The sequence below is a fragment of the Sebastes fasciatus genome, chromosome 15 (genome assembly GCF_043250625.1).
Source record: "Sebastes fasciatus isolate fSebFas1 chromosome 15, fSebFas1.pri, whole genome shotgun sequence".
NCBI lineage: Eukaryota > Metazoa > Chordata > Actinopteri > Perciformes > Sebastidae > Sebastes > Sebastes fasciatus.
Window position 1 is genome coordinate 32370866 of NC_133809.1, and position 288358 is coordinate 32659223.

Here is a 288358-nt window from a genome sequence, read left to right on the forward strand (position 1 = left end):
GAAAAATCCAGAATCTGAGATGCATCTATTCTCAGTGGATGTGCAGGGGAGGCGCCAAGTTCCCACAGCATACATGTGAGCTGCATACTGGCAATTGCCTTCCAAACTAGTGATACAGAATGTACATGTGCATTGTGAGATTTAATGAGAACACAGAACTTTGCCTCAGCATATGGGTGCAGAAACAGCCTTCTAATGCCAAACTCTGCACTGTGAAGGTCAAACATCCAGGTAAAGCAACAATGAGTGGAGGAGGGTTTTAAGACATGGACTCATGTCAGTGCACAGGGCATATTAGCCATCAGAGGACCTTGCTTTTAAATGGACTAATGAACACAGGTTTACTTCATAGTCTACATGCAACAGATTTGTCTAATACAGAGTGAAAACAAGTATTGGGCTACAACGCCGTTAGCCTATTCAAATTAAAATGACTGAATTAGCTCGTCTTTCAAGATCAACTGTTGCATTGACAAATATCCGAAATGCAGAGTGCTAAAACAGCTACATGGGTGAGGCAGTTGTAAGACATGCAGACTACAGGAATGAGACTTCCTGGACTCGGAATCTTATCAATTGAGAATTTTGTTTATAAATTGTGACCCACAATATTATGTCAGCATTTAACCCTTCAACTCATCACAGATTAGGATGCTTCAAGTTTAAAGCCAGGCCAGATAATCCCATGTGCAAGTGACGATTCTACAGTAATCAGACCTACCTTGCTTATATACCTCCGGAGTAAGTTATATATAGGCTAGTGCACAGCTTCAGGTTTGACCATCTCCCCCAATGCTACAATCTTGCCTCATGTGAAGGAAAAAACTGATCCGAGTCCATCTGGTCACTTACAAGTTAAAGCTTTATTGGAATTACAAAATGTATGCTCTAAAAATCACATTAACAGCAATCATATTCCCAGAATTTGTAATACAAAATTGTTACAATCACTTTTAGGCCAGTGGAGCTTTTTTTTTTTTTTTTTTTTTAGAGCGCAGTGGGCATACCAGTTATCCCACAAAGATCCTCCCACCCCCACAGAACATGGGCCTAAACCAAGAGACCATGGTTTCCCGGACAAGAGGAACTTTCATATATACTGTATATAGTCCTGCACAGACCAGCAAGACATAACCGTCAAGAGCAGCAGGGCGCGTCCCCGGTGGGTTGGTGCGGAAAAGGTAAAACGGAGACCGCGCTCTGCGCTGCGAAGTGCGCGCTCTTTTCAAAACTAAATCCAAAAATGAGGAAAGTATTTGGTGAAATCCAAAATGTGTCGGAGATAATGAAGTGCGAAAGAACCGCTCTTGGAACAACTTTGCGTGGCCAGTCCAGCCGTGTTGGCAGAGTGCAAAGCGCTGCAGGAGTCCGCTCACTAGGACCAGCCGTGGAGGAGAGAGGCTGCCACCGCCAGCGGCAGCAGCAGGCTGGAGGCGGCGCTCCGACCGCAGCCGTTGTCTTTGGTGGTGTTCATGGTGGAGTTGGGCATCATGGTGACGTAGGCCATCGTCTGGTTCATGTTATCTGTGGTGGTGTTCTGGGCCTGGACCACCTGCAACAGACAAGACATCAGCTCATGTTCTTTTACATATAAAGAACATACAGAACAGTAGCTGGATGCCTACTAGGATTCCTCTCAACACATGGGTACAACATCTGGAAGGACGGAAACCATTTGACCAGTAGGCTATACAATACAAAAATAGTTCCGTGAGTAGAGAGCAAGTTAAAGTGTGTCAAACATGCCTACATCACTAAATTAACAGGCTCATGAAAATCAGGCCTCTCGACTTCACCACAAAGCTTTCCGGAGTTTTAAATGTGTGTTTAAGAAAGGAGAAATCGAACACCAAACACTTAATCCTGTTTTAATTAACCTTATTCCCTGTAAAATCCTAATATGTATTTTATTTATATTTTTAAATTAGCCTACCATTTCTGCCTAGAATCAGTCCATTGCCTACTTAGTGCTACCGTTTAACATGGAAGCTACAGACCACACATTTACGGTTAAATCCCCTTCACTTGGAGAGCCCACCTGGGAGTTTGTCAGGAAGCCGAGGAGACAACTAAGTGAATCAACTTGTTAGTCTCAGCAGAGTTAAACCGGTTGAACCCTCCCCGCAAACTGAGGTTAATATCCACTTGAGGTTTAAGACTAAACAAAGGAGATGAGAGAGTTCACTAACCGGTGATGAGATGAGGTGGACAGCCAGCAGGAAAGCTCCAAGGTAAACTAGACACATCTTGTTATTCATGTCGGAGGGAAGCGTGAACGCTGCTGTCCTCTGGTCCTCTGGTCCTCTGGTGGGTTCGGTAGTGAAAGGATGAATGAAAGAGGAGATGCAGCTGTGCAATTTATACCCCTGGTGACGTCATCAGCCACTCGGCACCACCTGCTGCAGCCTATGTCGTGATGCATTCAGGTGCTGTCGGAAATATATCGACAGCAAGTTAACCGCATCTAATTTACGAAATCCAGTTATCCTCGCCTATTAATGTCATATTTTTTTTCAAATTGAAGAAAGCTGCTGTTTGTCAGCAGACTGTCAAGACTGGGGAGCAACAGTTCGAACCAAACTTGACCGAACCACAGCGCAACATTAACTCCACAATCTCAGAATATGTATTACAATGGAAATATTAGTATGATAATATGTGACCTGTAGGTATTAGTTTTGCTTAAGAAGGTGGAGTAATAGTTGTGACCACTAGATGGTACTGAAAACATTAGTGTCAAGACGGACTCAAAAGCATAAACACAATTCCGGTGGAAACCTTCCAAATCAAATAACCAAAGCACACTGCTGTGTTTCTTCTATCCAGTCCACTCATGTGAGTGTATATTCTGTATGGAGATACTATCAACACAAGTGCTAACATGCCTATCAATAGAATAAATATTATTATATAAAAATAATACTCATTTGCATTTATAGCAGTAGGACTCCCACTGAAGAGTATGGAGATCCCCAATGTGAACACTCTTTATTCTAAACACACAAGACACAAGTCCACTCCACCAGTGTAAAGATAATCATAGACATGCACACAGTTTTGGCAACAACTTTAAAACTAAAACAGCTCCTGTTTTGCAAATATTCTGTGTTTCTGATATTCTGTTTATGTTCGTAGAGCAGATACTATCAATCAGAGGTAATATAATCATTAATAGAAATGCTAATTGTTGTTATTGTTTTAATAATAATAAGTATTAATAGTTGTTATAATATTGGTCTTTTTCTCGTTGAAGACTATGGAGCTGGAGAACCATAGTGGGTCTACTGGGGGGGAGTGGAAACTTGAAGTGTATATTATGAATGCAAGATGATGATGATGGTGATTATTATTATTATTATTATGCAAATGTATTTTTCCTAAGCTGTGGAGTTGTAACCTAGATGGGTTGTAGTTCCTCACTTTGACCACTAGAGGCAGCGGAAACTCAGATTGTCCCCACTTCCGCTAAAAACTTTTCAAAATAAAAACAACTCAATCAGCCAACTATGTTTTTATTCATGTTAATATCACTTTTACCGTGTATTTCCTTCAAAAGAATGCAGTTCAATCACAATTCTGTTATTCCATTTTGAAGACGGATAATTAATGTCCTCCAGCAACCGCGTGCACCACAATACTGTTATAAACGGTTAGAAATGCGACCGACTTTTATTGACCCAACTTGTTTCCGTAGTTGTCCTCCCTTCAATTTCTTCCGGGAAGAAACACAGCATTCCACCGCACGAAGGGCGTAATCCCACACAAGTCCAAAACGAGCCAACAGTTTCCAGTATTCGTGGTTGTGCTTGGCCACAGAGCTAACGTGACCTCGTCTCTCCATGCTGCTGCTGCTGTGCCGGGGTTCGGCAGTAAGCCAGACGCTAGTGAGATGGAGCCGGAGGTCCCACCTCCTCCACCTCCACCGGGCTCTCTCCTTCAGCTCCGTCCGCCGTCGTGGTGTCAGCTCAGGAGAGGAGGCCGGCTCTGCTCAGGGACTGTACCGAGACACGGTGCTCCTTCCCCGGACTGACTTCCCAATGAAACTGGCTGGACAGAAGCTGCTGGACCGAGAACTCCAGATCCAGCAGGTCCGACTCTCCGCTCAAAAACATGTCAAGTGAATTCTGTCCCCTGCTCGTTGACAGCTGGACACATTGTAGCACATGACTTAACATCTTCTCCATGTCTTTAGGGGTCATTCCTCAGTTCGGCATGCATCAGATGCGTCGGGAGGCATTGATTTATTGATTTGCCCCTTTCCCCTCATTGTAAAACAGACAGGCACATTTCTAGATTATGCAGACTGAATACCTGAAGGATCTCGGTTTAAGTATTGACTTGGGTTTGGTGTCACATAACTAAGTGACTTATCACCCTCTAGGTGCGTGTGTTTGTCCATACTTAGATTTGCGCAACTCAAATCTAACCATCTACAATATCCATGGTTATGCACTGTTACAGATAGCTGCTTTTTTATCACATGAGAATAACTTTACTTTTGCAGGAGTGTGGATTTGCAGATTTGTACTCCTGGCAAAGAGAGAGGAAGGCCAAGAAGGAGTTCTGCCTGCACGATGGACCCCCCTATGCCAATGGAGACCCTCATGTAGGACATGCACTCAATAAGGTGATTAGTGTGCTCGTCATGTTTCAGCTATTTCCTACTCTTATGGTGCATTATAACAAAAAATAATCATTGACGTATTATTTGACTGCTGTCTAAGTTTTCTGACAGCTCAAACACTGCCAAAACCATCATTCAATTCACTGTGTCTTGTTTGGTCCAGATCCTGAAAGACATCCGTAACCGCTTTGAGATGCTGAGGGGGCGGCAGGTCCACTACATCCCAGGATGGGACTGCCATGGCCAGCCCATCGAGCTGAAGGCTCTGGGGGAGTTGGGGACCAGCGGCCTCAGTCCCTTACAGATCAGACAGAAAGGTAAAGACGGACAGAAAGCTGGGGGAACGTGACTGTTATTAGATTTCCAGCTGCTGTAACGTTTTCATTCCATCCAGCGCGGGAGTTTGCAGAGGGGGCCATAGCTCGTCAGAAGGCTGCTTTCCAGCGCTGGGGGCTGATGGCTGACTGGGACCAGTGCTACTACACGTATGATGGGGCCTATGAGGCTGCTCAGCTGAAAGTCTTCCAAGAGATGCACAGCAAGGTGGGCAATGATGTGCTATTCAGCAAACCTTGTTTTTGGCTTGGTCTCTATCTGAAAAGGATCAATAACTATTAACCTAAATAGTAACATTAGTAGTTATTGCAACAATATAAAACCAACAGGGAATTACTGTAGAAACAACAGGAACGGGATTGAAACGGAAGTTTGCCTCTCAGTAGCTTATGTTTTCCACACAGTCTTATATTTTTAATAGGGCTGTCAATCAATTGAAATATTGAATCGCTATTAATTGCATTTTTGTTCATAGTTAATAATAATCATGATTAATTGCAAATAAATCTTTCATCTGTTCAAAATGTACTTTAAAGGGAGATTTGTCAAGTATTTAATCCTCTTATCAACATGGGAGTGGGCAAATATGCTGCTTTATGCATGTTTGTGTATATTTATTATTGTAAATCAATGAACAACACAAAACAATGACAGATATTGATCCAGAAACCCTCACAGGTACTGCATTTAGCATAAAACAATATGCTCCAATCATAACATGGCAAACTGCAGCCCAACAGGCAACAACAGCTGTCAGTGTGCTGACTTGACTATGACTTGCCCCAAACTGCATGTGATTATCATAAAGTGGGCATGTCTGTAAAGGGGAGACTCGTGGGTACCCATAGAACCCATTTACATTCACTGATCTGGAGGTCAGAGTTCAAGGGACCCCTTTGAAAATGGCCATGCCAGTTTTTCCTCGACAAAATTTATAGCAAGTTTGGAGCGTTATTTTGCTCTAAAACTGAGCCCTCTACAACCTCTGAAACATCAAATAGCGGCCGAACCCGATGGCAGCCCGTTTTTAAGAGGTTAAAATAGTTAAAGAAATTAGTGGCGTTGGAGCGTTATTTAGCCTCCTTGGTGAAAAGCTAGTGTGACATGGTTGGTACCAATGGATTCCTTCGTTTTTTTCTAATTTCATATGATACCAGTACCTTCAATTTAAATCTGAGCCCACTACAACCTAAAAATTGCAAGTTAATGCGTTAAAGAAATTAGTGGCGTTAAAACAAACGCGTTATCGTATTAACTTTGACAGCCCTAATTTTTAATATAATTTTTTTGTCTTTGTTGTTCTTCAGGGGTTCATCTACCGGGACTACAAGCCAGTCTTCTGGTCTCCTTCATCAAGGTACTGAGTTAGTATGTTTATGCAGAGGTTGCTGCATAGAGGCATCAATATCTTTAATTCATTCTATTCTAGATCAACATATGAATTACTGCTACTGTAGTCTGCTTTAATCCTGTCTCTGGCCCTCTATAGAAGTGCCCTAGCAGAGGCCGAGTTGGAGTACAACCCTGAGCATGTGAGCAGAGCCATCTATGCCACATTCCCCCTGAGCACACCGCCACCTGCGATGGCCTCAGAAGGTAATACAGATGCACACGCATACCGGAAATTCAGCTTCTGACCGGATGAGAAATCTCTTCAATGTATGGGTGCATGTGTGTGTGTGCGTTGTGCACCTCAGCAGGTTTGGAGAGTGTCTCTGTGTTGGTGTGGACCACCCAGCCCTGGACCATACCTGCCAACCAGGCCGTCTGCTACATGCCCAATTCCCAGTAAGCAGCAACACCACAACATGACATTCATACAGAGGCCATCTCCGACTCTCTGCAGACATGGCTCAGCTCTCATTAATGTTTGCAGGTACTCTGTGGTGAAAAGGGAAGACAACTCTCAGCTGCTGTTAGTGGCCACTGAGCGCACCGCAAGCGTGGCAGCACTGCTGGGCACAGAGCTGGAGAGTGTAGGCACCTTCACAGGTAGTGCTTACACACACACACGCACACACACACACACACACACACACACACACACACACACACACACACACTCATCGTCATTGTCTTGTCAGTTACAAACATAACCATGCTAACGTCCCCTGTCCTTCTGTGCCAAGGCTACCAACTTGAGGGTGGGATCTGCAAACACCCCACAGTTCCTGACAAGGAAGTGCAGCTATTGCCGGCCAATCATGTGACAATGGCGAAAGGAACAGGACTGGTCCACACAGCGCCAGCTCACGGCATGGAGGATTACAGCGTGGCCTCACAGTTTAAACTGTCTGTGGTACGTTTACATTTTTAAAATGTCAACCTCTCATGAATCAAGATTCATGAAGAGAATAAGAAAGTTGATTAATTGTTTCAGTCATTTATCAAGAAAGCGAAACATGGTTGACATGACATGTCAACCATGTCTTGTCTTGACTTTGCGTCTCTATTAGGGCTTTCAGTCCATTAAAATATTTTAGCGCATGATTGTCTATACAGTAGTTAATCAGGATTAATCACAAATTAATCACACATTTTTTATCTGTTCTAAATGTACCTTAGAGGGAGATTTGTCAAGTATTTAATCCTCTTATCAACATGGGAGTGGACAAATATGCTGCTTTATGCAAATGTATATATATTTATTATTGGAAATCAATGAACAACACAAAACAATGACAGATATTGTCCAGAAACCCTCACAGGTACTGCATTTAGCATAAAACAATATGCTCCAATCATAACATGGGACAACAGCTGTCAGTGTGTCAGTGTGCTGACTTGACTATGACTTGCCACAAACTGCATGTGATTATCATAAAGTGGGCATGTCTGTAAAGGGGAGACTCGTGGGTACCCATAGAACCCATTTACATTCACTGATCTGGAGGTTAGAGGTCAAGGGACCCCTTTGAAAATGGACATGACAGTTTTTCCTCACCAAAATGTAGTGTAAGTTTGGAGCGTTATTTAACCTCCTTCCTGACAAGCTAGCATGACATGGTTGGTACCGATGGATTCATCAGGTTTTATAGTTTCATATGATACCAGTATCTTCACTCTAGCTTTGAAACTGAGCCGCTACAACCTCTGAAAGATTGATTGCGTTAATGCGTTGAAGAAATTAGTGGTGTTAAAATGAATTAGCATTAGCGCGTTATTACCGCATTAACTTTGACAGCCCTAAACTCTATGTAACTGTGTGTGTGTGTGTTTCTTCCACCAAAGGAGTGTATGGTGGATGAGGACGGCAAGTTCACTGAGCTGGCGGGCCCTGAGCTACAGAATCTGTCTGTGATGACAGAAGGCACTGACAAAGGTACAGCATCATGTATGAAAAGGGGGACACACATACTTGGCCCATGTGGACGTGTGAGTGCATGTTTTTCATATCTTTGTCTGTGTATCATGTTTGCGTTTGCCGGTGTGTGTTAGTGATTTCCATGCTGAAGGAGTGTGGGGCTTTGGTGAAGGAGGAGCAGTGCGTCCACAGTTACCCGTATGACTGGAGGACGAAGCAGCCCATCGTAATCAGGCCCAGTAAACAGTGGTTTATCAACACGGCGTCACTTAAAGACAAGGCCAAGGTAAAGCTGGAAGACATAAATGGTCAGACTAGTTTTTGTTGAGCTCCTATTTTCTTTTGGAGCTCAACTAGTCCGTTACTGGTGCACATGAAGTGATGCATTGTGCTCTTTAGGAAGGGGTCTGGTTTATGTTTAGTGAAAGGGACTCACTTCACTTTTACAGTTTGTTCCAAAGGAAGAAAAAACCTGTGTGTGTGTGTGTGTGTGTGACCAGGAGGCGCTGCAGAAGGTGCGTGTTTTGCCAGAGTCAGCCAGGGGCAGCCTGGTGACCATGCTGGACAGACGGACGTACTGGTGCATCTCCAGACAGCGAAGCTGGGGCGTTCCAATCCCAGTGTTCTACCACAGAGAGACTGGAGAGGCTCTCATCAACACGTAAGCTGAGACACAACACACATGCAGACAAACTGGCTTGGACACATGCTTGGATACACACACATACTGCATGCACACTCCCATTTTATTATGTTATTGCAGACACACACACAAGTGTCTTTCATACTCAGACACACACAAATATGTTATATACTAACATCCATATATTTTATATTATTTTTGGGTGTTTTATTTCCATTTTATTTAGTATTTCTGTTGTCTGATTTGATTTCATTGCAGTCCTGAAATGTTTTCATTTCTGGTTCAGCCATGTAACTTTGTAACTTTGTTTTGAAAAGTGCTGTATAAATAAAGTTTATAATTATTTTTAATTACTAAACATTCCTCCTGTCTCTGCAGACACACGGTATCCCATATAGCAACGCTCTTCAAAGAACAGGGCAGTGACTGCTGGTGGAAGCTTCCTACTGAGACTTTGCTACCAGAAGAGGTGCTCAAGAAGGTGAGTATACTGTATGTGTGTAAGTGTGTATGTGAGATTAAAATCCCTGAATACATTTAATTCTAAACAGAAATGAAGACTCCCACTCAGCATGAAACCTTTTGTGTACGCCTATTGATTGTGTGTTCTACCAAATGTCGAAAGCTTTAAAAAAATGGCCATCACAAGTTAACCAGAGCTCAAAGGGATAATACTTCAAACACACACAGCAGTAAAGCAGGAAAAACAACTAATGATCACTTTGTAAAGCTGTTAAATGTAAATGTATAAAGTAATAGTTTGATATTATTGAATGGGCTCAACATATTTCATATTAACAACAAATAGAATTATTACTAGTAACGAGAACAGATTTTCCCAGTAACAGTTATCTCCCACCCTGCAGCACGGTGGCATCTTTAGTCTCCTGCAGCTCATTGCTTTGGTTAACTCCTCTGATACAGCCAGTGGACACTACTTTACCAGCAGTTTGAGTTTCACTTACTTCTTCTACCCCCTAGTGGCTTAAAAAGTCATCAATATAGCTTTAAACATGATTATGAATTAGGGCTGTTGATCGATTTTAAATATTTAATCGTGATTAATCACACATTTTTTTTTATCTGTTCTAAATGTTCCTTAAAGGGAGATTAGTCAAGTATTTAATACTCTTATCAACATGGGAGTGGACAAATATGCTGCTTTATGTAAATGTATGTATATATTTATTATTGTAAATCAATTAACAACACAAAACAATGACAGATATTGTCCAGAAACCCTCACAGGTACTGCATTTAGCATAAAACAATATGCTCAAATCATAACATGGCAAACTGCAGCCCAACAGGCAACAACAGCTGTCAGTGTGTCAGTGTGCTGACTTGACTATGACTTGCCCCAAACTGCATGTGATTATCATAAAGTGGGCATGTCTGTAAAGGGGAGACTCGCTGGTACCCATAGAACCCATCAAACAGCTATTGTTGTGAACACTTTCACATATCTGGAGGTCAGAGGCTTTAAAAGCTAGCTAGTTGCATTAATGCGTTTCATGAAATTAGTGGCGTTAAAATGAACTGCGTTAGCTCGTTATTGTCGTGTTAACTTTGACAGCCCTGTTATTATTATTATTGTCATCTTAGTTTTCTGTTGGCCAACTAATTAATTAGCTCTTGTTCACTACCGTTCCCTCCATCAGAGTAAAGCAGGTCCAGTGACTGACTACATTCGTGGAGAAGACGTCCTGGACATTTGGTTTGACAGCGGAGCTTCATGGGCTGCTGTACTAGAAGGTACATCAATCTGTCCTATTATGCAGATCATACTAAGTACACATAGATGAGTTCATTTGAATGGGAACTAGCATCTGTGAAATACTGTCAATTCTGATGACCACTACTACAAATTTGACTTATTTTTATTAATAATGGTAGATCCTGCTAGAGAAGATGTTGACTGTTGAAATCCGTTGTCCATATTTGCAATTGCTTTGCCTGCTGATTCTTATCCAGTTTTCATAACCTACAAGACAGTTGATATTGTCCAGTGATGTGATAATGTTGCTCCTTCACACTTCTTTCTGTCTATGTGTTGACACTCATCAGGGTTGTTCTCAGAGTAGCAGCTGTTAATTCTGCCAGCTTTCAAAATGCCTTTAATCACCTCTCCTTTCATTAGTTTTATTGTAGAGAAAAGCTTCTTACACTTACCTTACACAGTCTGCTAATTAAATTGCTTTGCAATGTGTGTTGTAAGCAAAAGCAGTAGCCCGCTGACCACAGACATGGATTAGAAGGCAGTGCAGCCTCAGCATACTAGGGTCACCGTGCTGGGTGTCTGCAACTCAACATTAGTAGAACAGTAGACAATAAAATCAGTGATTCATTTCTATTGCACATACACTCGCACATATCCACCTTAACCTAATCTTGCAGTAAGTCTTCAAACCATACCTACAGAAGTGTGCCAGTATGGGAAAAGATCGATTTATTTTTTTATCTACAGCAGAAACTGTTCCTTTCAACCCTGAAGCAAGTTGTGAGAAATGTTCACTTGTTTTGTGGAATTTTCCAGACACAAGTGCTATTTTTTTAGCCATGCTAGCAGTGTGTACGGAAGCCCTGTGAGGCAAGTGAGAAAAAAAAATTGAGGTGATCCATTTTCTAAGTCTGATCTAAATTGTTGAGTGAACAGAAGGTTTTGCCGGTATAATCTTCCTAAATTCTTTCCTTGTCTGCATCATTTTATTAAGTGTGTGTTTTTGTAATACTCATTTTGACCACAAGAGGCTGAAGTGCACCTCTCCCCTGTGTTCTAAATAGGACTAAAAGCATTCATGTTTTCTTCCAGGTGAGTTTTAATTGCTCCATGTACTCTAAACACAAGGTACATATATTGTGTGTTAGCAAGTTATGTAAATTAAAATTCTCCTGGCAGAAAACATGAATGCTTTTAGTCCTATTTATAGAGAGGCCCAACATGCTACCAAGAACCGAATGCAATGGAGAGAGCTCATTGAAGCCTTTTGTCCCATAGGGGATGAAGAGGAGTGAGTGAGTGTGAGTTTTAGTCCTATTTAAATCCTGGGGTGGTGGTGCACTTCAGCCTCTTGTGGCTGAAATCAGTATTACAACAATACACACTTTTCCACTTGCAAATTTGTTTTTCACCTTTCATTCACAGATAAAAAAAAGTTATCTAGAAAAATTATCTTGGAAAAACTTTTTTTTCCCCATCTGTTTCACAGATTAATTTATTCTAAGTTACTTAGAAAGATTATTCTGGCAAAACCTTTTTCACCTGTTCTTAAAGGTACTAATTTTGAAATTCAGAGCATATATATTGTCTCCACATGGCTCTCAACATGGCGACAGCTGAGCCAGTGGCCAGCAGCTAACAGTGCAAAGAAGGGCAACAGTGCTGACAGAGCTACCAGTGTTAACCTGGGGGGGAAACAGAGGGTGGGTGCTATGCTTCTGTGACGATGCCATCGGCTGGGACGCCGTTATCAGTTGTAACCGCCGTATGAGAGCAGTGGCCATGAGCTAGCCAGTGGGGCACGCTCACATTCACTAACATGCACTAAAAGGCAGGCGCGCCGGCCCATCTATGTCAACAAAGCACAGAGATGCTCTGATTCCAACACACACAGAGGGAGAGTGACTTCATTCTCTGCTCAGGTAGACATTACTCCTCTATATCTTTACATAGACTATAGTTGTTTTTTGATGTTATATTAATGCTCTGGATATCGAATTTAGCACCACTAATATAGCAGCTGTGTAAAGATATAGTAGAGTAGGGCTGCACAATTAATCGAATATTAATCGCAATAACGATTTTGGCTTCCCACAAGTCAATGAACATGATCTATAATAGTTTGAAGGAGATGTTTTCACAGCAATATAAAATAGATAATAGAGAGTGAAATATGACCTGTCTTTCTAACACTACCTCTAAACAGCTTCTAATATAGAATTACAACTACTAATTCCGAGATTTTTGTATTAATGAAAATGAAATCATTTATTTCCTAATCATTTGAATTTTGTGTTTTTATGCAAATAACCACTATAGATGACAATAACAAAGTAAAAGGATAACATTTAGAGTTTTTGAAGGTTGGAATGTAGCACTGCATAGAAGTGAAAAGCAGAGCGTCTGTTTATTTAAATGTAAATTTGTAATACAAATATTTTGTCCCTAAAATTTAGGAATAATCGTTATAAATAATTATGATCTCAATATTGATCAAAATAATCGTGATTAGCATTTTGGCCACCCTCCGGTTCCCCCCCAGGTTAACACTGTTAGCTCTGTCAGCACATTCGTCGTTGTTTGCACCGTTAGCACCGTTAGCTGCAGGCCACAGGCTCACCGTCGCCATGTTGAGAACCATTGAGAGACAATAGAAATGCTCCCAAAACAGTATTAAGAACCTTTAATGCTCTGAATGTCATATAGAGCACCTTTAAATCATAAACACAGGAGAGAAAACAATTTAGATCAAACTTAGAAAATCTCCAGAATTATTTTTTTTCCTCACTGGCCTCTCAGAACTTCCATAGGTGGGATTCTATGGATGGCAAATAATTCTGTGTTATGGTCAGACCAAAACACATACTTCTGAAAATGATTTAGATGAACATTTGTTTGCTTGTGAATCCGAATACAAGACCAAACGACTTGCTAAGGCGGACCTGTTCACTGTCGCTGTTTGGTTGTGTTGTCATTTCCAGAGGAGACGGAGGGAGACACTGAGGAGCCTGAGTCCCGTCTCAGCTGGCTCCCTGCTCCGCTTCGCAAACCTCTGGTCACAGGTCATTTGATCACCCACCTACTGGCCAACACAGCTGCCTCTGTCTCCCAATGTGTCTTTGGCCTTCTCTGTCTTTGTTCTCAGGCTCTTACTCCTGTTGTCTCACTCTGCTTATCCAATGTTAGTTCACACATTTATTACATGCCAGATGAGCATCTCTCATCTTCACTCTACCACTGAACCACACAGCGCCTCTCCAGTGCCTAAATACTGAAAATAGACATTCAGTCCAAGTCAGTAAATTGATTCAAACTCTTTATAGCACATTTGAATGTGCTGTGAGGAGTATTTATGAATACCAAACGTGGAAGAACTCAGACAGCATGAATCTCAACCCCTCTCTATTGTCTTCCTCTCTTTCTGTCTGTGGAAGTTTGTTTTCTTTTTCCAGGAATGGCCCAAACTCTGCACCTCTTTGCTATTTGTTTTGTCTGTGGATTGATTCAGGTTAGAGATGGACGAGGCTGAAGGTTCTCTATGCCTGTGGTTCCATGGCTGCAACACCTGTCTGTCTGTATGAAATCTGTCACCATCTTGAGTTAAGATGGATAAAACAGGCTGTTTTGGGTTATTTGGACATGGTATGTTTATGCATATGCTAAATAGTTGAATTTCTCCACTAACACTGGCTGGTCTCTCTTGTCTTTTCTAGACGTTTCTCTCCTCTGGGACAGTCTTCACATACACTAACCGTTTTGTTTACCTAATTCTTTTTGGGGGCATGACTAGAAATAACTGATTGACCTGTTTTCTGTGTTACCCACCGTCCACTCCTCCTCCTCCAGAGTCAGACTCCAGGGCAGATGCATATGTGGAAGGGAAGGACCAGATTGGAGGCTGGTTTCAGTCCTCGCTGCTCACCAGCGTAGCCGTCAGGAACAAGGCTCCATACAAGTGAGTGCCCCATCCTCTCACTGTGGTGTGAGCTAGCTCACACCACATGGAGGTGTAGTGGCCCTTTTACCATGCTCCATTTCCTAGGCCACTATGGCCCTGTTCACACCTGGTATTAACATGCGTCCTCAGTGATCCCATCACAAGTGAACAGCTCTAAGTACAGGTGTGAACACACTCAAGACGCATTGAGGACGCATTGAGATCAGATCTTCCAGACCACATTCAGAGGTGGTCTGGGCCACATATGACCACATTTTTTTAGCAGTGTGTAGTGAATGTGTCCTGGACCACATTAAGGACCTCCTACTCATCTGATGTCCAGCTGGGATCACCGCGCCCCTCAGGTAAATAAACAGGCAGACACGGGCGCTTGTCAGCCAGGAAACGGCCTTTGTGCTCTACTGTCTGTAGACTAGGCATGCAAAGTGCATTATTATCATACTGTCGGAGTTGTGTCAGTGTTTTTGTTCCGCTGCTTTGCGTGGAGCTGACACCCGACCGCCCGCCTGTTCTCTGTCCTCCCCGGCTCTCTGGAGCTCTGTCCCCCTACAGGCTGTTGTCTGGCAAAAGCAGCGGTCCTCGAGGACTGCCGGTACAATAACCTTTTATTTTGATGTTGATACAATGTACCTAAATTAATGAATATACAGAATATTACTACTGACATTCCTGTAATATTAGGTCACAATGGCTGCTGTATTAGCCATGTGTTTACTACGTGTTTATTTGCATATAGAGCGGGGAAGTGAGATCGGATCACAAGTGGTCACTGAAGACGCATGTGGAGACGCATTCTAATGCCAGGTGTGAACAGACGTACTTAAAGCTGTCCACTTGTGATCGGATCACTGAGGACGCATGTTAATACCAGGTGTGAACAGGGCCTTAGTCTGCAAGGTATCTCAGTTCTGACTCATGTTGTGATTCTTTTCAAACCTTTTTTGTGAAAACCCGATGTATTCACAGGAGGCAGGGAAAACTTGAACGAGGGTTTATTTGAGAAGCAATGACAACATTACAGCAGGTGATTTCCATCAAAGTTACATCTCGCCGGGTCCACTACAGACTGGATGTTCCATACATTATCACACTATCACTGTAAGCTATAATACGCTAGACATAACACGGTCAAAAACTTGTTGCGATCCACCCCAACGCAGACTTCCCATAATCTTCCGAAAGCCTCCTTTTACCCTGCGCACTGAAGAACTGCCTTATGGCACTATATCCTGTCGTAAATAATCGAATGTCTGATCAACTATAAATATGTGCATAATTGGCTCTTACAGTAGGGCTGCTCCCTCTTAGTTGATTAGTCATCTAATAGGTCATTTTAGTCTTAGTCGACTAACATTTCTTTAGTCGATTTGTCATTTTTTAATGCTTTTTTCATGCTGAATGACTTTTTTCCTTATCAGCACATTTCTGGTAAACACCAGATTTAAAGTGGTGATTTTGTGTGATTCTTTGTGGAGAAACTCATTTTACAGATCTGTCAATTAAACAACTAATCAATTAGACGACAATACCGTAACAGTGTTAGTCGACTCAAAATTTTGGCCTAGGGCAGCCCTGGTCAAATAACTGAATAACTGTGAATGACTGTGAATGTGTGTACCAGATACATAAAGAAATAGACTGAATTGTAACTTACATTGTGATACAAACGACTGTAATCTAGTGGTTACACATTCTTCTAACTGGCGTTTGAATGAAAAAAACAGACATCTGGTAGACATTGCCTTAGCGAGCCTAAAAGCTTGTGATTGGTCATTGGTGTAATCGAAATTGACTCTTATCATCCAGAAGTTTATCAGTTTAGAGTTACTGAAATTGTTTTAGTTTAACAGAGTTTATTTGACAAAAAGGCAAAGAAGGCTCTACTACAATACAGTCACACATATTTCAAAAAGAATGGTCATAACTGAAACAGCAGAGATATTCTGGGTCAACCTTCGGGCTGCACGATTTAGAAAAAATATCTTATTGCGATTATTTTGACTGATATTGTGAAATGATTTACAATATTAGAGAGAATGATGATTTTGACATCATTTTCATTGAAAAACATATAAATGATTTATATGATAATGAGTACAATATTAACAAATGTGATTTCCTCCTCATCCTGCGATGTGATAATTGCAGGAGGCCATATTGCGATTTCGATAAAATTTCATTTAATTGTGCAGCCCTAGTCAACCTCCGAAAAACACTTGATCCTACATTTCCCATAATGCAACTTTCTTTCAAAATAGACTCCCCTTGCCTCCTAAATGTCCACTTCTTTCAAAGTCCACACTTTTACATTGTAACGCAGGCCTTCTGGTAAATATTTGAAGTCTCAAGCCCAAACTGGAATAACCCCAATGACATCATCAGACTTTAGAAATCTTCTTGAGAGCCACAGAAGCCCTTTTACACCTGCTTTCACAGGTTAAGTAGCATGAATACTGAACTGAACTTCATGTGTCAAATTGGCAGCGTTCCCTTTTAAGCAACAATTATGGCACAATAATCAAACAATACACATAAATAACAATATTCTATACCACTAAAAAAATTGTGTGTGTGTTTGCGTGTGCGTGTGCAGGTCTCTGGTGGTCCACGGCTTTGCTGTCAGTGAGAAAGGAGAGAAGATGTCCAAGTCTGTGGGCAATGTTGTGGATCCTGATTCAGTCATTAATGGAGGGAAGGTAAGGTCAGGGCAGAGATGGTGAAAACTGTCCTGTTTGGATTTGGTCATATAAAGAAAAACAATATTTGCATCCATTATAAAATGCAGTCCAAATTTATGTGGACAATTAAACCAAATCCCATCTTTTTCCTACTTAGCGTTTGTGTTGTGTAGCCATGCAGATAGTTGTAGTTCTATTGGCCATGGTTTTGATAAATCTGCTGCTGAGACTTTAAAGGGAAAATTCACCACCTTTCATGTGGATGTCCAACCAGTGTTGATGATAAATGTAGTCAATTGAAGCAATAGTGTGTGCTATATTGACAGAGAAAGCTGAGTTATCCTGCTCACAGAGCGGTGCCAACAGTGCCTATATGTACCAGGATGCATTGCGTGCAAGCGTCTGACGCCTAAATGTAGCTTAATTTTAGAGCGTTATTTAGCCTCCTTCCCGACAAGCTAGTATGATATGGTTGGTACCGATGGATCCTGCTACAGCTTCTGAAAGACAGAAAAGTCATTCGGGATCGCCTGCAACCCTGCGGGTCTCAAGGGGTTAAAGATAAAATGATATTTCTATTGAGGGTGCACTGCATTTACTCTTGAAACTTTCGGCTATTGCAATTTTGAATACCGACCACCCTAACCTCAATGAATTAGTTTAAATCCTAAGTCTCATTACTGACACTTTTTCTAATATGTCCCGTCCTTTTCAGGACCCCAGTACGCCAGCCTATGGGGCAGATGTCCTGCGTTGGTGGGTGGCAGAGTCAAATGTCTTCTCTGAGGTTCAGATTGGACCCACTGCACTCAACTCAGCCAGAGACAGCATCAGCAAGGTAGGTACCAGTGCAGTAAGGACATGGTACAAGTGACTGCTTATCTTCTAGGAATGATACTCACTGCTTTTACACTGTTCCTCCACAAGTTGAGAAACACTCTGAAGTTCCTGCTCGGCAACCTGCAGGGCTTCGACCCACGTGTGCAGGCTGTGGACCCCAAAGAGATGCACTACATTGATCAGTATATGTTGCACCTGCTCCGGGAGTACAGCATCAAGGTGTGTTTAGGTGTATAACCTGTTCATCTCAGTCCAAACAGTATCAGCTGCTGACTGAAATGAGTTTACCTGTGGAAGCCTGAAGTGTGTATGTGTCTGCAGGTGACGGACGCCTACAGTGAGTTTGATGCCGGCAGGGCCATCCGCGTCCTCCAAGCCTTCATCACCAGAGACCTCTCCAGCTTTTATTTCAGCATCATCAAAGACAGGTAAAGGTCTGCCACAGCATGAGAACCACAGTTGGTTTAGCTGTGCATGTATTCTTCCGATGGGTTTACTTTGCTTAAAAGGATAGTTTGGGTGTTTCTCAGTGGGGTTGTGAGAGGTTCTTATCCATAGTCAGTGTATTACCTACAGTAGATGGTTGTCGACACAACCCCAGTTTGAAGAAGCAGACAGAAGTACGGAGCCAAAGACAATTGATTAAATATTGAATCACGATTAGTCAAGTATTCAATACTCTTATCAACATGGGAGTGGACAAATATGCTGCTTTATACAAATGTATGTATATATTTATTATTGTAAATCAATGAACAACACAAAACAATGACAGATATTGATCCAGAAACCCTCACAGGTACTGCATTTAGCATAAAACAATATGCTCCAATCATAACATGGCAAACTGCAGCCCAACAGGCAACAACAGCTGTCAGTGTGTCAGTGTGCTGACTTGACTATGACTTGCCCCAAACTGCATGTGATTATCATAAAGTGGGCATGTCTGTAAAGGGGAGACTCGTGGGTACCCATAGAACCCATTTACATTCACTGATCTGGAGGTCAGAGGTCAAGGGACCCTTTTGAAGATGGACATGACAGTTTTTCCTCACCAAAATTTAGCTCAAGTTTGGAGCGTTATTTAACCTCCTTCACTACCAGCTAGTATGACATGGTTGGTAGTGATGGATTCATCAGGCTTTCTAGTTTCATACGATACCAGTATCTTCACTCTAGAAAAAAATGAGCCCGCTACAACCTAAAAATTCAAACTATCTCTTTATGTACCTTTTAAACTCACACATCTCTTTGTCACTCCCTCCATCTATTTCTTTATTTCTGCCCTTTTTCAATCAGGTTGTACTGTGATCCAGAGGACTCGTTGGGCAGAAGATCATGTCAGACCGTATTAGAGGAAATTCTGGATGGAGTGACCAGATCCATAGCTCCCATCCTGCCACATCTAGCTGAAGAGGTCTATCTACACACACCAGGACATGACGGTACGTGTCATGGTTTGTGTTGTGAGTAGGGGTGGAACAGTTCACAGAATTCACCGTTGGATTCATATCACGGTTTTGGGGTCACGGTTTTGGGGTCATGGTTTTCGGTTCCGTTCTGTACATTTATGTTACAGCGAGGAGATCCTGTTCTGATTTCAACATGCTTTTCATTTATTTGGCAAAAATAAGTTAACAAATGTTTGCCTTAACAAAAGTATGGCTTCCATAAGGAACATAAACACTTCCTCATTGTCAAATCTTAATTGAAAGAATAGGTCTTCTATAGTCATTAGTCCAAACAAAAAATGAAACTTTGTTATTTTCATATAAATATGATGTAATTATAGACTAAGGCCATACATTGAAGCATAAGCTCAACCAGAACGATACAAAAAAAAGAATAATAGTTTAATATATGTCTCAATTCCCTGATTATCAGCTCTTAATTGAAAGATGAGTTTTTCCACTCACAAAGTGCAGTATTTGGAGGAATACGGTTGGATTTCTTTGCCACTGTGTTATTTAAAAATATTTAATAAATATAAAACACATTACAGGGATTGTGCTGTTGCCCCTCTCCAGTTTACAATCTGTCACTGCTTGTGTCTTCAGAGAGATGCTCACTGATAAAGGGGGCGCGTCTGCAAGACATAACTTTTTAACTCCCACTCTGAAGTGATGTGGTGGGCAGCCAGTCACAGTTCAGTACCTTCCAGTAGCCCTGGATATCCATCTGTCTGTAGTAACAGCTACGTAGGCTGTGTTGGATAATTCTTTCACAATTCCTGGTCGTGTCTGTTCAGGAATTACTGTGTTGCTTATAAGTGTATAGCGCGGCTCAAGTAACGTTACGTTAATCAAATGCTGAAATCTAGCGTCCTCCACGACTGCATAAGGCTGCATATCTTTCACTATAAACCTCCCCGATGCTGTAGTTGTGTTTTTTGTCTTGTCTGAGTCTGCATGTAGAGGCTGTTTAAATGCTGCGGGGAGAAGGCACCGCTACTCTTTCCTACCCGACTCTCTCCTCCTTACGCTAACGATGGACACACCGGAGTCTTCATAAATGGTTCATCATATTGGAAGTGTTGCTGCTAGCATAAACCACACGTGTTGCACAGTGCTCACATACTCGCCGTTTTCTCCACCACTTTTTTCTGTAATTTTCATGGTAACACTAAATCCGTAATGCTCCCATACAGTAGAGCCAAACGATGCTGGTGGATCCTCTAACTGGACTTTATCGTGTCCACTCGCCATTTCCTAAACTGACTGACAGCCGCACTCTTCACTTCATCCGTGAAGGAGGCTGGGTCACGCTTCATCAACACATGCGCTGTAAAATCTGGTCTGCAGTCGCCGAAATTGAACCAATAGAAACGCACGACCGCAGCTTCAGTTACACTGCGCATGTGTTAAACCCCATATAGACCCATGTCCAACCGTGTCCCAGTTTCCTTCAATAGGCCTGGATTTCTAGTGTGACAATAAACGGGAGCCTAACTCTACATGAAAAAGATACACAATCGGCCTCATAACTTATTTCAAATTAACCGAACAATTCATATACGTCCCGAACCGTGACTAGAGAACCGTGACTAGAGAACATTGACTAGAGAACCGTGACTAGAGAACATTGGCTAGAGAACCGTGACTAGAGAACCATGACTAGAGAACCGTGACTAGAGAACCGTGACTAGAGAACATTGACTAGAGAACCTTGACTAGAGAACCTTGACTAGAGAACCTTGACTAGAGAACCGTGACTAGAGAACCGTGACTAGAGAACCGTGACTAGAGAACCGTGACTAGAGAACATTGACTAGAGAACCGTGACTAGCGGAGTCCATCCCTAGTTGTGAGGCTATTGAAGTTACTCCATTTGACTGCATGGGTTTTCAACCACACAGTCTCTGTAAATAAACTGGGGAAAAAAGGTTGGTAAACTTGTGTTTGGTGGATTATTTCTCTGTTGTTACAATGCTAATGGTCATTGTATTTTACATCGTTGGAAAGCCTGTTTATTTACCTTCACAATGACATCCAACTTGTAAGGATCATGCATTTGTGGGATGAGCAGCACAGCTGATTATGTGGGGAGCGCCCAAGAAAAATTTACCAAAATGCTCCGTCAATGGTAAACAGTGTATTCTCCTGTTGGTGTTGACTCTTGTTTTGAGTTGTTTGGTGGATTGGATGATTGAACTCTCTATCAGTAACAAGGAACAAACAAGACATATTGATTCATTTAATACACCGTCAGGAGCCTCAGTAGCGGTGGAAGATCCATACGCAGCCACAACAGCCTGGCACCTCCTCCTCATGCTGATCACCAACCTGGTCACACGTTGCTGTGGGATGGCGTTCCATTCCTCAACCAGGATTTGTTGCAGGTCAGCCAGCGTGGTTGTGTTGGTCACTCTAACATGTACAGCACGCCCAAGCTGATCCTACAAGTGTTGAATTGGGTTGAGGTGTGGACTCTTGGCAGGCCGTTCCATTCTCTCTACTCCCACATTGTGGAGGTAGTCTGTGATAACCCTGGCTTTGTGGGGGTGAGCGTTGTCATCTTGGAGGATGAAGTTAGGTCCCAGATTGTGGAGATATGGGATCGCCACTGGCTGCAGAATCTCATCCCGATATCTCACTGCATTGAGATGGCCTTCAAGCCTTGTTTTGCCAGTGAGGGAGCTGCCTCCCCCACACCATGACACTGCCCCCACCAAAAGCTGTTACTCCATCGGTGCAACAATCAGCATAGCGTTCTCCGCGTCGTCTCCATACTTTGACCCTGCCATCCAATTTTGGCAGACAGAACCTTGACTCATCACTGAACATGACATTCCCCCACATGTTCAGGTTCCATTGTCTGTGTTGTCGACACCAGCGCAAACGGGCCTGACGGTGAAGGGCAGTCATTGCAGGCTTCCTGGTAGCCTTATGAGAATACACTGTTTACCATTGGCAGAGCATTTTGGAACATTTCTCTTGGGCGCTCCCCACGTAATCAGCTGAGCTGCTCATCCCACAAATGCATGATCCTTACATCATTGTGAAGGTAAATAAACAGGCTTTCCAACCATGTAAAATACAATGACCATAGCATTGGAACAACAGAGAAATAATCCACCAAACACAAGTTTACCAACTTTTCTTTCCCAGTTTATATTGTGTTTGCTCGCTAACGAGAGTATTCACAAACTCTTTGTTTCTGCAGAAGGGGAGACATTATTTAAGAGCGGCTGGATCAAAAGCAGTTCTGTGTGGCGGCGACCAGGATTGGAGGAGGTAGTGGAAGGGGCCTGTGCCATCAGGGACTCCTTCCTGTCTTCCATTCCAGGCAAAAATGCAGCTCAGTACGACCTCACCATCACCATTGAACCCGGTTTGCTGTTTGAACTCATGGAGGTAAATAAACTCACGTATTGACTATTGTTACGTTTCCGACTGAACCGCTAACGTTAGCTAGCAACCAGCAACACGCTATTTAATAGCGAGCCGTCTGATGTTAATGTTCACCTGCCTGACATACAAAGAGTGGCTGTGTGACGGTTGGACTAATAACAAGACTAAAATCCAAGTCTCCAGTTTTATATTAACGTTCTACCTGTTGAGGAATCACTAAGGAAAAAGTGTCTGGCGGCGTCCATCAAGAGGGACTCGCGTAACTTGAACTCCGACCGGAGTGTCAACCAAACAGACCCTAGTCCCCCAAGTCACATCACGCTTAGGTCTGATCTAATGTCAAGAACAAGAATGTACAAACAAAGAGCTTTCTGGCAAACTTTATTCCACCTATTCTCCAGTCCTAAACAGGAGAGCAAACTATTCAGATCAGACTTACCTCTTCTGTAAACACATGTTTACTATCAATATATCATAATTAGATCATCAGTGTGCTACACCCATGTTTGAAATTCAACTTAATGACATGATGTAATGTTTATGATATTAGGTTGTAAATTGTTAGTCTATTTAAAGGGACAGTCTAAATACTAACTCATACCCTCCTCCACTTCCCTCCTAGTCTCTCCAAGAGGAACCCACCTCCACCTCCTCCCAGCTGGCTGAGCTGATGATGGTAGCGCGGGTCAACCTGACCAGTGAGCTACCCCGCGACCTACCCCCAGATGCCCTGCTGAGCCACGGCACCTTCCTCATCAATCTGGAGGGTGAGGAACGTCAGCGCTAAGCTAGTGGTGTATAACGATAATAACGATAGACCAGTCTTAAAGCTAGAGTGAAGATTCTGGTATCATATGAGACTAGAACCTAAGGAATCCATTGGTACCAACCAGGTCATAATGGAGAAATAGGCATGACAGTAACAGAATATTGATTCATATTTGATTAGCGCTGCCTAGTTTGACCGTTTGATCGGAGTTCGCCAGTGATTGACAGCTTCCTCCGTTGAATGAACAGCCAATAGGAACGCTCTCTCTCTGAAATGACCTGTGATTGGTCAAAGTCTCCCGTCACGGGCTAGATGTTCTAAAGCCTGAAAACAGAGCCATGAGGAGGAGCAGAAGTCTAGTTTTCTCTCAGAACACTTGAATTACAATATGCTGAAAGGTTATTATGGGATGTCTGCACAATGATAAATAAATATACTGCCTACTGCAGCTTTAACTGAGCCAAGTGATAACCAGTTTCATGATGCCGGTTATCCATCACTAATGTTAGGTTCAGTCAAGCCAGGTAACCCAAAGAGAGCCAAAAGTAGTTGGACTTTGACAAATGAAAATGTCTGCAGTGAAAAAGGGCTATACCATTGTCGACAAAATTGAATAAGCGATGACTGTCAGTATACTCAGTGTGTGTGTGTGTGTGTGTCTGTGTGTCTGTGTGTCTGTGTCTGGTCAGGTGGTGTTATCCGTGAGGACGGTCCCTACAGTATAGCAGTGGTGCCCACTACTGCTGCCCGGTGCCCGCGGTGTCGCCGCTACACTGCTGATTCATCAGACTGCCTATGCCCGCGCTGCCAGACCATCATTTCACAGGCTCACTGATCCACATCCTGTCACCATGACGACCAGCAAACCTCATGTTGAAGTTCCTCTTGAGGGCTGAATAGAAACCAAGTTTTACAATCCCTGTCGCCACCAGCTGAGAGATGTAAAACCGGTTTTCATTCATTTTGCCAGTTAAGAGAACCTGCAGCTTGGCACAGGGCTGGCATTGGGAAAGAATGGCCTAATAGCAGATAACAAAGCATACTGTCACTAAATGCGCTTCAGGCTTCACTGTTTTATGCACTTACACACTTTCCTAGAACAGCAGGTGTGAGCTCTAAAACCAAAATATGGTATGTCCATATATAATTGTTCCCAATAGAGTGGTGCAGGAATGAGTCCTGAAACCCCGAAATGAGTTAGCATTTAGCACTTCCAGTTCCCTCATCTGGAAGTCAATGGGATTTTTTATGGATATTTAGTAGGGCTGTCAAAGTTAACGCGTTAATGACGAAAAGAGAAGATACTGGCATCATATGAAACTACAAAACCTGATGAATCCATCGGTACCAACCATGTCATACTAGCTTGTTGTGAAGGAGGTTAAATAACGCTCCAAACTTTTGGTGAGGAAAAACTGTCATGTCCATTTTCAAAGGGGTCCCTTGACCTCTGACCTCCAGATCAGTGAATGTAAATGGGTTCTATGGGTACCCACGAGTCTCCCCTTTACAGACATGCCCACTTTATGATAATCACATGCAGTTTGGGGCAAGTCATAGTCAAGTCAGCACACTGACACACTGACAGCTGTTGTTGCCTGTTGGGCTGCAGTTTGACATGTTATGATTGGAGAATATTGTTTTATGCTAAATGCAGTACCTGTGAGGGTTTCTGGACAATATCTGTCATTGTTTTGTGTTGTTAATTCATTTACAATAATAAATATTTACATACATTTGCATAAAGCAGCATATTTGTCCACTCCCATGTTGATAAGAGTATTAAATACTTGACAAATCTCCCTTTAAGGTACATTTAGAACAGATACAAAATGTGTGATTAATTTTTAAATATTTTAATCTATTGACAGCCCTAGTTTTTAATTAGAAAACTGAAATAAGGTCTGTGGTTAACACAAGCTTAAGAGATTTTAAGGTTTTGTTATACAACATAAAATACATCAGTAAATATCCCAATCTTGAATTTTGAAGCCTTGATGTGTCTTAAAAAAGATGGTTACTAACAAGTGGCTAAATGAGACTACTAAAAGTCATCACGCCGAGTGTGGTGTTTTATTTGTGAAGATTATCTTGCTGAACAAAATGTGTAAGTATCATAAACGTGTGTTTGCCACAGAGTTTTTTTCTGCTATAATCGTACACCCAATGGAAACATCCCACTGGCTTTTTGTGGAGGGAACCCAGGGCGATGCTAACTTCCTGATTGGACTACAAAAATATGTCCTCCCTGAGAGAGCATATATGGTATGAGAGAAAAAGCGCTGCACCCAGCGTCTTTTATCAGAGCGCTCTGTCTTTGTGTGCAACTGTTTTTAGCGCTTTTAGTTGAAAATCTGCCAGGGCTTTTCTGCCAGAAAAAAAAAGCGCTATATGGGTGTACAAATGTATAACCAGCATGAATGTGCTGGTTATACATTTGATCTTGTACCATCTTATACAGCATGAGCAAGATTGTTGACTGTATATACAGCTGGGAATTGCAGATATTGACTTGTGTTTTCAGTCTAAAAGGGATGCCATTCACTGGGCCTTTCACTTGTTTTTTATTAAATGTGTAAATACATCAGTAGAGAATTTATATTGGGTGTGGATAAGTTCTTGTTAATGCTTACCATTGTGTAATAAATCCTGTTCCTTGTAAACGTCCCATAAAGGTGGTTTATGAAAAAAAAAATTATAGATTATAAACATATACTACGACATTTTTTTAGGAATTTTTATGACATGCTATACTATTACTTTTTTATATAGAATACTATAGTATGACTTTTTAATGACATTTATAGAATACTATACTATGACTTCTTCATGCCATACAAAACTGCGGCTTTTTATGAAATACTATGCTATGAGTATTTTTGACTTTTTATTACTTGTTATGACATACTATACTGTGACTTTTTTTTTTTTTTTTATGGTATACTATGACTTATTGATGACATACTATACTATGACATGTTTCCATTTTGTATGGCATACTATGACTTATTGATGACATACTGTACTATGACATTACATTTTTTATGGCATACTATACTATGACTATTTTTTTTTACTTTTTTACGAAATAATATACTCAAATCTGTCCACCAGCTGAGCTACTGAACCATAAAGAGGCAAAGGGGCATTTGCAAAAACACATAGGGTAGATTATTTATTATTATATTGTATGTCAAAAGGTTTCATGAAAAAAAGTCATAGTATAGTATGTCGAAAACTTTCCTGAAAAAAAGTCCAGTATATGTCAAAAAACGTTATGAAAAGAAGTCAGAATATAGCATTTCTAAAGATTTAATGAAAAAAAGTCAGAATATAGAATGTCGAAAAATGTAATGAAAAAAATTCATAGAATGTCCAGAAATTTAATGAAAAAAGTCAGAATATAGCATGTCGAAAAATGTAATGAAAAAAAGTAATGGTATTGTATGTCGCAAAATTTTATGAAAAAAAGTCATAGTATAGTATGTCAAAAAACTTTATGAAAAGATGTCAGAGTATAGCATGTCGTAAAATGTAATGAAAAAAAGTCAGTTTAGCATGTCGAAAACTTTCCTGAAAAAAAGTTTAGTATATGTCAAAAAACGTTATGAAAAAAAGTCAGAACATAGCATGTCGAAAAATTTTATGAAAAAAAGTCAGAATATAGCATGTCGAAAAATGTAATGAAAAGAAGTCAGTATGTCGAAAAATTTCATGAAAAAAGTCAGAATATAGCATGTCGAAAAATTAAGTGAAAAAAAGTCAGTTTAGCATGTCGAAAAATTCCCTGAAAAAAAAGTCATAGTATAGTATGTCGAAAACTTTCCTGAAAAAAAGTCCAGTATATGTCAAAAAACGTTATGAAAAGAAGTCAGAATATAGCATTTCTAAAGATTTAATGAAAAAGTCAGAATATAGAATGTCGAAAAATGTAATGAAAAAAATTCATAGAATGTCCAGAAATTTAATGAAAAAAGTCAGAATATAGCATGTCGAAAAATGTAATGAAAAAAAGTAATGGTATTGTATGTCGCAAAATTTTATGAAAAAAAGTCATAGTATAGTATGTCAAAAAACTTTATGAAAAGATGTCAGAGTATAGCATGTCGTAAAATGTAATGAAAAAAAGTCAGTTTAGCATGTCGAAAACTTTCCTGAAAAAAAGTTTAGTATATGTCAAAAAACGTTATGAAAAAAAGTCAGAACATAGCATGTCAAAAAACGTTATGAAAAAAAGTCAGAATATAGCATGTCGAAAAATTAAGTGAAAAAAAGTCAGTTTAGCATGTCGAAAAATTCCCTGAAAAAAAAGTCATAGTATAGTATGTCGAAAACTTTCATGAAGAAAAGTCTAGTATAATATGTCAAAAAACATTATGAAAAAAGTCAGAATATAGCATTTCTAAAAATTTAATGAAAAAAAGTCAGAATATAGCATTTCTAAAAATTTAATGAAAAAGTCAGAATATAGCATGTCGAAAAATTTGATGAAAAAATTCATAGCATGTCCAAAAATGTAATGAAAAAAAGTCAGATTATAGCATGTCGAAAAATTCCCTGAAAAAAAGTCATAGTATAGTATGTCGAAAAATGTGATGAAAAAAAGTCATAAAAGGCAAAAAAGTAAAAAAAAATCCTGGAAAAAAGTCTTAGTATAGTAAGTCGAAAAAATACGTGACAAAAAATTCTTAGTATAGTATGTCAAAAAAGTTCTTGAAAAAAAGACATAGTGTAGTATGTGGAAAAACATCATGAAAAAAAGTCATAGTATAGTATGTCGAAAAATTTTGTGAAAGAAAGTCATAGTGCATGTCGAAAAATGTCCTGAAAACTGAACTAGTCCTTGTTTGAAGTGAGGACTAGCTAAATGTCTTCTCTAAAATTTAGCTGTGTCCCATTTCCATACTAAAGGGTTTGAGTATGTAGTATATTCAAATAAGTCAATATGAAGACTAATTCCACTTGATGTTTGCAAGTCTGTCTCTTAGAAAGTCTGTTTATATACTAATTTAGTATAGCAAATATATTTAGAAATGTAATGCTGTTCAAATTACCTTTTTTTAATCACCATAATGAGGATAAACTGTTTTTCATGAACAGATCTGAACTGTTGCAAAATATTAATACTCAAAGTATTCAAAAATCTTTTAGCGTTTTTCGCTTTTAGTTTTCTTCTAAGTAGGCCTACATTTACTAAAGTAGTGTAGCCTACTTATGTACAATTTTGAGGTAATTAACTTGGTATTCCAAAGATTGATTGACATCCGTTGGTGCACATATTGCATAATTTCCTGATAGTACAAAAGTAAATGGACTGTTTATATTCACCTTATTATTATAATATATTATTCTTTCTTCGCTCCTCTAACTCCTCCTCCCGGCCCTCGCTCCTTTAACTCCTCCTCCCATCCCTCGCTCCTTTAACTCCTCCTCCCGGCCCTCGCTCCTTTAACTCCTCCTCCCGGCCCTAGCTCCTTTAGCTCCGCCTTCCATCCCTCGCTCCTTTAACTCCTCCTCCCGGCCCTCGCTCCTTTAACTCCTCCTCCCGGCCCTAGCTCCTTTAGCTCCGCCTCCCATCCCTCGCTCCTTTAACTCCTCCTCCCGGCCCTAGCTCCTTTTGCTCCGCCTCCCATCCCTCGCTCCTTTAGCTCCGCCTCCCATCCCTCGCTCCTTTAACTCCTCCTCCCGGCCCTAGCTCCTTTAGCTCCGCCTCCCATCCCTCGCTCCTTTAACTCCTCCTCCCGGCCCTAGCTCCTTTAGCTCCGCCTTCCATCCCTCGCTCCTTTAACTCCTCCTCCCGGCCCTCGCTCCTTTAACTCCTCCTCCCGGCCCTAGCTCCTTTAGCTCCGCCTCCCATCCCTCGCTCCTTTAACTCCTCCTCCCGGCCCTAGCTCCTTTTGCTCCGCCTCCCATCCCTCGCTCCTTTAGCTCCGCCTCCCATCCCTCGCTCCTTTAACTCCTCCTCCCGGCCCTAGCTCCTTTAGCTCCGCCTCCCATCCCTCGCTCCTTTAACTCCTCCTCCCGGCCCTAGCTCCTTTAGCTCCGCCTCCCATCCCTCGCTCCTTTAACTCCTCCTCCCGGCCCTAGCTCCTTTAGCTCCGCCTCCCATCCCTCGCTCCTTTAACTCCTCCTCCCGGCCCTCGCTCCTTTAACTCCTCCTCCCTCCTAGCAATTTGGGGATAGATAACTATCTTAGCTTGTGGTAGCTTACCAGACGTCCCGGTTTTTCTGGGACAGTCCCGTTTTTTCAGCTTGTAACTCCCTAAGGAGTGCATTCCTGTCAGTCTTTCACCGGGACGGTGTCTCCATCCTGACCATACTGTCCTCTGAGCTCCACAATGTTTATTCCAATAGTCTGAGGCTGTGGCGAGCAAACTACAAATGTCCTCATATGTGATTTTCAGGACATTTTCGTATGTTGTCCTCACGGTCAATGATGGCTGATGGACGTGGTATTGTAAAACTGTCTCTGGTGAAACCATCCGATCGCCGCAGTGTAACTGCTTACTCGTATGCTTAATAGCACTGCTGGCGCTAAACAAGAAGAACTAACACTTCCACATTCGAACCGTAAGTAAAAAAATGGGCAGGGCAGCATAAGGTGAATAGTAGCTGGTAAAACCCTAAACTAGGACAATTGGCATATAGTCTATACCAGGGGTTCTCAACCTTTTGCAACTGAAGGCCCACTTGTGATTGTCAAAACATTTCCGAGGACCACCTTCCCAAATAAATGAGTAAAAAACATGTTTATACAACAAATAATAAACTGGACTGTAGATATGTGTTATGTCACTGTCAGCTGTAAAGACCAAAATACATATTCTGCTCAGTGAGACACTTGGGCTTGCCTCTGGGAAATAATGAGATCAAGTCGTGGTGGGATGGGTGAGAGGCTGACACGCAGAGTAGCATTCAAAGTTGCTTTCAGTTTGTTCCTTGCCTTTGATTTGTGAGTCACAATGGAAAACCCTGACTCACATAAATAGGTGGTGGTGAAAGGCAACAGAAATTTGATTGCCCGTTTTGACAGAGAGGGATATTGACTGGCAGCCAGTATCCAGAATGAAGCAAGGTCTACTTGTGTGAGCTGAAGCTTCAGGCTGCTGTCTGCTGATAGTTCCATCAGTTCATTTTCCAACACAGTGGAGAGAGCTATGTCTTCTGAAGCAGGGTCATATTTCCTCACCACACGGTTCGGAGCTTTTACTGGCGCAGGGTTGTCTCCCACATCACTTTTTCGCTTTAAAAACCGATCCATTTTGTCTCACTGCATCCGAGAACGTTAGCTAGCTAACAGTGGCAAACACGTTTGTCTCTACCTGATGATGTTTGGTGTTTTTACACAAGGCCTATTGAAGGAGGTTGGGTCACACTTAATCAACGCGCCTTCGGGGTACCGCACATGCGCAGTAATATCTGCTCTGCACTTGCCGAAATTGAGCCGATCGCAACGCACGACCGCAGCTCCAGTTACACTGCGCATGTGTTATACCCAATACAAGACCCGTGTCCGCCCGTGTCTCAGCCTCCTTCAATAGGCTTTGGTTTTACGGCAGCTGGCATCTTACCTCCTTTAGGTTTTACCTGTTCACTTTGCTAAATAATAATAAAAAAATAATCTAGTACCACTGCCTCCGCGGCACACTAGATGGCGCTCTGCGGCCCACCGGTGGGCCGCGGCCCATTGGTTGAGAATGGCTGGTCTATACTGTATGCAGTTAGTAAATCATATGGAATTGGGACACAGCTCTAGTTCTCACAAGGATAAAAGTAAAAACACATACACACACACACTTGAGATGTGATTGTGATGCACTGTGCTATAGGGGTGACCCAGTTTGTACTGAGCTGGAATGAATGCCCCTCAGTCAGTGGATGGAGGAGCTGAGTTAACAGAGACTTCACCCATTGGTCGGCTGGTGTGGAAGAATGATCGGATGACGGATGTTGTCATAGTGCTTCATTACAGACAATGTCCAAAAATAACATATAGAAAGATATTTCATTGTAAAGCATTCTCTTTCCATTGGACAAGCTCAAGCATAGCTCAATCACATAAAACATTTCTTTGTCATAAAAGTTTTTAAAAATCCATTATGAGCCATAAAATATTACAAATACATATTCTGCCTCAACTATTTAACAATGTAGAGCTGCTGGGGTGATGCTTTAGTACAAGAGTTATACGAGACGTTCTACGTGTTAAAAACAAGATCTCCATTACTGGGCTTGTGGTGAGTTGTGTACGTTCTGTATTAGCACTTCCACCACTATCTTTGGCAGTTTGTATTATTTTTCAAAAGTGCAACAGATCAAAATTCCCCTTCATTAGTTATCTATACAACAGTACAGCTCAAAAAGCCTGGCTGTATCATATATATATATATATTCTTGCTTTCATTTTCCTGCTTCAGCTCCACTATTTCCATTATTTCCATTATCAGCTTAAAGTAGTGTTACCTTTAAACATCTTCTTAAATGGCTATTCAGATAGGCAACTGTGCATCCATTAATCCATAGCATATATCTCTATCTACAAATCAGAGTGTGCTGTACAGTCATACTGTCTTACAATGTCAACTCTGTCGGCTTCGCATAGCAATAAACCACTAGTTTCTATAGTGTCTTTAAAACAGAATATCAAGGCCACAGCTAGGAGATTTCCAGAATTAAATTGGGACATTTTGAGAAATGTTATGAGAGGGAAGTTGTAATTTTGAGAAAAAGTTATGTTACACAAATAAAGCCATTATTTTATGAGCAAGTAGTCAATATTTGGAGAATAAAGACACAACTTAAAAAGTCTTAATATTGAGAAATAAAGTTGAATTTTGATTTTACAAGGAAGTTATGATTTAATTCTTATACTATTGTGACATTTCGTTAGAATTCCTAGTCTATTATTATAGCACTGACCTTTTAAAAAAATATTATTATTATAACATTATTATTATTATCATGACATTTCCTCAAAAATGTGCAACCTAATTTGTTGTAAACACAAGTTTTTCCTTTTAAAGTGACTCTCTGTAAATGTACAGGCTAACTCTCAAAGTATTATTACTTTTTATCTCAAAATTGTACAACTTTATTCAACACATTTCATTCTCATAATATCATGAGTTTTTCTCGAAAATCTCAGACTTCATTTTCCCTAGCAGTGGCCCTAACACATTGTCATACAGATTACTTCAAGCCACATCGAAAGCTAAAAAGCAAAAACCTAAAAAATGAGCTCTAGTAGTTAGAAATGTGTATCTTTAAATGCCTTCACTTGATCTAGATGTCAGTGTGATGGAGAGGAAAGAGGAGTGGCAGTTGAGCTGTATGTGTGTGTATATGTTTGTTTTTGTGGTGGTGCATTGAAGTTTATATATTTGACAAATTTTTATTTTTTTGCCTGTAACATATGTGTGTGTGAGTGTGTGTTCAGTGGTTGAGGTTCAGCAGCAGGCTGGGCAGTGTCTTCAGGTCCATCTGAGGCAGCAGCCAGAAACAGTAGAGCAGCAGCCACAGCAGCAGCAGCACATACAGCTCCCAGCTGTCACTCCCCCTACACACACACACACACACACACACACACACACACACACACACACACAGGGACAAAGAGAGGAGAGAGAGCCCAATAAGGTCAGCGGAGACACAAAAAGTAGTACTGCAGCAACCAGGTTTCAGTCATTAGTCATAGAGGACAGAAATGTATTCTCACATTTGTTACAATAAAAGTGAAATATTCATGATACACACATTTACTTTGCATGTTATCATGTGTTGTTCTGATTTAAAGACCAGGTCCTCTGCAGTTTGCATTTCAGCACAAAGTCATATTAAATCAGTCCCCATCAACTAAGTTGAAAAAGTTCCTAAATGTGTGAACTTGACATCTATACCAGATGGCTGCCTTAAAGTGATCATCAGTCATTGCTGGGATGAGGGTCAGTGTATCTTTTGGTCATTTGATTTACCTTTCACAAACGGATATTAAAAAACAAAAAATGAGTAGTTATTTGATTTTCATTTTAAAATACAAAAATTGAAATTGAAATACAAGACATTTTCTTTATCAGGGTCAAAAAGGGATGAACTAGACTTAAAAAAAACAGGTTGATTTTCATTTTCTATTTCTAAAAACAGAAAATAAAATCACTGGAAGACAGAAACGAAAAAAGACTGAGACGAGTGGTCAGGGACCGTCTACAAAGCACAACGCCGAAAAAAGATGCTCTAAAAAAATTCAAGAACTTCACTGTTATAGTACCATCAAAATTACTTCACACATCAATGGTCTCCTCATAGTTGTACTACAACACTTAGTTTGGACAAATACACTTTTGCATAATTTTGGTTAATATTTATTGGGAGAAATATTCAATAACTTCATGGTTATAAAGTGTAGTGCTAACAGACTGTCTTCACACATCAATGGTCTTCTCCTGGTTATACTACAATTGGTTTAGTTTATACGGAAGTTTGCCCGCAACAATGGTCTTCATGGCAACGATACAATAATTCTTTTTTTCAAAATAAGTATTGCAGCATAACCAGGAAGAGACCATGTGTGGAACCATGTTGGTGGCACTACACTTCATAGGGTTAGGGTTAGTTTTAGATTCATAAATCAACCACAGGACATGTTAAAAATGCCCCATCTGAGCACCTGAGCGGACACCATCCCTTTATCTGTAGCGCCATCTGCTGTAACTCTCTAACATCGCCCCCACAGCTCCCATGGGGTCAGAGACCATGTCTCAGCCTTCATGTAATAGCCTTGTCAGCACCCTGTCCCCTATAAATTGATGTAGGCTACGGAGACTTGGGGACTCCGAGAACTGGGCAAGTTGCTGGTGGAGATTGTTGAGAGTGAAGACAAAATAAAGCAAGTTGAAAAAAGGCTCAGTTATCTTCTCCTCTTCAATAATACACATCTAGGAAAGCCATTTCCACTGCAAACCTTCTGTTCACCAAGATCAGCGCTCTCTGTCACAGTGAATGGAACAACGGAAATACAACGGCCGCATGGAATCGGCCCATATTCAGTAGTGAAACAAGGTGACCCTTCCCACCCTCACTCATATCACAAAGTAAAAGAAACAATGTAAACACAGCTACTGTGGGGAATATGAGTAAAGCATGACACAGTCTGATCACTGATACATCCATTTAGTGTTGTGGTGGAGATAAAAACAGGTGAAATCCAGCACTGAACTGTAAATCAAAACCTACACCGGTATCTACAGCAGGACTTTGGTTTAGCCCTTGTGTTAAGTAGAAATCCAACTTTAGCGCGGTTTGTAGTGTAGGTTCAGTTTGTTCAAAATACTAATATTCCAACATGAAAAGATGACTACTAGTCCACCGATAGATTGCAAAACCGTGCGACTAGTAAAAACATGTAGTTGTGAAAGCCCGATGAAGCATACATAACTAAAGCACAGAGGGCAAAGTTCTTACCAAATATCAGAGTCACCTTGGTCAGCTTCTCTGGTCGCTGCAGTCACAGCTGTCCGATTGTCCTGTGAGAGGTCAAACAGAATACAGGGCAAACACTGTCAGTATACAGTATCAGAGACAACATGAATCCAGAAGGAAACGTAGTGTCAAACCGACCGTGGACTCAGTGAAGAGAGCCCCCTTTCTGTGACGGAGAACTGGAGCGATCTGGCTTTCATCCCGTCTCTTGAGACTTTTACTGTCACTCCTGAAAAGACAAAATCCATTAGTTTAGGGCTTAACAAGAGAGAGCAAGACCAGGAAATGCAGTGGGAAAAGCCATTATGAATACTTTGGACCTTTTCCAAATACTAAGAGTAAGAAACCCAAACTAGAAAGCTACTTTCCCATTTTTTGGCCACAGAACTCCATAATAAGCTGAAATTCACACGTGTTTGACATATTGTGGCTTTATAAAGTTCATATGGCTAACATGTTAGCAACTTTATACCATGGGTGTATAAAGAGAACTGGATACAGCTTTGGAGTGGGGGTGTGGTTCATACCTATGTGCTCAGTGGCACATCAAGCCAAAAAAATATGTAAAATGCACTAATAGCTGAATCCAGAGTTATTTCCCTTCCTCCGTTCTACTGCTCCTGCTCTATGGGCAATGGATGAGGAAGATCGCCGGATGATTCGGGTACTTCATCACTCGAGCAGTCGAGCCATTTTGGCTTCATGCAACTCTCATAGGAATGAGTGGGAGCCTCCAACGCTTTGTCCAGTTCTCTTTATACATCCATGGGTATATGTGGTAGGGCTAGCTAGCTAGCTAGTTAGCCTTTGGACTGTGAGAGGGAACTGTCTTAGAGAGAGAGAGAGAGAGAGAGCGAGAGACCACATGTGTGTAGCTACACAATTTGACTCCCACATGAAAAAATAAATTCAGTGAAAACTATTACATATAGAGGCAATTACAGAATGTATTAGAAAGAAATGCTGAGCAGAAGTATTATCAAAAATGGGGTTTAATATATGAAAGTCTGAAGGTTTATACCTTTAATTCCACTGCTGAACATGAACAGAATCAAGCTGTCTTGTATTAATGGATTCAACCACATTACTGTCTGTAACCCCCGTCCCCTTTCTTCTCAACCCGCATAAGGCCTGTCTTCATTCCCATCAGCAGCCCACACATAGAGAACTTTGTTCTGTACATTTCAGGAAATATGTGAGCAAAGTGAGAGAGACCAGGTCAGACCAGCCCCATCCATTGCCATAACACTGGTTTCCCCCAGGGTACCAGGGAGCCGACTAAGAATAGAAAGCCTACCTCACAGGCTCTGTGTTTTCCCTGGCAGAGCCTGACAGCTGCTCAGCCACACTGAGATCACTGCCGTCTGCATCACCGCCCCAGACTCCTCCTATCTGCTCCTCGGGCAACAAACAGTGCTCCTGGGATTTAGATGCTTTCTCTGTCTCCTGGTTGGTCTTCATGATTGCCGAGCAAAAAACAAAGAGAGATAAATCTTTCAGCTGCTTAGTAACGTACAGGAGGGAAAGACATTTCAACAACTACTGGCCAAATGCCAGAAGTCCACAACAATGTATCTCAAAAACCCATTTTAGAACATTGATGAAATTGAATGTGTATTAAAAAAACACGGCGGATCATTTGCCGACAGGAGCAAGTATCAGCGCAGCTGTCCAGTCCAAATAAATGTACAGGTTTGTTTGTTATGAATCATTTGTAAGACTATAGGGTGGCAACCAGCATGGCTTGCTATCCAGCAAACGATTGCGTAACAATCGCTAATTAAGCTTAGGTCATGCTAACAGGAGCTAACTTGGTTCCATTGACTTCTATGGTAAGTAGCTAGCGGGTAACGAGCTAGCTGGCTTTGTCGATCATGTAATATATGTTATTACTTGATATTTGGTACAAATGAAGCCTAGGTTATTTGTTAATCTATGTCAAATCCAACTATGAGGTGGGATCCAAATGATCCTGAATTTTGGGATCAAATTTATCCAAATTTCTGCCTTAATTTTTGAAATACCCAAATGCAGCATTTTGTCCAGATTAAAGGTTGGATTGGATCTCCAAATTGTCAGGATCAGAAATCTTTGGATCTGCTTTGAAATACCCAATTTTCAGATCAAATCAGAATTTAATCCAATCCAACCACTATAAAAATAAATACCGGCCCCAGAGGAAGAATCGTAATGCTTTGTTGGACCTTTTCTCTAGCACCACCTTCAGGCCAAAACTTCTAAGAATTTAAAATGAAAACTTAATTTTAATGGGCAGATTGCCATAAAAGTTACTGAGCACATTCATGCTCTGTAGAGGATAAACCCTCTCCATTTTGGGCACTCTATGAGCTTTCTTGTAGTGCCACCCTCAGGCCAAAATGTCAGTAGTGCAATAAATTACCAAAGAATTTTACTGACCGCATTCATGCTTCCCAGAGGATGAACCCCTGTGCATATAATGACATCTTAACATTTCGTCTGGCATCATCCTTAGGACAAATGTGACATTTGTAGCCCTACAACGGATAAAGCTCTAAAGGCTGGCCCACACTAGAAGATTTTTCAAATCTTAACAGATGTGTAAAATGTGAGAGCCCACACATAACAACATGTTCTGTTCAATTGAACAGTTTTGGTCCTATAGTGTTTGGAGAGCAACAATTTGGCCAAAACAGCACAAAACACACTAACAGATTCATTCATGAACAACAAGAGTCCCCACTTTAAAAAACGGAAATCTCGCAAAATCTCTCACGATCAAACGTGTAACAAAGATGGCGGACGATGGGCAGGAAGAATTAGCGAAGTTTTGCACTACTTTGTACTGAAAATTCAATAAAAAAAGGACAAATAATGGATGAAGTCATGGAGACATGTTAAATAAATAAACACTCATGTTGTTGCCCTAATCTACATTTCTGAGCTCCATCTTACTACTACTTTATGCTTCGTGTTTAGCATTAGATCATGCATTAGCTACGGCCGCCAAGACGACGGTGGTTGTCCTTCCTTCTTCAGTTGACTTGGCTTTTAACTGGCTATCGTTCTTTCCCACAAAGTTGATGTATGACAGTGTAGCTAAGTTTGCTCTGAAGAATCTGTTCAGCTATTCTTCCAGTCCTCTGTAGACAAAACCCCATAATTAAGACTGGGTGATAATTCAATATTATTGCTCATCGTCTCTGCATTTAATCGTACTGCAACAAAATCCTCTTTCTAGGATATTTTTACAATTCACATGTCATAATTTCAGTTCAATTTCTACCACAATCTATCACAGTGTGACATCTTTAATGAATATTTATCTGTAGTTTATTCCGTTTTTTCCCAATAAATAATTCATAATTACAGAGTACATTAGCATGAGTACATCTCAGTGACGAGCTTTCAGAGAGCATCAGTAGAACAGACTGGATGATAACTGTCAGCAGGTCATCTGGTCATTAGGTGAGATATTGTGGAAGTGTGAAATGTCACATTGCTTCATGTTCCTGTTGGACCGTTAGACACACACAGACACACACACACACACACACACACACACACACACACACACACACACACACACACACACACACACACACACACACACGTACACATACACAGACACACACAAACACACACATACACACACATACACGGACACACACATACACGGACACACACATACACAGACACACACATACACAGACACACACATACACGGACACACACATACACAGACACACACATACACAGACACACACATACACAGACAGACACATACACATACACAGACACACACATACACACACATACACAGACACACATACACATACACATACACAGACACACACATACAGACACACACATACACAGACACACACATACACAGATATACACATACACACACATACACAGACACACACATACACAGACAGACACATACACACACATACACAAACACACATACACCTACACATACACAGACACACACATAGTATGTGTGTGTACAGACACACACATACACAGACACACACATACACAGACACACACACATACACAGACACACACACACACACACACACACATACACATACACACATACACAGACACACACATACACAGACACACACATACTCAGACACACACATACACAGACACACACATACACAGACACACACATACTCAGACATACACATACACAGACACACACATACTCAGACACACACATACACAGACAGACTGAAGGCAACAGTTTCTAAGATAACACCTACTTGCGCTACCCAGAAGACTAAGACTTGTGTTGATTTCAATTTGATTTACTTGATCATTTTATCAAGTATCAAGTAAAACTGCAAAACATTCACTCGGTCCAGCTTTTCAAATGTGAGGTTTTACTGCTTTTCTGTTTTACAGTGTTCATCGTATCCATTTGGGGTTTGGATTTTTGTTTGAAAATGTAGGGACCCAGCAGATGGCTGGTTTCAAGTGACCTCATGAACTCAGTAACATGATCCTTGACCACAGGACTCATCTCAGTCCTCATTGGCTACAGTAACATTTCACACCTAGGTGTGAAATTCACACAGAACAAAACCAGAGGAATTTCTTTGTTCCTCCTCTTTCGACTCTTTCCTCTTCACCTCCTCACCCAAGAGGTGAGCCACAGCTCTCTTTCTACTCTTCATCTCATCTCTCCTGACCGGCGAGAGGTGAGCTGCTGTGCTTCAGACCGGAAACAGCTCTGCTCTCTGATTCTATGTTCTGTTAGGAAACAGTCATAGCAACAAAAGGAACCAAAAGGCAGACGACGCGAGGGCCTGCCTTTCACCAGCTAACTTCAAGCTATCAAGCTACTGGAGAGTTAGTACCAAGCTAACCAAAGACGACCTCTTTGACTTGGAACCGCAACTTTAACACATGGAATTACAAACCCTGTTCTTCCATCGGTAACGTACTGGGCCTTAGCATTAGCAATCGCACATGGCTGAGCAAGACAGTTAAACTTTGATTTCTAGAATGTACCTGTATTGATTTGGTTTAATGTTATTCATTGAGTTTGACTCTGGTGATTTATCTGTATCTGATATCTGGGTAGGTGGCTTTGCCACATCTGATGTGTTTAGTTTATGCTTCACATAGACAAGGTCTTGCATGCAAACTAACCATCTTTTCTAACCCACTGCATTATCTGACACACAATAAGATCACATACAGAAACTGTGAATTAGTTAAACATAAACATACAGCTTCAGATAATCTTAACCCCCACATCACCCCCCCTCTCTGTCCTTCTTGAGCACATGTGCTCAGAAGAACAAAGAGGTCATGTGATGACATGCTGACGGCCATCTTTGATTCCGCCATCTTTGATTCCGCCATCTTTGATTCCGCCATCTTTGTAGTTTTACAGTGCTCGCCATTTTGTCTGTAGGCCAAACAGACAGCCTGAGACAAGAAGCCATCTTGTCTAGAGTCGCACGCACGCACACACACACGCACGCACGCACGCACGCACGCACGCACACACACACTGTGTTTGGTTGTTTAGTTTAGTTATTTAGTTAGATTAATATTGTGTTTTGAACCTTTATTATCTTGTAAATAAATGTTTGTGGAATATACATGCTGGTCTCTTTAATGTTGCACAAGAGTGAATAATGCCAACCTCTGCTATGTCAAGAACTCCGATATCCTTCAACCTTTACTATCTATTTTGGTTATAGTTATTAATTTAATTATTAATCAACGTTCCAAATTGATAGTTTGGCATATATAATGAGACTATATCAACGTTTTGGTTATTGGTCCCTGATTCCAGGGTGGTGCCCCGTTTATTATTAATGTTTATTGATAATCTTTATTAATATTAATAATTCTATTATTATTTATTAATTATTTTGCTAATAACCAAAACCTACTACAGTAGAATCCCTACAAAAATAAGATACTTGAATATGTCGTCATTAGCTCTTGGGAACTTGTATTAGGCATTTAAAAAATGTTTTATATATTAAACGATGATGAAGAAATCAGTACATCAATCAAAAATGGTAATAATTTTAATAAGTGCAGTTTCATTTTTCCAAACTTGAGTAACACTAAAATGAAATACTTCAGGTTCACATGCTGAGGTTTAACAGGTATTCGCCCTCTTAATTCAGTGTATTCTGTAACACATGGACTACTACTTCCTATAATAACCATCATTTATCAGTGGTAAATTGATTTTTGTATAAATTTTAGTTATAGTTATTTGACAATGAATGATAATATTTTGCTTATAATAATAATGCTATAATTTATGTTATTTTAACAGTTTATAAACATTACATAGATAGATGGACCACATATTTTAACACTTTGTTAATAACTGGATTGTAAACCGTCTATAAAAATTTTTTGGCTGGCTATTATAAAGATGCAACTGATGATTATAATACCTTGTTAAATGCATAATAAATATTTTGTAAAGCATCTATAATTATCAATTATTTAGAAAAGTTTACAAATCATTTGGTAACCATTAATGAATATTTAATATAGTATATCAAATGTTATGTGTTCAACAATAAACTGATAATAAGTAGTTTACTAATGTAATCAGAATGTAATTGTTATCGTCTCTTATCAGCTATGATACAATATAGAATTTACAAACTAATTATTTCACATTACACAAACAACAACAACAACAAATTATAGCATTACTAATATTTAGTAAATGTTATTAATTATTTAATTGTTTGTTAACAGTAAAATAACTATTAACTAAGTTTCATTAACTATCAATCTACCATTTATAAATGATGGTTATTATAAAGTGTTACTGTGTTCTTATGCAAACGTGTGCTAATTAGCATTAAACATAGTACAAGTACAGCTGAGTGCAGACCCCTAACAATAAGATTTAACAAACAGTAGGGGCTCCATAGCTGAGACTGATGGGAATGTCAATCAGTTTTGCGTGTATCTGGTCATAAACCAAAGTTTTGGACAAATTTACTTTTAGACTAGGCCTGTCTTGATATATACGTCATCGACTTATCGTACGATATATGGACAGGACCTCGATATTGCCCGTTGTGTTTACATGTGTCAACATTTTAGCCTTCATGATGCCAGAATAAACAGCAGGGTTTCCCTACCATTAGAAGAATTGGGCATTGAGCAGACATTGCACATTTTAGTTAACAGAGCCAGAGAGTCCATCTTAGTTATTGTTTTGGTTGTGTGGTTTTATTGTATTTATGTTTTATTTATTTAGAGTATTTTTTATATATTTTCACATTACAATTCCAACATCTGAATATTCTTAAGAATTGTTCAAGTTCATTCCTCTTTGAAAGGTTATACTTGCATTATTATGCTATTATATTATCATTATATCAGTAGCCATCATTGGGCAAAAATTCCATAATAACCTTTCAGCATATTGTAAGTCAAGTGTTCTGAGAGAAAACTAGACTTCTGCTCCTCCTCATGGCTCTGTTTTCAGCCTTTAGAACATCTAGCCCGCGACGGGAGACTTTGACCAATCACAGGTCATTTCAGAGAGAGAGCATTCCTATTGAGCGTTCCTATTGGTTGTTTATTCAATGGAGCCGGCTGTCAATCACTCACAAACTCCGATCAAATGGTCAAACTAGGCAGCGCTGATCAAATATGAATCAATATTCTGTTACTGTAATGTCTATATCTCTCCTCAGATGTTCTCAGAATCATCTTGTAGTGTACCGTTTAGCTGTAAAATGAGAACATTTGTGATGCCACCAGAAATAGGCATTACTGCCCAATTTGAGCGTTTGATCGGAGTTCATGAGTGATTGACAGCTGCTCAGAGACGGCAAGGCTCCAACTTGGCTCCGATTGGTTGTTTTCCTCCGGTCTCTGAAATCTTGCAGATGCCATCAGGAGCACCGGAGGACACAGAGACACATGATATTTTTCAGATTGTGATGGTGGACCGTCCAACTGACAAACCAACATTGCCATCGCTAAAGCCACGCCGCTAGCGTGGCCAATAAAAACTGGTCCGATTGTACTGAGGCACTGCTGAATAAACATACATTTACCTTGTCATTCTCTTGTATCGCATCCACTCCGTCCTTGAAGTCCTCACCCAGCAGGCCCAGCAGTTGGTCAGGTTGAGTCTCTGAAGCTGGCGCTGGCTGGAGAGCAGATACACTCAAAACTGAAGGCCAACTCTGCATTTCAGTATCAGGTGGCTCTGTAAACATGGACTCCTCTTTGTCAGGGTAGAACAGATCCATGGGTTCGATGGGGTCCCCAACCACATCTTCTGTGGGAGAATTTTGATCAAAGTCTGTAAAAAACAAGTCTACGTCTCTGGAAACACTAGCTGGTTCATGACACGAGATCCCTGTCGTACCATTCGGCTTTGAGTTGACTGGATCTAATGTGTTCTGCTGTGTGGACGCAGTTTCATTGTCAGAAAAGGTGTCCCCCAGTTTGCGCGGGCATCCATTCGGTTGATCAGTTGAATCTGTTTCCTGACCCGTCTTCACAGGTTGAGATTTAGCATCCGTAGAAGAAGTCTGAGATTTTGAGTCCTTCTCAGTGTTACCTGTCTCAGAGTCATAGTGAGGAGACTCACATTTGGCTTCACTCGTTGCTGTGGTATCTCTTGTGTCTGACCCACATATGTCTGCATTAGATGATCTGCTGACATCATCTTCATCCAAATGCCGGCTTTCTATGTCCCTTATTTGTTCTGAAGCTGTTGGTTTAACATTTTCTGATACCGGGCAGGAAGGAATGTCAACATTGTCATTGAAGTCACAGCTCAATTCATGAGGACTGTTGACATCTGTGTCAGCTCCCTCTGGCTGATGTACCTCATCAACCCTAGCATGATCTTGTCTTTCTGGGTCACATGTCCCCTCTTTGTCCTGCTCTTCTGGTTCACTGGAAATAGAGATCAGAGGAATATTTATGCCCGAGCTTGGGTCCAGACTTGTTTTTGAAGCTTGGCTGTCGTGGTTGGTTGGATGTGTGTTTGCTGAAGTCTCGGAGCTAAAACTCTGTTGAGCATCTAGGTAGTCTCTTAGAACACCTTCACTTGCTTCATCTACAACCCCTTCACGCCCTTCCTTTAAAATCCCTGACTCCTCTGACAAAGAATCTTTTTTCCCCTCAGACTCCTCAGAGTTATTTCTCTCATTCTGACTTTCAGTTCGACCATTAATTTGTCCTTCATGGTCCTGTGCATTCCAAACGACGTCCACAGCTTTCTTTAAACATTCCGGTTCCCTGCAAGTACTCTCTTCAACACTGGTTTGCCTGACTTGGGACTGGTTTGATTTATCACTTTCAAGGATATTTTCAGCACCACAGCTGGTCAGTTCTTCTGCATCAAACGGTCCAATAGAAGGTTTTTGCTCTCTGCTCTGACTCATATGCATCTGTTTAGAGTCTACTTCTTCTGTAATCTCAGCTTTGCTATGATCAGGCACATGCTCTAGTGCCATATCCTGGTTGTCATTCTCATGGTTTGCCTCTTTCTCTTTCACTACTTCTGCTTGCCTTTTCTCAGAGAGCCCTTGAATTCTCTCCTGAGTGCTCTCCAGTGAGCTCAGTGAGTAAATCCCTTCATCGATATACGACTCAGTAATCGACTGCTCATCAGCGGATCTATCCTCTATGGATAGGACAAGTCCTTCATCAAGAGTCGTGACCTCCACCGGGGTGGCACGATACACATCCCAGGCTGTCCCACTGTCGCACAAAGAACTGTCACTTCGGCTTTCACAAAACTTCTCTGGCATCACCCCACACTCACTCTCCATCCAGGAGTCCGGTGAGCTGATTGCAGAGTCGCCAATTACTGACTCAGTGTTTACAGACTCAGGCAATGATGAGCCCGTGGGCGAGTGAGTGTAAGACAGTTGTGGGGAGTTAGAGGTTGAGTTGGTTAAGACCTCACTGGCAGACTCCTTGGGCTCTTCAACTACACTGCTGGAGATGTCTCCCATGTGGGGGGAATCTGCTAAGAAGTCTTCGCTGGACCACGAGCGAGCTGCAGCCGGCCTGAAGGGGGGTGACTTGGCGCTCCGGTCCTCCGACACAGAGGAAATTAAGATTTTGGGTGGGGGATGAGCACAAGCCCTCTGGAACATGTAGGACCTCTCCTTCACTCTGCTTCGGTGAGCGCTATTCCTTATGTGGGTGGAGTCACTGTCGCGGAAGTTGATTCGGCCCATAGAGACACTTCGTTCAATCAGCTGGCAGGGCTCCTCCGGCTGAAGGAGGAACAAACAAGTTGGTAGAAATCTATCCGTGCTCATATTCAGGGATCTGACGTCAGACACATATCATCCATGCTCTGTAAGGAGGTATTCTTACCTCCTCTATGCCAGGGAAGTGCTCCAGGAACTGTGATACATACATCATGATGGACTGCTCATCTGGGGAATTGATAGACACATCTGGACATGGGCAGATAAAGAATAAAAAACATTGGGGCATTTTACAACATGTTAATTAGGCTGCCTCCTAACAGCTATGACTTACACTTTATAACATAAAAGGGTCGGGATGCACTGATCCGACTTTTTCAGTCCCGATAGCGATATCTGGGCTTTGGGTCGGCCGATACCGAGTACTGATCCGATACCAGTGTTTAATTAATGAGCTGTATATCTCACTGTGTCGAAGTGACTAGGATCATTCTGTTAAAGGCAACATCAGGTCTGACTCCAATATTGCTTTCATAAGTTTGTAAAACAAAATGTAACAAATAAATACACATTTTGTAAATTGTTCTTTATTACTAAAATAATAAATCATACACCAACAACTTAGCAAAAGAAATCTTAAAAATTAACAGAAATTACAATTCAGGTGTAAACCTTTTTAATGCAGCAACAAATTGGTCAAAACTTAAACAGCAATTACAATATCAATACATAACGTATATAGTATATAAACGTAGAATTGAATTGAATAGATCGGCCCCATTGTCACCGATGTTTGATCCAGCTATTTGAGTCAGCATCGGCCGGATATCTGATCCGGAATCGTATCATTGCATCCCTGTAAAAGGGCCGGCAATTTTACATGGTCAAGTCTGAATTAAGGCTGCACGATATATCGTTTTAGTGTCGACATCATGATGTGCGCATGCGCAATAGTCACATCGAGGTGATGTCAGCAAATTAACTCAAACACGTCACGCTACAACTTTTTTGCTGCTTGATTCAAAAGGAAAATTCCCCCGGTTCTCATTTTCCATGAGTGATCCAGTGTTTCTCATTAATCACCTAGAGTCTGTGGTCCCACCACAGTTTCATAATGAACCGGATACAGTTTTACAAGGGCTGTCAAAGTTAACGCCACTCATTTTTTTTAACGCATTAATGCAATTTTGCAATTTTTAGGTTGTAGCGAGCTCAGTTTTAAAACTAGAGACCTAAAGAATCAATCGGTACCAACATGTCATAATAACTTGTCGCAAAGGAGGTTAAATAACACTCCAAACTTACGCTAAATTTTGGAGAGGAAAAACCGTCATGGCCATTTTGAAAGGACCTTCAAACCTTGACCTCTGACCTCCAGATCAGTGAATGTAAATGGGTTCTATGGGTACCCACGAGTCTCCCCTTTACAGACATGCCCACTTTATGATAATCACATGCAGTTTGGGGCAATTCATAGTCACACAGACAGCTGTTGTTGCCTGTTGGGCTGCAGTTTGCCATGTTATGAGTTGAGCATATTTTTATGCTAAATGAGGGTTTCTGGATCAATATCTGTCATTGTTTTGTGTTGTTAATTGATTTACAATAATAAATATATACATAAATTTGAATACAGCAGCCTATTTGCCCTCTCCCATGTTGATAAGAGTATTAAATACCTGACTAATCTCCCTCGGTTAAAATATTTTTTATAATTAAAAAAAATAAAATAAAAAATATGGGATTGATTTGTGATTAATCGCGATTTAAATATTTTAAGTGATTGACAGCACTAATCGCAATATATATCACAGAAAAAATATATTGCAAAGTCATTTTTTTCCCCAATATCGTGCAGCCCTAATCTGAATAAAACCATAGGTCTCTTTTCTGTAAAATGCACATTTGGTTTTGCCTTTTTATATTGTTGAGCAGATGTCTCATGTCAGATGAGCCTTTATAAAAATGGTGTCGCTATTTTTCTCCTCACAGTGCAAGGCAATAGGGGAAAACTCATCTGGAAACTTCATTTATCATAAGACAGTCTCCCTAAATCTTTAACTTTCGTCCATACAAACTGCTAACGAAATGAATATCCATCCAAGTAGTTTACATACAACATGTGAGCAAATGGGACTTAAATGAGAGTCACAACTAACATCCAGTAATTTTCTTGACTATGCCAGGGCACCATTGGACTGTAGAAAAAGGCAGCAGAATTATACAAGGCATACCTAGTAAATTATGAAATTGGAGCAAAAAGATCATCGGGCAATCTAGGGAGCAGCTGCTGGGAAGTGAAAGGGGCCTCTTGCATACCAGATGCCAAAAATTGAATGAGCACTGCAGTTCCATAATGGTCATAACTTTGTTAGATCGATGAAGCCAGAAATGTTACATAGTCTGAAAGGGGCCACGTATAGCTAGTACATGTCGAAGCACTGCTCAACCGTGGTAGGTAAATACCACTGAGCCAATTTGAACTGATTTCTAAAGTTCAATTTAAAGAGAGAAAAAGTCATAATATAACCATATAATAGTAGTCTGTACCTTTTTGCCAAGAATACCACCACTAAAACCACAGCATCTTCTGGCAGTTAGTTTAAATACATAAAGGAATATGCAGGAAGCTAGTCTAGCATTAGCTAATGATATGAATTACCCTCTGCTTCATACATTGGGTGGCTTATCAGAAGGTTCCCATGGCTTGATCCCTACCTCATCCTGGTTTCACATAGAGGCACAACATGACATTTGAATGGGAATAACTATGTGGCTGTTTCCAATGCACGAAGACTACCACTCTTGGGCTTCTTACTCTATAACATAGTTTTGGTTGCACCAATGCAAACATTATAAATGGGCTAGAATGTCCTGGTTAAGCTAATGATCTAATTATCCGAAACCTGTTGCAGAGGTCTAGCTGACGGCCATGTTAAACATGTTACTGTAAAATAGGAACACCTTTCACTTCTACGTTTTACCATCAAGCAAGTACTTCAACATTTTGTACATTGAAACATTTCGATGATCAACTACTAATGTAATGTAATTAGAGCTGTCAATCCATTACAATAGTTCATCGTGATTAAACGCAAATTAATCACACATTTTTCATCTGTTCTAAATGAACCTTAAAGGGAGATTTGTCAAGTATTTAATACTCTTATCAACATGGGAGTGGACAAATATGCTGCTTTATGCAAATGTATGTATATATTTATTATTGTAAATCAATTAGCAACACAAAACAATGACAGATATTGATCCAGAAACCCTCACAGGTACTGCATTTAGCATAAAACAATATGCTCAGATCATAACATGTCAAACTGCAGCCCAACAGGCAACAACAGCTGTCAGTGTGTCAGTGTGCTGACTTGACTATGACTTGCCTCAAACTGCATGTGATTATCATAAAGTGGGCATGTCTGTAAAGGGGAGACTCGTGGGTACCCATAGAACCCATTTACATTCATTGATCTGGAGGTCAGAGGTCAACGGACCCCTTTGAAAATGGACATGGAGTGTTATTTAACCTCCTAACCACCTCTTGAATGCATATAAAAAGTCAACTGTTTTTTACTCAGACTTTATGCATATGGTGGTGTGTTCTTCATACTATGACAGTTTAACCCCTGTATCATGATACTTGTCGTATTGCCAGATTCTTTTCAATACACAGCCCTAGTAAAGTAAAGTATTTTCTTGTTACCCTCAGGCTCCAGGAGGCGTGGGATACCCAGGCTGTAGTGGGCTATCCTGAAGCCGTCCTCCAGATTCTCCTTGGCGGTCCTCAGCAGTGCCTTCCTCATGTCCACCAGGCTGGGGTCAATGGACTTAATGACAGCCAGGAAGGCCAGACCACTCTTCCAGCTCTTCCCAAAGTCCTGCACTGCCACACCATACCTATGACAGGACATATTCAATGGTCAGGGTCAGTCCAGAAAAACCACAAGCAAACTCTAAGAGGCAGACTGCAAGTACACACCAACGGAGCCTGTAAATCATTAGTGGTGGGAAAAAAAATTGTATGATCTTGAAATCCATTTTTTACTGCCAGAATCGATATGTTTGCTTCATTTGAGTTTATGCGGAGGTAGAAGGAAGTTACGGCTTTTATTGTTGTAGTCTGAGTAACGTGACGTCATATCCGTTCTGTATCCGTCAACCAAAACAAACCAGCCGGCCGCCGCGAGCCAAAACGAAAAAGTAGAAAAAGTTGGAGGGTCGTCGTGGATACGACCTGCACCCTCACATGTTAAATCCAGCGTGGTAAACACTACACATCCAGTAAAGGATGGAAACACTTTGGGTTTCACACATTGACAGGAAAAGCAGAGCTAGACATCACGGCTAAAGCTGCATGCTAACTCTGTCACGGACAGGAAACGTTATCGTATGGCGGTAACGTGGCGGTCGAGCCGGCCGTCGCTCTCGTCTCCGTGGTCAAATGGGCCGACGCTACAACTGTAGAGCACCCAGATACTGACATTTCTGTTCTCTGCATTCAAACGGCCCCGATGGAGCTGACCATGGATGGATAAAGAGAACGGAGCTGAATGGAGAGCTAGAGACCACCTTGGAGAAGTTAGAGGAAGTAGACATGTGGGACTACGTCTGGTTTTCAAAATAAGGTGTTAACAAAGGGAACTGTATTTACAAAATACATCTATGGAAATAAGATTGATTGGTTTATATTCACTAGAAGTATATAAAACATTACATGTCCCTTATAAATTAAAAAGAAAATATCACTAATTTATGAGGGAAATGTCTTTATTCTTTGATTTTTGGGTTACTGGAATAATAATACAAATAATACAAATAATACAAATAATACAAATAATAATAATAATAATAATAATAATAATAATAAATAATTCCTGACAATGACTGATATATTTGACTTCAGGACATCTCTGACTACAGACGTGCTGAAAATTAAACATTTTAATGTATTAATTTATATTTTTTTCCAAAGTAAAAGTCCCTAGAAGTGTATGATTCAACTTTTTTCTCATAGTCTAGTGTTAAAAAAGTTAACAAAAATCATAATAAATTGCAACAATGAATTGCATTACTTAAAAATCGCAATACATATCGAATCGGCACCCAAGCATCGTGATAGTATCGAATCGGGAAATGACTTGTCCCTTCTTACTGTTTTGGTGAGGCAGAGCTTGCACTCCATTGTTTGTACCGTATATTCACCATGAAATAATTATTATTGGAGACATTTTATTCAGACTTCTAAGATTAAATGAAACAATCGTGATTGAAAATGGCAGACCACACTCACTTGCGTGTTCGCTTCTGTACCCACTGCAGCAGTTTCTTAATGGCCCTACTGTGTTCTCGCATGGCCGCGGACGCCGACTGTCTCTCGTCTGACGGCGTGCTGCAGTAGGACGCGTCGGAGTCCGAGCTGGTGGGGATGGACGACAGGCTGGAGGAGGAGGGGAACTGGCTCCTGATGTTCCCAGTGAGCTCCTTAATCTGGAAGGAGACAGAGAGTTGGATTATATTCCCCTTTGGTCAACTGTTTTAATCCGTCGATTCAGCTGTTGAGTATCAAATTCAGCCATGTCTCTCAATCAGATTATTTTCCCAAGTGGTTTATGCTGACACTCCGTTGTACTAAACACAAGATCAATCAAACCGTGTTAGAAACTATCCCAGGTATAAAGTAGAATCTGTTCTGGCTTAAGACTCAGTGAAAAGACAACAAACAGGTAAAAGGCCCAGTCAGTAACAGAATTTATTACACCATGGCAACCATGACACCTGATGTAATCAGTTCAACAGATGACCAGCAGAGTTACGTGAGAATCTAAGACCTTAAACCACTCGGAGGATCTTTTCAGAGATGGAATTCCAGAGCAGTTTATTGGTCACGGTTAGTCCAACTCAGCCTGTGAAAACACATGTAACGTCTTCTGTGGCTCCGGACAAGCTTTCTAAAGTCTGACAAAATAACCCTAATGATGTCAGACTACAAATTTAGAACTGAAAGCCTGCATAACAAACGTGTATCGCAAACCAGTTAGCCAAAATGATGTCGTTTCTTATACGTGTTATCATGCAAGATCTTTATATCTTTACACATCAAGTTGTAGAGTCTGAACAGGTTCAAATCTGACGTCTTAAGATGTTCAATATTTACACATTTACTGGAAGCAAACACTTTCCCTGTGAATGAAGGGGGAACAAGACCACTTTCTACATGAATGAGTCCTAAAACCCAGAAGTGAGTCAGCATTTTAGCACTTCCTGTTCCCTCGTCTGGAAGTCGATGGGTTTTTAGTTAGATGTCTGAAATCAGCTGATGAAATTTTAACATTTTGTTCTATGATATAAAATACGTCAATAAATAGCCCACTCATGAATTTTGTAGCATTTACGTGTCTTACAAAAGGCGGTTGCTATCAAGTGTCTAAATGAGACTACTAAACATTATCACGCCGACTCGTCCTCCTTTACAGCCTCGTTGTGGATACTCACGTTCAACTAAATATATAACAGGGGTTACTAGCACTAGCCCGGCCAGAAAGAAAGAACAATGAAAGCACTGCAAATGAAAACTAGTAATAGTAAGAGTAATAGGGAATGGGAATAGAATGGGATCGCAGAGCATTCTGGGGTGCTGCCGCCATTTTTGGAGGGTAGTGTACGTAGCTATGGTGGCTGTCATTATCTGTCACCGGTCTATTCATCTGTCAATCATTCATCATCAGAAATGTATAAAGTACCCGCAGAAGACAAATGCCCATATAAAGAGAAGCTGACAGGAACAAACAGGCAATATATTACAAAACTGAAGTTCATTTATGATACCGATCCTTACACATTAGGTGGACCTTGACAGCTTGCCAAGGCTTTGGCGTTGGCGCCTCTACAGCAATTCAAAAAATGTAAATCTTTGGAGGCCCATGTCCAATTTACGAACAAGTGGGTATAGGAACTTCAGATCTACAAGCCACATGTCAACTACACAATCATCAGGACAAAGATTAACCGAATGCTAACAAACATCGGCTAATCCCACATAATTAATCTACCGGTATCTTGTAAAATGAAATCCATAACATCAGCCTACCTTTGTGTCTGACTGTATACTATATATAGTACATTCCGTCTTTTGAATCCTAGTCACTGTGTAGTGTTTTGTGATCAGCAGTACTTTTGACACTTGAAGTAAACAGCTGCTATCTGCTACTGCTACTAGCAACTCCTATCGACATGAGAAGATATCCTCAGTAGTAGTCAATGCTCAATTCAGTTTGTCATTGGCTAAGCGCTTCATTTAAACTTGACAGGACCAAAAGAAAAGTCAAAAGCGTCTTGGTTCGTCTGTCCACTGTTCCAAGGCTGATGGGTGCAGTAGTATGTGAGATTAGTCGAGGACAGAGAGTAAATGGTGGAGCTGAAGTTACATTTAGGGAAGTGCTGAATTGTTGCCGTTAACTGTTAAAGGCAAGGCTTACAGTAGCTATTACTGTGCTTTATTTCTAACTGGGATGATTACATTCTATCAGACACTGGTAGATTTACCCATCAGTTCTTCTGAGCAGACCAAAGACCAAACCTCTGGAAAAGACCATCAAAGACGATCAGTGGATCTTGTCCATTATTCCCATTCATCCCAGCTCAGACCTGGCAGTGTAGACAGCTTCATAGAGCTGAAAGCCTCCACAATGAGAGGACAGTCTGTGTGAACTGCACAGATAATTGTTTCCTCATGGTGTCTGTCCGAGGCATTGAACCGCAGTGTGGATTACATAAAACTACCCAGAGAGCCGCACTTTGTGAATGGAAAGTCCAAAGGCTGTGAAGCAGACACTTTATTCTTACTCTTGACCTAATTTTGAGTGAAAAGAGAAGCATAGGAAAGGAGGGGGAATGGAAACTTAAAGTACAAATGAGAGAGGATGAATTAAATAGGAGGATAGATCAAAAACTTGGCAGAGAAAATGAGATTACCTGGAAGAAGAGGATGATGTTCCAGATGAGTCCCAGGATGATGGAGGAGTTTCCATCAGCAACATCAGCTGCATCGATGCTGACCAGCTTTACCTGGGGACACATGCATATACAGTATGTGTCAATCAACCAGCAGTAGGTGGACATGTCTTCATGCTTCCTGTTGTGGTACTCACATTTCTCTCCTCCAGGAAAGACAGGACCTTGGCGATGTTGTTGAGTCTGAAAATTCGATGGGAGGACCTCTTGAACCCGTGAAGCTGGAAGATGATTCAGAATGAGAAAAGTGTTATTGAATAGTATCAAAACTGACACAACTACACTTAATACCAGTACTGCTACAGGAGCTGCTACTAGGAGTCTTATACACAACACTGTACACTTCCACATGTGAAATGATCTGGCACTAAAGACAAAGTGTGAGAGTCTGACCAGCTTGCAGCCAGAGAGCTCCTCCAGCAGTGCCATGAGGATGTGTCCATCCTGTATGTCCCGGAAAAGGTCCTGGACCTCAATGGGAGGGTCACACTGAAGATGGAGGGAAAGAAAGATGGAAGAGAAGAGAAGAGAAGAGGAGAGAGGAGAGGACAGGAGAGGAGAGGAGAGGAGAGGAGAGGAGAGGAGAGGAGAGGAGAGGAGAGGAGAGGAGAGGAGAGGAGAGGAGAGGAGAGGAGAGGAGAGGAGAGGAGAGGAGAGGAGAGAATTAGAGCTGCAACGATGAGTCAATTAATCAATAAGTAGTATTAATATTTTAATAATTGATTAATGGTTTTAGCATTTTTAAGCAAATATTTGCTGTTTCTAATTTCTTAAATGAAATGATTTAATGTTTTTCTTCATCATACATAGCAGTATAGTGAATATCTTTCTTAGTATAGAATATAGGATATTTCACAGAAATGGATACCATGAATAACATGTATTTCTTTTTAACCCTCTGAGACCCACAATAGACCCGTTTTTATCTTTTTTTCAGGGGGGTCCAGGGGGTCTTTAGGGGGAGATAGCAGGTCAACAGTAGATGTCACATAGAAGTGGTGTACATCATCTGAAAGCTGGAACCTGCAGATTAATCTGAGATGCAGCTCAGCACTGTGTGTCAAATTGTTCTAGTCATAAATCAGAAATAAACATGAATGAATTGAAGTGTGTAGAACATTATGATAAAAGTATATGATGGTCATCCCCATGCTCTATTATGTCTCATAATAATGTCTCTATTTTTGGGTTGATACCATTTGTTAAACAGATTGGGTGCTAAATTTAACCATTTTTTACCACTCGAGAATTGATAAAAATGATCAATAATCCCTCCAGAATACCCCATTAAGACACCGAGACCTTGAGGAACACCATAGAAAAAGCCATGCTGTGATTTGGGATCAAAAACTTTTTGAGATTTCTGCAAGAATTGTATTTTTTCGGTGATTGGATGGCAAGCATTTCTGTTGTGTAAACTGCTCAGAAACCCCCTTATTGTCAATCTAGCCAGGAAAGCCTAGACCTCTGAATGCTCTAGGTCTCTAGTTTGATCCATCCATCCTCTGAATGCTCTAGGTCTCTAGTTTGATCCATCCATCCTCTGAATGCTCTAGGTCTCTAGTTTGTGGCTGTAAAGTTTCATGAGGCTGGGATTATCCAAGAGGTCACCACAGGTCATTTTATACAGGGAGGTCAATGAAATGTCTCCTATGGGGACTAACATCATCACACATGAATACAGTTGGGCTCATTGGATCCACCAGAGTCTCAGCTTTACAGTGATACCCAATTTATGGAATTCAAGACTGTTTAGGGACCCCAGTATGCAGAAATATTCAGATACACCATTTTAGAATAGAAAATAACCCATTTATACTGCATTAACAAAACTGCATGTGATTATCATAAAGTGGGCATGTATGTAAAGGGGAGACTTGTGGGTACCCATAGAACCCATTTACATTCACATATCTGGAGGTCAGAGGTCAACGGAACACTTTGAAAATGGCCATGCTAGTTTTCCTCGCCAAAATGTAGTTTAAGTTTGGAGCGTTATTTAACCTCCTTCACGACAAGCTAGTATGACATGGTTGGTACCGATGAATTCCAGTTTCATATGAGATCAGTACCTTCACTCTAGCTCTAAAACTGAACCTGCTACAGCCTCTGAAAGACAGTAAAGTCGGTCGGGATCGCCCCCGATCCCACGGGTCTCAGGGTATTGACCAAGATGTGTACACTTTACATGTCTTGGACATTTGGATATTAAAATCAAAATGTGAAATCAAACACACTGACAGTAAACTATGCACATTTCTCATTTATCACTAGTCCCACAGCATGCACTGCCTGAGCCAACATTTAGCCCTGTTATCACAACAAGTCAGTACCAACTCAGGCATTTGTGAACTTGTCTGGACATGATGAATGGGTGAACGGTGGCAGGAGGAGGGGGGGTGAAGTGACTGGAACTTTCCAAGATGACAGAAGACAAATGTATGATTGTTAATTAGTGGGTCAGAGATTTGATGTAGGGCCAAACAGTGAGTAAGAGAAGAGAGGCTCATTGTGTGAGAGAAAACAAAAGGTTTGATCAGACGCTCAGACTCTCAGCTCACCCGGACTCACCCCTGGTCTGGGACTGAAAACAGAGACAGGCTTTCAGTTCATAGAGCAGTCATGTGATATGAGTGGCCTATCAATGTACAGGTGTGTGTTGACATACAGTAAAGCATGACAAGGTGGAGGTAGACTGTACAGAAGTGTGAGGGTTTCTGGACAATATCTGTCATTGTTTTGTGTTGTTAATTGATTTCCAATAATAAATATATACATGCATTTGCATAAAGCAGCATATTGGTCCACTCCCATGTTGATAAGAATATTAAATACTTGACTAATCTCCCTTTAAGGTTCATTTTGAAAAGATAAAAAAATATTTGATTAAATATTTCAATCGATTGACAGCCCTAATAAACACATAACATAAACAAATATTTTGATAAGGATGCCCCTTGTTTTGAAGAATTATGACAAAGACATTCAATTCAATTTCAATTCAATTCAATTCATTTTTATACAGCGTCAAATCACAACAGAATTTATCTCAAGACGCTTTATATATAGAGCAGGTCTATGACCGTACACCATAGTTTAGAGACCCAACAGGATCCACCAAGCGCACTGTGGATAGGAAAAACTCCCCGATTACTGGGAAGAAACCTGGAGCAGAACCGGGCTCTGGGTGGGCGGCCTGAGCCCGGGCAGTCCAGTTAAACTATGTAATGACACTGTTTCTAATTTCCCTCAAACACATCTTTGCCATTTGAGTACTGCAATTTATTGTTATTTAATAGCCCATATATATATATATATATATATATATATATATACCAATAACCTCCAGTTAATTAATATCGACCAATGGATAGGCTGGAATCCAATTTCCACATTAATTTATTTTATTATATTTTATATTTATTTATGTATATTTTCTCCTTCATGATAACGAGGGATGCTGTCACACATTTCAATAAATGTTCAAATAAATAATTAAAGATCTTTATTTACTTATTATATTATTATTATTCTTTTGACAAAATATTGTTTATATGATGGTAATTTGTTTATTTCTAATTTATCAATCACATCTGTGTATTTATTAGGAGTGTCAAAGTTACCGCGCTAATAACGCGTTAACGCAAATTCGTTTTAACGCCACTAATTTCTTCAACACATTATCTTCTTCATCTTGCGATGTTACGGTTGTTGCGGGCTCAGTTTTAAAGCCCCATTGGCACCAGATGAAACTAAAAATAATAATAATAAATTAAAATGATATACCGCCTTTCAGGACCTCAAAGACGCTTAACAATATAGACGGGATGCTGTGTGAAACAAACAGCAGAAAAACAACACACACGGGCGCACACTCGTATACACACACACAGACAAATGGATAAGGGTGGGGGGGCTAGGAGTAGGCAGAGGAGAAGAGATGGGTCTTGAGGCGGGACTGAAATAGTGAGAGGGAATCTAGAAAACCTAAGGAATCTATTGGTATCGAACATGTCATGCTAGCTTGTCGGGAAGGAGGTTAAATAACGCTCCAAATTTACGCTAAATTTTGAGGGAGAAAAACTGTCATGTCCATTTTCAAAGTGTTCCGTTGACCTCTGACCTCCAGATCAGTGAATGTAAATGGGTTCTATGGGTACCCACGAGTCTCCCCTTTACAGACATGCCCACTTTATGATAATCACATGCAGTTTGGGGCAAGTCAGTCAAGTCAGCACACTGACAGCTGTTGTTGCCTGTTGGGCTGCAGTTTGACATGTTATGATTGGAGCATATTGTTTTATGCTAAATGCAGTACCTGTGAGGGTTTCTGGATCAATATCTGTCATTGTTTTGTGTTGTTAATTGATTTCCAATAATAAATATATACAAACATTTACATAAAGCAGCATATTTGTCCACTCCCATGTTGATAAGAGGATTAAATACTTGACAAATCTCCCTTTAAGGTACATTTTGAACAGATAAAAAAATGTGAGATTAATGTGCGATTAATTATGCAAAATCATGTGATTAATTGCGATTAAATATTTTAATCGATTGACAGCCCTAGTATTTATGCATTTATTTGTGTGTCCCATTTGGGCCTCCATACAACCATAGTTTCCAGTCCCTTTCATTAGTTATGTCGGAGCCCACAGCTCATAGTAGCAGAGGAGGGGCCCCTCATCCACCCAGTCATTGTTCACATACAGCAGCTAGCTGGGTGGTTTGGGGAGGAAAACGACCACCATGGGCTAGCTAGACCTGTAACATCACCACCGTTCTCTCAGATTAACACTTTACAGCCTAATGAAACTTTAATGCTGCACACAGGCAGCTCCACACAACCCCATGTATAATTCATAGGGTGAGATGGAGAGACTGCAACTGTTGTTGGATGTACAGCCGCAGTGTAAAACACGTACAGTGAGCCTGGTTGGGCAATCCCAGCTTCATGATACAGTCTGTGGTGAAGACGGAGCTACCCTGGGATGGTGGTAGATGAGAGCTCAGGGAGTGTGGAGACCCTCATTATGGTTTCTCCTCTTGTGTATTTTCTGCAGCCAACATTTCATGAAGCTATCCACAAACCTTTTCTAAATGTAGGTTGATCCATCGGGTGAAAGTCCTCTTCTGAACCAGTTCTCTTTCAACTGCAACACAGAAAGAAAGAGAAGAAAAACAGATTTCAGTCATCAGGAAACTGAAGCTGAGGCCACAGTACTCATCAGTCTGAGGAAGCATGCGAGCATGACTCACCCCCCCGGCTCGCCAAAGGCACATCACCATCACGTATTCCAACAGATAACTGAGATTTTTAACAAGACGCACTCTGCTGCAGTTATCTCCAAACCTTAAACATTAAAGGGCCTGTACACCCACACAGGTGTTTCCACTTATTCTGGCTGATGCAACCCTATACATGCAAATACATGGGGCACAACGTGAATGTGGAACATGCAGACCATGATGTGATGGTGCTGTATATCAAATACAGACGGAACTTTAAAGCATTACATGTTAATGTGTTATATGTCAAGTTATTACAGGAGCCTCCAACGCTGTATCCAGTTCTCTTAATACATCCATGGTGAAAACCCGCTGCACAGGACTAAACATAACAGGACTAACATACTAAAAGATAAGTAGAAATGTATTGTTTGTATTTACAGGGGTAAATAACATGATATTGTTTCTGGATGGGGAGGGGGACTACAGCATGTTTACTGTGGACTTCACTCTGCCCTCCTGAAGGAGCTCTAGTGTGCTAATTCCACACTGACCATATTGGAGAGCCTGCCCTGTATAGTGCTCACTCACAGGGGAACGCAGACGACGATCCCCCCCCCCCACCCCACCCCCCCCCCGTTTCGCAGACAATGCTGGAGTCGGGTTGGTATTCAAGAGACGTAGCTTTAATGCATGAATCTTTGTCAGACACAGGGAGGTGGTGGAGGAGGGAGGGAAGGAGGGAGATGAGAGAAGATAAAGAGGATGACAAGAAGAGGAGATGACAGCCGGGGAAGGAGTGAGAGAGCCCGGGGGGAGATGAACAAGATGAGAGATGAAATGAAGAGTATGTTCAAGAACAATATTAGAAACAACATCGCTACAAACTAAAGGGAAAATTCAACCAATTGTTGGCATCAGGTATCCGATGATGCAAACTTCAATAGACCAGAGTGTGATACAGCGAAATGACTACATGGCATGGCTTCAATCATAAACACTTTCTGTATAACCCATGCCAAATGATCAAGCTTTCAAGCAACTTATCTACAAATAAATCCATCTTTGACTAATAGCAACAAGTTGACCATCCTTCATAATGGAAAGTACGAAAGCCCTGAAAGCCAGAATCTTTTTTTTTCTGGTGATCCATTTTCTAAGTCTGATCTAAAATATTTTCTCTCCTGTGATTATGACTGAAGAACAGCTGAAAACATGTTTTGTATTGCCAGGAGAATTTTTCAAAGTTCCTTTTTTTCTTTGAAACAGGTGGAAATTTTTTAGGCTGATTTTAGTTGTTTGTTTTTTTCTTTGCCTTTCAGTGAAAACAGGTGGAAGATTTTTTTCTTTTAAGGCTGATTTTTCTAAGCATTTGTTGTTGAAAAAGAGAAAAATCAGCCTAAAAAATAAAAATCTTCCACCTATTTTCACTAAGAAGAAAAGAAAAGAAAAGTAACTTTAAAAAATCAGCCTAAATTTTTTTTCGCTATATCGTGAGAGTAGTACATGAAACAGGTAACCTGAAAATAATCATATGCCTCCGGTGTCCTCCGGTGTCCTCCGGTGTCCTCCGGTGCTCCTAACAGCATCTTCAAGATTTCACAGACCGGGGGAAAACTAGCAGTCAGAGCTGATCTGAGGTCTGCTGTCCATCTGCTGTCTATGAGAGCCGGCTGTCAATCACTCGCTAACTCCGATCCAACGGTCAAACTAGGCAGCGCTGATTAAATATGAATCAATATTCTGTTACTGTAATGCCTATTTCTCACCTCACATGTTCTCAGAATCATCTTGTAGTGCACGGTTTAGCTGTAAAATGAGAAAGTTTGTGACGCCGCCGCCATTGAGGAGTCTGTTGAAGGAACGCCAAGTTCCGCTCACATAACCGGAGCACAGCCAATAGGAACGCTCTCTCAATGAAATGACCAGTGATTGGTCAAAGTCTCCCGTCACGGGCTAAGTGTTTTAAAGTCTGAAAACAGAGCCATGAGGAGGAGCAGAAGTCTAGTTTTCTCTCAGAACACTTGAATTACAATATGCTGAAAGGTCATTTTGGGGATGTTTGCCCAATGATGCCAAAAATATACTGCCTACTGCCACTTTAAGTCATAAACACAGGGGAGAAAATCATTTAGATCAGACTTAGGAAATGGATCACCAGAAAAAAAAATTCTCGCTTGCCTTTCAGGTCTTCCGTAGAAGTCTATGTGCACAACACAAAATGACGAAGAAATATTTTAAGCATAATGCCCCGCTACAGCAACCAGAACAGACATGTCAAAGTCGGGCTGCAGCTTCGCCCGCCAGCACTGCCAAACACAATTAATAAATCATAAATCGATCAAGTTCACGTTGTGATTTCTCTCTCTCTTCACCATGGAGAGGGACCATTCTGTAGCTCAGCTTCGGTGGATTGTTTTTGCCATAACTATTGCAGCTAAAGAGAGAAATGTTGATAACGAAGGGTGCCGCTTCCAGAAGTGGAAATTACAATATTCTTTCACTAAAAGCCAAAACGAATGTGTTTGCCTGATTAGCCAACAGTGTTGCTGTGGCTAAGTCAATGTAAAGAGACACTATCAGACAAATCGGGAGCGACCGTGCAGAGAAAGTGAAGCAGCTGGAAGCTGTCTCTGCCTCACAGGTTTGTGAGTCAAATGAAACCAGCACTAAAGCAAGCTATGACGTGGCCGTAGCCAAACGTGGCAAACCTTTTTATAAAGTATGAGTTTATTATCAAAGACTGTGTGATGAAGATGGTGGATAACATTTGCTCCAAAAAAAGCAAGAGTTTGGCTCGTAACACAGTGGCCCAGAGAATAGAAGACATATCATCAGACACTAGGACACAAGTGGGTGACGGGAGTGAATGTTAGCCTGCGATGAAAGCCCAGATACCTCAAACACTGCCCAGTTATTCATTTCTTTGAGAGGAGTTGATGATGACATGAACATAACAGAAGAGCTGCTTGGAGTGGATGTATTCATCTTGAACCTACCATGGAGTAAAGTTAACAACAAAAGCCAGACTTTTAATCAGGAGACCCGTGTTCCAGACCGTTGGTGACGTTATGTTACGTTACGTTAGTGACATCTGTCCCGTGACCATTGTTATGTGTTTTTTAGTGACGTTTGTGATGTGTTTTCCGTAGTTGTATTACGTTGTTTCTGTACGTGTTTTACTTGGTTTACAGACTTATTTTAAGCCCATCCATGATGTTTTCCCTTACCCTAACTAGTGGTTTTCTTGCCTAAACTGCCTAATCTGCAGACATTTGCTTGGCGTACAAATGACACACATAGAGGCTAAAATTCGTACTCATGACATGTGGAATGTTGGTGTAATGTTGTATTTATAAGCGTTCCTGTGAGATCAGGTTGGAAAAAGATAGCTGTTAGTGGACAACACCTGTTCTTTCAATGTGTCACATACGTATTTAATCAACATTTCAGATCTAAAGGTCTTATGGAAGGCTACAGGTTGTCAGCATGAATTAGTTTGCCACTCAGAACTGTAGTGTCTCTCCCTTCTGAGCCAAGAATTGGTAATGACATACTCTGCAGTACCTCAACTGCAGCTGTGACTTTTTAATTTGAGTTACTTACAAATGTTGATGCTGCAACTGATTGATAAGGGATCCAAAAGGATCCGGATTTGAAAAAAGGATTAGATACTGGCTTTGAATTAGATAAGATGCTATCAAACCTACACTGCACTGCAACACAAAGGGTAAAGTGTTGGGACTTAGCTCTGTTTAGAGCCTTACCATCACTAAAGCTATAAATGTACCATTTTTCCTGAGCATAGCAATCAATTTGATTTTGATATATTTAATGTATACAAGCTTAAGTTGTTTCTTGATGGTGGCACTACAGGCATCATTAAGGATTAATCCACTGGAGACCATGAATATTATCAATCCAGACATTTTTAAGGTACTTTCTCAAAGTATTGGTCAAGGGGAAAGCTTGACTTGATGATGGTGCACAACGAAAGGTCAAGGAGTCATCAGCATCATTAGGGACATGGGACATGTTTTAATGCTAGTGCTGACAGGATACCTGAGTTCAGGTACTGAATGCTGTGTTCTAGGACGGGGAGGTGTCAAAAAGACAGTAAAAAAGTGCGGTAGGAATTGAGGTATGACTGGCTAGAACAGCATGAGACCAGAACAGGCAACCGACAGTAGAGTGCCAACGTGAAATGACTACTCTCTTGGCCACTTGCATAAAATCCATCACCAGAGCTCACAATATGGCACATTCATAAGGATACACTCTGAGGTGTCCGAGTGAGTCCGGATACGGTGACCAAATCTTTCATAAAAGTGTCAAACACTCTGAAGCCACTTAAGACACTGTGCACTGAGCGGTCCCTCCCTAACAGAAACCAGAGCTTTGCTTTATATATAATATACCTGGAAAAATTACATCAGCTTACTGCTCATACTAGGCCTCTTTCAAAGTTATGCACAGTTTTATTTTACAAGTCTGACTCTGTGTGTGTTTCCACACGGTGACTAATTATGTAATTACTTCCAAAATAGGTGTTGATAATGTAATATGGAAAATGTCAGCTTTGCAAAAAGGCAAATAAAGCGCTTGTATGTGCTGCAGAGGATCTGTGATCATCATTTCTTAAACTAGGCATACAGTAGAAAGGAAAGCCTGTAAAAGGGTGTTAGCGGTACTGTTTGATCGTTTATTCTGAGGCCCAGCAACATGACGGGGGAGTCCTAATGATACCTCTGTTTACTGCCCTGTTAGCATGTACAGTATGTGCCACTGTATACTAACTTACTATGCATGCTAAGTGAAATTCAAACATTCATCTATTTTTGTTGATTCTGTAGTTTTCTACACATCAGCCCATTCTTCCGAATGTCCAGCTAAGAGATAATAACTCTGAACATTGTTATATGAAAGCAAACAGCATCAGTGTACATCAGTGTCTCATACCAGCTGCAGGAGAACAACAGATATTGGTTGACGGGAGTCCCCAGTTCACCGTCCGGGAGCATTAACTTAGCAGCTATGATGCTGCGTGTAGTGTTGCAGACATGGTAAATGTAATTGTATTTATGTAGCGCTTTTCTAGTCTTCCGACCACTCAAAGCTCTTTACACTACATGTCAGTATTCATCCATTCACACACACATTCACACACTGATGGCAGAGGCTGCTAAGGAGCCAACTTTGCCCATCAGTATCTAATCTATGCCTTCGGGAGCAATTTGGCGTTAAGTGTCTTGCTCAAGGACACATCAAGATGTGACCCGGGCCGGGGATCGAACCACCGACCTTCCGATTGGAGGACAACCTGCTCTATCCTCTGAGCCACAGCCGCTTTCCCAGTAAAAGTTTCCACCGCACGTTTAGTTTAGCAGGTTGTCAGCTGTGTGTCGGCCCGGCGTGACTTTGGCGATTTGCCAACAGACCGTGTGTGTATTCGTGCTCGCCGTAGTCTGCGTAACATTAGAGTGTGTGTGTGTTGGCGGTGAGTGTGAGGTTGTTGGTAGCGTTCTAGCTGTGATCGTAGGTGTAGCAGTGTGTGTACAGTTTATTTGTCGGTGAATAAATGCTACGAAACTACAACTCCTCCGCTCCGCTCAAGCGAGCCGGAGAGACTGGAGACGACTTCCTGTATCCTACAACTCCGGCTCCGCCTCTTAAGGTGGGCTGTTAAGGTGGACCAGCTTTTCTCCTTAAAGTCACGAGCCGCTCCTCTGAGCCGCTCAGTTTTTGAGTTAATTATTAACATTTCTTTTAACCGTTTTAACCGATAGCATTAATCGGTTAAAATGCTTAATGTCGGTTAACGGTTACACGGTTAATTATGGACATCCCTAATATACATGTACAGTATATATGCATATGCACTCAGTCCTCTGGAGAACTGTAGGTCCTTCATCCTCACTTTCTAATGTATGTGGCAATATTCATCTGCATACCCACACGTATACATGGCCATGCATACTTCTCTGGAATATATGGAAATGATTTGCCTCCATTGAGCCACATCGTCTCCAACACGTCCAGATTGTATTCTGGTATTCTTGTTGGGTCTTAAAATATCCTTCAACGAGAGGATGAGTCTGTATAAAAGAGGTAACCCGTGAATTGTACTGCTGTAAAACCTAAAAGGTGGTTTTGAACCTTTAGTTTAAATTAAAGAATTTACCTTTTCCTTCGACTCTGAGTGCTCTGCTTGGTCTTATTTGCTTGCCATGCAAACAGAGGAGACTCAGCTGAGTACACCAACTCTACATGGACACGTTTAGCATGACAACTCTTTTATTACATTTCTGGGTGGAGGGGAGGACACTATCGGAACAAGCAAATATAATTAAGTGGCAATTAGCTCTGGAGGCTATAAATGTACACACATCTATAAAAATAACTAGACAGGCAATGAGTGACTCTTTGTGGGGGTTTTGTGGCGTCAGTGTCTCTTTGCTTTGTGAATCCAACCAAAGCACACAAGTTACCAGTGTTGTATTCCCTCAGAGGGACGGTTAATGGATATGGGACACACAGCATGCATTGTATTCACTATAGCTCCTTCAGACCACATTTACACAGACAAACATTCCCAGCAAAAAGTTGGATCTGGTATTAGTTGAATCCTAAACTTGATTTAATTAGGTAGTCTTGTTCAGATTGAACATATTGTGATAACATTTTTGGTCATATCGTCCACCCCCAGGACCGCCATATACAGAACACCAGGTGAAACCAGTGGAGGATATCTTTGACGTTGATCAATCAAATTGAATGAATGCACCGTTCAGCAGCTGAGAGTTTGGGAGGCACAAGGGGAAGATTTCCATAATAATTCTATTTTGATGGGAGATCCTACTTATGATATAGTTTCTTTCCTTCAAAGTTGCTGTATGCCAGCCTTCAGCAATTTGGGTACGGCTCAGGGATTCAGCAGAGTTCTGGGCTCGCTCAGAATTCAGCTGGGCAGCGGAAAAGCGGTATAGGAGCATCAATAAGAAGAGGAACAGAAGAGAAGGGCGTTCAGGGGGCACGACCAGAGATATGAGAAAAGAAGAGGGGTACTTCTCGGGTGTCAATGGTGCGAAACTTCAGCCCTCCCATCAATACACTGCCCTGTCTGACTCTTTCATTTGAACCTTTCTTTCTAAAGAATTAATAACATTCATCACTAGGGATGTCACGATACCAGTAATCTAGTAGTCGATACCAATACCAGTGAATTTCCACAACTCTCGACACCAACTTCGATACCACGGTAAAAAATGATGAGACTTTATTCCTCAGGTATAGCGCAATGACTGCAAGAAAATAGCAGAGGCTGTACACGCACACACACACACACACACTCTCTATATATATCCTCAGATTGCAAGCAGAAGTTCAAATTCACTGACATGGTGACAGACCATTAGAACATTAAATATTCAGTTCAGTTTGTTCAGTTTTTTCCCCCACGAGTGGGTCCTCTTCTCAGGCTAATCAATGAAGGATCTCTGATCAGTTTTCAGGTCAGTTATTTCCACAAGAGTGAGTCATCTTCTCGAACAAATTAATAAAGGATCTCTGAAAAAGTAAACAAACCCAACATCTCCACGGCGCTGTGTGTGTGTGTGTGTGTGTGTGTGTGTGTGTGTGTGTGTGTGCGTGTGTGTGTATGTGTCGTGCTCCGACACACAGAGGACACACATGGATTCAAATTTCATATGTCAGCCTGAAATCCATGATAACAGTTAGGTTCTTTACTTGTGCTTGCAGTCCAGTCTGACTGGAGTTACACAGGACACTCTCTCTGTGTACCGCAGTGTTTGAGAGTGACCCAGCTCTGGGTTCTGTCTACCCGGGTGCCAATTAGAACCATGGAGACGACTTCTTCCACTCGGATAAAACAGTAAAAAGGAACGCCTGCAGATGTTCTGGAACCACCCACGCAAACCCCAGGCTCACTCTGATCACAGACTCAGGGGATGAAAGACACCAGTGATAGATGTTCCCTGATTATTTTGTATTTCAGCTTCGTTATTCCACCGCACATCATAATCAGACTGAGTGTCTGAATGTAGCCCACGGTAACAGTTAGAATATGAAAAATACAGAAGAGCTCTTTTACTGAAATATTCATGCAGCAGGCAGCTGTGACAGGGGCATCCCTTCAGAGTGCAGCGCTGCATCATCCAGAGGGGTTACATTACTGAAGAGTTCACAGACAGGCTCTTCCTCCTCTTGCCTTTTGGGCTAAATCACCATCTTAACAGTTTGTCATCACCATTTCAGATCTGTAAGGATGGAGGAAAATCCTTGTTTTCAAAAAAATCCTTAAAATAATATATATATATATAAATTAATGTTGTTAAATGATAAACATTGCTAAAAATTAAACTTTTCATATAGATATAACTGTAAAATGCAATATCTGCATGAGATTTTTCTCATAATGTGTCTATATAACAAAACAAAAACAGAATTTTTATTTTGTTATTCATTGATTAAAATATTGAATCACAATTAATCTCATGATTGTCCATAGTCAACTGCAATTAATTGCAAATTAATCGTAAATTTTTTCTCTGCTCTAAATGTACCTTAGAAAGGGAGATTTGTCAAGTATTTAATCCTCTTATCAACATGGGAGTGGACAAATATGCTGCTTCATGCAAATGTATGTATATATTTATTATTGGACATCAATTAACAACACAAAACATTGACAGATATTGATCCAGAAACCCTCACAGGTACTGCATTTAGCATAAAACAATATGCTCCAATCATAACATGTCAAACTGCAGCCCAACAGGCAACAACAGCTGTCAGTGTGTCAGTGTGCTGACTTGACTATGACTTGCCCCAAACTGCATGTGATTATCATAAAGTGGGCATGTCTGTAAAGGGGAGACTCGTGGGTACCCATAGAACCCATTTACATTCACTGATCTAGAGGTCAGAGGTCAAGGGACCCCTTTGAAAATGGCCATGACAGTTTTTCCTCACCAACATTTAGGGAAACTTTGGAGCGTTATTTTAATTCAACTCAGACCAACTGACATTGCAAGAATAAATGTTTAGATGGAACAATATCTGAAAAAGCATGATTACATAACCTGACTCCCAAAGCACTTTATAGAATAATAGCCGTGACGAGACAGAAAGACTCTGGATGGTTAATGGATCATTTACAGGAGAGTCATTGACTCTGTTTCATGTCTTTCTCACTCGACAATGTGAACATTGTCGAGTGAGAAAGACATGAAACAGCTACAGGAAAATCAAATAAACAAATACAGTTGTTCACACTTTTCAATGCTCACAGTATGATCAATTAAACGTCTCTCACAAAAGCTTTTTTCTTCTTTTAACAAGAACAACCTCAACTTCGGATAAAGAAGTAGTTCATCTCAGGTAATTTATGTGTGGTCACATGACTAACATTATGTTCACCTGTTAAAGTTGTTTATAAAGCTATAAAGAACCATTCTAGTGGTTCATGTCTACAAATGATTAGGTGGAATGAAAACTGAAAGATAAGGCGAGGGCCAATTACCATATGATCAGCTGAGGTTACTCCTCAGCTTATCCGTTGGAAAGGGTTAATAAGTCATGGGACGAGAGGAGGAGACTAAACAATATGCTAAGTTTAAAACTCAGAAAGTAACATTTACTTTACATAATCAAACAGTCTGATCTGTCCAGCTTTGAGTGTTATTTTTGTGCTTAAAGCACAAACTTGGATAATAACTTCCAAACTGTCCCAGTTTGTGTGCTCACACAAACCAACATTTTATCCAGGTTACCTAAACCACCTAACTGGTTTAGATAATCTACCCACAACACAAATTTGGTGAATCTGATGCTTTGTTACCTGTCTGATCGTCGGGCTGCTCGTGTTTCTCGCCCCCTTCTGACTTCTTAAGCCATGTTGCTTCAGATCTCAGCTTTTAACTTGGTGAGTACAGTGTTATTTTACTAAAAGTCCCAAGTTGTATACAAATCTGAACTTCCCTCCAAGTCCATGTTCAGACTAATATTAGTATTGTGTGAAAAAACACAGCACCATTCATTTCAACGAAGCCACTAATGCAGTGCAGAGTAAAGTAATGCAGCGCAACCCAAAGCCATGCAACGTAATGCCACGAAAAACAATGCAATACGACGCAACATTACGTAATATAAAGTAACACAACGCAAAGCAACACAATGTAAAAAAACACAGGGTGAAGCAATATAATGTAGAGCAACACACCCACACACTTAATGCAACATAATCAAAGCCATGCAATATAATGCCATGCTACATAACGTGAAGCAACACAAAACAATGTAAAGCACTGCAACGTAAAGCAACACAATTTAAAGAAACACGACATGAAGCAACACAACATAATGCAGCATAACCAAAGCCACGCAATGCTACTTAACATAAAGCAACACAATACAATGTAAAGCACTGCAAGGTAAAGCAATGTAACATGAAGCAATGTAAAGCAAAGCAATGTAAAGCAATGCAATGAAAAGAAAAGCAATGTAAAGCAATGCAATGTAAAACAACGCAACGTAAAGCAACGCAACGTAAAGCAACGCAATGCAGCATAACCAAAGGTAAACAACGCAATGAAATACTACAATAGGTAAAGCAACACAATACAATGTTTGCAATGCAACGTAATGCAGCATAACCAACGTAACACGACGTAAAGGAAAGCAAGGTAAAGCAACACAACGTAAATCACTGTAAGGTAAAGCAACACAACGTAAGGCAAAGCAAGGTAAAGCAACACAACGTAAAGCAAAGCAAAGCAAGGTAAAGCAACGCAACGTAAAACAAAGCAAGGTAAAGCAAAGCAAGGTAAAGCAACACAATGTAAAGCAAAGCAAAGCAAGGTAAAGCAACGCAACGTAAAGCAAAGCAAGGTAAAGCAAAGCAAGGTAAAGCAACGCAACGCAACGCAACGTAAAGCTAAGCAAGGTAAAGCAAAGCAAGTTAAAGCAACACAACGTAAAGCAACGTAAAGCAATGCAATGCAGCATAACCAAAGGTAAACAACGCAATGAAATACTACAATAGGTAAAGCAACACAATACAATGTTTGCAATGCAACGTAATGCAGCATAACCAACGTAACACGACGTAAAGGAAAGCAAGGTAAAGCAACACAACGTAAAGCACTGTAAGGTAAAGCAACACAACGTAAGGTAAAGCAACACAACGTAAAGCAAAGCAAAGCAAGGTAAAGCAACACAACGTAAAGCAAAGCAAAGCAAGGTAAAGCAACGCAACGTAAAGCAAAGCAAGGTAAAGCAAAGCAAGGTAAAGCAACACAATGTAAAGCAAAGCAAAGCAGGGTAAAGCAACGCAACGTAAAGCAAAGCAAGGTAAAGCAAAGCAAGGTAAAGCAACGCAACGTAAAGCTAAGCAAGGTAAAGCAAAGCAAGGTAAAGCAACACAATGTAAAGCAACACAACATAGCGTAACGTTAAGCAGCGTAAAGCAGCGCAACGTAAAGCAACGTAAAGCAACGCAACGTAAAGCAACGCAACGTAAAGCAACGTAAAGCAAAGCAAAGCAACGCAACGCAATGCAAAGCAACGCAAAGCAACGCAACGCAAAGCAACGCAACGCAAAGCAACGCAACGCAAAGCAACGTAAAGCAACGTAAAGCAACGTAAAGCAACGTAAAGCAATGCACTGCACCTGCAAATCAAATCCAGTGCATATCGGTTATTTCTCTGAGACAGATTATTCGACAGCAAAGATACATAGAGAGTAATCTTAACCTTTCTTTTTCTGAATCATCTCTTAATAGTTGGACAACAGAAACAGGCAGATCCTTGTAATCCACTCAGCATGTTTGTGTAACCACTGGTCAATGGACAGAGGGAAGTGCTTGTCCTTGTGTCATTGCCCCTGGACCACACACTGCCTGTTAGCACACACTCACCACTGAAACTCAATGTGCCTTGTTTTCTGCAATCACCATGTCAAAAGCATTTAAATGTATGAGGGTCTATTAACAGCAGCACTATAAACCCTGACCAAGAGTCCTTGAGCAGGACCATATTCAACATTTGCAAACTAACTGCTTCTTTGCACACAGAAACATTACATCTTTTTTGTTTGGAGGATCAGCAGATACAGGAGACTGACTAAATGATGAATGAGTTGTGCACAAACAAGCGACATTCAACATTAGATAAAAGCTTCGGTTACATCAGAGCAATCTCTCAGAGTAGGTTTGATGAGAGAATAATAGCATGCTTTAGAGCATTCCATTAGTGTGGGTGTACTGAAGCCATCACAATATACAGTAGAGTGCTGTAGTTTGGCTTTAGAACACATTTAAGGACATCACAGACATGTTTCCAGGTAATGCTGTGTGAGAAAGAGCGCTTCTATTAATCACTGGTATGTTGGCAGTCAGAGTGCATTTACATGTACAGAGCTGAGTGGCAGGGGAACACCTGAAAACCTTGATGTCCGATTCCAAGGTGGGGCTCATGAAAGGTCAAAATGTAAAACAAAAAATAGGATATGACCTGCAGTAGAGGTGATTTATGTTTTAATCCCAAAATTCATAAATCATGATTCTGCAACAAAGTAACCGTTTCACAATGGTTCCTACCGAGCAGCAGCAGCCGTGGCTGAAAGCTGGAGCCGGTCACAAAGTGCTTCAGGCTGCAATTTTATGGCCAACGAGTGGCTTCAGATAACTGAGACCGAGTCCTCTCAACTTCTCTGTCAACATACAAAGACCCGATTTTTCCACAAGACATTAAGCACTCAATAGTTATTTTCACATGTGCTGTAGGGATGATTTTAAGAAATCCAAGTCAAACTAAAACGGCACTCGGAGAGTGCAGACCTCCGCCAAGGTGCGTAACTTTAAAAACAGCTCCCAGCTGGCGGTACCGTGAGGTGGTCGGCCTGTTATTAACACGGTGTGTTACACTACGTTGTCTCTCATCCCGTCATCTACCGCTTTGTTCTTTCTCACCGCGGACGGACAGCAGCTGCCCTCTGGCAGGCGCTACAGCTCAATGAAAGCCCGCACCTCCAGACTTGCAAACAGTTTCTTTCCCTGGGCCATACGGACACTAAACAAACAATAAATCTGTGCAATATTAATACACTGAATATGAAATACATTTGACTGTGCAATATATTCTCTGATGCAATATATACCTCACGTGCTACTACCTCTGTTTATATTTACTTATTACATCTACATTACCTGTTTTATTCCTTTTATATTTATTTATAACTGTGTGTTTTACCTGTTATATGTTTTACCTGCCTCGTTTAACCTGGTCAAGTATCTGTTTTAAAGCATTGAACAGGAGGGGCAACTGTGAATCTCCTTGTATTTAATACGATGACAATAAAGCTTTCTATTTTATATCATTATTATTATTTAACAGCTGTTTACTACTGACCATGTATGGATGTGATATGATTACTATCTTAAAGAGACTGTTTGTACCTTCTTACATGTATAAATCACCCGGGTCGGTGTCCCATGCGCGCTCGCAAATGGTCGCTCGCGTGTGTCTCCGCTGTTCAGACTCAGACTCCAACACAAACTACAGTGAAGCACCAAAACCTCTTGGTTGTATCTAGTGAAGCCTGTCTGTTAAACAGTGTTGGCCGCGGTCGGAGGACGCGGTCGGAGGACGCGGTCGGAGGACCGTAGCTTTGGTCTCCAGGACCGGAGTCTCTGCTGTACTCTGCTCCTCTGCCTGCCTTCACTCAGCTCGCTCCACTCTCACGTGCATGCTGCTCACTCCACACTGCAGAAGAGTTAGTTTAGCTCTGAGAATATCTAGTGAATGTTCAGTGGACGTTTGTGCAGAAACAACTGCTGCAGCTCCTCCAGACCAACAGAGGTTTCCCGTGTCTTCTGACACAGAGAGAAACGTTATCCTCTCTGACCGGGTTCCAGTGTCTCCCCTGTTCCCTCCAACCGCGGTCGGGAGGCTGAGGCAGGAAAAGCCAACACTAGGATCAGCATTGATTCATGGAGAGACCTTCGTCTGGTCAGCTAACATTACTGCCAAGCAGCTGAAATATAGAGTGATATTGTGCTTTTAGCTGACGTGTGTCTCCTCACTGTGTTGAGCGATGCTCCTTCATGTCTATTTAGAGCGAGCACAAGCGGGAGCAACAGGACGCTGACTTTAGTTGAGTTAACGGCCACAGGTGCCGCTGTTAACAAGACATTTCTGATTCTTACAGACAGTCCCTTTAAAGGGTTTACTATCTTAAAGTCTTTGTAAAACATATTTACTTGTTGGATTTTCCACTGTGAAATGTTTCCAAACGGCTGACCTTTTCCTCGCTCTGACTACCGCTACACTCTCCACTAGCACCACACTGTGGTTGTTGGCTATCGTCACGTGACAAACTAGCTGCAATCAGTTCGTCTTCGCTGCTCTCAAACAGTAGTTACCTGTGGCGGCCATGACACATTCCGGGGCGACAGCACAGTGTTGGAGTGGCGAAGAGAAATTGATTTTCAGTTAAACAAGTTGATTTTTTTCTGGATTAATAAAGTATTGGATCAGTGCATAAGCTGGCGTACTCGCCGATACCTGATCCTGAATTTAAGGCAGCATCAGACGTATTTCGGATACGGCTATTGGTATCAATATAATGGGAGTATACTTGCTTGACAGGAGTCAGTTAAGGTGAAGGTCACTTGTTTTTCCCCGTGCACCTAGGCCCAACCTCCTTACCAAAATATGGATTTCTGTGGATGATGTCAGCGACTCTACATCCATGTGTTTCTACAGCCTGTGGTTCAGGGCTCAGTTAAATCCACTGAGTGTTATTGTATCCTCAGAAGCATGATGGTGTGTGTTTACAGTGAGGGGAGAAGACAAAGATCTTCTGAGCTCCTTGACTTGCAGACACAGCATACAACACGTGATAATGGCTTTCTGATCCCTGAGATCAAATCAGAGAAACCGCCTTCCAGAAAGTTCCTGTCTGAACTGTTTAACTGACTGAACAGAGAGCTCAACTCAATACACGCTGAATGATGTCATCCTGCATCAAACATCAGCCACATTCCAGCAGATTACACAAACCAGCAGCTTGTAAAAGGAAGTTCATGGGTACGATTTAACTGATAAGCTCACACAACACCTGAGGACATGGAAAAAAGGGAAAATAAATAAGTGACTTTTTACCAGGAGCTTAAAGGGAAACGGAGCACTTTGAAACCGCTGCGCTCCCTTTGAATCAGAGAAAAACATGATGGCGTAAAAGCTTTTGTGACTGCGAGGGGAAACAAAGTGAAACATCAGGAGAGAGACTAACAGCAGCTCCGCTTGTACTGGTGGGAAAATGAAAAGCAATCCCTGGTGGGTGGTGTGTTTCTCTACCTGCTCAGTGAACGCCCCCCCCCCCGGGGGCCGCGGGTCAACCTGAGAGCACCGTCGCTTAGAAACACTGCGTGGTGAGGCACATGGCTCTCTGTCAACACTGCTGTTAACCCTTTGAAGGCAGCTGCAGTGCCAGCAGCAACATTAAATATGATAAACTTGTATGGATAAATAAATAAAACTCTTCATTTGCAAACAAATAAGTTCAAAATACATATAATAAAATCATGGCCAGGTCGGCATCAGGTAGGCTTACCTCCCTAACTGCACCTTCTGCAGAATCTAATTTGACAGCGCTTCCCTCCGGTTACATCAGACACGTCATCATCACGGAGTGAGTTTCGGGTGAATCAGAAAGCTCCAGTGTTTTCCACCTCTGAAGAAGAGCAGCGCTGAAGGGGATACTATCATAACAGCAGATGTAAGGACAGGAAGATTCTTTTTATTCTAATTAAATAACTTTATTCTTGTAATATTACAACTTTTTTTTCTTGAAATATGATGACTTTATTCTCATTAAAGTGTGTCTTTATAACAGTATGGATACTTGAAATGTTCAGAGATGTCAGAACTTGTTGGTGTTGAAACTGAAAACAATAATAGAATTTCATTCACTTCTGTTTAGGGTTGAAAATAAGAATTATTTTCTCGATTAATCAATGGATCGTTCCATCTATGAAATGTTTAAAAAAGTGTTTGAAATTTTCTCAGAGGCCACGGTTATGTCTTCAATTTGCTTGTGTTGTCTTACCAACAGTCTAAACCTTAAGCTATCCAATTTACAGTCATATATGACAAAAACAAACAGAAGATCCTCACAAATAAGAAGCTGAATCAGAGAATGTTTGAGGGGCAGGGAAATATAGTAAAAATAAATCCTATCCAGAGTCGATAGGGATTGTAACGGGGCTGTTCTGGGTATACTTTAATACATCAGAATCAGCTCAAATAAAGCTGATCAGATGCCAGTCCTTTCTTAGCTGTACACCAGGCCCGTGACCTGGACAGCTCACTGACCCGGAGTGTCAGTTCAGTATTAAAACTGAAAAATGAAACAAGTAAATCAAAGCCAGAAGACAGGGGGCAGCTACAGTCAGCCCCCCCGCCTGCTTTAACCTGATGGTATGATCTCTAACATGCATTCAGTTGCATGTCCACATCAACATAACGTTCAGTTGTTGCATGCAGTGCTCAGGACCGATCAGTGTGGAGAAAAGAACTAGAGGAAAATGACACTAAATGCTGCAGAATTACAGATTATGATCACAACATGGTTAGTGTTTCAAAAAAAACTCCCTCAGCACATCATAATATCAAAACTACCATTCCCTAGTTGACTCTATGGTTTTAAGAAGAAGTAATAACTGGCATCAACAGTTAATCATGCTCGGTAGGAGCGCAGGATGACAGAATAGAAAAGAAAGAGTTGTAGTCTCTCTTCTGTCAGGTGGAAGGAGCTCCAGTTACTCAGAGCTACCAGAGCTTCATGATGCAGGAGACTACTTCACAGGGAGGAGAGGAGGGGCAGCTCCAGGAGACAGACCTTCACTTAGCTGAGCTGTAGGACAAACCCCAGCGCCGGGGGTCTGATCCCGGGGGTCTGATCCCGTGGGACTGCCCTGACTCCCCGATCGGATCCGTTACACGAGTTATATCCAGAGCTGCCGCCGGCCACGGCCCGCTGGCCAGGGCCCGCTGTGACTCACAGTGCTGACGTTTGCGCTGGCTGAATGCTAGCTGCTACAGCTAACTGCTGACTAAAGGCCCGTCTCCCAGAGCCACCGCCCGCCCTCCTCCCGGCAAAGTAGTCTCCTGGTGGCGGGAGTAGTTTTCTTGTTTAAGTCACTTTGGATTTAAACAAACTATCAAAACCTACACGGAGCCTGTACCCTTAAACGCAATTCAAAAGCCCTCAGGGCAGCTCTACTTCTTCGTCCTCTCGTTTTGGACTGAGGACAGACAGGACGCTACAGTAGCTGTGTTTCCATTCAGTTGTCAAGCAAATTTTAAGCAAACCTTTAAAATGTCACAAAAAAATAAATGCTAGTTAGGCGTGTTTCCATCAACTGGTTTGGAGCGAATAAACTGGGCTTGTCGGTTACAGCGTAGTTTGGTCAGAAATTGGCACTATAGGCTGCACATGGCTGTAATCTGCCAGTAAACAGAGTAGAAGAAGAAGTAGAGGTGGTGAAACTGGAAACAAAACAAGTCGGCTTGGTCATCTAGCCATCTACGAGAGAAAAATGGAGAGAGGGCTTCAGGAATTTGTTTCAGTTTGGCAAGTTTTAATTGTTCTTTCATATAAGCTGGTATTAGCAATGTTTCATGTTGTTCGGAGACGGAGACAACATATGCTGTATATTAGGGCTGTCAAAATTAACGCAATAATAACCCCTTAATGCAAATTTGTTTTAACGCCACTAATTTCTTTAACACATTAACACAACTTGCTATTTTTAGGTTGTAGAGGCTCAGTTTGAACGAGTGAAGATACTGGTATCATGTGAAACTAGTAAACCTGATGAATCGATCGGTACCAACCATGTCATACCAGCTTGTAGTAAAGGAGGTTAATAACGCTCAGAACTTACGCTACATTTTGGCGAGGAAAAACTCATGTCCATTTCCAAAGGGGTCCCTTGACCTCTGACCTCCAGATGTGTGAATGTAAATGGGTTCTATGGGTACCCACGAGTCTCCCCTTTACAAACATGCCCACTTTATGATAATCACATGCAGTTTGGGGCAAGTCATAGTCAAGTCAGCACACTGACACACTGACAGCTGTTGTTGCCTGTTGGGCTGCAGTTTGCCATGTTATGATTGGAGCATATTGCTTTATGCTAAATGCAGTACCTGTGAGGGTTTCTGGATCAATATCTGTCATTGTTTTGTGTTGTTCATTGATTTACAATAATTAATATATACATACATTTGCATAAAGCAGCATATTTGTCCACTCCCATGTTGATAAGAGTATTAAATACTTGAAAAGTCTCCCATTAAGGTACATTTTGAACAGATAAAAAATGTGTGATTAATTTGCATGATTAAATATTTTAATCAATTGACGGCCCTTATAAATATATATCTGAGAAGATGCCGACAGTGGAAAACAGCTGATCAGTCATGTGAGTCAAATGTTCGCTACGTCAGAATTTATTCAACAAAGGCGTTTCCATGATCCATAATCCATAATTAGTGCATCAGCTCTTTTCTGATGAGGGCAAAAACCACATCAAGCGAGCGTAAAAACTTTTTCCGCAATCGAGGACGTTTCATAAAATGTTGCTGTTTTCATACAGCTTTTCTAATGTGATACTTCAAAATGTGCATAAACATATGTGAATGGAAACATGGCTATTGACTCACCATCACCTCTAGAGGTACAAGTGGTATTACAAGACAGAACGGGCCGGGGCTAGCTGGTTAGCATGCTAATATCAGTAGATATCTCTGCAGCACAATGCATAGACGTCTTTGACATAACATCAACACTGTGACCTCTTCACATTCCGTTGATAATGGTAGTTCATTTTTTGAATGTTTTAAACTAAAATTCTGGCCAGATCTTCCACGTTGCACCTTTGAATACTTTGACTGTTCCTGTCTTTGGTTTGGATCTTCTTCAGCTCTGTTCAGTTCACAGTGATGTAGACAGATCATTTTGGTGTATGTGAATATTTGATATACCGTAGTTTCCCTCTGAATTCAATTACTCACTATGACATAAATCAAATACAGACACTAAAATGAAAGCAGCTGTCGGATTTTTGTCGACGTTCAGTAAAGGGACAGATCTGCTCCCTGCTTCCTGCTATGTTAGAAGCAGCGTACCTGCAGAATACTGAATCTCTCTCTCTCTCTCAACTAATTCATGAAAGATTGTGCTGAGGAATGTGTCAGTGAGGACATTAAAATCACTCATTCTACCATCCAATCACTGCAGGAAAGAGGCCCGCTGTGAAGTGAAGATCATGAGTTGTTGGAAGTAAAGAAAAGACTTTGTGATCAGGATACCTTCAGCAGGATCTCTGGAGCACAGTCCCCTCCATGCAGGGCCTTATTGCTGGGTGCCACTGATCTTTCATCTCCTCCTCCACAGAAACCAGCTGCTTACTCATCATCGGCTTGTTCATCATGCGGCCTGTCAGCCCACACCTCAACACGCCTACACTGAGACACAGTTATTATAACTCACTCTACAGTTCCACTTCACAGAAGGGATCTTATACAATCTGAATACAGTGTCTACAGTTTTCCAAAGCATACAATAGAGTTGCAGATTGTTGAATGTGTTTTTACTATTGGTTTCCATTCATTTAACCCTGTGTTTCAAAATCCACTTACAGACACTTGACTGGGCTGGAGCTTAAAACACCATGTAGACTAGTTGATAAAGGGACAAAAGTACCAAACATTAACCAATGATACGTACTGCATGGATGTATTACAGTGTGACGTTCTGCAGTCACTGATGTCAGGCACGGAAGTCCAAAAACACTTTATATTTTTTTGAGAGAAAAACATATTTATTAAAATATTTGATTGTGATTAATCGCATGATTTTCCATAGTTAATCCCGATTAATCGAAAATGAATCGCACATTTTTTATCTGTTCAAAATGTACCTTAAATGGAGATTCTTTATGCAAATGTATATATTTATTATTATAAATCAATTAACAACACAAAACAATGACAGATATTGATCCAAAAACCCTCACAGGTACTGCATTTAGCATAAAACAATATGCTCCAATCATAACATGGCAAACTGCAGCCCAACAGGCAACAACAGCTGTCAGTGTGCTGACTTGGGGAAGGGGAGACTCGTAGATACTCATAGAACCCATTTACTTTCACTGATCTGGAGGTCAGAGGTCAAGGAACCCCTTTGAGAATGGCAAAAATTTGGAGCGTTATTTAGCCTCCATGCAACAAGCTAGTATGACATGGTGAGTACCAATGGATTCCTTAGGTTTTCTAGTATATATATATATATACTGTATATATATATATATATATAGTGTGTATATATATATATATACACACTATATATATATGCAGCTGTGATGTCATCAAAGTTTAGTCCTTACAACAACACGTTCTCACTCCCAACTCGTCAGATACCAGCGCTTGGTCAGTGGCCCTTCGCTTCAACCTATGACGCTCTACAGTAGTTTACCCTCTAGAGTCAGTTTAGGACGTGTCAGGGACGGCGTGTCAGTTTCCATTTGTTACATGCATAAAGTCTCTTTTCTAAATAAACTTCCACTGTAGGTTTACTTAGTTTTGGGGTTTACTTACACAACCAAACTACTTGGGTAGGTTTAGGCTCTCCTGGGTGAAAGTCCTGTGTTTGTCTGACCCATCCATCCTACAGGGACCTTCAAGCTCTTTATACTTTTGTCAGTTGCTCTGACCGTCTAATAATGAAGTGAATGGGTTTACATTGGAGTTAGTTGAAAGCCTGGTGCGTCTCATACAGATGCTAAAGGGTGCCTCGCTGTGTCGTTATCAGACGCCTGACCAAGCGTCGGTATCAGACGAGTTGGGAGTACAGAGAAAGTGAGCAGAATGTATTATCAATGGTTCATCAGAACATTGTCACTGAACAATAGACTGAGTCTACAGCCATGCTAGCAGCTCTGTGAGGCTGTACTTAGACAGCCATGCTTTGAGCTAACTGCTAACATTAGCTTGGTAACATGCTCACAATGACCATGCTAACATGTTGATTTCTACCATAATGTTAAACATAACTACCAGCATGTTAGCATGCTAGCATTTGCTAGCATTTGGTAGTTAGCACTAATAGTACATCTTAAGATGGTGGGAATGCCATTAGCTTCACAGCTATGGTCATGAACCACAGTATTGGATATATTGAAGTTTTGACCTGATGATGGCGCTAGATGCAATGTTAATGGATCAAGTGGTGGACTGACAGGCCAACAGACAGACCGACACTGCAATGCAATGCGTATAGCCAGCTTTTGCAGGGCCATCCTCCATTATTATTGGCCTATATACATATTTTAACTCTGGTGACTATCTTGCACTACAATTTTGAATGTGTTGAAATTAAAACCCATCTGTGGCGATGACAGAGTGACTCAGTAGCTTTTGTGGTGAACGGTGGACTGACGGTGTGTGTGTGAAGTCAACAGGTGATGGATGAGTGAATCACTCTGAGAATGAATGGATACCTTGGATGGAATGAAAGAAAAAAGAACCAATGGCAGAATAAATGACAGAATAAATCTTGATAAAACTATACAGGATTATACTACTGAAGCTCTCAGCCATTACAAGAAACAGAAAGTGGGAATCTTGTCATCATAAAAGCAGAACAAATCAAAAGAAGTTTCCCAACAACAGCTGTTGTGAAATGAGTCCATGGAGCTCTCCTGTTGTTTTGACCTGAACCTGCTGAGGCAATCCTCTGCTACTGAGCCTAAAGGGGAGCCGGAGCAGAGACTGAGGAAGAGCTACTGACAGACTTCTGTCTCTCTGCACTAACATCACCAGAGAGGAGCTACACTTACTTTGTCTAAGCAAATGAGTGTTACACAAAGCCTGAGCAGACTGCTGCAGTATTTTGCATAAAATCCTTCAACTTGTTCTGTGTACAGTATGTAGATTGTACAGCTGTACATACACTACCAGATCTTTCACCAGGAGGAATCCCCGATGAGGTCTCCAAACTACGTTTTGTCCCGAAAACACACATGATGACCTGATAGCATACGCGAGACACATTGCTGATGTTGTTGTTGGCACTTTTTACAAAATAGCCTGTTTCCACCTTATTCCTCTAGGTGCAACAACAACTTTGCTCCGTGTTGCAAATGCAGTACATACAGGAAGTTCCTGTTGTTACAGGCGACCCCTCCTCTCCCAGGTTTCCCCTCCTGCGATCTCATTGGCTGTAGCTCGTGGCCGGAGTCTCCAACAGATCCAGATATTTAACATGCTAGATATCTGGAATGTGTCTGTGAGGCGTCGTCGAGCCTCTCGGCTCGCTTCTTTGAACAGTTCGCACATGACGCCGGAGCGCCGATGTGCGAGTGGCGAGCCAACGCCGATTTGCCTCTGATCTGGGGCTTTTGTTGGGGAGCCCCAAAAACTGCAGACAGCAGCATCGGTTAGATTGAGAGCGTGTCGGTTTCGTGAGACGTGCGAGTGAGAACGCTTGCGGTATAGATGCGTGGCTCGTATTGTGTTTGAATTCTAGTTTGTATTCATTCAATCAAACATTCCAGCAGTGGTCGTTTGCAGACACACCAGGTGGAGATCTGTTCTCTACTGAGGCACTGTTCTAGTGTTTCTTCTGTTAGGACTTTTGGTCAGCTACAGGGATTTCCAGGGATCTACTGTCTGAGTTACTGTCAGTCGGACTTAAAGAGAAACATTTGAGCTGATTTCTGTTGAATCATCTGCATGTTATACTGTGATTACTTTCCCAGTTGCATTTGGTGATTAACTTACTGACCTGTTGAACAAAGTGGGGTCAGAAGAGAATTTTTGGTTTGATGCAAATCATACGGTATTACTTAAAGAGGACCTATTATGTAGCTCCTGGGGGCAAAACCTTAGGAGCTACTGTAGGTCTGTTTAGTTAAGACTAACACAAGTTGGGACAGACACCCCCTTTACTGGGCCACTTAGGAGCTTCATTAACTGTTACAGTGTTTTGTGAATATAGCCCGGGACTAGAGGTGCAGTATGAGCACTAGCATCTTCACACAGCACTGTATTTGAAAGCATGTAAAATGCTATTTCTTTAGTAGCACACTGCAGTCTTTAGAGCACAGTCTTCTGCCATGGTGTGTGTGTGTGTGTGTGTGTGTGTGTGTGTGTGTAACATGTGCTGCCTCATCACTATGGCCCTGTTCATACCTGGTATTAACATGCGTCCTCAGTGATCGGATCACAAGTGAACAGCTCTAAGTACAGGTGTGAACACACTCAAGATGCATTGAGATCAGATCTTTCAGACCACATTCAGAGGTGGTCTGGGCCACATATGACCACATTCTTTTAGCAGTGTGTAGTGAATGTGTCCTGGACCACATTATGGACCTCCTACTCATCTTATGTCAAGCTGGGATCCGTGGGATCACCGCGCCCCTCAGGTGAATAAACAGGCAGACACGGGCGCTTGTCAGCCAGGAAACGGCCTCTGTGCTCTACTGTCTGTAGACTAGGCACGCAAAGTGCATTATTATCATACTGTCGGTTCCGCTGCTTTGCAGGGACCGCCGGTACAATAACCTTTTATTTTGATGTTAATACAATGTACCTGAATTAACGACTATGTCGGATATTACTACTGACATTCCTGTAATATTACGTCACAATGGCTGCTGTATTAGCCGTGTGTTTACTACGTGTTTATTTGCATATAGAGCGGGGAAGTGAGATCGGATCACAAGTGGTCACTGAAGACGCATGTGGAGACGCATTTTAATGCCAGGTGTGAACAGGGCCTTAGTCTGCTGTTCCTCAGTCAATATCAGCCTGAGGGTTGGTGCAGAGAAAGCTTATTTGCAGTGAATCAAGTGGACACCTGAAACAGTTTAAAGACGCTTTACTGCAGGAACGACTGGAGGACGGAGTTCTAAAACACTGAAGGGATGAGCTCAAGAGAAGGGACCATTGTTGCCTCTAACCTCCAGGAAACTCCTAGCAGAGCTTGTGAAGGCTGAGCCTCTTTGCCATCCACCCTGCTGCTGGATGTGGGGGGACTGGGCACCAGTTCAGGAACGCCACATTCAGCCCCATGTGAGCAGCAGAGGCTGTTCGGTCACTGCTGTTTGCAGACAGTCTCACTTAGTCAGTGGAGAGTCAACAGAGCGCAATGGGGGAAGCCTCTCTGCTTGGCTTGTCTGAACTCTGCTTGACACGCAGCAGTGCAGCACCGGGCTGGTTTACAGGGAATCCTTTACACATGTTCCTGCCTCGCAGGACAGACACAGATATGATGTCTCTACTAAGCAGGAATGGACATGTTCACACTGACAGATGGTGGCTGAACATACCTTTACACAGTCTCAGAGAGCATGCACGCACGCACACGCACACGCACGCACACACACACACACACACAGAGAAAGAGATTGTGAATTTTGCAAGCCAATTTTGGCCAGAGAGGTGTCTCAAGAACGTATGTGACTAATAGTAACCACACAACTATTAATTGAGCACAGGATCAATTTGTTTCCTCAACTAAAATGATTTCCTTGTGAAGAGAATGTCTTTTAAATATAAATCTCCCATCACATGCTCTGAACTACAGACACACAGAGTGGGGGAATTACATTTTCTGTCTTCCTAGAAAACAGGTTTGAAACTGTGAGGTGAATCAAGAATTGTTCTCCTTGTCTGAGTCATATCTCAGTCAAATCCACACACACACACACACACACACACACACACACACACACACACACACACACACACACACACACACACATTTCTGGGACGACTGTCAATTGATTAAAATATAAAATCGTGATTAATTGCAAATTTTGTATGTGTTCAAAATGTACCTTAAAGGGAGATTTGTCAAGTATTTAATCCTCTCATCAACATGGGAGTGGGCAAATATGCTGCTTTATGCAAATGTATGTATATATTTATTATTGTAAATCAATGAACAACACAAAACAATGACAGATATTGTCCAGAAACCCTCACAGGTACTGCATTTAGCATAAAACAATATGCTCCAATCATAACATGGCAAACTGCAGCCCAACAGGCAACAACAGCTGTCAGTGTGTCAGTGTGCTGACTTGACTATGACTTGCCCCAAACTGCATGTGATTATCATAAAGTGGGCATGTCTGTAAAGGGGAGACTCGTGGGTACCCATAGAACCCATTTACATTCACTGATCTGGAGGTCAGAGGTCAAGGGACCCCTTTGAAAATGGACATGACAGTTTTTCAATTGCCAAAATTTAGCACAAGTTTGGAGCGTTATTTAGACAAGCTAGTATAACCTGGTTGGTTCCGATGGATTCATCAGGTGTTCTAGTTTCATATGATATCTTCACTCTAGCTTTAAAGGTCACATATTATGCTCATTTCCAGGTTCATAGATGTATTTTAATGTTGCACTAGAACATGTTTACATGCTGCAATGTTCAAAAAACCCTTTATTCTTCTCATACTGCAGCCTGAGTCTGCCTGCCTCAGAGCCTAATTCAGCCTCTGTCTGAAAACCACTGATTCACAGCCTGTCTCCTCCCACTCTGCTCTGATTGGTCAGCGTTTTCTGTCAATCAAACTTCCTCAACAACAACAGCGTCACCCTCCCCCTCCCTCCCGGAGCAGCTCTGGAGAGAGAGACGAGTGGAGAGAGTGGAGTGGAGGGAGAGGCAGCTAGAATAGAGCTTATAAACCACTTTAAAGTTTATAAACCAGAAACTTCACCCAGCGCACGTTACCGGAGGAATCTGATCAGAAATCGGCGACACATGATGAACATCTGCGGTCCAGATTCCAGGTTTTCCTGACGGTTTCTCTCAGGTAAATAATACTATTTATAGCTCTGTTAGTTAACTCAGTGTTTACCTCATGCATCAACTCTGTAAACCGTAAACATACACTCTGTTTTACGTCTGTCTTTACAGATCCATCTGTGAGAAATGACCGACAGAATCATCCCAGAGGAGAGCAGATAGCTGAAAGCAGATGGGAGATACAGAGCTAACCCGTTAGCATGTAGCTACATGCTAACGGGTTAGCTACATGCTACCGCTATGAGACGGTGTGTAAACACAGCGACCATCAGGGTGGAAAATAGAAGATGTGAAACAGTAGTCAGTTCATTATTTCTGCTAAAAGATAAATGTATGGAAGATCAGAGTAATGGTATATTATTTACAGTAGTAGCTGTCTCTGTGTTACCATGACTACAGACCACCGGAGCTTAGCTTACCATAGTTTACCAGAGCTGAAGACTTTCTCCTGTACCATGTTAACATAACTAACTAACAGGTGAGATGATTACAAATGCTGTGAATAATTAATATTGTCATCTGTCAACTCAAATAAAGTTTGACTGTGAAACAGAAATGTGTTGTGTTGCTTACAAGTCACTATTTACTACCTGTACTCTGCTACATGCATGACATCAAATATATATAATATATAAATATCATCTGTTTAAACAGTGTAATTACATAAAGCCTTTGTGAAAGAACATGTTATATTTAGATGATGGGAGTACATGAAGCCTGTTCTGCTGGTTCTTGCAGACTTTGCTCAAGTTAGGTTGAGGAGGAGAGACAGTGACGCGCTGTGGGGCGGGGTCAGCTACTGAAGGTTCTCTCTGGTTCGACCAGGAAACCCTTACATGGCTTGCATTTCTCTAATGACGTCAGAAGAGAAGGAAAAAAAGCGATTTTTTTTTCTGCACCCATTTCCGGACAAACGGAGGAGGAGAAAAAGAGAGAGGATGGTCTTTTATGATACTATGGTGGCCTGTAGACACACTGGGGACAGATATTGATGTTTAAAAGACATGGAAAAGTGCATTTTGCATAATAGGTGACCTTTAAAACTGAGACGCTACAACCTAAAAATCGAAGTTGCGTTAATGCGTTAAAGAAATGAGTGGCTCTAAAATGAATTTGCGTTAATGCGTTATTATCGCGTTAACTTTGACAGCCCTAGAAATAAACAATACTTTTATATATAGCAAGTGGTCATTGTGTAACAAAAGGATAATGCACTGTAACCTTTATGGTTAACACAAAATAATACCTCTGCTTTATGGGTTATTTTACAAAACCAGTGTGTTGTGGATAATCTACTTCTTACAATGGCTCTTATCAAAAACAAACACCTGACGCTACTTTCAAAAGTGTTCTGTCTCATATTCCAGCATCGTGTTTCCCACCCTTTCCAAACAGAATCAAGTCCTGGAAGGTTTCCACTTTGGTCAGTTCCTCTTCTATCAAATGGACTTTTCAGATTCTGAGGATTCTTCATTCATTTTCCATCTTCATTTGCTTCCTGACATTTCATATTTCCAATAAAGGTTGAATTTAAAGTTGGCATTACACTTCCCTAAAGATTTTGGACTAAGAAGGTTCATACACACAATGCGTTGGTTCAGGGGGCTCACTGAACCCCCTAGTGGCCGTAAACAAAAATGCACGCAGGGATTTAAATATTATCTATATATTTTTTTAATAATAATATAGAATAAGAAACCAACAGCATAACTTTTTCTGTTTTTATTTACCTGGTGGAGATCTCTCTCTCTCTGTCTTTTAACGAATATGCTAAGGTTCATATCGAACGCAATATTCCATCACTCATTGTCAATAAAGCCCCTTTTTTCTGGCAGAAAAGTACTGGTAGGGCGTTGGCTTGCCGTGGTAGTTGGTGTTACCGGTTTTACACGGTGTTCGGGCACACACTCACTGGCCCCATCGTCGTTTCGCTTTTTTTATAGAAATAAAACACATTGTTGTCAACACATAGTCGGACGACGGACGCTACAATCTGAGAGTGAAAGTGTGTGCTCCGTACAGAGTCTCAGCTCAGACTAGCAGGAGTCACATTTCACACACGGGACAAGAGAGAGTTGACAGACAAGACGATGGCGGAGGATTTGGTGTCAAAGCGAAAAGCAAAAGTGCCTATTTGGCAATATTTTGGATTTAAATCCAATATTATGAGTGATCCGTACTGTTAATGAGGAAATCGCCGAGCAGAGGACAGCCGGTGTGCACGCGGAGTGGCGTTGGAAGGAAACCTGAAGCCCCGCAGCGAAGGCTGGACCAGAGAGGCCAGACACACAGGAATCCAATGTTAAAGATCAAAGTAAGAGCGCTACACATGTTGACCGTCATCTTTACTTTTAAATGTCCGGTGTAATCGGTAACACCGGTGTTGTCACAAGTTTATTAACCGGTGGGAAAATGTCCTCACTGTCACATCCCTAGTACTGTAGGACGCCGGGGAGCACTTCCTCCACAGTGACGACACCAGCACCTTTCTGAATAGTTCAGAGATTGTCAACTAGAAGCGCTCTGAGAGGCCGCACAAAAAAGTCGCAGCGCTTTTTCTCTAGGCGGCCGCATACGCCTTCTCCTCATTGGGAACATTGAAAAAGTCACTGGCGCTCAGAAAAAAGCCTGTTAGTGTGGATATGAAAACACACCTGCTGGTATCCTGATTATTCATTTTCTTGTAAACGAAGCCTCTGTCATACACATTACATTACCTCTATTTTTGTACTGTGACAAACTGCACCTAAGGACGTACACCTACGTCTTTCAAACTCCACACCCACCATCTGACATGCAGGCTTTCTGTTCAAATCACGAAGTCTCTGAGCCCAAAAGAATCATCATGACATCATCAGAGTCATACAATCATCTGAAAATAATGCACATTCTCCATCCATAGTGGGAGGCAGTGTGTGGTTGTGTGTGTGTGTGAGAGAGAGCTGTGTGGGATGTGGGATGTGTTCTCTCTCTCTCTCTCTCTCTCTCTCTCTCTCTCTCATATCATGTGTTATGTAACAGCCTTCAGGCCATTGTTTTAAACCACTAGCTGCTCTTCCAGCGTTCATTTCATGCAGAGTATCATTCAGGGTCCTCGGTGAGCGTTGAAGAGAATATGGACAAAAGCACTGAACTTCTGCATTTTTTTCCAAGAGGCTGGTAAAAGTCCATGTTCACAGGAAAAGCTCTGTTTCATGCCAAGAGGGAATGTGCGGAGCTGAGGCCCGTGCAGCTAACATGCAGCGAGACTCTGCAACCTACTCATTAGTACACATACTCCAGCAGGGGCAGACACCACAGGTTGTGGCGCTGCAGTAGTAAGTTTATCACATTCTTCTGGGCTTGACACACACTGGCTCAGTTTATGGCCCGCGGGCCAAAGGGTGCAGAGTGGTCATTTGACTGTACATAAGGTGACAGAGTGTATAAGAACCCGAAGGGTTGCCGTAATGCTTCGGCGCCAAAGCGGTCCCGCAACCGTGGGTCGAGGTATGGCGTTATTAGCGCTGTGCAGTGCGGCGCGATTAGCTAGCCAATGGGACACACACAGCGTCCATTGACATGATGGTATTGAATGAAGTGCTCTGTTGGTATCGGTAACACTTTAAGGCAAAGCAGGTTGAGTGTCCCTGCACTAGCTCATATACTGCCTCTGTCCAATCCAATGTATCCTGTGTAAAAATGTGATACTTACAAGTCCACTGGCTGTGACACCCAATGCCCAAAGTGTACAGTTCTGTGCTGATGCACATTCATATGAACCAATAGGATACCTACATCGCAAGTGTGCAATGTGCGAATGCAGACCTATACTTACTATACGAAAAAGGACTAGGATCATTTTAGGATTGTTATATTATAACTTATATTCTTGTTTTTGTATTTCTATTTGTCAATCTATTGTTTGTACTCACCAAAGTAATTTCTGAGATCTGGGAACATCACTACAACAAAATCCAAAAGACAAAGCATGAGCGGTCAGGTCAATACAATGTCATTAGTCAAAATAGGAATACTGGAATAACCACAAAATAAGATTTGTTGTAATAAACCAGAATTCTCCCTTAATCTGGACTGATTCTGACTTTAAAACCTAGAAATCCCTCTCAACTCCACCCAATCAAATACTGGCCTTTAACAGAATTTGTTATTAGTATCACATTCCAATACATTTGTATCTTCCTTGTGTTGTCTCTGACTTCTAAGCAAAGATTGTGTGGCACAGTTGTGTGTTTCCAGGGCAACAGTTGCTCACCAAGTGTAATAAGATACACAGTTCACTGTAATCCACATCTGTGTGTTGTTTTGGCCCACTTTATCATGAGAAGCATCACACTGATCTTCCTTAGAAGGTTTGGATATCTAAAGTGAGACTATGTGACTATGTGACTCTATGTGAAATTGTACATATATTTATCATACTAATGAAAATTTGAATTCATCAGCATTAAAATGCACCCTTCGGTATCATAGACTGTATATAAAGATGGACGACACGTCTCCACCTCCTCCCAGCTAGAGGTGAAGCCAAAATATCCTGATTCGGGAACCGATACGGGAGGTTTTGACGCCAGAGTCGGTGCAGTAGTGATCGGGCGGCGGAACTGCGTTATCGAGGCTATGGAGGCTGATTTCATTAATGTTGGCAAACTTTAGATAGAGATGTTAGGATACCAGTAATTTAGTAGTTGATACAAATACCTGAATGAAGCTTGAAAGCGTCATAATGTAATCAATGTAACCTCCGTTAACGTTAGCTGTTAGCTCCTGCCGATTTCAACACGGATTTGTTGTTCACAATGTAACATTATCAGGGAAATGTTCTATCTTCCCCGGGACGCCGTTAGTCTCGAGCCTTGATGGTACCTGTGGTACCTGCGGTACTGTAGAAAAACAAGTACCGTCACGTTTTCAGAATTTTGCCATCGACTAGGCTTGTCACGGTAGTCGGTGTTACCGGTGGTCGGGCTCATACTGATTACATTACGTGCCCACCGCACGCTGGTTCAGTCTCACTGCTCTCATCAACCTGGTTTCCAGCAGCAGCTGTTTTCAGTGAAAAAGCTCTGATAAACCCACTGTACACTGCCAGCATCAAATACTAGTGACTAGCTGGTGAACATGGCGGAGCATTTAGCAGTTAACGAGACCGAGATTTTTCTCAGAAGTTGTTGGAGACCAAAAGCAGAGCTAAAAGGAGAGTGAATATTGGACTTATCTTCATCACACGTGGACACAAACATGAATCCAAAGATAATGTATCTCTGTCTGCTGGATGTGGAAATAGGCAACTGTTTGCCAAATGTGTTGGCCATATCAGCTTTGTAAGGTTGATACATACATTTTATCTATGCTAGTGTTATCTATGCTAGTCTTATCTATGCTAGTGTTATCTATGCTAGTCTTATCTATGCTAGTGTTATCTATGCTAGTGTTATCTATGCTAGTGTTATCTATGCTAGTCTTATCTATGCTAGTGTTATCTATGCTAGTCTTATCTATGCTAGTGTTATCTATGCTAGTGTTATCTATGCTAGTCTTATCTATGCTAGTCTTATCTATGCTAGTGTTATCTATGCTAGTCTTATCTATGCTAGTCTTATCTATGCTAGTCTTATCTATGCTAGTGTTATCTATGCTAGTGTTATCTATGCTAGTGTTATCTATGCTAGTCTTATCTATGCTAGTGTTATCTATGCTAGTGTTATTTATGCTAGTCTTATCTATGCTAGTGTTATCTATGCTAGTGTTATCTATGCTAGTGTTATCGTGATCACTGACCAGCAGGCCTTGTATTTAATACACATGCTGGTCCACTCTTCTTACTTGTATTCTTACTTGTATTCTTACTTGTATTCTTACTTGTATTCTTACTTGTATTCATACTTGTATTCTTACTTGTATTCATACTTGTATTCTTACTTGTATTCTTACTTGTATTTTTACTTGTATTCATACTTGTATTCTTACTTGTATTCTTACTTGTATTCATACTTGTATTCATACTTGTATTCTTACTTGTATTCTTACTTGTATTCATACTTGTATTCTTACTTGTATTCATACTTGTATTCATACTTGTATTCTTACTTGTATTCATACTTGTATTCATACTTGTATTCATACTTGTATTCTTACTTGTATTCATACTTGTATTCTTACTTGTATTCATACTTGTATTCTTACTTGTATTTTTACTTGTATTCATACTTGTATTCTTACTTGTATTCATACTTGTATTCTTACTTGTATTCATACTTGTATTCTTACTTGTATTCTTACTTGTATTCTTACTTGTATTCTTCCTTGTATAGCCAACATATAATATGAAGTGATGGTTTGAATGCATCGGGAGCTTTCTAGTTCTTCTCTTTACAGGCTTTGGGATAAACTGGGTTAGAACTGAACAAAGCTTTCATTCTCATCACACTCATTAAATCAATTACTTCCACTTTAAAGAGCAATTGTTGTTAGTCTGCTCCTCTAATCTCCCCAAAGCCCTGTTCGGCTGACTCACGGCACTTACAGTATACTCCAGTTCAAACAGCAGAGCAAGTCAGAGGCCATATCTCAAACTTGTTGCTCATTACTTAACTGTTTCTTGTGAGTCCCACAACTTCATGGAAAATGACGAAAGCACTCCTAACGCTTTTTGCAAAGACACATATAGCCTGACCAAAATTAGATTTTTGAGGCTGATACTGATATTGGGATTTAGGAGTTAAAATAAATCTTATAACAATATATTGGTTGATTGTAATTTTTTAACAAATCATCTTGATTGTAACCAAAGAGAGACAGTTTATGCAGATGTTTTTTAAATAGTAAGGTTTTAGCAAAGATGCATGTGTTTGGGAAACAGTGAGCATACCACTGGATAAATGAGACTTGGATTATTCTGCACGAGTTGTGTGAGAGTAAGTGAAATATTTTTTATTATAGTTTTGCTGTTGCTCATTTACTTCAATTCATCAAGACTTTTCTCCGTTTTTTGATTCTTCGTTCAGCGTGAAGGCATGAGAGAAAAACGAAGAACTGATGGAATATACTGGCGCCTTAAGTCGCTTTGACCAAAATGGTTTGCCAAATGAATGGAATGTAATGACCGTGCTGTTGATTTGACAGTTGTATTCACAGACATAAACCCATTAAACACACATACACACACATTATCCATAATCTGTAGAATATAAAGACTAACAACAATATGTGAATCATGCCTCTAAAATAGTGGTTCTCAAGGTGGGGTCCAGGGACCTCCAGGCGTCCGTGGCACAAAGTTTTCAGATTCATTTATTTAAATCATCATGATATAATGTTTTTAACAAAAGACTTCATAGTTCCATAAATAGCATTTACATTTTTAAATCTACTGTATAATAGTTAATAAATTACGCTCTAATCTAACAAATCGGTATTGAAGATAACTGTGATATTTAAAAATTAAATATTGATATCATGTTAATAATCCACATGTGAATAAATGTAATATAAATAGATCCAGCACTTCTTAAATTAGGCTTTTGTACAGTTATGGTTACAGACCCTCTCTCCACCTTCCTACACTTGTACTTCATTTGCCAAAAAGGAAACAAAACACACAATAAACAAAGTTTAAGATGAATTTGACTGATGGATAGCATTCTATTTTCTTTAGATATCGTGATAATAACGTTATCGTGAATTCTTTTGGCCACGATAATCGTGTAGTGAAAATCTAATATTGCGACAGCCCTAATGTCTAATATCTTTCTAGCACATTTCTCCTGTGTTGTTCTTCACATTACTAAGACTATAGAAGTGTAAAAAAAATAGGTTACGTCAAATTATTCAAAGGGACATACATGAGGGGGTCCCCAGTGTATTGTATTCAGGTCTGTGGCTGAGGAAGGATCGAGAAGCCGTGCTCTGAAAGCACAGACACACAGATATGTGATGCATGTAATGAGATTCTTTCTGAATCCTGGATTGCTGCAGGATGTAACAGAGGAGCTGATTGATGGACAGCAATTCATAAACTGTCCCAAACCCAAAGTCTTCAATGATGAATCGATTATCAGGAGTATTGACCATTAGACTCATTTTCTGTCAGTCAGTTGACAATGAAACCACTAATCATTTCATCTCGAAAACCTGTGCCCACAGCCTGTCAGCTTGTTGTAGAGCTTCACTTTGGGCTACTATTTGACAGTGAGACCCAGAGAGCCCTCCAGGGACCAGAAACACTGTTTCGGCTGCATGCTTTGCTCTTTCCACACAGTCCTGTAACAGCCTGCAGGGTTCCTGAAGTCCTGTGTGGTCATCACAGTAGTAGCTGCTGAGATCAGCCTGTGATAGAGCTCTGTGCTACAATGCCCTGTTTAACAGCTCCACATGGAAACTTTGGGACTGTGTGCGTCCTGAGCAGGACCCAAACACCCAAACACCAAAACACTGTCCCGAGGAACTTCCCCAAATCCGAAGCAAACCAGGTAGTGCACGCGCGGCCAGGCCACTCAGCGCGCTCCCGCAGCTCTCTGTGATTGTTATCAAACAGCAGTCATATATCCATAAATAGATATATATACATATACATACATATATATATATGAATGATGCTCCTACCTTGCAGGTTCTGCACTCGGATGTCGCTGATCTGTCCGATAAATTCCTCCCGCTCGAACCAGTCCTCCAACTCGTGTCCAGCCATTTGGAGCTGCGGAGAGTGCTGCAGGGATCCGGCCAGGAACACTCACACAGCTCCACAAGGCTGGAGGAAGAGGAGGAGGAGGAGGACAGGCTGCTGCTGCTGCAGCGGGCAGACGGGCTGGCTACTGTCCGGCCGGCCGACAGAGAGCCATGCTAGCCGGGTACACACGGGAGGGTTCCGCTCACTGGCTGGACAGAGCTGCTGTTTACTGCGGCTTTCTGCCGTCACATCGCATCAGAGGATGATGGAGCTCCGAGAGCAGAGCAGAGCAGAGCAGAGCAGGAAGGAGCCGCAGCACCTGGTGGTAGTTCCGAGGTGGGATGGAGCTGATCCAGGACCCGCCCACCTCTCTCTCTCTCTCTCTCTCTCTCTCTCTCTCTCTCTCTCTCTCTCTAACACACACACACACACACACACACACACTCCTCCAGTAATCAGCAGGGCAGGGAGAAGGGGAAGAAGTACATTGTAGAAGATGTATTTAATTTTGTAGCTGTATTTACCCATATGAGAGGCATACTTCTAAAACATAATTTCCTAATAAGTATCATTTGAAATAACTGATATTAGTGTATGCCGACTGTTGCAGCACCAATAACAAGAATTAATAATAATTGATACTTTATTTAGAGGACAAAAAAATGTTCAGGTAAATATTATATACATTTCTACTACTTTGAAAACCAGGGTTACAAAGTGCTTCACAGTTACAAAAACATGATAGCAGCATTTGAATAAATGAATAGAAAATAAATCATTTTTCTGCATTCTACATGTGAACATTTGTTGATTTGATTGTCTCCTCACAGCTCTCAACATGGAAACGGCTGAGCCGGCGGCTCTCAGCCAAGCCCGCAGGAAGAGCGTCGGGCTTTGAAGCAAATTTTCGTAGCAGCCAAACGTCACGTGATGCCATTGAACCCAGGATTACTATTTCCCATAGACTTCCATTGGGAAAGAGACGTCTGTATATCAGCGGATAAATTTTTTTGAGGTGAATCAACTCCCCAGTATGAACACTCTAATAGTCCTTATTTAAATCATCAGGTCCTAAAAGTTGTAAAACGCACTAATAGCTGAATCTTTATCACTCAGCAGTTGAGCCATGTTGGCTTCATGTCCCACTGAGCAACTCTCATAGGAATGAACGGGAGCCTCCAACGCTGGATCCAGTTCTCTTTATAAATCGCAGCTAACGGTGCTGACAGAGCTAACAGTGTTAACCTGGGGGGGGGAACCGGAGGGTGGGTGTTACGCTTCTATGATGACGGTGTTATCAGCTGTAACCGCTGTATGAGAGCAGCGCAGAGCGACGGCCGTGAGCTAGCCAGTGAGGTACACAAACACGGACTTACATGCACTAAAAGGCACGCACGATCGGAGGAAATTGTGAATCCTGGAGACTAACTGGACATTTGAAAATAGCAATGTATTTTGTTTGCCACCTAATTATATATAGAAATAAGATCCACAAATATAAACTGCAACAGTTTCAGGTATCGTTCTGACAGTTAAATGATTAATAGGAAAAATTAATCCACAGATTAAGCGATAATGGCAAAAACTTTTCGTATTTACAACCACAGTGTGTGTGAGAGAGGAAGACAGCCACAGACTGTACTGTGAAAGGATCCATGCATCTAAAGTCTGTAATGCATAATGTGTTTTCTCTCTGGAAAAAGTGAGTTAGAAATATGATTGAAACACGCTGAATCTACTGAAATGTTATAGGTCACCAAGAGTCCCATTGGACAAATTGACTCCGTGTGATGAGCTGATTATGGCTTGTTCCTTTTTCAACAATAGATGGAAAAAGACACTTTATGATCATCATCATAACATGGCCAAAAATCACTAAAAGACAATGAATGAACCTGTTAACATGTATGTAAAGTGCAAATGTAAATACATCAGATTACTAGATGTTAATAATCACCAAAAACAAACTTGTAATTTACTTGTGTTGGCAGCAGTCACACAATGGGAGGGCTGTAGCTCAGTGGATAGAACTGGCCGTCCTTTAACCACAAGGTTGGCGGATCGATCTCCGACTCCTACAGTTGAAGTGTCCTTAAGCAAGACACTGAACCCCAAGATGCTCCCAGACTTCTTCACAGCAGCTCACTGCTCCTAAATGCTTAAGATGGGTTAAATGCAGAGGTTGAATGTCATGTATGTACAGTATATCAAATCAAATCAAATCAATTTATTTTTGTATAGCGTCAAATCACAACAGAAGTTATCTCAAGACGCTTTATATGTAGAGCAGGTCTATGACCGTACACCATAGTTTTGAGACCCAACAGGATCCACCAAGCGCACTGTGGCCAGGAAAAACTCCCCGATTACTGGGAAGAAACCTGGAGCAGAACCGGGCGCAGGGCGGGCGGCCATCTGCCGAGACCGGCTGGGGGGATAGATAGATAGAGAGAGAGAGAGAGAGATAGAGAGAGAGAGATATAGAAGCAGCCACAATAGCAGTCTAGCAGCTGTAATAACTAATACAAGTAGGGCTGATAACACAAAACCAATAGTGGTGGATGGAAAGAGTGATAATACAACTATCGGAAAGCCATATGATGTATATGATAATATATATATGATTGTAATAAAGTTTAAGCTTTTAATAACAGGTGGTTGTACTGTATATGTGTAAATGTCCTCCTTGATCTTTCTCTGGTCGTCTGCTGACTCCTGCTCGATACCCTTTGACCTCTTCCCAGTAGATGCTGTGAGTGGTTTTAGGCCCTGTCTACACGTAAACAGATATTTTTAAGACGGATATTTTTCCCTCCGTTTAAAAAAAATAAATCTGTCCACACGACCTACGTTTTACTAAATATCTCCGTCGACACTCGAAACGCAGAAACGACTCCAAACGCTCACTGGAATATTTACATGTCACCACAAGTGAAATCACAAGTTAAGGGTCAAAGAATTTTGTTACCACCCTTCTCTCTCCCTTTCCTTCAGCTTCATTACAGTCAGTGTGATAACAGTTATTGTTGATTGGCCTCCCCACCCCCAACCTCTCAAACCTCAACCACAGAGCCATTCCACTCAGAGCATACACCGTATCATGTGACCCCAGGCACCCCATCAACCCATTCATCACACCGCCGCCATCTGGTCCTAGATACTGATCCCTGACCTGCACACAAGCTTTATCCCCTCTGCAATAGCATCACTCAACAAGACACAGTGTATAGGTTTATGTGTATAGGTAAATGTGTACACATGTGGATGTATCTGATGTCTTTCATGTAGTTCTGTTGTTGTGTATAATGTATTTATGTGAGGCTCTGTATAGACTGTTGCAACACATTTCCTTGGAAAAGTACAATAAAGAATCTATCTATCTATCTATCTATCTATCTATCTATCCATACATCTATACATCCATACACCCGACCCACCCACCCAAGTATCCATCCATCCACCCTTCCATTATCCATCCATCCATCCATCCATTCATCCATCCATCCATCCACCCTTCCATCATCCATCCGCTGGTCCATCCATCCATCATCCATACATCCATCTATACATCCACCCAACCCACCCAAGTATCTATCCATCCACCCATCCATCATCCATCCGCCTGTCCATCCATCCATTCATCATCCGTCCATCCATCCATCCATCCATCCACCAACCCAACTATCCATCCATCCACCGTTCTATCATCCATCCACCTGTCCATCCATCCATCCATCCACCCAGCTGACCCAAGTATCCATCCATCTATCCATCCACCCACCCAACTATCCATCCATCCATCCATCCATCCACCCAACTATCCATCCATCTAACCTTCCATCATCCATCCACCTGTCCATCATCCATCCATCCACCCACCCAACTATCCATCCATCTACCCTTCCATCATCCATCCATCCATCCATCCACTAAACTATCCATCCATCTAACCTTCCATCATCCATCCACCTGTCCATCATCCATCCATCCATCCATCCATCCATCCATCCATCCATCCATCCATCCATCCAACTATCCATCTATCTACCCTTCCATCATCCATCCATCCATCCATCCATCCATCCATCCATCCATCCATCCACCCACCCAACTATCCATCCATCCATCCATCTACCCTTCTATCATCCATCCACCTGTCCATCCATCCATCATCCATCCATCCATCCACCCACCCAACTATCCATCCATCTACTCTTCTATCATCCATCCACCTGTCCATCCATCCATCATCCATCCATCCATCCATCCACCCACCCAACTATCCATCCATCTACCCTTCTATCATCCACCCACCTGTCAATCCATCCATCCATCATCCATCCATCCACCCACCCAACTATCCATCCATCTACTCTTCTATCATCCATCCACCTGTCCATCCATCCATCATCCATCCATCCACCCACCCAACTATCCATCCATCCACCTGTCCATCCATCCATCCACCCAACCCACCCAAATATCCATCCATCCATCCATCCATCCATCCATCCATCCATCCATCCATCCATCCATCCATCCATCCATCCATCCATCCATCCATCCATCCATCCATCCATCCATCTACAGACCCAACTATCCATCCATCTACCCTTCCATCATCCATCCACCTATCTATCTACTCCTGTTCATTCATGGGGATCATTACATCGGTGAAATGGCGAGAACCCTGGACAGAAACAGACAACATCCACTGATTAAGACCATGATATGCAGTTGAAAGCTCCGGGAACAGCTAGTAAGTGAACTTTGAGTCTTAGGTCTTCTTATAGCAACAAATCCCATGTGCAGATCCAAAGCAACAATGACTGTATCCTAGTTACACAAGTATTGTGTGTGTATCAAAACCTGGTATATGTGCCAGAGAACTCCATTGTCGTCCAAAATCTATTAAAACCGCTTCAATGAGCCACACTGTGTAACTGGGTGACATGTTCCTTCATCACCATGAACACACACACACTGGAGTTTATTGTGACTCAATCCCACATACACTGTCCTGCTGCTACTAATTAACTAGAGCAACCAAATGAGGATTAATCCGACGCTGAAGTAGTCCCCAACAAATGCACTATTTCCTCCTGTTTGAGTTATTACTTTTATACATTGAACAGCTGTTTTAGAAATACAGAACATCGTTTTTTGGGGGGTGGGTTTTTACATAAAAAACACATCAGCTTTTTACTGTCACCAGTCACTGACATGGTTCAGGTGAGGATTTGAACAGCTTCAACCAGTGTTAGTCTGTAAAACCTGCATGAATGTACTTTAATCTGCCTTCAAGAGCTGGAAACATCTTTAAACACTCTCTTGGTCATTGTCATAATATCTCACTAAACACTTGGATGATTTAGTTCAAATGTTCTTTGGCATAAAAATGTAAAAACACCAGCAGGAAACATAAGCTGTCAGCCCATTCAGGTAAAAAATAGCAAACCACTTTGAGAGGCTGTCCTAATATTTAGATTGTGTTATATAAGACAAAAGATAATTGTGTTCTGTGTTTCACTGGTAGAACAAGAACTCCTGAGCACATGCCAGTTGGATGATGTGAAAACAAGTGACTATCTTCTGCAGAGCACTGGTTTAGTAATTATTCTTGTTGAATTTGTGCGTAAACAGCAGCTGAACGAGGCTTCAAAGCGAAGAAGTGCGCTGCATCTCTTCCTGTGCTGCAGTCATTAAGTCCAGGCTGAAGGTGTGTCTGGTCTCTGTACACTGTCACCACACGGGAAATGAGGATCATATTAGTGAAGCCTGTTTATACGCTTCAGACAGACAGCCATGTTTCAGTTTACAGTGGCGCTATACAAGGGTAATAAGAGGTGTGGGTGTGTAGACAGACAGGCACTGAATTAAAAACGTCTTCATTGGCATCTTTTTGGTATGAGCAATGTGGATACCAAACCAGTCCAGGTTAAAGCATTCCCCCATATTAACAGTTATTCATTATATATGTCTGAGGTGTACAACATCCACTCATCAAGATTGCATTTTTCAGATTCTCGTATTCACATCGGTGATTAAGTATGTGAATAGATGATACCGGCCCTCTGAACCTACTGGTAGGTGTAGCAGGCCCCTTCTAACCCATATCTATGAGGCTGATAACCTCCGGTAATGCCCATTCAATCGGCTGAGAACATTGAAAGCGGGTGGATATCATCACAGAGTGTTGTTGTCACAGTGAAGCTACCATCTTTAGTACCATCATGCCTGCTCAGAGATACCAAACTAAAACCTTACCTGGCAATCTGTGCTAGAGCCGTATGCTGAACAAAAGAACTGTAGTGAGCGGATGGATACACAGTTGTTTGTCAAGAAATAAATACATAATAATTCAGAATAAAACGTTGTTTTTCTCCTAATAGACTTACTAAACAAACAAAATACAATGTTTTAATTGGTGACAACAATTAGTCAATAACTATTTTGATAAACGATAAATACTTTCTCAACAAAAAATGCCAAATATTTGCTGGTTCCAGAATTGCTAAATTAATTGTCATATACGATAGTAGACCAAACATCTTTCGGTTTTGGACATTTGGTTGAATATGTATACATCACCTTGGAATGTGAGAAACCGAACAATTAATAAATTAATCAAGAAAATAATTGGCGGATTAAGCAAAGATGAAAATAATGATTAGTTGCAGCCCTTCCTTCTTTAGAGTTAATGGTAGGTGTATTTTTCCAACTCAGCTGTTTCCCCCTGCTTCCAGTCGTTATGCTAAGCTACAACACTAAATAACACAACATAATACATAAAGAAAGGAGCCCTCTAAGAACTGTATGCCAGATATTTAAATACAAGATCATTTACTCCTGTAAAACTTTTCAAGGAGCAGCCTACACTCCATTAACCCACATGTAGAGACCCACAGCTCATCCACAGTCTGGGATTCCTATAAATAAACACACATGAGATGAGAGAGAAGCAGATTTTCTGAGAAGAGCACATTTGCATATTGACCCACATTAACCCAGCGTAACAGTTAGGAGGTTATTTTCTGCCTCTCGGATGCTATCCTTTAAACAGCAGAGTCAGTGCACCTCAGCCCACATGATATAAAGCAGAGGCAGATGTTAGGTAACCATTTCAGAGACCAAAGTGATCATCCTCCTACTGGCAAAAACCACTGAAGTAAATCAACCTTAAAGTTGATCCTAATCTTCGGTGAGCTAAAATCAGACATCAGCCAGCCGATATCATCTAGAGTAGTCTAATCTGTTTAAAAGCCATCTGGCACATTTCACTGCACCCAGCTGTTCAACAAATAATCAAATCTCACAGCAATACTTCCACCGGAACAATCTTTCAATTTATTGTCTTACAATCAGCACACAACGTAAACTCCTCCCGTCACAGTGCTAAATATGGTTCTGCATGTTGTTCCACTGCTGCCGTCTCCCTGATGGGACTCAATCTCATATAATCACATAGTTGTGTTGGGTTCATTGAACCTGTTGTTGGTGCTTGGCTTCTATCTGGAAGGGCATCAGCCTTGTAATTGCTCGTGGGGAATGCAGAGAATGCCACAGATGAGAGGAGGCCGACTACAGTCTCGTTATATGTGTCAGAAGGCTACGGACGTTTTTACTTGGCGGAGGTAAAAATGGCATTTGTTTGTTTGTCTGTCTGTCTGTTAGCAGGATTACTCCAAAAGCCCGCTATGGGTTCGAATGAAATGTTTTGGAGGGGGGCGGGGGGTTTGGGGTGGCACAATGAACAATCCATTCGATATTTTGGTCCGGATTCAGGACTTTTTTTAAGGATTCCGATCAGCCTGAGCATTAAGAACACAGGGTATAACACATGCACAGTGTAGCTGATGACATGTTGAAGACGCATGACCCCGCCTTCTTCCTTCTTCTGAGAGCAGAGAGATACGTGTGTGGATGTGTGTGCAGGAGCTGCTGTCCGTCCGCGGTGAGAAAGAACAAAGCGGTAGATGACGGGATGAGAGACAACGTAGTGTAACGTTATACAGACATAACAAGGCTGCTGAATGAGAGAGGCATCCGCCGATACGTTACACGGAAACACATCGTGTTAATAATAAGCCGACCACCTCACGGTACCGCCAGCTGGGAGCTGTGATCTGTTTTTAAAGTCAGGCACCTAGTTGTGTTTTACTTCAGTACGGCTCTTTATAGGCTGACGTTTTACTGGCATCCGGTAGTCGCTTTCAGTCCAAAGTGGTGGAGCACATGCTTTATTTACAGTAACGGACTTGCTCATGAGTCACAATAGGGAATAAACCATCAACTTCTCACGTCCTTCTGATGCTGAGTGAGTGTTTAACATCTCTACAGTGTTGTCGGGAACATCATGTCATTTATTGAAGAACATTTGTCTGTGACAGAGCTGGCAGTGAAGACAGAAACAGGAAGTGAGCCATAACTCATGAAATATTCAGTATATGTAGGTGTTAATGCAGTCTTTGTACAGGTGTCGGTAATAACAGTGTCCTCAGGGGACGTCTCCATCAGACCCAGAGACTAACAGGACACAGTCCCTGCAGGGCACTCAGCCAATCAGGAGCAAGATGACACATGGCAGGGTATATTTAAGGGCGTTTTCACATTAGGTACGATTGATCCGTACCGTGCCCGAGTACGAATGCCCCCCCTCCCCCCCCCCCCCCCCCCCTCCCCCCTCTGGTCAGCTTTCACATAAGTAAAGTTGTTCCGTACTCGAGTATACTCGCGTCATCAACCACGTGTATTTGTTTATGTTGAGATCAGCTGTTCTAGTATGAGCATCGTAAAACACTTCATTCAAACTGGACAGAAACTAAATCAAACTCACCAACACATCGTCGTTAGTCTTTCCAACAATCACCAACTCTGGTTTGGTCTAAATAAACTCTGATTTCACTGAGTTAGATGTGAAAGTAGGCCGACTCTACACGTTGTCTCTCCCCCACCCGTCTCTCTCTCTCAGCCCGCTGAGCAGCTGAGCGTCTCTCGTTCTTCACAGACAGACCATTAAATCAGCTAAATAAAATAATCAACATCACTCAACCCCATCGACTATTGTTTCTATTTTAATGAACCTCTCGCCGGCCTTCCTGCTGTATCATCCACGGCCGTGCAGTTCAGAGGATGAGATCGGTGCATGATGCGCACAGATACAGACATATTGTAGATATGAAACTGTTTTATATGTTTACAGATTTCAGAGACCGGCGGCTTTGAAAAAGCCTGACCTTTCAAAACTACTCGCTAACTGCTAACGTTACTGGCGTTAAATAGCGGTCCACTTCCGTGTTTCGGGTACGGTTGGCTTTCACACCTGATGCGAACCGTACCCGAGTCAACATGATCCGTACTCCAGACCACCTTTTCAAGTGGACTCGAGTACGGATCTACGAACCGTCCCCGAGTACGGTACGGAGCGTTCACACTAATCAAACCAACTGGACTTTGGGGACAAGTGGACTCGGATCCGGGCCCGGGTACTGATGTGAAAGCAGCCTTACTGTATCTGGGTCTGAGTCCAGGCATACTGTGCATGTGGAATTGTGTGTAATGTCACAACATTTTATATTTATTTATTTATATTATCTATATATCTATATCTATTTATATAAGCTGTGTGTGTGTCCCACTAACTAGCTCATACAGTGGTTAACACTAATAACGCCGCACCACGACACACGGTGGCGGGATTGCGTTGGTGTGGAAGCGTAACACTCAACCTGCGGTTCCCCCCCAGATTAAAACTATTAGCTCTGTCAGCACCGTGAGCACCGTTAGCACCGTTAGCATCGTTAGCACCGTGAGCGCTGTTAGCACCGTTAGCACCGTTAGCACCGTTTGCTGCTAGCCACCTGCAGCTCAGACATCTCCATGTTCAGAGCCGTGTGCAGGCCGTCGATCCCGGCTGTATGGGGTTGTAGCTGCTGTAGTAGTTGGCCAATCACACGCCACATTAAATCAAAGAAGGCTTGTGGTGATTGGCTGCCAGCAAAACCATACAAATAATTATTTTTTTTCTAGTTGTGTGCACAAAAAGGATGGACTGCAGGTCCGGTTTGGCTGGAGAAGTTTCGATACTACTTGGTGCTGGGCTATTAGGGTCAATACCTTCAAGGTATTGAATACCGATACCCAGCCCTATTTGCGTTACCCCAAATATGAATGTGATTTTCAACGAGGTATTCTTACTTCTGGATGATATTTTGTAAGTTCTGAGGCCTGTACTATGAAGCCAGTTCATCATCCCCAGGGTATCTTCTTTATCTGGCTTCACTAACCCTAACAAACAAGATCACACTAAGCGGTCCTACGACGCTGGTTATCAACTCAGTAAGTCAACCCAGGGTTTCTCTAGCTGGCTGTGAGCGTGTTCACATGAACGGGGAGGTGTTTGCAGCATCTGACCAATCACAGACATGGACAAGTCTACAGACTGCAGACAGACAGGCAGAGAGACACATTTAACAAAGGAAGAGTAAACTATATTAGACAACTACCAAGAAGTTAAACACTTAATCAGACTAAAAGAACCACAGTTAAAGCTGCTGAATGCAGGAAGGACAGCTGGTGAAAGGAATAATTACCGATGTGAATGTGAAAATTAACAGACTTATTAATTTAACGGAGTGATGTATTAATAGCTATCAAAATATAATAGATAAATAGATCACTCTTCATTAAACCGCTTAGTAATATTGAGGCGTGTATGACTATTTCAACCTTTTTTCGCTGTGTCTCCGTCTCAGGCGGTGTGAAACAGACTTGAGAACAAGTAAAAACATAAATATAAAAACAGAATTCAAAGCAGTAAACACCCACAGCATAAATCCAGCTGTCCTTCCTGTATCTGTCAGTTTAAACTGTGTTGTTTTTAGTCTGGATTACGACTGTAACTTCTTCACATGTGTGTAATATTATCATACGATCCCCGCACTCAGCTGTGATTGGTCAGTAGGCGGTGCTTTTAAACGAGTTGATCTCTTATCTCCAACATAACCTGCTCCGGAGCAGTTATTGGAGCAAGTTACCATGGAAATCTAGCAGCAGGTCTCACAAAATTTCAGAGATAAACCGAGGAGCTCAGGTAATGTGGTACATTGTAGAAGATGACGACATCCCATCATTTAGAAACATTTCATTTCAGGAAGGTTTGGTCAATCCGTACAGACGTAACAAAAGGAATTACTCAAAAACTGTGACATGTTTATTAACTGCATATAGTGTGGGTTGATGCCTGGTAGCCAATCAAATTCATTATTTACAGCAAACTTTCAAAATAAAAGTCTTAAAGACAAAAATCATAAGAAACCAAAATCAAGAGAATCAAGTTAATTCAGTCGCAAGCACTTCCTCATCCACCTCTCAACACGCTGTCACAAACACACATTCCTCCCCTTCCTGTCACAAGCATGGTGTCCATCTCCCTGTTCATCTGTTGTGTGACTGCCTGAACACACACACACACACGCGCGCGCGCACACGCACGCGCGCACACACACACTCTCTCACACACACACACACACACACACTCTCACAAACACACACACACACACACACACACACACACACACACACACACACACACACACACACACACACACACACACACACACACACACACACACACACACACACACACACACACACCCCTTCCCATTGACACTAATGCAGTTGGAGGAAGGGCAAGCCAACACTTGACTGCACAAACACAGAGCTGATTGAGTGTGTCTCATCATGCAGCGAACCACAGCGCAGTAGGACTGGATGCTCAGTGAGTGTCCATGTCTGAAACATGGTGAAACATGGTGAAACATGGTGAAACAGTGTGTTGTATGAAGATGGCAGCATGGGTAGCACAGCTTGGAAATCAACAATAAGGGTCATATACAAATGATATTGTGTTTTGACTTATTTACAACTAGCAGGACTAGTAGAACCATGGTATGATAATCCATGTTGTTGTCTTTTCATATAACCTCTGTTTAATTTTGCATACTGTAGATGACGGACTCAGGAGACTAATTTCACTTTCAAATCAGCAGCAGCTCAGCTGGTATCCTCACTGTGTGACCACAGAGCCTTACAGCACCGAGAGGTGTTTACAGTAGTACACATAGTCTGGATTCTGCTCTTTTTAGAGCATCCCTTAACTCCACTGAGCTCCTTCTAAAGACTGAAGGCCTTTGCACACCAAGTCTGGATTTTTTGCACACGTTTTTTTAATCCGTCATCTGATAAAAATCGTTACTTACAGAAATCATAGACTGTATATAAGAAGTGGACGCAGTCACCGTGACCTCACCCCTTGGTTTGTGGACTGCCGTTTTGAAGCCTCGAGTTCGTCATTTTGGATGTCACTATCTTGGTTCTTGGCCGTCGCCATCTTGGTTTTTTGCAACCAGAAGTGACACGAGAGGGTGGAGCTAAGTACAACCGAACGCCGAACAAGACATTTTTAGGTGACCAAAATGTTATTAACTTTGATGAAGTGAAAACACACTGTGAGAGATCGGTGTCTTTCTGTAGTCCTAGCTTGTCACGAAGCTCTCTCCATCTTGGAAATGCCACACCAATATTTACCCTCGTTTCAGCTCTCTGCTTGTCCCATACTTTTCTCAGGTTGTTTCGTTCACCCGTACATTGCGCATTATGGGGGTCTAAAAAAACGATTGTAAACAATAGGGCGGTTAGCTACACAGGTGGATCGCTGGCTTCCTTCCTCACTCTCTGACGCATCATCCGGTGTTTCCTGGGAAATAATAGGAACTAGAAGGAGCAACGTGGATATGTCGTCATTGACAGGAGACACAATGAAACGGTCCGTTACCATAAATAAAATTGAAGGTTTCTCTGTGTTTAAACATTGTTGGAAACACTTGGGATAATGTAAGTACACTACTAAAATACATAGGTAGTCATTTTTAGACATTTTCATGCAGAAATGTTACATATCATACCTTTAAAGTGTAAAAAACAGCCCAACCTGTGTCTACTGGATGTTCCCAAAGCTAGACTTGAAGGGATGACCGAGCATTTACTGTCTCTAGCTCAAAACTTTGGAATAGTTTACCTACAGCTGTGAGATCCTCTAATTCAACTGAAATCACTGGTATTTATTCCCTCAACTTTCCTTGATGTTATTTCCGTTTTGTAAATTTGATTTCGTTGCTCTTGTGTTTGTTGCTATTTTTTTGGTATTGAATGCTTTTCGTGAAGCACGTTGTAACTTTTGATTAATAAGTGTTACATCAATACATCTTTACTTTACTACTTTACCTTTGCTAAGGTGCCAACTTTGCCCATCAGGATTTAATCTAAATACTCATTCACACACCGATGGCTCAGCCTTCAGGAGCAATTTGGGGTTAAGTGTCTAGTTTAGGACACACCGACATGTGACCCGGAGCAGCTGGGGATCGAACCACCGACCTCCGATTGTTGGACAACCTGCTCTACCCTCTGAGCCACAGCTGCCACTCATAGATCTGTAAGGTTTCTATGTGTAACAATTTTTATCAATGACAAATTTAAAAAATGCAGACGAAAAATACAGACTTTACAGTTAGAGCTAAAGATTTTTTTTCTATAATTTTATTTTTGTCTACATTTTTCTAAAATGCTTCAGATTGAAGAGGACTGGAACCTTCTTCAGGAGACAGGCTGCTCTGGTATTTGGCAGAATGTGAGCTCCAGATTGCAGCACAGCTCGGTGGGCCTGGCTGAGAGGACGAGGTGAGAGCAGTGTAGGAGGCTGCACACACTCAGTGAGGAGAACACACACACACACACACACACGTTGATCAGATGATGAGAGCGTGATAATGTCTCAGGAGATAGTGGTAGCAGGAGATAGTAACAGGATACATCAAATAACACGCTTAGTGTGTGTAATTGTACAAGGAGTACTTTGTACCATTTTTACACTCTACTGTATATGTTGATGTTAAAGGATGAGGTATTGCTGTGTTCAGTGTAGATATACTGTATATGTTGATGTTAAAGGATGAGGTATTGCTGTGTTCAGTGTGGATATACTGTATATGTTGATGTTAAAGGATGAGGTATTGCTGTGTTCAGCGTAGATATACTGTATATGTTGATGTTAAAGGATGAGGTATTGCTGTGTGTTCAGCGTAGATATACTGCGGGCTATCTAACTAGAAAGCAAGGAATCTGTCTGTCTGTGTGTCCTTCGCATTTCTCGAGAACCGTTCACCCCATCTACTTCACGTTTGGCAGGTGTATTGCTGGGGACCCAAGGAAGTGCAGTGTTTAAGTTCGTGCAATTTGGATGCGTGACACGCTCAATATGAATAAACTGTGAATAAACAAGCGAGCGGCGCTCTGTGCAGCAGCGGGGGCGGGGCTTCAAGGCTCTGCGGTCTCAAGGCCCTGACACATCAAGCCGACAGTTGACTGGTTTGAGGCCTTTGGTGAGCGTCTGCCGACCTAGTTTTTACGGTGTCCCGCACCGTCGGCTGTAGTCTGCCCGTGTTGGAGGCTGATTCAGAATGTTGAATCAGCGGCGGAGCTTGTCGGTGAGAGAAATCACTCTGATTGGCTGTTCAGCTTTAACCATTAAGTGCACGAGAAGAGAAACAGAAGTGAGGAAAGCAAGACAACGAGTAAAGTCAAGAGGACACACACAGAAGTCTCTTCTCATGTTTCATCTTCATCTCTCGGATATTTTCACAGCAACATGAACATCTGGAATGAAGTTAAGTGGTGAGTGAGAGTTGTGTGAAAATGGTCGGGAGACGCCGCTTCGTTTTATGTACGTATCATAACAACGGCTTGTATATCCGCCATTCCCAGTATTCCTGTTTCCCTTTTTGAATGATGAATACAGACTATCGCCGCCTGCTGGTGTGGAGAGTTATTTCCTCTCAGGCAGGCGCAGAATGTTCGTGCTAACTGGCCGTTGGCTGCAGTCTTTGCGGTGTGTTCAAATGCAACTTCTTGGCCAAAACAAAGGCGACGCAACAGTCGGCCTTCATCATCGCTAGTTCTTTGAATGTTGGGTTGGTGTGTCCGGGCCTTTAGTCAATCATGTCGTCCTCAGCGGGCCTTTAGTCAATCATGTCGTCCTCAGCGGGCCTTTACAGGCGGCTCTTTGACTGCAGTTCACCTTTGCTGCAGGATGCTGGATATACTAACGTTACAACTCTTCTTCACTTCCCTGGAGTCAACAAGCGATGAGCGGTTCTCGACAACAGCACCTCTGGGGGCCAAGAAATCGGCCCGCCCTGAACGGGCAGTGCATTAGTAGCTATACTTAAATGTTTAGCCTAGCTACACACAAAGACAGGAAATAGATGGAAACTGTTAGCCCTCTATACAAAGTGAGAATTGATTCCAAAGAATTCTTATCCTCTCGTTTTGTATGAAAGTGATGAAAAATAGGAGCTCCACTGTCAACGGTAGTCAGAAAATCATAATCTTGAAATCACAAAAACCCATATAGAAACAATAGATTCCAGCACAGAATATTCAAACAGCATTTTTATTTCATCAGAATAAAAAAAACATTGGTTAAATACAAGCTCTCTTGAATAATATGATGCTTTTCTTCTCTGTTTCAAAACATTAATAAAATAGAATTGTATCATTTTACAAAAAAAAGCTCTCACTAGTCAATCATTACCTTTATATTACTATTATAATGAACACCTCCATCTGAGAGCAGACACTGGGATTTAGGACATTTTTGCATAACAAGCGTACTCAAACTATCCTGGCAACTTTTCTTCTGGATGTTTGTCCCACTACTGTTGGTAAAGGACCAGCTGTGCTCAGGAGATTCAAGTCATTTCATATGTTGCATAAGGTATCAATGGACACAGCGTAGGAGCGGAGCCAGGCATTGCATAGGCTTCGAAGCGACACATGCATAATAGAAGACAGAGAAGGGCAGTGCAATAAGCAGTATATAATGCAGCATTAACACACATAACTAAGGACTAAACTGTATATTGAACTTGATTATATAGAACTGTTATACAGTACATTGGTTTAGTGCTTTATAAAGCTACATACTGGATAAATACAGGTGGTTATGGCACAGTGCATTAACTGGATGGTATACATAAAGCTTTATAAGGCCATGGTAACTTAATCAATCATATGTGATGCTGCATGTAACATATTTATACATTAGAGGTCATCAGAAAAACAAGTCCTGTTTTTGCCAAACACACCAGTGGGGTTGTTAGTGAACGTGTGTGTGATATTAACTTATACACGGGATTCTTTTACAGAATGTCGTGAAGATGATTTTACTAAAAACCAAAACTTAGGATACGTTTGCCATCTGGTGCCAATGTCCCCATTGTGTTTTCTTCACCCCCCCACAGCTAAATCTAAAGGATGATGGATTATCTCTCCAGTAAAACCTACAGCATCGTTCTGCGATAATGTGAGCGCAGCATAAAACACAGGAAGAACAGTGCCTTCTCTTTCTTGTGACATAAGAAAATCCTAAATATTTTTCTGATGCCAGTTAAAAGTGTGTTTTCCTTAATTCTTTTTGGGAGTTCTACTTCTATGTGTAAACTGGAACTGGGACTCATCTGTGCCTCGTCAATCCCAAACAAAAGCTAAATTTAACATTAAATTGGAAACATGCTGGAGTACTTGTGAAGTCGTGGCAAACAAAGACACACACAAAGACGAATTAGAGCCGCTTGATTTGGTCACTGTTGCCACGGCAACATGATAAATCAATAACACACAAAGTAACTGTGTGTGTGTGTGGGTGTGTGGAGGTGTTTGGGTGTATTTTTAGGGGAGTGTGTGGTGTGGAAGGAGGGAGAAGGCGGGATAAAAAAAGTTATTTTGGGTTTGCACAAAAAAGGGTGATTGCCAAGGTTTACAGCATCAAGAACACACTGGTCCAAGAGAATGTCAGAGCCCCGCAGACGGCTTTCTAATGGTTTTCACTGGTGGTTCAGGCTGTGAAAAAGACTGAGCACAGTGTTCAAGCCAAAATATCACCTTAAAGAAAAGAAAAGTAGTTGAACAGCTCTCATGAGATGCTTGTACAGTACAGTGAAAGAAAGAAAGAAAGAATGAAAGAAAGAACAAGGGGAAACTGCTTCAACCCTACTGAAACATAAATAGCCCTAAAGTATGAAGATCATGGACACCATATTTCTGCATCAACAGTAGCAGATTGGCTGCCATGAAATCATTGGATCTTTACAGGGTAAAAATATAGATTTAAAGTCTTCGGCTTACATGCAATAACACAAAAAGAGCATTTTTAGTTCTTCAAAGTACATTCTGCAAAAACCTAAACAAATATTGAAACAGTCCTTCTCAATTCTAATTCAGAGCATTGGATGTGGTTTCCATGAGGAAATGTGTGGAGATCCATGCAGAGAGTGCAGACTGCCCACACTGTCGGAGTAAAGATCCTATTCTATCATGTTCCTGTGATTCTTCATGTGTACCTCCTGCGACTCAACTGTCGCTGAATGAGTGAACCACGTGTGTGTGTCCACACTGTGAGCAACATGATCGACTACTGTTCAACAGCTCCGATAAGACTGCACAGGTCTAGGGTCAGGTGTGGGCCGGTTGGTAGTATGAAGCTGAGAGCTTGGTTTGGGTCTCTCTTCCTCTCTCTGACTGTCTGTGTACATGGATTTGGAGCATGCTGCCTTCCTAAAAGCCTGAATCCACCAGACCTTCCAGGTTGTGTTCCCTAAGAAAACCTCATTCAAAATCACACTGACATTATGTAATGCATATTACTAAAAATCCCACTTTGGAACATTACCCTGCTCAACAGTATGTTGTACTGTTCATTCCATTGGTGTAGACAGGGATGTAATATGCTTGATTTATGCACTAGGTCCGACAGAGGCAAGAAAAACCTCCCCTTTAACGGGTAGAAACCTGGAGCAGAACCCAGCTCTGGGTGGACGACCATCTTCCGCGACTGGTTGGGTCAATTAGCGGCAATTACTCTAGAGAACACCATTTCCCACAAGCCCATGACCTGCGTGGGTTAAGCATCACAAGACTGTCAAGTGGGGATATGTGACAGGACAGGATGGGCTAGAATGGCGTAAACACCGGAGATGGAGTCAGGACTTTGGGGATCTCTATAAACAGATCCTGTATATGCATGTAGAATCTGTTTTTACATCAGAAGTATTCTGGTTTCTGCTTGTAGTCGGAGTAGTATCGACCAGTCACGTTTGAGCAGGCTTTGGTTGCATGCAGGTAAACCGTCTCTGTGGAGAGCAAAAGAGGTGGAACGTGCTGGCCCAAATGCAATCTGGGAACCCACCGGCTGTCGTTTAGCTTTTTAGTAGGGCTGTCAAATTTAACGTGATAATAACGCGTTAACGCAAATTTGTTTTAACGCCACTAATTTCTTTAACGCATTAGCACAACTTGCAATTTCTAGGTTGTAGTGGGCTCAGTTTTAAAGCTAGAGTGAAGATACTGGTATAGTATGAAACTAGAAAAACCTGATGAATCCATCAGTACCAACCATGTCTTACTAGCTGGCTGCAAAATAAGACTCCAAACTTGCGCTAAAACACACTGACAGCTGCTGTTGCCCTGTTGGGCAGTTAGTTTTTTCTGCTAAATGCAGTACCTGTGAGGGTTTCTGGATCAATATCTGTCATTGTTTTGTGTTGTTCATTGATTTACAATAATAAATATATACATACATTTGCATAAAAGAGGCATATGTGCCCACTCCCATGTTGATAAGAGTATTAAATACTTGACTAATCTCCCTTTAAGGTACATTTTGAACACATAAAATGTGTGCAATTAATTTGAGATTAATTATGGATTATGGAACCTAATTATGGATCGTGCAAATAATTGCGATTCAATATTTTAATCAATTGACAACCCAAATTTGTATTGCTAAAATTTTTTAATGTTAACTGAGTGTACATTGGCTACTACTTGTGAAACAATCTGGGCGTAAACGTCGTCTCTCAACTCCATCTCCATTCTCGTGTCTCAAGTAGCTAATCGGACTATAAACAAACAGCGGCGCACGGAAGAGAAAGTTTTGGCCCGGTTAGCCGCTGGCTACACCGGAACCCCAGAACTATAGGCCGTCGCTCCCTGAGGCTCATCTGTCGTCAGACCAACAGCTGATGGGTTCAGAGACTGGGACTTTGGCTCTCTGTTAGTGTACAGCACTGCTTCCAGCCAACAACTGAAGCCCATAGTCACACTGTACACCACTGGGGCTTTAATGCTATGGGACTGCTCGCTATGTTGACACGTTAAATGATTAGAATGATCAAAGTCAACATGATGAAGGTGATAATATATGATTTCTCTGCTCAGGTCTTTGTAACTGCAGACTCTCTCTCTCTCTGCTCACGGTCACACAGAAGGACTAGCATTAGCCATGTTGCTCTCAGTATGAACATACAGTGATTTTAGAATACTACAAACACACAATGTCATTTTTTGACCTTAAAAATATGAAACATAGCAATTTAAAATATAAAGCTGCACTTTGTAGTTTCTGAAAACTATTTCTTTAACATTGCTACATATGGTTAGCCCAACATTAGCTGAAGCATTGCTTTACTGTACCTCAGGGAGTCTGTGTTGGTACCCTGGTTTTCTGGAGGGGGTCAAGAAAAGCAGCAGTTGTTGCGTTTAACAGTGTCATGTCCAGGTCTGTTGCTGTAGTCTTTGGTTTGGATCTTCTGGTACATGTTGCACATTTGGATGAACCGATTGACTTAGCTTAGCATCTCTCACCCCATGTACAGTATGACATACATTTAAATGACTACCAGGCCAGAATGAATAGTACGTATAGAAGCCCATTGCTATTCAACAGCTTTCTCTTTGTGTCTCTGATTTGTATGGTTCTTGTCTAATGAGATAAGCTGGTAGATTATAGAAGCATTTACTGTTTTGTGTAATAACAAGAAAGTTGAAATGATATGTTATTATAACCAAAATAGTTTCTTGTTAAAACTGAATGATTTGATATGTAGTTATAACAAGAAAAATACGTAAACATGAACAATTTCTCGTTATAACGATACACCGAGCAAAGTTTGTTTTGTCATGATGGGCTGACTTGACTTCCAGCAAGCACTGGTAATATATCATTTAATATATCATTATGAAATAAATGTTGATTGCGCAATGTAATGGCTGTAGAATAATGGCACCATCAGCGTTTATACTGGTTCCCTATAAGCCTCGCTTTCACTATGCAGTTCCGTCTGTCACCGGGTACGATCTACGGGGAAAATGAAGGCTCCATTTACGACACAAAGGAAGTACGTCTACCAATGTGCAACCAAAACAGGAAGAGGAGAGAGCATTGCTACCGCTATCCCCAGGTAGTGGAAATGGCGGACAGTGGAACAACTGTAGTAAGTTGTATTGTAATATTACTGTGTCGTTGATAAAGTTTGCGGCTGGTTTTCGCCTGTCCGTCCACATCCGACAGACGCGGTTGGGCAGAGACCATGCTCTAGACGGGAGTTTTCGATACACTGCCCCCTACAGTTTGGGAAAATATTGGTTTGCCTCAAGGAGAAACCCGCACGGAGTATAAAATATCTAACGGTTTCCTCGTCACGATTCTGCTTCAGCTCAAGTCTGTGCAACCATCCGTGTGGAAAGCATAACTGGGAATCCATAGCGTTTCCCACTTGGAAAACTTGTCCATTACCACATTAAAGTTCAGATGAACATAATTTCATTTCCATTAGATAAAAGCTGACTACCATATTTAAACTGTTGGGAAGGCATAGCGCTGAAAGATGTCAAGAAATAACTTTGGTTAACGGATGTTAAAACGGTCTGGTTCATTTTTAGAATGAGCATTGGATTTGCTGTTCTATTGGACTTTTGTTTATTCTTCGTGATGGGTAGTTTGATAGTTAATTAAAAATCATGATTTTTAAACTGCAAAGAAGCTGTTGCTGAATGGGATGTGAGAGGTGTAATGGTTGAAAACCTGTGAGGTAAAAAGGTTTAAAACGTGGGATTGCAGATGTGCGTGCTCCTCTAGGTTTCCTTCCATCCAAGTAGAGATGATACTAAAGGATGGTGTTAAAGCTATTAGTGAGTCGTTATTAAAATGAGAATAAGATTTGTATCAAAGCCTTAATAATAATAATAATAATAATAATAATAAATTTGACTTATATAGCGCTTTTCAGGAACTCAAAGACGCTTAACAACATAAATGGGAAGCGGTGTGAGACAAACAGCAGACAAACGACACACATGGGCGCACACTCAAACACACACACACAGACAAATGGGTGAGGGTGGGGGTGTGGGGGTTAGGAGTAGGCAGAGGAGAAGAGATGGGTTTTGAGTTGGGACTGAAATAGTGAGAGGGATTCAGAGTCTCTGATGTGTTGTGGGAGGGAGTTCCAAAGCCTGGGAGCTGACCTGGAGAATGCTCTGTCCCCAAAGCTGCGGAGGCTGGACTTGGGGGTGGAGAGAAGACCAGCCGAGGTGGATCTGAGGGGCCGTGAGGGTTGGTAGGGGGAGAGGAGGTCAGAGAGGTAGGGGGTTGCCAGTTGGTGCAGGGCTCTGGTGATCCAGTGAGAAACAGGGAGCCAGTGGAGGTCTTTTAGGACTGGGGTGATGTGGTGCCAGGATTTGGTGTGAGTTAGGAGTCGGGCAGCTGTGTTCTGGACCAGTTGGAGTCTATCAATGGAGGTAGTGCTTATGCTGTACAGGAGAGAGTTGCAGTAGTCGAGGCGGGAGGAGATGAAGCCTCTCGGCAGCAGGGGGTGTGAAGGAGGGTCTGATCTTGGCAATATTGCACAGGTGGTAGAAGGAGATTTTGACAACTTGGCAGATGTGGGGCTCAAGGGAGAGGCTGGGATCAAATAACACGCCAAGGTTGCGTGCATGGGAGGAGGGGGAAACAGTGGTGCCATCAATGGTGAGTGTGGGGTTGTTGAGTTTGCTGAGGGTAGATTTGGAGCCGATGAGGAGGAGATCAGTTTTGTCGCTGTTGAGTTTGAGAAAATTCTCTTGCATCCAGGTTTTTATTGCAGAGAGGCAGGAGTTGATGTGGGAGAGGGGTGGGTTGTGGGGGGAGTTGGTGCTGAAATATATCGGTGTGTCATCGGCATAGCAGTGGAAGTCCAGGTTGAAATGGGTGGAGGATCTGACTGAGGGGGAATATGTAGATTATGAAAAGGAGTGGGACGAGTACAGAGACTTGGGGGACACCTTGTGTGACTGTAGATGTGGCAGAGGAGTTGTTTTGAAGGGAGATGAAATGTGATCTGTTGGTGAGGTAGGACCGGAGCCAGCTGAGTGCAGTACCTTCGATACCGATGTCTTGGAGTCTGGTGAGTAGGATGTTGTGACTCACGATATTGAAGGCTACACTCAGGTCCAGGAGGACGAGGATGTTGAGGGCTCCGGTGTCGGCAGAGGTGAGGAGGTGATTGAGGACTTGGAGGAGTGCAGTTTCTGTGCTGTGGAGGGGGCGAAAACCGGATTGAAGGGGTTCAAATAAGTTACTGGAGTGCAGGTGGGATTGGAGTTGTGTGGTGACGAGGCGTTCAAGGGTTTTGGAGAGGAAGGGGAGGTTGGAGATATGACGGTAGTAATTGAGACAGGAGGGGTCCAGACCTGGTTTCTTGAGCATTGGGGCTGACAGCAGTGGTTTAGAAGGCTGAGGGGACAGTTTCGTGGGACAGTGAGGAGTTGAAGAGGTTGGTGAGGTAGGGGCATAGGACAGGGAGGCAGGACTTCAGCAGGGGAGTGGGGAGGGGGTCCAGGGAGCAGGTGGTGGGTTTGGACGAGCTGAGGAGTTTGGAAATGGTGTCTGGGTCAACTGGGTCGAACCGGGAGAGGCAGCGATAGGGGGGAGGGGTCAGGGGGTCCAGAGGAATGGAGAGAAAAGGGTGTGGGTGCTGCTGGGTTAGACACGGGGAACAGAGTTGTTGATGGTGGTGATTTTGTCGGACTTTAGACTGAACTGGTCCTGTTTGTGGTCTGTTATAGTCACGCATGATGATCAGCGTTTCCTACATACATGCTGTAGAGATTGAGATGAGATATTTCTTTATCCATGGAGGTATTCCTATGTGGGGGGCGGTCCATCGTAACGCAGCATGACGTTGAAGGATCGGGCGAAGTTGTTGGAGAGGGAGCAGCTGCTGCTTTCGTCCATGAGGGGCAGCAGGAAGGCCAGGAGCAGCAGAGCCAGCAGGAGGAGCCACAGAGGAAGAGCCAGCCGACATACCCGCTGCAACAAGCCGGGCTTCTGCAACAACAGCAGCAACACAGGGTTAGTAGAAAACACATTACAACCCTCTGAACCCCTAAGCAGTTCCAGGGCGGTTTTTGCTCCTGTCACATTTTACTCACCGTGGCCTTGTTTTTCACTGCAATATATTAATAATTTGCTCTTCACTCCCTGCGATGTAAGGCGCAGAGTAGAGGTATAAAATGCCATCAAAAATGTGCGCAAGTTAGCTATTCACTGTTTCTAGACAGCAGTGGCAGCTGTTATTTCATTGGTTACCCTTTGAAAGGTCAGCGGCAACAGAGTTGAAATAATTTGAACTCTGAGCGGTGTGCGTGTTGAGTGGTGCGCCACGCAAGGGGCAACACTTCTGCCTAGTCAGGCGGCCCTGCTCTCCCCATAGCAAACAATAGCACAGTCAGCGCAGAGCGATTTCACCGCTGATCATGTTTGGGTGGCTTAACACACTTAAAATGCCATAAATCATAAAAAAGAAAAAAGAAAAACACAAGTTGAATTTCTTTGATACAGTGGAAACAGTTTATAGTGATCTCTGTCTGGGTCAAATTGATCACAATAAGTGGATGATTATTATAAACAAATTTTTGTTGTTATACATCATTTTTCATGCAGATTACCATCTTATTGATATCTGTATATTAATTACGTGAATACAAAGTAATGAAACGAACATCCTGCCCTTTTATCTCACCAAGGGTGAGACATTGCTGTTTTTGGCCATTTTTTGTTGATTTGGGGATATTTCATTAACTCAAAAACTGTTGAAAAATGACACATTTTCACATCTATCAACACCCATTGGCAGGAGTACATTGAGAAAGCCTGGTAAGTATAAGAAATGATAAGATGAAAGCAGAAGCAGTCCACCCACACAGTCAGAAACATCATGTACCACAGTAAACTGATTCAGCTCAGGCCCCGACACTCTCTCCCATTCCTATGTGAATCATGTTTACCGCCTACGTCCATCTTTCACCTTCTGAGCACTGCGTCACCCGGCCCCGCTGGAAATAACTCAATGTAAAACTTAACAGTTGCCTGCAAAGATAAAATCCACTGAGTCCCAGCATCCAACACTAATACACAAGGCAACAGATGGGCTGTTCTTCTGGAAGACTGTTGTGCGAATATCATTTGCTGAAAGCCATTACACTGACACACTATAGTACTAATGCAGAAGTATCTACCGTAGTTCCCTCATACACCAGTGTGGGAAAAATATTATTCTGCATTATGATCGCAACACTTTAGAAGTAAACTGTGCCTTGTGACTTATTGCCATTATGAAGTATGAATAATTGTAGGGACCTACAGTACGTTTTGCTAAATTCACTAATGTATATATATCTAACAGTATTAACATATATTTAGCAGTTTATCCAGATGATCTAAACCACTTTAGTTGAATACTGCCAATAACCCCTCATTGCACAGGAAAACACTATCACATCTAGTAGATCAAAGTTGGTTAGCATTTTAGAGGAGTAATGTCTACCTGAGCAGAGAATGAAGTCTCACTCCCTCTATGTGTGTTGTAACCAGAGCTTCTCCGTGCTTTGTTGACATTGCCTGACTGGCCGTACATGCTTTTAGTGCATGTGAGCGTGCCCCACTGTCTAGCTCACGGCCGCTGCTGTGCACTGCTCTTAGCTGCCGGCTCACTGTCGCCATGTTGAGAGCTGTTGAGAGGCAATCGAAATGCTCCCAATTCCTTTAATTCGTTTATATGCAAATATTGGTGGCAGATGGTGGCTCAGATTGCACAAAAAGTAGTGCTATGATATTGGATGTTACACGGACTGTGATAAATGCAAATCCCACTGGTCTGATTGCATAGAAATAGAAAAACTATATGCTATAATAGTTTTCCTAAAATTAGAAAAAAAAAATATCACAATATATCTCCTGGCTTACAGTATCGCAATACATTGAATCGTAACCCCTGTATCACGATACGTATTGTATCACCAGATTCTTGCCAATACACAGCCCTATTCACCAGTGCATTTAGGAGTACCTACTTCCACCAAATATACCATAATGACTTGAACTGTTGTGCTGACTCTGATAAGAGTAAAACCCATACAATAGGAGTAGAGGGTCAGTTTAGCAAAGATCTGGCTTTTGCTATTTGGGCACGCATGTGGCAGTGACAAAACAACTGACATTGGATCCTAGTACAATAATCAGCTTTAATCTTCATAACCTTTTTCAGGTCTTTAAATTACGATGAAACCGCATCAAAAGGTTTAATGTTTAGTGTAATCTTGTTGACTCAGTTTCAGTTTTAAAGAGCTTAATTCTTCCTGTACTGATTTTTCACTGAAAGTTTAATACAGTTCTCTGCATGTGTCTTCAAAATAACTGTAAAAAGCCTTTCATTTAGCTTCATGGACCTTACAGACAACTTGTTAATATGTCAATCAGGCTTCCGTGATTACATTAATCATTTGATGGAGGTCCGTCATTCTTTAACATCAAACCCTTTAGCTATTTCAATGACGGCTGCAACTCACAGAGGGGAGGAAAATGGTAGCCACAGGATAGAAACATGAACACAACTGAAATGAAACCTAACAATGTGGTCAAACTCTTGAGATGGACAGAGGGAGAGGCATGCAGAGTGTGTTGGACTGTGTGAGTACAGGTTAATGATTGATGGAAGAGGAAGTGAAACTAGCTAATCATACCTCCATGTGACAAACACCCACAGGACAAAGGTATGTGCGTGTGTGTGCGTTACAATCAGAATACACTACCTCAACTTACTGTGAATGACTGAATACACATGGTAGAAATACATATATAACCATAATTTAAGATACCGGTGATTCAGGAGGGGGTCTTAAAGAGACAAGAGCTAAAACGGAGCGTTTCAGACACAGGGTGCAAATGATCATTGTATGTCCCCTTTGAGGTGTAGGATGGCAACATTGAGGGGGGCTGGAACTACCTTTACTCTAATAATTCACACAGTAAATTCACAATAATGTACATTTCCACATTTGTTTGATCGCTGTCAAGCTACCCTCAATGAAACTCAACATTTCCTGCAGAAGTTTCACAGTAAAAGCCTAGCAGTACTTTTTACATTGTTCCTTTTGTTAGCTAATTCATTTAACGTGTGTTTGTGAGTTCTGATGAGTAAAATCTGCTCAGGGTTATGTGACCGGTGACACCAGTGAACTTAAAGTCCAATAACATTTTGCATTAGCAAAGTGTTCAGACTCATCATGTGCTGTAAATGGTGACAGTATGAATCCAGCTAGCAGCCTCATTTATAAAGTCTGTATTACAAACTGCTGCTGCTTTTTCCTCATTCATTTCAGTTGTCTTTGTTTCATTCATTGTTGGTGAAATGCCTTCATAAGCCCATTTATGTTTTAGCCATTATAGCAGAATGTCTCTGGCAATGTTGTTCAGTTCACCAGATTGTCCTAGACTGATATATCTCAATAACTATTGAAAGAACTGCCATGGAATTTAGTTCTGTAGACTCTTAGGGCCCTATTTAAATAACCTAAAGTGCAAGGTAAAAGTGCATTTAGGATGTGCATAATCTGGGCGCAAAATAATGCCCAAGCGGCAAAGGGGTTGTATTTAGTCTCTTCATTAATCATAGGTGTGTTTTGGTAATTAAATCAGAGTGTTATCACCCATTCCCTTTAAAAGCCAGGTGAGCCTGCAAAGGGTGCATTGATATTTAAAAGGCGGATTCGGCAAATTGGAGAAGCAAAAGTTTTCACCTGCTGCCTGAATTTAGTGTTTTCCTTAAGATACTGTAAATATAAACCCTGTTCTAGCGCCGACTCTGAGGAGGAGGAGCTGCTGCATCCTTGTGTGTGTAGCAAGCAGAGTGTGTTGTGAACCTGCCTGTAGACGCATCTTACTATCTGAATAATGCTCCCTTTAAATAGCAGGAAAATACTGTTTTTGTTGGTCAAAGACGCAATCGCTTTCTGATTAGATTAGATTTCCTTTATTGTCATTGTACAGGTACAACGAAATTGAGTTTGCAACTCCCCATCACATACCCGATGCATTAGAAGACGGTCTATAAATATAAATATAGGGTACTATACAAGCGACAGCTATAAGGTTAGTGACCAGTGTCGTGTCGTATGTGCAAACTGTCTTAAAGGGCAGTAAAAGTAAGTAGACAATCTTCAATGATGTAATAAAGACAATGATTATAAAAATAATGAAATGCATAATAAATAGATATAGTCAGTCCGCATGTGCATCATCGTAAAACAAATAATGCAGTCAAAGGTTAAAGTGCATGGTAAAAAAAGTGCATCATAAAATAAAGTAAGTTGCCTCAACAAAGCGCCTGACCCACCCAACAAGCACTGGCACACAGATGGGCGCAAGTAAGGCATGCTCATTTTGAAAAATGTTAATGAGTTATTATTTTATTGCTTTGTTACTTGTTCAAATAAAGACTAACTTTCAGTGCATCAGTAAGTCATTAGAGGAGTAACCCAGCATTGGAATACTGGCAGATGAGTGCTAGAAAAAGGACAAGTAAACACTAAGCTAAGTGAAAACAGTAGATGGGGTTGAAACTTCCTTGGGACTGCACTACACAGCTATTAGAGGGTTTGACAGCTTAGAGACATGAAGCCCAACAGAAGCAAAGCAGACAGGATGTACACTGTTGAGCTGACATGCAAACAAAGACGCCTGTCACTCTAAGATGAATACACATTGTGTCTTGATTCACAAGACTCAAAGAATTATAAGGAACTTAAATTCAGAGTTGTTCCTGCACATCAATTCATCTGGTAAAGTCATAAGGAACTGCTAAATGGTGGGTGTTGTTTGTTACATGGCACTAGAAAAGCGGAAAACAATGCAGTGACTCAACAACCCCCCCCTCTCGTGAAGGTAAAGGCTGAAGGAAAGCCGTGTGAAAAGATACAGGAATGTTTGGAGGGCTTTTCAGCTGGGGTGTCTCAGGGGGTCAACAGGGTGGCCGGAGGGGGAGGGCATGCTTTAATCTGCTCACTGCTTACTAAATGAATGGTGGGTTGGTTTCATATGCTTGACTTGATGCCAGTCCTGGGTGGTCAGGTCAGGTTATAAGGAACTTAAATTCAGAGTTGTTCCTGCACATCAATTCATCTGGTAAAGTCATAAGGGACTGCTAAGGTCTTTGGGCTTTCTACAACCCAAAGACCTCTGGGAAATTTCAATAAGAAACTCCCGAAAACCTTTCAAACTGTTGTTGATTTAAAATAAAGACAGATTCAGCAACTGCATGGCTTATTTATCGCCTCAAATGTTTTCAGAAACATATTTCGGTGAACTACTTTCGTAATATAAGAGAAGAAACCGCCATGTTGGTTCCTGTTTGAAAGCTGGGAGCAGCAGCCCACGAGTGAAAGCATTCGTCCTATTACGTGCCTGGTGCCTAGTGGCATGCCATCAAGCGTCCAATGATGGCAAGTGGCATCAACGCCCCTGCGGACACGTATCATAATACTCCTCGGACATGTTAACAGCGTTAAGCCCTTAGCACAACAGGTTCAATGGAAAAAATAAAATACCTTAGCGCAATGAGGCTCACTAAGAAAAATCTTTGTCAGTTTTAAAATAGCTTTTTAGCACGGTTATCTGAGGAAGCTGTATTAAGAAAAAAGCAGCAGCAGCAAGGCATCGTTTTGGAGTCGGTCAGGTAGGATCCTGTTGCATTGGTGCAGGTCTCCAGTTTGTGGGTCAATATGTCTAAAACTAGTGCTGAAGCAATCAGTTGATTAAGAAATTAGACAAAAAAATACTACTTTTATATTATGATTAAGGCTGTCAAAGTTAAAAGGGACTGTTTGTAAGAATCAGAAATGTCTTGTTAACAGCGACACCTTTGGCCGTTAAGTCAACGAAAGTCAGCGTCAGGTTCACGCTTGTGCTCGCTCTACATAGACATGACTGAGCATCGATCAAAACAGTGAGGCGACACACGTCAGCTAAAAGCACAATATCACTCTATATTTCAGCTGCTTGGCAGTAATGTTATCTGACCAGACGAAGGTCTCTCCATGAATCAATGCTGATCCTAGTGTTGGCTTTTCCTGCCTCAGCCTCCCGACCGCGGCCGGAGGGAACAGGGGAGACACCGGAGTTTTGGTCGGAGACGATAACGTTTCTCTCTGCGGAGCCCCGTCACTTCACAAGACACGGGAAACCTCTGTTGGTCTGGAGGAGCTGCAGCAGAAATTTCTGCACAAATGTCCACTGTACATTCACTAGATATTCTCAGAGCTAAACTAACTCTTCTGCAGTGTGGAGTGTGCGCGCATGCATGTGAGAGGTGGAGCGAGAACGAGCACGGTGTGTGAGTGAAGGCAAGCAGAGGAGCAGAGTACAGCAGAGACTCCGGCCCTGGAGACCAAAGCTACGGTCTCCCCCGCGTCCTCCGACTGCGGCCAACACTGTTTAACAGACGGGCTTCACTAGATACAACCAAGAGGTTTTGGTGCTTCACTGTAGTTTGTGTTGGAGTCTGAGTCTGAACAGCGTAGCCACACGCGGTTAAATAACGCTCTAAACTTACGCTAAATTTTAAAAGGAAAAACTGTCATGTCCATTTTCAAAGGGGTCCGTTGACCTCTGACCTCCAGATGTGTGAATGTAAATGGGTTCTATGGGTACCAACGAGTCTCCCCTTTACAGACATGCCCACTTTATGATAATCACATGCAGTTTGGGGCAAGTCATAGTCAAGTCAGCACACTGACACACTGACAGCTGTTGTTGCCTGTTGGGCTGCAGTTTGCCATGTTATGATTTGAGCATATTGCTTTATGCTAAATGCAGTACCTGTGAGGGTTTCTGGACAATATCTGTCATTGTTTTGTGTTGTTAATTGATTTACAATAATAAATATATACATACATTTGCATAAAACAGCATATTTGTCCACTCCCATGTTGATAAGAGGATTAAATACCTGACAAATCTCCCTTTAAAGGTACATTTTGAACGGATAGAAAATGTGCAATTAATCGCGATAAACTATGGACAATCATGCGATTAATCGCGATTAAATATTTTAATCGATTGACAGCCCTAATTATGATATAATTTCTCAAGCAAAATGTCAAGCATTCACTGGTTTGTGAGGACGTGTTGCTCTTCTCTCATACACACTGTATATATCAGTGTAAACTGAGTATGTTTGGGTTTTGGACTGTTGGTTGGACATATGACGCTTGAAGACATCAGCTTGGGCTCTTGGAAATTGTGAAGGGCATTTCACTATTTTCTCACATGTTATAGTCTAAATAGATTAATCAGACAAATAGACCGATAAATAATAGTGAAATGCAGCAGTATGAGCTGCCTCTATCATCATGTGTGGAGTGTGTAATGTATTGCTGCTCTTATCCACCACAGCTACTACTTTTAGTTGGTGGAGCATCATGCCACATTTGTGCTGTCCAGTTATGTTGACTCATCTTTTTAAAAGTTACCTTCTGCACCTTTGCTGCGATGGCCGGCTCCTCTTGTTTGGCTTGGACTCTCTGCAGAGATAATCACAATGTTGACAGAGTTACACACCCTAACCTTGTGCACTGGGTCATCATGCTAAATTCAAACCACATTACTGACTACTGACTCATGCAGCACCACACTGTTGTCATGTTGAACACCCCAGTTGGGTGTTCTTATCATCATCATATGAGATTGTGAATACTTTTGTTTTCACCACATCTGGAGAGCAGTCTGCTGTAAATCTGTCTACTGAGCAGCAGCTACTTTGCAGATGTGTGAACGACAGGGAACTTTAACTGTGACAGTAAAAGCAGTGCTCTAAATAATGTTACACTGACACCCTGTGGTGAACAAACAACAGTGCACTTAAACGGGGATCCCACATCACATCAGTTAATGCAGGACCCTGACATACAACATGAATAGATAATTTCCTAAATCAAGCACAGTTCCATCTGCACTCGAGATTTAATATTATTTTCTGTTTCAGTGTTTCGGCTCACAGAAACCTGTCTATTATGACCTATACTAGGCCTTCTGAACTCTTTTATTCTGGGATCCACAATGCAGTGTCTCAGGGACCCAAGCTCATGAATGCATGATTCCCCTCTCGTCTACAGTTATTAAAGGCAAAAATAATCCAGTACACAATTTCATAGGACGTCAGTAAATCATCTCACAATGTCACAAACTTTGCTTTACATTTTTTGAACTGACAAAAACTTCCTACAATCAACACATCAGCATGTGGGAGAACCAGAGCCTGAACCTGGGAACAGACGGTGCAGACTACCAGACGGAGGCTCTGATCCAGCTGTTGATTGGTCATGCAGCTGTAGTATGAACTCACAGGTTTAGTGCTGAACTGAAGGAAAGTCAATGCATATTGTTCTCTTTTTCAACATTTCTTTTTCTTTGCAAACTTTACTCTTTATGGTTCACGTGGTGCCAGGAGAGAAACAGTTGGATTGGTGCATCCCTAATGATAAAGACATATGCCTCTAGAGATATACAGAGACATCATTATCTATTAACATTATCTGTATCTGTTCAACCAACATCATCATCTCTTCTGTATTCAGATAGAAGACTGGAAGTGTGGAAGGCGTGGTTTATACAAAGTCACATTAAATTGGGCAAATATTGTATAATATCTAACCTAATATTTATTGGCATGCGATTTTTGTGCAATGGAATTGATTTAATATTGGCATATACAGTAATTATAGGGCTGTGTATTGGCAATAATCTGGTGATACGAAACGCATCACGATACTGGGGTTATGATTCAATATTAGGGATGGGTCATGATTTTAGATTTTTCGAATAGTCGTTAAATTATAAAAAAACGTTTATTCGAATAATAATCGACTAATTCCCAATGATTTTCGAGTAGTATTTTTGCTTGGAATGCACATCCCTATTCAATATATTGCGATATATTGCGATACTGTAAGAAAGGCGATATATTGCATAAAATAATAATGCATAAAATCGGATTAAAAAAAGGTTTACCTTTTTATGCAATCAGAACAGTAAGATCTGTATTTGCCTTTATCACCACCTTTTCATTTTGAAAGAGCAACGGCCAATGAGGAAACTCCAACACTTGGCCGACCAATCATGTAGCTTCATCAGTCAGTCAGACAGTGACAGCCCCCTCTGCAGTCCAGCCAAAAACATATGGAAGAAATGTGTCTTTCTATTTATGTTTTGGCATGAATTTGGTTGAAAGCTAACACTTTTTTGTGAATGGCCTGAATCTGACTGATAGTGCACTGATGTCACAGACAGGTTGTTGATGGAATCTCAAAACATAGTCAGACAAACACAAAGACTCCCAGGAACAGAAGCTGAATCAAACCAATTAACAGGAAAGACAATGTGAGCATTTGTGACTAAATCTAAAGAAAGTATAGCGCACTTTATGGGTTTGGTGTTGACTACAGTACAAAGGCAACAAATGGAGCTGGCCTTCAGCGGACACACACACAGAAAGCCTTAAAAAGGAATTGTCTCTAGGCAGCTTTGACTCAACAATGGCCTCTCACCTTGGCACTGGCCCTGGCCCTGATGTCTCCCACATCCTTCAGTTTGGACTTGTAGAGCATCCAGCGGTAGCGAAGTTCCTCCAGACTCACATCTTCTGCTGGTCCAGAACCAGCCTCACTGCTCTGACTCTCCTGGAGCAACAGCTGGAACTGCACCTGACCCCAGGCCAGTCTTGACCTCAGAGCCTGTACCGGCACACAGCAGAGAGTTTCAGGTATACTGGACTAGAACAGAGTTGGAATGAAAAGCAACATAAGGTGCAATGGAACTGAAACATTTACCAGAAGAGGTCAAGGGCTTTTCAGAGTCAGCATAATGAGGCTAAACATTACATCAGTTTACTGAAAGTTAAAGGGGGACTTTGGTATTTTTCAACCCTATCATCCCATGCTTTTGTGTCTAAGTGACTAGTGGAGACAATCAATTCTGAAATTGGTCCAGTATTGAGGGAGAGCACTGTAACCGGCAGCTGCTAAACGGGTGTTGTTTCTAACCAAGTCTCGTTCTGAAATCATCGAAATACTCAGCCATGACATTGAAAATCTTTGAGATAACACTAAGCTACACTTTCTGTCCTCCAACACAACAGACTCTGACAACACCGGCACTCCTCTCTCCAACTCTCACTCAAGTTTCCACCACTGTCTACCGGGAACATAAGGCTCCCTCAGATTACCTTTTATACATGGTCAAACATAAAATACTATTTATTCTGTGGCTTGGCTGAGTACATGATTGTTAATATTTACTGATAGATGTGCATCCATATTGCCCAGTATGCCCAGTTAATCAATATTTTAAATTCAATACTTAATCAATAGTCCATGTCAATCCATTGCTATCCATCTTGCATTAGTCTGACCCGTTCTCACTCCCAACTCGTAAAATACCGACGCTTAGTCAGTGTCCCTCGACGTCTGATACCAACACACGGGGGCACCCATCCACCTCAGAGCAACTGATGTAGTATAAAGAGCGACAAAGTCTATGTAGGGCGGGTGGGAGGCTTGGATGGATGGGTCAAACAAACACAGGACTTTCACCCAGGACAACGCTGTTCGTGTCCTGTGTGAAACCAAGTCAACGTTCACTTATTTACCGTAGTTTTATTACGTATCTTACGTAGATTACGTGTACTTATTTTGCTTAACAAATATACTTATTTTAAGTCAAAACCACAATTTCCTAAGCCTAACAAAGTACATGTGTTGTGTAAGTAAAAATAAAAACGAAGTAAACCTACGTTGGAATTATATTTTTAAAAGAGATTGTATGCATGTAACGAGTGGAAACTGTGTTTCCCGTGAACACGGAAGTTTATTTTGAAAAGACACTATGCATGTAACGAGTGGAAACTGTGTTCCCTGTGAACACGGAAGTTTATTTTGAAAAGACACTATGCATGTAACGAGTGGAAACTGTGTTTCCTGTGAACACGGAAGTTTATTTTGAAAAGACACTATGCATGAAACGAGAGGAAACTGACATGCCGTCCCTGACACGTCCAAAACTGACACTAGAGGAGTAACTAGAGCATCACAGTTTGAAGCGTAGGGCCACTGACAAAGCTTCAGTATTTGGCGAGTTGGGAGAACGTGTTGAATTGGCCATTGTGTTGGGTCAATGATCCACTGTTATCCAACACACTGAAGACGGGGGAATGATGGCAGAGGTAAACCTTCATTTATTAAGGTATTGCGAACGCTCAGGTTCAGCCAAGGTTGCAAAGTAATTATTAGATGTGTCTATAAAACAACAAGAAATACATGCATACAAACTTGTCAAAATAACAATAAGTCAGGAGTCAATAAGTCATCAGTAACAATAACCTGTGATCCATCTGCTCGTATGTCAAGGTTACAACCATATACATACTTAGCACGTAACAAAAAGCTGGTGAACAGCGTACAGTCTTAACATGTCTTGAAAATGATTTAATGTCAACAGAAGTTCACCTTGAGTGTTTCCTGTCGGATCTTGAGTTCTTTGGCGCCGAGTGTTGCTCCCTTAGTGCTGCAGATCCCTGAGAGGAGTTCATTCTCTTTGGACAGCCAGGCCTCGAACTCCCTCCTCCTGGATTTGTACTCTCCTGTGCCCCCCTGTAAGACCCCCAAACAACTCAGAAAACTCTTGCACAGCACACACTATCGACAAGTAAACAGTCATTTTGTGCCCTTTCTGAGTTTGGAGTGTGGATACTCGGCTGATGTGTGGACTGTTAACAAAACCATCAGTGAGAAAAGCTGGAACACAGCACTCATCTGTCAACACAGTTTTTGTGCTTCTCTGTTTTTCTATTGATTTCATTTCAAGGACAATTCTTCTGCCAGACAAGTGCAAAATGGGCAAAGGTGATTACAGCCATTCAGAGCTACAACTGAAACTGGAAAGATGACAGAATAAACATCTCAAGACTGATGTCTGAACACCTGCATGCATCCCTGGAGTGAATGCTAAGCTCTCAATTAACTTTATTCTGCCTTTTTTGGACTAATTCTACCCTCATTAGCACTTTCGAGCTGAGATCGAGATTTTTGAGCCAGATCAGCTGTCGTTCAATGTCTAATTTGTGATGTCTCACTTCTCTGGCTGTATGATTGGATGGATTACTGGCAGCTCAGAAATTCTGCTCAGCTGTCTTGCAGTTTGAGCAGTTTCATGGTCAAACGTTCTCTTTTTGTCAACATTGTTGAAGACTTTCTGCACAGTATCGGCCATGAAGAAAGGTGATCTGTGATTCTACCTTGACAGGCAGCCAGGGTTTTTTATTCACTTTTTATCCTCGTAGTAAATTTTACAGGATAGGTTGGATGTTTCCCACATCTGACATGGGAAAGAAAATCCTTTTTGTTGAATTATCAGTACAAACAATAAACCACTATGCTGAAAAATTCTGGTTTGTTGAATAAAAGAGAGCATTGCCATCATGAAATAGTTTCAGCAGCTTGAATCTGGATCAGTTTGGGATGAATTCAGTGATTCAGTTCTGCTAAGGTGCTTTGCAACAGCATGTAATAGTCATGGGTATTATAGTGTTTACCACTACATTAAAGGGATAGTTCAGGTGTTTTGAAGTAGGGTTGTATGAGGTACTTATCCATAGTCACGGGAGCAAAGCAATGTACTGCTATGGACGGGGGCAGCAGCAAAACGCCTAAAAGAAAGAAATCTATTTTAGTTTAAGTGTACGCTGTATTTAGAATATTTTCACCGCTTTACCTTGCCGTGACAGCTATACAGTCTTTGTTTCTCTCGGGGAACTGAAGCGGATATCTATGCTGTCTTCAAAGCCACCAGACTCCATTGAAAAAAACAGTAATTTGACCTCTCAGAACACGGGAGTTGCTGGTGTAACATATGCCTCTTGCATGTTTCATTAGATACACAATTTCAGCTTTAACAAATTGTTACTATTGTTACTAGCAATTTTACTTTCATGTGATAGTCGTTAGGTGCACATATTTGTGTTATTTTCATATTTTTATGCAGTTATTTTATATTTTATATTTAATACTACAGTATCCAAGGTAACGATAGCTATAAAAGCTCATCACTGAGGGAACAAGTCAGACCCTCAGTCTATGTATAATGTATAATCAAAGAGAACGGGCTTGTATCTCCCAGGAGAACGGGTGTCCCGAAGTGCTTGTAAGCAAATAAATCCATCTTGAAGCGTCATCGGAGCTGTCTGTGGTTTGTTGGAGTGTTAACCGTTAACGTTAACCGTCAGCCGTTTACAATCTGGCTGCCAACGCCATCAGCGGTACAAAACTGCGCTAATGGGGCCGTTATGAACTGTGTATGGAGGAAGTAAACAGAAGAAAGACCTCCCGTTACACCGGTCTACCACTACCTCCATCAGTTAGTTTGTTTGTGTCATTGTGTGACTTTGGTTGGTTCGGATTCACCAAAGTCACACACTAACACAAACAAACTGGTGGGTTTGGCGAGAGCATAGATGGATACAGCGGCTTCAGTTCTCCGTCAGAAGGTGAAGCGGTGAAAATATTCTAAATAGAGCATACACATGAACTGATTTTTTTAGGTGAGCCTTTCTTTCATGTGTCTAAAGTCAGTTTTGTTGCTTCCCCTGTCCACATCAGTACATTGCGTCTGTTTCTCCAAACTGCTGACCACCATCTACTGTAGGTAATACACTGACTATGGATAAGGACCTCATACAAGCTCAATACAAAACACCCCAACTATTCCTTTAAGGAAGGAGAGCCATAACCTTTTAGTATTCCTGTGTTTCTGAGTAGAGGAACATTGAGTTTAGGATTGAAAGTAAACTTTACAGAGAAAGACACCTGAACACCTGACTCGGTCCACATCTACTCTACAAAGTAAACCAAGGGGCAGGAAGTATGAACACTGCACAACAATACCATAGTGAGTTGCGTTGTTGTTGATGTTTGCTTGGTCGGGTCCCTTCTGAACAGCATGAACGCTCCTCCTCCTCCTGGACTCAGGCCTTCCCCTGCCTCCATGCTGCCTTCACCAGAGCTCGTTGTTCGCCCCTCACCATAGCTGACCTTCGTGGTTAATGCTGTTCCCCCTCTGTCTCTGCTGCCGCCCCCTGTTGATTTATCACTGTCTGGGCTTCCATCCACGGTGGAGTCTTTGGGACCTTTCTGGCTTGCTCCGCTGAAAAAACTCCAAGCAGAGGAATCTACTTTGTCTCCTTTAAAGGAGCGTCCACTGTCCTTGTCTGTCCTTGATGGGCTGAGATGTTTATCGTCTTGTCCAGCCAGAATGAGGTGACCTTCACCCTGGCCCTGTATCCAACCACCCTGCCCCGTCATCACCCCCTCTCCTGCCTCTCCCTCCAGGCTTGCTCCTCTTCCAGGCCCAGAGCTAGCCACGGCTCCATACAGCTCAGCTGGCTTGTCTTGTTGTTGGCCTCTCTGGCTCCTGGAGCCTCCTGCCCTGCCCTGACTGTCTCCCTCCCCCAGACTGAGCTCTGTTGTTAGGGATGTGCGGTCTACAGACAGGCCTCCAACGCTCCATGAGTCAGACTCTGTCTGCTCTGTGGAGCTGTTCAGCAGCCTGGGAGGGACACAAGAGAGAGGTTAAGTAATAACTCACCTGGAAGTCTAATGCACCACAACCACAGGAAGAGACTGTTGAACAACAGAGAAGCAACGCTCCTTAAATTCAGTATTGATTAGGGCTGTCAAAGTTAACGCAAATGAGTTTTAACGCCACTAATTTCTTTAACGCATTAACGCAACTTGTGATTCCTAGGTTGTAGTGGGCTCAGTTTTAAAGCTAGAGTGGAGATACTGGCATCGTGTTATACTAGTTTGTCAGGAAAGAGGCTACAGTAAATAACGCACCAAACTTATGCTAAATGTTGGTGAGGAAAAACTGGCATGGTCATTTTCAAAGGGGTCCCTTGACCTCTGACCTCCAGATCAGTGAATGTAAATGGGTTCTATGGGTACCCACGAGTCTCCCCTTTACAGACATGCCCACTTTATGATAATCACATGCAGTTTGGGACAAGTCATAGTCAAGTCAGCACACTGACACACTGACAGCTGTTGTTGCCTGTTGGGCTGCAGTTTGCCATGTTATGATTGGAGCATATTGTTTTCTGCTAAATGCAGTACCTGTGAGGGTTTCTGGACAATATCTGTCATTGTTTTGTGTTGTTCATTGATTTACAATAATAAATATATTATTATTATAAATAAATTATAAATATAAATTGCTGTTATTTCTTCTGAGACAACACTTAGGGCGTTGAATGTAAAACTGAATGCTTAAGACATTAGAATAAATGAAAAGACACATGTTAAGGCATGGATCACTCCCGAGCCAAGCTGTTGTCTTTATATTACATACACATTTTTGAATCTTAGAAATGATATGTTTCATATCAATATTAGGGCTGTCAATCGCTATTAATCGCATGATTGTCCATAGTTTATCGCGATTAATTGCACATTTTTTATGTGTTCAAAATGTACCTTAAAGGGAGATTTGTCAAGTATTTAATCCTCTTATCAACATGGGAGTGGACAAATATGCTGCTTTATGCAAATGTATGTATATATTTATTATTGTAAATCAATTAACAACACAAAACAATGACAGATATTGTCCAGACTATGTTGACTATGACTTGCCCCAAACTGCATGTGGTTATCATAAAGGGGTTATGTCTGTAAAGGGGAGACTCGTGGGTACCCATAGAACCCATTTACATTCACTGATCTGGAGGTCCGAGGTGAAGGGACCCCTCTGACCTCAGGTTTTCTAGTTTCATATGATACCAGTATCTTCTCTCTAGCTTTAAAACTGAGCCTCTACAACCTAAAAACCGTAAATTGCGTTAACGCGTTGAAGAAATAGTGGCGTGAGTTATTATCGCGTTAATTTTGACAGCCCTACTTAAAAGACAACAGTCTTTGTTTTTCCCAACTGACGAAGGCCAACGCAGCAACAGAGGCTTTGTTTAGCGGCGCACATCCTAATGAATCACAAAAAGCTTTGCCTATGGCGGGACTGTAATAGAGGCGATGACTGTGGTGGCTGAAACATTATTAAAGGACCATAAGAGTAAGACAGATTTTACGTCTACTATTGTTGATGTACAACTTGGTGCTATGAATAGCTCTCGGAGGAAAAAAGGTTGGAGACCCCGGGACCAGTAAACTGGGCTAAGAGTTGTTCTGTGATAGTCTTGCCTACCACACACCAAGCAAACCAAACTAAAAATACTTATTCTCCTATTGTTTCATGTACCTGTGAAGATTGAGACTCATATTGTACAGGGCCAACCAGGACTCTCGTAGGCGCTTAATGTCCCGCAGAATGTGGACCTGTCCCTCTTCTGAAGTCCTCTCCAAAACCCCCTGACCCTGGACCTCCATCTGCTGCAGCTGAAGCTCCTTCTCTGGGAACTCTCCCAGAGCTCTCTGTGGACAAAGACAATGGAGCACGTTAATAAACATGGTGGTCAGAGAGAGGAGGTCAAACGCTATGGAGGCTCAGCAGTCACGCAGCAATCCTGATGCAGCCGCCAAGAAGTTCATCTGTGATAGTGAACTTCATACGGTGTGACACTTTGCATCCTTGTACAGGTAGTTTATGTTCAATAATCTCAACACACCTACACTGTATGTCATATGTCTGTCTGTCAGTCCAGCTGTTGGAGAGATAACAGCTCTGCTTTAGTGAGGTACACATGTTTGTCCATTAACTAGGCAACAACAAACAGAATTTAGCTCCAAAGCCCAGCCAATAGCAGACAGTAGATGGCTTCACACACATTTGGGTTTGAAGATTGGTTTGAAGTTAAACCTTCACGGCAAAATCGCTGCCAAAACAATAAGAAAAAAAAATAAACTACTTAACCCTAAAATCTCAATATTTTTTTTTACTATTGTTGTGGTGCCAATATCTAGCAGCCATCTGCAGAACAGCAGTAGAAAGGGACTGTATGTAAGTTTTTACACCTATAAATGTCTTTTACTCATTTCTTTTTGCCAATGTGTCAACAGGTTGTAACCTAGCCTAAAAATGAGACCGTACGCAACTTTCTGGGTTTCCTCTATCAGTCTGTAGACTGCTTTTTAATGTGAAGAAGAGTGCCTTTATTTTCAGCTCCGCTACAGGGCTAACAGTGTGCAGCCATAGCTAATGCTTGGTTAGAAATGGATAACTCCAACAAACGACCATTCACCACCAAAACTCAGACTTCAACACAAACTCCACAGAAGCACAAATTGGGTCTCACTGTAAAGCTGAGGCTCTTGTGGATCCAATGAGCCCAACGAGCCCAACTGTACCCCATCTGGATTACTCACCTACAGTGATATTGGTAAATGGTTAATGGACTTGCATTTATAGAGCTCCTTTCTAGTATTCCGACCACTCAAAGTGCTTTACACTACACGTCAGCATTCACCCATTCACACACGCATTCATACACTGATGGCAGAGGCTGCTATACAAGGTGTCAACATGCCCATCAGGATCTAATCTAAATACTCATTCACACACCGATGACTCAGCTTTCAGGATTAATTTGGGGTTCAGCATCTTGCTCAAGGACACTTCGACATGTGGACACGTGGACTAGAGGAGTTGGGGCTGGGTGACCCACTCTACAGCTGAGCCACAGCTGCCACAATATTGTCCTATTTCAGTCACTGTGGGTGTATGTGTGTTAATGCCCCAGCCAACTGTATTTGTAGTAACGTACAAGTGCCACAAGATGGCAGTAGCTACATCTGAAGTACAGTATGGGAACTGTGAAAGTCTGTTTTACAATAAAGGCCTTGTCAGGGGAAATGAAGGGATTATGTTCACTGAAATGCTACGGAGCTTTTAAACAGATACAGAAAGTATTGAGATAGCATTAACAGCATGATGCTTTAACAAAGAAAAGAAGGGTGCTTCATACTAAAACGGGGCTCCCACTCTTTTCTAGAGATCATTTTCCAGGACTTTTCCAGGAATCTTCCAGGATGATCTGGATGCTATGACAAACAGGGCTCGCGCCATACACCAATATGTTTCTCTCTGTGGAAGTCTGATTTAAAAGACGTGCTAGAAGTTATGGCTGTAACTTATCTATGAAATCATTTCTTACATGCTTAGAAATTATGACAAATTGATTTAAAGTTAGAGTCGAGTTTGCAAGGATTATTAATTGCCACCGACTCTTATCAGTTTATCACACCATATGTTAGCCGTATAATTATATTAAGTGGAGTCTTTAACGCGGCTAATCACACCCACTGTACCACTACAAAAGTTAAACATTTCATGTCATGTTATGGTCCATTTTACCTAAAAACATCAACGCAGCATTGCGTTTGAAGAGGCAATGCTAGCAAAGTAAAAAAGTACCGTTGACTCACATGCATGGGCTTCCCATTCATTCATGCCCAACAAACCATTGAAACCATTGCTCCTAGCCAGAGTTGAATCACAAACCTTGAAACTTTGCAGGCAAACAAGCATGTCAACTTTAGCAACTAAACCAAAAATGCTAACCAATTTAACATAAATCTACTGTTTAAAACAAGTTGGGAAGAAAGCAACGTTATGTAAAGTCATCCAACCTGCCTGTGCTACCATGTGATGTGACTTGGGGGTGTGGTCATAGCGAACCTATTCAAAATACTCTTGTCCATAAACAACCATTTGATTTCCAGGACGCATGGGAACCCTGTAAAATATGAACAAATATATTTATCAGGCAGAAATAAAGGCCAGTCTCTAATATAAGCCTGCTTTAAATAAAAGCCTGGCACCGTCTCTAGTTGAGAAAGGGCTAACAGCAAAACGTTACCAGCAGAAACATTGTTGCACCTATTCATTCTGAAAGACCAACGGCCAATGGGGAAACTACGACATTCAACCGTCCAATGGCTTTACCTCATCATTCCCACAGTCACTCACTCAGTAAGTCAGACTTTCGCATTTATAGGGCTGGCCTGGTTTGCTGTGGTCCTACGACATGTCTAGAGCGTAACCCACAAATTGCAAAAAAACGTGCAAAAAGCTCTCGTGAGACTCGCTGCCCGACGACCTATCCTAACCTTAAACATTCAAGGTCAATGCCTAACCTTAACCGTTTGAGGTCAGTGTCTAACCTCAACCATTAATGGTCAATGCCCAACCTCAACTATTTATCGTCAATGCCTCACCTTAACTATTCAAGGTCAATGCCTAACCTCAACCATTTATGGTCAATGCCTGACCTCAACCATTCAAGGTCAATGCCTAACCTTAACTATTCATGGTCAATGCCTAACCTCGACCATTTATGGTCAATGCCTAACCTTAACTATTCAAGGTCAATGCCTAACCTCAACCATTCAAAGTCAATGCCTAACTTAACTATTCGAGGTGAATGCCTAACCTCAACCATTCAAGGTCAATGCCTAACTTCAACCATTCAAGGTCAATGCCTAACCTCAACCATTCAAGGTCAATACCTTGAATGGTTGAGGTTAGGCATTGGCCTAACCTCAACCATTCATGGTCAATGCCTGACCTTAACTATTCAAGGTCAATGCCTAACCTCAACCATTCAAGGTCAATGCCTAACCTCAACCATTCAAGGTCAATGCCTAACCTCAACCATTCAAAGTCAATGCCTAACTTGACTATTCGAGGTGAATGCCTAACCTCAACCATTTATGGTCAATGCCTAATCTTAACCATTTATGGTCAATGCGTAATCTTAACTATTCAAGGTCAATGCCTAACCTCAACCATTCAAGGTCAATGCCTAACTTAACTATTCAAGGTCAATGCCTAACCTCAACCATTCAAGGTCAATGCCTAACTTAACTATTCAAGGTCAATGCCTAACTTAACTATTCAAGGTCAATGCCTAACCTTAACCATCTCGCGAGACTTTCGCTATTTGCGTCCTACCTTCTGGCCACGACCGCGGTCCTACGTGCCAAGGTATTTCCACAGGTTTTTAATGTGTATATGAATGGATAGAGGTGAGTGTCAGTGTCCCAGGGATAGAAGTGCCATGTTGATGAGACATTCCCTGGATTACTGTTGATAATAAGGGAAAACTATGGTTGAAAACTATGGTGTACGGTCTAAGACCTGCTCTATATATAAAGCGTCTTGAGATAACTTCTGTTGTGATTTGACGCTATACAAAAATAAATTGAATTGAATTGAATTGAAAAGTTTAAACAATGATTATGAGGCAACGTCTGAAGTGGAATGTGGAATACCTATTTTAATGATTTCTAAGCAAATTTATGGACTTTAATTCTCAATTAAAATAAACTTACTTGCTATCACAAGTAAGAGAGTAAGTTGTGTTTGACATCTGTGTGTTCTGGTTTAACTGACTTATGACTCATGAGTGACTCACTGACGCAGGAAAAGGGCTGCATCCAATGACATCAATTGGATTCAAGGGGTTAACTCCCATAGTTTAGGTAACATGCTGTCAGTAAACTACACAATGTTAAATACTGGCTCGGCTGTGATTCAGTCACAGGTCGCAGGTTGTTGAATGCAGCTTTGCAACACTCACTCGCACGCTCGCTGCTGGATAAGAAAGAGCATGAATTTTTCTTTCAAACTTCAACACATCATTTCCTGTCTGTGGTGAAGCACACGTATTCCTCTGGAGCGGCTGTTTAATGTGGGCAAACACACTGAACCAACAGTGTTATTTTACTGGAATGGATTTCTCCTCTCTGGTACACCCGTGGTGTCTGTTCTAGGCTGATAAGATGGGTGTTAGTTTTTTATTCCTAAAAAGGAACTCTGGAGAAACTTTTCTGCACACTGCTACATATCTTGGTAGAGATACCAAGCTCTGCTCTTTTAAACTATAAGAGTATAGTTTAAAAGAGCAGAGCTCCTGAACAGGATTACGGCCACATGTAACAATGCTCCGAGTTAATGAAATGCAGAGGTGAAGAATCTTAACCCACAGTGGTGATGAGACTGGCAGGTAGGTCAGTGTAATAATGTACATTGGAATTATAAAGACTCCTTGGTATTCCCATTAACATTCATGACTGGGACCATCAGTTAAGGTCACAGTGAGCTGCCATCAGAGAACAATACGTGACAATGATATGAAATCAAAAGCGAGGCAAAGTGATTTGAATGAAATCATGAGTTTATCCTGCTGGATTTCCACACTACAAGTAGGGCTGGGCGATAATTTATCGTCTTTCAATGGAATCATATCCTGATGAAGTCCTATATAGAGATATCATGATACGCAATGACGTTGTCCAAATTGATAATAACAAGCACATACTAACTCAAATTGCTCTGAATATTGTTCCTATTGGGGGATTATTGGGGAATACCCCAGTGTGGTTAAATCAAACTGTTGTCTTAATCTGATTACACCGTGAACATAGTCAGTGTATAGCTGGAAATATTTAATCATTTTTTTCTCTCTGTAATTTCACTTGAAAGTTGAAAATGTTATGTTAATTATGAACTAAAGTTCTTGATTCATTGAGAATTAATACTCAAGTGTTTAATTCACACAGGAGTATACAACAATAGGCTTTACCATGTGACTATTTGATATAGACTATTTATTTATCGAACTAGCAGAAGACATGCTATATGGTGATATACTGTATATAGCTATCAAGATATGAAATGCCCTATATCAGGATAGAAGATTTTACCAAATCACAGCATGCCTTTTTCTCTGGTGTTCCTTGAGGTCTTGGTGTCTTAATGTGGTATTTTGGAGGGATTATTGATTATTTTATCAATTCCCCAGTGGCTTTTTTTAATTGCATGTATGTGTGAGAGTGTTAATATGTGTATAATATGTATGTAAATATGTATATATGTATGCATGTGCTCGCATATATGGACTATGTGTATGTATGCAGATGTATGTGTATATGTGTATATAGATATGTACAGTGGAGGAAATAAGTATTTGATCCCTTGCCGATTTTGTAAGTTTGCCCACTTACAAAGAAAAGAACGGTCTATAATTTTAATGGTAGGTATATTTTAACAGTGAGAGACAGAATATTAAAAAAAAAATCCAGAAAATCACATCATATAAAAGTTATAAATTGATTTGTATTTTATTGTGGGAAATAAGTATTTGATCCCCTAGCAACCAACAATAATTCTGTCCCCCGCAGACCGGTTAGATTAGTCCTCTCGCTTTAAGAAAGTGCTCCGAATCTCAACTCGTGACCTTAGTGGAGCGGATAGTGGAAAAATCATGCAAATAGTGATACAAGCACCAAATTTGGCATGATGATTCCCGAGGGGTCACTTAGCAAATATAAACGATCGGCCACTTGAAAATCCAAGACGTTTTTCAAGATGGCCGCCAAATTGACCTGCCGTTAATGGTTTCTCTCATAGAAATTCATCTACTTGGTCAATTTGAGTGATCTTGGTGTCAAATTATGTGTTTTCTAGCATGCTGGATCTTATTTTGATAGTTTTAACAATTTTTAACTTCAATATGGCGGCCATTTTTCAAGATGGCTGTCAAATTTACTCGCGGAGAATGTTTTTCTTAAAGAAATGCATGTACTTGGTCAACTTGAATGATTGTGATGTAGAATTATATGTTTTCTGGTATGCTATCTAATCTAATAAGTTTTACAGCTTTAACATCCTCCAATAAGTTTTTTTCTACTTTTTGGCTGTCCGGTGAGTCTTTGCTTTGTGGTGTTTGCATGGCTCAATTGGCTTGTAGGCCTACTGTTGTAGATATCAATAGCTGCTGTTGCCATAGGTGTAGGGGCTTAGTGGTAGAGGTAGCACCTTTGTTTCAGAAGTCAGACTCATTCTCCAGGATGGACTACTGGCACTGGTTCACACTACTTGCCCAACTCTCACCTGTGGCTCCATGAAGTTGCTAGTGCACGGCAATGACCACACCCCGGGACACCATGTTGGCTCACGGGCTGAACTAGGTGAGGGTAGCACACAGAGAGTCTCTCTGTGATGGAGTATGTCTAGCTCCAAATTTCAAAGTGCATAGAGTCAACGAACCAGCCATCTTTATCCATGAGGTTCCCACACCAACATATCTATCAGTTGCCTCTTTCTGGTCTTGGCAAACACAGACAGGCCAACATACATAGCAAAAGGTGTCTTCCTGTCCTTGGAGTGCCTGTGGACCTGCGATCCTTCCCTGTATTTGGCAAAACAGCTCTACTGTAACAGTTGCAAGGTCAGATTTTGATGCGCCATTCTGCAGTTGTGACTTGATATCAGCCCCATGTTCAATCATACATACAAACTGAAGCAGGGATGGTGTGACGGTATCTTCAAGGTACCCATCATGAGACGTGCTGTTGAATTCTGATTTATGCAGGTGGACTGCTTCTCCATATTTGCTTCCTTCTTCTGGGCCAGGTCTTCTTTCTTCTGCAGCTGTTGGGCATTCAGATAGGCTCGTTCTCGTTTGTACAGAGCAGCCAAGCAAGCAGGATGACATCTCCAGCACTCAGATTGGGAAGGAGCTTTCCATCACTGAAGGATTTTGCACATTCATTTGGTCTTTCATTCAGTTTCATGGTCATTGCTTATCTTAAGTTGCCCCCTTCTTCCTCGCACAGAAAGAATTTGGGGGATAGAGTATCTCTGACCCTCCGTGGTATTTTGTAACAGCTGCTCTCATCTGTAACAGTTGAAGGGGTTGATCTCTTTTCAGCTCTTTGTAACTTGGTGTTATTTTTCATCAAGGTTTCCTCTATCCCACTACCGTCGTCTAGTCTTGCTGGGTCACGCTTGACTGGTAGCTGACTGACTGCATGGAATCTGGGAATTTTCCTCGCCAAGAGGCTGTACCCATCACCTAGTCTTTTGTTGGGATTTATATGTGGAGAAGTAAGGCCCTCATTCTTGTCCATTTGACAAAGGCAACACTTGGCCCAGTCAGTGTGCCAAAATGTTTCAGTTGATTTTTGGTTTAAAGCCATTGTAATGTTTAGGGTCGAAGGTTTATCCTTTTACCACCCTGTATCACGGGCACTTTCTTGTATGGGATACAGCTAGTCTCATGTATTATTTTACGCAATCTGTACACTATCTGGATAACTGAAACCCCATTATCCTTGGCTCGGCTCTCCCCGGCTTGCACATCCTGTCGATTCAGGTGTGGCTGCTTAAAACTGATCAGGGGTTGGTAGTATGCAGCATTTGGGACACTAAGTATAATGCTGAATCCTACTTAGCTGATGTTAAACCCCATTCTGAGTTACACAGCAGCGATTGTCACCAGTGTGCCCTGGTAATGCCCAACAATCACTCCTTTACAGTTCTCTGCTGTTGTGACAATTCTGGCAGTTGGGTTGGAACCTTATGGATAAAGATGGCTGGTTCGTTGACTCTATGCACTTTGACATTTGGAGCTAGACATACTCCATCACAGAGAGACTCTCTGTGTGCTACCCTCACCTAGTTCAGCCCGTGAGCCAACATGGTGTCCCGGGGTGTGGTCATTGCCGTGCACTAGCAACTTCATGGAGCCACAGGTGAGAGTTGGGCAAGTAGTGAGGACCAGTGCCAGTAGTCCATCCTGGAGAATGTGGCTGACTTCTGAAACAAAGGTGCTACCTCTACCACTAAGCCCCTACACCTATGGCAACAGCAGCTATTGATATCTACAACAGTAGGCCTACAAGCCAATTGAGCCATGCAAACACCACAAAGCAAAGACTCACCGGACAGCCAAAAAGTAGAAAAACACTTATTGGAGGATGTTAAAGCTGTAAAACTTATTAGATTAGATAGCATACCAGAAAACATATAATTCTACATCACAATCATTCAAGTTGACCAAGTACATGCATTTCTTTAAGAAAAACATTCTCCGCGAGTAAATTTGACAGCCATCTTGAAAATGGCCGCCAAATTGCAGTTCAAAATTATTAAAACTATCAAAATAAGATCCAGCATGCTAGAAAACACATAATTTGACACCAAGATCACTCAAATTGACCAAGTAGATGAATTTCTATGAGAGAAACCATTAACGGCAGGTCAATTTGGCGGCCATCTTGAAAAACGTCTTGGATTTTCAAGTGGCCGATCGTTTATATTTGCTAAGTGACCCCTCGGGAATCATCATGCCAAATTTGGTGCTTGTATCACTATTTGCACGATTTGACTGAAAAATGGATGTTAGCCGCTCCACTACCTGTATAAAAGACAACTGTCTCAACTCATTACCTGTATAAAAGACACCTGTCCACCATCAGATTCCAACCTCTCCACCATGGGCAAGACCAAAGGGCTGTCTAAGGACGTCAGGGACAAGATTGCAGACCTGCACAAGACTGGAATGGGCTACAAGACCATCAGCAAGCAGCTTTGTGAGAAGGAGACAACTGTTGGTGCCATTATTCGGAAATGGAAGAAACACAAAATGACCATCAATCGCCCCCGGTCTGGGGCTCCACGCAAGATCTCGTCTCGTGGGGTATCGATGATCATGAGAAAGGTGAGGATTCAGCCCAGAAATACACGGGAGGAACTTCTTAATGATCTCAAGACAGCTGGGACCACAATCACCAAGAAAACCATTGGTAACACACTACGCCGTAATAGATTAAAATCCTGCAGCGCCCGCAATGTCCCCCTGCTCAAGAAGGAACATGTACAGGCCCGTCTGTTTGCCAATGAACACCTGAATGATTCAGAGAAGGCTTGGGAGAAGGTGATGTGGTCAGATGAGACCAAAATCGAGCTCTTTGGCATCAACTCGACTCGCCGTGTTTGGAGGAAGAGAAATGCTGACTATAACCCCAAGAACACCATCCCCACCGTCAAGCATGGAGGTGGAAACATTATGTTTTGGGGGTCTTTCTCTACTACGGGGACAGGACGACTTCACCGCATCGAAGGGAGGATGGACGGGGACATGTACCGTGAAATGTTGGGCGACAACCTCCTTCCCTCAGCCAGGACACTGAAAATGGGTCGTGGATGGGTCTTCCAGCATGACAATGACCCAAAACATACGGCCAAAGCAACAAAGGAGTGGCTCAAGAAGAAGCACATTAAGGTCATGGAGTGGCGTGGCCAGTCTCCGGACCTTAATTCCATAGAAAATCTGTGGAGGGAGCTGAAGCTTCGAGTTGCCAAGCGACAGCCTCGAAACCTTAAGGATTTGGAGATGATCTGCAAAGAGGTGGACCAAAATCCCCCCTGAGATGTGCGCAAATCTGGTGACCAACTACAAGAAACGTCTGACCTCTGTGCTTGCCAACAACGTTTCTCCACCAAGTACTGAGTCATGTTTTGCTAGGGGATCAAATACTTATTTCCCACAATCAAATTAAAATCAATTTATAACTTTTATATGATGTGATTTTCTGGATTTTTTTTTTTATATTCTCTCACTGTTAAAATAAACCTACCATTAAAATTATAGACCGTTCTTTTCTTTGTAAGTGGGCAAACTTACAAAATCGGCAAGGGATCAAATACTTATTTCCTCCACTGTATATGTATGTATCCCTCTTTATTATCTTTTTTTCCCCTCAGTTATCTATTTACTCATTTTTATATCTTACTCTTCTGTTCTGTGTGTGGGTGTATAAAATATTAGGGGAAAAAAAAAAAATGCAAATATATACTGCACATATTGTGAATGTATAATTCACGAGTAATTTGCAATAAACGTATTTAAAAAAAAATCTCTAGCGGTAGAAAATGGTTAAATTTAGCACCAAATCAACCCCAAAATGCTGAAAGAACTTATGAGACATAATAGAGCATGGGAATGGCCATCATAATGTTCTAAACCCTTATACACTTTCACTATTTATTTTTGATCAATTAATTTACTTATTCATGTTTATTTGATTTTATTTATGACTAGAACAATTTGACACACAGTGCTGAGCTACATCTCAAATTAATCTTCAGGTTACAGCTTTCAGATGATGTACATCACTTCTATGTGACATCTACTGTTGACCAGCTATCTCCCCCTAAAGACCCCCTAGACCCCCTAAAAAAGACAAAACGGGTCTATTGTGGGTTAATGTGCACAATGTAAACCCTTAAATAAATAAGGGCGGACTAATGTCCTCTAAATGTGCTGATTGTGAGGTGGAGGAATACACACACCTGAGCTTCGAGCTGGCGGCCCTCTACGCTCCACTGTCCTGAGGGGCTGTGGAAGGACTCCAGCTTCTGCTTCATGATCATCAGCCACTTCTCTATGTTCAGCAGGCTGTCGTGGAAGCTCTCATGGTCAGCGATGCTCCCCTCGCTCTCATTCACCTTCACCTGCAAACAAAATAAAAAGATTAGCTGGAATCATGGAAAAACATTTTGAAAATTCCTGCAATGCATTAGCAAAATATCTGCAGCAGGTCTCATTCTAAATGATAAATAGATTGGTGCAGCTTTAACTGTGGGTGAAATGATTCAGAACTTTTCTTTCTCCTCTTACCCTGGCTGCTGTGTGCAGGTGTTTCCAGTCAGCGTAGAGCCTCTCAAACTGGGTCCTGTTGCTCTGACTGGACGACACCAGAGTCTCCAGCGCTGAGATGTGGGCTTCACAGTCCTCCAGGTCCTTCAGGATCACCTGAGGACACACAGCGGGACAGCGTGCCATGGGATAACACAACAACACACAACTGCGGGTTTGGTGTAAACTTTCGGTTCAGGCAACGCATCGTTTAAAAAACAATCTAATCTATAGATACTACAATATTCAGTATGATATTGCAGCACCGTCTTTTATAATGAATGAATCAATCACTTTGACAACCCTAAAGGCAGACAGTGTTCACACTGATAACGATAAAGTTTCAAGTCTCTTCAGACTCATTCTCATTGTGAACTGAAATGAGCTGAAACCAATGGCTGCCTGAAGGAAGTAAAACACATTACAACACTACAGCATGCTTTCACAAATGCCTGTTATGCAAAGTGTACTTGATGTGTAGTAAATGTAGTGAATCAAAAACACAGCATTAATCATGTTGTTCGTAATGGATCCAACTGTGGAAACACCCTTCCATCAACACTGGTGTCTTTTTAGAATATGATAAAACCTCCACTCCTGATCTTTGCACTGCGGTTATCTACCGTGACTTCCAAGAAGTTGCATCCGAACTCATCTGCTTAACCTGCTGGAGGCTACAACATGAGAGTGTGCACAGTAGACATGTTCAACTGACTCTGACTTGGCCCTGGTCTAGTCTGGGATTAACCTCACCCTAAACTGGTCTGACTGGCTTTTCTTAGCCAGGATGTCAGGCTGGAGGCCGTCAGCTGCCACCAGTTGGTCCCGGAGAGCGTCCAGCTTGGAGCGAATCAACTCATAGGCGTCCCCAAAGTCCTTGGTTCTTGAGATTAAGCCCTGAGAGTGGGGAAAAAAGAATCATTAAGTGTGTTGTTATACAGCCAGTCATGTCTGGACTGTATATTGAAGCCAGTATGACCTCCATGATTTGACTTTGCATATAAAGATGGTGACCAAAACAGCTTTTTATCACTTATGAAACATTGCCAAAGTACAGCTGTTCCTATCCTATAAAGATGCTGGAGAGCTTTTTATTTCAAAAAGATTAGACTATTGCAAAGCTCTTTTTGTTGGTCTTTCAAAACAATCAATTGAAAAAACTTTGTGTGCTGCTAGACTTTTAAAAAGTACACAACACACTGACTGTCTGTCTCACTCGCTCTCTCCTTTACCCTCTCCTCCTGCTGGGGATAAATTAACGGAAAGCAGCCGGTAGCGGAGGTTTGTGGGCCTCTAACAGATCCGAACGACGGGGAACACACAACTTCCAGCTCAAGAGAAAACTACAGAAAAGTCCCGTTAGAGAAATAAACATATCCCAGTGCTGCCCGGTGCGGTGTCGGTGCTGAGGCGAGAGCGGCCGGTGCTGGTGGACGCTGCACCTCAAAAATGTCCCAAAACTGCATTTCAAACGGTGGACATCGGCAACATGTCTATCCATTCTCCGGTGCGGTGAGACCGGCGTACGGCGGTGCATCTCCTCAGTGCAGCAGCAGGCAGACGGCCGCCTCACCAGGAGGAGACGGTGAAGAAGTGAGCGAGATAGAGTGAGAGAGAGTAGGTGTGTTGAGATAATTCTTGTCTCACTTGTGGTCTGATAAACAATAAATTCATCTAAACTGGGTTGAAAACGATGCAATCTGGTTGCCATGGTAATGAATTACGTCTGACTATTAATCACACCCCCATTCTCTGTTTGAGAAAGAACGTTGACCAAAAAACAGGAAGTAAAACTGTCTGAGATGATCTTTTAGATGAACTGAGGGTCATCTCAAAGGCACAGATTATTGTTTTGGACCCTCAACATCTTTTACATGTTGAGTTCCAGATGCTTCCATCAGAGCAGAGGTTAAGTCTCTCCAAAGGTAGCACTGATAGACACAGATTGTCCTGTGTTCCATCTGCTATTGTTTTTTAAAACAGACTATAACTCCGGATGTCATGTCATTGTGTCTACTTTTTCCATGAGTCATAGTGACAGTGTAGATATATGGTGATATGGAGATATGGATCGTGTGTTGTGTTGTGTATGATATATTGTATGTATTTGTTTAAACTACTGTATGTAAAGCAAATTGCCCCTCAGGGACATCAAAGTTATTTTTAATCTGAATCTGATCACTAGTGGGACCTTTAGTAGTTTAGACTAAAAACATGGAGATATGAAGGGCTCATTCTAAGCTAACGAAAACACAACCATTCTTAGTTTCAGGTGATTACACACTAATGAAAACATAGTTATGAATATTATATTCCATTTCTGCCAATAGATCCCCCGAAATGTTACACACTGGCTCTTTAAAAGTAAATTTTTATTCACGCAGTAGTGATTGCATCAATCATTTTAAATTAAAAACGTATTAAAACCTGCCATTTAAATTGAAGTACAGCCAAATGATTGACAGTAGCATGCTGGTACCTGTAGTCGGCTCTTCCTCTGCAGCAGCTGAGTGTGCAGCAGCTCTCTGTTCCTGATGGCAGCACTCAGCTCGCCCTGCATGCCGTCAGACCTCTCAGGACCGAACACAGAGTCCAGCAGGTCCCCCTTGACCTGCAGCAGACTGAGGCGCTCCTGCAGCAGGACACTGCCCTTCAGCAGACGCTACAATAAAACACAGAAATGTCTTCAAAACCAAAGTAAAGGCATCCACAAAGATTGTGCAAATATGAATATTAGTGTATTTACATTCATTTTAGAATCAAATCTCTGGAATAACAATGACAATATTAAATAAATAAATAAATAAATAAATAAATATGCCTATGAAATAAATGAGGCAATAAATATATAAATAAGTTCGATAAATAAATAGGTTTTGCACATTTTTTAAAGAACGACTTTATATATTTCAGGGGATTTTTTTTATTTCCATCTGATATATTTTTATCTCAGAGATTCAGACCAAAGTACAAGAATTAGCTAGCTAGTTAGTGCACCCCCGCAATCCCTCCGCCTCAGTCCCCGCTGTTGGGAGACTACTTTGCTGGGAAGTTTGCTGATCCGGTGGGGAGCCGAGGTCCGTCTCTGGGAAATATGACCAGATACAGTAGTGTGGAAAATAGTGCTGCTAGTAGATTACTTCACCGGGTGTAGAGCGGACGACGGCTCCAGAGACGGACTCATTTGGCAGCTGTAGCAACTTGAATTCAGCCAGCGCAAACCCAAGCATCGAAGATAAATGTGGCTTTAGGAAATAAAAGTCCCTCAATAGTTACCTGAGCTTCCGGGGACGGCACGGCTGCGACTCGGGCTCCGTACATCGCTGCAGTTTTTAGTTTTTTTTATTCTTTTATCTTAGTGTTAGTTTAGGTTTTATTACATTTTATGTTGTGGTTCTCATGTGATTGTGTGTGCGGATGTATGGCACAATGTCTACACTTAAGAAACTTTGGTTGGCACTTCTTATCTACCTCCTTCTGCCATGCCAAACATTCCAAGCAGTAAATAACAAGGCGGTGGTATCATACACCAGAGACGCACTGCTGGCTCTCCGAGCTGTAGGCAACACGCCACCCCCCGATCTGCCGGAGAGTATTCGACCGCGGCCGCCGGGGAAACGCCACTGGAGGAGAGGACGGAGAGGAGGCGTCTGTAAGCTGCTCCGTCGGAGAGGCAGCAGACCGGCGCTACCGTCCATGATACTCTGCAACGCCAGGTCCTTGAAGAATAAAATGGACGAGCTGCGGACCTGCGTTACGTACTGCTACGAGTACCGTGAGTCATGCATGTTGGTCTTCACTGAGACATGGCTTCATCAGGACATTCCCGACTCCCTGTGTGAACTAGAAGGCTTCTCTCTCATACGAGCCGACAGGAGTGGGATGTCGGGGATAAACAGAGGAGGGGGCCTCTGTGTTCACATGAATGACAACTGGTGTAGACAATACACGATGCGTCAGACCGTCTGTAACCCCGACGTTGAACTTGTCTGCGTGAGCTTGAGACCCGTTTATCTGCCTCAAGAGTTTGGAAACATCATCCTCTGCGCTGTGTATGTTCCACCCAGCGGGAACGCTGCTAGCGCAGCCGCCCAGGTTACAGACTGTGTTCAACAACAACTTTTACGCTGCCCTGAGGCCCCGGTTTTTATCTTAGGGGACTTCAACCACTGTAAACTGGAAATGTCACTTCCAGGTTTTGTGGCGTTAAAGTTGACACGTTATTATTGCGTTAACTTTGACAGCCCTAATATTTACGTATTTATTTATTTAACATTGAATGAAATGGTATTCCATACAAATCCACATAGTTACTCACACATCATTTTAAGTTCAACTTCAGAAAACCTCTCCATACTGAACTTCATACAAATTTTTTAGAGTGCTGCCACAGTGATGCAACTCTTACATGAGCTTAGACTTTGAAATGCATTTTACTGTAGACCTGAAATTGGAGAGTTATAAATCTGTCTGATCTTTTTTTAGAAGGGGGTATAAATGTGGGCAGCAGGCGTGTTATTTCACTGACCTGACATCCCCCTGCTGCTTGTTTGTTCTCCTTTTTCTTGGTGACTCATTGCATCCTGACTAGTTATTAAGTGACATTGTTTGTCCCCATTGTTTCATGTGATTGTGTAACAGCAGAGTGAGACAGGAAGCTTTGGGAGAAAGCTGAGCCTGACATGCAACAAAGGAGTGGACTGAACTCTGTTCTGTCAGAGCTCCCACTGTCTCTCAGAGCGCGTTGAGGTTACCGGCCGCAACAGTGTGTGGCTGGTATTGTTTTCACCTTGTGAGTCTGTGTGTGAGTCATCATGGTTAATGTGGTCCTGGAGACACCTACTGTAACAGGAACTACCACAGAGGAGATCTCTTGTTTAGCTCTGGTTTGGTGGAAACATCTATGTTCACCAACTAGCCTCTAACTGTGTCTGCTGCTGAGCAGATAGTGACCAGTGGATTTATCACAGCCTTGTCACTGAAAACAACGCTATGAGACCGGTGAGACTGAAACAAAACAGTGAGGTTGCACCCCGACAGCTAAACAATGAGTTGAATCTCACTATGAAGTTCCATAAAGACAAGGGGAGCTGCATATTCAGGTGATAATTCTCTGTAGGTCCCTTCACATTACACAGCCCCTTTCACACTGCCTGTTCAAAGCCGGACTCTTGCACTATTATTACACCTTGCTGTTCTGTATAAAAGGTACAGAAGCAGAATGGGGGGACAGAGTTGTTCAGCCACCGAGCCGGCAGCAAAGGTAGTAACGGAGCCGAATCAATAGCTGGGCTTCCACCAAAAGTTCCTGGGACTACTTTTCAAGGAACTAAAGGGTTCCTTCAGCCCACTGTTGTCTGCGTTTCCACCGTGGTCTAAAGACAAATTAGTCCACTGACGTATGAAAAAGCAACATGACATGAGACGAGGGCTGCTGGTGGTCACAGCAGTAAACTCACTCTGCAGCCTGACGTTCAGTGTGTCGTCTGTTTACTCTGAAAAACATGCTGGAATAAAATAAATGGTTTGTCACACTGCGAGGATATTTACTGCTGCATGTATTTACTGATGAACGTTGGATGTAATGAATGTAATGCAGAGGAGTAAAATGAAACTAAGAGTCTGTCTCCTCAGTAGATCATCTATTGAGTGTTTAATGGTTATTTATTTGTGATTTAGAACTTTAACACCGTGAAACAATCAGAAAATAACTTTTCTTTCTCTCATTCACAGCACCGCCGGCTGTCGTCCTCATCTCACGTTACCTATTGCCCTTGCAATCTCTCTCTCTCTGTTTTTAATGAGATGGGAAGCCGACAGCAGAGCCTAACTTTACTTTTAATGTTATCCAACAAAGAGAAATGTTCTCCTCTCGTCCTAAAATGATCCTAAATCAATACTAGAGGACTTCCTTGTTTTATGAATGAAGCGGTACAGTTGAAGCAGCGCCGCTGTGTGTGTGTGTTTCACCAATCAGTGACGGTCATCCCTGTAAACTCCGTCCCAAAAGTTCCTGTACCTCAGAAAGTACTACCCCCGAACAGGGCCTTTTTTGGGGGTAAAAAGGCCCCATGAAATGTCCTCGGAACTGAATTTAGATCCTGGTCCCTGCGGTCAAAACACAAGTTCCTCAAAAGGTTCTTAGTTCCAGGGGAAAGTTCCTGTGTTGGAAATGGGGCTAATGTCTTTGTAACAGCCGGCAGGGCGGGACTACACACTAGATGCCAACACTGTTTTTTTTACTCGTTGCGCCTCTTTTGCTCCTGTAATGCCGGCGTGCTATCTAAAATCGCACAGTGGGGAAACATTATGCGGCTGTTGTTTGTTTTACAGTGTAAAAAAGCAAAACCGGCGTAATGGTGGATCTGATTCACGGCAGTATTGCGAAGTCTCTGTGTAAAAAGGGCTATTGTCATTTTATACATTGTCATTATAAAAATAATCAATTACAGCCGCTTTAAGGAAATATGTGTGTATTACCTCTATGTTCTGGACTAACATGGCGATGTGGGAGAAGTCAGTAACCTCAGAGGAAGCCTCCAGAACCTGAGAGACCATGTGGCTCCACTGTGCGTAGACCAGCAGCGGGTCCTGGAGAATGTTTCTGAGCCCTGACTCGGACTCTGAACACAGCCTCTTCGCTCTGCTTTTCACACTGCAACAGGAGCACAAGCACAGTTACAACAGATAACTTCTGTGAAGGAGATTAACCCGAGTATTCCAAAACTGACCTTCGAGGCAGTGATTAGGACGTTGTACATATAATATATATATTTTTAAAAAAGACAAAATTATGTGCCAAATAATATATAGCAAAGGAAAACCAAAGTAAATCATCACACAGTGAGAGGCTTGCGTCAATATTCTTCACTAGTTCATCAAATAAAAGTTTCCCCACAGGCTTCATCAGGTTCTCTTTACAATGATCTCACACAAACAATATGAACAGTTTTGGTTGAGCATCAAACCTTCATGAATCAATAACATTCAGTCTACAATAACTCTGATGTACACAGCATTCAGCTGCATCACGTTCTGGCTATGCTCCGGGTCAGTCATGGCTGAGTCACGGCTCCGTCACAGTTTCACTGTCCATTGGAGACATTTCAGAAGCAGAGCGTCTGTTCTTCAGCGGCCACATTTATAATACAGTTTAGAGTTGTTTTGTTGACATCGATCATGTCCTACAAGCATCACTGCAGCTCATTTAGATGGTAACAGATGCTTTGTGGCGGTGCTTGAATATGAAAACCCTGTTGTTGCTTCTAACTCTCTGTCATCCCTCATTTTAAATATAAAACAGAAAATCCCATAGCACAGCTGCTGTCATAAACTTGTATTTTTTATTATTTTGTGTGACAATGTCCTTATCATTAAACGTTATCTGCAGCTCGGTGACGACTGTTGGTGAACATAGTATTAATGACGCTCCATTACGATAATAACACGTTAGCATATCATACGTTAACATATGAAACTAAAAAAAACGAAGGAATCGTAGCAGGAATGGTACCAACCATGTCATACTAGCTTGTCGTGAAGGAGGTTAAATAACACTCCAAACTTACACTAAATTTTTACGAAGAAAAACTGTCATGTCCATTTTCAAAGGGGTCCCTTGACCTCTGACCTCCAGATCAGTGAATGTAAATGGGTTCTATGGGTACCCACGAGTCTCCCCTTTACAGACATGCCCACTTTATGATAATCACATGACGTTTGGGGCAAGTCATAGTCAAGTCAGCACACTGACACACTGACAGTTGTTGTTGCCTGTTGGGCTGCAGTTTGCCATGTTATGATTGGAGCATATTGTTTTATGCTAAATGCAGTACCTGTGAGGGTTTCTGGACAATATCTGTCATTGTTTTGTGTTGTTAATTGATTTACAATAATAAATATATACATACATTTACATAAAGCAGCATATTTGTCCACTCCCATGTTGATAAGAGGATTAAATACATCTCCCTTTAAGGTACATTTTGAACAGATAAGAAATGTGTGATTAATTTGCGATTAATCACTATGGACAATCATGTGATTAATCACAATTAAATATTTTACAGTGAATGTAATGTGAACTTTGTTTACAAGAAAACCTTTAAGAGTACATTTAAGAAAAAGTAAAGCAACATTGTTATTTACAAAAAATATTATTGGCCTTTTCAAATTAATTCATGCTTGGTCGCAATTTCCTCCTGACAAAGGAAGCATTTGTCACAGGCAACATCATGGACTGCACAGTTATTTATAGGGATGCAAATATTAAAGCCCCCTCCAGTAAAACATGTGTTTTGCTTATTGTTCTTCACTGGGATGTTGGAGCTTCACTGTGCAGAGTTTGTTTTCATAGTCATCTGCTGAGGAGGGATTCATCTTAAATCTCAGTTTAACACCTGGACGTATCAGCAGGATTTATGACATCACAACTAGTTTGGAAGCCAATCATGGTCCAATATAACCTGATGCGCCAGATGGTTGCATCTGAGAAACTGTCATTTAGAACTGTTCAGAAAAGGGCAGGCTCTATCAAGAAATACTTGGTAGGTGATTTGATGAACCATCTGTCAATCAAACTCTTGCCTAAGCCAGTCTTTTCCATCGAGAAAAGCCTTCAGTGCCGTACTTTGCTTTTCTTTCAATGAAGAAATATACTCTAGTTGAGGTGGTTCGGGCAACTGATCAGGATGCCTCCTGGGTACCTCCCTGTAGAGGTTTTCTTCAAGCGCGTTCAATTGGTAGAAGACCCTGGGGTAGATCCAGAACACACTGGAGGGATTATATATATCTCATCTGGCTTGGGAACACCTTGGGATCCCCCAGGAGGAGCTGGAAAATGTTGCTAGGGAGAGGCACGTCTGGGAGACCTTACTTAGCCTGCTGCCACCACAACCTGGCCACGGTTCCAAAGTCACGGCTAAAAACTAAAGGTGACTGTGCATCTGCTGCTAGAGACCCCAGACTTTAGAACTCCCTGCCTGAGGAGATCAGGTGTGCAGAAACGGTGCCCCATTTTAAATCACTACTTAAAAAACACTTTTACAGAGCTGCTTTGTATTCCTGATTTTGATGCTTTTATGTTTGTTTATTTTTGGTTTTCACTTATTTCATTGTCTGTTGGTTCTTCAAATTACTTTTATTACCTCTGCCAAGGCTGAAGGCCTAGGATGGAGGTTAGGTTTTCACCTGCGTTGGTTTGTAAGTTTGTTTGTTGGTTTGTCCGTCTGGAGGATTACTCTAAAAGTCTGTGATGGATTTGAATGAAACTGTTTGGTGGGGTGTGGCACGATGAACAATCCATTACATTTTGGTGGCGATCCGGATCATGAGCCGGCTTCGGGAATTTTTTTTAATAACTCCGCTCAGCCTGTGCATTAACACCACAGGCTTTAAGACATGCGCAGTGTAACTGATGACGTGTTCATGACGTGTTCATGACGTGTTCATGACGTGTTCATGACGTGTTCATGACGCGTCACCCTGCCTCTTTCCTTCTGCCTGCAGAGAGAGGGACAGAGAGAGAGCGGGGGCTCAACTGTAGATTCTGCGTTTTTTCACATTAAACTCTGTGAAATTCCAGTTGAGTTGGACCAAAGCACACTTGGGGTGTATGCCAAAGCTCTTAATTTTCGTTTCCTCGCTCCTCGATCCTCGCTTGAACCGGAAGTTGTTCTGGTGCGCCATCTTGAAGACCGTTCCAAAGCTCTTATTTGTGCATCGAGGAGCGAGGAGCGAGGATCGAGGAGGCATGCCGGAGGAGCGAGGATACACCAGTGTATCCTCCACGGAAGTCTTTTACCGACCGACACGCCCCCTTATTGGATATCAGTTACTGATTGGACGCTACTGCCGATCAGACTGATCTAATAACTTTACCTCTTAACATCACTGGAGTTTTGTACCGGAGTGAAAACAGATCACAGATTACACGTTTTATAGTTTAGTTGTCTTCTGATTCACCATCTAGTTATAATCTGTGTTAATTGAAACTCTGAGCAGCAGCAGAAGGACCTGCAGTATCTCTGCTTCACACACCGCCAGTGAAGCAGTCTGTCACTGAGAGGGGTTTATACAATCTGACACAGACTCAAAATAACTTTCTGCATTTATTAGAAAGATTTTTCTCTTCATGATCTGTTATTTCCCCCGTTAACTTAAAGTCAGAGAGAGAAGAAGATTCTGTCTGTCAGCAACAAACACCTTTTACATCATTTATCGTCATTTCCATTCAGTCACATGAGGCTGATCATTCCTGAACGTCGGGTTTGATATGAGTTACATCATTTACATTTTCCCTTTAGCCTAATAAATAATGTCCAGTGTTCAAAAAACACCATAGTCATATTCTGAGTTATGAAATAATGAACTCACAATCAGAATATCAATAACTACAGACGCTAATAATGAATAAATAATACAAAGTTATTGTGCCAGTAGAGATGGTTCCTGAGCCTCCAAGCAGTCCACAGTAGAAATACAGACTGCAGCTTGCACTTGTCTTTATTAGTATTAGATCAGTTCAAACATAAACAGCTGTTAAAGCTGACTGACAGCTGATCCAGCTGTGATCAGCTGCTGCTGTCATCAGAAACGGACGTCGCTTCACGTGACGCTTCAGAGGAAACGACGTTCCATTGCTCTTAAAACGGCTTTCCTCGTTTCCTCTCTCCTCGCATGGTTTCCTTGCGTCTCTCCATGCTTCCCTGGTGGGAGGGACTAAGACGCAAGGAAAAGACGCAAGTGAGGGGAACAGGGATGCACCCTGTGTGATTGTTGGAAAGACTATCGACGACGGTTTAGGTGAGTTTTATTTTGTTTCTGTTCAGTTTGAATGAAGTGTTTTACGATGCTCCGCTACGTACAGCTGATCTCAACATAAACAAAAAAACACATGGATGATGGCGCAAGCTGAACGGAGAGGGGGGGCCATCGTACTCGGGCAGCTTGGCAGAGGACTGCGTTCTCCAAGTGCCATTCTAGTTGTTTTTGTATTCATATTCGTAATTGCACCTGTAATACTTTCTTTGCTACCTGACACTTTGTCTCTTTGCTCAATATCTTTTCATTGCTTTGTTCCGTTTTCTGTATGTTCAGCACTTTGTAACTCTGTTTTTAATAAACTGCTATATAAATAAAGTTATTATTATTATTATTATTATTATTATAAGTGGCAGAGACTGGAATGGATGGATGGATGATAGATGGATGGGCAGACGGACAACTAACTAAATTCCCTAAAATTACGTCCCAAAATCACAAAGTTCTTTCCAGGAAACTCAACAAGTTACTTGGAAACTATTAGGAAATAACGGACCCATTTAATAAAGTGTTACCAGTATTTGTTAGCTATAGGAAAGACGAAGAAGAAATAGGGTTACGGCACATAATTAGGGCATTAAAGCTACAAAATCCACAAATGAGACTCCTGATGGTCTGTTATACGTCACAGAGCAAATTGTGAAACTGTCCCTTCATGTGACGTAATTTTAGGCTTTTGAACCAAACACCACTTAAATAGCATTACCTCCCAAATAAGGGAACACATGGCTCAAACAGCTAACTCATGACTGAATTTTAAACATCCAAAACTAGAGCACTCCATTAAGCCACACAAATCTCTGAAAGTAGCACTAAAAGCTAAGTAGGATGTCCTGCGGCAGGGAAATACAATTCACATGTGAAATATTTACTTATTATGAGTAGTTTATAATGTTAAAAGACAAGAGAAGCACATTTAATCATGATCTGATGCTGTTTCTGGACTGTATATTACCCAAGCACTCCTAGATATCATTATCAGTTTTGAAAACATTTCCTACCATGTGAAATATTAGCTTTTTTTTCATTTTAAAAAACTACTTTGTTTGCATTGGCTTGTGATCTTCTTCTCCTCTTTCATTGTTGTATTACCGCCACTAACTGTTAATATGCAATAACATGGGCAAATGCCCCGTGGCCCCATACCCCTTGTCGACTGGGTCTCGGTTTACCTGACCTTGATGAGCGTCCCTGGTACATAATCTAGTTTTATGCTTATCACATTACAACCTGGGGCCAGATAGTATTCCAACATAGAGAAACTACACAGAGAGGAGAAACAGGGCTTTAATTGAGGCTCAACAGCTCAATGTTGCCCCAGGGCCTGCTAACAGGATAATCTGTCTAAACACTGTAAAAAAGTGTATCCCATCAACCTCATGTCCGTGGTGTGCATGTGCATCCTTAAAAACGTGCAGGTAGAACATTTCATTTAGATTGAATGGAAAGATTTGACTTGTAGATATTCAAGAAAGCGATTACGCCCAATACTTCTGGAAAAGGTCGGGGAATGACACCAAGAAGATATGTCAAAGATGTGTAATGAGTAAAATATTTAATTGTGATTAATCACATGATTGTCCATAGTGATTAATCGCAAATTAATCATACATTTCTTATCTGTTCAAAATGTACCTTAAAGGGAGATGTATTTAATCCTCTTATCAACATGGGAGTGGACAAATATGCTGCTTTATGTAAATGTATGTATATATTTATTATTGTAAATCAATGAACAACACAAAACAATGGCAGATATTGTCCAGAAACCCTCACAGGTACTGCATTTAGCATAAAACAATATGCTCCAATCATGTCAGTGTGCTGACTTGACTATGACTTGCCCCAAACTGCATGTGAATATCATAAAGTGGGCATGTCTGTAAAGGGGAGACTCGTGGGTACCCAGAGAACCCATTTACATTCACATATCTGGAGGTCAGAGGTCAAGGGACCCCTTTGAAAATGGCCATGCTGCATACGTATATACTATACTACATACTTATTATTTTCTAGATTTTGTTTTATTTGATTTGCAAGGTATTTACTAGATTTATTAGTGTATTCAAATTCTTCATGTCTGAGCCTGTGTATCAGGAATTCACATGTGTGTTTTGACATGAAATACTTACAGGTATTATGTGGCCTACATATGGTCCACGAGGTTTTCACTTTCAGGGTTTTTAAACAGCGGTGGGCTTCCTGTCACATACCTTTGATGTTCTTTGACAACAGCCAGGACATCGTCAGAGAGGTGGCGCGAGTCCTCTGAGAACCTGAAGAGCTCCTTGAGCTGAGCCTTGAGTAGTTCCACCTGGGACTCCTCCCCTGCCAGAGTGTTCCTCACACCCTGCAAGACACAAACATGGAACAAAAGTAAGCTCAAGACACAACAGCAGAATACCAAACGGTGTGATCTTTACCACAGACACCCGAGTTGCACTCATGGACTGTATATAAGAAGTGGACGTAGTCACCGTGACCTCACCCATTGGTTTGGGGATTGGTGTGGATGTTTTTGGCTGTCGCCATGTTGTTTTCTTGCAACCAGAAGTGAAAACACACTGTGAAAGGGTTAAAGTTCTGAGACGAAAACACGGACAACTCCCAGACAGGACAACGCCGTGGTAGCGACCTGTCAATCACAAGGTAGCCCCGCCCTAAAGCATCCCCTGCTTTATGGTCTATCTGACTCTCAATGGGACCATCATTTACTAAATGAACATCATGCTGTATTGAAGAAGACTTGAAACTAGAGATTGAGACCATAAACTCATGTTTACAATGTTTACTGAGGTAATAAATCAAGAGAGTAGTAGGCTCATTTTCTCATAGACTTCTATTCAATCAGACTTCTTTTAGCAGCCAGAGGAGTCGCCCCCTGCTGGCTGTTAGAGAGAATGCAGGTTTAAGCCACTTCTGCTTTGACTTCACTAGCCCACTGGTTGCACACTCACTAAGCCATTGTCTATACTACTTAATGCCATGTCCACGTTGTATCATTCAGACAATTAATTGTTAATTGTGTTAATTCTGATTTGGAGATCTTGGGAATTCCTGACAGCTACAATATCTCTCAGTTGGTTGAAAGAACTAGAGAAATGTCAACAAACCTGTAACAAAATGACTGCTCCTTGAGTAAATCAATTAAAACCCAATACTGTATTAACGCTGCCATGCCATTGTTCCAACAGCCCATTAGGTTCAAGGTTCAAGGTTCTTTATTTGTCATTTGTCAATTCCAGCAAAGCAGTCATTGGCAATGAAAATCTTTGGTCTCAGGTTCCTTCAACAATGCTCATAAAAAAAAAATATATATATATATATATATATATATAAACTGGAAAAACAAAGTTTGGAAACTTGTGTTTGGTCGATTATTTCTCTGTTGTTACAATGCTAATGGTCATTGTATTTTACATCATTGGAAAGCCTGTTTCTTTACCTTCGCAATGATGTCCAACTTGTAAGGATCATGCATTTGTGGGATGAGCAGCACAGCTGATTATGTGGGTAGCGCCCAAGAAAAATTTGCCAAAATGCTCTAAACAGTGTATTCTCATAAGGCTACCAGGAAGCCTGCAATGACTACCCTTCACCGTCAGGCCCGTTTGCGCTGGTGTCGACAACACAGACAATGGAACCTGAACATGTGGGGGAATGTCATGTTCAGTGATGAGTCCAGGTTCTGTCTGCGAAAGTTGGACGGCAGGGTCAAAGTATGGAGACGATGCGGAGAACGCTATGCTGATTGTAGCACCGATGGAGTAACAGCTTTTGGTGGGGGCAGTGTCATGGTGTGGGGCGGCATCTCCCTCACTGGCAAAACAAGGTTTGTCATCATTGAAGGCCATCTCAATGCAGTGAGATATCGGGATGAGATTCTGCAGCCAGTGGCGATCCCATATCTCCACAATCTGGCACCTAACTTCATCCTCCAAGATGACAACGCTCGCCCCCACAGAGCCAGGGTTATCACAGACTACCTCCACAATGTGGGAGTAGAGAGAATGGAACGGCCTGCCAAGAGTCCACACCTCAACCCAATTCAACATGTGGGATCAGGTTTGGCGTACTATACGCGTTAGAGTGACCAACACAACCTCGTTGGCTGACCTGCAACGAATCCTGGTTGAGGAATGGAACGCCATCCCACAGCAACGTGTGACCAGGTTGGTGACCAGCATGAGGAGGAGGTGCCAGGCTGTTGTGGCTGCGTATGGATCTTCCACCGCTACTGAGGCTCCTGACGGTGTATTAAATGAATAAAGTGTAAAATAGCCAATATGTCTTGTTTGTTCCTTGTTACTGATAGAGAGTTCAATCATCCAATCCACCAAACAACTCAAAACAAGAGTCAACACCAACAGGAGAATACACTGTTTACCATTGACGGAGCATTTTGGCAAATTTTTCTTGGGCGCTACCCACATAATCAGCTGTGCTGCTCATCCCACAAATGCATGATCCTTACAAGTGGGACATCATTGCGAAGGTAAATAAACAGGCTCAGCTGATTATGTGGGTAGCGCCCAAGAAAAATTTGCCAAAATGCTCTGCCAATGGTAAACAGTGTATTCTCATAAGGCTACCAGGAAGCCCGCAATGACTGCCCTTCACCGTCAGGCCCGTTTGCGCTGGTGTCGACAACACAGACAATGGAACCTGAACATGTGGGGGAATGTCATGTTCAGTGATGAGTCCAGGTTCTGTCTGCCAAAGTTGGATGGCAGGGTCAAAGTATGGAGATGACAAGGAGAACGCTATGCTGATTGTTGCAGCGATGGAGTAACAGCTTTTGGTGGGGGCAGTGTCATGGTGTGGGGTGGGGGGCATCTCCCTCACTGGCAAAACAAGGCTTGTCATCATTGAAGGCCATCTCAATGCAGGGAGATATCGGGATGAGATTCTGCAGCCAGTGGCGATCCCATATCTCCACAATCTTGCACCTAACTTCATCCTCCAAGAAACAATGCTCACCCCCACAAAGCCAGGGTTATCACAGACTACCTCCACAATGTGGGAGTAGAGAGAATGGAACGGCCTGCCAAGAGTCCACACTTCAACCCAATTCAACACTTGTGGGATCAGCTTGGGCGTGCTGAACGTGTTAGAGTGACCAACACAACCACGCTGGCTGACCTGCAACGAATCCTGGTTGAGGAATGGAACGCCATCCCACAGCAACGTGTGACCAGGTTGGTGACCAGCATGAGGAGGAGGTGCCAGGCTGTTGTGGCTGCGTATGGATCTTCCACCGCTACGGAGGCTCCTGACGGTGTATTAAATGAATAAAGTGTAAAATTGCCAATATGTCTTGTTTGTTCTTTGTTACTGATAGAGAGTTCAATCATCCAATCCACCAAACAACTCAAAACAAGAGTCAACACCAACAGGAGAATACACTGTTTACCATTGGCAGAGCATTTTGGAACATTTTTCTTGGGCGCTACCCACATAATCAGCTGAGCTGCTCATCCCACAAATGCATGATCCTTACATGTTGGACATCATTGTGAAGGTAAATAAACAGACTTTCCAACCATGTAAAATACAATGACCATTAGCATTGTAACAACAGAGAAATAATCCACCAAACACAAGTTTCCAAACTTTGTTTTTCCAGTTTATATATATATAAAAAAGGGGAAATCACACAAGTAAAAGTAAAAGCAAAATGATAATCTAAGGCATAAAATAATGCAGTTAAAATATAGGGCTTAAATATAAACATAAGTAAATTTAAAATAGTAATGGAATTGTAAATTTGTAATTTTGTTGAAGACAATATTTCAGATGGGAAAATCTATTATTATTTATCATTATTCTGAAACCCCAATAGTCTTCCTGTAACAAACAGAAGCTCATGAGTAATTATTATTCACAATGACATCACTGGACCTTCCCAGTTGCAATATTTATTTGCTACTATGGTGAAGGCATGACTGACCTTACTCTGATTGGCTTACCCCAATATTCAATAGAAAATGATGGCAATGTGTGTAACAACCAATGTGACGACCAACTTGGTCACATTGTGAACATTTTCCCAATTGAACGTTTAAAAGTGTACTTTGAGACTTTGTTACTATATCACCACGTTCTGTGAGCTATCTGGAGCCTCTTTTCAGCTTTAAGCAGCTCCTCCATTGTTGTTGTACTTTACAACAGACCTTGGATGGATACTTTGACGAGACATAGCAAGAACAGCACAGGTGCAACTAATAAAAGCAACAATGGCTCTGTATCATTTAGATGTGCATGCACAATGCCAAAGCCCTGGAAGTGGCCCATGTAAACAGACTGCAGCCATTACTAATGTCACTCACGAAGGACTAAATGACACAGATGTAGATAATTAACAATGAGTAAGTTTGCTTCAGGTGTGTCAAGAAGAAAGCACCAAAAGTGTAATTACTGGCTGGCTGCTAATTGGCACCACCAAATGAAACGCAGCCATAATGACTTTTATCAGCCTCAGCTGCCATTACCCTGCTATGACACATCTGTGACAAGAGTCCATTGAAATGCACAGCTGCAATAATGTGAAAACCCCCACACCAAACTTCAAACTATTGAAACAGCTAGATATATACACTTTATTTTACATTACATTACTATTTTACATGACCTTCTAACTAACTCAGTATGTTGGTAATTATTACCAATGGGAATAAATGCACTGCAACTGTTTTCAGAGAAATATGAGAAATAGTTCACATACACATTTACCATAAAACTGCAATTAATAGCCCAGGCTTTGCTTCAATCACTGAACTCAACCAGCCTATATTTGGTACAGGCATCTATATGGGACAGACCTTTAATTCCTTTCACACAAAACTCACACTCAGCAAAGATGAAAATTACTTGTTGAAAATTAGGCTATCAAATAATTATGAATCATTCATTTGCTCTAGCTCCGAGCACCAGCATACCGACATAACACCTCTCTTTATCCTGTTAAACCCACCTGCCCGTCAGCGACGAGCCTATGTAGCATACCGAAAAAGGACAAGGGGAGAAAACTAAACAGAGAAAGAGGACGCTTTTATTTTGTATCTAGCAAGGTAACGAAAACAAGCGTACCTGAAAACACAGGGCAGGGAGAAGAGAAAATATTGTTTATGTCAGTTAAAGTGCGGTTAGCACACAGTGAGCAGCAATGGACTTCACATGACAATAGTCTAAACTTGGATTCATTTTTATGAAAAAAATGTTTTGATTCATTCGATTGGTGAACCCTTACGGACTAAAGGAATATAAATAATCACGGAATGGACACCAGAGCTGGGCGACATGAAGAAAATCAAATATCACAATATTTTTGATATTGTAAGGTTGACTATTGGTGCTTTCACAAAACATTTAGACAATGAGATTTTGATAAATAGTCATCAGTAATGTGGATATAATGACTACATGTAAGTGGGTAAAGGCAAATAATAGAACAGACAGTTCAGAAAATCACATCACTTTACTGTAATGCAGTCTTTAAAATCAGGAAAACACTTATGCCATATTACGATATCCAATATCTAAGATGATATCTAGTCTCATATCATAATATCGATATCATATTTCTATATTTCCCAGCCCTAATGGATACATTCAGACTTTATGACAGTTTCAGAAGGAGTGTCACTACTTTTTTTTTCATCTCTCTTGTTTACCATGCCGGTAAATCTGAATGAATTATATGTTGGTGCTCATGGTTTCTGTAAAAATGAACTGAACGCCTGAATTGTGGAGAATATAACCGATGTGCAACATGTTCCATATTGACAAAAGTTGCCCAGCGTCTAGATGAGACTTGTATTTGTGAGAACGCGTAGCCACACCCTGCAGGTGAAAAGGACTCGGTGTCTTATTGGGGCTTGACTTAAATTGTTAAAAGTTTTTGGGTATAGACATATTGATGTGTATATGTGTATATTAAAAACTGAAAAAAACAAAACTGAAATATCACATTGGCATAATTCAAACCGTTAACTCAGTACTTATTTGAAGTATCTTTGGCAGCGGTTACAGCCTCAGGTCTTCTTAGGTATGAGGGACAAGGTTTGCACACCTGGGCTATTTTTCTCTGCAGATCCTCTTGAGCTCTGTCAGGTTGGATGGGACCGACAGCCATTGTTTGATATACTGTATGGCATAACTCATTTAAGGCTGCACTGCAGTAGGCAGTATATTTATTTATCATTGGGCAAAAACTCCATAATAACCTTTCAGCATATTGTAATTCAAGTGTTCTGAGAGAAAACTAGACTTCTGCTCCTCCTCATGGCTCTGCTTTCCGGCTTTAGAACATCTAGCCCGTGACTGATGGGAGACTTTGACCAATCACAGGTCATTATAGAGAGAGAGAGCGTTCCTATTGGCTGTTAATTCAACGGAGGCAGCTGTCAATCACTCACGAACTCCGACCAAACGGTCAAACTAGGCAGCGCTGATCAAATATGAATCAATATTCTGTTACTTTAATGCCCATCTCCTCAGATGTTCTCAGAATCATCTTGTAGTGAGTGTACTGTTTAGCTGTAAAATGAGAAAGTGAGCTCCGGCTGGTGGGCGGTGCTTGGTATTTCCTCAGTAGATCTCAACATGGCTGCCGAGTCACAATCTTTCTCATTGTACAGCTAAACAGTACACTACAAGATGATTCTGAGAACATGAGGAGAGAAATAGTCATTACAGTAACAGATATTGATTTATGTTTGATCAGCGCTGCCTAGTTTGACCGTTTGATCGGAGACGGCAGACTCCAGCTCCGCTCTGATAGGTTGTTTTCCTCCAGTCTGTGAGATCTTGTAGATGCCGTTAGGAGCACCGGAGGACATGGAGGAACATCATTTTTTCAGATTACCTGTCTCATGTATTACTGTCAGGATATAGTGACTGTTTGATAAAAATAACTTTGTTTTTTTTATCATATTTGCTCCAACCTGCCTACTTCAGCTTTTAAGTATATATCCAGCATTCAACAGAGATGTGACATTTTTTGTTTTTATTGAGGCTAAAATGTTCCAATGTCTTATTTCTAGCAACTGCTCTCATGAATTATTAAACACACTTATTCAATAAGAGCACACAGCTGTATTTTCTTTAAGGTTAGCGCCATTACTGGAGCGTGTTCTGTAATTGTTTGACATTTATTTCCATTACCACTCAATGCAAATTCTCAGGAGTGAAATATTTCAGCTACAATGGCATATTTGCAATTTAGATAAACTGGAGTTGTTTACAATCCATTTCACGTCTTCAGCTAAAAGTAAGAACAGGCTGTGTCACAGTGAGGTGACAGCCTGTCTAGATTGCAGCAGAAGATAGACAGACGAGTCCACCGGATCATTTAGCATTCCAGTCACACCCGACAGAAGCAGCTCCACAGGTACACAACTCTACCTCTGGAAGATTCTCTGTGAACTGTCAACTCATTGTCTCCTGCTGATTCTGCCTGTTATCTGTCACATGCTGCAAACAGCATGTTATATACATATATAACAACATATGAAAGCTAAATTCTATAGCGGCAAAGCTTGTCACGTTCATTCCCACTGTCCTACTACACAATGCTGCTTATCAATCCACAGCCAGCGGTGACTCGTCAGACAAAGAGATGGATGGACCTGGCACATGTCCCAGATAGAAATAATAATGTGATTGTGACTCTACCACACCTCTCTGAGGCATTCATTCAGTGGATCCACTAAAGTGATAAAGCAGCTTCCCTGACAGGGCAGCAAGATTCTGTTTCCACAGTGTGTCAGGCATGTGAGATAGGCTGTAAAATATAGTGTGATGGAGAAAAAGAATCCAGTCAAGAGCCATCATGTCAGGGCACGTAGATTGTATCACCTCTAAGAGGGACCGGCGGAGGAATGATGTTTATGTAAAGAGGAAAGGCATCGAGGGAAGGCATCAAAATACAAAATGAATGTGAGCAACCGCGGAGAAGAATGGATAAAAGCAAGAAATAGAGAAGGGATGGGGGAGGACAGACGGGTGCAAATAGATTTGGTATGCTGGAGTGGAGACTCACATATTCAAACCTACAGCTGGGTATCAAACCTCAATCATGTTTTTGCTACCACCAGAAATGTGTCCGTAGCACTGAGTATCAAAACTGTCAAGTAAATGTATTGTTGTATTTTCAGACCTGCAAACTTTAGAGCAGTGACAAAGGTGACAAGATACAAAACTAAAATCATGTGGGGGTGGGGTGCTCCGGGGGCATTCCCCCCTGGAAGAGATTGTTAGCGATATTAAAAGGGATTGTATGTTACTTTTTACACCTAAAAAACTTTTTTTCTTGCCAATGTGTGAACAGGTTGTAACCTAACCTAAAAAAACAGTTCTGGTTCCAAAAACCAAGATGGCGACAGCCAAAATGCTGAATTTGAGAATTCAAAACAGCAGTCCACAAAATAATGGGTGACATCACGGTGACTACGTCCACTTCTTCTATACAGTCTATGAGTTTAACAGAATTCACAAACATTCTCAGTGTGAGTCTCTATCTTTTATACATTCATACAGTACATCCCCCTGAACTGTCACTGAGAATTTTGCCTTCTGTCTGCTGTATTTGTATTCTCAAATTTCACCTCACATAGAACTTTATGAAAATTACACGCCAGAAATACATGACAGGTTCAAAGGAACTTCAGTTGAGTAGCCATCAATACATATTATACAATACGTTTCCTGCATCTAGGACACTTCCACTAAACTTTAGAATACTGCTGATATATTTAGAAAACCTACCGTGTATTTCCTCCACTGGCCCACCATCTGCTCCTCGGTCTGGTCAGTGCGGTCCCTCGCCTCGCGGCCCTCCCCCAGTTCCTGGTCCAGCTCCTGTAGCAGCACCCTGAGGTGGCCGATGTCCTCTCCCAGCCGCTGGCATCTGGCCATGTACTGACTGTGGGAGTCCAGGCTGGAGCGCAGGCCCTCCTCAGTCTCACACAGGCCCTGCCTCAGCCTCTGCCAGCCCAGCCTCAGCTCCTCGGCCTCTTCCACCACCATCTCCGCACCAGAGGGAGAGGTGTTACCCCTCACCGCCTCCGCCACTCCCTCGATATGCTGCAGGGTCTTCTCCTCGCCGGCCACGCTATCGTCCAGAGCCTGACACGGAGGCAGAAGAAGAAACATTACAATGTGTTGGACTTGACTATGACTTGCCCCAAACTGCATGTGATTATCATAAAGTGGGCATGTCTGTAAAGGGGAGACTCGTGGGTACCCATAGAACCCATTTACATTCACACATCTTGAGGTCAGAGGTCAAGGGACCCCTTTGACAATGGCCATGCCAGTTTTTCCTCACCAAAATGTAGCGTAAGTTTGGAGCGTTATTTAACCTCCTTCACAACAAGCTAGTATGACATGGTTGGTACCGATGGATTCTTTAGGTTTTCTTGTTTCATCTGATGATGATGCAAGTTGCATTAATGCGTTAAAGAAATTAGTGGTCTTAAAACGAGTTTGCATTAACACGTTGTTATCGCGTTAACTTTGACAGCCCTAAAAATCAAACTGAAATAAAGACAAAAATCAAATGAGCTTTAACGGTGCAGTTGCAGTAGGATTAAACAGAACTTGGATTTATATTTGGAGTACTGCAGTATTATATATGTTCTCCATTCCTTTGTCCCCCAACATGCTTTCACCATGCTACAGACCACACTTATTGTATCCATCCATTTATGCTCTTTTGATGTCTTGCTGCTCAGGCACGATTCACCATGAGGATAATTATATTCACTCTTCATTTGGTTGGTACTTTTAGATGTTACACAGCTGAGACTATTTATTCAAACTCCAGATAGAATATTCTCCCTTTGCCTGTTGAAAATAACAAAGACATCAAGCAGCAGCTTCCTAATTCAGCTTCAGTGAGTCTCACTTGTAAGGCTTTGAGCTTGTTCTCGGCTGTATCCTCCCTCTCCATCAGATCAGTCAGCTCCTTGGTTTTTGACAGCAGCCAGGACTGGAACCTCTGAACGCAGCCTTGGTACGTCTGGTGCTCCTCAGCGATCTTCTGAAGCAGCGACAGACGCTCCTAGCACAGCAGGAGAACACATTTTTAGCAGCGCACTGTTTAAAATGAACGAAGATCTTTCAGCATACATCACAGACTTGATATTTGGGTATCTGAGCGTGGAGCGTGAATGTGAATTTGTATACTCCTGTGAGACTGAGATCTGTTACTTCAATGACAAGACTCTTGAGACCACGTTGAAGAACACAGAGACTACTAAAAAGAGCCAGTTCACAGGTAGGAGGTGCTTCCACAAAATAGTATCCTCGTCAAACACAGCATTATTTAAATCACAACTTTCCCATTTGGAGTCAAAAGTACAGATTTGCCAGCAGACTGGTGTGTTCGTGTGAATGCATGATGTAGGTAAAGATTGACTTGGTGGATGTGTGTGGTAAAAGAAAGAGCTGTCTGAAAAGGGAAGAGGAAGAGCCGTCTCACTGTGCGGCTCACGGAAGAGAAAAGCAGCAGTATGACTAATTCAACAGTATCTCTGCTCTAAATCAGTAAACACTAAACTGCTGTCTTCCTTGGCAGCTTTGATTATAGACATCAGCATGCTTTGTATGGCTGAGGGATTCAGTCAGAGAGAGAGTAAGGTACAGATGTAAACATGAGTTTAAGTTGGAAATGCATGTTGTTCATGTAAATTAAGGGATCACTGATTTGTGGGCACATACTGTATGCTCACTGTGATTCAAATATAATGCAAATCCCACTAACACTCTCACACATAGTGAGCCTCCCCCACACCATCATCTCCTCAGTGAAAAATAGGGATGGTAATTATTAACCGTTTAACCGTTTTTTAACCGATTATTGGGATTATTATCGGTTAGAAGAAATATTCAAAATTAAATGAAAAGCTGAGCAAAACTCAGAAGAGCGGCTTGTCACTTAAAGGAGAATAGCTGGTCCACCTTAACAGCCCACCTTAAGTGAGTCTGAGCCGCTGTTGCAGATTACAGGAAGTTGGCTTGGAGGAGTCGTGGCATTTATTCACCAACAAATAAACTGCACACACTGCTACCGCTATGTTCACAGCTACAATACTACTGAAAACTTCGTACTCACCGTCGTCACACACGGTTTGTCGAACACTCGCTAACGTTACAGAGTAGCCAGTCAGCTCGCAGCTCAACTCATTTATACGGTGGAGACTTACGGGGAGAATACACACAGTGTCGTGGCTGCTACAGTAACTCTCCTAGTCTGGTGAAGTGGGGACTCAGTTGTCTGTTGTGCTCATACTGCTGCTGCTGGTGATAATTGATGGATTTAACCTGTTTGTGCATCAGCTTTTAGTTGCAGCTGGGCGGATTGTTAGTCACTAAAAATAGCACCGCTGCATGCTTGTCAGTTGATGGTTAATAATCGGTTAATGAGGGTTGGTTATCAGTTAGGAAAAAAATCTAAATTAGAATCCTTAGTGAAAACATTTCAACCTTTTAACCTCACAGCCACAATTCCTGTTTCCTTGATCCTTCACAAAACTACTAGTAAACTTAGTCAACAATATGTACTCTATATGTGTGTATGTGTGTGTGTGTGTTTGTGTGTGTGTATGTGTGTGTGGTGTTGGTTGGGAAGCATGAGCGCATCATAAACAACTTTTCAAGCCACTGGCATTGCAACTGGAAGGGTTTCTCAAGCTCTCTACTTCCTGTTAACAAAGAAGCTGTTCCTTATTCAGACAAAGGAACTCTCTTCTGTTTTATTAACAAGCTTTTTTCACTGCATGGTTCATTTTCTATTCTTTCTTCTTTAGTTTATTAATTTACTTGCTTTGTCTCTCTCTTCATGTGCTGAAACTGTTAAAGTATTTTTCTACACACGTTCAACCAGCTGACCTGTGTACACTTTCACATAAACCTCAAGCAAATGTACTATACATCCTTTGCATTAGCATAACCAGAGCTGTCACAGGCAGACTGGGTGCAAGGCTCTGTCCATACTTGTGCAAAAGTGCAAGACCCTGATCACTGACATGAGACATAGAGATGTGTGCCTCGAGGCCATGACCTATGCAAATCTTACTAAAAATTGCTCTATGCGCAGCATTATACTATTTTTATATTGTTAGAGCAGAGTTATGCACGCCTACTTCAGCATTATGTTCGTCCTCTTGGCTTATAAGTTGCTGCTGTAAAAAACGGAAAACAAAAACATTTAAATGTTTTATGACAGTCTGCTGTAGGGGTGACCCTGAATAGTCAACTATTCAACGATTCGATCCAAGGAGCCCGATTCGACTGCCAATCTCACAGTCCAGTTGTTGCAGTGATGGGAAAAATGTGGTTATGAAACAAAGGATCATTCCATTGGGGTTATATGGGGGAGATAAATGTCTGATTGTACATAGATTTGCTCGGTTTCTCCCAATAAATCATGATATATACTGTAGCCTGTTCTGGGGTACATATCAGCCAATTGTAGTAAAAAATAGAATTAATAATACTGTTAATACAAATAACTCATATGCTTTCAATAAATCTCCTTAGTGTGCATGAATAAATCACCACATGGACTAAGTTGCACTATGCAAATTAACAGGACCATCAGAGCCAGATCTTGGCGACAGCCTCAGAAAGACTAAATAACACCTTATAATAATAAGGTTTTGTGTTGTTATTTGATTTTCAATAATAAATATATACGTACATTTGCATAAAGCAGAATATTTGCCCACTCCCATGTTGATAAGAGTATTAAATACTTGACAAATCTCCCTTTAAGGTACATTTTGAACAAATAAAAATGTGTGATTAATCGCGATTAACTATTTTAATCGATTCACAGCCCCAATTTCAGCCAATCATGTTGATGTTTTTCTATAGATGCATAAATCTTAATCAGAGGGGGATCAATGAGCAAAAAACCCCCCAAAAAACTGATTCAACGATCAGTTAACGATACACAAGACTTGACAAATCAGATTCGACTTTGTGGGGGGATACCCCATGGCTGTATTCAAAACCGCATACTATACTAGTAGTACGTACTGATTTGGCCAAAATGTAGTACGTAGTATGCAGTATGCGAACAAAAGCAAAATCTCCAGTATGCCAAAAATACCCGGATGACGTACTGATTTGGAAAAATTCTCCAGTATGCATCGGACCAGTCTATCTCGCCCACAATGCAAAGCGCTGGAACAGTACAGGCTACCGGTACAAAAACAGCAGCCAAAAGCTGCTTGTTTTTTACGTTTTTTGTAGCCATTTCAACACTAAATTCACTTCTGAAAGTTTTTGAGGCGAGAAATCAACTGTGTAGATTATTAATATCGGCAGTTTTACGAAGTTAGATGGTGAATCAAACATTTGTTCCACCGTTGTCGGAGTTTAGAAGCTCCACAAAACACCGTGACAGCCAGCTAGTGCCTGCCCGGGTCGCTGCCAGCAAGCCGGGTAGTCACGCTCAGAGACCGCTATGAGCTGCTGGAGCTCACTCCGGTCTCATAGGCAAGAGGCTTTTATTTCCTTGTTGACGGATAGTTTGTTTAAACATCACAACACAGATGTCCATTATAAATTTACAGGAACCTGTGTTTATTTGCCTTTTTTCGAGTGAAAAAGCTCCACAATCGCCCGCGGGCGTAGCTCGCTGGAGAGCCGGCCAGTGACGCTCACAGAGCGGCTGCAGAGCAGCAGAGTCGCGAGGGAAAGAGCAGCTTCTGACGGGGCAGAGAGATTCCTGATGAGACAACATGACACTTTTTTAGCATTTCTCTAATATCTGGAGGGAGATCAGTCCACTTTTTTTTTTGCTGTAACTGAAAAAGCAGTTTGAGTAAAGTAAACGTTGTGGATCAATATTTTATATTTCCCGTCTCTCCTCGTTGATGATCCTGTTTGTCGGACTTCATTATGAGCTGTTAGAATAAATAGTTTAAACCTGCAGTATCTTGTAAAGTAAACAAGCATAACATAAACAACAAAATCAAAGTTGTATTTTTTGATAATATTGTAATAGTGGTACAAGTTTGTTTTTTTTGTCCTGCTTTAAGAGCTGGTTTAAAGGCTTAAGCCTCGTCTAGCATACTGCTAAATACATCACTTTAACTGTCACATACTGCATACTACTCAGGAACGCAGTATACAGTATGTACTGTATACTGCATACTGCGCTCCTCAGTAGTATGCAGTATGCGGTTTCGAATACAGCCCATGTCTGCTGCCGCACTGATATTTTTATGTATGGCAGTACTGTAAGAGATGGACTCACTGTGTATGGAAGTCACGTTTCTTGTTTTATTAGCAGCAATACTACTGCAGTCGCATCTGTCACACACCTATTGCAATGGCTCTAAGCATATGCACACCTTGTATGTAAGTATGCAACAGGCTGCACTGCAGTAGAGTCTGACCACATGAGTAAGCAGCTTACCTCTGCTCTATCTCTGACATCGTTGTAGGCCTCCTGCAGCCTCTCCTGGGCCTGGGGCTCCACGCTGGGGTCCTGGGTTCTGTTGTGCAGCGCGGTGGCCTCGTCCAGCAGCCTCTCCAACAGCGCCGCCTGGCCGTGGATGTCGCTCACCACCACCCTCTGCTGGTCCACCTGCCAGAGCTTCTCTTTCACCCCCAGCTGCAGCTCCACCGCGACATCCAGACTGCGCTGCCGACTCGTCAACCACAGCTCAAACTCCTCGTAGGCCTTCAGGTACTCGCCCCAGTGGAGCCACACCCACTCTATGCGACTGGGTGGGAGGTGAAACACATGAAGAGGAGTTAGGCTGAGCAGTTTGGGTCTGGTTTACTACAGACTACATACGCATATGTTTCAACTAGGGCTGTCAAAGTTAACACCATAATAACGAGTTACCGCAAATTTGTTTTAACGCCACTAATTTCTTTAAAGCATTAACGCAACTTGCGATTTTTAGGTTGTAGAGGGCTCAGTTTTAAAACTAGAGTGAAAATACTGGTATCATATGAATGAATGAAACTAGAAAACCAAAGGAATCCATCGATACCAACCATGTCATACTCGCTTGTCGCGAAGGAGGATATATATAACGCTCCAAACTTGCGCTAAATTTTGATGAGGAAAAACTGGCATGTCCATTTTCAAAGTGTTCCGTTGACCTCTGACCTCCAGATCAGTGAATGTAAATGGGTTCTATGGGTACCCACGAGTCGAGAGTTACGTATGTAACTACGGTTCTATGAGTTCTGGATGACTGCGAGAGGCAGTGTTTAACACTGGATGTTATCCATCTCGCGCACGCGCAGGTCGAGTATTTAATATCAACAAAGTCACATGTGACCTGGGATGACGTAGTTTATATAAGCCCACGTCATCATCAGAGATGTCCCTCCAGAATCTTCTCGCCAAGATTCCGAGTGACAGCCAACTCTGGCAGTCATCCAGAACTCATAGAACCGTAGTTACATACGTAACTCTCGTTCTATTTCGTTCTTCCTGACTGCCAGAGGCAGTGTTTAACACTGGATGACGACTACCAACGTAGTCACGAGGAAAACCCACCTCACCGGGAACGGCCTGTGGATTCCTGAAAGACCACCGATGCTACTGCATGGGGAGCAGCAACATTGACCCTGTAAAAACGGGCAAAGGTGCATGGAGTAGCCCAGCTGGCCGCAGCGCAGATATCACTTAGGGGGATCCCCCGTAGCGCTGTCCAGGAAGTGGAGACACTCCTGGTGGAGTGGCCTCTGATATTAAAGGTCACATATTATGCTCATTTCCAGGTTCATAGATGTATTTTAATGTTGCACTAGAACATGTTTACATGCTGCAATGTTCAAAAAACCCTTTATTCTTCTCATACTGCAGCCTGAGTCTGCCTGCCTCAGAGCCTAATTCAGCCTCTGTCTGAAAACCACTGATTCACAGCCTGTCTCCTCCCACTCTGCTCTGATTGGTCAGCGTTTTCTGTCAATCAAACTTCCTCAACAACAACAGCGTCACCCTCCCCCTCCCTCCCGGAGAAGCTCTGGAGAGAGAGACGAGTGGAGAGAGAGGAGTGGAGGGAGAGGCAGCTAGAATAGAGCTTATAAACCACTTTAAAGTTTATAAACCAGAAACTTCACCCAGCGCACGTTACCGGAGGAATCTGATCAGAAATCGGCGACACATGATGAACATCTGCGGTCCAGATTCCAGGTTTTCCTGACGGTTTCTCTCAGGTAAATAATACTATTTATAGCTCTGTTAGTTAACTCAGTGTTTACCTCATGCATCAACTCTGTAAACCGTAAACATACACTCTGTTTTACGTCTGTCTTTACAGATCCATCTGTGAGAAATGACCGACAGAATCATCCCAGAGGAGAGCAGATAGCTGAAAGCAGATGGGAGATACAGAGCTAATCCGTTAGCATGTAGCTACATGCTAACGGATTAGCTACATGCTACCGCTATGACACGGTGTGTAAACACAGCGACCATCAGGGTGGAAAATAGAAGATGTGAAACAGTAGTCAGTTCATTATTTCTGCTAAAAGATAAATGTATGGAAGATCAGAGTAATGGTATATTATTTACAGTAGTAGCTGTCTCTGTGTTACCATGACTACAGACCACCGGAGCTTAGCTTACCATAGTTTACCAGAGCTGAAGACTTTCTCCTGTACCATGTTAACATAACTAACTAACAGGTGAGATGATTACAAATGCTGTGAATAATTAATATTGTCATCTGTCAACTCAAATAAAGTTTGACTGTGAAACAGAAATGTGTTGTGTTGCTTACAAGTCACTATTTACTACCTGTACTCTGCTACATGCATGACATCAAATATATATAATATATAAATATCATCTGTTTAAACAGTGTAATTACATAAAGCCTTTGTGAAAGAACATGTTATATTTAGATGATGGGAGTACATGAAGCCTGTTCTGCTGGTTCTTGCAGACTTTGCTCAAGTTAGGTTGAGGAGGAGAGACAGTGACGCGCTGTGGGGCGGGGTCAGCTACTGAAGGTTCTCTCTGGTTCGACCAGGAAACCCCTACACGGCTTGCATTTCTCTAATGACGTCAGAAGAGAAGGAAAAAAAGCGATTTTTTTTTCTGCACCCATTTCCGGACAAACGGAGGAGGAGAAAAAGAGAGAGGATGGTCTTTTATGATACTATGGTGGCCTGTAGACACACTGGGGACAGATATTGATGTTTAAAAGACATGGAAAAGTACATTTTGCATAATAGGTGACCTTTAAGAGGTAAAGGCAGTCCTTTTGACCTGTATGCTTCCTCAATGGCCTGAACAATCCACCTGGAAAGCCTCTGCTTGGACAGGGTGTGCCCTTTCCTATGGCCCCCATAGCAGACAAACAGACTATCAGAGCGGCGAAAGCTCGCAGTCACCTGTATATAATGCCTTAAGGCCCTCACTGGGCAGAGCAGTTCTGCTGACTTAGCATCTTCACCCTGTAGGCATGAAGGGTCATAAGCTGCCAGCTCAATGACCTGATTAGAGTGGGCCGGAGCCAACCTCTTCGGGAAAAATTATGGGTTAGGCCAAAGTGCTACCCCTGTGCCATCCGAGTTCCAGCGAATACACGTTTCACTCATTGACAAGGCGTGAAGTTCACTCACACGTTTTGCTGATGCCATCGCCAAAAGGAAAGCAACCTTTACTGAAGACCACTCCAGCCCCGACTGCTCCAGAGGCTCGAAGGGGGGGAGACAAAGGGCTTCTAGCACCAGAGGCAGTTCCCACGAGGGAACCTTGACAGCCTGCGGGGGGTTCCGCCGCTGGGCTCCTTTACGAAATCGGGTCACCAGAGTGTGAGACCCCACGGTCTGGTTATCCACTCTGACATGCCCGGCTGAAATAGCAGCTACATAGACCTTCAAGGTAGAAGGAGAGAGTTTCTTCTCCAGCAAAGACTGCAAAAATCTCAGTATTATTGGCACAGAGGCACTCTGAGGTACAACAACATGCCTGCCTCTCAAATGTGGTAGGAATTTGCGAAGTGCCAAATATATAGCACGGAGCTCGAGCACATTTATGTGCTCCACCGCTTCCTGTGCTGTCCAGAGCCCCCTTATCGCTCTGTGCTGCCATACTGCCCCCCAGCCGGAGGGCGAAGCATCGGTCACCACCACCTCGCGACGTGAGGGAATCGAACCCAATGAGATGCCCCTGGCCAGATATGCCCCGGCTCTCCATGGCCGCAATGCAAGGAGGCATCGGCTGGACACCCTGACTCTCTTGGATCTGTGGGACTTTGGATCTAATTGGAGACCATTGATCCAAATTTGGAATGGCCGTAAGTACAGGAGGCCCAGTGGCACTACTGATGTTACTGACGTCAACATACCTAACAGCCTGAGAAACAGGCTGTACCTCAACCTCCTGTTCTTCCGGAACCGGAGGAGGAGCTGGAGTATGGCGTTTACTCGTCTTGGTGTTGGGAAGGCCAGCATATGGCGGGAGTCCAGAGTTAAACCAATGAACACTACCCTTTGGCTGGGTATGAGACAACTCTTGGCATGGTTGACGGTAAGGCCCAACCTCGTCACGTGATGCAGAAGGGACGCAGTGTCCCGCTCTGCCTGTTCCCTGGTCAGAGCACAAATTAGCCAATCGTCCAGGTATGGGAGGATAAGCATACCCCTGGCTTGCATCGGGGTGAGTGCCGCCCTCATGCACCTTGTGAAGACCCGTGGGACAAGGGAAAGACCAAATGGGAGCACCTTGAATTGGAAGGCCTTGCCTTCGAATGCGAAGCGCAGGTACTGCCTGTGAGGTAGTGCTATTGGGACGTGAAAGTATGCGTCCTTCAAATCGATGGATGTGAACCAACTGTGCCGTGTCACGTTTTGGAGCACATCTGCTGTACTCAGCATGTGGAAGGGCAACACCTTCAGAAATGTGTTCAGCCCTCGTAAGTCCAGTATAGGGCGAAACCCACCCTCTCTCTTTGGAATCAGAAAATAAACTGAGTAAAACCCACCTTGCTGTGTCACTAGCCCCAGCTCTTCGATGGCACCCTTCCCCAGGAGGGTGGATATTTCTTGTCTGAGTGCCTGGGACTTTGTGGGATCTCTGACCGTGGTCAGTCTGATCCCACTGAAAACTGGGGGTCGGCGTTGGAATTGGAGATTGTACCCTTGGGAAAGCGTAGCCACCACCCAAGGGTCTGAAGTGCTGCTTTCCCAGCAGCTGAGTTGCTGCTGGGAGAAGCGTCCGACTGCCGGCCCCGGGGCATCAGGATCTTCCCCTCTGGCCCTTTGGGTACCTGGGGGGGCGATACCCTGACCCCCGACCCCTTCTCGCTTGAGGCACCGGCCGTGCCGGAGCCTACAAGGTCCTCGGGTACGTATCAGGACGAGCTGGAAGCCGAGGGCGACTGGTACCACCACCCTGTGGGGGACGCTGTCGCAATAAAGGCGTAGGTTCCCGGAAGCTAGCAAACTGCTGCCGAGTCTGGTTCGCCTGGATTCCCCGCTCCAAGGCCTGCTGTGCTGCTGGGCCAAACAGCTCCCCCGGAACCACGGGGAGAGTGCGGAGGGCTCTCCGGCCCGGCTCCGAAAGCGGAGATTGGGCCAGCCATACCTGCCGGCGAGTCAGCGTAAGGGTCGACATTAGTCTGCCAAGCTCCCTTGTGATAAGACCGAACGCCTGCAGGGATGCATCACTGAGGCTCTGGACGGAAGCATCCACGCCAGCAGCTTGCAGGGACTGGGACAAGGATAGTATCAGGTGGGAAAGAGAGTTTCCAAGACGACCCATGCGTGCCGCTGTTTCATAAGCCTTGACTAGAAAGTCGTCTGTGATGCGACACTGGGGCCTGGGACAGCGAGCATCAGGCCTCAAGACCTCATTGGGAGACACAATAAGGGCGGCAATAGATGGCTCCACTGCTGGCATCTTACCCAGTCCGTAAGTGTCAGCGTTCTGCATTGAAGCTAAGGCCCTGCCGTCAGTGGTGTGGTGGGAAAGCGATTTCGGGTCTGGCCAGCATTTGTGGAGCTCCTCAATGTATGGCTGGGAGGGTGGAACGGAGAAACCCGCCAGGGGCGGGGCCCACCTAAAAAATGCACTGGATGAGGTGCCCGCAGTCGGGGCCTCATCCAAGCCTAAGCGTGCCAGAGCCATACGGACCACTGGCTTAACTGTCGCTGGAGCAGACTCTGAGCCTGCCCTGGACCCACTTCCTGACTGCTGGGAACAGGTGTCAGAAGCGTGGGTGGAGGCTACTAGCTCTCCCTGTCCAGGCCGGTCCTCACAGAACTGGCTACAGGAAGCCCTCGTAGACAGGGCATCCTCATCCCATCCCGGTGGGGTAGGTGTCATAGCCTGCGGGCTGTCATTCTGGGTTGCGTTCACCCTGCCTGGCTGAAGGTTAAGGAGCAGCGCTTTAATCTCAGCAAACTCTGATGTCAGCGTGTCGACCTTAGTTGCCAAACAGTCCACTTTCGCTCTATCTATCAACAAAGGAGATGTCTGCTTTAACGAGCGAAATCACTCGCTGCTGCAATACACACTGTAAAAGGAAATGAATTAGCCGACAACAGCCCAACGGGGCTCGTTGTCCGACGGAGGCTCGCCGATACTGTAGCGCAAACACTTAGCTCGGCGGCAATAAACAATAAAGGAGACCGAAAACAGACTCCTATCAACAAACGTAACTTAAACTCTAACGACGGGAGGATATACTCACCTTGTTATCCTAGCTCACCTGTCGTTAGCCTCGCTGAATTGAACCGGCGAAAAACACCGGTGTTACAGCGTCTAAAGTGTTAGAGTGTAGCCGTGACTAACTAATCGCAGCCCTTGGAGGACGAAACCGTAGCTCCAACCATGCGGTTGCAGGGCTTCCAGCGAAAAGTCAACGGCTTATCTCTTTAATCAACCTGCATTCGCGGATTACCTGCCGCGAGAAGATTCAAGGGACATCTCTGATGATGACGTGGGCTTATATAAACTACGTCATCCCAGGTCACATGTGACTTTGTTGATATTAAATACTTGACCTGCGCGTGCGCGAGATGGATAACATCCAGTGTTAAACACTGCCTCTGGCAGTCAGGAAGAACGAAATAGAACTCCCCTTTACAGACATGCCCACTTTATGATAATCACATGCAGTTTGGGGAAAGTCATAGTCAAGTCAGCACACTGACACACTGACAGCTGTTGTTGCCTGTTGGGCTGCAGTTTGACATGTTATGACATAGAGAACGGTCTTGTCTTAAAGACAATTTAACATCTTATAAAAACTGGATTCTATTTCCCTTCCAACTTATTTACCTATCTAAATAAACAGCAAACTATTTGCTGAACAAAGCAATTAAAATACGACTACAAGCCCGCAGCTATTTGGCATATAGCATCAGATATGGCGCAAACCAGATGTGTGATAACTGCCTAATAACATACTACTCCAATTTAACTAGCTCTCAGGCTGATGTTATCAAAACTAAATATTTACGACTATAATTGACTCACTAATAAAATGATACGTTCTTAAAGTGGAGAAGTCACGCATTTCAACTCCTTCTAATCCTTCCGGATGTGACACATTTGGCTGACAGAATAAGTAAACTAATCAATTAATTGGTTTAAGTCATTTATCAAGAAAAATTGCCAAATATTCTCTGGTGCCAGCTTCCCCAGTGTGAGGACTTGTTGCCTTCCTCTGTTTTATATCACTGTAAACTCAATATCTTTGGGTTTTGGACTGTTGGTTGGAAAAAAACACGCCGAATTCACACCAGAGCAGTAGCGAAGTGCGGCCTGCGGTGTACTCCCACGCAATGTCTATGGAAAGCTGCAGCGGCTACTCCCGAGCTCAGCGAGCTGCAGCTGTTTGATTCTGCTGCGAAGTGCTGCCAAACAAAAGTTGGGAAAAATTTAACTTTTAGCGGCGAAGTGCAGCCAGAGAGGACCCATAGCCAATCAGTAAACAGATCATGTGACTCTTGTTACATGTTGACCTATGTTACAGAGATTTTATTCCCGCCTTATTTCACTATCATTCAACATTTTGTAGCCTAGAGCATATGTAGCATTATAATAACAGTATGTCAGCGTCACCATGATAGCTAGTAAATCTTGCATCATTCAACTATTTCTGTGGTTTACATTTGCACCATAAAGGTTATGCAGTACAATGGAAAGAAGCCCAAACAAACATAGATCTGTGTGAAATCAAGTCATTTGGAGCGGTTAAACCAGGGGTGTCAAACATACGACCCGAGGGCCAGAACCGGCCCACCAAAGGGTCCAAACCGGCCCAGTGGATGACTTTGCAAAGTGTATAAATTGGAGAGAAGTCATCCAATTTTTCAATAAAATGCACTGCTATTCCTGTTATAGATCCCACATAGAGGCTACGTGACACAACACTATGAAGTCTAGGCTAATGTTCATGTAAGAGCCGCCAGTGAAAAACCTGTGTTAAACCAACGCTGTTCATGTCCCGTGTGAAACCAAGTCAACGTTGATTTATTTTACAGTAGTTTGGTTACATAGCTTCCGTCCTTTACTAACACCAGTTACGTAATAAACTTAGTTATTTTATGTAACAAACGTACTTATTTTAACCCAACCCACAATCTTTTCCTAAACCTAAGCAAGTAGTTTTGTTGTGCAAGTAAACCTAAAAAAGAAGTAAACCTACACTGGAAATTTATTTTGAAAAGAGACTGTATACATGTAATGAGCCCAAACTACGTTTCCTGTGAATACAGATGTTTATTTTGAAAAGACACTATGCATGTAATGGCCGTATATTGACACAACGTCCTAAACTGACGCTAGAGGAGTACCTACAGCGTCATAGTTGGAAACGTAGGGCCACCTACCAGGCGGCAGTGTTTGACGAGTTAGGAAAACGTGTTTGTTAACGCTCTATGTGAAGCTTTTTCTGCATATTTGATGGTTCAAGTGTGGATTCTGGAACAATTACCTGAAAACACACATCCGAAGCTACTCAAAACAGAGCATTAACGGCTTAACTGTGAATGTAGCCAAGGCTGTTCTCAGGGCAAACTAACCAGGAATATCAAATACCCTCTAATCACTACACACACTGTCCAGCTGCAGTCTGCAGTGAGTAGGGCAGCACCTGTGACAGTGGATGATATAGGTGCAGGTCTCCTCCCACAGGCTTTTCAGCTCTTTGAGCTTAGCGTGGGTGTGGTTCCTCAGCTCTTCATCTCCGCTCTGCAAAAGGTTCTCAGCCGCCACCAGCGCCATGTCCATCTTCACACGACCTTCATGCTCCGACTGATGGATCTTCTACACATTCAGAAGAGCACAGGGAACAGCATTATAGTCAATATAAAATTGAACATAGTGTAGTGAATAGGGGTGTGACGATTCACTCAGCTCACGATATGATACACAATATTGGGTTCACGATCTCGATACGATACGATATTAAAACAATAATTTTAACAAAACTTGAATGATGAAAATATATGACTGAAAAAGTACCTTTTTATTCAAAAGACAAAATGCAAAACAATGCTGTTTTTTGTCCTATAGTTCCATTTTTTATGATAACAGTCCTTCCTCCTGTCCTGTCTTCCATCATTCAGTATCAAATCAAATCAATTTATTTTTGTATAGCATCAAATCACAACAGAAGTTATCTCAAGACGCTTTATACAGACGTAGGCAAAGTTGTTGGTACCCTTCCGTTAAAGAGAGAAAAACCCACAATGGTCGCTGAAATAACTTGAAACTGACAAAAGTAATAATAAATAAAAATTTACTGAAAATGAACTAATGAAAATCAGACATTGTTTTTGAATTGTGGTTCAACAGAATCATTTTAAAAAACAAACTAATGAAACTGAACTGGACAAAAAATGATGGTACCCCTAGAAAAGATGTAAAATAATGTGACCATAGGGACATGTTAAACTAAGGTGTGTCCTGTAAATAGCATCACAGGTATCTTCAAACTTGTAATCAGTCAGTCTGCCTATTTAAAGGGTGAAAAGTAGTCACTGTGCTGTTTGGTATCATGGTGTGTACCACACTGAACATGGACCACAGAAAGCTAAGGAGAGAGTTGTCTCAGGAGATTAGAAAGACAATTATAGACCTTCATGTTAAAGGTAAAGGCTATAAGACCATCTCCAAGCAGCTTGATGTTCCTGTGACTACAGCTGCACATATTATTCAGAAGTTTAAGGTCCACGGGACTGTAGCATACCTCCCTGGACGTGGCCGCAAGAGGAAAATTGATGACATATTGAAGAGACGGATAATACGAATGGTAACCAAAGAGCCCAGAACAACTTCCAAAGAGATTAGAGGTGAACTCCAAGGTCAAGGTACATCAGTGTCAGATCGCACCATCCGTCACTGTTTGAGCCAAAGTGGACTTAATGGAAGACAACCGAGGAGGACACCAAATCATAAAAAAGCGAGACTGGAATTTTCCAAAATGCATATTGACAAGCCACAAAGCTTCTGGGAGAATGTCCTTTGAACAGATGAGACAAAACTGGAGCTTTTTGGCAAGTCACATCAGCTCTATGTTCACAGACGCAAAAATGAAGCATCCAAAGAAAAGAACACTGTACCTAATGTGAAACATGGAGGAGGCTCGGTTATGTTATGGGGCTGCTTTGTTGCATCTGGCACAGGGTGTCTTGAATCTGTGCAGGGTGCAATGAAATCTCAAGACTATCAAGGCATTCTGGAGCAAAATGTGCTGCCCAGTGTCAGAAAGCTTGGTCTCAGTTGCAGGTCATGGGTCCTCCAACAGGATAATGACCCAAAACACAGCTAAAAACACCCAAGAATGGCTAAGAACAAAACATTGGACTATTCTGAAGTGGCCTTCTATGAGCCCTGATCTAAATCCTATTGAACATCTGTGGAAGGAGCTGAAACATGCAGTCTGGAGAAGGCACCCTTCAAACCTGAGACAGCTGGAGCAGTTTGCTCACGAGGAGTGGGCCAACATACCTGTCGACAGGTGCAGAAGTCTCATTGAGAGTTACAGAAATCACTTGATTGCAGTGATTGCCTCAAAAGGTTGTGCAATAAAATATTAAGTTAAGGGTACCATCATTTTTGTCTAGGCCAGTTTCATTAGTTTGTTTTTTTAAATGATTCTGCTGAACCATAATTCAAAAACAATATCTGATTTTCATTAGTTAATTTTCAGTGAATTTTTATTTATTATTACTTTTGTCAGTTTCAAGTTATTTCAGTGACCATTGTTGGTTTTTCTTTCTTTAACGGAAGGGTACCAACGATTTTGCCTACGTCTGTATATAGAGCAGGTCTATGACCGTACACCAGAGTTTAGAGACCCAACAGGATCCACCAAGCGCACTGAGGCCAGGAAAAACTCCCCGATTACTGGGAAGAAACCTGGAGCAGAACCGGGCGCAGGGCGGGCGGCCATCTGCCGAGACCGGCTGGGGGGATAGAGAGAGAGAGAGAGAGAGAGAGAGAGAGAGAGAGAGAGAGAGAGAGAGAGAGAGAAGCAGCCACAATAGTAGCCTAGCAGCTGTAATAGATAACAAGTAGGACTGATAACACAAAACCAATAGTGGTGGATGGAACTATCAGAATTGATGTCATTGGGTCGTCCTCAGACGGGCTTTCAAGCGGAGCTTCCAGCTGTCTCAGTCCTCCATACATCTTGCTAGCTCGCCAGCACTGTCCAGCATCTGTCCTCAGTACGTCCATGTGTGTTGGTGTGGGACGTCCCTGCGATCGATGCCCGTGCGTTGGTTCCCGCAGCATTAGCATGCTTGCTGGGAGCTCTTGATGTCTTTGGCAGTGACTGAGAAGTATCAGTCCTTCCTCCTGTCCTCTGTCCTCCATCAGTCAGTATCAATCCTTCCTCCTGTCCTCTGTCCCCCTGTCCTCTTTCTTCCATCAGTCAGTAACAGTCCTTCCTCCTGTCCTCTGTCTTTCATCAGTCAGTAAAAGTCCTTCCTCCTGTCCTCTGTCCTCCTGTACTGTGTCTTCCATCAGTCAGTAAAAGTCCTTCCTCCTGTCCTCTGTCCTCCTGTACTGTGTCTTCCATCAGTCAGTAACAGTCCTTCCTCCTGTCCTCTGTCTTCCATCAGTCAGTAACAGTCCTTCCTCCTGTCCTCTGTCTTTCATCAGTCAGTAAAAGTCCTTCCTCCTGTCTTCTGTCCTCCTGTACTGTGTCTTCCATCAGTCAGTAACAGTCCTTCCTCCTGTCCTCTGTCTTCCATCAGTCAGTAACAGTCCTTCCTCCTGTCCTCTGTCTTTCATCAGTCAGTAAAAGTCCTTCCTCCTGTCCTGTCTTGTATCAGTCAGTAACAGTCCTTCCTCCTGTCTGTCTTCCATCAGTCAGTAACAGTCCTTCCTCCTGTCCTCTGTCTTTCATCAGTCAGTAAAAGTCCTTCCTCCTGTCCTCTGTCTTCCATCAGTCAGTAACAGTCCTTCCTCCTGTCCTCTGTCTTTCATCAGTCAGTAAAAGTCCTTCCTCCTGTCCTCTGTCCTCCTGTACTATGTCTTCCATCAGTCAGTAAAAGTCCTTCCTCCTGTCCTCTGTCCTCCTGTACTGTGTCTTCCATCAGTCAGTAACAGTCCTTCCTCCTGTCCTCTGTCTTCCATCAGTCAGTAACAGTCCTTCCTCCTGTCCTCTGTCTTTCATCAGTCAGTAAAAGTCCTTCCTCCTGTCCTCTGTCCTCCTGTACTGTGTCTTCCATCAGTCAGTAACAGTCCTTCCTCCTGTCCTCTGTCTTTCATCAGTCAGTAAAAGTCCTTCCTCCTGTCCTGTCTTGCATCAGTCAGTAACAGTCCTTCCTCCTGTCCTCTGTCTTCCATCAGTCAGTAACAGTCCTTCCTCCTGTCCTCTGTCTTGCATCAGTCAGTAACAGTCCTTCCTCCTGTCCTCTGTCCTCCTGTACTGTGTCTTCCATCAGTCAGTAACAGTCCTTCCTCCTTTCCTCTGTCTTCCATCAGTCAGTAACAGTCCTTCCTCCTGTCCTCTGTCTTTCATCCTGTCCTCTGCTGATGTCCCTCACTGCTGCATGTAACGTTAGGGCTGGTAGGGGTGGGGGTTCTTTGTCTCAGCCAGCTGATCAGTTTACCAGTCAGATACATGACAAACTAACCTGAACAGTGAGACTACACAGCCTACTGCCAACTCCTCTGTCCCCCTGTCTTCTGTCCTCCATCATTCAGTGACAGTCCTTCCTCCTGTCCTCTGTCTTCCTGTACTGTGTCTTCCATCAGTCAGTAACAGTCCTTCCTCCTGTCCTCTGTCCCCCTGTCCTGTCCTCCATCATTCAGTAACAGTCCTTCCTCCTGTCCTCTGTCTTCCATCAGTCAGTAACAGTCCTTCCTCCTGTCCTCTGTCCTCCTGTCCTCTGTCTTCCATCAGTCAGTAACAGTCCTTCCTCCTGTCCTCTTGTCCTCTGTCTTCCATCAGTCAGTAACAGTCCTTCCTCCTGTCCTCTGTCCTCCTGTCCTCTGTCTTCCATCAGTCAGTAACAGTCCTTCTTCCTGTCCTCTGTCCTCCTGTCCTCTGTCTTCCATCAGTCAGTAACAGTCCTTCCTCCTGTCCTCTGCTGATGTCCCTCACTGCTGCATGTAACGTTAGGGCTGGTGGGGGGGGGGGGGGTTCTTTGTCTCAGCCAGCTGATCAGTTTACCAGTCAGATACATGACAAACTAACCTGAACAGTGAGAGTACACAGCCTACTGCCAGCTTTAGTTTCAGTCTTGTGTAGCCGAGGGTTACGCTGCTCCTATACTTTATGAAGGTAATAAATGAATAACACGGAGCCTCCGTAGTCTGCAGCCTCGTCAATAACAGCACGTCACCGCTTCACGTCTTCCGTTCCTCCCTTCACAATAAACTCCCCGGACACAAACACTGAAACACGGCTTACTAGAGGAACTAAAGTCATTCACAACTCAACTAAATAACCTACACGTGTTTACAGTTAGCTGTTAGCCGCCGAGCTAGCGCGCTCTGCTTGTGTAAACAGCAGCGCTGGATGAGAGACAGCGGACAGAGCAGATTGAAACGTTGCTTTCCTCCATGTTTAACCGTTTCATCGTGTTTATGCTTGTTGAACAGGTGGAATAACTTATCTTGGCTTTACACTTGCAAAGTTTTATTGCACTTACAGACACAAGAGTAACGTCAACTCGTCTCTCCACCGCAGCCTCTCTGATCAGCTGTTCACTGACTGCGCTGTGTGTGTGCGTGTGTCTGTGTGTGTGTGTGGAGCTCCGACAAGGCCTATGAAAGGAGGCTGAGTCATGGCCGGACATGGCTCCGGGGGTATAACACATGCGCAGTGTAACTGAAGCTGCGGCCGTGCGTTATGATTGGTTCAATTTCGGAGAGGGCAGACCAGATTCTACTCAGCCTCCTTCCATAGGCTTTGCAGAGCAGCTGCAGATTTAGCCCCGGAGCCCGTATGTACCTAGTACACCTATCATGCCCTGATATCGCGATTCAGTTTTTCATTTCGACGATGCATATCGTCATGTTTTTATATCGCAATATTTCGTCACACCCCTAGTAGTGTATATTCAACATTAAATAAATAAATAATACTCTCAAATGGTAAAATGACTGTGAGCTCATGAGCAGCTTTCTCACCCAACATGTATCATTAGTGCTAATACTTCTCATTAACCCCATTCATTTCACTCTTCCTGTGTAACATCTTTCACAGAAGAGAATGTTGGAAGTAATTTCATTCTCAGTTCTCCTTAGATCTCATTTCTATTTGTATTATCAAGTAAGCTGCACTCATTTTAAAATCTAGTGTACTCTTTCTAGTTTCTCAGCATTACCGACCCTACCTTTAAGTTTCATTATCTTATGAACAAAAGATATATACATCCCACTTCATCATTTTGTAATTCCTGCAGAAATCTTCAAATGTCAAAAGTTTTTGATTCCAAATCACAGCATGGCTTTTTCTCTGGTGTTTCTCAAGGTCTTGGTGTCTTAATGTGGTATTTTGGAAGGATTATTGATCATTTTTATCAATTCTCCAGTGGTAAAAAATTGTTAAATTTAGCACCAAATCTGTGTAACAAATGGTATCAACACAAAAGTTCCTACAACAATTCAAGAGACATAATAGAGCATTTGTAATCATACACAATCACAATTAATTTTAATGAATTAATTCATGTTTTTTTCTGATTTATGACTAAAACAACTTGACACACAGTGCTGAGCTGCATCTCAAATGAATCCTCAGGTTCCCAGCTTTCAGATGATGTACACCACTTCTATGTGACATCTACTGTTGACCTGCTATCTCCCCCTAAAGACTCCCTTGCCCCGCCTAAAAAAGACAAAAAATGTGTCTATGATACAGAGGGGGGGGGGGAGTGGAAAAGGTTAAAATATACAAAACACTGAAAACTGATGATGTGTACACACTATAACCTTTCAATTTTTAAAATGTATTTATTTATTTAAAATGTCAGACTATCTAAGGATCTTTAGACACTTGGTTTCTGGAGGTACTGTATAAGTACTGAGGTGTGTTTCATTCCCTTTCCTTTTCGGAAAATGACGGTGTCCATGATTTCTTAATTTGTTTGTATATCTACTGATATGTAAATAGAAATTGGTCACAAATAAAGGACCTCAGATACTGTACCCTGCTCAGAGACCAGAAGCTGCAGCTGTCCCCACTCTGGAGTCTAATCACAGAGTACTGAAGTAGCAGCGCGGTCAGAGGTGAAGGGTCAAACAGTAAGTTAAGGGGCAGTACACATGCCGTGTCTAAAAACGCGTGGAAAATGCCAGCTGTGCTGCTTTTTTTTCTTTTCAATGGGAAGTTGAGCTCCTGTCATGTCTGCTGTAACTAGGCAACCAAAATCTGTGTGCTGCGATGGCGATGATGATGAAGCTGCAGTAATTTAGCAGGAAGCCTCGCTGACTAAACTAAAGAAAATTAAAACAAAGACAAATGGATTTCCAGCACCGGTAATCCCTCACAGTAGTTTTACTCCTGATTGTTAGTCTGGCTGAACTTTTAACTGGATGTTGTGTCGTCCTTGGTCAGAAAGGGTGAAGCCAGTAATAGAGTCTGTGGGACAGATCGTAAAGCTCTGGGTAGTCCTGAACTAAAAGTACACCATGTGTACAGCCCCTAGGTATCTCACCTCTGTCTCCCTGAGTCGGATCTCCAGGGCATCACGGGGCCCCTGGGTGTTGTCGTTGGCCTTCAGTCTCTCCTGGATGGCCCGCATCCAGGAGAGGGCCGCCTCCAGGCTCTCCATGAACTCCTGCTCCTCCTGCTGCGTCATGACCAGTCCCAGGCCTGAAAAGAAGAACAGGAGTCAGATTCTAGGTCAGCAGGCTCTTCATGTTAAAGGGGAACGTATTTACACATTTTGAACAAAAATGTTGTGTTACAAACTAGGAGCTTGAAGTTTGAAAAGACATGGGCATTTACATAGTAGGCATGGTCTAACAAAATGTTCATATAGGTTGCATCGTTGGAAATGTAGGATCCAGTGTTTAGGGGAGTTTCTCCCATACCATGGACTAAAAGTACAATGGAACGCCACTCAAAGTCGGAGTTCCTACTTGTAAACTCGGGGCGAATCCATCTACCCCGACTTCACGAGGACGCAGTTGTCTGACGTCACACAACAAAGCAACGTAAAGTATATCTACCTTTAAAACCTGTTCTGCATGTAAATTGATGTCAAAATACGTCACCAACGTTATTAGGTAGCTGGTTCCAGTAAACAATCTGTGTGAGTGTGTCATGCGTCATTTTTCCTCCTCCGTTTCATTTATATATACATGGAGACTGCAGAATTCAATAGTGTTTACACTTGCCAAAGAAACATCAGTTTGTCACAGTCAGCCATGTTTTTTGTTTACGTTTTGGCATCGTGCATCTGGAACGCTTGGAGGTGGGAAGTTGGAAATTTCCACTGGGGAATTACGAGCTCCGACTTTGACTGGAACGCATAAAAGTAAGGATATCTCGGCTTCCGCTGTTTCGAGTTCGGCCACTGATCTAAGGTATAATGTTGAATCAACACCTCACTGATGGGACTTTTTTTGTATGTGTCCACCTCCTGTACTGTATATTATATTTCATACTTTTGGAAGAAATTTAAATAACTTGTCCCCTGTCTTGTTATGTGCATATTCAAGAACATGGTAATGGCACAATTCCAGGAATTCCGTCAACTGAAGCCAGTAAGGCATTGTGCAGAAACTTCAGTGTGCCCTCAGGAGAGGCTGCTGGAAGAAAACTTTGAGAGAACATAACTGGCAGAGGTAGTCATGAAATGAAGAGTGCAGTAAAACGTATGGCAGGGAGGAGATCTGGCACTGGAGGAGCACAAAGAGGCACCACATCATTTCTTATAGGGAAAATAAAATGCAGGCAGCATGACTCATTTCTCCCCACCACCACAACATTCCTTCTACCCAATATGTGCTTGTTTTGTCTCAGACTCTTGAAACTTGGTAATATTTAGAAGTCCCTGTCCTCAGGGAAAGAGCATTTAAATCATTTCTTTATACTTAATCAAAATTTCTCGTGCTAATACTGATGAAGAGCTCGACTGCAGTTGTTTTTTGTCTTAATCAGATTTCTTTTTATCTAATGTTTTAATTTGTAATAGAATTGTGTCATCATTAATAGCATTGCATCTGGCAACTACAGTAGATGCAAGGTTCTTTATTTGTCATTTGTCAATTCCAGCAAAGCAGTCATTGGCAATGAAAATCTTTGCGCACATAAAATATGTATAAATACAAAAGGGGAAATCACACAAGTAATATCAAAAGCAAAATGATAATCAAAGGCATAAAATAGTGCAGTTAAAATAGATATAAACATAAGTAAACATAAAATAGTAATGTAAATATAAATTGACTGAGTTCATCTTTGCATGCAAACTCTTTATTAGAAACCAATACCGTGTTTTTGAGAATCAATACAGTATCACAAAACATTACATAGCGATATTCAATTTTTTTCCGATATTTTCTTACACCCCTAATAATGAGAAGAAATATATAGACACAGGGGTGTAAACAGGAATGGAGTGTGTAATAATGACAAGTAATATATATACACACAGGGGTGTAAACAGGAATGGAGTGTGTCATTATGACAAGTAATATATATATCCACAGGGGTGTAAACAGGAATGGAGTGTGTCATAATGTATAAAGTACTAAATGTATTGGGAAATAAGCTATAATTTTTTTCTCCTTTTCACAATTCAAATGTGTGTGTTTTATATTCTCACCAGATTTAGTTTTAGGGGACAAGGCTGCCAACATGTGCTGCACTTAGCTCAGCAGCTAGCTACATTACTAGTACTAATTCAGAACCTGTAACGTTGCTTAGTTACCTTTCTCTCGCTTTCACACTTGAGTTCTCTCTTTCTGTACTTTTAACAAACTCACAACATATCAACAGATGCTATGGGGCCACTTTTAGTGACAACAGTTGAAACAAGAGGAACAACTGTAAACATGCGTTATAATAGCTCACTGTTGTCTCCATTTGAGAAGTGAACTGTTTAGTGAAACTGTAGCAGGTTAACCGTTAACCGGTGCGTGTGTGTGTGTGTGTTTATGTGGAGTCGGTGAAGCCCCTCCTCCCTCAGTTTGACAGCTCGTGCAGTAAACTCGCGCATTAACACTAACCTTAATCCAGGTCACTCACACGTGCCAGTGACGGCGGTAATATTATATATGAATATATTTGTTAACCGCTGAAACTGTCTACTTTATGGATAGATCTTCAGTCTGCTACTAACCACCTATATGCTCTGCTCATTTAGAGGTGAAGCTTCAACGTTAGGACCTGGTATCCGGTAAATCTCCGCGGTCACATAACACAACAAACCCATATGAGTGAGACGTCCACCTCCGCAGCTCATTCTAGTCCTGTCATAGAATGTAGAAGTGTCGTAAACACGAGAGACTCCGGGGAGTTCAACCGTCGGTATGTAGCAGTAGGCCTGTTATCATGAAGCTAGCTCAACTAGCGGCTTTCTAACCCTCAAAACACTCACGGCTTCGTGTTCATCAGGTGTGTTCATCAGGTGTGATCAGCCGCTGGTGTGAACGCTGCCCTCCGCTGTGTCCCGCTGTGTACACTGTACAGTGAAGTTGTGGCATACAGGAAGTAGAGCCGAGGGGCACTGGGGGGGCGGGAGTCAATGCTGCATTCAAAGACTCCTTGTAAACTATAGTACGAGCCGAGACTACAACAGAAATGCAACCTTCGTTTATTATTAAACAAAATTTACAGAGAAACTGACAAAACACAATACAATGTGTTTCAAATGGAATGAAAATAGCAACAACTAAACGATAACACATGCATGTCGGCGCTTCCTTAAAGAATGAAACAAAGGTGCTTGCAGGTGCACATTACACTGCAAAAATAGGATGAAAAAGTATATTCTTATCCATTTTTACTTTAAACTTAATATGATCAAATAAGAGATACATTGGAAAAATATTGCACCTATAGTAACAAGATTGTTTGAGCTACACTAATGTGTGATTTCACACGTTTTACCACAAAGTATTTATATTAAGGATTCATAAATCTATAGAAAGGATTCATATTTTCCATGTCAGTCATTTTGGATTGATGAATATATTCTCCTAAAATAATGTCCCAATAACTTACTAAATTAAATAATAGCCATCATAGAAGCTTCCTCCAATAATAAACTGTAAAAACAGCAGTAGTATACAGTAAAAGGTGTAAACAAAACTGAAGAAAATATATATATATATATATATATATATATATATATATATTTTTTTTATTTACTTATACAATTTGTTATGGGTTATAAATTGTGTAAAATCCCACGGTGAACGGTAACCTTAGTTATTATATGTATGTCCTCACAAATAAATAATAGTTGTGCTTTATTAAACATTTATAGGCTAGCCAATTGGGAAGGTTCTGCAGGAAACCAAGTGATGCCTTCATGTCCTTAGAGCACCAGCTATCCATTTTCTTTTTACAGAAATTGTAATATTTTTAATTCTACAATTTATCTCTCTCCTGAAAAGGTGGAAATACAGACAGTTTTAGTTATCTGTGATCATATTTATTTATGTCATGCCATTTTTAACTAACCTAAATTAACATTAAAATGGGAGGAAAGAGCTCCCAAAATAAACACAAGAACAGGCAAACTTCAAACACAAGAGTGCTTCATGAGACCACAAAGGCTTTCAATGAGCATATTTATTTATTCATCTATTTTTCTTCTCTTTAAATCTAGTTTCAACTCACACTGTATTTCAGTATTTCTGGCAGTTCACTTCAAACTCATACTAAGTTCCACTCATTGTGTATCTCAGTGTTTCCGGCAGCACATGAACTCAGCAGCAGACCAGCTTGAACCAGAGGAAGGAAACAGATCCAGAGCAGCTGCTGGCTCAGAGCTCAGAGCCTCACACATCACTGATTCAAACTGCAGGCTGCATCTCACAAGTTTGTTCCTATTGGTGGAAAAAACAGCAACCACACAGTTTCCAGTCAGCCTATCAGAATTTACCCTGGGTTTAAATTACAAAAACATAGTAAACTCCTCATGGAATAGATTTTTTAGATCACCATTGACAACATGCTACAACAATGGATATTACTAGATTACATATCAATTTGCAGTACTTGGCAGTATTCTATGCATATATCAAACAACAGTTATTTGCTGGCATTTATTATCAGGTTAAATTGATTAGTATAAGGTCAATGGATCATCTGGAGTAACTGTATCTCAAAATGTTGGCAAATAACCACTAGTAATATGTGTGAACTGACCCTTTAAGACAGTGAATTTATTCTAACTTGTGTCTCCAAACAGCAAAGAAGAAGACAGAGATGTATTGTTAAACAGCATGCAATGTGACTGCCCTCCAGTCACATCTGTCTCCTTCCTTTTCTATCTATGGAAATCACAAACCGTCCCAACAGACAACTTATTCAAATTGCTGCTGGCATGCAGCCAAACTAAAGTTTATGTAAGGTCAAGTTGGAACTGAATACAAATGTCTGCTGCTTTATTTCAGGGTGGCTTTAGTTCGTTTATTAGAGTTGGCTTACCACATTTAGATAGGTTTTTAATAAACTATTACATTATTTTACAATGTTGATTTTGGTTTAGTTAAATTTTTTTTGGTAGGGGTGCTATTTCTCTATGTATTAACAACAGTAAATTCTTTTGTGCATGTTTTTACATTTAATACTCACCTCAATGGCTTTCACATTGGGACACTTTTTTTTAACCCTACATATAATGCAATTTATTTATTTTTTATTTCATAATAAAAAATGTCCCAACACTTTTATTTGATGACACTTTTTTATTTCATGTCACTGTACATGACAGTTTCGTAGTCACCGTCCTCTCACCTTTCAGCCAATCACATGTCCCCTAGCAAGCTCAACAACTGCTACCAGAATTAGCTAGCCAGTTAGCTCCTGTTGGCTAGAGCAACACCAATGCTAAAGTCATTCTATACTATCTAGCTGCTGCTGTAAATGAACACACAACACAGACACAGAAAGCCTCCACATTCACTTTTATTTGTTTAGCTTAACAAGACTGCACATGCTACTTCTATACCTTGTTAGCTAGGCGTGGTTGTGAGCTTGTTTAACGCAGTTACCTGCAGTAGCTACTGTACTGTTGGTTAGAGCATCCACAGAGAAAGACTGTATTTTTGCTCTTCACAGAGTTGTCTTTCTCTTGGCTGCCGAGGTTAGTCTGAATGTTAGCTGCTGCCGTTAACACTGGGCTCTTCACTTTGAACCAGCGTAATAATCCAAGCAAACAACCTAACCTCCAGTTAGCTGGCTAGGTAGGTATGTGCAGCCTTGTTAAGCTAAATAAAGGGAGCGGTTTGGTTAGCCTACAGTGTCTGTGTGCTGTGTTAACTTACACCAGCAGCAGGTAGTTGTTGGATTCAGAAGGTTTAAGAGGCTGGGGGCATGGGATTGGCTGAAAGGTTGGAGACGGTGACAACATCACTATCTTGAAAAGGGACATCATGGAATAAAATGGGACATCAAATAAGAGTGTCATTGGGATATGAAAACAAATCTTTTCAAGGCCTCATGTCTCAGCAGTAATAGTTTGAGTCTAGGGTGCTTAAAAAACATATTACAATTATCATATAAATACAGGTAAATACATGAAATTTGACTTCTGCATTTAACCCATCCTATAAGCATTAGTAGCAGTGGGCTGCTGTGAAGCAACCGGAGAGCAACTTGAGGTTCAATGTCTTGCTCAAGGACACTTAGACATGTGGACAGTAGGAGCTGGGGATCAAACCCACAACCTTCTGATTAAAGGACAACCCAGTCAACCCACTGAGCCACAGCTGTCGCCTTCCAAAGCTGGTCTGTGGTGTTAGATGTGAATGTCCTGCCCACTGACACCTGGATGATGACCTCTGACCTCTTCCCAGTTGATGCTGGGACTGGTTTGATCTTTAATGCTTGTGTCTAGAAGGTAAACCACAAGTTGTGAAAACATGAAAAAACTCTCATGAGACTCATTGCCCGATGACCTTTCCTAACCTTAACCATTCGAGGTCAACTTTTTATATTTGTGAGGTTTTGTTTTTAAGATTTTTATCTTCAGTAGGTGTCTGTGGGCTAGGAGCTGAGAGCCACAGAAAGTATTGAGAGACACGACAATGGACATTGTTGGTTTTTGTTCTTTTCATGGAATTTGATTGCCATGGAAGATTACTGTTCATCAGAGAATAGGCTTTTCCCATTTTTGTACAGTCCTTGAGCTTTCCTCTCCCAGCATCATAAAATCAGCTGCGTTTTGTAACTGAAATGGAGAAACACACCTTAACAGATTCAGCCGCATGACCCTCTTCACTTCAATCAGTAACACATTCTACATCAACTGTGAATATAATCTCAAAAAAGAAAAAACAAAATAAATAATCTAAACTGGATGTCTAAGACTCGATAACCAGGTCTGCTAAAATGTCAGTAGATTCAATTTGGGATTCAATTTGAATTTAGATTCAATTTGAGGATGATCGAGTCCATCCTCACCTCCTCCATCACCGTCTGGTTCGCCGCTGCCACCGCCAAGGACAAGGCCAGGCTGCAGCGGGTCATCCGTGCTGCAGAGAGGGCGATTGGCTGCAACCTTCCCTCCCTCCAGGAGCTGTACACCTCCAGGACCTTAAGGAGGGTAGGGAAGATTGTGGCCGACCCCTCCCATCCCGGACACCATCTATTTCAGACTTTACCATCTTGCAGGAGATTAAGGTCCATCAGGACCAAAACCTCACGCCACATAAACAGTTTTTTCCCCATGGCAGTGGGGCTCTCCAACAGCCCATCCGCCCCCCTGTGACTCTCTCCCTCACACACACACTACTGCCCCCCCCCCCCCCACTGACTCTCCCCCTCTCTCAATATTTGCACTATCTGTTTACATCTGTTTATAGCTTATTTTGTAAATTGTACATTTTATTTTATTCTTATTTTATTCTACGTTTTTTATCTATTCTTTGTAATTATACTGTTTGACTGCACCAAAAAAGCCAAAGAAAATTCCTAGTGTATACCCCTTACACCTGGCAATAAACACCTTTCTGATTCTGATTCTGATTCTGATTCCCAGCATGTAGAGTAGGTGTGATGACTGACTTACAAGTCAGAAAGTGAGTAGCTTCTCCTTTTCGCATTCAGCTCGCCCACAAGCACTTTTATTTCCGAGGCATATGTATTCAGGTGATACATATTCATGAGCACCTGTTTGTGCCTTTCTGCTGTTCCACATATAGGGCACTGAGATGCTGTCAGAAGCTCCGCTGTGTCATAATGTCAAGCAACATCACACTTGGTCAGCTTCCATCCCAGAGCTGGATGGTAGTGCCACCTTGGCTCAGAAAGTGGTGACTTCTTCATGCATTCCTTTTCTTCTGCCAAGTAAACCATGTGTACTTGCACTGTTTCACAAATAAGCTTTGCATATCTCTGTAAATTGTCTGCCTTCACAATCAGGACTCTATTTTCAACAACCCATACATAAAATGGTCCAAGAAATGCATCAAGCCTTCTACTCAATGCCAGTTACCAATGTATGTCTATATAAAGAAGGGATTGAGGCTTTATCTGTTTGCGGTGTTCTGTTTTGCAAATAAGAGTAGTCCTGTTATCATGCTTAGTGGTGGGTTGGATCAAGCCTGTGAAGTCACTATCTATCGCCGAATGAGGTAACACAATGGTGATCGAGCCTATGACCCACTGATGAAAGTGGGCCACAGGATCAGATCTGGCCTGAGACTGGTTGTGATGATCACCTGTGGAAAGGTGAGCTTTCGTCTAGAATTAAACCAGTGGTTTCCACATTCGAGGCTGGGATAAGTTGTGTGTATGTTGTAAACATTAACGATCATGCTGTGTGTGAAAAAAAACACTGCTTTTTCTGCACAACCAACCCGGTCTCACGTGAAGGCGTATAAATACCACGACATTACACGGACATTACACATTATGAGTATGCATTTTAGCGTTTTCGACTTAGATTTAGGCAAGAACACCACTTAGTTAGAGTAAGGGAAAACATCATGGTTGGGCTTAAAATACGTAAGTAAACTAAGTAAAACATGTACAGAAACAATTACGGAAAACACATCACAAACAAAAGTCACTAACATAACTTACAAAACAAACACCTGTCAACAACGGTCTCCAAGACGGGACTGCTGGTTAAAAGTCTGGTGTTTGTTGGGCCCATCCACCTCTTCACCCACCCAACATAAGAGGTCTTTCTTGCTTTTTATACTTTGTCACTAACTTTTACCGTAGCATTTGTATGCGGATGTGTTTACATTGCAGTGTAATTACACACAAAAATCAAGAAAAGCATACTTATTGCACACTTAACGCCTTGCGCATTATCGTGGCATTTATACGCCTTTTAGTGCGAATGAGCTGGCTCAACATTAACTTGTATGTGTCTGCTTGGATTTGAAAGTTTGTTCTCTGCCCCCTCCCCAACAGTGATGAAGTAGGTCTATGCATGCTTTAAATAAAGGCATTAGATCAGTTAAACCCTAATTGTCCCAAAGCTCCAAGTCTCACCACACACCCACTCTGCAGAAATGATTACTTATTTGGACAGGAGATGAAAGATTTGCATGCAGCTGTCAGCAGCTTGGCAGTGTGATGAGCAAACCTGAAAAAAGCTGAATTAGAAATGCATTCTCCACATCAGCCTTGGTGTGTGGCAAAGTCGGAAGCTTTGAAACAGCCATTTGTCAGCACCCGACAAAAAATAATCTCAAACGTTTTTAGGATATATCCCTTTTGTCCATTTAGCATCCCAATATACAGTACATCAGACCGGCAATACGTCATCCAGAGTAGGCTCTCATGACCACGCCCCCTTTTGGGGGAAACAATCCTGTGTCACTCATAGACGGTAACAGAGTAAACAGAAGAAGTTGAAACATGTCTCCAAACTTCTACTTTAACAAAGCTATGCTGTAGAGTTGCTGTGTAGCTGGTTGCACCAACCTGCATGGCTTTATGGCTCCAAGCTATAGTCCAGACCAGCATGGCTATATGGCTCCAGGCTATAGACCAGACCAGCATGGCTTTATGGCTCCAGGCTATAGACCAGACCAACATGGCTTTATGGCTCCAGGCTATAGACCAGACCAGCATGGTTTTATGGCTCCAAGCTGTAGACCAGACCAGCATGGCTTTATGGCTCCAGGCTATAAACCACACCAGCATGGCTTTATGGCTCCAAGTTATAGACCAGACCAGCATGGCGTCCTCTCCGAGGCTGCGCTCCCTTTTAGGAGAAAGAAACTCACTGTCACAGGAGAGAAAATGATGAAAAGCTGTTGTGTAGCAGGTTAACGAGGCTTTCACACTGACATCTGAGGCTCTTACGATACGTGAATATTCACTGTCAGTGTGCTAAATGGATGAATGATGCTGGTGACAGTGACTAGCATGGCTAGCTAACGTTAGCTTGAGTAATACAGTCATACATTAATGTTATAGCAGCATCATAATGTCGTCTCCAACTAAATCTCAGCCTATAGATCAAACAGTTGGTTATTAACACGTTGGTTATTTACAGACAATACTTAGCCTAACAGGGTTCAATCAGATATGTAGAGATGTCTGGATCAGGAATATCCTCCACTGTGTTGGACGGGGGAAGACTGAAGGGACATGGCAGAGATCAACCTTCATTTATTAAGGTATCACTAACGCTCAGGTTCAGGCAAGATCCCAGAATAATTATTAGACGTGTATAAAACAAACGTTTGTATAACAAGAGATGAATGCATATGAACTTGTCAAAATTAAGAAACATATGTCAGATTGCATTGAAGTCTATGGGATCTTTGGCCTTGACTCTTTGCGAAGTACCCGTATGTGCCGGTCTGATGTATTAGGTTTGTAACCTGAAACATAGCACTGTAAAAGTACCGGCAGAAAGTACTATGAATAGAATGGAAATGTTTCTAAATCAAAGGCATACTTAGTTCATCATAATTCCATTTAATGTCCCCTGATAAATACATTATAACATTCTTTAATGTCAGTAGCAACTCATGAATGCTTACAGTGAAAGGCCTACAGAACATTTCAACCACAGGCTTCATGTTTAATGAGATAGGAACAGCTTCCAAAATAGTTTTATAAATGTGCATACTGTGACAGTAAAGCTTTACTGTGGACATCAAATATTATCAATCAAATGTTATCAAATTTTCAGTTGAGCAATACTCAACTGTCAATAAATGTCATCATCAGATGCTGTTATTTGACAGAACCAGTCATGGCTGTATTAGAATAAATGAGACATATGGCAGTTTGGTTGATCTAGAAATGGCTACACTAATATACAAAATCATTTGATTTTTTTTTTTTAAAAGCTTATAAATATTTTACATTGTTACAATACATTAGCACAACCAGTATATTTCAAATGTCACTTTAATATAATATGAATACATTATTATTGTTATATTTTTTGGGGTCTAAAAGAACTGTGTACATTACCTTGGCTTCAAATGATTTTTTCTTTTTTTACTTCACACATGTATGACTCCAGAAAATGTATGGCTCTTTACAATTTACAGGTATAATTTCACAATTTGTACCACCTCATGAAAATGTTACGTTGTGCATGTTAGTTACTTTCCTGATATTTTTTCACATTTCACTTTGATAGAACTGCATTGGCCATGAGGTGCAAAACAGAACATGTCAACACAGTCGGGCAGTGCAGTGACTCTGTGCAGCAATGAGGTCCTGGGTTTGAATCCACAGGTCAGTCATGACCTTACCCTCTGCAAGGTAAGTGGTTATAGAAAATTAATGGATAAAAATAAATTGAACATTTGTTTTTTTTGACAACACAACATTGAAAAAAAACATGACTTTTCAGAAAACATGACACAAGAAACCAGAAGATGTAGCTGCTATCTTTTTCATACTTAGAGGTGCAATGCGTAAGATCTGGCCAGAATTATAATTTAAAACATTCAAATAATTGACTTACATTATCAACCGAATGTGAAGAGGTCACAGGGCTACTGATATTAGCATGCTAACAAGCTAGCCCCGGCCCGTCCTGTCAAACAAACACAAGACTTTCAATCAGCAAACTTTCCCCCCCGGACACAAGCCAATACACTATCAAGAGTATCGACCGTACAGCCCCCAGTTAGTGGCACAGTCAACACAATGCAGGCTGATGCAGATAGCAGCGTTATTTTGACCAGCTCTCAGAGTTTCAGCAGTTTGGTTTAATTTTGCGTATTCTTGCCCTGCTGTTAGTTAGTAGTTGGCTTTTTGTTTTAAAACTGATGCCTGTAAACTTAGATTGTATGAATCCAGTAGTAGAGGTCAAATGCTGCCCCCTATCTCTTTGGAGCATGTGGCTACATGTTACACATTGCACCTTTAATGCACTGAACTTGTTTTTATATTGTTTGATTCATCTTCATCAAATACTGTCAGTGCTCTCAAGATCAATTGCAGTGAATTGCCAAAGGGATTATTTGAATAAACAGTCAAGTCTGGGATACTTTTTGGCAGATACACATGGCCAGGGTGAGCTTGTTTTCCTACAATCCTCACAGGTGACCACCCTGCTACAGCAACAGGCTTCTGTAGGTATTCTTACACATTGTGGACAAACTAGTCCTTATCTCACCACAGTATCTTAAAGTAAACAAAGTTTTACAAGTGGAACCACATTACAGACTGTAATTTCAGTCCATGGGGGGTGCACAAAACACAATAAATGAGCTTGTCCTAATTCCAGCTTCTTGTAGCCATCACAGACTATCATCAACATCCAATGTCAAAATGGGAAAAATAGAATCTGACCTTTTTAATTTGTAAAACATGTCTCTAAAATGTGTTTTCAAAAGTTTTGTGTTTTTTTAAAATGCTGATGTGTTGTTGTTTTTTTTCCAAATGTGTTGAATAAAAGTGTATTGACTAAAATGTACTTTCTGATTTCAAGTTTTATGAACTAAATGTGGGCTGCACAGTGGTGCAGTGGTTATCACTGTTGCCTCAAAGCAAGAGGGTTGCAGGTTCGAATCCGGTTTGGGGTCCTTCTGTGTGGAGTTAGCATGTTCTCCCCGTGTTAGCCTGGATTTTCTCTGGGTTCTCAGGTTTCCTCCCACAGTCCAAAGACATGCAGGTTAAGATCATTGTTGATTCTAAATTGCCTGTACGTGTGAATGGTTGTCTGTCTTTATGTGTCAGATCTGTGATAGTCTGGCGACCTGTACCCCGCCTTCACCCAATGTCAGCTGGGATCGGGTCCAGCACCCCCGCGACCCTGAATAGGATTCGGGTTACGGATAATGAATGAATGAACTGCAATTTGCTTCAGTTTTGTTCATGTATTTTCTGAAATCTTGAGTTTTAGCACCTCTGGGCCACCACATATCTAGCCAAAGTGCTGTCACTGTTCCACCATCTTCGACCAGACATGGATTTTCTTACGGATAGTTTCTGTCATCGGTCTTTCAAAAAAACTGAAAAGTATCTGTTACTGGACTGGTTAGTAAAACTTGAGCACCTCATCCACAGAGATGATGATTAGTTAAAACAATGATTAGTTTGTTGGCCTTTACATTTTCCATACATGGTCATTTATCTTTGTTGAGCAGATACTCATGGACACCCCAGTAATGTGTTTCAGCTTTTCAGTGTTAATGATGCAAGAAGCCTTAAATTAAGTATGAATTCCCAAATGACAACCACGGTTGTCAGCATAGTCAACTGTGTTCATTACTGCTTACGTAGATTCACTACCTACTTTAGCCCATAAACAACCCAGTCGCCAGAAAAAATGTTGGCATTGTACGTTTCGGGATACATTGAATGTCAACGTTTCTGAACCAAACCAAGTTTCTTAAATACGTTTCATAACAGCCTCGTATCACACTTGCAGAAAAACACAATGTCACAGGGTTAATGTTATCAGGCGTTTGATTAGGTTTAGGCAAAAAAACTACTACTAGATTAGAACAAACATCATGGTTTGTGTTAAAATATTAACGTACAACTGTAATGTAGCATAACGTAATGCAGCGTAACGCAACGCAACGCAACGCAGCGCAGCGCAGCGCAGCGCAACGCAACGCAACGCAACGCAACGCAACGCAACGCAACGCAACGTAATGGTTGTTACGTTACGGTTGTTTTGTGATGTTATGCATGTTACGTGTCAACCGGAACGTAACCATGAAAAACAACATAAATGTACAATTCCAAAATTTTTGTCCTGGCGACTGGGCTGCTATAAATCATATGCAAACCCTCTAATTGAGACTTGGGTCACTGTTATTTCTAATGAGATTAAATTAGTCAAAACAAGTATTACAATGATAGCTTAGATCAGTTACCAGCTACATCAACTGGGTAAGCGCGTTTTCACACTATGAGAAGTCACCACTCGAATTTCTAAAGAAGTTCAGGCAAATTCAATGTTCTGCCTGAGAAGTGCAACATGGACAAGAAAGCTGATTCCAGTGTCCCAAATCTGCACTTAACTTTTATTTCAAAAACAAAAAAGATCAATCTTAAATGATATTGAATGAATGGCTGCATTCAGTGGGGTTGCTGTTAAGTTCTGAAGTTGTTTTATTAAGCTAGCTTTTGTTCGTTAGAACTGTTTGCCAACAAGGATTAAATGACTACAGTGACCTTAGGAGAAAATGGCCCACTAAGGCAATTAGCAATAATTAAGATGCTCCTTTAAGTAATCCAGTGTTGTGTTGTGCAAACTACCTTGCTGCGAAAGTTTACAGTAGCAAGAGGCCAGTTTATCAAAAAGTCATTGTAGTCTTATAGAACAGCATAACCATATCAGAACTAATACGGTGAAAAATACACAATTTGCATGTTCAGTGCTACGGAAGTTGAGATTGGTCATGATGGCCAATATTTTTTTAGGCCTGTTATCTCAAGATCATCACTGAAATATCAAATTTCCTCAAGAGATCAAGTGTTGCTGAAGATAGTTATCCTATAGATGTTCATTTTTGCTCTGTTCCCTCTGAGGGTGTCTCTATAAGTGCGCTTCCATCCATCTGCATTTTTGAGCATTAAAAAAACCTGTGTATAGCGATGAGGAGACTAACGTTCCTCAAATTAATACATGAAGCAAACAGAAATGTTCCATTTCCTACATGGTTTTCCATCATTTCAGATTTGACCAGTGCTCATTTAATTCACGTTGAGCCATTTTCTTTTGCAATAATATGGTAATGGCACCTGACTGGAGCATTAGTGCAATAAATAACTTTTTCTATTGACGAGAAATTAGCGCTACCTTTGGATAGACTTGACTTATATGTCAAGGTAGAGAGAAATGATTAATTGATGAAAAAGAGCTTTTCCACAGCAGATGACAGTTAATGAAGCTGAAACAGACTGAAAATTAGCATCAGTAGTTTAAAAGCAGCATTCAAATGATTATTTTCTTTGTTTATAGTTTAGAGCGCTAATGAACATTCAAATTGCTGCATGAGGAAAAAAATAAATAAATCAAGAGAGTGCTCAATCAATCCCAAAGTCTCAATGCTGAATTTTTGCAGAACTTGCACTTTGCAGAGCCAGACATACAGGACAACAGCACCCTCAGAATTAGTGTCCCATTCTGATGCAGCATATACGTATATGTCACTGTCTCTGGCCTCAGTCCACACTCAGGAGTGTCTTTCAGCAGTAGACGGACCAGTAGATAAGGTTGAAGAAGATGTACGAACCAGGGAAAAACATCCGGGAGTATTTGTCAATGGCGTGCGTGTTCTGGATGATGTTGAGGCCACGCAGGCTCTTCTTCTTCTTGGTGGTGGTTGACTCGCTGCTCACAGACAGATGGACCACCATGTGTTCAGGTTTCTCTGGAACCTCGTGCAGCTCCTCCTGCTCCTCCTCTGGCACCATGGGCTCCTCGGTGTAGCCGGCCAGGCTGTTGGTGTCGGCCTCGCTGTAGGTGCCATCCAACATGGTCATGGTTCGCGTCTGGGAGATTCCGCAGGTGCAGGGCAGTGACTGGCAGGGAGAAATATACAATAGAATCATTATTGGAATTTTAATTGGATTACACCAAAGTTTAGGGAGATTTAAGGCAACCTGAGCCTGAAGTGTTCAAATAAGAAATCAAAACCCATCAGTGGCCTGAGTAGATGGTTGACTTTGGTAATCCATGCTAAGAACTTTTTTTCCCTGCTTATCATGGGTGATTGTTAACTTGTTGGTTTCTCCAACACTCTGGTCCAGAGCAAGAATTCTCAACAACCACAGGCAGAAATACTGCAACATTTGGTATTAATTTCACTGATAATCCTTTTTAACTGAGTTGACCAATGGGCCCATCATTTAACACCACCATTAGATGACCCCCCTGACTTTTCCTGGAATGAAGTAGTTCCCAAACCTTTTAGACTGGGACCTCTTCAAACCATCGCCACTGTCTATACGTATATGTCTATGGGTTGTGACCCAATCAACCAGTTTATGAACCTTGTATGAATTTATAACCGTTGCATACACACCAAACAGGGCCTAAAGGAGGTGTACGCCACTTCCCATGCAAAGGTTGTGATCTATAAAAACAAACTTGATGGGAAATTGCTGACGCAGATTGAGAGGTGAAGCCAGATTGTAGAAATAAAATGTGTGAGAGGCATCATAATGATGCCTCTCACACCTCACAAGTTACTTATAGATCCACTTTATCATAAACATTCAAACCAGCAGTGTAATTTGTGCTAATGAGCCATAACTATTATATATATAATATAGCCATTCAAATGTAAAATATATAAGCCACCTCAAATCTCTAATCAAATTCTGCTTTCAACAGCGCTGTCTCAGCATCACATATCTGACTGTGCTGTCAGGCACACAGAGCACACTGGAGACACCGTGGTGGTTCCCAGAGTATAGTATGCATGTATATATATATATATATCTCTATATATAGAGATATATATATATATATATATGTATATGTATTTGGGTTTCCAGTGGTGACAGCTCGGGTGTGCCCTTGCCCCGACCAGAAGCAGACACACTCTGATGATGGAATGCAATATTTTTTTTTCCCTCTGCCTTTAGATCTGACCACGTTTTTTTTTTTAATTTCAGGTACTGCCCTGTTTGATGAACTCACTGCATTAACCACCCGCTGCATTTTCTTCTGTTTATGACCCTGCTGCTGTGGCTGCTAGAGTTGGGCCGGTTAAAATTGGTAACTCTTCATTTTACAGGTCTGCAAATTTCATGGTAATTATGTGATAATTAGCAGGTAACCTATTATAAATTTCTTTGGAATTACTGCCAAATTACCCCAATATTTACCTCAACATGTATCGAAAATGACTATATTATAATAATTATATACTAACATTGCATATAATGGTTAAAATAGGGCCCTTAGGCTTGAGAAGCGTCTGTGCGCTGCTCTTCATCGGAGGTGGAAAACCAAAACTAATAGAAGACACTTGTGATCAGGCACACATCTCACCGTTGTGTGACTTATTGTCTACAGATGTAACCTGGTAGCTGATGTCATGATTGAGGGAGTTTTTTTTAAGACATTTCAAAGAACTTATTTGCTAATAAATTAAATGTATTTTTATATCATTAAATGTATTAAATAATTTATCAGTTATTGAGAAATACCTGATATAATTATTAAATAATGTTTATAATAAAGTAATTTTCAATAAATGTTGAGGTAAATATTGGGGTAATTTGGAAGTAATTCCCAAAAAAATTCTAATAGGTTACTTGCTAATTATCACTTAATTACCATGAAATTTGCGGAGCTGTAAAATGAACTGTCTCCTAAACATTTTCCAAACTGGTTTGATATTAAGGCACAACACCGGACCGGACTGGCAAACCAAATTTTATCGCTAGGTGTTGACTCAGCAGCCACTCCACCAGAACTCATAGGAGTGGCTTGACACTAAAATGAGAACAGCTGATCCACCTTAACAGCCCACCTTAAGTGAGCCTGGGCCGAAGTTGTCGGTAGCTTCGGGGCTAACCCTCTTCACTTTAACCAGCAGGTGGCCAGCAGGACACGGGATCTTGGCTTGGGTCTTGAGGAATTGTAGCATTTATTCACCGACAGTGTAAACTGCTCACACACGGCACTGCTACATTCACAGTTACTATAACGTTACTGACTACTTCATATTCACAATTTTCTAAACCAGCTGGTCAGTGTAGTTTTTATGAAACATTTCTCAATCAGGAGGAAATAGTGCATTTGTTGGGGACTATTTTCAGTGGCGGATTAATCCATATTTAATGTTCTAGTTTTTACAGCAGGATGGTGTGGATTGATTTGCTGACAATAAGAAAAATGTAGGACATCACCATATCTTTTTAAATGGTTTACAATAGTTTAATTAACACATTTTTGATGTATAAACCTTTTTCTGGTTTTCTAGTTTCTGGCAAACTGAGAATCATAATCCTTAGAAATTTAATGTTGCTGCTCACAAATAATTCATAGCTTGTTACCATGATTTTTGGAGTTACTTGATCGAGTAAAATGAATAATGAACACAGACGAGCCCTTTCAGGAGTGTTAAGTGTGCAGTATATGTAATGAGTCTCTTCATTCCCTACAGACATCATACAGTACTATGGAGCCAGATCAGTCTCAATATTAATGAATGAACGCAGATGGATTCCTAAATGTATTTTGTGAGTTATATATGAATGACTCTCTTCACAAAACTATTTTTTCTTATTCTGTTAAGCTACTGCTAAGTGGTGAACGTGTTCAAACTTTTCCTCAGACACTGAGCCAGAAATCTCCCCTTCAGTAACACTTACATACTCCAAACTTTCCAATTTCATTCCAATCTATATTCTGAAGGTATTTAGAGAGGGGTTTGTTAATTTATCAATCTTAGCCTGATTTATACGACATTTTAATCGTGAAAACATGTCAACAGTATTTTCTGATTTATGTAGTGATAAAAAGAGATATCCTAAATTCCCTCTCCCTCACTGGAAAAACAAGGCTTGTCATCATTGAAGGCCATCTCAATGCAGTGAGATATCGGGATGAGATTCTGCAGTCAGTGGCGATCCCATATCTCCACAATCTGGGACCTAACTTCATCCTCCAAGACGACAACGCTCACCCCCACAGAGCCAGGGTTATCACAGACTACCTCCACAATATGGGAGTAGAGAGAATGGAACGGCCTGCCAAGAGTCCAGACCTCAACCCAATTCAACACTTGTAGGATCAGCTTGGGCATGCTGTACGTGTTAGAGTGACCAACACAACCACGCTGGCTGACCTGCAACGAATCCTGGTTGAGGAATGGAACGCCATCCCACAGCAACGTGTGACCAGGTTGGTGACCAGCATGAGGAGGAGGTGCCAGGCTGTTGTGGCTGCGTATGGATCTTCCACCGCTACTGAAGCTCCTGACGGTGTATTAAATTAATAAAGTTTAAAATTGCTAATATGTCTTGTTTGTTCCTTGTTACTGATAGAGAGTTCAATCATCCAATCCACCAAACAACTCAAAACAAGAGTCAACACCAACAGGAGAATACACTGTTTACCATTGGCAGAGCATTTTGGCAAATGTTTCTTGGGCGCTCCCCACATAATCAGCTGTGCTGCTCATCCCACAAATACATGATCCTTACAAGTTGGACATCATTGCGAAGGTAAATAAACAGGCTTTCCGATGATGTAAAATACAATGACCATTAACATTGTAACAACAGAGAAATAATCCACCAAACACAAGTTTACCAACTTTGTTTTTCCAGTTTATATTGGTTTGTTAGGCACTAAATACAGCACCGCTGCATGCGATGCACGCACTTAACGGCTATCGGTTAAAAAATAAATAAAAATTAGCATCCTAGTTTAGAGCTGATGTCATGCTAACAGTATAGCCCCATATTGTAACCTCCTAAAGCATTAACACTTTTTTTCAAAGTTGTCTGTAATAGTTCAGAATCACGACTCCGTCAACATAAAAAAATCACTCACAAACTGATTTTTGAACCCACGTGCTTACCACTTATCACATGGGCCTATCTCCATCACAGGGTCAGTTAAATGGATGACTCTTCAAAAATGTGTGGTCAGATGACCAATTTTGTCTATGGTTGCCTAGAAACAACGGGTGGCTCAACTTCACCACAGGCTCAAATCAGCCCACTCCCCCCTACAGGGCGCGGTGTCACACATACGCACACAGAGACAGACCTGCCAGACGTCAGGCGCACCGGTGCCACCAATGCAAATGTTTACTTGCACTAGACAGATAAGCGACCAAAATGGTTGCACTCTGGAGCCCTGTTATGTGCATTGAAAAATATTTTTTGTGGAGAGAGTCAATCATATATAAAAATATATAAAAAATTGTGAATCACTCTGTGTGCATTCATTAATATTGAGACTGATCTGAATATCAAACAGCAGTGGACACTGATTCACTCATAGTGCCAGACCTCCTATCGTGTACTCAACAGCCTGGGCTCACGGAAATGAACTTTAACATCAGTACCGACATCCCCAGATAACCCCAACAATTCCACCTGTTTGTTCACTGTTTCTGTGAGAGAAATTTGACATTAAAATATCAGAAATAAAGCAGCATTTTTAAAATGAGGCTGGCATAAGCAAAGTAAGTTTGCTGTTTTTAATGACCCACAAACAAGGTGAAAATACTTACAGGCACAAGTACAATAGACCCCATGATGCCCATCCCTCTGTCATATTTACCTAATAATGATAAATGAAACAAAACTTTTATATTTATTATTTATTACTGTAATATAAATTCTGAATCAGTTTAATGGCCATTTGTGTCCATTAGCAAATTCCCCAAACTGCTTTGGTGGCTTAGTGAACACGATCTCCGGTACATTCATTCTTTAATGCTCATTATCTTTTACAGTTGCATGCACTCCCTGCTGAATGCTGTGGAACCCAAGCTTACTGTGTGTGTATATTAAATATTATTATATATATTATATAAATGTATACATGTTTTATTTTTTTATCCCAAAATATAACAATTTTTACATTAGCGCTGGAAGTTAAAGGGGGCATATCGTGCTCATTTCCAGGTTCATACTTATATTTTGGGTTTCTACTAGAACATGTTTACATGCTTTAATGTTAGAAAGAACACATTGTTTTTCTCATCCTGTCTGTCTGAATATCCCTGTATGCACTCTCTGTCTGAAACACTCCGTTTTAGCGTCTGTCTCTTTAAGACCCTGTTATGCTCCCCCTCCTTCTGATCATGCTGATCCTGTCTCATGCCTAATCTTGAGGTGCTTCTCATTTCATAATTTTTCGCCTCCTCGTCTCCTCGCTCCTCGATCCTCCGGCTGTGACCCTGAAATCGATCTCAGTCCTCCATCTTGAAGGACGTCCCAATTCATAAAATGCGCATCGAGGAGCGAGGATGGAGGAGCGAGGAGGCTTGCTGGAGGACCTATGAGCGAGGATACACCAGTGCATCCTCCAGTGTCTCCTCCACGGAAGTTTATCACCGACCGACACGCCCCCTTATTGGATATCAGTTATTGATTGGACGCTGCGCCGATCAGACTGATCTGATACATCAACATCACTGCAGTTTTATACCGGAGTGAAGACAGATCACAGATTAAAAGATTTAGAGTTTAGTTGTCTTCTGATTCACCATCAGTGTTAATTGAAGGTGTGAACAACAGACGGACCATGTTGATGGTAAAGTGATCCAGCAGCAGAAGGACCTGCAGCAGCTCTGTTTCACACACCGTCACTGAAGGAGTCTGACACTGAAAGGGGTTTATAAAACCTGACAAGGAACGGACCTCAATCAACTTTCTTCAATCATTAGAAAGAGTTTTCTTTTGATCATCTGTTATTTCCCCCGTTAACTTTTATTAAGGATCCAGTTAAAGTCAGAGAGAGAAGGAGAGTCTCTCTTTTACACCTTTTACATAATTTATCCTCATTTCCATTCAGTCATGTGAGGCTGATAATTCCTGAGTGTCGGGTTTGATATGAGTTATATCATTTCACTTTTCCCTCAAACATTCAGCTTTATAAATAACTTCTACTGTCAGAATATCAATAACTACAGACGCTAATAATGAATAAATAATATAAATATATTGATCCAGTAGAGATGGTTCCTGGTCCTCTAAGCAGGACTCAGTCCACAGTAGAAATACAGACTGCAGCTATTATTCATGTGCAGGTGTTTGTTAAACAGAGAGAAACACTGCTGCTCTGATAACTCTGTTTCTTTATTAGTATTAGATCAGTTCAGACATAAACAGCTGTTAAAGCTGACTGACAGCTGATCCAGCTGTGATCAGCTGCTGCTGTCATCAGAAACGGACGTCGCTTCACATGACGCTTCAGAGGAAACGACGTCTCATGTCTCCCGTGGGTGGGACTAAGACACGAGGAGAGGAGTCGAGGAGAGGACTCAAGCCGTATAAAAGCACAAATGGGAAAGACCCGTGGTCTGTGTTTCTTCTCTCCAGGTGTGGCTGTTCTCTCTTGATTGGGAATCAATAAAAAGGGGGATGGGATTTGGGATCACTGGCCTGGCAGCAGCAGCAACAGAATAGTGACCACATGTAGTTTTTGTTGTTTAGTTCTTTATCTTTTCTGGTGAGTCCGGTGGTCTAGTTTTTGGTGTTTTGTTTCTGTTTGTCAGGGTTTAGTTTGGGGTTTTGTTGTTCAGGGGTAGAGGGAAGCACCCGCCGGCTCTGTAAGAGCTGGGTTGCGTTCGAATAGTCCTTTTTGCTTAGGAAGGTTCCTAACTGAGTGAAATGACCCGGAAGTACCTCAGTAGCAGCCATGATAAGAGCCGTTCGAACTCACCAAAAGTTAAGGAAAGGAGCTTCAATGCTTCCTTTATTAACTCCTTTAGCATAGGATACACTGGAGCATCCTTTACCAAAGGAAACGAGAGAATAACATCCCACAATTCCTTGCAGCCGTAGCATGTAAAGCGACGCACCATTCGGCCGTTCATAATAACAAACTATATGCTTATCTTGCATATTACTTTCATACGCTCATACACTAATTGGGATTCATGTTAATATGAGTGGACAGTGACAACCATTTTGTTTCACTTTATTTTTAATTAATTATTTATTTCGAACATGTAACAAATACCTCAGTAAAAAACAAAACAAGAATAACTGATAAAATGAACAGTAAACAACCAATTAACAAATAATCAACATAAATTCATATTACGAATATTTCGAAAAGAAGTTGGAAGAAGTCCAGCCTACACTTACAGTATATGGTCCAACCCCTTCTCCATAACTCGAACAATTAACTCAATATTTATCATATATTCCTGTTTATTTCAATTCCAACCGTGGTAATTAAGTGATATTTTTCCACGTTAGGTCAGATGATGAGATTATATGATGATAGAGTGTTCCAGCAGCAGGAGGAGGAGGAGCTGTGTTATCTCTCTTTCACACACCGCAGGTGAAGGAGTCTGTCACTGAAAGACCTATTTAATAACGCACGGGGAGAAGCAGCGCCTTTTGTAGTCCATCTTCAGAACATTGTAGTTTCACCACGGCAGACTGACGTCACTAACATCCGCCGCCGTCGCATCATGATGACGGAGTCTAGTGAAAGAGCAGTCGATTCTCCTAACACCGCTGTTGTCTTTTCCTAACTCCTTCTTAATTCTCCTTCTCATCTTTCCTTGACCTCATGACGTTTTCCACTGAGGTCAAGGAAAAGTGGTTAGGAAAAGACGTTAGGACGTAATTATTTGACTATTCGAACGCAGCCCTGGGCTGAGGTGGCTTCCCCTCTTTTGTTCCTTTTTGCTGGCTCACCAGTTTAGTTAGTTATGGGTAAAACTTTAGGGGTTAGTTTGGTTTTTACTTAACTTAGCTGTTTGGTTACTTATTGGTCAACTATATCTGTGTTGCACTTAAATAAAAACTTGTATATTTTTGAAAACTCTTGATTTGTGGGATTTTCTCTGGGTCGTAACAGACCCCCTCCTGAAAAGGCCCAGTCTGCTCTGAATGGCTTCCGAGAAAAATATGGTGCACCTTTGCAAAGGTATATTCTAATGAGCCTGCATGTGATATAGGAAGGGGAGCCACATCTGCAGCCAGTTCACACAAAAAGCTGTATAAATGCAACAATAACGCACAAGGCGTTTAGTGTGCAATAAGTACGCCTTTCTTGATTTCCGCTTGTCAATTGTACGCCATGTATCCTGTACTGACTGCAATGTGAACGCATCTGCGTATAAATGCTACGGTAAGAGTTAGTAACACATAAGCAAGAAAGACCACATATGGTGGGCAGGTGGTTAGGTGGATGGGTCTTAGTTTACATACTTATGTTAAGCCCAACCATGACGTTTTTCCTTAACCTAACTAAGTGGTTTTCTTGCCTGACCCTAACTGTGGATATTAGTGTGGCGTACAAATGACACGCAAAAAGGCTAAATGCGTACTCATGACCTGCAAATGTCCGTGTAATGTTGTCATGCGCCTACCCGTGAGACTGGGTTGAAATCTGAATGGCTTGTTGAATCACATGTTTTCTGATCTAGACAGCCCACAAAAACTGACTGGGTTGTCTGAGTTCACAGTTTGTGGGTTGGCAGGAACTCCAGATACCCAGATGGGGCAACAGGCGATCAGCCCCACTTGCCATCAAATTTGTGCCGTCCGCTTTACTTGCCAAAGACAATGCATATTCTTGTTTTCCCACACTCGGGGCACTTGACATTATGAGCGTGGGGCTCCTGGCAGCGGCGGTGCGTGTACAGTAGATGTGGCGGCCGGTAGCTCCTATGAACTTCGCTACATTCTTTTTGTCTTTATTACTGGAGCATGTATGGCCTATGACAGAGATACACTGTGAAGTGTTCAAGCACTTAACTGTGTGTTTCCAGTTACAACTTGGATTTTTAAAGCCACAGAAATTGTACTGGAAAATACAACTGCGGAGCAATGGTTTAAACCAGCCATTCTCAACCAGCGCTCTGCGGCCCACCGGTGGGCCGCAGAGCGCTATCTAGTGTGCCGCGGAGGCAGTGGTACTAGATTATTTTTTTATTATTATTTAGCAAAGTGAACAGGTAAAACCTAAAGGAGGTAAGATGCCAGCTGCCGTAAAACCAAAGCCTATTGAAGGAGGCTGAGACACGGGCGGACACGGGTCTTGTATTGGGTATAACACATGCGCAGTGTAACTGGAGCTGCGGTCGTGCGTTGCGATCGGCTCAATTTCGGCGAGTGCAGAGCAGATATTACTGCGCATGTGCGGTAACCCGAAGGCTCGTTGATTAAGTGTGACCCAAAGCTCCTTCAATAGGCCTTGTGTAAAAACACCAAACATCATCAGGTAGAGACAAACGTGTTTGCCACTGTTAGCTAGCTAGCTAACGTTCTCGGATGCAGTGAGACAAAATGGATCGGTTTTTAAAGCGAAAAAGTGATGTGGGAGACAACCCTGCGCCAGTAAAAGCTCCGAAGCGTGTGGTGAGGAAATATGACCCTGTTTCAGAAGACATAGCTCTCTCCACTGTGTTGGAAAATGAACTGATGGAACTATCAGCAGACAGCAGCCTGAAGCTTCAGCTCACACAAGTAGACCGGGCAATCAAATTTCTGTTGCCTTTCACCACCACCTATTTATGTGAGTCAGGGTTTTCCATTGTGACTGTCACAAATCAAAGGCAAGGAACAAACTGAAAGCAACTTTGAATGCTACTCTGCGTGTCAGCCTCCCACCCATCCCACCACGACTTGATCTCATTATTTCCCAGAGGCAAGCCCAAGTGTCTCACTGAGGGTAAGCAGAATATGTATTTTGGTCTTTACAGCTGACAGTGACATAACACATATCTACAGCCCAGTTTATTATTTGTTGTATAAACATGTTAGGTTTTTTACTCATTTATTTGGGAAGGTGGTCCTCGGAAATGTTTTGACAATCACAAGTGGGCCTTCAGTTGCAAAAGGTTGAGAACCCCTGGTTTAAACTGTCTCTATGTTGCTGCTTAACACTGGTGTCATGTATACCTCCCACGCTGCTGCTCCAGCCTGCTGGAACCCCACCACCTCATCCTCCTACTGTGGTTTCATTAATCACACTTAGAAAGATATTGCTGTAGCAGCACCCCAGAGAGACCTTTCCCGCCAAACAAAACTACAGTATGTAGTCAGTTGTACAACTTTTTGTCTTTTTGAAAATCTGTCTTGTAAGAGACTAGTCTGAAAAGTGGACTGCAGGACTGTCCCATTAATATCCCAGTTATTGGGTTTTAAAGGGACTGTGTGTAACTTCTTACACGTATAAATCAATCCGGGTCGGTGTCCCATGCGCGCTTGCGTGTGGCTACGCTGTTCAGACTCAGACTCCAACACAAACTACAGTGAAGCACCAAAACCTCTTGGTTGTATCTAGTGAAGCCCGTCTGTTAAACAGTGTTGGCCGCAGCCGGAGGACGCGGGGGAGACCGTAGCTTTGGTCTCCAGGACCGGAGTCTCTGCTGTATTCTGCTCCTCTGCTTGCCTTCACTCACACACCACGCGCATTCTCGCTCTCTCGCTCCACCTCTACACGTGCATGCGCGCACACTCCACACTGCACACTGCAGAAGAGTTAGTTTAGCTCTGAGAATATCTAGTGAATGTACAGTGGACGTTTGTGCAGAAATAACTGCTGCGGCTCCTCCAGACCAACAGAGGTTTCCCGTGTCTTGTGAAGTGACGGGGCTCCGCAGAGAGAAACGTTATCGTCTCCGACCAAAACTCCGGCGTCTCCCCCGTTCCCTCCGGCCGCGGTCGGGAGGCTGAGGCAGGAAAAGCCAACACTAGGATCAGCATTGATTCATGGAGAGACCTTCGTCTGGTCAGCTAACATTACTGCCAAGCAGCTGAAATATAGAGTGATATTGTGCTTTTAGCTGACGTGTGTCTCCTCACTGTTTTGAGCGATGCTCGCTCACAATCAGGTAGCGCGTGCACACGCTGACTTTCGTTGACTTAACGGCCACAGGTGTCGCTGTTACAACCAATTTCTGAAACAGTCCCTTTAAAGGACATTTAATGTACACTATGACAAAGATGTGTCATACTATACTGAACCATTCTGAAAGGAATGGGGAATTATTTTTTTTTTTTTATAAATTAAAAATTAAAGTTACACCATAGGATTGCAGAGCTTGACTGTAAAATGTATTTTGATTGACATGCAAAGCAACAATCCACATAGCCTGCATTGCTTTGCTGCAACAGGAAGCAGAAGCCCATTGTGTGCTAGAACGAAAATGCCAGTCACTGCTGCAACAACGTGTTGTGTTTGTGGTGTTTGCAGTTTCAATTCTGTGTGACAGCTCCCATTTCCAGAGTTTATGTGTACCGTTGCCATCGCGGCTGTTGTTGCGGGCTAACTTCCGTATTAACTAAACCGACTTACGGAAAGTCGCAGACTAACTGAGGTGAGGATCTGCAGTAACGTTACCAAACAAGCAGAGTAGTAACGTTAGCAAACACAGAGAGACGGAGTAAATGAGTAACATTTAACAACTTAATGCTTCATCCACACACTCTGGTCACAGCGGAGGAAAGCACAGTGCTGCATTAAAGCATGGTGGAATTAGCATGCTAGCTAGCGTACAGCCGGCTAGTTAGCTAGCTTGCTAATTCCGCCACGCTTTAATGCTACACTGGTTACAGAAAATGAGCCAAACAGCAGGCTGGTGGCCAGTGGCAGAGCTGGTGTAATGGTTCCTCCGCCTCACTCCCCACCACTCCGGAGAAGGACAAGCTACCGGCGACAAGACTTTACGGCCCCTCTGATGTGTGTTGTCACCATAACAACTAACAACAATCACCATTTTCTTATATACCAGTCAAATGACCATGGGAAACAGTCCAATGTCCATTCTATTCCTATTCTATTTCTATTATTCGCTGTAAAATGAGAAAGTTTGTGACCCGGCCGCCATGTTGAAAACAGTTGAGCCAAAACCAAACTTTCTCATTTTACAGATAAACAGTAAGCTAAAATATGTTTCTGAAAACATCTGATTTGAGAAATAGACGTCACAGTTTGAAGTTTCATGAGGCTGTGATTATCCTAGAGGTCACCACAGGTCATTTTATACAGGGAGGTCAATGAAATGTCTCCTATGGGGACCAACATCATCACACATGAATACAGTTGGGCTCATTGGATCCATCAGAGTCTCAGCTTTACAGTGATACCCAATTTATGGAATTCAAGACTGTTTATGGACCCCAGTATGCAGAAATATTCAAAAGTAGTGCTGTCAATCGATTAAAATATTTAATCGCAATTAATTGCAAATTAATCACACATTTTTTATCTGTTGAAATTGAACCTTAAAGGGAGATTTGTCAAGTATTTAATCATCTTATCAACATGGGAGTGGACAAATATGCTGCTTTATGCAAATGTATGTATATATTTATTATTGTAAATCAGTTAACAACACAAAACAATGACAGATATTGTCCAGAAACCCTCACAGGTACTGCATTTAGCATAAAACATATGCTCAAATCATAACATGGCAAACTGCAGCCCAACAGGCAACAACAGCTGTCAGTGTGTCAGTGTGCTGACTTGACTATGACTTGCCCCAAACTGCATGTGATTATCATAAAGTGGGCATGTCTGTAAAGGGGAGACTCGTGGGTACCCATAGAACCCATTTACATTCACTGATCTGGAGGTCAGAGGTCAAGGGACCCCTTTGAAAACGGCCTAACAGTTTTTCCTCACCATAAATTTAGCGTAAGTTTGGAACGTTATTTAACCTCTTTTGGTTGGTACTGAAGGATTCTTTAGGTTTTCTAGTTTCATATGATATCAGTATCTTCACTCTAGCTTTAAAACTGAGCCGCCACAACCTCCAAAAGATCGATTGCATTAATGCGCAAATTTATGTCAACTCATTATTATGGCGTTGACTTTGACAGCCCTACTTTTTACATAAACACAGATTTCACAGAACCTCCAGTCATGAAACGTATTGGAAAAGTGGTGGAAGTCTATTAGCCAAACTGTGTATGAAGCCTGAGGGAGAGAGGGTTGACCAGGGAGCCCTGATGGTTATAGTAGTCAGGGACTTTTAACAGTATGTGTAGTGAGTTCCTTTATTCATCCAAAACCAGATCAGTTATTCTAGTTCAACAGGCTAACTGTTTCAAACAGAATTGTTGAACATACTTTACCAACTTTCTCAAACTATCCAGTTAACTGCTGAATACAAACACTGTGTTTCTCACTGTTTCACTGCTGCTCTGGTCGTTCTGGATGTATCCAGGCAGCCTGACAGATGCTGCTGTAAGTGAAATAGCACAAAGTGGCTGGAGTTTTTGGATTCTCTGAACAGCTGAAGGGACTGGTCTGGCTCATGGGCAGAGACAGACGGATGCCTCTTTTATTAATATTGCATGCCAGTTTGGAGTTTTTTCACACAGCACCCGGCAGAAACCAACCTGAGACCGTGCCCGCTCTCTCATCTTGCGCTCTCGGCGGTCCTGGACGGTGGACAGGTAGTTGACGGCGGCGTACTCCAACACAGACAAGAAGACAAAGACGAAGCTGACCCACAGGTAAATGTCCACCGCCTTGATGTAGGACACCCGGGGCATGGACGCATTGACTCCAGTGATGATGGTGGACATGGTCAGCACTGTGGTGATGCCTGGACACAGGATACACAACGTTCTAATCACACGACAGGAAATGGGTCTGAATCTGAGTTTGTCTATTTTTATTACTCTCACAGTGTACACACAGTATAACGGGCTGCTCTGGATCAGGAAGATGACCCAGCATTGGGTAGCTGAAGCAATAACATGACTACTTCTACAATATGATGCAATGTGGACCAACAGCATTGCAATGAATACTCCTCTGTGAGGCTCCCAGTTAGCATGCTCTCCAACACTCCCAGGTTAGAAGGTATCAGTGGTGGAATAAGTACCAAGAACTTTTACTCAAGTAAAAGTAGTAATACCACAGTTTAGAAATACTCTGTTACAAGTAAAAGTCCTGCATTCAAATGTATACTTAAGTAAAAGTACAAAAATATTGGCATCAAAATATACTCTAAGTACCAAAAGTAAAAGTACTCATTATGGCCCATTTCAGAATTATAAATATTGTATTACTAGATTATCAATAGGGCTGTTAATCGATTAAAATATTTAATCACAATTAATTTCATGATTGTCCATAGTTAAAATAAACATTTTCTTATCTGTTCTAAATGTACCTTAAAGGGAGATTTGTCAGGTTTTTAATTCTCTTATCATGACTTATGACTTGCCCCAAATTGCATGTGATTATCATAAAGTGGGCATGTCTGTAAAGGGGAGACTCGTGGGTACCCATAGAACCCATTTACATTCACTGATCTGGAGGTCAGAGGTCAAGGGACCCCTTTGAAAATGGAAATGACAGTTTTTCCTGATCAAAATTTAGCGTAAGTTTGGAGCGTTATTTAACCTCCTTCATGACCAGCTAGTCTGACACGGTTGGTACCGATGGATTCATCAGGTGTTCTAGTTTCATATGGCTTTTTCTGTGATGATACATCAAAATATATTTTCTGATTGCACTTTGTAATAATAATCTAAATCTGAAAAATAACCAGTAAGTTATCAAATAAATGTAGTGCAGTAAAGAGTGTATAGTAGTATAATAGTGCTTAGTGTTGTATGAGCTGTTGATAGTACGAGTGACTCGTACCATACCATGCTATAGTGGAGACGATAAGGACAGCTGCTGAGGGCAAACTGCAGCAACTTCAACAGGAAGATTTGGTAACAGAACTCCATTTACTTTTTCTCTAATTCTGTCGCCCACATCTGTCAGTGATGGTGTATGATATCACTGACTGGTGTGATGTGGATATGAGACTCTACAACAGAACAATAGAGCATCTAGTAGCTACAGGCTTTAGCACACATCAGCCATGCTGTGTACGTTCACATTATACTTGACGCCTGTAGCGCACACTGGACGCACCACACACACAGAAAAATTAGTCAAGGTATGGTACAAGGATAGGCTGATCTGGGAAACAATTGTGATGAAAGTTGACAAGTGTGGACACTTGGAAATAAGAAGTGGAGTATTGTGGCACGTTAACATGAAGAGCTAGCAGGCCGTACTGTGGCTTTACATAAGAAACAATAGATAGCATGCTTGGTGGATCTTGTTGGGTCTCTAAACTATGGTGTACGGTCTAAGACCTGCTCTATATATAAAGCGTCTTGAGATAACTTCTGTTGTGATTTGACACTATATAAAAATAAATTGAATTGAATTGAATTGAATGTTGTGACACGTCACACGCCACCAGTATGTTGGCCTTAAGGTGTTTCTGTAAACCAGTGGTTCTCAAACTCTTTCTGTCATTCCTCCATTTGGAGGGAGAAGTGTTTTCTTGTGTTCACCATCACCTATCCCATACTATGGTACAGGGTACAGGGCACTCCGTCAGTCAGTTTGAAGGAGACAGACACAGATCTCCTCATGTGCTCTGTCTATTTCTGTTCGACACAATATACAAATGAACTGTAACTTTTCCGAAAATAATAATAATAATAATAATAATCTGTTGGTTTTCTTCAGATGACAAACATAACTAATAATGTTTTGAGAAGAAATAAGTTTGCCTGATGATAATTTCCTCTAGTTTATTCAGTCGGTAGTCCCTGTATGTTTAATAGGTTGGTAGGGTGAGACGTGACTGGGATGTAATGTTTCTAAAGGTCTTCTTCATTTGTTGGGTCTCATACTGTCAGCTGCCACAGTTTTCAGATATAAAATACACACTACCTCTCCTCATCTCCCACCGCCTTCATTATTATTTATATTTATATAAATGTAATTTATGGTGCGGTTGGATTGCTGCTAGAACGCCCCGTTAACAGAGGTGCGTGCAGGAGAAAAAACAGTTTCTAACCGGTGAAAATGTTGTTTTTCGTCATACTTTCAGATGAGCACATCGTCTTGTTTGTCTCCGAAGCACCGTCTGTTTTTCTTTTTGTCCCTGTCAAATATCTGTCCGTTGTGTAAACCTACAGACTACCCGTCTGAGTGAACACCATCGCTACCATGGATGTACCATGTTTACTGTTCCACTGTGAAAAATATTCAGACGTCAGAACATTCATTCCGCATCACATTGTCCCGCGGTCACGTGCACCCGACCTGTCATGCCTCTGTGCCCCACTAGGGGGGCGCGCCACACAGTTTGAGAACCACTGTTGTAAACTAACTAACTAAAAGTCCATGGGGACTTGATGGAGTGTTAGGGAGTTGTTGCATCTTTGAATATAATGATTGTAAACAAATATTTGGAATTTTTTTATGAATAACAATGAAGATGGTAAAACTCTTTTTTTTAATTGTCAACAGATTCCATGAAAGGACTTAAACCAACAATATGACTCTTTTCTCTGTCTCTTTCTGACTTCCCTACCCTGTTTGGCTCTCACATAAACAAACACATACATCTTTAAATACAGATCACTAATATAAAGTTTCATTTTGTTTTTTAAACACTCATTTGAGTCATTTCCTCAAACAGCTGCTCACCGTAGTTTTTAGCAGACGTTACTCCAACAGGAGGACATGTTACATTTGTTGGGGACTATTTTCAGCGGTCGACTAATCCACATTTGGTGCTCTAGTGAGTATTAGTGGCAGCAGGATGGTGTGTGTGGGAGTGAGATATAATTGGGATTGGGATATAATTATATATTGCAAATAGGAGAAGATAAAAACAAAACAAAAGGCAGTAAAGATATCAAAAAGGATTTTGTAAAAATATCCCATCCTAACAGCTGACGTTAATAAGAGCGATGAGATGAGCCACGAGAGGATCTCAGCGAGGGGGAAAACAAGTACAGCAACAGCCCCAACACAGAAAATAATTCAAAAGAAAAGTGAGAGTGGTAGCGCGTGGGAGGTTTGTGTGTTCACACATGCATGTGTGTGTTCCCAATTGGTGGAGCCATGTCACAGCTAGCTTTCATCATTTTACAGACAGATTTTCCTCCGGCACGCACAATCTCTTCAAAGGACATTTGACAAGAGTTCTTTTTTCTTCTTACCCAGGGAAACTCTGGCCGGCACAGCCCGGCGGTCGATCCAGAACGACACCCATGAAAGCATCACCATGAGCGTGGCGGGGAAGTATGTCTGCAGCAGGAAGAAGAAGATGTGGCGTCTCAACGTGAAGTTGATGTAGAGACGATTGTACCAGCCTGCAAATAACAGCAAGAGACGGGGTGGAACACTCGACAAAGTAGAAACAGGTCACACAAAACGTTGTCAACATTTCCCATGGGGTTTCATTTCCTGCATTTAAGAAATGTGCTCAACTTATACAGAGTATTCTAAATCCTTATTATTAGCATAATATGTGATTGATGTAATGACATGTAATCTATGTAATGATGTCAAACTACACAGAGTTCTTAAAAGATGCTGGAGCATAATCTGTGACCTTTGACCTCTAATATCAAAGTATACATCCATCAAATGAACCTCTCGTGCCCTAAAAACCCACCTAAAATAACTTGTAAATAAAATAATCTATACCATGGAGATTACAATGGAGAAGCAATACAAAGAAGAGATTTTGTATCCTTGCCTAGTATAAAATATGATCCAGTATATAAAGTTGCAACTGAATGTATTCTGCTACTCTTTGACTACAACTGTAACTATACATTTGATGAAAATACACTAAAATATAACATTTATCATACAATTTCAAACATGTGCAATCGTATTATTTTTTTAATTATTATTTTTTAAGATTTTATTGTTTGAAAGGGATGTGAAATTAATCCATATTTTGTTGTCTTCATGTCAAGAAGGCGACGGCCGGGCAGTCCACGAACATGATGTCACTGTGACTACGTCCACTTCTCATACACAGTCAGTGGTTTTACCCCTAAACTTTAGAGCAGTTCACCTCTCACAGTGAGGTCATCTAATTCAACCTTTTAAGACTCACTTCAGTTCCCTTGCTTATCCTAACTGTTGTTTTATTCTGTTTTGATTCTATTTTGTTGATGTCCTGCCTCTTTCACAATTCCTTTGAAATGCTTCAAGGGCTGTGTGTATAAATCTTCACTTACTTTGCATCAAGTCACAAAATGCATGTGTCCATTCCCTTTAAATCCCTGCTAACATACATGACATTACATCAAAAGTATTTCTGTGTAGTACCTGAACTGCACTTTTATGTACTTTGCAACTTTATCAAACTATATCTAAATGATAGCCATGCACTCACGTTACACTATTGAATTACAGTATTTCCACTTGTTAATGCAATTCTTGCAATATATATTATTATAATTATTGTAACATAGCAAATAATAATCATGTCAACAGTAAAATCCAAACCTAAAAAGTGACTGATGATGTGACTGTTGATAGGGGAATATTTACTAAACCTACAGCTATTTGCTATCAGGAGTGCAACGTTTTGCATCACTGTAATTTCTCTACTTAGCTGGTTGTTTGCTAGATGTAAATTTGTACAGCCTCCGTTCATCTGATTTGCATAAAATGTTGCCAATTAAGATGTGATGCTGGCTGAAACATTTTGCACGTCTGGAAAGAAATTGTTTTATGCTGCCGAGCTCGGAGTATCGGTTGAGGAGATGGCAGTCTGTGAAGCAGCCAGTGTGTATTCGTAAGAGGAAGGTAGTTTAAACCCTTTTAAACTAATTTGACAATATTCTTGCTGTGAGTGTGAACAGATTGGTGCAGGCCTACTTTAAGTGTTTGACTGGCTGCTGAACTGGACTGGACCTGTTGGGGGCTGTTAAAAGTCAGGAAAACACACATTGAGGCAGGAGAGAAAATGTCAAATCATTGTCTTGTGTTTAAGCTACTACAACTTGACGTTATATACATATTTTGATTCAATGCAGTATTTTTCTCTGATAAAACAGTTCTATAGATTTTCCCCAGATAATACATTTCAGACTTTCTCTCTCTCTGCCTGTTGGCAGTGATAAATCAGGTTCACCCCTCCACCCTGAGGACACTTACAGTTAATGCTGCTCTAATCAATATTTTGATATTGTGGATCAATGACTATGTGTGATGGGAGGCTGCTTTTAGTTATAAACCCACAGATAATTATCACCAACTCTGCAGTTCCAACACAGTCTAAATAAATAATGATCTAACTAGTAATAATAAAGGTCCTAAATGATGTCAAATTGCACAGTTCTAAGTCAAAAAACATTAAATTTTCTAGGGATGGGACCCCCAAACCCAGTATCTCCTGGTATCTTTGATTCACTGTAGAGATTCAGCATGTGTCTGTGTATAATATGTACGAGCATCCTGACTGGGATCTGAATGATACCCTACTATAGGCTACAGATAACACAGGAAAGCACTACTGTGACCAGGTGTCCCACTTTACGAGGGACTGCACAGCATTTTACTCCCTTGTCCCATGTCCCACATATTGAGACAATGTCCCATATTTTCATTGTCTCTAGTTTTTGGAAGTCAAACTGCTGCAGGACAGACGCTTCTCTAAAATCTGTCTTTTATCCTGTTGGCTGTGAAGGAAGCAGGAAAGCTGTCATCATCACGGCGCTGTGTTTGCTGTCAAACTGAGCACACGTGGGTCGAGTTCAGGTTCACATTTCACCGTCTTTGCTACGCTACGCCCAACGGAGAAATACACGAGTCACCGCAAAGTCCATAACTCTGCAGATTTAGGAGGAATATGATGGAAACTAGCACAAAGAAAAGGAAGAGCAGCTACAACAAAGATTGTGAAACTACTTATCAGTGTTTATAAGCTGGTGGAAGGAGATTCTCAGAGTTTTTAGTGAAATTTGTCAGTTATTTTTCTATTTCACACAGCGGGAATATGACATGAAAGGACACAGTTCATGTGAATCTCACAAGACTCAAAAGGAGACATGCCGATCTCTGGATGCATCCGGACATTAAAGCATAGAGATGTTACGAGATGAGGGGCAGAATAGAAATGTTTATTATTTAAGTTAGATCGACATTATATCAGAATTATAGACTACCTCTCAGCCTTGGTAACGTGTCCCACATTGTCCCACACAAACATACTCTTTGTCCCACATTTGGTTTGTTGGGATCTGGTCACCCTAGAAAACACTTTAACTATTAACACAAATCACACCACCTTAACCCTAGAATGTTCCAGTGTGAATATTATTGGAGTATTATGGGCCTCCTATAGAAGATTCACAGCCCTAGTATAATAATATAGAAATAACATCACAGCTGATTATAAGTGACACAGTATAACACACTTAAAGACATAATGAATAAACAGGAATAAGACGCAACAGATTGATGATAGCGGTCGATACACACGCCAACATGTAAATAACAGTACTGGCACTTACTAACTAACAGTATATGACTTATTTCCACTTCAAGCTCTGGTGGTATGTGTTACAATTACTGCTTCTGTTGACCCATCTATCCACCCTGACCTCCCCCTACGTATGTGCACTATGTCACTCTATAACAACGTCACCTCATTTTCTGCTATTATAATTCTGAAGGTTTTTTTCTCTTTACTCCAACTCAATGTGACTGTTTAACAGAAGAATCCTTTATAAATATCCTCATTAGAGCCTTGCCAGCCATGGAGCTAAAAATACAACATTAGCCCTGAATGTAGAGCTAGAGGAAAGGTCATGGGGTCAAAGTAGCCTAGATACTTATGTTCAGTGACTGTCGGCCGATACCTGTAGGCACAAATGACTGCAGCCGTGATTCATTTGGAGAAAATAATTGTTATTCACATCATGATATTGTACACAAGAACAATGTCTAACAAGCATCATTTATAAATGATTTAAAGGTCACATATTATGCTCATTTCCAGGTTCATAGATGTATTTTAATGTTGCACTAGAACATGTTTACATGCTGCAATGTTCAAAAAACCCTTTATTCTTCTCATACTGCAGCCTGAGTCTGCCTGCCTCAGAGCCTAATTCAGCCTCTGTCTGAAAACCACTGATTCACAGCCTGTCTCCTCCCACTCTGCTCTGATTGGTCAGCGTGTTCTGTCAATCAAACTTCCTCACAACAACAGCGTCACCCTCCCCCTCCCTCCCGGAGAAGCTCTCTCTCGAGAGAGGAGTGGAGAGATAGCAGCTAGAATAGAGCTTATAAACCACTTTAAAGTTTATAAACCAGAAACTTCACCCAGCGCACGTTACCGGAGGAATCTGATCAGAAATCGGCGACACATGATGAACATCTGCGGTCCAGATTCCAGGTTTTCCTGACGGTTTCTCTCAGGTAAATAATACTATTTATAGCTCTGTTAGTTAACTCAGTGTTTACCTCATGCATCAACTCTGTAAACCGTAAACATACACTCTGTTTTACGTCTGTCTTTACAGATCCATCTGTGAGAAATGACCGACAGAATCATCCCAGAGGAGAGCAGATAGCTGAAAGCAGATGGGAGATACAGAGCTAACCGTTAGCATGTAGCTACATGCTAACGGTTAGCTACATGCTACCGCTATGACACGGTGTGTAAACACAGCGACCATCAGGGTGGAAAATAGAAGATGTGAAACAGTAGTCAGTTCATTATTTCTGCTAAAAGATAAATGTATGGAAGATCAGAGTAATGGTATATTATTTACAGTAGTAGCTGTCTCTGTGTTACCATGACTACAGACCACCGGAGCTTAGTTTACCATAGTTTACCAGAGCTGAAAGACGTTCTCCTGTACCATGTTAACATAACTAACAGGTGAGATGATTACAAATGCTGTGAATAATTAATATTGTCATCTGTCAACTCAAATAAAGTTTGACTGTGAAACAGAAATGTGTTGTGTTGCTTACAAGTCACTATTTACTACCTGTACTCTGCTACATGCATGACATCAAATATATATAATATATAAATATCATCTGTTTAAACAGTGTAATTACATAAAGCCTTTGTGAAAGAACATGTTATATTTAGATGATGGGAGTACATGAAGCCTGTTCTGCTGGTTCTTGCAGACTTTGCTCAAGTTAGGTTGAGGAGGAGAGACAGTGACGCGCTGTGGGGCGGGGTCAGCTACTGAAGGTTCTCTCTGGTTCGACCAGGAAACCCTTACATGGCTTGCATTTCTCTAATGACGTCAGAAGAGAAGGAAAAAAAGCGATTTTTTTTTCTGCACCCATTTCCGGACAAACGGAGGAGGAGAAAAAGAGAGAGGATGGTCTTTTATGATACTATGGTGGCCTGTAGACACACTGGGGACAGATATTGATGTTTAAAAGACATGGAAAAGTGCATTTTGCATAATAGGTGACCTTTAATACAAACACGTCTGAGCTCTTGTTGCCTTAGTCAATCCTGTGTGTGTGTGTGTGTGTGTGTGTGTGTGTGTGTGTGTGTGTGTGTGTGTGTGTGTGTGTGTATGTGTGTGCATACCTGTGCTGCTGTAGAAGGCCAGGCGAGATGTGGTGTGGAACTTCTGGATGAGGAACTGTGATAAGGAGATGCGATCGTCAGTGCTGAGAGACTCATCACCGCTCTTCCAGTACAGCATGAGGTCTTCATCTGTGTAGGCATCTGCAAAACATCACACAGTCCAATCCAATTGAGTTATTAACCCCCTGAGACCGACCGACTTTACTGTATTTCAGAGGTTGTAGCAGGTTCATTGGTACCAACCATGTCATGCTAGCATGTCGCAAAGGAGGTTAAATAACGCTCCAAACTTGTGCTAAATTTTGTTGAGGAAAAACTATCATGGCCATTTTCAAAGGGGTCCCTTGACCTCTGACCTCCAGATATGTGAATGTAAATGGGTTCTATGGGTACTCACGAGTCTCCCCTTTACAGACATGCCTACTTTATGATAATCACATGCAGTTTGGGGCAAAAATCATGCAGTTTTTTTGCATGCAGTATGAATGTGTAATTTTCGCCTATTCTAAAATGCTGTATTTGAACATATCTGCATACTGGGGTCCCTAAACAGTCATGGAATTGCATAGATTGGGTATTGAACCTCCAGGATAATCACAGTCTCATGAAACTTTACAGCCACAAACTAGAGGATGGATGGATCAAACTAGAGACCTAAAGCATTCAGAGGATGGACGGATCAGACTAGAGACCTAGAACATTCAGAGGATGGATGGATCAGACTAGAGACCTAGAGCATTCAGAGGATGGATGGATCAAACTAGAGACCTAGAGCATTCAGAGGATGGATGGATCAAACTAGAGACCTAGAGCATTCAGAGGATGGATGGATCAAACTAGAGACCTAGAGCATTCAGAGGATGGACGGATCAAACTAGAGACCTAGAGCATTCAGAGGATGGACAGATCAGACTAGAGACCTAGGCAGTTAAGACTTCCGGTTGAGCGACACCATGTGTCAGGCTGAGCGCTTCACCAAACTTGACTTATCAAAGCAGAAATACATTCTCGACCAGTGTAAAGTGTCTCTGTTTAATTATAAGTGAAAGGGGAAGATAAAATAGCACTAGAAGCAGCGTTGTAACGTTAGTTTAGAACTTGACGGACCATGCCGCGCCACAAGAAGCTAGCATGCCCGCAGCTAGCAAGGAGAGCACGGGCGAAGAAGCTGGCGGCGGCCAAGTGGCGATTCTCCGTGAGATAAGGACACTGAAAGTGGAGCTACTCTCGAAAATTGACGAGAAGGCAGAGACTCAAGCCACTGAGATCAGAAATCAGTGTGGACAGTTAAGAGGAGAATTTGAAAATGCGATGGAGCAGTCAAACATGAAGACCACGGCACTGGAAGCCCGGGTGTCCGATATGGAGGAAGCAGGGAACGAACACTCAGACGCTATAACCTGCCTTCAACAGGAGGTAGCCCAGCTGAAGCGCGAGGTTACCAGCCTGGAGCAGAAGAATGAGGACTTGGAGGCTAGATCCCGCCGCTGCAATTTGCGCATAATCGGTGTGAAGGAGAGACGAGAGGATGGAAAACATGTTCCAGAATTTGTTTCACAACTGCTTATGGACTCTCTTGGGCTGGATAAAGCTCCTCTGTTGGACCGGGCACACCGCACTTTACGGGAAAGACCGGGAGATGACCAGCCAGCGAGAGCACTGATAGTGCGGTGCCACTACTTTCAGGAACGGGAGTTGCTGATGAAGACGGCCATACAGAAAAAAGAGATTGTTACTCCAGATGGTGAAAGAATACGCATCCAACCCGACTACACCCAGAAGATCACCAAACAACGGGCTGCCTTTAACGAGGTGCGCGGTGAGCTGCGGCGTCTCGACGGAGTACGCTACGGCTTGTTTTACCCAGCGGAGCTGAGAATCACGACCACGGAGGGGATCAGACGGAGCTTCAAGGACGCCAAGGTAGCCATGGAGTTTGTGAAGGGGAAGCTAAAGTCATAAAATGAATGGATATTGGTGTACTACATGTTGGCCATTATATAACAGTGAACTACGTTTGAGTAATGTAAATGGCCATACACCGAGGCGACGAAAGAGGGATACAGCTAGTCTAACATAGATGGACAGCTTGGACAGTAGCCTGTTATTTATTTATTAATTTTTTGGGGGTTTTGAAAGTTTTCTACTCAAAGATGAAGGTAGGCTGTTATTCAACCTTCTCACTTATGTTTGTTTAATTGAGGTTTTGGCATGTTTAAAATAGTGTGAGAAGCATAATCCTGTCATAAGTCTGTTCGTTTTTGTTTTATTTGATATACCACCCACAGTTAAGGTGAGGTGATGGATGGGATACCTGGCTAGGGAGTTTTGTACTCCAAAATGATGATAATTTGGTGAAATCCCCATTACTGCTTATGTTTTACATTTTGGAAAGGCTACTTAAAGGGACTGTTTACGGGATAATAAGAGTAACTTTGTTAAAGAGAAATTCATTTTTGAAATAATATTTTCAATGATAGTTTTGGTTGAAGCTCAAGCCTGTTGGAGGAGTTGCTTGGGAAGTAGGTTAGGAGTTGTAGCTGTAGGTAGGCTACTGGCAGCCTCCCGTCTGGAGGCCAGGCCTAATGTTATATGTATGTTGTTGTTATTATCATTATTATTGTTTTATGGTATGTTTGTATCCCACCCCCACCCCCACCCCAACACTTCAGGGAGCCCACAATGCGATACATTTGAAAAGAGCAAGGAATGGTGGATAGAAATAACACTGTTGTGATGAGTTGGAACTGTCGTGGTCTTAACCATCCGATTAAACGAAGTAAAATATTTTCCCACATCACCAAACAGAAAGCGGAGATAGTTTACTTACAAGAAACTCATCTCCTCCCAAAAGACCACAATAAACTACTCAGAGGTGGCTTTTCCAAAATTTTCCATTCAAAATTTACAGCAAAGAGTCGAGGTACAGCCATCCTTATACATAGAGATGTTGTGTTTGAAGAGTCAAAAGTAATTACAGACAAGGATGGGAGATTTGTGATTGTACAGGGGAAGCTGTTCAATTTACCTGTAGTGTTGGTAAATGTATACGCCCCCAACTGGGACAACGTGAAATTCTTCAGTGACCTCTTTGCATGTCTCCCAGACCCGAATAGTCATCAGCTTATACTAGGTGGAGATTTAAACTGTGTATTACATCCAGTTTTAGACCGATCAAAATCTCTATCTGGGACGCTGAGCAGATCAGCCCGATGTGTAAATGAATTTTTACAAACTTATGGAATGGTAGATGCATGGAAATACAAGAACCCAACATCCAGGCAATATTCTTTTTTTTCTACAGCACACCAGACATACTCTAGAATCGATTTCATTTTCATAGACAAGAGAATGTTGCCCTTGCTAAAATCTTGCGATTACACAGGCAGTTATTTCTGACCACAGCCCTGTCTCTATGAAACTTAATTTCACAGACAATATACCATCAAGACGTGTATGGAGGCTAAACCCTAGCCTACTGGCAGATAAAGAGTTTGAGTCTTTTATGTCAAAGCAAATAGATTTCTTCCTTGAGACTAATCAGACACCAGACATAAGTAAACACACCCTCTGGGAGGCAATGAAGGCCTTTTTACGGGGCCAGATAATTTCATATAACGCTAATGTGAATAAAAAAAGAGTGGAAAGGACCAATCAACTCATCTCCAGAATAAATGCTGTAGATAGAGAACACTCTCAGAATCCCCATACCAACCTCTATATGGAACGAGTGGCATTACAAACAGAACTTGATATATTAACTACAGGGTCAGAAGAGGAGCTGTATCTAAAATCCAGGCAGAGGGAATACGAATATGGAGAGAGAGCCAGTAAATTACTCAGCCACCAGTTAAGACAAGCTACTGAAGCTGGATATATAGCAGAGATAGAAACCCCTCATGGTATAACCACGAATCAATTGGATATTAATAATCAATTTAAGAAATTTTATGTGGATTTATATACGTCAGAGTCTTGTGGTGGAGCAGAGACAGAAACTTTTCTTAACAATCTAGAATTATCTCCAATTAGTGAAAAGGAAAAAAAAAATCTTGAACAGCCTATATCGGCTAGGGAAATTGAGCTTGCAATTATAGGAATGAAAAGTGGAAAAGCCCCCGGACCTGATGGGTTTCCCATTGATTTTTATAAAAAATTTGCACTTAAACTGGTCCCCATTTTGAGAGATGTGTTTGCAGAAGTACTTGAAAAGAAGTTATTACCACCCACCATGACACAAGCCATAATTTCAGTTTTACATAAAAAAGACAAGGATCGTTTGAAATGTGACTCATATCGGCCTATAAGTTTGCTCTCAAACGACTATAAGATCTTAACTAAAGCCCTTGCATCACGACTTGACTCCGTCATTCACTCTATAATTCATCCCGACCAGTCAGGGTTTATCTCCGGGCGACAACTTTCTGGTAATTTACGTAGACTCTTTAACATACTCTACTCCCCTAATGGACCGCCCTTACCAGAGGTGCTAATCTCCCTCGACGCCCACAAAGCTTTTGATCGCATTGAATATGAATATCTCTTTGCAGTTTTGAAAAAGTTTGGTTTTGGTCCCACTTTCTGCTCTTGGATCAGGGTCATATATACCTCTCCAAAAGCGTGTATCCGAACTAACAAGATTATATCAGACTATTTTCCTCTTTACAGAGGTACTAGACAGGGCTGTCCGTTGTCCCCACTCTTGTTTAATATAGCCATAGAGCCCTTAGCCTTAGCAACAAGACAAGAGGTAAACTTGATGGGGATAAACAGGGGTGGCCACACCCATAAAGTATCATTATATGCGGATGATCTTATTCTTTATATCTGCGAACCCGAGACATCAATCCCTAAAGCCCTGGACATTATATCCAAATTTGGGAAAATATCAGGTTTAAAATAAATCTTTCCAAAAGTATAATATTTCCGATAAATGATCATGTACAGCAGTTCGATTTTGACCGGTTCCCATTCAAAGTAGCTAGAGACAAATTCACATACTTGGGTGTTTCGGTGACACGTAAATATAAGGACTTGTTCAAATGTAATATGTTGCCAGCATTAGAGAAAGCCAAACAAGACTTAAACCGATGGTCATTACTACCTATTTCCCTAGCGGGTAGGGTAAATTCCGTCAAGATGACCATTCTACCTAGACTTCTCTTCCTGTTTCAGAATGTTCCTGTGTTTATTGCAAAATCTTTTTTTAAGAGTTTGGATAAATACATATCTTCCTTTATTTGGAACAAAAACATTCCTAGAATTAGAAAAGCATATCTAGAGAGACCGAAAGATGCGGGGGGACTGGCGCTGCCAAATTTTCTGCATTATTACTGGGTTTCCAACATTCATAAAGTTATTCACTGGGTATCAAGTTTCTATGAGGGCACAGGACTATTATGGGCTGAGATGGAACAATTTGTTTGCAATCCAGTATCCTTACCATCAATGCTTTGTGGACCACTACCTCTCAGCAAAAAAAAGCAGACAGTCAACCCCATTGTAAATGGCTCACTGAAAATATGGTCCCAGTTTAGGTCACATTTTAAACATAAACAGGCGCTCACTTTGCTACCTATCGTATCTAACGGGCTATTTCCACCTTCATTAATAGACTCTGCATTCCAGTTATGGTTCAGGAAGGGGCTATGATGTATAAGGGATCTTTTTCAAAATAATAACTTTATGTCTTTTGAGCACATTGTTAGAGAACATGACATACCTAAATCAAATTTTTTCAGGTATTTGCAAGTGCGCAGTCTAGTCAGAAAGCTTTTTGTTTCCTTCCCATCTCGCCCGACAAATGTTTGGATTGAGGAATTTTTAGATTTGGATCCTCTTGAACGTGGTCTGATATCTAGACTGTACAGTGAAATTCAAAGGGTGGCATCGCCTTCTCAGGGAACAATGGGGTAAAGACTTCGGAGCGGTTATTTCAGATAAAGTTTGGCGGTTTGCAATTGAACGGATCCATTCAACATCTATCTGTGTAAAACATGGATTACTACAATTTAAGATTATTCACAGACTCCACCTTTCAAAAAGCAAACTCGCAAAGATGTTCCCAGGAACAGATCCAACTTGCTCCCGTTGCCATCAAGACGATGCCACCCTTTATCACATGTTTTGGACTTGCCCAGCCATGGTTCCACTCTGGACCGCTATCTTTGAAACCTTTTCCTACATTTGTGGTAAAGAAATACAGCCAGACCCAACAATTGCGATATTTGGGGTAGCTCCTCCAGAAGTCTCACTGTCATTGGTTCAAGCTGATGCAGTGGCTTTTTCCTCACTGCTAGCGCGAAGGCTAATACTACTACAGTGGAAATCCAACAATCCACCGACGCATTCTCAATGGATAGAAAGTGTAATGACATATTTAAAGCTAGAGAAACTTAGATACTCAACAAGAGGCTCATCTAAGAGGTTTTTCAAAGTGTGGCGGCCTTTTCTCTTTTACTTTGAACATGAATATGTATCTAAACAGCAGATGTAGGCTCCCCTGATACCCCCCCCCATCCCCCCCCCACACGTGCACACACACACGCACACACACGCACACACACACACACACACACACACACACACACACACACACACACACACTCTCAAAATCCACATTCACACAAGTATGGATGTATAAATGTATGTTATTTTAGTAGTGTTCCACAATTTTTTTTTCTTTTTTTTTTTCTTTCTTTTTCTCTAGTATTTTAGTTATGTATGTACTTGTCTGATATGTTGTGCACCTTATATTGTTTGGTATGTTGTTTTGACTATGTACTTTGAAAAATTTAATAAAAAGATTTACACTAGAGACCTAGAGCATTCAGAGGATGGACGGATCAAACTAGAGACCTAGAGCATTCAGAGGATGGACAGATCAGACTAGAGACCTAGAGCATTCAGAGAATGGACGGATCAGACTAGAGACCTAGAGCATTCAGAGGATGGATGGATCAAACTAGAGACCTAGAGCATTCAGAGGATGGATGGATAAGACTAGAGACCTAGAGCATTCAGAGGCTGGACGGATCAAACTAGAGACCTAGAGCATTCAGAGGATGGATGGATCAAACTAGAGACCTAGAGCATTTAGAGGCTGGACGGATCAAACTAGAGACCTAGAGCATTCAGAGGATGGATGGATCAAACTAGAGACCTAGAGCATTCAGAGGATGGACGGATCAGACTAGAGACCTAGAGCATTCAGAGGATGGACGGATCAGACAAGAGACCTAGAGCATTCAGAGGATGGATGGATCAGACTAGAATCCTAGAGCATTCAGAGGATGGATGGATCAAACTAGAGACCTAGAGCATTCAGAGGATGGATGGATCAGACTAGAGACCTAGAGCATTCAGAGGATGGATGGATCAAACTAGAGACCTAGAGTAACATATAGATACATTCCTCAGACTCTTTGTTTGGATTTGTGTACGTGTCTTGTACTTAGGGAGCTGTGTCTGTAGATCTGGGACTGTTTATTTGCTGTATTTCCATTGTGGGATGTACTGTATCCTGGAGCATTATTTGTGGGAGGTTCACGTGTGTGATTATATCTGGATGATGTTTAACTTGATGTTTGGATGATGCTGGTGTATTGTGCTGTTACAGTAGATGATGGTGGTCTAACATAATGGAATGTCACCTATGTTCTCATACAGACGTGCACCAACACTGAAAGACAAGGTGGTACCTAGCTATCTTCCACCTTCCACACAAACAACCTGGCTACAAAAGCCCCGTGGAACTTTTAAATGTGGAAATTGCAATCATTGTGATAATGTCATGAAAATCATTCACTTTCAAGATGTGCACACATCTCGCACATATCAAATGAGACGTTTTGCTAACTGCAACACCACATTTGTTGTCTACAGATTGGAGTGCCCCTGTGGTTGTTTCTATGTAGGACGAACAAAAAGAAGACTAAAAGACAGAGTTGCGGAAAATAAAAATGCCATCCGTACAAGCAATGCTGATTACGCGATGACATTACATTATGCGCAAACGGGACATGGCAACCCTAACACACTGAAAGTCAAAGTGTTAGAAGTTGTTGAAAAGGACTTCAGAGGAGGCGACTGCCTGAGAAGACGACTCCAACCAGAGACCTTTTGGATTGTACAACTAAAAGCAACAAAACACGCCGGCCTCAATGATGAGATAGACTTTCTCCTTTTCTGTGAATTGTCACTTCAGGAATAACACTGTGTACAAATTGTAGTTTAATAGATTGAACTATTGAAAGTTAAGGTGATTTGTAGATAATACGTGTTTGTTGCCATGAGCAGGAATAATTATGAAATATCACTTCAGGAATAATAGACAATTGTATTTTATTATATTGAACTATTGAAGGGTAAGATCATTTTGTAGTCAATGTGTGTTTGTAGGCAGAAACATGTGGATGAGATTATAGTTAGATATGGAGGAACTCATCATTTGTAGACCTACATAAGAAAGTATTGGGTCCACCTTAACGTAGTAGTCACATTGTATCATATTTGTCTTTATTTTAGTCATTTATGTTTACCTCTCATCTCCTCTTTCCTTCACATCCTTTTAATTCCCCCTCCCTCCCCTTCTTTTTTCCCCTCCCCTTTTTCTTTTTTCTTCTCTTTCTCCTCCCTATTGATGATGTATCATTTCCTTGTTTTTCCACCAATAGGCTTGCTCATTTATGGAGAACCACCCTCCCACTCTACTGATTAGTATAACACAATATATGTGTGCAAACTACTGTTGAATGCTGACAGTGACCCTGATGAAGACCTATGTTGGTCGCAATGCGTTGGTCATTCATTGTATATTTCTGATGTATGACTAGAACAACTTGACCCACAGTGCTGAGCTGCATCTCAAATTAATCTTCAGCTACATCTCAAATTAATCTTCAGGTTTCCAGCTTTCAGATGATGTACACCACTTCTATGTGACATCTACTGTTGACCTGCTATCTCCCCCTAAAGACCCCCTGGACCCTCCTTAAAAAGACAAAAACAGGTCTATTGTGGGTCTCAGAGGAGTAAATAAATGGCTCATATCTAATTATCATCAATTTTAATGAAACTGACTTTCAAAAAACAAAAACATGCCCCAGATAGTCGGACGTATTTTAAATTCCTGCTATCAAATCAAATCAAATCAAATCAATTTATTTTTGTATAGCGTCAAATCACAACAGAAGTTATCTCAAGACGCTTTATATATAGAGCAGGTCTATGACCGTACACCATAGTTTAGAGACCCAACAGGATCCACCAAGCGCACTGTGGCCAGGAAAAACTCCCCGATTACTGGGAAGAAACCTGGAGCAGAACCGGGCGCAGGGCGGGCGGCCATCTGCTGAGACCGGCTGGGGGGATAGATAGATAGAGAGAGAGTGAGAGAGAGAGAGAGAGAGAGAGAGAGAGAGAGAGAGAGATAGATAGAGAGAGAGAGATAGAGAAGCAGCCACAATAGCAGTCTAGCAGCTGTAATAGCTAATACAAGTAGGACTGATAACACAAAACCAATAGTGGTGGATGGAAAGAGTGATAATACAACTATCGGAAAGCCAGCACTGTCCAGCATCTCTCCTCAGTACGTCCATGTGTATTGGTGTGGGACGTCCCTGCGATCGATGCCCGTGCGTTGGTTCCTGCAGCATCAGCATGCTTGCTGGGAGCTCTTGATGTCTTTGGCAGTGATTGAGAAGTGTTATTCTCCAGGCTGCCACATTGTCACTAGGTGTTGGAAATCCCTCGTTAGCATTGGTAGTCCCTCGTACAGACGTAGTTAATTAGGGATGGTAGCAGTTGGTGTCAAGCAGGCACCGACGCGGCAGCAGATGCAGCCACAATACCGGAGACCACCAAGATCCAGGTGAAACCCTGCTCCAAGTGTACCCATGCTCCAGGTATAACCTCGCTCCAGGTGTGACCCCGCTCCACGGTTAGCTGCGAGACAAGGAGGCACAAGGACTCCCGGGAAGGAATGAAGTTAGTAACAACATGGACATGGGACATGAGTATATACATAAGGAGAGGGGAGCTCAGTGTGTCATAGGAAGTTCCTTATGACAGTGTGTCATAGGAAGTCCCCCGGCAGTCTATGCCTATAGCAGCTTAAGTATAAGCGTTATCAAAGAGGAAAGTCTTTAGCCTACTCTTAAATGTAGAGACGGTGTCTGCCTCCCGGACTGAAACTGGGAGCTGGTTCCAGAGAAGAGGAGCTTGATAGCTGAAGGCTCTTGCTCCCATTCTACTTTTGGAGACTCTAGGAACCTCAAGTAACCCTGCATTCTGTGAGCGCAGTGCTCTAGTGGGGTAGTAGGGTACTATGAGCTCTTTAAGATATGATGGGGCCTGACCGTTTAGCGCTTTGTAGGTGAGGAGGACGATTTTAAAATCTATTCTGGATTTTACAGGCAGCCAGTGCAGAGAAGCTAATACAGGCGTAATATGATCTCTTTTTCTAGTTCTAGTCAGTACACGTGCTGCAGAATTCTGGATCAACTGGAGAGTCTTAAGAGACTTATTGGAGCAGCCTGATAATAAGGAATTGCAGTAATCGAGTCTAGAGGTAACAAATGCATGGACTAATTTTTCTGCATCATTTTGACACAGGATGTGCCTGATCTTCGCAATGTTACGTAGATGAAAGAAGGCAGTCCGTGAGGTTTGTTTTATGTGAGAGTTAAAGGACATATCCTGGTCGAAGACAACTCCCAGGTTCCTTACGGTGGTGCTGGAGGCCAGGGCAATGCCATCTAAAGTAACTATATCATTAGATAATTTGTTTCGGAGGTGCTCAGGGCCTAGTACAATAACTTCAGTTTTGTCTGAGTTTAACATCAGGAAATTGCAGGTCATCCAGGTTTTTATGTCCTTAAGGCATGCTTGAAGTTTAGTTAACTGGTTTGTTTCGTCTGGCTTGATTGATAGATATAATTGGGTATCATCTGCATAACAATGAAAGTTTATGGAGTGTTTTCTAATAACATTGCCTAAGGGAAGCATATATAAGGTAAATAGAATTGGTCCAAGTACAGAACCCTGTGGAACTCCGTGACTAACTTTGGCGTGCATGGAGGACTCATCGTTGACATGTACAAACTGAGATCGATCTGATAAATAGGACTTAAACCAACTTAGTGCAGTTCCTTTAATGCCAATTAAATGTTCCAGTCTTTGTAATAGGATGTCATGGTCAATGGTGTCGAAAGCAGCACTGAGATCTAGCAAGACAAGTACAGAGACAAGTCCTTTGTCCGATGCCATTAGAAGGTCATTTGTAATTTTCACTAGTGCTGTCTCTGTGCTATGGTGCACTCTAAATCCTGACTGATAATCTTCGAATAAATGATTGTTCTGTAGAAAGTCACACAGCTGACTGGCAACTACTTTTTCGAGTATTTTGGAGGTAAAGGGAAGGTTAGATATAGGTCTATAGTTGGCTATGTCTTCCACAGTTGCTCTGTATTCCTGTGTGAATGTGAATATGCTGATGGGAGCTGATGACGAGGCACCTGTGAGAAAAAAGGAACGGCTTTTGGTGGCCAACAACCAAGCAGCAGCCTGAGGCAGCAGTCAACAATCTGCACCATCAAACCAGCAGTAGAAAGAAGCTGCAGCATGTGCTACAGTGGAAGAACTGTAATGCCCGACAAGTGCATTTGAGTTGAGTCTGATTCTGCGACGCTGCACGAGCCCCTTCCTCTTCGACTGCCCTTGTCACAGTTAACGCACACATCCAGCGCCCTGCGGAGCAGCGTCCTCACTACTCCGGCGTTTCCGAGCCACTAACACAGAGAGGTTTGATAACTCTGCTGACCCCGTTTTAGTTTCAGTGTAGCCACACGCGAGCGCGCATGGGGACACCGACCCACATTGATTTATACGTGTGAGAAGTTACAAAAAGTCCCTTTAAGATTATCGTGGCAAAACCTTTTTTCCATCTGTTCTTCGGTCATAAACACGGGAGAGAAAAACTATTTAAATCACACTTAGAAAATTGAGAATATTTTTTTCTAACTTGCCTCTTAGGGCCTTTCCCTTAAATTTGATGAAATGTTTGATACATCTAGCGATGTTTTTTACCCCTGAATTGAAGTAAAACCAGGTGAACTCTGATTATTACATCTTCTAATGACCACTTCACGTTTTTTAGAAGCATAAATGAAACATTTACTCACAGCTCTCCAGCTCCAGTGAGCAGGTCTGAGAATCCAGAGGGAAGCGGCTGAAGTCCATGTTACAGGCTGCTGTCACCGTCACTCTGTTCAACAACAGAAACAAGAACAGACACTCAAGATGAGAACTAGTGCAGTGTATTCATTCACTAATGTCACTGAATTATCTTCACTCCATCACATGGGGACTAGAAAAGACCTCCACATAGTACATGAATACCATGACAGCATGTCTATCTGCTGTGTGTCATTCCTTGTTTTCTGTGGCCTGAATCAAAAGACAAAGGTTTACTTTATGCTATTTTTGTTAATCTGAATGTGAGCACCAGTGAGCACCATGAGTTGGCATGAAGGATGAAAGTAATGCCTTTAAGCAGTGGTCCCGAAGCAGGGTCCGGGCCCCCCTCAGGGGGGTGCCATACATCACAGGGGGTTCTGCTCTGAGGTTGACAAAATTAGATTTGCGCATGCATAACTAAAATCATAATAACACACATACCAGATAATTTATATAAAAGTCTGTATATAAAATCATTTAAAAAGATATTTCTTTGCTACTTAGTAGATCACATTCTGTTTAAACCCGGTATTTGTGCACAGTTGCAGATAAAGATCAGGCTAATAAAATTAGTATTATACTGTTTGTAGAATTAGATTCCAGTGGTGGCTGCGTAGGATTATATATATATTTATATTGTATATGCAAATTCAATTTAACATCACTCATTTATTTAAAAGGCTCAGTTTTAAAGTTTGAGGCTGCAGTTTGCCCTGTTATGATTTGAGCATATTTGTATGCTAAATGCAGTACCTGTGAGGGTTTCTGGACAATATCTGTCATTGTTTTGTGTTATTAATTGATTTACAATAATAAATATATACATACATTTGCATAAAGCAGCATATTTGTCCACTCCCATGTTGATAAGAGGATTAAATACTTGACAAATCTCCCTTTAAGGTACATTTAGAACAGATAAAAACGCAATTAATTTATGATTAATCGCGATTAACTATGGACAATCATGTGATTAATCGCAATTCAATATTCTAATCGATTGACAGCTCTAATTTTAAGCCAAACTATGATGTTTTTAATGAACATAATCAAATAGTTTTGTTTCAATTTACAGTGTGTCCGTAATCTGGGAGTAAATATGTTTACTTCTAAAAGTTATTGAGAATGCAGTTTAGTTGTATGGGAATGTTTGTACAGGAAATCATCACATTCAGGAAGTAATGTTACTATTTACAGTAAGATGACAGACCAGATACTACCTCCAAAAATATCCAACTGAAGATTTGAATTCACACATATGTAATAAATCTTATTCTGCTGGTTTCTGATCTGCTGTCCAGAAAAGAGTCTGAACCAGAATGTGAGAGAGACTTTCATCTGTGGACGTTAAACTAGATACATCTAACTCAATTTTTCCCCCAAATTGTTTAAATTTTTTCAAATACTCTAAACTCATCATGGCATATGATGACTCTATGGTCCTGTTTTGACTGACGTACTGGGAGCTTGTGAGTGAGTGAGCCTACAGGTTGGTATGTACTGTGTGGAGGTGCTGATTAAAGTGATCAGTCAGACTGACATATGACTCTTGAAATGGGATAAAATAATTCATGAGTTTCCATGTCATGGATTTGGACATATAGACTTGAGCTGAACTACAGTCAACACTTCAAACATGTCTAGAGGACTCCTGTATCCTCCTTGCTGTGTCCCCTGCTGCATTAAGTGAATGTCAATGTAATGTGAGCAGAAGAAGTAAACACGCACATGGATCTCTGTGGCTGCAGACTAAACAGTAGCAGGATTTGTTAAATTGTGTAATGAAGTCTGCAGGGCTTCAGTAATGGATAGCGGGCTTCATTTGCACTGGATCTTGTATATACTGTAGTGCACATTGGCACTAATTGCACAGTTGAATAAATAAATGTAAAGCCGGGAACAGATTTTAAGATTATTGAAACCACCTCTGGATTAAGATGCCAGAGAGCCACCCAACCAAAATAAGATACTGGTCCCCCATTAACCGCCATTCCTTCCACTCTGTGCAGTTTTTCTAGGCTGGACAACTACTCGGCTTCAGGTTTGGCTGTGTAGAAGTTTGTTTGAACACAAATCAATGTAGTAACATGCAACATGAAACACAAAACTGAAATAATGAAGGTCTCCGATCTAGATTTTGCTACTACTGTACTGCATAATGTGTCTCCAGAGAAGGCTGTGTGAAGTCTGATAAATATCCTCAAGTGATGTCACTCTAATCAGCTTCGCTTGGGACTACAAGTTTAAAATGAAACTAGAATTACTCCTTGTGGTTGTCTGCCTCCGCCTCAGTCAAGTTACAGCTAACATCCATGTCTGTCCAAAATACCATCATTTCATCATTTGATCCTGTTAGACATTTGTGAATAAGTGAGTTGCTGAAATGCTACAGACCTCAAGCTGTAGAGGACATGTCCATCAGGAAAGACACGAAGCATGATGTTATCGGTGGTGGTGTCGTGGATGAAGGACCTCTTGGAGTGGACAAAGAAGACATCAGGGACCCAGATCTTCTTCACCAGACGACCATCAAACGTCATGCTCTTGTTGGTGCTGCTGGTGAATGACAGGCGCTCATCCTTCCAGTAGTGCCTCAGGTACAGAGTCATGGTGAAGTCCTGGTGGAATCAAAGGAGAGAAGGATGATGTTCATCAGTCTACACCCCTAAAACATTACATTTTTAGTCCGTGAACGACTTAAAATCCCAATGAAATAATAATAATAATAATAATTCAAGTTCTAACACCCTGATCTATTTATTTCACCCTATCTACCTATGCTCACTAAGTCACGCCCACTTTTGAGTGATGAAATCAAATCTCTGGACGACATATATTCCTTATTAATGAGAGAAAATATGACAAGTCTTAACTCCCTTAAAAATCAGTGGGAGGGGGACCTTGGTGTTGTTATTTCAGATACTATCTGGTCAAAAATGATGAGGGGAATATACTCATCTTCCATATGTATGAGACATACTGTCATGCAGTTTAAAATTTTTCATCGACTGCACTGGACCAAAGTTAAACTATCCCAATTCAAATCCGATATAGACACCATGTGTGACCGCTGCAAGCAGAACCAGGCCACTCTAATTCACATGTTTTGGGATTGTCCTAAACTATCTAATTTTTGGCAATTAATTTTCAATATGCTTTCCAAAACTACCGACAGATTCTTAGAACCATCAGCTTGTCTTGCTTTGTTTGGGGTGGTACCACAAAATTTTACGTTAAACAACAATAAACTAAACCTTCTATCTTTTGCTACGCTGGTGGCCAGACGGCAAATTTTGATTAGATGGAAGGATTGCAACCCTCCAACATTTGCACAATGGCTCAGAGACATGTTATATTTTATTAAGTTGGAGAAAATTAGGTATACTATTAAAGGGTCAGCCGAGAAGTTTTCATTGATCTGGCAACCTTTTCTTAGTCACGTTGACTCTTTAGACTCAGATAACTTTGTGGCTGATTAAAGTTTGATGTATGTGTGTGTATGTATGTGTATATGTATGTACGTATATGTATGTACATATATGTATGTGTATGTATATGTATGTGTATGTATATGTATATGGATATTTGACCAGGAACATTTCAAAGGAAAAGTGCCCTAAATGACAGGGTGTAACGCCCTAGACCTCTATCAATTTATCATGATTTATGTTTATTTATTATTATTATTATTATTTATTTATTTTTATTTATTTATCTATGTATTTATATTCATTTTTGTACACTTTATATATATATATATATATATATATATATATATATATATTTTTTGTTTTTTTGTTTTTTTGTTTTTTTGTTTTTTGAGTGCCCACCGGGTATTGTCATGGGTGGGGGGTGGGGGGGTTATATACCAGTCCAAACATGTTTGTGCAATGGATTGTAAGAGTTGCATTAGCAAAATGTATAAATAAACTCTGTTTAAAAAAAAAAAAAAATCTCTGGACGATTTGATGAAATCCCTCTTAATGACATATACATGTATCCCATACTGAGTTTCTCTCAACACACTCCTGATTTACTGGGTCTTTAAAGTCCAGGTAAAGCAAACATAAATATGTGTTGTGAGTTTGTCACACCACAAAAAAATGTTTTATTATCCATCCACCCAAATTCAAACAGTCAAAAATGTATTAATGGATATTAATGGATGATTAAGGTCTCTGTTCCCAAACAACCGGCTATTGGCCAGTAGCTAGTAGTGCTAGTAGCATGACAAACAGAATTTCGGCAAATATATAAAATTAGGTATCAAAATGGTGGAAAAATAAGCAGTGTTCTCTGCTCTGAAACGCTGAAGGTTCTGAAACCACGGCCAAAGAGAGGGTTGATTGCTTTTGTAGTCACAATATATACTGTACAACTTTTCTTGTTGGCCATCTCACTACTGTGCGCCACTTTTGCACTATGTTAATGTAAATGCTCTGTGGGCAGAGCATGAGCACCAGAGACTTCTGCTAGAGTCAGCTAACTTCCTGTTACCCCTATGCTAACTTGAATGGGGGATAAAATAACTCAATCGTGCGGCTCTTCTAGACTTTCCAAATGTTATCAGACCAAACTGATCAAATCCTGAAAGTGAAACGAGACATTTTGCTCAAAACTATTTATCCATCATTTTACAGCCGCAATAGTAGCGACGGAGTAGAAATAAATACATAAATAAATAAATAAAAATAAATTGTGAAAGTGTATAAGATCGTAGAACATTATTTCTATAAGTATATGATGGTCATCACCATGCTCTATTATGTCTCCTAAGTTGTTGCGGCAATTTTGGGGTTGATACCATTTGTTACACAGATTTGGTGCTACATTTAACCATTTTTTACCACTGAAGAATTTATAAAAATGATCAATAATCCCTCCAGAATACCACAATAAGACACCCAGACCTTGAGGAACACCACAGAAAAAGCCATGCTGTGATTTGGTTTAAAAAACTTTTAACATTTGGAGATTTCTGCAAAAATTGCATTTTGCTTGTGTTGAGTAAACTGCTCAGAACCCCCTTATTGTCAATCTAGCTAGGAAAGCCATCCATCCTCTGAATGCTCTAGGTCTCTAGTTTGATCCATCCATCCTCTGAATGCTCTAGGTCTCTAGTTTGATCCATCCATCCTCTGAATGCTCTAGGTCTCTAGTTTGATCCATCCATCCTCTGAATGCTCTAGGTCTCTAGTTGATCCATCCATCCTCTGAATGCTCTAGGTCTCTAGTTTGATCCATCCAATCTCTGAATGCTCTAGGTCTCTAGTTTGATCCATCCATCCTCTGAATGCTCTAGGTCTCTAGTTTGATCCATCCATCGTCTGAATGCTCTAGGTCTCTAGTTTGATCCATCCCTCCTCTGAATGCTCTAGGTCTCTAGTTTGTGGTTGTAAAGTTTCATGAGGCTGGGATTATCCTAGAGGTCACCACAGGTCGTTTTAGACAGGGAGGTCAATGAAATGTCTCCTATGGGGACTAACATCATCACACATGAATACAGTTGGGCTCATTGGATCCATCAGAGTCTCAGCTTTACAGTGATACCCAATTTATGGAATTCAAGACTGTCTAGGGACCCCAGTATGCAGAAATATTTAAATGCATCATTTTAGAATAGGAGACAATAACACATTTATACTGCATGTGATTATCATAAAGTGGGCATGTCTGTAAAGGGGAGACTCGTGGGTACCCATAGAACCCATTTTCATTCACATATCTGGAGGTCAGAGGTCAAGGGACCCCTTTGAAAATGGCCATGACAGTTTTTCCTCGCCAATGGATTCCTCAGGTTTTAAGTTTCATATGATATCTGCATCTTCACTCTAGCTCTAAAACTGAACATGCTACAGCCTGTGACAGACAGAGGTACTACATAGTTGACAGTCTTTTCACATTTTTTTTTTACTATTTCCAGACTTTAAAGTGAGACTATGGAACTTTTGTTTCACCACTGTGGCCAAAAATGGGAGTTGTGGGGAAAAAGAACACTGAATTTCATCTCATTTCCCAAACTGTTTGTACGTGAGTCGCTTTCATTTCCCCCTCAGGGATCAGTGAAGTCTTCTCTTATCTTAACGGCTGACAGACTGACAGACAGTGGAATGAGATCACATGCAGGGAACAACAAATAGGCCTACTGTATGTCTCCAGGTACGCTGCTTTTACTTCTTGTTTTACTCTTGTGATAAAACCATTGAAATGTTTATCTGTGACATGCTAAAATGTAGTGTAACAGTAGCACAGGATCAGTATCAAGAACTAATATCTTTCTATATTTAGCTAACATTAGGCATTTCTCTAAATGTCTCACTTTAAAGGACCAGTGCGTAACAATTAGGAGGATCTAATGGCAGAAATGGAATATAATATTAATAATAGGGCTGTCACAGTTAACGTGATAACGTGTTAATGCAAATTCATTTTTAAAGCCACTAAACGCCTTAACACAACTTATGATTTTTAGGTTGTAGCGGGCTCACTTTTAAAGATAAAGTAAAGATACTGGTATCATATGAAACTAGATGACCTGATGAATCCATCGGTACCAACCATGTCATACTAGCTTGTAGTGAAGGAGGCTAAATAACGCTCCAAACTAACACTAAATCTTGTCGAGGAAAAACTGTCAAGGCCATTTTCAAAGGGGTCCCTTGACCTCTTACCTCCAGATGTGTGAATGTAAATGGGTTCTATGGGTACCCACGAGTCTCCCCTTTACAGACATGCCCACTTTATGATAATCACATGCAGTTTGGGGCAAGTCATAGTCAAGTCAGCACACTGACACACTGACAGCTGTTGTTGCCTGTTGGGCTGCAGTTTGCCATGTTATGATTGGAGCATATTGTTTTATGCTAAATGCAGTACCTGTGAGGGTTTCTGGACAATATCTGTCATTGTTTTGTGTTGTTCATTGATTTCCAATTATAAATATATACATACATTTGCATAAAGCAGCATATTTGTCCACTCCCATGTTGATAAGAGTATTAAATACTTGACTAATCTCCCTTTAACTACCTGGTGTTTAGTAGCATTTGTTAGGAGGTGCGAGGTGTGTCTCTGCAGCAAGTATAAATTAGGCACACCTGTAGTTGGGTTCATTTGGTCCGGACCAAGAGGAAAGATTATAGCCTACATTGTTGAATTTTAGTTCTGGTCCGGTTCCTGTTCACACTGACTTTTTACAAATGAACCAAGAGGAGTAAACAGGAAGTTCCTCAGAGTTACAGGAAACTCTCCGATTGTCATCCTGCATCATCAGGACCAACGTGGGGAAATCAGACTCTGGTGACTGACGGAAGGTCATGCTGCACTTTAATGCTTCTGACTGCAAATGGATGAATAATGACTAACAGGCATGTTGTGATGATTCGGGGAGTTAATGAAGTGACAAAGTCCACAGAGTCGGATACAAGCGCAGTAGTTTTAACAGCTTTTAACCTGTTGATCAGGGAAAAAACCTGCAGTGACGAGTATACGTGTTACCATGGTTACCAACTGAATTGCATACAGTACATGGCCTTATACAGATCAATTACAGGATTGCTTCCTGAACATATTTCGCCATCAGCAGATGGATTCATTAGTAGTTTAGATGCTAAAATCACATATCTGCTATAATAACACATATCACACCACAAACATCACCAGAGACCAACCTTTCAAACAGTCTCGGTTCGGTTGTTTGGTCCGCACCAGGGTACGATTGACAGCTTTCACACCCGCCCCAATGAACCAGGTTAGGTCTGAAAGCACCCTGAATAGCTGCTGTAAGTAACCGTAACCCTGACCCATGACTGACAGGAGCTGACCAACCAGTGAAATCTGGCTGCTGTGTGGACCACCAGACGGCCATTAGTTGGGAAAACTGGCCACTGTTTAAGTGCTTTTAGTCCTCAGTTGTCAACATTTAATTAGATTTCCTCCCTTTCCAGTCTCCCTTCCTACTGACTTCATGATACGAGCAGTTATTCTGCCTGACAACTTCCCAGGAGACAATAATTGAATCCAACTATTCAAAGCTTCACAGCCCCGTACATCTTTAAGGCCTTTCCCCGCCCCCTTTCTAGCCCCGCCCCCTTTCATAACTCATGAACCGTTTGTCGTAGTGTCTTGTGGGAGGTGTCAAATCACTCAGCAGAGTTCCTGTTTCATTGGTAAAGGTTATTCCCGCCCCCTACACATTACCGTTCATCGCTGCTCGCAGCTTTAATTTATATTTGTTTTTCAATCTATGTGGAAATGTGTGTGTATCTAGTACTGTAGGGATGCACTGATACCGATACTAGTATCTGGTACCAGGTCCGATACTGGGCTCATGTACTCGTACTCGCAAAATGGCTCCAATACAACGGCACCGATACCACTTTACGGTGGTGCGCCCGACCCCGCGGGGCCAGGATCCCACCTCAGCCAGCGTGCACCGGCCCTCACTTTCATTGCGCCACGGGGTTTTGCTTGCACCTTCTGACTCGCGCGTGCTCTAGACTCCTTGGTCCGTGTTTCAAGACGGGTCGGGTGGGTTGCCGTCATCGCCGCAGACCCCTGGCGCCTTTTACATGGGCCGAGCCCTGATCTGGCGGCAAGACACGGTTGGGGCGCACTGAGGACAATTCGCCCCGGTCGACAGTCGCACCGGGAGCAGGGGGCTGTCCCCGGCGGGGAGAGAGGGCGCAGCGAGCCCTTTGCCACGGTGTGGTGAAGTCCGGGCAGGGAGTGCTGTAAAGCTGCGGCCGCGAGCCACCTTCACCCTAAGCCTTTCCAAGCCGACTTTTATGTCCGCCATGTGAAGCACTTTGTAATGAGAACTTACAAATAACCTTCATTATTATAATTATGATTATTATCAATACCACAAAATATGTTTGTTAACAGATGAAACCTTCATTGCACAACATGAGACTAATAAAATCTAGAGTTAAATATTACAACTACACAGAAAGTTGTAACTTTCTACAACATGTGGTGTTTGCTGTCAAAACTAAGAGCCAAACAGCTCTTTGATCAGACAACCGCCAGGCTTTTCCCATAATGCCCATGGTCTTGCAGTCGATGGAGAGCAACTGGAGCGCCTGGCTCTAAAAACTGCGGCCGCCTCGATCTCGTGAGGTTATCGTCACCCACGTGGTCACGACGTCAGAGCAAGTCGGCATCAAGTCGGGCACAAATCTAACCGGCATGCATCGCCAGTAGTCTGGCTCATCTCGAACGAGCCTAATGCTGAACGAACCAGGGCGGCAAACTTTATTACTCCTTTCATCCTTGACAAAGGCAGCGCAGACCAGATCCACTTCTTCTGTTTTTACCTTTCACAATAAAAGCCCTAGACATATAATGTACATAGGCGAGTATTTCACATTTTCGTGATGTTTATTCGTTAGTTGCATGGAGTTGAAGTCACTTCAAGGTAGAAAATGGAATTAACTGAAATTTCTTCACCATAAAGAGCTACAGGAATGAGTTCTAAAACCTGGAAATGCATTTTAGCACCGGTTTCCTCGTCTAGAAGTCAGTGGGTTTTTAGTTAGATGCCTGAAATCAGGTCTCTGGTTAACACAAGCTGAAGAGATTTTAACATTTTGTTCTACGACATAAAGTACATCAATAAATCTCCCACTCGTGAATTTTGTAAATTTTATTTGTCTTAAAAGAGGCGGTTGCTAACAAGTGTCTAAATGAGACTACTAAATGTCATCACGCCGACTCGTCGTCCTTCACAGCCTCGTTGTGTAAACTCACGTTAATGCGACCGTGGTGTAGCTGGTTTACAGCCTAAAGTTTTTACTTCTTGTGATTGCATTCACACTTCAAAAATCATAAAAGTGGTGTTCATTTATGAAGATTATCTTGCTGAACAAAACATGTAAGTATCATAAATGTTTGTTTGCCACAGAGCTGATTTTCTCCCAAACACAATGAAACAATCCCATTGGCTGTTAGTGGAGGGAACCAGGGCGAAGCTAACTTCCTGGTTGGCCTACAAAATACGTCCTCCCTGGACCACTCTATTATATCTACAGATCATTTTAGCCTTCATTTCACAGGAGGAAACTGTATGAGACTGTATAGATGACTGTTTGTGCATGAATATTGTATATGATCATTGAACAAGTTGTTTTACACTGACATTGCTTTTTCACTAAAAAAGATTAACCAAAATTCTCTACCTGACCACCTCCACAGACAAATTCCATACAACATATTCAGCATTCTGTCAGAAACCTAAGCGTGATTTTTAATTCCAGCCTCAATTTACATGTTAATGTCATTCAATCGTGTGCCTTCATCTAAGGAATATTACCAGAATCCCTTAAATTTTGCACGTAGACTAAATCCAATGTCAAATCATACATGCTTATGTTTCCTTATTGTAAATATCTTTTAACAGGCAATTGTACAGAATGTAGCAACAAAAACAAAACGTATTACTCGCCCTTTTAATTTCTTCACACTAGGTGGCAGTTTGTTATAGAACTATACGTATATTGTTGATTTTGAGATTGTACGTATAAAGCACTTCATAGTCCCAGAAAAGTTCCTCTCTCTGTTATCAACATACACACACAGAGATTGTCAGGCAGGAACCTGCTGGCTGTTCTCACTGTGAGGTTTAACATCATGTCTACACAGCAGGCGAAACAGAAGTAGCACATGATCAGCTTCAGTCCTCTGTCTGGGTCTACACAGGATGTGTTCAGGCACAGTATTGAGTGTAGGTCACCTACATTTTGGCAGCAGTCAGAGCCCAACACACAGTCACTGTAGTTAAATATCGTGAAAATAGATTTAAATTGTAAAAAAAAGGTCCCGTAAACTTATTAGGGCTGTCAAAGTTAACACGTTGATGCGTAAACGCAATTTTTTTTCAACGCCACTAATTTCTTTAACGCCTTAACGCAATCGATCTTTCGGAGGTTGTAGAGGGCTCAGTTTTAAAGCCTCTAAAGATACTGGTATCATATGAAACTAGAACCTGATGAATCCATCGGTACCAACCATGTCATACTAGCTGGTCATGAAGGAGGTTAATTAACGCTACAAACTTACGCTAAATGTTGGTGAGGAAAAACAGTCATTTCCATTTTCAAAGGGGTCCCTTGACCTCTGACCTCCAGATATGTGAATGTAAATGGGTTCTATGGGTGCCCACGAGTCTCCCCTTTACAGACATGCCTACTTTATGATAATCCCATGCAGTTTGGGGCAAGTCATAGTCAAGTCAGCACACTGACACACTGACAGCTGTTGTTGCCTGTTGGGCTGCAGTTTGCCATATTATGATTGGAGCATATTGTTTTATGCTAAATGTAGTACCTGTGAGGGTTTCTGGACAATATCTGTCATTGTTTTGTGTTGTTCATTGATTTACAATAATAAATATATACATACATTTGCATAAAGCAGCATATTTGTCCACTCCCATGTTGATAAGAGTATTTAATACTTATAGGATCAGACTACACAAATCTAGCCCGATTTTGAGGCGATTTTGTCGTGGCCAACAAATAACCAGTCGTGGCCGATTATGAACGAGAATCGGGCGTCTTTACCCGTGTAGTTTGACATGCTAAACGACCTATTATGCAGCGTCTGGGACGCCCAACGAAACCCAGAGAAGTCTAGCCTGTCAGAATTTTTTTGTCTTGACACGCCTAGTGTGACATCTCCAATGACGTGTTCCTTTGCGTTGACCAATCAGGTCGCAGTCAGGTCACTTGGTAATAAACAAACATGGCGAAAAGCAGGAGGGATGCAGAGTTTGCTGCTGTCAGGTGGGACAACGAAACTGACAAAAAGTTCATTGAGTTGTAGCGACTGTACCCCTGCCTGTCTGACGTTGCGTCGAGGGAGTACCATGACAGAGTCAAAAAAGTCAAATGTTGGCGAGAAATAGCAAAGCACTTCATCAACCAGGTGAGTAGATATGCTATGATATGCCCGGTCATAATTGCGGGAATATGCAAAATTATCATTACCCCAGTAGCATATGGTTAGCTAGCCACTAAGTTCAGATCTAACGTTACAGTAGACTATTTGATGCGGCCAACAAAGCCAACCCGGCTTCTTGTAGAATAAAGAACTGTGGAAATAAAATGACTATACGTGAAACTTGCTGTACCTGTTTGTATAGTTATTTGGATGCTACCCAGTAGATGTGTAAATAATGACCGAATGGGCCGACGTCTACACTGTTCCTGTTCTGCCCTGAGTGCGTTTAAAATGCTAAAAAGACCAAGTTGACTGTTAAAAATGTGTTTGTATTGTTATTCTCAGAAAAGATTGTTGAGCTTTATTTTGAAAGCTGGAAAGATAGTGTAAACAGGAAGCGGGTAACAGGAAGTAGGAAGTATAGAGGAGACCTGAAAACAGAGAAAGAACATGGTGCAGTTGTATAGTTTCTCATGTTGAATCCAGTGTAATCCTGCATATGAATCCCTCAGAAAGCAATGGCTGTAAGTGATATATGTTCTTTACATGCTTGAGAATTGATATTGATGACTTTGATGGGCATTTTTCTAAGATTTGTACAAATGTAATAACTTTGTGTTAACGCTCATAAGATAACTTTACCGCTTATACTTACTTGTTACATACCTATTGAATTATAAGTTAATGGTAGGTTATTTATATTTACCTGTTTTTGTAATAGCAGTTCATTAAGTACATCTTTTGTATTTTCTTTTCTAGTTTCACTCCAATTCAATGTGTCATCTTGACTTGACCTGCTGTGAAAGAAGTCATTAAAGGAGCAAGCACGCTCACTTCCTGGCTCTTGAAAAGGAGTTTGGCTGGCTGTTTATTTATGTTAACACTTTGGAAGTAAAACACATACAGAGAACAGTACAGTTCCATTTGCTTTTAATGTTATAGATGTAGACCCCACATTTTCATTTAGTTTCTCTTCTAGAAGATGGGAGAATGGATGGATAAAGATGGAGACATAAACGGTTTTATGTTCGGGAATGATGCACAAAACTCTTTTATCAATACATTACAGTTGGAGAGGTACAAACCAAAGCTGCTTCACTGAGAACACAATATGGAAAACTGCTCTGTCCAAAAGCAAGTGGAAGTGGTGACAAAGAGCTTACACCCAGGCAGAAATGGATATTAAAGAACTTGTTTCTGCGATCATTTGTGGTCCACAGAGTTTCTCAGACCACCCTGAATGTCAGTAGGCTGTTACAACAGCTTCTATGTGGTTACAACCTATGAAACAATGAATGTTATAGCCTACTACATACAATAAAGCAAAACTGTCTTTTAAAACTCAAAATGATAAACTGAAACTGCTTCATATTGTGTTGGTATTATTTGCGATTTGAATGTGCCTTTGAAAATAATACACAGCAGCCACAAGGGATTAAGATAATAAGGGTTAATAATAAAAGGTGGTGCGTTTGCTCAACAAGCATTACAGATGTCCCATGTGTCATGCAAAACTGTTTAAATTATTAGTACCTATAGCTAGCCAAGCACAAGTGTTGTACAAAGGCCATTTTGACCCAGATGTGCTTCCTGCCTTACATTTATATTTGTATTTTTTATTCTAGGTAGATGACAAACAGCCTGTCAACTCAGATGCTACAGAGGGGGCTAGTGATGACCAGGAGACAGAGGAAGATGTGTCTGAGTCTTCCTCTACACCTCCAAATATGGTGCAGATGACAACTACATCAAGACCATCAACTCCAATGATCTCACGTGAAAACACGTCATTGCATCCTGGTCAGGTGCAGGCTGAGGTGCGCCCACATTGCGCACCTCGGCACTGGCCCTTGCTTACTCTGCAGCAGAATACTGTGCCCCTGTTTGGTCCAGGTCACCCCATACACACCATGTGGACACCCAGCTCAACACAACCATGCGAATCATAAGCGGGACTATTCGTTCAACACCACTCCCCTGGCTCCCTGTCCTATCCAATATAACCCCCCCACATATCCGGCGAGTAGCATCTACTCAAAGGATGCTTCAAAAGGTCGAAGACTCTCCCCATCTACCAATCCATGCAGACATCTGCAACCCACCCACTGCCCGTCTTCCATCTAGACGACCAATATGGAAGAATACCCCACCAGCCGACTTCACCACCCAATGAGCATGGGAAAAGGAATGGGAGTCCAAGGATGTCCCAAACAAACATCTGGTGTCAGACCCCACCCTACAGGGCCCTGGCACCAACCTGCCAAGGATACAGTGGTCAACTCTTAATAGATTCAGGTCCGGACATGGCCCCTGCTTGGCCAGCCTTCACAAATGGGGCAGCAGCCCAAGCCCATTGTGTGCCTGTGGAGAGGTGCAAACAATGGAACACATCATTGAAGCTTGCCCGCTCCACAGTCTAAAAGGAGGGTTAGACACCCTCCATACAGCAGACCAGGAGGCAACTGCATGGCTCAAGGACTTTGCATTCGCTAAATAAATAAAAGGTGCAGGCTAATGAATGTGATAGAGCACATTACACCAAGGTCAAACAAAAGTCAAAGGACAGAGGATCTGATGATATTGAAATTGAGAAGGTTGCCATTTTAAAGACTTTGTCCCAAAAACTGCCAGTCTGGATGTTAATGAAACATTTGGCAGACAGGTAGTAACTGAAATTAAGCAAATTAAGGATTCAGTGACCAAGATGCAACTCCGTCGAAACATCCTTATGATGATAGATGATGCACATGAAGCTGAGAGCAGAGACCTGAGATCCCCATCACACCCAGTCCCTCAAAGCACAATACAGCCAATGTACATCCACCAAACACCTTGGCAGGGAAACACAAGTCATAATATCCAGCCATCTTTCCATCAAAATTCAACCAACCACATGCCAACAACTGCTCCTCCTTGGCAGCAGTACATGACCCATATGAACCAGAGAGAGACAGGTATGACACTCTGTGAACACAGTTCCTTCTCCTCTGTGGTGCTGGACTGCACACTGTGAAATGTTACTGTTCAATTTAGTTAGCAGCCATGTTGTGCCTTGAAAGACACCTGAGGCCTGGACTACGAAGCAGGATTTGGCGTTATCGAGGTAACTTCAGGGTTAACTCAGGGTTTTCCGTCCTACAAAGCTGGATCACTTCTTACCCGGGTAGATTGCCAGGGTAATTTATGCTGAACAGCTAACCTGCTCTAGAGCAGGTTATGTTCCAGATAAGAGATCAACTCGTATAAAAGCACCGCCTACTGACCAATCAGAGCTCAGTGCGGTGATCGTATGATAATATTACACAAATACGAAGAAGTTTAAGTCATAATCCAGACTAAAAACAACACAGTTTAAACTGACAAATGCAGGAAGAACAGCTGGATTTATGCTGTGGGTGCTGTGGGATTTTTCATACTTATTTTTTAACTTGATCTTGAGTCTGTTTCACACCCCCTGAGACGGGGACGCAGCTAAAAGAAGGGTTAAATAGTCATACACGCCGTGTTGTTAGTACTGGTCATGGTTGGGTATAATCCAGTCATCGATTATACATTTAAAAGTTATTTATATCTAGACGACTATATCTGACTTTTGAGTGTTCCGTTAAATTTATAAGTCTTTTAATTTACGCAGTCATACATCAGGAGTTTTTTCTTTCACCAGCTGTCCTTCCTGCATTCAGCAGCTTTAACTGTGGGATGTTGAACTCGCTTCGTAGTACAGGCCTCTGAAGTTTACCAGATTTATGATAAAGTTATTGCAAGGTGTTATGATAAAGCTGCTGAGCCATATTTGCATAGTGGGCATGTTTATATGACCTATGTTTATTTATGTCTCCTTGTGCTCAGGTTTCAGTAATGAGCCAAACTTTCTTTGTTCCCTTGAGTCACTGAAATAATATGTTAAGGGTTTTCCTTTATCTAAGATACATTTCAGATAAAGGGAAAGCCTTAGATATTTAAATTGTATTGATTTATTTTTATGAAGCTTAAAGCGAAAGTTCAGACAGGAAGACCCTTACGCCCGGGCCACACAGCGCGCTTCAGGCTCGCCTGACGGCAGCGTCACGTCGTGGCCGCGTCATGCCCACCTAGGGTGTTCACACTAGACGCGAGTTACCCACGTCTCGGGAGCGTCTCGGAGCTACCTGTCAGCTGTGTTTTTGCTGTTGCTGACAGCCCTTTCTTTCTACATAGAGTTTGCCTTTTAATGGCCATTTAACTTCATAATAAATGTGATTTATATTTATTTAAGACAAAAAAGGGTAAGAACTGTGTGGTAATTTGTAAATATTATTAAAAACAAGCAAATAAATTCATACATAAATATTAATATATAGCCCATATAAATCCCTCTTTTCTGTCAGTGAAGAGGGATTTATATATATATAAATCCCTCTTCACTGACAGTGAGGAGGGATTTCTATGGGCTATATATATACATATATATACATATATATATATATGTATATATATGTATATATATAAATCCCTCTTCATTGACAGTGAAGAGGGATTTCTATGGGCTATATATATATATATATAAATCCCTCTTCACTGACAGTGAAGAGGGATTTCTGTGGGCTATATATTAATACAAAAAAATAAATAAATACATTAGTAGTAAGAGAGAGCCTACAGCAATCCCTCTTCACTTTGACTGGCACAGTTTTAAACAACATTTCCAGGGGGTTTCGGGTTCCTGTTCTACAGCATTCCAGGTTGCGGCTTTTATCGAAAACGACTTAATTTACATCTGGGGCGGGACAGCAATTTACATTATAAATGCTGATGTTCCGACATCTCAGGCAACTTGGAGCTTTTCACCACCTTGTTGCTGAACTGCGCCTTGATGGAGAAAAACACCTGAAGTATTTCAGAATGATAAATATAAGTAAAGTGTTTTTTTATTATTATTATAAAACAAAGCAAAATAAACAGTTTCGTTATTTGTTAACCTTTAGAAAACGAAAATTATTATTAAATATCTTTAAAAAAATTAAATAACACCTCTAAAAGAAAGAACAATAAAGTTACGTGGTGTTTGTTGAGAGAGAGAGAGAGAGAGAGAGAGAGAGAGAGAGAGCATCGGAAAAATACTGCCAACTATCACCTGATGTTCTTATAACCTATTAACCCAGTCTATTATATTTATAGCATATGTAGGGTTTCTGCTATGACTACTACAGTGTTTACATAATTAAAAGCCTGTACTATATTAACTTGATGGAAACCTGCAAGCAGACAACTGCTTTATTTAGAGTATTTCAGAATAAAAGCATTGTGTTAATGAATGAATGATTCTGTGCACTAAAAACGCTAGAGGACTTTTATTTTGAAATCTAGATAGGAAGTGTAAAATATTGATGGTCAGTGACATATTCTACAGATGTCTAGACATGGAAACTGTAGTAATCTTGCTGGTATGATGTTCATATACTGTCAATAGATCACCTTCACTGTCTGTTGCTGCTGGGAGACGCAGCCGAGAGGTAAGCGGCAAGCGTGAAAAATAGGCGAGCCTTCTATTCTATAAAATAGACGCGCGTCTGACGTGCGTCTGACGTGCGTCTCATGCGGGCAGTGTGTCCACTCTAACCTGTTAACATGGACGCCGAAATAAAAAACAACACGCGACGTTGCCGTCACGCGAGCATGATGCGCGCTGTGTGCTCCAGGCTTTAAACTCTTTCTCATTCACAACCTTTCTGTCTCTCTCTCTCTCTACTGGCTCCTACTCTATCAGCTGACTGTGGGTGGTTCAATCTTAGATAACCAAACAGATTCTACCACGCTCTCTCTGAGCCAATCATATCGTTGCAATCACATTTTAAAACTGTTCTCCTCTCTGCTGCTGTCAGTTGTCATTTCAGTGAGACTTGATGCAAACGGCAAATAGTTCAGGTTACCTTTTCATCAGTCTGGTGGTAGTAACAAGCGACGTCTGATCCTCAGCAGAGGAGTTTCTTCTCCCTCTTGTTTCACTGCTCAGGTAGCCTCATCTGCTACTCCAGGCTACAAACGATCACACTCACAGTCTCCGGTTAAATCCAGCAAACATTACGCTCGCCTCCAGCCTCATATGCTCAGGCTCACGCCTCATCACCATCTGGCTTCTTCATCGCAGCCGCCTCGTCGCTACATTCATTCCACCTCAAGCCGCTCTTCATCTAAAGGTAAAGGCTTCAAAGAATTCACAAGCCTCATCTTACCTGGCACGAGGCCACATAATATCACCATCGAGGAAACGTGGTCTTACGTTTTGGTCAACGTGTCATGATCAACCCGCTCAGTATTCAAACAGAGATAAAACATTTCCGGATTCCTCACGGAAGAACCGGCGTGATTCAAAGTCATCTGATAAATAAAAGTTGACTTCCCATAAAAGTTCAGCGGTTACATCCAAACAAGGTTTCTCACTCGGATCCAGTACTTGTAGATCATCCAGCTGCCTTTTTTGACTAGTTTTTGAGGCTCTTGTCCTGTAACACTGTTTCATTTTCTCGGCGTATCAATGCTCACAGGGAACTATTACCGTAAATGCTGTAATAGCGGCGGGCTGTAATTCTAATAGTGTACAGGGTAACAGACTTAACAGAAGCAGCCTTCTGTTCATAAAGTCTGTGACATATACTGTAGCAAACTCTCGGTTTGCATGGGTATTCTCGGACATTATGCCGTCTTAACCTACATATATCACTCTGCCTAATTCATAAAGCATCGCAAATTTTGTGGAACTTGAAATATGTATATTGTGGTAATAAGCACTGCAAGTTTCTCATACGGTATCTCATTGCTGTTTCCATCTCGTGGCACTCGTACGTTCCTACAAGTCCTGTGTAATGGGACTTAAAGTAAATGGACTTGTATTTATATAGCGCTTTTCTAGTCTTCCGACCACTCAAAGCACAAGTGGCATTAGACAGTATATTTTTGGCATCATTGGGAAAAGATTCCATAATAACCTTTCAGTATATTGTAATTCAAGTGTTCTGAGAGAAAATTAGACTTCTGTTCCTCCTCATGGCTCTGTTTTCAGGCTTTAGAATTTAGCCGCAGGAGACTTTGACTAATCACAGGTCATTTCAGAGAGAGAGCGTTCCTATTGGCTGTGATCCGTTCATGTGACCGGTACCTGGCGTTCCTTCAAGCCATCTCAACCTGATCTCAACATGGCTACCGGGTCACAAACGTTCTCATTCACAGCTAAACCGCACACTAAAAGATGATTCTGAGAACATTTGAGAATAGACATTACAGTAACAGAATATTGGTTCATATTTGATCAGCGCTGCCTAGTTTCACCGTTTGGTCGGAGTTCGCAAGTGATTGACAGCCGGCTCTCATACACAGCAGATGGACAGCAGACCTCAGATCAGCTCTTACTGCTTGTTTTCCTTCGGTCTGTGAAATCTTGCAGATGCCGCTAGGAGCACCGGCGGACACAGAGGCACATGACTTTTTCAGGTTACCTGTTTCATGTACTACTGTCAGGACAGTGACCGATTTATAAAAATATATATATGTATAATTTTTTTTTGTTTAATCATATTTGCTCCAATCTCACCTACTTCAGCTTTAAAAGCATCAGGTGTACCTCAAATGCGCCTTAATACGTTATAGTCCTATATCAGTTAAGTATTGACTAAGCAATAGAAGGACTCAATGCTACATGGTGTACATTCACCACATTCACAGAGTTTATCTAAGTGCAGCTTATCAAGCAGTAGTCACCGGTAACATAAGTAAGTAAGTAAGTAAGTAAAGTTTATTTGTATATTACCTTTCACAGATACAAAATCACAAAGTGCTTTACAATAATAAAAAATACATCAGACAATATTAAAAGTAGCGATGACAAGCACAGGGCTGTCAAGCTAAAAACACAACAAAACAAACAAATGAGGACAAAGACACATAAACAGGTAACAAATATAGTGAAGAAAAGGCCAATAAAAGCAATAAATTAAGTGGAGTTGATTATTCAGACGAATTATCAAAAGCCTGTCTAAATAAAAACGTTTTCAGCTGCTTCATAAAAATGTCACAGGGCTCTAGGGATCGCAGCGATAGGGGGATGGCATTCCATAGGTTGGGTGCGACAGCTTGAAAGGCACGATTACCTCGGGTGTTATAGTGGGTTCGGGGGACTGACAGAAGTTTTTGGTCAGAAGACCTAAGAGCCCGATTAGGTGTATAAGGCAGGAGGAGGTCAGTGATATACTGGGGTGTTTGACCATGCAAGGCTCTGAAGGTTAGCACCAGTATTTTAAAATGGATACAAAATTTGATTGGAAGCCAGTGCAGAGGGTATAAAATAGGGGTTATATGGGATCTTCTGTTGTGTCTAATTAAAAGCCGAGCAGCTGCATTTTGGACGGTTTGAAGGCGGTTCAAGGAAGTTTGATTAAGACAGGTAAAAAGGGCGTCAATAATCTAAACGAGAAGAAATAAAAGCATGAATAATAATCTCCATCTGAGCCTTGGTCACCACGGATCTTAATTTAGCTATGTTCCTCAGTTGGAAGAAGCAAGACCGAATAATCTGGCTGACATGATTGTCAAGCGAAAGGGATTGGTCCACTGAAGCCACTGAATGATAATAATAATTATTATAAATAAATAAATATGGTAACATTGACTTGATTCACACGGGACTCGAGACCCCAGTATCCTGGGTGAAACTCTGGCGTTAGGCTTTATTCACTACACCTCCCCCCCATATGCTTTCACTACGTCGCCTGACATCTGGCAGAAGCCTTAAAGCTTCAATAGGCAACAAATTCAGCACATTGGGCAAAATTCCATAATATTTTTTGGCTTATCGTAATTCAAGTGTCTGAGCGATAATTAGACTTCTGGATTTCCTCAAGGCTCGTTTTCAGGTTTTAAAATATAAAATAAATAAATAAATAAATAAATAAATAAAATTCTAGTTCGGGACGGGAGACTCCGACCAGTCACAAGTTCAATTCAGAGAGAGAGCGTTCCTATTGGCTGTGCTCTGGCTGGTGAACGGTGCTGGTATTTCCTCATATTTTTTATCTCAACATGGCTGCTGGTCGCAAACTTTCTCATTTACAGATAAACAGTACACTACAAGATGTTTGTAAAAACATTTGAGGAGAGATATAGGCATTACAGTAACAGAATATGATTCATAATTGATCAGCGCTGCCTAGTTTGAAAGTTTGGTCGGAGTTTGCAAGTGATGTCTTGTGGCTCTCATAGAGGCAGCTGGAGACAGATTCCGACCTATGCTCGAAATAAATAAATAATAAATAAAATTCTAACATCGTAGTAAAGGAAAGCCAGTACCTCTCATACAAAAACTAAAGCCTTATCAGTCGATATATAATACGATGGTGTGACAAGCGTCGGTACTCGATGCCCTGGAATGAGATCGGGGAGAAATATTATGATCAAAATCTACGAGCATAAAAGAAGGTCTGTCTGAATATATTGGACGTGGAAACAACGTCACCTTCTGGCATCACCTCATAACCACGTTGCAGCTACGGTGTTCTACTGGGACCATAGTGGCAGGGACACGTCACCTTCCGACATATGCTCGATCACACGGTCCACTCAAACAGTGGTTAGTCATGGCTGACGTCATCTCAACATCACACACACAACTGTGCAGCGGCATAACAACATACATTATTCACATGCAAGCGAATTCCTCCGACTCAAGTTCCCACGCATACGTCATACGTGAGTCTTTTTTTTGGGGGGGTGGGGGGAGGAGGAGTATATTACAGCAGCCATTCTCAACCAGTGGGCTGCGGCCCACCGGTGGGCCTCAGAGCGCCATCTAGTGGGCCGCGGAGGCAGTGGTAATAGATTATTTTTTTATTATTATTTAGCAAAGTGAACAGGTAAAGCCTAAAGGAGGTAAGATGCTGGCAGCTGGCTGCCGTAAAACCAAAGCCTATTGAAGGAGGCTGAGACACGGGCGGACACGGGTCTTGTATTGGGTATAACACATGCGCAGTGTAACTGGAGCTGCGGTCGTGCGTTGCGATCGGCTCAATTTCGGCGAGTGCAGAGCTGATATTACTGCGCATGTGCGGTACCCCGAAGACGCGTTGATTAAGTGTGACCCAACCTCCTTCAATAGGCCTTGTGTAAAAACACCAAACATCATCAGGTAGAGACAAATGTGTTTGCCACTGTTAGCTAGCTAGCTAACGTTCTCGGATGCAGTGAGACAATATGGATCGGTTTTTAAAGCGAAAAAGTGATGTGGGAGACAACCCTGCGCCAGTAAAAGCTCCGAAGCGTGTGGTGAGGAAATATGACCCTGAATACATTAAATTTGGATTCGTAATGGCAGGCAGTGATGCTGAGCCCAAGGCACAATGTGTTGAATGTGGCGAAATCTTGTCAAATGAGGCGCTAAACCCATCGAAGCTCCAGAGACACTTAAACACAAAGCACCAGGATGCGTCGAGAAGCCAAAAGAATATTTCCTAAGGAAAAGAGACGGGCTTCAGGCACAACAGAAAGTCATCACAACATTAACAACTCAGTCAAAAGCCACTTTGAAAGCTAGCTATATGGTTGCTGCTCGTGTAGCTCGTAGCAAGAAACCCTTTACGATTGCAGAGGAGCTTATTTTGCCAAGCGCTGTGGATATGTGCCGAGAGTTACTGGGGGAAGCCGCTGCAACCAAAATTCAGTCAATACCACTCTCCAATGACACCGTGAGCAGAAGAATTATTGACATGAGTGATGACATCGAATGCCAACTTGTGGAAGGAATAAAGGCAAGCCCATACTTTGCCATACAGCTGGATGAGTCGACTGACGTTAGCAATGCCGCTTTATTGTTAGTTTTTGTAAGATACTGCAAGGACAGTAATCTTCACGAGGATCTATTTTTTTGCAAGGAGCTTCCAACAAGAACAACGGCAGATAATGTAATGCGCTGCCTTGATGATTACTTCACCGAAAAAGGTCTTGATTGGAAATACTGTACAGGTGTTTGCACAGACGGCGCTGCATCAATGACGGGAAGACATCGTGGTGTTGTAAAACAGATCCAGGAGAGGGCGCCAGACGCCAAGTGGACGCACTGTTTCTTACATCGGGAAAGTCTAGCTACAAAGCAGATGTCACCAGAACTGCATGAAGTCATGAACGTGGCTGTGAAAACTGTTAACTATATTAAGAAAAATGCACTCAACTCAAGGTGTTTTGCTGCTTTGTGTGAAAGACTTGATGCAGATCATTTGCAGCTGTTGTACCACAGTGAAGTAAGGTGGCTTTCAAGGGGACGTGTGCTTAATCGCCTTTTTGAACTGAGAGAAGAAGTGCACACATTTCTGGAAGAGCAGCACTCCCCTCTTGCTGAGCATTACACTGATGGTAACTTTTGTGCAAAACTGGTCTACTTATCAGATATATTTGATTGTCGGAACGCCGATGCTTGTCGCAGCCATCGCATATATATACTGGAAAAACAAAGTTCGGAAACTTGTGTTTAATGGATTATTTCTCTGTTGTTACAATGCTAATGGTCATTGTATTTTACATCGTTGGAAAGCCTGTTTATTTACCTTCGCAACAGCCTGACACCTCCTCCTCATGCTGGTCACCAACCTGGTCACACGTTGCTGTGGGATGGCATTCCATTCCTCAACCAGGATTTGTTGCAGGTCAGCCAACGAGGTTGTGTTGGTCACTCTAACACGTACAGCACGCCCAAGCTGATCTTACCAGTGTTGAATTGGGTTGAGGTCTGGACTCTTGGCAGGCCATTCCATTCTCTCTACTCCCACATTGTGGAGGTAGTCTGTGATAACCCTGGCTTTGTGGGGGTGAGCGTTGTTTCTTGGAGGATGAAGTTAGGTGCCAGATTGTGGAGATATGGGATCGCCACTGGCTGCAGAATCTCATCCCGATATCTCACTGCATTGAGATGGCCTGCAATGATGACAAGCCTTGTTTTGCCAGTGAGGGAGATGCTGCCCCCCCCCACACCATGACACTGCCCCCACCAAAAGCTGTTACTCCATCGGTGCAACAATCAGCATAGCGTTCTCCGCGTCATCTCCATACTTTGACCCTGCCATCCAACTTTGGCAGACAGAACCTGGACTCATCACTGAACATGACATTCCCCCACATGTTCAGGTTCCATGTCTGTGTTGTCGACACCAGCGCAAACGGGCCTGATGGTGAAGGGCAGTCATTGCAGGCTTCCTGGTAGCCTTATGACAATACACTGTTTACCATTGGCAGAGCATTTTGGAACATTTTTCTTGGGCGCTACCCACATAATCAGCTGTGCTGCTCATCCCACAAATGCATGATCCTTACAAGTTGGACATCATTGCTAAGGTAAATAAACAGGCTTTCCAAAGATGTAAAATACAATGCCAATTAGCATTGTAACAACAGAGAAATAATCGACCAAACACAAGTTTCCGAACTTTGTTTTTCCAGTATATTTTGACCGTTAAGGCTTCGGTGTTTCCGCGAGGCACTGGGCCTTCCTTTACCACGATGTTAGACTTTTATTTATTTATTTCGAGCATGGGTTTGAATCTACCTCCAGCTGCCGTCCATGAGAGCCACGAGATGTTCATTTGCCAACACCGACCGACTTTCAGACCAGTCAGCTCTGATTAATTATGAATCATATTCTGTTACTGTAATGCCTACTTCTCTCTCGAATGTTTTCATAAACATTTTGTAGTGTACTGTTATCTGTAATTGTTCCCAACACATCTGCAAGACATCACTTCGGGAGGAAACAGGCAGTAAGAGCTGATCTGAGGTCTGCTGCCCCTCTGCCGTCTATGAGCCGCTGTAATGAATCAATATTCTGTTACGTTAATGCTTATTTCTTTCCACAGATGTTCTCAGAATCATCTTGTAGTGCACGGTTTAGCTGTAAGATGAGAAAGTTTGTGACGCCGCCGCCATTGTGAAATCGGTGAAGGAACGCCAAGGTTTTTTCACATGACCGGAGCACAGCCAATAGGAATGCTCTCTCAATGAAAAGACCTGTGATTGGTCAAAGTCTCCCGTCGAGGGTTAGATCTTTTAAAGCCTGAAAACAGAGCCATGAGGAGGAGCAGAAGTCTAGTTATCTCTCAGAACACTTGAATTACTATATGCTGAAAGGTTATGGAATTGTTCCCAATGCAGCCCATACTGACTCTGAGTTTTAACTGATATAATGACTATAATGTATTAACTTGCATTTAAGTCCAATTACACAGGACTTGTAGGAACGTACAAGCACCACTAGATGGAGACAGCATGAAGACAGCGTATGAGACTTGCAGTGCTTATTACCGTAATACACGTATTTAAGGTTCCACGTAATTTGCGATGCTTTATGAATTATGCTGAGTGATATTTGTAGGGTTTAAAACTTATAATGTTGTCGAGATTACCCAAGCAAACCGAGAGTTTGCTATATGTCACAGATTTTAGGAACAGAAGGCTGCTTCAATCCAGAGTCTGTAACCCTGTACGCTGTAGAATTAGAGCCCACCGCTATTACAGCATTTACGGTATTAGTTCCCTGTAGGCCGTGATGCGCCGAGAGAATGAAAAGTGTTACAGTTTGAACAAACACCTCGAAAACTAGTTAAAAGACAGCTGGTTATCTACAAGTACTGGATCCTTTGAGACCACCGGTTTGATGCACCCGCTGAATTTATGGATTAATTGAGCAGATGACTTTGAATCACGCCGGGTCTTCTGTGAGGAACCCGGAAATGTTTTAACTCTGTCTGAATACGGAGCGGAATGAATGACACATTGATATCGAAGCTATCCAAACGTATGACAACGTTTCCTCGATGGTGATATGTGGCCTCTTGCCAGGTAAGATGAGGCTGGTGAATTTTGAAGCCTTTACCTTTAGATGAAGCGGCTTGAGGTGGAATGAAACATAGTGACGAGGCAGCTGTGATGAAGAAGCCAGACGCTGATGAAGACGCTGATGAGGCATGAGCCTGAGCATTATGAGCTGGAGGCATAATGTTTTGCTGGATTTACAAAGAGACTGTGAGTGCGATGTTTGTAGCCTGGAGTAGTGAACAGAAGGAGAAACTCCTCTGCTGAGGATGAGATGTCGCTGGTTATACCGCTGAGACTGGATTAAAGTACGTGAACTATTTGCCGTTTGCATCGAGCTCTCTTTACTATCTATGACTTTGAATCATGCCGGTTCTTCTGTGAGGAACACGGAAATGTTTTAACTCTGACTGAATGCGGAGCGAGATGAATGACGCATTGATATCGAAGCTATCCAAACGTATGACAACGTTTCCTCGATGGTGATATGTGGTCTCTTGCCAGGTAAGATGAGGCTGGTGAATTTTGAAGCCTTTACCTTTAGATGAAGTGGCTTGAGGTGGGATGAATGTAGTGACGAGGCGCTGTGATGAAGAAGCCAGAAGCTGTTGAAGACGCTGATGAGGCGTGAGCCTGAGCTGAATGCATAAAGTTTGCTGGATTTAACCGAGACTGCGAGTGCGATGTTTGTGAGCTGGAGTAGCAGATGAAGCTGCCTGAGCAGTGAACGAGAGGGAGAAACTCCTCTGCTGAGGATCAGACGTCGCTGGTTATACCACTGAGACTGGATGAAGGTACGTGAACTATTTGCCGTTTGCATCGAGCAGCTCACATCGGTTTGAGCTAAATACTGACACTCTATTTGCCGTTTGCATCGAGCTCTCTTTACTATCGATGACTTTGAATCACGTCGGTTCTTCTGTGAGGAACCCGGAAATGTTTTAACTCTGACTAAATACGGAGCGAGATGAATGACGCATTGACATCAAAGCTATCCAAACGTATGACGACGTTTCCTCGATGGTGATATGTGGCCTCTTGCCAGGTAATATGAGACTGGTGAATTTTGTGAAGCCTTTACCTTTAGATGAAGCGGCTTGAGGTGGAATGAATGTAGTGATGAGGCGCTGTGATGAAGAAGCCAGACGCTGTTGAAGACGCTGATGAGGCGTGAGCCTGAGCATATGAGCTAAATGCATAATATTTGCTGGATTTAACCGAGACTGCGAGTGCGATGTTTGTAGCCTGAGTAGCATATGAAGCTGCCTGAGCAGTGAACCAGAGGGAGGAGAAACTCCTCTGCTGAGGATCAGACGTCGCTTGTTATACCGCTGAGACTGGATGAAGGTACGTTAACTATTTGCCGTTTGCATCGAGCTGCTCGCATCGGTTTGTGCTGATACTGACGCTGAAACAGCATAGAGGAGAACGGTTTTTAAACTTTTGACAGCAACAATGTGATTGGTTCAGGGAGATATGGCAAGCTCTGATTGGTCACTGAAAAGAGAGACGCCCATAATCAGCTGACATAGTAATAGCCCATGAGAGAGTGACCCAGAATGAATGAGAATGAATGAGATTGCACCCCTAGTCTTCCTGACTGAATTTACGCACACGCTTCATTAGTTCATTAGTTAGTGTTAGTGTTAGTTCATTAGTTAGTGTCCATCAATCGTTGGCATCCCAATAGTACACTCTTCAGATTGAAGGGAAGCGTCACGCAGTCATCTGCACACAAAGTCATCATCTCGACCTGTCACAGTAACGACAGCAAAATGCTAGCTCCTCTAATGACCGTTCAACAGATCCTCTATACTCATGCATAGAACTGGTGGTGGTGTTTCAGCTTAGCGGATACATAGCTGCTAATCGTCCCTCTGCTTTATCTGGTTCCGGTCAGAGCTGACCTTGGCATTCATCAATTCATCTGTTCAGATTAATTAATTCAGATCATTACAAGCAATTCATAGCATATTTCAGCTAATTGCTCAATTATGCGTTCTGTTGTTGACATATTCATTGTTTTATTTTGCAAATGTTTATGTTCATCATACTTCGGTAAGTGGTTTAATCATTATATTCTGATAAATGCTTTCATTTATTATCATCTGCTTTCATTACCTTTGAATACTCCTACACTCTTTTCTTATCTCATATTCAGCTATTTTCTATTATTCATAGCTTAGTTGATTACTCCTATTCACTTATATTCTGGTCTCTCTCAGGACCTTTCTATTGTGACCTCTCTATTGCTCTGGTCTATCATGACCTCTCTATTGCTCTGATCTATCATGACCTCTCTATTGCTCTGGTCTATTGTGACCTATCTATTGCTCTGGCCTATCATGACCTCTCTATTGCTCTGGTCTATTGTGACCTCTCTATTGCTCTGGTCTCTCATGACCTCTCTATTGCTCTGGTATCTCATGACCTCTCTATTGCTCTGGTCTATCGTAACCTCTCTATTGCTCTGGTCTCTCATGTCCTCTCTATTGCTCTGGTATCTCATGACCTCTCTATTGCTCTGGTCTATCGTGACCTATCTATTGCTCTGGTCTCTCATGTCCTCTCTATTGCTCTGGTATCTCATGACCTCTCTATTGCTCTGGTATCTCATGACCTCTCTATTGCTCTGGTCTATCGTGACCTCTCTATTGCTCTGGTCTCTCATGACCTCTCTATTCCTCTGGTCTCTCATGACCTCTCTATTCCTCTGGTCTCTCATGACCTCTCTATTGCTCTGGTATCTCATGACCTCTCTATTGCTCTGGTCTCTCATGACCTCTCTATTGCTCTGGTCTCTCATGACCTCTCTATTGCTCTGGTATCTCATGACCTCTCTATTGCTCTGATCTATCATGACCTCTCTATTGCTCTGGTCTCTCATGACCTCTCTATTGCCTTGGTCTCTCATGACCTCTCTATTGCTCTGGTCTCTCATGACCTCTCTATTCCTCTGGTCTCTCATGACCTCTCTATTGCTCTGGTCTCTCATGACCTCTCTATTGCTCTGGTCTCTCATGACCTCTCTATTGCTCTGGTCTCTCATGACCTCTCTATTGCTCTGGTCTCTCATGACCTCTCTATTGCCTTGGTCTCTCATGACCTCTCTATTGCTCTGGTCTCTCATGACCTCTCTATTGCTCTTGTCTCTCATGACCTCTCTATTGCTCTGGTCTCTCATGACCTCTCTATTCCTCTTGTCTCTCATGACCTCTCTATTGCTCTGGTCTATAGTGACCTCTCTATTGCTCTGGTCTATCGTGACCTCTCTATTGCTCCGGTCTATAGTGACCTCTCTATTGCTCTGGTCTATCGTGACCTCTCTATTGCTCTGGTCTATCGTGACCTCTCTATTGCTTTGCTCTGGTCTATCGGTGACCTCTCTATTGCTCTGGTCTACAGTGACTTCTCTATTGCTCTGGTCTATAGTGACCTCTCTATTGCTCTGGTCTATCGTGACCTCTCTACTGCTCTGGTCAATTTACCCCTCTATTGATATAACCCCCCCCAAAAAAAAAAACATTGGTCAGATGGACCCTAGCATTACTCTGGTCGTAACGACCTTATTCATCACACTTGTCTGATTTGACCTCAATCATCTAAAGGGGCCTAATTGTACCATACATTATATCTGTCTGATATGACCTAAATCAGGGGTTCTCAACCTAACACTGGATATGTTGACATGAGGAGTGGCTTCCAGAGTTTCACTTAGGAGTGAAAACACGTCAAATTGTCCCTCCTTGACTCTTCTGTTCCACAGAATAAGTTTTTTCTTGAAGCCCTCAATTTTGTCTGAAACCAAAAACACTGTGCTGTTTCTGCCTTGCATTGATATATTGAGCTGATTTAACTGGTCAAATATATCTGATAAGTAGACCAGTTTTGCACAAAAGTTACCATCAGTGTAATGCTCAGCAAGAGGGGAGTGCTGCTCTTCCAGAAATGTGTGCACTTCTCATATTTCCTCACCACACGCTTCGGAGCTTTTACTGGCGCAGGGTTGTCTCCCACATCACTTTTTCGCTTTAAAAACCGATCCATTTTGTCTCACTGCATCCGAGAACGTTAGCTAGCTAACAGTGGCAAACACGTTTGTCTCTACCTGATGATGTTTGGTGTTTTTACACAAGGCCTATTGAAGGAGGTTGGGTCACACTTAATCAACGCGCCTTCGGGGTACCGCACATGCGCAGTAATATCTGCTCTGCACTCGCCGAAATTGAGCCGATCGCAACGCACGACCGCAGCTCCAGTTACACTGCGCATGTGTTATACCCAAAACAAGACCCGTGTCCACCCGTGTCTCAGCCTGTGTCCACCAAAGCCTATTGAAGGGGTTCAATAGGCTTTGGTTTTACAGCAGCTGGCATCTTACCTCCTTTAGGTTTTACCTGTTCACTTTGCTAAATAATAATAACAAAATAATCTAGTACCACTGCCTCCGCGGCCCACTAGATGGCGCTCTGCGGCACACCGGTGGGCCACGGCCCACTGGTTGAGAATGGCTGACCTAAATCACTCGGATGGGTCTAATGTTACCCACTCACTCACTGCTATGTCTTCACCCACTCATGGCACTGGTCTATTGTAAACCCATTCTTTTCACTGGTCTATCGTAAACCCACTCTTTTCACTGGTCTATTGTAAACCCACTCACGGTACTGGTCTATCGTAAACCCACTCTTTTCAATGGTCTATCATAAACCCACTCTTTTCACTGGTCTATCGTAAACCCACTCTTTTCACTGGTCTATCGTAAACCCACTCTTTTCACTGGGCTATCGTAAACCCACTCTTTTCACTGGTCTATTGTAAACCCACTCATGGTACTGGTCTATCGTAAACCCACTCTTTTCAATGGTCTATCATAAACCCACTCTTTTCACTGGTCTATCGTAAACCCACTCTTTTCACTGGTCTATCGTAAACCCACTCTTTTCACTGGTCTATTGTAAACCCACTCATGGTACTGGTCTATCGTAAACCCACTCTTTTCACTGGTCTATTGTAAACCCACTCATGGTACTGGTCTATCGTAAACCCACTCTTTTCAATGGTCTATCATAAACCCACTCTTTTCACTGGTCTATCGTAAACCCACTCTTTTCACTGGTCTATCGTAAACCCACTCTTTTCACTGGTCTATTGTAAACCCACTCATGGTACTGGTCTATCGTAAACCCACTCTTTTCACTGGTCTATCGTAAACCCACTCTTTTCACTGGTCTATCGTAAACCCACTCTTTTCACTGGTCTATCGTAAACCCACTCTTTTCACTGGTCTATTGTAAACCCACTCACGGTACTGGTCTATCGTAAACCCACTCTTTTCAATGGTCTATCATAAACCCACTCTTTTCACTGGTCTATCGTAAACCCACTCTTTTCACTGGTCTATCGTAAACCCACTCTTTTCACTGGGCTATCGTAAACCCACTCTTTTCACTGGTCTATTGTAAACCCACTCATGGTACTGGTCTATCGTAAACCCACTCTTTTCACTGGTCTATTGTAAACCCACTCATGGTACTGGTCTATCGTAAACCCACTCTTTTCAATGGTCTATCATAAACCCACTCTTTTCACTGGTCTATCGTAAACCCACTCTTTTCACTGGTCTATCGTAAACCCACTCTTTTCACTGGGCTATCGTAAACCCACTCTTTTCACTGGTCTATTGTAAACCCACTCATGGTACTGGTCTATCGTAAACCCACTCTTTTCACTGGTCTATCGTAAACCCACTCTTTTCACTGGTCTATCGTAAACCCACTCTTTTCACTGGTCTATTGTGACCCCACTCTTTCCACTGGTCTTCGTGACCCCACTCATTGCACTGGTTAATGATTCCTTGTTCTTACATCACAGGGTTATGCAGGGTTATCTTCCATGTCTAATTCTCTTTTTGAAATTAGGAATCCACAAGGGGGCTGACTGTGGCTCAGAGGGTAGGGCTGGTTGTCCAACAATCGGAAGGTCTGTGGTTTGATCCCCGACTGCTCTGGGTCACATGTTGATGTGTCCTTGAGCAAGACACTTAACCCCAAATTTCTCCCGAAGGCTGAGCCATCGGTGTGTGAATGAGTATTTAGATTAGATCCTGATGGGCAAAGTTGGCACCTTAGCAGCCTCTGCCATCAGTGTATGAATGTGTGTGTGAATGGGTGAATGTAGACATGTAGTGTAAAGAGCTTTGAGTGGTCGGAATACTAGAAAAGCGCTATATAAATTCAAGTCCATTTACCATTTACAACTGCAGTATGGTAATGTATTTGTAGTGTAGAAAACACTAATTTCTACCCTACTTTCTTTTGGGGGAATATATCCTAATCTCATCACAGAATCACTACCCCCTTTTGATATTCTACGTCATGATGGAGTCTAATCGTCAAAGATTTTGCACTATTCTGCTATTATGTATCATATAATAAAATTATTGTTCATTCTATACAGGGTCTCTCCTGATTGAAATGAAGCTTAAAGCGAAAGTTTTTCATCATCTTTCATTCACAACCTTTCTGTCTCTCTCTCTCACTGGCTCCTACTCTATGAGCTGACTGTGGGTGGTTCAATCTTAGATAACCAAACAGATTCTATCACGCTCTCCATGAGCCAATCATATCGTTGCAATCACATTTTAAAACTGTTCTCCTCTCTGCTGCTGTCAGTTTCAATTCAGTGTGACTCGAGGCAACTCGCCTCCACCCCATCACCTCCAGTCTTCATCAGATTCAGTACCCAGTCCTGCTCTACATTCCTTCATTAGATCTTCAGCTACTCCTTCACCAGTGTCTAGACTCCAGGGGGAATATATCCTAATCTCATCACAGAATCACTACTCCCTTTGATATACTACGTCACGATGGAGTCTAATCGCCAAAGACTTTGCACTATTCTGCTATTATGTATCATGTAATAAATGTATAGTTCATTCTATATGGGTCCTCTCCTGATTGATGTCAGTTAAAAGGAAAACCCTTAACATATTATTTCAGTGACTCAAGGGAAGCATAGACTTTCGATGACATGACGTTTATGTAAATAAAAGTTTATCAAACAAACATTTCAAAACTTATGTGGTCCTGTCTTTGCTTTAACACACACCAGAAATGTATGACAAGTATGTCTATGACTACATCATACTTTCATCTCGTGGAACATATTTACAGGTGAAAAATAAGTCTTTGATTAAATACAACTTTCCTGCCAGGGAACAGATCCAGTAGATGACTGAAAGTACACCATCAACTGTTCTCGCTGTTCTTTTGCGGTTGTTGTGGCATTCCGTGCCCTGCTCACTGCCACAGAGCAGAGTTCTCCATCCCTTCGCCATGCGCCAGGAATGATCCTGTGGTTCTCATCCTCCACGTCCACAAAGGCTGGGGGCAGGTAGACCTCTGAAGCCTTCTCCCTGAGGAAGTTGTGAAGAGAGAGCGCAGCCAATGTGATAGTGATTACCTTGTCAGGGTCCAGTGCAATGTTTGACAGGAAAACGCGTAGTCTGTCGGACAAAATTCCAAATGCGTTCTCAACTGTGTGCCTTGCTCTTGAAAGACAGTAATTAAATATTCGTTGTCCATGGTCCAGGTTCCAGAAGGGAAACGGCTTGAGCAAGTCCATCCGAAGAGGAAATGCTTTGTCGCCGACAAATGGTTAGTATTGCATGGGTATGTCAGAACCTGGCAGTGGCTCTGGAGGGGGAATGTTCAACAGACCACTGTCCATGGCAGTCCGTAGGTCTGACTGGCCAAACAGCCCTGCATCTGACACTCTATAATAATAATAATAATAACTTGGATTTATATAGCGCCTTTCAAGAAACCCAAGGATACTTAACAAAGACATAAATAAACACAACAATGGAACATAGCCATAGGCCTTGGTGAAGAGGTGGGTCTTGAGAAGTCTTTTGAAGGTGTCCAGAGATGGTGCGTTGCGGAGCTCTATGGGGAGAGAGTTCCAGAGGGTGGGGTCTGTCACACTGAAAGCTCTGTCCCCAACAGTTTGCAGTCTTGTTTGAGGGATGGAGAGCTGACCCGTGCCTGAGGATCTCAGGTTCCGGGACTGTGTGTAGGGGTGGAGGAGGTCAGATAGGTACTGAGGAGCCAGGGCATTGAGGGATTTGTAGGTGAGGAGGAGGATTTTGTAGGTGATGCGGGACTTGACCGGGAGCCAATGGAGGTGGATGAGGGTGGGGGGTGATGTGCTGCCAGGGCTTGGTGCGGGTGAGAACCCTGGCAGCTGAGTTTTGCACATACTGGAGCCTGCCCAGGGCTTTGCTAGGAACCCCGGACAGAACTCCATTGCAGTAGTCCAAACGGGAGGTGACGAAAGCGTGGATGAAGGTTTCTGCCACAGAGTCAGAGAGTGATGCCGGAGACGTGAGATTGTTTTTTAGGTGGAAGAAGGCGGATTTGGTGATGAACCTGATGTGAGACTGGAATGAGAGAGTTGGGTCCAGGATGACATCCAGGTTGCGGACTTCCGAGGATGGGGAGAAAGAACAGCCGTCAACGTCCAGGTGGAGATCTCCAACCTTCCGGAGCAGGGCCTTGGGTGCCACAACCATGAGCTCGGTTTTGTTGCTGTTGAGTTTTAGGAAGTTAGATGACATCCAGATTTTTATTGCATGCAGGCAGTTTACAAGTGACTGTGGGGGGAGCTGGGTGGTGTCGTCAGCATGTGAGTGAAAGCTGAGACCGTGGTGGCGGATGATCTGACCAAGGGGGAGCATGTAGATGGTGAAGAGGATGGGTCCCAGCATGGATCCTTGAGGTACACCATGGTTTACTGGGACCGGGGTGGAACTGGAGTCTCTGATTGTGACAAACTGTTTTCTGTCCCTCTCCCCTGTGTACCTACATTGGCTTAGATAAATTTATAATTTGCGTCGGCTACAGCCATGAGGACAATCAAAAATCTGGAGTTGTAGTTGTGGTAGGTACTTCTAGATTTAGCAGGGGGCTGAATGTAGATATGTTTGCCGTCTATGGCACCCAGGCAATGAGGAAACTGCCACTTCTCTTGAAAAGCCCTTGCCACCTCTCTCCACTCTTCCTCTGTTGTAGCTGAAAATAAAGATCATAGATAAACACATCATGTAATGTTATTACAGTCATTTTTTAGACATAGACCCAAAACAGCACAATTCATAACAAGCACAATACACAATATGATGGGGTCAAGTGATATAGCCCAGTGGGCCCACAAGGGGTTCTAACAGCTGCCAGGGTGGCCTTGAGATGATAGAAAGTATTGAAAACAATGAGCCTAATTGCTCAACAATTACAACAATTTGTTAAATATACACTCAAACTCATTTGCACAATTAGATGAGGATGAGAATGAGTCATTGGAAACACTAACATTAAACCTCTGACACATGGAAATGTTGATATGTGAGGCCCAATTCCAGACTGCTTCACTCACAAAAGTCAAGACATAATGATTTATCTACATAAATAACGCAAATCAGTTAATATAACATAACTTTTTACTATCTGCAAATGAATAAGAATGGGAAAAAGGAGGAATCTGCTTGCATGATATTTGAGGATTACTGCAATGCCAAAAGTTGTTTTGGAATCACTTTTATGTTTTAATGAGGTCAAATAGAATAAGCTTAACTAACTGCATTGGACAGTGGAGTGTGTAACGATGGACAAGCAAACATCTTATGGAGTATGTCCTTGGGCACAGGGGGTTCTTGTTAGCATAATGATTGAGTACCACTGGTTGAGCCATCAAAAACCATGATGCATTTGCATTTCCATAATGGCAAGATCACAATACAGTTTCTTTTGTACTAGTTTTGTAGCAGTGGTGGCAAGGGGTAATGGTTGCTCTACAGTTCTAGTGCAGGTTGTAGGATTACAACATTTATTACATGGATAGGTGATGCTGATGAAAGCACAGCTTATAAGCACTGGGCCTATGATTGTTTGCTTGTATGCTATATGAAAATGAATACTGTCAAGGTTACTAAAAAGAATAATCATTGATGTTGGTATTATATTGATGTATTATGCGTGCTGCCTACTCAGTGTGTTATTATGCAAATGTCATACCTTCAAATGATCTTCCTTTAAGACTTGATATAGGGCTTCACAGGTCTCCAATACTATCTCACTGATAGTAGTTTGGCCAATCCGGTACTGGAAGCTCAGAAGGTCACGCAAGCCCCTCCTGTCATTGTCCTACAGAAGAATAAAAGCAACCAAATCTTTTGCACTTAACTGAGCATTCAAGTCAAAATTGGAAACTCAGCATGTTTGATTAACCCAAAATTATCTTACATAGATTACTTCAGTGATCTTTGGTAGAAGTATTATATGACAGGCATATAAATCCTTGGTTACCTACTATTTGTAAAGGACACATGCTAGGGTGACTAAAAACATACATAGGACCTTAAAAAGTGGAGTGCTTATGTGTGCACGCCACTTAATAGCCTATGATTGAATGGCTGTAGGGCATTTCACTATGGGGGCTAATGTAAACAGCTGTATTGACTTTGTGTTGATTTCAGTTGGATTGTTTGCAAAACCACCTGATAAAAAACACATCTTTGTTTACCAAACGGTCATTTACCAACTGTTTTTCCTCCACGAGATTTTTCAACATACAGTAGCAACATCATGTAGCCTATAGGAAACCATGTAGCTAGCTAGCTAGCTACATAGTTTCCTATAGATAGCTAGCTAGCTAGGCACTTGTACCTATGTAATGTTCAAACATTCGTTACCTCAAGTTCTGTTTGAAGTATGGACAGCCCATACCGTCCTCTCCGTGCCACCCAGGAGCGCATCCACAACCGTTTTTTCTTTATTTTCTTTTTCTTTTCGCAACACAAGACCGGCAGCATCACACACAACACTTCTGTCGCCATGATTGACAGTTGCTTCAACCGCCTCCCCGATGACATCTGAACCTGTGCATGATCGTGAAAAACGACGTGCCGTTGTTGGTCGTGGTCATACGTGTAGTCTTGCCAGTCACCCAACCAAGACACTGCGAGAGTTTATTGCGCTGTCATCGTTAGATCTGACATGGTGACCATCATCAAAGACGTGTAGTCTGATCCCAGCATTAGGTACATTTTGAACAGATAAAAAATGTGCGAATAATTTGTGATTGCAATTGGAACTATGGACCATCATACGATTAATCACAATTAAATATTTTAATCAATTGACAACCCTAATATATTTAAAAATTACAAAAGAAATCTTATTTGACTTAATTCCACCTTGTTATTACACTTTACTACACTATTTCTACTTTTCCCCCCCTTTTGTAGCAATTAATCAAGTTCCATCTTTATCTCATACTGTGATGTCATCTTTAATACTCTGTCACATTATATACAGTTGTGGATGAACAGGTTTTCTTACCATATCAACCTCAGAGATGCTGTCCAAGCTCTCCACCTGAACGTCCACTCCAACAGGGATTGCAGGCCCTGCCAAACAAAAGCATATCATGAGCAAATAGATGTGAAAGTCCACTGCAGGTGGTGCTGCCCAGCTGCTTTATGAGAGAACTATCTGAATTGAGTAGGTTGTCTTCCTCCGCTCTGTTCAGAGTGTTTCAGACACACAGTTTCCTTCTACCACAACTTGACTGGAGCTAACGGGTGGATGGCACAAAATGGATAATTTTCATTAGGATGTACAACATTTTAAGCAAATTTGAGTTGATATTGGCTGGCACTTATGTATTGTCCATACTTCAATACACTAAAAACCTGACTCCTCCACCCTTCTCCTAGCTTACTCTTTTGATATGGGAAGCCAAGAAGTCATATGTCTTAATATCATGAAGATTAATAATGCCCAGTGACATTATAGACTCATAGAACAACTATCAGTTCCCCTCTTTATCAATATGCTACCTGAGGGATAATTCTACAATTCCACAATTTAATTTAGCAGACGCGGGTGCGTCCAAGCGACATACATGTGAGAGTTTGTACAACACAAGCAAGGATCTAGATAGAAAGGAACAACGTGAGTAAGTGCCAACAACAGCTTCAAGTCCAATTGGACACAGATGCTGACAGGCAGTGCACAGAGGAAATGCACGCAGATTTTTTTTTTGTCAACATCATCATTAACAACATCAACAACGTCCTCAATATCATTATCACCAATATCATCGTCATCAACATCATCAATAGCATCATTGTCATTAGGTGCGGAGTTGTTCATTAAAGAGCTGGGTCTTAAGCTTTTTCTTAAGGGTGGAAAGGGACTCTACGGAACGAGTGGAGTCCGATAAATCATTCCACCACAAAGGAGTCTAGCTAGTGACTTAGGGCCCTGTTGTGATGGGAGTACCGGGCACCTTTCATTGGCTGAGCGTAGTGGGTGGGAGGGAGTGTAGACCTGGATGAGGGAGTTCAGGTAGGAGGAAGTGTAGACCTGGATGAGGGAGTTCAGGTAGGAGGGAGTGTAGACCTGGATGAGGGAGTTCAGGTAGGTGGGAGGGAGTGTAGACCTGGATGAGGGAGTTCAGGTAGGAGGGAGTGTAGCCCTGGATGAGGGAGTTCAGGTAGGAGGGAGTGTAGACCTGGATGAGGGAGTTCAGGTAGGACGGAGGGAGTGTAGACCTGGATGAGGGAGTTCAGGTAGGAGGGAGTGTAGACCTGGATGAGGGAGTTCAGGTAGGAGGGAAGGAGTGTAGACCTGGATGAGGGAGTTCAGGTAGGAGGGAGGGAGTGTAGACCTGGATGAGGGAGTTCAGGTCGGAGGGAGTGTAGACCTGGATGAGGGAGTTCATGTAGGATGGAGGGATTGTAGACCTGGATGTGGGAGTTCATGTAGGAGGGAGTGTAGACCTGGATGAGGGAGTTCAGGTAGGAGGGAGTGTAGACCTGGATGAGGGAGTTCAGGTAGGAGGGAGGGAGTGTAGACCTGGATGAAGGAGTTCAGGTAGGAGGGAGGGAGTGTAGACCTGGATGAGGGAGTTCAGGTAGGAGGGAGGGAGTGTAGACCTGGATGAGGGAATTCAGGTAGGAGGGAGTGTAGACCTGGATGAGGGAGTTCAGGTAGGAGGCAGGGAGTGTAGACCTGGATGAGGGAGTTCAGGTAGGAGGAAGGGAGTGTATACCTGGATGAGGGAGTTCAGGTAGGAGGGAGTGTAGACCTGGATGAGGGAGTTCAGGTAGAAGGGAGTGTAGACCTGGATGAGGGAGTTCATGTAGGAGGAGGGAGAGTAGACCTGGATGAGGGAGTTCAGGTAGGATGGAGGGAGTGTAGACCTGGATGAGGGAGTTCATGTAGGATGGAGGGAGTGTAGACCTGGATGAGGGAGTTCAGGTAGGAGGTAGCTGTTTTTGTTTCTGTTTTAAGCGAGCAACAGGGTTTTGAATTTGATGCAAGCGGCAACTGGGAGCCAGAGAAGGGATATGAACAGTGGAGTGACGTGTGCTGTTTTGGGTTGGTTGAAGACCAGTCGCGGTGCTGCATTCTGGATAATCTGCAGAGGTTTGAATGTGCATGCAGGGAGGCCTGCAAGTAGGGAGTTGAGCAAATCGACACGACCGAGCAATAGAGGCCACGTGAACCTTAAAGGTTAGCTGGCCGTCAATTATGTCAATCATGTCAACAATGACCACAGTGATTCACTATACATAGCGTTGGATATGTGCCCCTTTAATATGCTGCAAATGATACCAACAGTTACCATTGTATGTGGGAGATTTATATTGTTAGCAGAAAATAATAAATAGAAGATCAAATCACCAGTGTCTTGATTCTGAGCTAAACCTTGGAGCCACATCACTACTTGACAAACACATTCTCACTCCCAACTCATCTAGGGCTCGTGGCTCTACGCTTCAAATTATGACGCTCAAGGTACCCCTCTAGCATCAGTTTAGGACTTCAGGGACAGCGTGTCAGTTTCACCTTGCTATATGCATAGTGTCTTTTCAAAATAAACTTCCCTGTTCAAAGGAAACGTACAGTTTATGCTCATTACATGTCCCTCATTACATGTCCCTTTTCAAAATAAACTTCAAACGTAGGTTTACTTAGTTTTCATATTTACTTCTGTAATAACTACTTGGTTAGGTTAAGGGGACAAAAGTATGTGGTTAGGCTTAGGAGATCATGATTTGGGTTAAAATAAGTACATTTGTTATGTACATACGCTACATTACTTATGTAACAAAACTATGGTAAATAAGTCAAGGTTGACTTGGTTTCACACAGACATGAACGGCGGTCTAGTGGATGAAAGTCTGTGTTTGTTTGACCCATCCATCACCCCCCACCACCCGCCCTACAAGGACTTTCTCGCTCTTTATACTGCGTCAGTTGATGTGGATGGGTTTACATTGGAGTCAGTTGAAAGCACTGACAAAGTGGCGGTATTTGACGTATTGGGAGGGAGAACGGGTTGACTTGACCCAAATAACTCATTGCCTTTTCTTTTCCTGCAGACACTTCCTACTTGTCAACGCCTTAGCTAAAGCAATGCAAAGTCTGAGGAGGCAGCAGGAGAAGTTCAGTGATTTGTTGTGGGAAATGGCTTATAACCTGAGAGTCCAAGGGAGGGCAGGTAACGGCAGACAGGGAGCAGGGAGCAGTTGGCAGATAGCAGATAAATCCAAAACACAAGGAAAACTAGAAAAACAACCACTAAGAAAAATAGAGTGGAGCTCTAAGCACAAGGTACGAAGAGACAATCTGGCAATGACACACAGACTGTGGGGCGGCTGTGGCTCAGAGGGTAGAGCAGGTCGATGTGTCAAGACACTTAACCCCAAATTGCTCCCGAAGGCTGAGCCATCGGTGTGTAAATGAGTATTTAGATTCTGATAGGCAAAGTTAGCACCTTGCATGTATGTGTGTGTAAATGGGTGAATGCTGACATGTAGTGTAAAGCGCTTTGAGTGGTCGGAAGACTAGAAAAGCGCTATATAAATACAAGTCTATTTACCATTTACAGACTAAATACACAAGGGGTGTAAACGAGGAACAGGGGAAACCAATCAGGACGGGGCAGACACTCAAAAAGGCGGCAAAACACACAAAGACAGAAAGTAAAACCAAACATGACACATGAGGAGTGAACTTAATTAATATAAAACAGGGAACACTACAACCAAATGTCAGGACCATGACACTGATTGCATCCAAATCTGCTGATATTGTGCTAAACTGTTGACAAGGTCAAACCCAAACTATTGGTCCACAGGGGAACATCCTGAATGTTTCCGTCAGGTTGTGAGATGATTTATGTTTCTATATTGTTGCACTCACTTTGCTCCAGAACAATAAATCTCTACAGGTGAGAGTGTCACGACATTTGCTGGATATTCATGGTCTCCGGTGAAGCCCTGACCTTCTCTCCAGCACCACCATCCAAATATTTAAAATGACCCCTTGACCAACATTTTGGTGCATGGTATCACAACATTAACAGTGGAAATTCATGTTCACTGAGGATGCATCCTCATGTTTCTGTCAGCGCTCTGACCTTTCCTCTAGTACTACCATCAGCACAAAATGTCTATTTATACACAAGAAATGAGAGAATTTAACATGTAGATTGCTGTGGAGTTTTTTTTATCACATTCATGCTGCCCGATGGATGGACCCTTTCCATCTTGAGCATTCCCTGATCTTTCCTCTAAAACTAAGAGGCGAAAAAACAACCACTTGGACAAAAACACAAGGTGGCAAGGGACCAAACAAATAAATGAAAAAACTAACAATCTCACTTTAAGATTGGCAAACTAAAATTTATATGATTTAGACGGCCATCCACCACACCAAACTTTACATCCTTCTCACAGCATACAGATTTGCCAAAATGTTAACAATTAGGTTTTATGCAAAACAAAAATATTAAAGAAACAATAATTCTTAAAAATAAGACTTGGAAAGATTAGGAACTTTTCATCCAGCCCATTTGTACAAAAAGGCGTATAAATGCCACGGTAATGTGCAAGGCGTTTAGCGTGCAATGAATACACCTTTCTTGATTGTCGCATGTCATTTGTACGCTATGTATCCTGCACTGACTGCAATGTAAACGCATCTGTGTATAAATGCTACAGTAAGAGTTATTGACGTAGTATAAAATGTGAGAAAGACCACTTATTGGCAGGGTCCAACAAACACTGGACTTTAACCAGGAGACCCTTGTTGACCGGTGTATTGTTACCTCCGCCAAGGCCGAAGGCCTAGAAAGAAGGTTATGTTTTCACCGGCGGTGGTTTGTTTGTTTGTTTGTTGGTTTGTCTGATAGCAGGATTACTCCAAAAGTTTGCGTTGGATTTTAATGCATTTATTCAGAGGGGTGGGGTGTGGCACAATGAACAATCCATTACATTTTGGTGGCGATCCGGATCATGATCCGGATTCAGGAATCTTTTTAATAATTTCGATCAGCCTGAGCATTAAGACCACAGGGTATAACACATGCGCAGTGAAACTGATGACGCGTTCATGACGCGACGACGGTTTAGATGAGTTTTATTTTGTTTCTGTCCAGGGGGGGGGAGAGTAATTGTACTTGGGCACCTTGGCGGAGGTCTGCGCTCTCCGAATGCCATTCTAGTTTTATAAGTTACATTAGTGACGTTTGTCACTGACAAGTGTCGCGCTTTTTTGTTGACGTTTGTGACGTGTTTTTTCCGTAGTGACCTCCGTACATGTTTTACTTAGTTTACTTACTTATTTTAAGCCCAACCATGATGTGATGTTCAGAGTGTCAGTGAGTGTTTTGCAGTCAAACTACGCCATCGGTTTGGTGTGCATATACACAACGAGTCAGTGAGACAGAGTGTACGGTGCCTGCGGAGAGCTCAGTCAATAAAGCCATGCCTCTGTTCAGTATATCGTTGTCGGCCTGGTGCATAGCCACACAACAAAAACATTACACATGACTATTTCCCTTACCCTAACTAAGTGGTTTTCTTGCCTGAACCTAACTGTAGACGTTAGCGTGGCGTACAAATGACACATGAAAATGCTAAAATGCGTACTCATGACACGCGGAATGTCTATGTACTGTCGTGGTATTTATACGCCATCCTGTGAGACTAGGTTGTTTCATCAGATATTGAAGCCTGGCATCCCGAAAAGCTTGCGAGGGGGAAATGGTGGGAAATGACGAGCTGAATTCTGCAGTAAGTTCTTAAAAGTGCCAGTAATTTATTTCCACCCGTATCCTTAATAGTTACACATTAATTTGTTGTATTTTTGGAGGTGGCGTTCGAATACAGTTCTTCATTATTTGGTTGATGCAGATACGTACTTCAAATATTGTGTATTGTTTTATATAGCTATATGTATATACTGTATATGTACTTATATGTATGTATAGAGCCTATATGCTAAGTGAATTTCTCCCTGTTAAATCTGAATGTGAGTTTTGGGGACCTAAATACAGTGAATGGGATCTACATTTTAAAAAAAGCATTGGTGACACCAATTGTCACTCCATGTGAACTCATGGTGACATTTGGCCCATTTTCTCAGTGTGATTTAACTTGTGTGGAGTCCAGGAATTGGCAGCTGTCTCACTTAAGCAGTGAATAAACGAGGGATCACAACACATTACGCAAATCCACAGGAAGTGGAACAAGTGACCCAAAAACAGATCGGAATTCTGTTTCAGGGTTATCTTAATGGAAAAGAGGAAATTCAAGCAACACCTGTTGCAAAGATGTATTATTTAAACAAGCAGCTTTTAGAATATTTGTGACTGCTGCAAGTGCTGCAGAGAAATCTTGTTTTACATAGTTATGTTCGTACACGTTGGGTCAAATCAAGGTTTTTTCATGATTGGTTGAATTAAAAAAAGTTTTTGAAAAACTTTTAACTTTATAAATGTGGGGTTCAGTGTTTCGCTCAAGGACACTTTGACATGCAGACAGTAGGAACCGGAGATCGAACCGCCAACCTTAAATGACGACCCACTCTACCCACTGAGCTACAGCCGCTTCATGCCATTACAGTACATGAACTGTACCTATAGGAGGCCACATGTTCTATTTACTGCATCTCATTCTGCTTTACTGTAACTGGATTCTTGTAAATGTTTCATATGTCTTTACCATCTCTGTCATGACCTCTGATCTCTACATAAAGATAACAGCATTACATGTGACCCTCGCACATATCACCAGTCAGCATGTACACACTACATAGATTGAACTAAAATAAAGTGGAGGGAAGATTTAAATGCGATTTCAACCACTTTGCATCACTTATCAATACAGTCTGTAATCCAGAGAGATTAGCAGAGATGCTAAATGCTAGATTACAGTTATCAGAGCTCTTCATATGAGGGGCTGCGGAGGGATCTCTGCATTCGGGATTATTCTTCACTTACTGGGACAATGTCATCAAGTGTGTGGCACTTTACGCATAAAGGGTTCTGCTCTCAGAGTGACCTGATCAACCAATGTTCAACTGATTCAATAGAGTCAGTCATTCAGAGAGCTCAGAGAAGGACGGGTCAGAGGGTCTGGAATTTATAGCAGGACTTCAGATCTGAGATACAAATTATACAAAAATTTGGGCTGTCAACTGATAAAAAAAACAAAAACGAAATCATGATTAATCGCATGATTGTCCATAGTTATCATGATTAATTGCAAATTAATCAGACATTTTTTATGTGTTCAAAATGTACCTTAAAGGGAGATAAGTCAAGTATTTAATACTCTTATCAACATGGGAGTGGGCAAATATGCTGCTTTATGCAAATGTATGTATATATTTATTATTGTAAATTAATGAACAACACAAAACAATGACAGATATTGTCCAGAAACCCTCACAGGTACTGCATTTAGCATAAAAAGCCAGAAAGGCAGTCCAAACAGGCAGCTTATCCAAAGGGATCAGGCAGAAGGTCAGGCAAGCAGGTACAGACTTTTTATTTACCCGGAATCCCCATTAGTTACTACCACGGTGGAAACTACTCTTCCTGGAGTCCGTACCAAAACACTATATCGCAATGTAAAAACAGATTGGTAATTAAAATCCAAATCAAAAAAAGGAACTAAAGACAAACAGACTTCAACCAAAACCAAACAAGAAAAAACAACTAGAATGGCACTCAGAGAGCGCAGACCTCCGCCAAGATGCGTGATTTTAAAAACAGATCCCAGCTCCCAGCTGGCGGTACCGTGAGGTGGTCGGCTTATTATTAACACGGTGTGTTTCTGTGTAACGTATCAGCGGATGCCTCTCTCATTCAGCAGCCTTGTTATGTCTGTATAACGTTACACTACGTTGTCATCTACCGCTTTGTTCTTTCTCACCGCGGACAAACAGCAGCTCCCACACACACATCCACACACGTATCTCTCTGCTCGATGAAGAAGGCGTCATCACTGTGCATGTGTGACTGGCTGATCAGAATCCTTAAAATATTCCTGAATCCAGATCATGATATCTGGATCGCCACCAAAATGTAATGGATTGTTCATTGGGCTAAAGACTGTAGTATTTATTATCACGCTGCAGCCTCTCCCAGCTCTGTGTCGGAGCTCCACACACATCAACACACACAGTGAAGTCAGTGAACAGCTGATCAGAGAGGCCGCGGTGGAGACGAGTTGACGACAAACTACGCTCGTTACTGTAGGTAAGTACAATAAAACTTTGCAAGTGTGAAGCGAAGATACTTTATCATTACACCTGTTCACATGCACGTCTCACATGCAAGCACGACGCATTAGCTTGGTGGCTAACAGCGGATTGTAAACAAGTGTAAGTTATTTTGTTGATGTCTGTGTTCTTCAGTCTTCTTAAGCTTCAGGAATATGATTTATTTTCTTAACATGTTAGATTGTGTCCAGTGAGATATTAATGAGTTTATATGGTGACTTTGCTGTTGTAAACATTACTGTTGCTGCTCTAGAAACAACATTTAGCCTAGTTATATTTAAAATATATGTACAGCTAATATGCACACTTCAATGCTGATGACCTTCAAGGCACTTTATAGTGGATGTCTTGCAGACACCTGCCTCCTCAGTTTGTATCAGCCCGTCACTGAATCAAAACCAGACCGGCCAGGCAGACATACTGAAAGTATTAGATTAACCCAGTCTGACAGGCAACGTTCAGCTCTGTGCTCTCAGCCTGCAGTTACTGCTATTGGTTACTTTTTATTAACATAGTATTATTGTTATTTTGCTCATGATGAATAGTTGTCCCACACTTCGCTACCCTTGCCAAAGTGCCGCCCTAGGCAATTGCCTTGTTCGCCTATATGGACGCGCCGGCCCTGGAGACAATGCAAACTCTCATTATTAGGAAAGCATCCAAAGGAAAGCTGTGCTGCAGGTTACAGTATATGTTTTTAATGCAGAACCAGCAGCTGTCACACATATCCAAATTGCTTTACTAATTTTATGCAGACATATTATAGGCTAAGTGTGCACTGAAAGCTGTGTAATGTAAAGAATTTAAATTAGCTCATACAATATTTAAAGATGAAAGTGAGATACTTAAATAACTATAGAAATAACCAACTGGGATGTCTATGATAGGCGTTCTCTTAGGGCAGGGGTCAGCAACCTTTACTATCAAAAGGGCCATTTTAGGCAAAAAAAAAAAAAAGATTCTGTCTGGAGCCGCAAAACATTTGATCATTGTGATGAAGGTAACACAGTTTATAGTCTAAGTATATAGTATATAAGTCTAATGCAGTGAGGGCCAAAGAGACAATGTACTACGGAGTATTAGGGCCACATTGAAGGAAAAAAATCAAAGATTTCCAGAATAAAGTCAGAATATTACAAGAAAAACGTCGTTACATTACGAGAATAAAGTAATAACTTTACGAGAAAAAAAGTTTTAAAATTACCAGAATAAAGTCATTACTTTATGCGAAAAAAAGTTTTAATATTACGAGAATAAAGTCATAACTTTATGGGAGAAAAAAAAGAAAATAACATGTCAAATTACTACTTTATAGTATTATGACTTAATTCGCATAATACTACGACTTTTTTTCTCTTAAACTTATGACCTTATTCTCATAATATTACAACTTTTTTCTTATAAACCTATGACTTTATTCTCCTAATATTATGACTTTATCCTCAAAATCTCCGATTTATTTTTTTCCCTCAATGTGGCCCCTAATACAAAGCGTCTCTAGACTTCTGTTATGATTTGACGCTATATAAAAATAAATTGAATTGAATACTCCGTCGCACCGGCGTAAATAAAACTGAAAATGTAAACAAAAACACAGTTATTCATTTCCACTAATTTTTAAAAAATCCACAGGGAGCCACTGGAGAGGGGCTAAAGAGCCGCATGTGGCTCAGGTTGCAGACCCCTTTCTTAGAGGATCAGTAACCTGATAATGTTAGAATCATATATAGATATGAATAATATGGATATCATATCCTGAATATGGTTAAAACTAGCATTTGTCATGACAGAAATTACTATTTAACATTTGTCGTTGATTACATGACAAAGACCAGACGTTGAGGGAAGTCCAGTTAATTAGTATTCTAAAATATTAAGTCATTTGGCAATGAAAAGATCACCAGGGGATGTCTGGCCTCGCGCACCATCATGGCCCTGAAACAGCCCTGGGACTAATTCCCCACAGCAGCGGAGGAGAGCGGACAGCGCTGCTGGCCAAACACCAGGCCAGAGCCAAAATGTTTTAGCTGGTGCCCCTTTGCATCGCAGACCAGTCCTTGTGGTCATACAATCACACAGAAACTGCATAACTTTATGTCTTTGAGATTAAAGGTTGCATTGATAACATCTTTAATTAGAATAATCCTTTAAAAAAAACAATACATCAACAGAGATTTAAAAAAGGCCGATTACCGATTATTAACCGTTAACCGACAAGATTAGTGCGTCGCATGCAGCGGTGTGCCAGCTGCAGTGTATGAGCACAACAGACCCCAGTTCACCCGTCAGGGACAATTAGCAGCCACGCCGCTGCGTGTAGTATTGAGGACATGCAGCCACTTTCCCAGTAAGTCAACACCGCACCATTTAGTTTAGCTGCGAGGTTGTCAGCTGTGTGTCTGCCCGGCGTAACGTTACTCTGTCAGCCCATCAGCGAGTGTCCGACAGACTGTGTATGTGTGAGGTTGTCGGTGGCATTATAGCTGTGAATGTAGCAGTAGCAGTGTGTGTACAGTTTATTTGTTGGTGAATAAATGCTACAACTCCTCAAGACCCGAGCCAGCTTTCTGTATCCTGCAACAGCGGCTCAGACTCTCTTAAGTTGGGCTGTTAAGGTGGACAAGCTATTTTCCCTTAAGTGACAAGCCGCTCGTGTGAGTTTTGCTCAGCTTTTATTTAATTTTTAATAATTTTTTAACCGTTTAACTGATAGCATTAATCGGTTAAAATCCTTAATGTTAGTTAACAGTTAAACGGTTAATTATTTACATCCCTAATTATGACTGTGAATTAATCCTTTTAAAAATTCTGACGGGTTGAAAATGAATGTTTTGTTTATCTCTCTGGAAGATATCTGACGTTTGGTTCCCACTTCTAACAAGGCTTGTGAGCCAATAGTAAAACGTTAGACGTTAGTATCATGTGGTGTCTCTGGGTCGTCAGCGATCAAGTTACCTTTTGGAAAAAACAGATAAATGGCTGAGTTTGACACTGGTCTCTCCATCAGCCTGCTGGATAAGTGAATATTTACCGTGACAACAGGTGTAGGGTGACCATTTTTTCAAAACCCCAAACTGGGACCCTTTACCACACGTTCATTATTATATGGGGGGTACATTAGAGGCTGTGACAATCATGACTTCACATTCACTACTTTCACCCCCTTTAATCACAGGGTTATCTCCGTCATGATGCACTGACAGTTTGGGAGTTCTGTAGAGAGTTTCCCTCAGAGGAAACGTATTGTTATCTGGGACTATGGAAATTATTTTTCAACTTTAGTTTCGAACCAGAGCAACACAGCCACACATCTACCTGTAGGCTATTAGAATTAAAAATGTGGAGCTCATACAACATTTTGGCCAGGATGGAGACACCGGGTGAAACTAAGACAGGAACAGACGGTCCCAAGGGAGTTATAAGCAGAGCGAAATGTTTTAAGTGATTCACAATTTTTCACCTACACTCCGGTTGATGCGCAGAAGGAACTGGGTAGAATAATTAATCAAAACGACACGTTAAATGTGCACATAAGCACGGAGGGTTTTGTGGTTATTTTACAACAGTTTGATGCTGGTTGCACAAAATGTAACCAGCAGATCTGCCGTGACTGTGCGTAGCTAATGTAGGCCTAATAGCTACATGCTGCAAAATTTGTTTTACTCTACCACCAAAGATTCATCACTTGACATGACATCACTTGACTGCTTGTCTGAGTCATTCCACTCGATCATAAAATATGCGGGTTGTGCAACGAACTGGCAACCATCTGTTGTGAAGTTAATGCAATGGAACGGGGGAGGGAGAATGCAACATCTAGTGGCTGAATATTATCAGTGTTATCAATTGTACCTTTAAGTCATGCAGATCTCACTTAAAAGGAAAACTATATTTCTCAAAGGTGGGTCTCATTTAAGGGGGGAGTAACTGATGGTAACTCCAGCTATTCTTTAGCTATTTATTAGCTACTAGGATGATGCTTTGGGAACCCAGAAAACAGGATAAATTTAATAGGCGACATACTGTAGTTATGTTGTTGTGGGCTTTTTTGTAATATTTTGAAATAATAGCATTAAAATATAGTATTAGTAAATAACAGTAAAAGTTATACTTTTTTTCCCCCTATGGATGGATGGCGCCCCTAGCATTCGCTTATACCACCTATGCCTTGGGCCGGCTCTGTACCACGCTGAAGTTAGTCATGTTTTACCATTTACTGTCTGCATCTTGTTGAAGTTAGTTTAGATTTAAATATTACCCATTTGGACTCATATTTTACTGTCACTAAGTAGTCAGTAGTAGAGGGTTCAGAATATTTTAAGACCACATCACTTGCCCTTACACCCATGTCTGTATATTCCCAAAGCCTCTCTTTGGAGCAGCTTCCTCTCAACATTACCTCCCATGCCTGCTGCTATGACAATCACTGAGCCTGCACACTGACGGAGGCATTAGTCAACAGCTTTGTGCTTGTTTTCTGTTCTGCATTACAAACATATAAAGACTTCAAAAGACTGCTTTTTGCTCTGAGTGCCAAACCAGTTTACCTATTGTTGGACATAACTGAAAAAATTAAAAACTGGGGACGGTGTATTCTGAGGATTATCCAGAGCAACAGGGACACGGTTCCTGAAAAAAAACAAGCTGCTGTTCAGGTTTTCAAATGTAATTTTATAATACTGTGAGCAGCACAAAATAAATTCCATTCACCTCCATTGTATTGGTGTGGACGCAGATATCTCAGGGATATATATATATATATATATATATAGATACACTTTATTGATCCTCAAAGGGTAATTGCAGATATATTATATATATATTAGGGCTGTCAATCGATTAAAATATTTATTCGCAAATTAATCGCACATTTTCTATATGTTCAAAATGTACCTTAAAGGGAGATTTGTATTTGTATTTAATCCTCTTATCAACATGGGAGTGGACAAATATGCTGTTTTATGCAAACATATGTATATAATTGTTACTAGAAATCAATTAACAACACAAAACAACAACAGATATTGATCCAGAAACCCTCACAGGTACTGCATCTAGCATAAAAAATATGCTCCAATCATAACATGGCAAACTGCAGCCCAACAGGCAACAACAGCTGTCAGTGTGTCAGTGTGCTGACTTGACTATGATTTGCCCCAAACTGCATGTGATTATCATAAAGTGGGCATGTCTGTAAAGGGGAGACTAGTGGGTACCCATAGAAAACCCATTTACATTCACTGATCTGGAGGTCAGAGGTCAAGGGACCCCTTTGACAGTTTTTCCTCACTAAAATTTAGCGCAAGTTTGGAGCGTTATTTAACCTCCTCAACACGAAAAGCTAGTATGACATGGTTTGTACCGATGGATTCCTGAGGTTTTATAGTTCCATATGATGCCAGGATCTTCACTCTAGCTTTAAAACTGAGCCCGGTACTACCTCCGAAAGATCGAATAGCGGCTGGGACTGTCGGATTGGTGTGTAACTAGAATGATTTTGCCCACATGTGCTATGAGCTTGCCTGTTTTTTTTTTTTTACAAACACCGGTTACTCCTATTCATTGGAAAAGAGTTGACAACGCAGGGCTCGGCTTTTCGGTTGGATCATTTTTTTACAATCTAGTGTACTCTTGCGCTTTTCAGCTAGCAAGAGTACACAGTAAACAGCTAGTTTGCTGTTAAGGAATTAATATCGCCCACCCTGCCTTTAAATCTGACAGAAATCATCTCAAACTACATAAACAGGCACAAAAGCTAGGGGCAGTAGTCCCAGAGAAATCCTTGCACTGTATTTTCAACACAACACATGGAGATACACAGTGAATAATACAAGTAAAATGTTATCATAACCAAACTGTCATAATGCACAAAACTCTGAG

General features: G+C 41.8%; 4 protein-coding genes and 1 long non-coding RNA gene across 9 annotated transcripts in view; 2 read left to right on the forward strand and 3 right to left on the reverse strand.

The window, feature by feature from the left end:
• Positions 1-3695: 3695 nt before the first annotated feature.
• On the forward strand, positions 3696-26396 carry iars2 (isoleucyl-tRNA synthetase 2, mitochondrial). Of its 4 annotated transcripts, none has more exons than XM_074659956.1 (24): positions 3696-4088; positions 4505-4627; positions 4788-4941; positions 5019-5167; positions 6268-6317; positions 6450-6556; positions 6658-6748; positions 6837-6952; positions 7090-7259; positions 8192-8282; positions 8399-8550; positions 8765-8925; positions 9286-9388; positions 10569-10662; positions 13609-13689; positions 14474-14582; positions 17179-17281; positions 17979-18101; positions 18191-18322; positions 18425-18531; positions 19403-19548; positions 22766-22956; positions 23576-23720; positions 24412-26396. In XM_074659956.1, the coding sequence occupies exons 1-24, from the start codon at positions 3840-3842 to the stop codon at positions 24555-24557; spliced, it is 3093 nt and encodes a 1030-aa protein (XP_074516057.1). In that variant the 5' UTR covers positions 3696-3839; the 3' UTR covers positions 24558-26396. The 4 variants fall into 4 exon arrangements, with proteins under 4 accessions (XP_074516057.1, XP_074516058.1, XP_074516059.1 ...); XM_074659957.1 differs by having other exon boundaries at positions 6661-6748; XM_074659958.1 differs by lacking the exon at positions 13609-13689.
• Positions 26397-31670: 5274 nt separating this feature from the next.
• On the reverse strand, positions 31671-93502 carry clmna (calmin a). The gene is made up of 13 exons (XM_074659953.1): positions 93149-93502; positions 58495-58556; positions 53794-53889; positions 53538-53621; positions 53362-53454; positions 50681-50877; positions 49094-49287; positions 45545-45627; positions 43255-45441; positions 36495-36652; positions 35336-35426; positions 35180-35241; positions 31671-33278 (listed from the first exon to the last, which is right to left on the reverse strand). Exons 1-13 carry the CDS (start codon positions 93231-93233, stop codon positions 33155-33157), a joined length of 3516 nt encoding a protein of 1171 aa, XP_074516054.1. The 5' UTR covers positions 93234-93502; the 3' UTR covers positions 31671-33154.
• A 15207-nt stretch (positions 93503-108709) lies between these two features.
• Positions 108710-189929, reverse strand: syne3 (spectrin repeat containing, nuclear envelope family member 3). 2 transcript variants are annotated; one of them, XM_074659954.1, is made up of 18 exons: positions 189797-189929; positions 186905-187062; positions 179878-180050; positions 171219-171528; positions 166695-166850; positions 165554-165913; positions 157000-157136; positions 150446-150620; positions 146445-146627; positions 144719-144862; positions 143948-144082; positions 143620-143781; positions 132781-132953; positions 130416-131076; positions 127983-128126; positions 126027-126212; positions 123954-124004; positions 108710-116475 (listed from the first exon to the last, which is right to left on the reverse strand). In XM_074659954.1, the coding sequence occupies exons 2-18, from the start codon at positions 187046-187048 to the stop codon at positions 116293-116295; spliced, it is 3477 nt and encodes a 1158-aa protein (XP_074516055.1). In that variant the 5' UTR covers positions 187049-187062; positions 189797-189929; the 3' UTR covers positions 108710-116292. The 2 variants fall into 2 exon arrangements, with proteins under 2 accessions (XP_074516055.1, XP_074516056.1); XM_074659955.1 differs by lacking the exon at positions 189797-189929 and adding an exon at positions 189542-189679.
• An 8920-nt stretch (positions 189930-198849) lies between these two features.
• gabrr2a (gamma-aminobutyric acid type A receptor subunit rho2a) overlaps positions 198850-288358 on the reverse strand; it is a 106136-nt gene continuing 16627 nt past the window's right edge. Inside the window, exons 3-9 of the mRNA XM_074659967.1 lie at positions 274235-274302; positions 239469-239692; positions 237020-237102; positions 224838-224978; positions 219466-219618; positions 215833-216041; positions 198850-202344 (exon numbers count right to left, since the gene is read on the reverse strand). Of these exons, the coding sequence (XP_074516068.1) occupies positions 202009-202344; positions 215833-216041; positions 219466-219618; positions 224838-224978; positions 237020-237102; positions 239469-239692; positions 274235-274302 (1214 nt within the window). The 3' untranslated portion in view covers positions 198850-202008. The remainder of the gene's footprint in view (positions 202345-215832; positions 216042-219465; positions 219619-224837; positions 224979-237019; positions 237103-239468; positions 239693-274234; positions 274303-288358) is intronic.
• On the forward strand, positions 249289-249865 carry LOC141783786 (uncharacterized). Its single transcript, XR_012597357.1, has 2 exons — positions 249289-249538; positions 249774-249865. It is a non-coding gene; the product is annotated as an uncharacterized LOC141783786 (long non-coding RNA).

What these genes read in the sequence shown, in the direction of transcription:
- iars2 (XM_074659956.1), top strand. Translation starts at nt 3,840, where the DNA reads ATGCTGCTGCTGCTGTGCCGGGGTTCGGCAGTAAGCCAGACGCTAGTG. An exon ending in GAGAACTCCAGATCCAGCAG is followed by an intron (nt 4,089 to 4,504) that starts GTCCGACTCTCC and finishes TTACTTTTGCAG; the next exon opens with GAGTGTGGATTTGCAGATTT. An exon ending in CTTCCTCATCAATCTGGAGG is followed by an intron (nt 23,721 to 24,411) that starts GTGAGGAACGTC and finishes GTGTCTGGTCAG; the next exon opens with GTGGTGTTATCCGTGAGGAC.
- clmna (XM_074659953.1), bottom strand. Translation starts at nt 93,233, where the DNA reads ATGGCTGGACACGAGTTGGAGGACTGGTTCGAGCGGGAGGAATTTATC. An exon ending in ACGCCTCCTGGAGCCTGAGG is followed by an intron (nt 45,628 to 49,093) that starts GTAACAAGAAAA and finishes GCCCATGTCCAG; the next exon opens with ATGTGTCTATCAATTCCCCA. An exon ending in GAAAACACAGAGCCTGTGAG is followed by an intron (nt 35,427 to 36,494) that starts GTAGGCTTTCTA and finishes TTGTCTTTTCAG; the next exon opens with GAGTGACAGTAAAAGTCTCA.
- syne3 (XM_074659954.1), bottom strand. Translation starts at nt 187,048, where the DNA reads ATGACGCAGCAGGAGGAGCAGGAGTTCATGGAGAGCCTGGAGGCGGCC. An exon ending in GCCAGTCAGACCAGTTTAGG is followed by an intron (nt 144,083 to 144,718) that starts GTGAGGTTAATC and finishes GTGTGTCCTCAG; the next exon opens with GTGATCCTGAAGGACCTGGA. An exon ending in ACCTGCACACAGCAGCCAGG is followed by an intron (nt 143,782 to 143,947) that starts GTAAGAGGAGAA and finishes TTTTGTTTGCAG; the next exon opens with GTGAAGGTGAATGAGAGCGA.